Below are 268,591 nucleotides of genomic sequence, written 5' to 3' on the forward strand. Positions count from 1 at the left end.
TGGAGCGGGCGCGGGCAGCCCGGGCCTGCCCCGCACAAAGGGCCCGCCCCGCACCGCGGTTCCGCGGGCGGGAAGGGCCCCGCGCAGGGCCCGGTGTGGCGGCACAGGGCCTGCCCGCGGCTTCTGTCCCCCCCCGGCCCCGGTCCCTGCCGTGCCCTGCGGGCGGGGGTCCCTCCGCCCTTCCCCCTTGGAACCGGAGCGCCTGGGGCGCATCGCGGCCGTGCCCGCGGACCTCGGGCGACGCAGGCGGGGTCCGTGTCCCGCGAGTTTCCTCCCGCGGAGCGGCGGCCACAGGGCAGCGAAGGCCCCGGGGTTTTCCTGCGGTCTCTGCGTCCTGTGGGAACCTCTCCCTGTTCGCTCGCTGCTGGCGAGTGGGCGAACTGACCGCGTTTTGTGCTTTTGCTGCTGTACGACAATAAAAAAGCGGTCCTCCTTATTTTTTGAGGTAGCGGAAGGGGTAAAAAGACGGGTAAGTACAGAGAGGAAGAATTCTTACAAGCAGATTTGAACTTAACCGTTTTCAAAGATTCCCACTGTGCTGTCACAGCCGAAATGCGGGTCCCCCCCTCACCCCTCCGTTGTACTTCTTGATCTCCCAGTGCCACGGATCCGCAGGTGTAAAAGCTGCAGGGTGTCAGGAGGAGAGGGAAAACAGGGCTCGTGGAGAGCCGAACAGCACAGTTTCTCCCAAAATCTACCACTGAGCTTTGGTCTTGACTCGAGATTTATTGAGCAAGCCCCAGGCTGGTAAATGTTCAGCACAGGGACCGGCTGCACTATTTACCTTCAGATTGTTTTGAAGTTGTTTTTTTGCCTGTGAGTTCTGATCTCCTTGAAGATTCTCAGTGTGAGGATTTGTTTAATAAGACCTGTAGCCTTTGGACAGTCAATTATAATGCATTGGAAAGCAGTGGGTGTCTTGCTTTCTTTCCTGCCTTACAGGTATGATTTGCTTGACTGTGCAGGTAACTAAACGACTCAAGAATGGAAACTGTAAATGTTAGTATATCAGTTCAGTCTCATCTTAGAAAATCAAGCTCTGGGCAGACACTGTTATGTGGAGTGTTTAAAATATTGTTTGAAAAACAGAGATTGGGGAACATATTTATATGTCAGTGTATAACCAATAGAGATGGTATGTGTGGCTGAAGGGGGTTTGAGAGGAAAAGGCTTTTGGCAGAGATGTGCCTGAGCTCACACGGGGCTGCTCTGGGCCCGTTTCTCTGGAGGCTGCTGGGTTGCAGGAGTGAGGTATTGACAAGCCATGAAACACTCAGATGGGACAATGTGGACATACAAAATATGCTGAGCTGCCTTTTCATCTCTTGTTCTTCCTGGTGTTCAAAATTCTGGCCTTTGGTTTGTTTGTCTTAGACTGCAAACAGGACAGGTAACATCTTAAATGTGTTTTAGTAATCCTTGAAGGACACGACCTGTTCTGGAAGACAGCCACTTTGTTTTTATTCTTCTTTGGAATTGTGGGTATATTCATACTGACAAAAGACCAGAGCCCCATCCTTTTTGGGAAACAGATTAAACTCTTGTCACTCAGAGTTCCACAAGTCCCTGTGTCATGACTGAAGTGATCAACAAACAAGAAAAATCACGACAATTACCTGTAACTGCCTGAATCAGAAAGAGCATTAATTAGTCATTTCTTGTTTTAACAGGTATATCAGGGACATCATGAATTGGAATAAAGGTGGACCTGGTACAAAGAGAGGCTTTGGGTTTGGTGGCTTTGCCATAACACCTGGCAAGAAAGAGGAGCCCAAGCTGTCTCAGCAGTCCCACAGCGCTTTTGGCAGCGCCGGCTCCTCGGCAGCATTTGCGAAATCGGGGCCTCCTCAGCTGCCTTCCTTCTACAAAATTGGGTCAAAGAGAGCCAATTTTGATGAGGAGAATGCGTAAGTACAGTTACTTCTTGTGTTTCCGTAGCTCTAGATTTTAATGTTTTTATGTTTCTGAGGTCAGAGGAAGTATCTGTGACATTTATATAAGTAAATACAGAATAATATACTTGGAAGACTGTGAGATGCTACGGTAGCCTGCAGAAGCTTTCCTCCTCCAGCTTTCCCCTCTGGAGAACATATTTTATTCACTCTATGGTCTTCTCAGTGCTGGAGCCAAGTAGGATAAATTTGGGTGTCTCTTGCACAAGAAAACATTGATCTCCACAGTTCTTTACTAACCCTTCTCTTGGCTGCATAAATGTACAAATAAGACAGAGAAAGTTGGGCTCTGAAATTTGGGGCTGACCTAATTGTGGCCTTCCAGTACCTAAAGGGAGCCTACAAGAAAGGTGAAGAGAGACTCAATTTTATGTTATCTCTTCACTTTGAGCTTTTAACGTGAATAATTGTAAATAAATAAATAAATCTCAGTCCGTACTGACTTCTCTTGTCCATGTGGGTACCTTGACTCAACCAGAAACCATGAAAGACAGCACAGTGCTGTAAACCGTGTGCTGACTGGGCTGTTGTTCACGTTTTTTTCAGGTACTTTGAGGATGAAGAGGAAGATTCCAGCAATGTGGAATTGCCCTACATTCCCGCAGAGAATTCCCCCACCCGGCAGCAGTTCCATTCCAAATCGGCGGACTCTGACAGCGACGATGATCCTCTGGAGGCATTCATGGCTGAAGTGGAGGCAAGAGCCAGCTCGGGGGATGTTTATTCATTGCTGTGGCTGTACCTGTGTGCAGTCAGGGGCAGCAAATGTCACTCAGGGCTTTGGCAGCTGCAGTCAAAATGCCACTTAACTTTGCGGTGTTAGACCTCAGAAATGGATGAGATCGACAGATAGTGGATATGACTTAGAATAACTTAACTGTTTAACTGCTTTGAGGATGTCAGAACAATACAACATAGAGCTCTGCTTGTTTCTGAATATCAAACGAAGGTTTTCTGTGTTTTTCACTACCTAAATGGCAATTGTTTGTATTCATGATGAGCTGATTTTTGGCTACAGTTCTGTTATTAGTTGGATTCAGGAGGAATATGGGGAAATTATTTTTTCAATAGCACTGTCACAAGCTTAGAGTAGTATATAAACTCAAAGGTACTAGTAGGAGAATTTATTTAGCATAATCAGATACGGAACAAGATGAAGATTAGTCCAAGAAGTGTTGTCTCTGTGACGTAATGGTTTAATTATTCAGGAACATGTTTCCCTTCCATGTTTTACCATCTTGGTCTTTTTAACATGTGACAACTTTATGACCTGCTAGGATCAAGCTGCTCGAGACATGAAGAGACTCGAAGATAAAGACAAAGAAAAAAAGAACGTTAAGTAAGTTCTCTTTTATCATTCCCATGCCTGCCTTGTCTTGTATGGTGCTCAGAGAATTCCAGTGCATTTTGTTGATGATGGTTGTTCATTAGGCAGTAATTAGGTTGTTTATTAGGTAGATACTACCTAATAAACATCATTAACCTGTGCATGAGATGCTGTAAAAATAGGATAATAGTGAAGAATCCATGGCAGCATCCCATGGCAAACTGCAAAAACACTGAGAGTTATCCCACGCGAGAAGCCTTTCTAGGTCACAGAAATCGGGGCAACACGTTGTACTCCTGCCACTTAACAGATCAGCCTGGATAGTTTTTCTGCTTCCCACACCCTTGGAGAGATCAGAATGGTTTAGCTTAAAATTGCATTTATGTGAGCAAAATAACTCAGTGCTGCTGTACCTGGACTACTGGAAACTCTTCTAAACTTGGACTAGGTTTTAGACATTAAAGCTGATAGATTAGGGAGCACATGACGATTGGAGTATTACATTTGGAGTTTAAAACAATTTAAATTCGTGCAGCTTATCTATTTGTTTTGACTAAGGAAAATAATTATGCTGTTGCTTCTTGATAGAAATGTCAGATATATTGGTAGAAGTTACATTGCATGGGGTTGATCAGATTATACGTGGTCCTGACACAGAACACCGGATCCAAATCACCACCTGGGGAAGTTCTGAACTGGATTTGCACTTCCTGGCTCATATTCCTCTTCAGTTATGGGACTTCTGTAGCATCAAGAGCTTAGACCAGGATGATCTTTGATGTGGCTTCTGCTGGGAAGATGGAATCCTAATCTTTCAATCTCAGTACTAGAAGTAAAGAGAAGTCTTTGCAGGGTCACTGCTATGGTTGGCACCAGAGATGAAAACTCCATGGGTTGGGAATATAAATGTTGCCAAGTTGATAGTGTTGTGTCTTCCACGAAATCTGGAGCTCAGCACTAATCAGATGAAACTATTGAGCTGAGTCTGTGGAACACTTGCAGGGAAGTTTTTTCTCCGCTTGTTTTTCCAGGGGTATTCGAGATGACATTGAAGAGGAAGATGACCAAGTGAGTTCCTATGCAGTCTTTCTATCTTCTTTCCTGTTGTTTTGTATTTTTAAACTTTCCCTCTCCCAACACATAACTGCTAGGGACAAACAAAATTCCAGTGTCATGCGCAGTATCTGGACAATTCAGCAGGAAGCTGTAGTGGTTACCCTGCTGTCTCTACCCTTCTAGGTGTTTAAGAAGAATATTAGACAATTGCATTCACTGAAGAAGATTTTTTCAGTCAGTTTGAACTTAAGTTTCCTGTACAGATTGTTCAGTGTCTGAGGATCTTACACATTGCAGTTAGCACAGTCAGCTCCAGCGGACACCAGGGAGAGGCTGTTGGACTGTGGAGGCTCCTTGCAGTGAAATGTGGGGTCTGTTCAGGGCAAGATTCAGGCTCTTTGATCCCTGTTTTCGGAGAAGCTCCAGTTCTCATTGAGCTTTATAAGTATCACTGTAGCAGAAATAATAAAGATAAAAAACTTAATTTCAAAATGTACCTTCCTACTGAGTTGTAGTCATTAACAATTGTGTTACTTGCATTAATGCAGAGCTTGGCACGGTTGTCTGGCCTTGAAGGTCTCTGCTTCCAGTGTGGTGAGTGTAGCTGTGCCAGAGTTTGAGCCAGTGAGAATCTGAGACACACAAACATCTTTGTGAGCAACCTGGGGCTGCTTCACGTGACAGGGTGACAGTGTCTTAACTCAGGCTTGTCTTGAAGGACTCTTCTGAAATACTTTCTTTCACATTTGTTGCTGACTCTCTCAATGAAAAATAGATATCTCTTCATCTCCTGAAGTCTAGTTAGGGGAAGTAAAGAAACTATCTTTGGCATAGCATGTTTTAAAAAGTCAATATCATGTGCTTAGTAACAGTGTGTTTTCTGGTTAGAAACCTACAGTGTTTTGTTCTTTGTGCTTTGTTCATGTGGAAATAAGAATAGATCCTTCTGTTGTTAAACATAACAAGACTTGGTAGAAGGAGTTGTTAAGCAGACACAAGAGAAGTTTGGCTTTTAGGAGCATTTTGTGGTGTATCTGACACTGGAGTTGTTTTCATGTGTACTTCTTGTCCTTCAGGATGTATCTGTTGGTGTTTACTAGAAGAATCAGTTCTAGTGAAAGTAGTTACCTTTTTTCTCAGTGGTGGGTGTGAAAGCAAGCAGCTGCTTAGCACATACATCACTTCAACAAACAGAAGTGCTTTTGCATCCTATTGCATGTGAGTTTGCTGGTCTGTTTTGCTGCAGGAAGCGTATTTTCGCTACATGGCTGAGAACCCCACTGCTGGTGTGGTGCAAGAGGAGGAAGAGGATAACCTGGAGTATGATAGTGATGGGAATCCAATTGCACCGTCCAAAAAAATCATTGATCCTCTTCCACCTATTGACCATTCAGAGGTAGGAGGGACTTCTGTTCTGTTCTGTTTGAGGCATTACAGAAAGCAGGAGCTGAGGAGGCCCCTGTAATATTTCAGTGCTTTCTTAGGTAAGTCATACTAAATTTCCTTGAAATGGCTTCATTTAAGCAAGTGTTCTGGCAGACAATTAAGAATTTCAGAAAAAAAAAAAAGAAATCTTGAGTCTGGACTAACTGAGTAATGAGTTAATTACGTTGCAGATTGAATACCCACCATTTGAGAAAAATTTCTATGATGAGCATGAGGAGATCACCAGCCTGACCCCGCAGCAAGTGGTGGAGTTACGGCATAAGCTGAATCTCCGGGTAAGCTGGTCACAAACTGCTCTCCCAGCAGCTTTTAACTCCCTTTCAGCTTTGGACTATCTTAGTTTAAATGAAGATTTTCACTGGGAACTCCAGCTTTTGAATCCAGTCCTCTCAGACACCTGCAGTGACGTTGATTTCTTGGAAGTCTCCTATGGATTTGTGAAAGTGGGCGGTGAGGAATGCTACTTGGACTAAAGACCTCCAGAGCTAGGAGTTAAAACTGGAAATAGATGCAGAAATTAATTATTGGACATTTCTGACATGTTAATGGGGTGACCTTCTGTGAAGGGAATTATTTGGGGTAGAACACCAGTTAGACACAAGGAGGTAAAAACTGTTTAGTAGCTTGTTTAGTAGCTCATGTTATTGACAGATAATTTTTATACCTGAAAGTCTTATTTACACAACACATCTGGAATTTGCACCCAGTTGAATTTAATGTCCACTCAAAAAGTATAGTTCTTTTTCAGAGGCAGAGAGACCTGGTTTGTTTTGGTTTTTGGGGTTTTTTTTAACAGATTGTGCTTTTTCTTTCTCTCTCACTGTTCATCTTTTTCTCTTCTCAAGGTTTCTGGGGCTGCTCCTCCAAGGCCTGGCAGTAGTTTTGCTCATTTTGGGTTTGATGAGCAACTTATGCATCAGATTAGGAAATCTGAGTATACCCAACCCACTCCAATACAATGTCAGGTGAGTGTTGTTACTTCTCAGACTTGTAAAGAGAACGAAAATAACACATGCAAAGCTCCCTCATCCACACGAGGAGGAGACAAATGCAATTCTAGTTGCCTGCAGAGTGGGTTTTTCTAGAAAAATGGCTTTGGTATTTTTTAAATAGAAGTTTGCCCACTTTTTTTTCTTGTTGAATGACCACTGTAAATATATCCATATTCCTTTTTCGTTGGGTTTTTTTTTTTTTTGATGAACGAAGAATATTTAAGTGATGTCTCTTGCCTAGAGAAATGTATGAAAAAAAAAAAAAGGTTCAGGGTTTTTTGTCTCGGGCTTTCCTCGTTACCCGAGTTTTCCTGTACTGTCTAGCACAGGGATGAATTAATTACACTGCAGATTGAATACCCACCATTTGAGAAAAATTTCTTAAATACTGAGTGAGAAGCACTCATTCTTTCTGTGATTATATGTTAAAAAAAGCAATGAAACTGCATGTCATTTGATTGCTCATGTGTCCAGCACAAGGATGTGCTGGACTGGGCGTAATGTGGGCTTCCAATCTCCTTCTTTTTAGGGTGTTCCAGTGGCACTAAGTGGCAGAGACATGATTGGGATAGCCAAGACTGGAAGTGGGAAAACAGCTGCCTTCATCTGGCCAATGCTGATCCACATCATGGATCAGAAGGAGCTTGAGCCAGGGGATGGTCCCATTGCAGTGATCGTCTGCCCGACCAGGGAGCTCTGCCAGCAGGTAGGTGTGAGGCATTCCTGGATGTACCAGCCAGTCTGCTTGGAGAAGAAGGCAAAATCCGTGGCAGAAATTATCAGATAACCTCAGGAAAGTATTTGGAAAAACTACTTTGTGCATGAGTAGCCTGGGTCCAGCTCACAGCTCTTTCTTACCATTGTTTTCTTGAAGAATCATGGCAAACCTAAATTTTTTTATTTTACCACCGTGCTCCTACATTATTTTTAGGTATAAGAATGCTGTGCATGCATTGTGACAAATTGTATGTGCAAAAGGATAGAGCCTGCAGGTTAAATTATTGTTGGATGCCTAAGTAGGTTTCTCAAGTTACTGGAAATTATCCACATGTGTTGAAGTATTCACCCCTGAGGAGTTTGGAATCATTTCATTAAGTTAGTAGCTGAAGAGTGCATTTCAGGCTCCACGCTGCATTTCCAGCGTAGGTGTGTTGTCTCAGAGCTGTCTGATGTGAGCTGTGCTGTGTTTGTGTCACACCCTCAGATCCACTCCGAGTGCAAGCGCTTTGGCAAGGCCTATAACCTGCGCTCCGTGGCCGTGTACGGAGGAGGGAGCATGTGGGAGCAAGCCAAGGCCCTGCAGGAGGGAGCAGAGATCGTGGTCTGCACACCAGTAAGTACCTGTGTGCACCAACACCAGGGTTTTGCGCTGTTCAGCTTGAAAAAAGTTGTGAGAATCTGTTCCTATGATGTGAATATTGACACTTAATTCTAGACTGGAGCCTTGAGATGTTTTCTGTTCTAAGTCTCTGGTAAGTCAGGATGAAAAGCAGCTAGGTGGTTGTATATATTAACATGTTTTTAAAGGTGCTTTAAAAACTTGGAGTTTTTTTTCTTACTAGGGTCGTTTGATTGATCATGTGAAAAAGAAGGCTACAAACCTGCAGAGAGTCACTTACCTTGTGTTTGATGAAGCTGACAGAATGTTTGATATGGGGTTTGGTACGTATTGAACCAAAGTCACTCTTTTGGAAAGCAGTGATGCCCAGTCCCAGCTTAAGGAGGGTCTGTAAAACTAAATAATGAGTGAGAAACTCTCATTCTTTCTGGGATTATATGTTAAATAAAGCAGTGAAACTGCATTTTGACTTAATTTTTCTAAACGATGAGCTTACAGAGTTGATTAGAGCATTTCTTCTCCTTTGCAGAATATCAGGTCAGATCAATCGCAAGCCACGTACGTCCTGACAGACAGAGTGAGTAAACAGTGAGTCTGGAGCAGAGCTTGGATTTCCAGTTCTGGGCACAGGCACACCAGGAGACTTGTGCCAAAGTCCACTGGTGTTATTCTCGGCGTGGGCTGTTGGGAGGGAGCAGTTTGTGACATGTGGGCATTCAGCTCATCTCTCTGTAATCCCTCCACCGACTGCACTCAGAGCAAAGATGATTAGCTGAATTCATGTTCATATGCCTTGAAATTCAGTGTTCTGAGCTGCCATGAGAGGAAGTTCACAGCAGTGCCCTGTGTTATCAATATTTCAGATGCTATGAAATGTGTTTCCATTTCATGGTATTCTAACAGTGGTTGGTAATTTCCATTAGAGCCCATAAAACCTCAGCTTCAGTTCACTGACGCTCAGGAATCTGGGTCCTCCTTCACAACATCTGTGCAGTGTTTTTACAGTTCTGAAAGGAAGTTTCTACTTCAAGGCACTTGAAGCCTGTTTCTCTTCCAGCCCTCTTGTTCAGTGCCACATTCCGTAAGAAGATTGAGAAATTGGCTCGGGATATTCTGATCGACCCAATTCGGGTTGTGCAAGGAGACATTGGAGAGGTAATTCCACAATACTTGTGAAACACTCAGAGCAAGAAATTGTTCTGTTTCTGTTCTCTGAAATTGAAGTTCAACTTCAAGAATGATAATTTATAGTTAGTTTTAAATAATTTGTGCTTAGCAAAAATAGAAAGTTTTAGAAATAGTGGGTTTCTGTTTTTATCTTGTTGACCTTTCCGACAACAAATATTCTTGCAGTGTTGGGAGGTTTCATCAAGGAGTAGAACATTAATGGGGTGGTTTATTTTTGTTATTAGGCTGAATCAATGGTTGTATCTTTCAGTTTTGTCTCAAAAGCATAAACGAAGCCATTGAACTTCTGCAGTGAAGAATTTGAAAGTTAAAATCTCTGTCCTATGGTTTACATGGGAATGTTGATGCTGGGCTTGCTTGACAGTGACAGCTGAACTATCAGCAGGCTGGGATCTATTAGGAAGCTGATGAAGTGGGCAGATATAAACTTGCTGGGAAGAAACTTTGCTAATAATATATTGAAACTGTTGAGAAATTTCACAAGAAGGCCTCAGAACATCCTTCTTTCAACCAGTTCTCTGTAGTTTTTGGTTTTTACATCAGGTCCCTTTATAACAAAAAAAAAAAAAAAAGACTGCCTGAAACCCCTTCTTTCGGTGAAAAATTTTCCTTGATTTTGCTTAAGAAAAGCACCAGCTTTCACAGCTCAATCACAGGGCCTTTATTCATTGATCTAAACTATTACTGTGTAATGGGAGCATCATCCTTGAAATAATATTAAAATGTGTAAAAACTAAATCTTTCAGAGAAAACTTGCAGGTAGTGCTGTAAGCTGCACCGTCTTACTTGTGTTGCAGAATGTGTGGGAAGCCTGTGTATTCCTCCCACCTTCCTGACTCTAAGGACATTTCTCCCCTTAGGCCAATGAAGACGTCACTCAGATTGTGGAGATTTTCCCCTCTGGGCCCAGCAAGTGGAACTGGCTGACGCGGCGCCTCGTGGAGTTCACGTCCTCGGGGAGCGTCCTCCTCTTCGTCACCAAGAAAGCCAACGCAGAGGAACTGGCCAATAACCTCAAGCAGGAGGATCATAACCTGGGGCTGCTTCATGGGGACATGGACCAGAGTGAGAGGAATAAAGTCATTTCGGAATTTAAGAAAAAGGGGATCCCCATCCTGGTAGCTACTGATGTGGCAGGTACGTGACCTTCTGGAAAGCAGCCCAGACAAGCTGTGGGTATCAGCAGAAAGGCAAGCATGTTTCAGTGGAAGGCAGCAAGGTTGGCTTCTGCACCTGCAGGACACTGTTTTCCAGGTGCTTTTCAGAACCAAGGAATATCCTGAGCTGGGAGGGACGCACAGGGATCATGGAGCTCAACTCCTGGCCCTGCACAGACACCCCCACTGTGTGCCTGTGCAGTGCATGGCATTGCCCAGCGGTTTGTTTTTAGTCTCTTAATGATGCCTAAATTACAGCCTGACATTTTTTTAATATACAGAAAGAAAAGCTGTGTCTTAAGGAAGTGGTTGCTGTTCATTCATCAGCTGATGTTCCTTTTGCCCACAGGGCCAGAGCGGGGTGATACCCTGGTACCAGAGGAATCGCTCTGAGTTAATTGGGGATAATGACACTTCTCACCACGTTGCTCTTTCTTCCAGCTCGAGGGTTGGATATCCCTTCCATCAAGACTGTCATCAACTACGACGTGGCTCGGGACATCGACACCCACACGCACCGGATCGGCCGCACCGGCCGCGCGGGGGAGAAGGGGGTGGCCTACACTCTGCTGACCCCCAAGGACAGCAACTTCGCTGGTGACCTCGTCAGAAACCTGGAGGGTGCCAACCAGCACGTCTCCAAAGAGCTGCTGGATTTGGCAATGCAGGTATGAATGAGAAAAACTTGAGGTGAGGAAGTTTCAGTCCCGATTCAGCACAAAATCAGCCAGCTCATGTTGCTGGATCCATCGTGTGTTAGCAGTGACCCTTTGGGGATCTGTCCTGGTTTAAAGTAGGTTTCCTAGTGTTTTTAATGGCCTTTGAAAGAATCCACGAAGATTTTGTAACACAGTATGTGATCTATTCTGGGGCCAGGCACTGCCTAGGAAATTAGGAGCTGTAATCTGCTGATGCCAGCAGAGCATTCCAGTATCTCGTTACAGTCAGATTTGTTGCAGGCACCTGGGAGAAGCAGCTTAGTTGAAAGCTAAACTAGAAAACAATTACAGGGACATTCCCTCTGTGAAAGGGTTGTTGCTTGATCATTCCACCTGCTTGCCAGTGCTCTCTGGCAGGTTTGCTATATATAGGTATGACAGGTAGCTGCAGCAATTGTGCTTGTGCCACTGAACCTACCAACTCTTTAATTTCTTGTCTTTTGCTGCCTGTATAGCTGCAAGAGTGCCCAGTTGGCAATTCCCACTTGCCAATCTGGGAATTTGGCAACTCCCAGATTCAGAGATGGATTAGCAGGCCTGTGGACAAATTAGCAAGTAGCTTGGACAGCAGCTGCCAAAAGTAAATACGTTTTCTGACACAGGCAGCATTTTCAGAAGGGACGGAATTAGTGAGGCAGAGCTCCCCTGACTGCCTTGAGAGGACCATGTAGGAAGACAACTGACTTACATTTGGAGAGACTGTAGGGCATAAAAAGAGGTGCAGCCAGCTATTATTGAAACACCTGGAAACAGCAGGTCTGTTTGGGCTGACATTCCCTGGCCACTGCTTGGTACAGAAAGTTTTGCTGACAGACCCTCATCTCTCCTTAGCCAAGCACTGGGCTAAATCAGTGAAAGCAAAGTATGAGCAAGAGCAGAGCTCCCAAGTGATGGCATTGCAAACTGTGTTTATTCCTGGGTTTAGTAGAATGTAAACCCCCAAAACCTTAATCTGAATGAGAGCTGAAGGTGTAAAATTAGTTTTCATAGAAAGCATTTGTAACTCAAAGCATCAGACCCCCGTGACACAGCTACCTACAGCAGCTGTGTGGTTAAATGGAAAACAGTATTAAGTTTGTCTTTTGAAATGCTCAGTATCCCTTTTCTCTCAGCCTCATTACATGCATTTATGAAGCTTTTTTTGTTCCCTGTGTTGAGAAACACTTGTCCTTCTCTTTCAGAATCCATGGTTCCGGAAATCCCGTTTTAAAGGAGGGAAGGGCAAGAAGCTGAATATTGGTGGAGGTGGCTTGGGATACCGTGAACGCCCTGGGCTGGGCTCAGAAAATACTGTAAGTAGAGGTGCTGAAAAGGTTGTTCACAGATTCTTGGAACTTTTTCACTTAGTATTGATTACTCTTTAATTTTTAAAAAAAATTTGGTACTGGATTACAGTGTCTGCTTTAAAAGTTCTCATGGCTCAGCATCTTTCAGAGTTAGGATCATATATCTCAAGTGAAAGTCTCCTGTGCTGTTCTTCTCTTGTTAAGAGCTGCTTTTTTTTAGAGCTAAAATGATCCAGAACATTTGGAGATTCCTCATAAAATAGACTGTCGCAGTAAAATAAATGCTAATAAATTGCATCAAAATTTCCAGCCATTTCCAGTCTGATTCTTGGCAGAAAAAGAAAAAAATGGAGCAAACTGTTCCAGTGCTCCAGTGTTCCAGTTGCAGAAAAAGAAAAAAATGGAGCAAACTGTTCCAGTGCTCAGGGCTCTCCAGAAGTCTGTCATCCTTAGTGGATGTATTTCCTGAGTGCAGGGACAGGATAGATGTGAGCAGGGGTTGAACTGAGTGGGTCTATGTGGAATAAACCTCTGCAGTTGCCCTTTGTGTTTTTGCACAGGACCGTGGAAACAACAACAGTGTGATGAGCAACTATGAGGCCTACAAACCATCCACCGGGGCCATGGGGGACAGGCTGACAGCAATGAAAGCAGCTTTCCAGGTTGGTTCCATGCTTGGAGTCCTTTTCTCCCCTGAAAATGCAGCAGCCCTGTTATTTCAGGGAAGTTGGGGGTGGTGGTTGTGGCTGTGTCACTTGGAGCACACTCAGCATGGCAGTCCCAAGTGGTGGAATTAGGTGCAGGCTGGACTGAACACATTTGCACAAATTTGCCAAACTTACTTTGTTTTCTGCTGCCTCTTTGCTCTTCTTTCTTTCTGGATTCTGCACCTCGGCTCGATTCTGTTGAGGTTGCTCAGCAGCATTAGTGTAATTGCAATCGAAAGGGGAAACAAGCTCTTTCTCTTCAGTGTAAAAATTAACCCCACAATGTAAGAATTCCCTTGTTGGTGTTGTGTGGTAGGAGGTGCCTGTTACTAACTGTGTCCATAAGCACAGGAGGAATGTAATCACTCCAAGACTGACCTTTTCTAGGAATTCTCTTGCCCCAAAATCCAAGGTGGGCTTGTGAACGCACCATGACTGTGTTCTGTGGGGCAGCACAGAGCCAAACCTGCTCTCTTTTGTCTCTCCCTTTCCTGCAGTCCCAGTACAAGAGTCACTTTGTTGCTGCAAGTTTAAATAACCAAAAGACTGGGAGCTCCGCTGCTGGTGCCAGCGGCTGGACCAGTGCCGGGAGCCTCAACTCCGTCCCGACGAGTTCAGCGCAGCAAAACGCTGCCAATCCCGAGAGCCCCATCGCAGCCACCGCGGCAGCGAAGGGAGTCCCGGGCTTCACCAGCACGGGCAGTCTGAGCAGCGTGCCCACCTTCCCGAGCGCCGGAGCACCGGGCTTCAACAACACCAACGCCAGCACCAACAGCCGAGAGGGCGGCGGTGGCGGCATTGTCAGAGAACGGTACAACGACAACCGGAACAGTCGGCACGGCGAGGCCCCGCGGCGAGGGGAGGGCGGCGGTGGCCGAGGGGAGGGCGGTGGCCGAGGGGAGGGCGGCGGTGGCCGCTTTAACGAGGGCCAGCGCTTTAACGAGGGCCAGCGCTTTAACGAGGGCCAGCGTTTCAGTGAGGGCCAACGCTACGATGGGCAGCGCTTTAACGATGGGCAGCGCTTTAACGATGGGCAGCGCTTTAACGATGGCCAACGTTACAACGATGGCCAACGTTACGATGGCCAACGTTACAACGATGGCCAGCGCTACAACGATGGCCAGCGCTTTAATGATGGGCAACGCTTTAACGATGGCCAACGTTACAACGACGGCCAGCGCTACAACGATGGCCAACGCCACAGCGAAGGCGGTGGCCGGCACAGTGACCCCTCCCGGCACAGCGACGGCCGCCACGGCGACGTCCATCGCCACAGCGAGGGCCGGCACTTCACCGACTTGCCGGGCGGCAACCGCAACAACGGTGACAGCAGGAACAGCACCGAGGGGAGGAACAGCGAGAGCAGGAATGGAGAGAACAGGAAGGAGGCCAACAGCCGAGATGACAAGACAGATGGTTTTGCTGTCCCAGAGCCCCCAAAACGGAAGAAGAGCCGGTGGGACAGTTAAAAGCTGGGGGTTCACAGGCTGGAGTCTCTGCAGGTAGTGTTGTCATTTTCCAGAGGATTTCTTGGGGTTTTTGGTAACTGGTTGTTGAGCAGCTGGGGCAGGAAAAGGAAGCCATGAGAGCCCCCGTGCAAGTTCATCTGCGGACAGATTCACCTGAACGAAATGCACACAACACTTAGTGAAAGAAATAATTTTGATAAAGCTCCCTGGGTTCTGCTTTGAAATATTCAGTGCTCGAGTGACTCTGCTGGATTTCAACAGATCTTCTTGACAAAAAGAAGCTGTTCCACATCCTTGGAACGTTAAGAAACTGTTGTCCATAGAAGTATAAATTAGTCTTTTCTTAACCAGCGTTCACATTTACAAACCAGTCCAGTCCACCTAGAGATGCTCAGGACCTGCCTGTTAGACATTAATCTTGCAGCAGTTTGGTCAGTATGGTGAGTTCTTCCTCCATCTCCTTTTCACAGATTGTCCCCAAATAATTTGGTCTCCAGGTTACCCCTTACCTCTCTCCCCATCAACTAAGAATGTATCAATTTGCTTTGCTGAAGGTGGGGCAGAGCAAGTTGGTTTCACTTTTTTGGTTGGTTTTTTTTTTGGTGTGTGTGGAGTTGTTCAAGGGATCCTTCTCCATCCCAGCAAACCACAAATTCACTTGTAATGTAGGTTGGACTCCCTGGCTTGTTTGTGGTCAGTACTTTAATTCCAATCCCATTGCCCAGATTATTTTTTATTTTGAAGAACCTTATGTTTTCTAATATCCTTCATTCTGGTGGAAGCCTGCATAGCAAACCTGTGTCTCTGCTGTGCCTATGCACCCTCTGTTCTGAGAGGGTTGAGTGCTTTCTTCAAATTAAAAACAAAAATGGGAAGACAATGTAGATACACCACAACAGAGGCTGGAGCCCCCCAAGAAGTGTGGCTAAAGGAAGAAGATTCAGAAATTCAGGGATCTGTTGCTCAGAAGCCTTTAGGGAGAACTCAGAAAACAATTAATGAAAAGAAACAGCTCAAATCTGGCCCTGTTTTGGACCCATGTAGTAAATCTGTAAAATCTTGCTTGCCCATTTTTAACTCATTGTGTGTATTCCCATTTTTAAACTTTTTTTTTTTTTTTGCCACAAGGTAGGGAAGAACTTTTCAGTTGGAACAGGTCAGCACCCACCGCTGGCTCGTTTCCACTGGAAGATGTACCAGAAGCTGTCAGGGTTTTGTGACATTGTGATGTTTTCTTTATCAGCTGTGCATTTACTTTCTGCTTGCTCTAGTAAATGTTTTATTACTGGTACAAAAATATGCAAGCATGTGCTTTTTATTCTCCTCTCCCTTTGGCTGCCCTGATGTCGGAATGGAGAACTGACAGTCCGGACATCCCACCGTGTCCTGTCTCACCAGAAGTTGTGGATTGTAGTTGATAAAATACTTTCTGTGGTTTTTCGTAGTATCTTTCACCCCAAAATGTTTCACAAACCCCGTTTTAGCTTCAAGGTCTCCTGGGGAATAAATTTTCCTCCGCTTATAAGAGGAAAGGATACAGCCCAGGACATGTGGGACATCACCCCAGCTTTTCGTGGGGTCATGGGCAGACCTGGAAAGAGAAGTCACCAACAGCCCCAAGATCTGACTGACACCTGAACTGGCTGCAGTTCAGACAGTACATGATTATTTGGGCCCCCTCAGAAATCAGCTCTGATCTGCTGGAGATTTTTAACATAGTTTCCAGAATTCCCTCCCAACAGTCTGGGCAGGAATTGTTGCCCTGGTTTGAGCTCTGCACATTCGGTGTGAAGACAAGGATGCTTCAGGGCAGACTGGCAGGGCTTTACAAGCTGTTGTGTTCCCCTTCTCACCCTGAAGGTTCATTGTTGCAATTAAAGATTGGAGTTTCAAAACAAAATGTAAAAATAGCCCCATAGTCTGAGCTGCCATCTGCTCCCTCCCTTCCCGGATCCCAGCTCCCTGCCACTGGAACCAGCCCCCTGTGAGGCATATGCTGGGGGTTCTCCCCTTCTTGTTAACACTTCCCTCTGCTCCTTGTAGGATTATTGGAATTCCTCACCCTTCTCCCACCTACCAGGAGCCTCTTGGCAAGAGAGTGATCAAATATTGATCAGTGACAGGGAGCCACAAATGTCAGCTTGCGGGGCTGTGTGAGGTCCGTGGGAGGGCTGGTTCCATCCTCTTGGAACAAGGGAGCAGTGTGAGCAGCATTCCAGCTGCCCTGGGAGGGGATCTGTCCCTGGAGTGGCAGCTGTGCTGGTGTCTTCCAAAGAGGCAAATTCCTTCCAAGAGATGATTTTAAAACTCTGCATCCTAGAGCCTTTCTCTTCCCTGACATGGCTCCTGCCTGTTTGTCCCTCCAGTTCCCTATGACTCACTTTGCACCGTAGCTTCTCACTCACTGGTCCCTGTCTTTAGCAAGAAATCCCTGCCTTGAGGAGCTGTGTAGGAAGAAGATGCTCCATGCTACCACCAGCATGCTGTTTCATTTATCTGCTGTCAACACAGCTCCTTGGGATTGCCTTTTCCCTTGGGCAAGGAGCTTTCCCAGGCAGTGCAGGTGCAGGGCAGGGGGATGCTGGGGCTCCTGTCCATGGCAGGGGCAGAGGGAGAGCAGACCTGGCTGGGGCCAGGGTTCCAGCCTTTCCCCCACTGCTGGGTCCGGGCTGGAATACAGGGATGGAAACAAGCCAGGCAGACTCTCTTTATTCACTTCTTAGCCTGCAGTGAGATGACAGGGCCACAACAGTTGCATGCAGGGGCCTTTGTGGTAATGGATGAAGTGTTGGGGATTCAAGTGTTCCCTGCACCCTTCCGGGCCATAAAGTTTGTCCTGCCTCCTTCATCCCACCCTGTCCCAGTGCCTCCCGCTCCAGTTTGTGGTTGTGTGTTGGTGTTCACTCCATCCACGAGCTGCAGAGGATGGGGGGGGCAGGGTGAGCTGCAGAACAGCCCCATGGGCACTCTGTGCTCCCCACAGCTGGACGAGGCCGGAGCTGGTGCTGGGCAGGGGAGTCCGAGGCAGCATTGGGCTCATGGATGGGCTTCAGCCGCCCTGGAGCGGTCACCTCCCCCTTGTGGGGTCGGAGCGAGCAGGCAGTGTTTCCTGCTGAAGACTCAAGGCTTTGCAAGCAGAGAGATGGCATCAGTCACTTGCACGTGGAGGAGAATGAGGTTTTATGGCTTGGTTTTGGGCCGGGGTGGAGGAGGAGCGAGAGTACGTGGTCCCTTTGCACCCGGGCTCTGACGGAAAGGGAGCTGCGTTGTTCTGGCTGCTGTGCCAGCCCTGGCTCTCTGTGCACGTGTAAGCAGAGCCCGAAGCGTGAGGATCAGCGTTTCTTCAGGCACATCTGCATGCCCCGGTGGGAAATCCACCCTCCGCTTCACAGCATCGTCTCCAGCTCCTTGTTGGGCTTGGGGTGACACTGAGTCAGCTCTGTCAAATCCACCGTGTTTTCCCCCCGGGCTTTCTGGCTCAGTTCCTGCGCGGGGCAGGGCAGGAGCTGGTCCGAGGCGCCGGAGCCGGGGATGTAGCCGGGCAGGTAGGGCCGGGCCGGGAGCAGCAGCCCCCGGGTGCCCCCCGCTCCCCGCCCCGCCAGGCTGGTGCTGCAGCTTTGGGGGGCCTGGGAGCCCCGCCCGGCGCAGCAGCAGCTCCCGGGGCGCGCCTGCTGCCCCACGTGCAGCGCCAGGAGCCTGCGGAAATGAGCCTTCTTGATCTCGGCCTGCACCTGAGGGAGCAGAGGGGGCTGCTGTGCCCAGAGACAGCAAAACAGCCTTGCCTTGCCCTTTTCCCTTCCCTTTTCCCTCCCCTTCCCTTTTCCCTTACCTCCCTTTCCCTTTTTCCTTTCTCTTTTTTCCCTCCAAATCTTATTGATAGGGATGGATCTGAGCTTTTTGCTCTGGTTATCACATCCTGGGACTGCAAGTTTGCCTTCCCTGACTCTAAAGGGGCAGGAACAGGGAGCTTAGCTCCTCACTCTTCCCACTTACCTCCCCATTGCAAAAGCAGTAGATAAAAGCCACAAAGAAACCCTGCCAAGAGACCAAAAGAGGTGGAGTTTGAGGTCCCTGAGCCTCCCTGGATGAACATCCCTCAATGCTGGGAGCAGTCCTATGCCAGCCCACCTGGGAGGAGTTAAAGAGCATCTCATAGTGCATCTGGATCTGCCACAGGAGCCCGGAGACCTCGGTGTAGGGCATGGCCATGAACACCACGTAGTGGACTCCAAAAAGCGGCATCAGCACCAGCGTGGACTTGAGCAGCTTCCTGAAAAGAGAGACCTCAGAGCCATTCCCCAGGGCCTGCTGGGCAGCCCCCGGCCCCGCAGTGTCCAGGCTGGAGGTGGGAGCAGGAAGAGCTTGGAACTCCAGAGCCAGGCCTCAATTCAGCAGAGCTGCCAGAGGAGCTGGCTGCTGCTGTCCTGCCACCCTTCCTCACTCCTCCAGCCCTTCCCACACCTCTGCTCCTCCTCCACAACCTCGGGGAGCTGTCCTGGTGAACAGGCAGGACACGAGGCTTTGGTGCTGCCAGCACTTGCCTGTACTGCTGCCGGGGGTCCAGCTTGCCCACGGTGGTCTCCCAGAGCTTGGAGGCCAACACCCGGACGATGTTGAGGAAGAGGAAGAAGTTCACCTGCCAACAGACACCCAGCAGTGGTGATGGTGCCCACTGTGAGCTGGGCTCTGCCCTCGGAGCCCTCAGGGACACAGGCAGCTCTGGGTGAGGTGCAGGCAGGGACACGGCAGGGATGCTGTGGTCAGAGCGGGAGGGACCAGAGCCCCTGGATCCCTCTGGGCTCTCCCTGGGTGCCAGAGTGGCTAGGACAAAACTCCAGTGACCACAAGCAAACAGCTCTGGTCTCTATCAATCTTCTTTTCCCAAAAGGAATTGGGAGGTTCATCCACAGGATTCTTACCACGACTGCAGCCAGGATGGGGACCTGATAAATCCATTTCATGTTCCCTGCACTCAGGTCCCAGCACCTGAGAAGACCAGTAAAGAAACTCCTTGGAGAAACCTGACACCACTGGGAAGGATGGCTCCCTGTACCCCCAACCACCCCAGCACACCCAGCTCCCACTCTCCACCCCTTTGGTGGGCTTTGTGTAAATCATGAGCTGTAGCTACAAGCATTTGTAACCATCACGGTAGGGTGAAGCAGGTTTAAATGAGCATTAATGTTCCTGAGGGCTCCTTGGCCACCTCATCCCAAACTCCTGTTGTTCATATGATGGCCTTTCTCCTTTTAAAATGCCTCACTCCAGAATGTGCCCTTCAGCATCCATCTCTCTGCTGTTTATTGATCAATTTATGCTGCAAACCTTCATCCACCATCCTCCCAAATGCAGAACAAAACCACTATTGCTCTGCATTACTGACAATTCTATGAGCAAACCTTGAATGTGTGTTCCCTCCTGTTGTTCTTTTTGGAAAATTTTCATTTCCAAAATGCTCTGGTGCCCACAGATACTTTGCTGGCATTTGCAGCCACTCTTCCCCTCCCAAAGGCCCTGGCAAAGGTGGGTGTACATACTGTGTATCTGCCAGCGAGGCCCTGACGCTGGCCCAGATGGACACAAACACAGCAGGGAGACCTAGAAGGGCAGGGACAGAGTGAGGAGCAGGGTTGAAGCATCACCTTTGCAGATCAAACCAGTTCCTGCATCCCACTGCCCTTCCCTGGGCACTTGGTGCTGCTCGGCCATGGCCACAGCTCCTGGCTGCTCTGCAGGACCATGGCCAGGGCTGGGGTCTGTGCTCACCCCAGCCGATGATGATGAGGACCCACAGGTAGTTCTTGTTGGAGAGGAAGGCCATGAAGATCAGGCTGTGCAGGTAGAGACCTTCCACCAAGATCCAGTAGTGGTTGGTGGCCAGAAAATAGAGGAAGAGAGTCACCACTACCTTGCAGCCAACCTGTGGGCACATGGAGATGCCTGTGTCAGGCTGGTCCCCAAAAGCAAAGCCTGGTGGCTTTTGCTTTCTGGTCACCAAAACCCAGCTGTGCCCCATGTTCTTCTTGCAGAGACTTGCATCTCCTCTGGGATATTCCAGCATCTTCCTTCCCACAGGGCAGGTATTCCCTGTTCTCAGGCCAAGGTACTCTGTGGCTCTGGTCTCTAGTGTGGCACCGGGACAGGGAGGAGCTGGGCAGAGCCAACGGTGGACCTTCCTCCCCTCCTCCTGACAGCGCAGCCCCAGGGAGGATCCCAAGCACATCCCATTGCGTCAGGGCTCCTAAATCCCCCTTTCCCCCCATCCACCACTTGCCAGGTGGCCCCGTTGTCCTGGCAAGGGACCCCTGAAATCGTCCTCCCGCATCCTGTCAGCGTCACCGGGCGCCGTGCCCGAGTAGAGCACCATGTCCTTCAGGAAGATGCTGAGGGCCCGGCAGATGAAGGAGGTGAAGAGGTGCACATGGATGTAATTCCGTGTGCAGTGCAGGCGCCTGTGGAGAAGGGATGTGACACAAACCAAACCCCAGCTGCCCAACTAAATCACCACGCTTGGGCTCAGGGAATGGGGGCTCTCAGAGTGGGCTCTGGGATGTCTGGGCACAGAAACCAGATCTGGGAGGAGGTGGGGTGTCCACACTGTCCAAGAGCAGGGTGGAGCAGATCGGGAGCTGGTCACACTGGGGGTGTTTGGGGCTTTGGGAAATTGGCTGATGTTTGTGTTGGGTCTGGGGTTGTTCCCATTCCTTTGGGGGCTGCCCGCTCCCTGGACTCATGTGTGTGGACAATGGGATGAGTTCCTGTTCTCCCACATGGGAGGGGCTTTGGCCTCTTCTTACTTGAAGTAGGAGAGTATGCAGACAGCGACGATGAGGGAGGCCAGGGAGATGGAGTAGCCCACGGTGTACATGAGATGCAGGCGGTCAAACACCTCCTGGAAGAGAAGGGCTGAGCTCCACCTCCCTGCCAGAGCACAGGGGGAACAGAGCTGGTTTGAGGAGCAGAGAGGGAAGAGCCCCTGCCCCCAGCACTTCCCCTGGCCTTTGCTTCATCCTCCCCTGGCCCCCATCCACACCCCTTTCCCAGCACCTCTGACCAACAAGGTCACCTTCTGGTGGCTCCGGCTCTCGGAGGAGAAGAGCAGGGCACACTCCGTGTAGTTGGCCCAAGTCTTGTTGATGCTGAGAGCCATGGCCCAGGTCCCATAGGCACTGCAGTACCTGTAGGCGTGACCTGGGAACAGCAACGAGCACTGTGGCAGCAGAAGGACCCATGAGAAGCCCAGACTCGTCCCTGCTCCGTGGATTGTCACCAGGGTGAGGTCGCTCTCTGCCCAGGTACAAGACTTGCCTTTGTGGTTGAAGTCGTAGATGTAGTCGGGGCAAGGCACTGACACCTCCTGGCTGGGGGAGCCCCTTGGCCAGCAGATGATCCCATCCCACTCCGGAGGGCAGCTGGGGTCTGGCCAAAGAGCAAAGACACATCTCACATCTCCAGTCAGGGCCTCAGCATAACCTCTGGCTTCCCCAGGTGTGTGCTGGACCAGGGGGAGCAAAACGCTGCCTCAGATCCCCCTGGGCTGCAGAGAGGGAGAAGCTGCAGGGGGCCAGGGAAGGGGACACATCCCACGTCTTCCAGATGGGGCAAGGCCCCTCCACAGCTCCCGTTTGTGGTGTACATGGAGCTGTCTGGAAAATGCTGGAGCCAGTGCTGGCTGCACCCAGAGCACAGATGGTGCCATGAGCTCCACAAACCCCCAGGAGCTGGGTGTCCTCAGCCCCATCCTGCCCCAACAGAGAGGACAGCATTCCCCAAGGTGTAATCAGCTCTACCAGGGCTGGCTCACAGGGGAGGGACAATACCTTTGATCTTCTCCAGCTGGGCCTTTATGTCCCTCTGACACTTTTGCTTGGCCTCCACCAGAAGATAGATCTGCTCTTCTTTTGTAAGAACATCATCGGGATCGACCTACCCAGACAAAACCCAAGCGACAACCCCTTGGCTCAAGTCTTGGCATGGCTGTGCTCTCCCAACCCTCTCCAGAAGAGTCAGGTTTGGGTGGCTTTGGGTAGATTCAACAACACAGGGAAGAAAAAAGCTCTTCCTGCATTCCTGCTCTCATTTTTCCCTCTTCCAAGGCTGATGCTGACCCCAAACCCCTTCCCATCCTCTCCATGGTCATTTCTGCTCATGGTTTTGTGCAGAAATCAGTGGCCTGTTAGGCTCCTGCCCCAGCTCCCTGTCACCCACCACCAGCAGTGCTGGGTGTCCCTGTTGCCCATGCTGAGCTCTCCAGGTCAGGTCTGGCTCCCCTGGGGTAAAGTGCCCGACCAGGGCTCAGCAAAGCAGCCCCTGCCCAGTGCCCGGAGCAGACAGTGCAACCCAGGGCACCTTCAGCCTCCCCAGCACACCACATGTGCAAAGGTCTTTAGGGGTGTTTTGGGCTAAGATGCTTGAAGGAGTTTAGAGCCAGGATGAGGCCAGAGCTTTGGAAGTGAACAGGAGCTGGGATGCAGAAGGGTCACTTTCCCCAAAGTGCCTCCAGTGAGCACAACCAAATCTGGCCCCAGAGAGGAGATCCAGGATTCTCATCCATGCTCCTCCCCAAAGCAGCATCTGGGTGGGTGAATGGGGGGCTGGTCAGGGATGTGGGGCTGGAGTGGGAACCTGGGGGTGCATCAGCAGGATGGGGGCCTGACTGTGGGGGTCTCACTGGCTGTACCCAGCTCTGCCCTCCAGCCCCTCCTGCACTGCTCGTAATCCACCCGCTCTGCTCCCCCGACGCCTCCGAGGCACTGAACCCTGCCCTGGATGTGCGCAAGAAATGGAAAAGCCATCACGCTGCAGTGCCTCCATGGCTGCTGGAAAGCTTTTAGCAGGAGTGGAGATGCTCTCCCCTCCTGCCCAGCAGCTCTGCGGAGCGGGATGTTTGTCGGGAGCACAGCTAGCCCAGCCCGGGCCAGTGGCAACATTTAAAGCCAGGAGAGGGACGGGAGGAGCCCCGGGGCCACGCAGACTTACCAGAGCCCACGCCGAGCTCAGGAGGCAGCAGCAGAGGAGAGTCACCATGATACCTCCCACAGGGCCAGATGCCTCCATGGTGCCACTGGTCACTCGGATGGGGACTTCAGGGACCAGAATCGCTGCCAGCGGTGGAGTGGGCTGGTGTGTTCAGCAGGACAGAGCATCTTCTGGGAGCACCTTCCTGGCTGCCAGCCCCTCTGAGGTGAGGTGGCAGTGGGGGCTCAGCCCGTCCCTGGGAGATCAGGGCTGGGTGAGTTCCCCGTCCCTGTGGGATCCCTAGAGGGATCTGCTCACAGGCTCTCCAGGCAGGGGGTTTTCTGCCCCCACCATGCTTGATCCTATTCTCTCTTTGTGTCTTGCCTGCTTTAAGCAGCTCCCGGAGCGTGTGCAAACAATTGCCGTTCGGATGGAGATGGCAGAGGTTTATTGGCTTAGCCCAAGGTGCTAAAATCCTCTTCATTCAAGGCAGATTCCTCTTCTCTCTTCAGAAACTTCTCTCACTGCCTGGTGGCTCATTTTTCAACTGTCACAGCATTCCCCCACTGCCCCCACGCTCCTAAGTCCCTTCTAGCCCCAGACTGGTCCCAAGTAGCTGGAGGAAGGTGGGGAAAATCCCAGCGAAGTGGCTGGAGGCAGGGAGGCAGAGGGTGCAAGCACGTGAGCAGCACCTCGAGCTGATGCTCCTGCGATGGGATGTCTTTCAGGCAGACTCCGGTTTAACCCTTTTCCTTCTCCGGGGGCTGGGATGTGTTTTGGGGAGATGTGCTGGGATCTGTCCTGCTCTCCCAGGCACCCGCAGTGACCTCAGGGCACGTCTGCATTCAGTCTCCTCGGGAGAGGGGCTGGAGGCTCCATCCTGGGGCAGGGGGGTGGAGGGAGCAGCCACCCGGATGGGGTCCCACACCGTCACTGGGTGTCCGGTCAGAGCTGGTCCCACTGAAGCTGTCACCATCCCTTGTCACCTGCATCGCCCTGGCATGGCCCCAGGGCTGTCCCCTGCCTTTCAGGGTCATGCTGATGCCCAGCTTGCTCCCACCGCCCAGCCAGTTCCAACACCTTGTGACCCCCAGCAGCCCGAGCCCTGGGGAAATGGGGCACAAAGAGGGGAACCCTCTTTCCCCAGGCAGGTTGTCATTAGTGGGATGAGGCTGGAATTCAACAGCCCAGTGCCAAATCCCTGGAATAGCAGCTCCCAGCCTGGGCCCCTCCCCTGGCACATATAATCCATGTCCAGACACAGTTCCTGCTGCCTCTGTGAGTGCCCCAATCCTGCACAGAGCCTTCCTTGGGGTTTTCCTGACAAGGCAGCTCACTCTGGTCCCAGCCATGAGCCCCTGTGACTGCGGGATAAGGGTCAGAGTCCTGCTGGGCTCCTGGGTGAGGGGAGGCCCAGGGAACACCGCAAATCCCAAGGACAGGGCTCAGGAGGGGCTGCTGCTCCTGCTGATGGAATCAGACAGCAAAACAAGCCCCACGGTGGCCATCAGCTGAAAATCAAGGAGGGGCTGGGGACATTGTCTGCAGCTGCCTGTCTCCACTGCCCGAGCCATGGCGTGGGTGAGACACCAGCTCTGCCAGCGGCTCCTCCGGGTGCTGCACAGGCACAGAGGGTGAGCAGGGCATAAACAGCCAGACTGCACATGAATGTTTTCTGAAGGCTCTGCTGGGTCTAATTTCTGACCCAGAAGCTGCTGGGGAGTGAAGACAAGAGTTAAGGTGAGGTTATTTTAGAGTCAATGGATGCTGACAGGGAGGCAGCTCAGGGGCAATTTGATTCCCTTGATTTCCCAGGCGACACCTGACCCAGGCTCTGAGTTCACACTTAGCAAAACATGTTGAGCTTTTGGCTAAATGACTCGTTATATTCTAGAGAGCTCTGGAAAGCAATGATTGCAAATGACACCCATCCAGCCCCCTCAGCTCCCCAGTCCCCGCTAGCAATGAGGAGATAACAGCACACAGAGAATTCCCAGCAGTTTGTGGCTGCTCCCTCCTCCAGAATGACCCCCTTAACTCCTCCTTTGCCCTGGTGCCCCACACATCTCGTTCAAGTTGATGGTTTAGAATGTCTCAGTAAAACCCTCAAGCTCCATTTTCTGGGATGCTGAACTTCAGTGAGTTCTGTGCCATTGTGAGTCTTCAGTTGGAAGAGGAGGGTGGGAGCAGGAGCATCTCCCACCAGAGCCTGCCCAGCACCTGGAGAGGAGCCAAATGGAGACTTCATCTGCCCTGCAGGTTTTGGAAGTGCTTAGGATGGGTGGTGCAAGGCTGGGAAAGATTTGCACTGATGAATTCAGTTGTGTCTTTGGCCATCATTTCCATTTCCTCATTAGCCACCCTGAGGGAGGATAGCACCTATACTGGTCTTTTCCAGGGCACAAGCTCAGCCCTGGGGAGAGACTGGGACAAAGCAGACCCTGAGCATGAGGCCAAGGGAATGTTCAGAGAGTTGTGAGCTCCTTTGAAGCAGCACTTTGTAAATCCTGGTCTTAAAAGGGCTCTGCAGTGCTGGCCCTCGCAGCCTGCCTGCAAACAGGCGCATTTTGCCGTGGGTATCGCGGCAGGTTTATCAGCCATCCTGTTGCTATTTTCTTGCCTGGCCTCCGTGGCCATTTGCGTTTAGGTTTCAGTGATCATTTAGCAAGCAGCCCCCATGCAGCCCACCCGGTGCAGGTGCTGGAGGGGGACATGTCCCCCCTTGTACAGCTGGGGAGGGGGGGCGGCTGGTGGCTCCGTGGAGCCAGGAGCTGATGACAATGGGCAATTGTCAAATTGGGGCCCCTCTCGTTTGAGTTTTCTTCCTTTTATAGTAAGTAGCAGTTGCTCCAGCAGCTGGCCTGCCCCTCCAGGGTGAGCACTGGGCTCCGTATATAAGGGAAGGAGCTGCCTTTGCCTTTCATCCCTCCGTTCGCTTCCCTCGCTGGGCGGCAGGACTCATCCCGCACCTCCGCAAATCCCAGCGCGATGCCGCTCAAGAAACCCGACCCGAGGAAGGAAGCAGCCAAAGCAGCTCCAGGCTCGGAGCCTGTCTTCGATCCCAAGAGCGTGAAGGTGAGTGAGGAATGAAGACGTCACGGTGTTTCTCCGTGCCTGTCATCTGCCAGGCACAGGCGACGCAAAGCGCTCTGCAAATTGCATTAGCCAGGCTGGAAGCCAGCCTTGGGAGGGGAAAGTTACCCGATTGTGTGGATGCAACAGGCTGGGAGTGATGCTGTCCTCGCTGGGGAGACGTGTCAGTGTTGCCCACCCAGCCCTGCCCAGCACTCACTGGAGGGAGCCAGGACGCTGCTCCCAGAGCTGCGGCTGCAGAGTCGAACCCCCGGCTCCTGCTGAGACCCCGTGTCGGGGTCAGGAGGGTCAGCTTTTATTGCCTCAGGAGCAATAAAAAGCTTCTCTGCCACCCACTGTCTCCGTCCTGAAGTATTTTGTTGCCTGTGTTGCCTCCTCCACATAAGAGCATCCTTTATCCAACAGCTCCACAACAGGAACTCACTTTTTCCATGATTCCTCAGGATACTTACATTTTTAAGCCATAGCTGTGGCAGGAGAGTTATTAAGAGCAGGCTCAGCATGGAGGCTGTTTAATCACTTGAACTTGGGATCAGGCCCTAAAAGAACATCCTTTCCACCCAAAATAGTCCTGACTGTGGTCTGAGCATCCCTCCTGCCTGCCCACCCCGCTGCTGCCAGCTGTGCTCTCCCCAGCTGTGCTCTCCCCAGGGATGTCAGCTCCACAGCGAGGGCAGAAGCAGTCGGGGACATGGCACAGCCAGACCTGGCATAGATACAGGACACGGCATGGATATGGCCCCCTGCCCCAAGCCTGGGGAGGGAGAGGTCCAGAGGGGAGAGTTCCTTTGCTCTCTCCAGCAGCAATCCACATCTCATGCCCAGCTCTGCTTCCTTCTCTTTACAGATTGAATTCACAGCAGAGCAGATTGAAGGTAAGTGCTGAGTTCAGCTTCTCTCAGAGATGGCTTTAGAAATGGGGAATCCTTTTTCCAGGTAGTTTTTTACCACAGACATAAGAGCTGAGGCCCCACACATTAAATCCCCTCTTGGGGGAAAGGCCAGCAGGATCCACAGCCTGGCAGGTAAAAGGTATTTTTCATTCATGGTGTGAGATGCAGCCTGGGTCAAAGTCAGGGCTTCTGGTGGGAGGAACAGCCTCTGGCGACACAGGGACAGCCCCAGAGAGTGGAGATCCGAGTGGAAAAGGGGCCAAGTACAGATGTCCTGCAGCAAAGCCAGCTGCTGAGAGTACAGGGATTCAGCAGGTCACCCAGCCAGCTCTGCAGAGGTGACAAAACCTGCCTGAGCAGCCAAGCAACTCGTCTAAGGAGTCTGGCAAACCTCAGCCCGCATTGCACAAGCTCACTCGGGGCTGCCACGCATTCAGAGGGCACAACATGCACGTGTCCGTCCCTTCCCTGCCTGCCAGGCACGACGTGCTGCTTCCCTGGAGTGGAAATGGGGCCGCTCCGAGCTCTTCTTCCCTGCAGAGTTCAGAGAAGCCTTCGGGCTGTTTGACCGGACGCCTGCGGGGACGATGCAGATCAGCTACGGACAGTGCGGGGACGTCCTCCGGGCGCTCGGCCACAACCCCACCAACGCAGAGGTCCTCAAGGTGCTGGGCAAGCCCAAACCAGAAGGTGACAGCATGCTGGGGACAGGGTGGGACAAGCAATTCCTGTGCTCCCTGTCAGCAAGTAGAGGGCTACATTCCCTGTAGGAAGAACCCTTTGAGGTGAAGGAACTGGGAAGGAAATTATGCAGACAGGCTTCATTCCTGTGTAATTCCTTCACTCCCCTTCCCCATACCATGGATGATGACATACTCGTAGGCAGTAGGCAGTCCTCACACAGGAATGGTGGCAAGTGATGCTTAGCAGACTTTCTCCTGAACTGGTGCAAACTGGTATAACCAGGCCAGTCCCGGTGTGACCACATTACTGTGGTGACAGATGACCCACCTCATGGTTTAGTTTTGGGCTGATATCAGGGGTCTCTGTGCACTCCCCTAATGTTAATACTTCATTCCTCATATGGATCTTCCAATCTCAAGTCTAATACAATAGTTTTGTCTCCTCACGGGGCTTCTCCCCTGCACTCTGATGGAAAAGAGACCAAGAGAGTTAACCAGGAGATCCTCAGAGGCTGAATTTAGCCATATGAGGGTTAATCTCTGACCCCATCTCCTCCTCTTCCAGAAATGAACACAAAGATGCTGGACTTTGAGACCTTCCTCCCCATCCTGCAGCACTTCACTCGCAACAAGGAGCAGGGCACCTTTGAGGACTTTGTGGAAGGGCTGCGTGTCTTCGACAAGGAGGGCAACGGGATGGTCATGGGGGCCGAGCTGCGCCATGTGCTGGTCACGCTGGGTATGGCTGGCCCCGGGGCTGGCCCGGGGGGAGCAAGGCATGGGCCCCGAGCTCTTCTGGGCAAGTGGCTCAGGTGGCTGGCTGGTTTCACATATTGCAGAGGCCCTTTTTCACTCTGCTGCTCACAGGCTCTTTTAGGAGACAGTAGTCCTGAATGTGTGGCCATTTCCACCTCATGCATGACTCAGGCAAGAAGGAGACTCTAGAACATCCTCAGTTATCAGACAACAGTTGCAGTGTAGTCCTCTCTCCACCATCTCCCACCAGCATTCCTCAGTAGTGGCACACAGCTCCTCCCTAATCCCCCTCTCCTCCCTCTGGTGTCTCTGGTTATCTGGAAGAAGGACAGGAAGGTCCTGGCAGGTTGAAAACCCTTCCCCTCACCTCTCCATCCTCCTGTTCCAGGAGAGAAGATGACAGAAAGCGAGGTGGAGCAGCTCATGGCAGGGCAGGAAGATGCCAATGGCTGTATTAACTATGAAGGTAAGAGCAGGAGATTCCCATTGGGGCCATCTCAGACATGGCTGTCTTGTCCTAGGGTGCAAAATGCATCCTCTGCAAGGGCTCTGGTTGGACTTGATGTTCTTAATGGTCTTTTCTAACCTCAATGATTCCATGATTCTATGACACTGGTGATCACTGGGAGGGAGGTGTGGACCACCTTGCAAAGCCTTTCCAAAAAAGCACTGAGACATGGAACAAGGGGTGGGAACAAGGTGGTTTTGCCAGTGATTTCCAGGAAAAGCAGCTGAAGACAGCATGTTTCCAAGGAGTTCAGGGTTGTTTTATCCACAGTTTTGGCACTGTTTTGTTGCAATCTATTGAAAATAAACAAAGCCAGCATCTTTCCCAGCAGAGGCTAATTGGGAACATTTGGAGACCTGGATCACTCGCTGCTCCAAGAGGGTGAAAATCTGGAATAGGAGGTGGTTAAATTTAGGAACCCCTAAAATTGGAGAGCAGTGAGGAAAACAGGGGACCCATTTCCCTTGGCTTCAGAAAAATGGGGATAATGGTACTGGCTCATCTCCAAGGGTTGGCATCACTCTGACCAGGTTGGGGATGGCATGCAAAAAGTGGGAACAGAACGAGGAATGTTAGTCCTGGCACAGCATCCCCTTCATCCCTGGAGGGTCCGGGCTGGGGGTCCCCCCTGCTGCCTCTCCACCTGCTCCTCCCAGCTCCCAACATGTCCTGACCCCTCACACTCTCATTTCTCCTCAGCTTTTGTCAAGCACATCATGTCTGGCTGAAACAAGACACTTCAGGTGAGTTCAGTGGCGTCTCCTGCTGCTCACTCCAAAACTGGAAATTTTGGAGCAGGGGCAGGGAAGCCAAAACCCAAACCTGCAGTGGACTAATGCCACAGGAATAATCCCAGCTCCGAAGGCACAGAAGTTATGTTGATGATAAGGAATTTCATTTGTAACTCCTGCCAATTAAAATTTATCAGGACAGCATCACAACTATGATGGTCCTTTGTGGTCTGGGTAATTGGACAGAGTCTCTGCTTGGAAAGAAAGAGGTGATTTATGATGCCACATTTTCTAACCTGCCAGAAGCTGAGGGGGTCAACAGCAGCCACTGGAAATCAATATTTTTAAACCTGCATCAGTGAATGACTCAATGCTAAGAAAATATTTAGTACTTAGAGAGGAAATTTCCAAACTGAGAAATATCATCATTCCCATTAATGTTACAAAGAATAAGGAAAATGTACCATGGATTTTCTTAAACATTTTCACATTCCTAAAGATCTGCCTGAGGAAAACAGAGAAACATTGCTAAGGGGATCAGGTTTCTTTGAGGCTGAATTATCCCTCTAAAGTCCATTAAATTGAAAAGAAAATCCAAATTGCGGCCTGGCCCCAGTTTTCCCACCAATTTCTTATGATTTCATTCTCTATTTACTTTTCTAAACATTTCTCCTATCCTTCAGCTATGTAAAAGGCAGGAGGCCAGCAGGGAAAAAAAAAAGTAAAAATTACCTTCGGATAGTGCTAAATACACAAATTAAACATTTTTAAAATGTTTAACCTCCCAAAATCTCTTTAAACATCAGAAGGTTAAAATGAAGACAGATCGAAGTCTGAACTTTGAATGTTCAGCATCCTTTTTATCTCCTTTTTAATCCATTTCTCTCTGGTCCCTGTTCATCAGCTCAGCAATATAGATGGTTGGGTGGCAAAGGCTGACAGGAGATTTAATTCTTCACATAACTATTTGCATATAAAACTCTTTTAAAAATGGTGTTGAATTACAGCCTTTGACATTTTGGGTTCATCTGAGAAAGAATATTCTGAATACTCTCATCCCAAAGATTCTTTGCATTCAGACCTCTCCCACTTGTCTCCCAGGCTCTCAGAAATGCTTGGACCCACCTGAGCACCGTGAAGAGCAAGACTCCTCCATGCATGTCCTTTCCCTGGGATGTTTTGCCTAAGCCGTCGTTGGCCACCACGTGTGTGTACCTGAGCCTGGTACTCAGTGACATATCTGCAACTAGGTTTTAAACCTCAAGTTACTCTTTTCAGGTTTTCCCTGTGACATTTGCCTCATTAAATTTCATTCCTTCCTCCCTTAAATGGTTTGTCTGCCTTGACTTGGGACTACTTATTGACACGGTGGGTGGAGGAGACCCCTCGGTCTCCACCAGCTCTCAGAGGTAACAGGGCATTTCCATGGAGAGGGGGAAAAGGCAGGGAATGCAAAGGAAGAGTTCAGGCTTGTAAGTGAGGATCATCAATGTACTGCTTGTCCCAGTCAGGAAAGGCCCCTTAAAAACCCCAAAATATCAGAAAAGCATGAAAAATATTCTTTGTTCTCTATCAATGAGACATCCAAAAGTCTAATTTTGAAGGTTTTCAGAAAGTTGACTCCTGCTGAATCAGCGAGGCAGAAGAAAAATGGGGCAAGAACAGGTCCAGGCCCAGCCAAACTGGGCCAGGTCCACCCTCATGGCATGGGGTGATGGCCCATGGGGTGTGGGTAGTGTCCTGCCTGGGATGGAGCCCAGCCAGGACGGGCTCCCTGGACGGTTCTTCTCCAGGCAGATGGTGTGTTCCAGCCAGGAGCTCTCTGGGGGCTGTGTGATACAAGCTGGTGACTCTTTCCCTCTTCCTACCTGCAAAGCAATCTTCAGAGCATCGCCACAAGCGGTGAATAATTCATGACACGTAACTCAGCCTTCTCATCAGCAGAACACCTGGGAGCAGAAAACACTTTCCTTTGATTTGTTCCTTATTCCAACGTCCTCACTCTGTCTTTGACTAGAAATCGAAGGCATTTTGCTCCGACGTGTTGACTTCAGCTGCCACTCGCTCGTTCCTGTGCAGTGACTGAGTAACAGCTGCTTTCAATTCCCACTGTTTGATTCAACTGCTCATAAAAAGCAACACAAGCTGTTTATAGATGCAAGATTAGATTTGAGCTCCTCTTTGTGCTATTCCTACAGCTTCCATTGGGCAGGATCTGGGCACCTCGTGTTTTTGATGCACTCTCTGTGCTTTAACCTCCTAGAGGACCGTGGTGACGGGGCCAGAAGGGACCCTGCTTGCTGCACACTCACTCCGGGGTCACGTCTGTCCTTGTCACTGCTGTGGCACTGACTCCTGCAGCAGAACGTGCTGCGGCAGAGAGGAACTGAGCAGAGGAGAGGTGGGGACCTCAGCTCACAGAGGAAATCCACAGCAGGGACTGGGGGCCCTGGAGCTGTGATTCCCCTGCTATAGCCACGATATTCCTGCTGCAGCCATGATATTCCTGTGTAGCCACCATATCCCTACTCCTCTGATATCTCTGCTAGCCGTGATATTCCCACTAAAGCTGTGACATCCCTGCCCTGCAAGCCAAGAGGCTGCACTCTCACTCCTCTGTGCAGAGCACAGGCCTTGTGTTTGAGCCCCCAGCTTCCATGGTGAAAGGAGTAACACTAAATTAAAACCAAAGTGAGACCTGCAAAGAGGCAGACAGAAAGCAAGCAGTGGGAAATGACAGAACTACAGGAAAACAGGGAAGAGCCAGCCAAACTTTAGGGACCTGTTGTGTCTCTTTAGGATAAAGCAGAGCTGGTTTGCAGCAAAGCAGGTTGGAATGATGCACTTGAACAGGCACAGTGTGTAAGTCTGTACCTCTGCTTGTGCCTCCATGCCTCTTTCCCTGGCAAGGCTGCTCCCCTCCTCTGGGAAAGTTGAGGATTCCACAGAGAAAGCAGCTTTGGTCCCATGGACATTTATAAAAGCGTCTGTGGGTGCCAGTGAGTGACCCCACAGGCAGAATTGCACTGTAGGTCTGAGCAGTCTCTGTAAATCCAGATCTCCAAAGACAACAGCAAACACTGACCTTTTACAGTTTGGATGTTTTACATGAATTCCAGGGGACTCTGAGGAGAGGTACAAGGAGCCCCCACGCTCCGGAGAGCCTGTATCTCCTCAGGCTGTGATAAGACAGATTCTCATACCAAAGAAGGTCTGGATGTCAGTTCTGTGCCCTGGGGAATGGGAGAGACAGATGGAGCCAGCTTTCATCCCCAGGAGGAGTTATCTGCAGTGCACGAGATCAGGAGGAGGATGAATATGGACTGTGCTCCTTGAAAGGCTCCTTCCTGGAGCCCCAGACCACGTACACACACCACCATCATCACCATCAGCAAGTGAGGCCAAAGGCCTTCAGAGAAGGAGACACTTCATGTTACTCACACCCTCCTTTTGTCTGGCAAAATGACTTGGATCGACCTGATTAGGAAAACAGGTGTCCATCCCAGGGGACAGCACTGCTCTGCGGTTAAAATTTGTTGTTTGTCTCAGGTGAAGGATTGAAGAAAGCTTTGCCTGCTCACACCCTGAGTGCAAACACCCGCAGATTTGCTGCCAATAACAAATTTGTAACTACACCTTTCAGAAGTGCAGAGAAAGAGGGGAAGGAGGCAGGCTGAGCCCTCCTGCTCCACACACAGCTTTTGTTCTCAGGTGAAGATACAGCCCCTGCCCACGTGTGTTGGGCAGCACATCAGGATCTGACCAAAGCACTGAGCAGAGCAAGACGGAGCACAGAGTCCGTGTGTGCATCGGGGTGTTGTTATGGCTAATTCAGCAAACCCACAGAAGGATTTGGACAAAGAAGGCCTCTGCTAGTTGCAGGCGGCTATTGATAGGTCAGTATATTTAATAACCTGCAGTCTACTTGTACATCTTTATTCCATTCATTTGCTAAAGCTCTGTGTGTCAGATACTGCACTTTCAAACACATCCAAGTTGTAACTGGCAAATTACCTGCCTTGTACTTCTACCCCGGTCTGCCAGTTTTACTCCTGGATATGAGGGCATCACAAGGAATTTCTTCACAGAATGGGTTGTTAAACACTGGAAGGGGCTGCCCAGGGAGATGTCCAAGGAACGACTGGACGTGGCACTCAGTGCTCTGGCCCACTGACAAGGCGGCGATCGGTCACAGGCTGGACTCGATGCTTTGGGAGGTCTCTCTCAACCCACATGAACCTGCGCTTTTCTGATATCGTGGCTGAACCTACCGGGGAGCTCCATCAGCACGGACCCCTGGGTGACGGGGACAGGAGCCGGGCCGTGCTGACCCCGACACTGGGAACGGGGGCACGGGAGCCTCCAGCCAAACCCAGCGCGGGGGCCGGGCTGGCTCAGGACGCGCTGGTGATGGCAGGAGGGAGCCCTCGCACCAGCACCCCGAGAGACGCGAGGGTTCCCGACAGACCTGGGGATCCCCAGAGCTCGTTCTGTGGCACCAAGCGCAAGTTCTACATTCCAATGGTGCTCCGAGGGACGAGCCACAGGCCCTGCCGGGCTTCCCCTCACGCTCGCCCATCTCCGGCTCGGCTCGGCCATCTCCGGCTCAGCTCGGCAATCTCCGGCTCGGCTCGGCCATCTCCGGCTCAGCTCGGCAATCTCCGGCTCGGCTCGGCCATCTCCGGCGCCGAGTAGTTTCCTCCCGGCTGCCGAGCGCGGCTTTCCCAGCTGTTTTCCGTCGACGCTCGGCTCTTTCCGCCTGAGCCCTCGGGTATTTCCGGCAGACGGTTCGGGTGTTTCCGCCGCCGGTTCGGGCGGACTCGGCGCCCGCCGGCCTCGCTCGCTCCGGTAACGGTCGGTGCGGGTTCAAATGAGCCGCGGCCGGGCCGGGCCCCGCCGTGACTCGCTCTGAGCCGGGCCGGGACCGGGGCCACCCCGCTCGGGCTCGGCGACCAGGAGGCGGAGGCCGGGGAGAGCAGGATGACGGTGCTGCAGGAACCCGTCCAGGTACCGACCCCCGGGCGGCTCAGGCCCCAAAGCCTGGCCCGGCCCGGGTTAGGCCGCCCCGCCCGCTCCGCGGCCGGTGCTCCGGGCCGCTCCCGGAGGCCCTTCGGCCGGTGGGCCCGCTGGACCTCCAGCTTCTCCAGCTCCCTCCTGCCGGAGCCCGCCGAGCTTCTCCTTCCAGCCTCCCGTCCCCATCCCCGGGCCGGCCGCGCTCGCCCCTTTGCCCCCCGGGCCCCCGAGGGAGGTGTCGGTGTCCCCGCCGCTCCTCAACCGACTCGGCTCCCAGCAAAGGGCCCCCCGGGATCCCCCGGGAGACCTGTTGATAGTTCGCTCACCTTGCTGCGTCTGCTGCCGTGTCGTGTTTAAATGCTCGCAGCGTGCTCGGATCCCTCCGTGTCGTGCCAGTGAAGGACGTTCCTTCCCCCCAAGGAGTTGGGTTTTTCGGATTAATGGGAGACCTGGGAGAGAAAATCATGTACATTTCATTATTTTCTCTCGCGTTTCAGTCTCACTGCAGTTACTCTGATGGGTTTCCTGTTCTTGTGCTCAGCCTTCCCATCCAAAAGTCGTGATTCACAGAATTAAGAGCTGCTTTTTCTTTCCGCACTTCCTGTATGCCCATTCTCTGTTCATAATCTTCATTAATCGCTCGTCTCATTCATATGCCCGTTCTTTTTAAAATATATTTTTAGCATTTTAACAGGATGTTTTGGGCTTTTTTTCTAGTTACAGCAAGAGGATCCTGGCAGCGGTGTCTTGTTAGAGTATGACTGTGTTCTGTAATGAACACAGTGAGAATTCTTGCTTTTGCCTCTTCTTTCTAATGAAAAGTGGAAGGGGAGGAAAGGCTCCTGTGGAAAACCATCCTGCTGGCTTGACCCAGTCTGTGGCAGATGGTGACAGTGGGGGGACATTCTTGTAGACCAGGGGTTTGTGTCCTTGATGCCACCACTCTCCTCATCCCCTCTAAGAGCAAGGGTCAGTGCAGTGCTGGAAGTGCTTTTGGCCGCCTGGTCCCTCTCCTGCAGAGGCCATCCTGCACCGCTGGTGTTAGCTATGGAGCTGGGCTGGTTGTTTTGCACCAGCTGGGTATTCTAGGAAAACATGGGATTACAACAGAGAAGGAAGCAAGAATGCACTGCAGTGTGAATGAGTGAAGCTGACAGGAAACAATACCAAATGTTTCCAGTGCTGTGCTAACTAGACTGACCAAGTGGAAATATCTGCACTCCTGAGAGCTCCCTGATAGAAATGTGGGGTCTTGTTGTGGTATTTCAGCAAGGTAAAGACTGCTCTAATGCTGTTCTCCATTCTTAACCTCTTCCCAACTTGGATGTTTTGGCAAGGCTTTGCTATGTTCAATATATCTATTTAGTTTCTGCTTTTAAATGACAGATCATTCCTTTAGCAGTAATTCTGTTGCTGTCAGTCTTACTGCAGTTCCTTGCTTGCAGGAGTGCTGGTAAGTTTAGGAATTATTTGTGACTGGCTAAAGTCCATTGCGTTTCTGAATTCCCAGTTTAGCTGAAGTCCACATACTTAGCTCTGTTTTTATAATTTTCTTAAATGAAATGTTTGGGAAAGTTGACAGTAGTTCTCATTTTCCCATTGCAGAGATTTTTCCTGTCTATTTGTCCGTTCTCTCCCAGCCTTTCAGATGTCTACAGGGCTCAGCATTCCAGGAAAAAACTGTCATCCTCACGTCCTCACAGCTGTGATGTTACTTATTTGTCACAGTGTGACAGATAAATAACAGAATTTGTGTTTGTATGTAGCATTAGAAATGTTGTGCTTTAATGACATGAAATTCATGTCCCAGAAGGCATTCTGGCCACTGGTGAGTTTTTTGCTAACTTTTAAAATTCTTGTAAGTTGAACAGATTGCCAGAGTTTACAGTCCTGTGCTGTACTTCCTGATACAGTCAATTTAAAACCCTTCAGCTCCAACATAAAACTCTGTGTCCCATGTGCTAGTAAACAGGCTGGATGCCTTCCAAATACTCCTGAAAAACATCTTGGAAAGAAAATGAGCACGTTGCTTGGAATTTAGCTGTTCAAGGTGATCATCTGCTGTGACTCACTGGAATGGTGCTTGAACTTTGCTGCAAACTGCAGGACCAACGTGTGCTCGTTCAGTGGGCAGAGTTTGTGTAACTGGGGAATGCAGCACAGCCCATCCTGGAGCTCTCCTCCTCCCTGCCCACCCTGAAGACTGAAATCGTGGCAGAATCTGCTTAGCATGGCAATATAGGCTAAACAGCTTGGAAAACAATTTCCAAGGCTGTGTAACTGTCAGAAGAGAGCATCTCTTAGGAGCTCTTTGGCTTAGATATGAAGTGACACTTGGACAATGCACAGGATTTTCTGGGTAGAAGATGGACCTGTCTGAATCTGATTTTATTTTCCTGCTTTCCTTTCTGAAGATGCCTTGCTGCAGGGCTGTGTATGGTAGTTTTGGAATTCCCTGTTAATTTTGCATTTCAAATTAATTATTTTTTAAAAGAGTGATTAGGACCTGGAGGTTCATCCTCTCTCCAAGCACACTTGAATAAAATGTGGAAACACTTCCAACTTTTCTCCTTCCTATGAGGCAGTCCTGAGAACACTCTTCTGGTGTGGTTTAGCAATTGTGTACATGCATTGTGCTTCTTCTAGAACAAACTAAATTACTGTGCTGTATTGAGATTAATGTTCCTGTCCTAGACGGTGGGCAAGAAATCCTCTTTTTTGAGGCACAGTCATGGTTTAGGCATCTGTTCTCATGGACAATTATTGTTGCATAGGTATGGCTGATTCCCTGCTGCCTTCCTTTCTTCTTCCTGCTTTTTTAGGAGCGTGTGTGTGAGGATCCAGACTCCAGCATGGGTCAGTTGAGGGCAGGAGGAACATTTTGGGCTGCAAAATGATAATTGCTAGAGAACAGGGATTCTCCCAGCCCATTTCTTGCTTTCACTGGGACTCTGCTCCACAACAGTTGTTATTTGAGCCAGTGTGTAGTGTAACTCTTACAAAGTGGCTGTGACATAGCCCCAAATCCCTCCTGTCCCCTCTTAGCCTTTGGCAGGATTGTTCCTGGCAACTTACTCTGGTTTGAGCAGTCAGATGACCCTGATTTTCCCACTCCCACCCCCACACCTTTGTTTTGTAAGCTGGCTGAGTTACAGCCCTGCAAAGACAAGATTTTTAACCTACCACGACTTGGCTGGACTCCTGTAAATGTCACTTGTGACTTGATGAAGGAAGAGCTGCTTTTGGGAGCAAGAGAAATGGGAGACCTTGGGCTGCTCTGGCTTCAGGATGGCTGAAAAGATTGTAACCCTGACCTTCTATCTCCCTGTTTGTCCTGCTCTGTCTGCAGGGCGTGGAACCACCTTCAGCCTGGGATCCTTTCAAGGCAGCAGGGAGGAATCACTTCAGAAGGCTCTGAGGCTCAGTTATCTGAAATATGGAATACAACCAGAGAGAAACAGTAGTGTGTTTGTATTGTAACGATTGAACCGAGAGAACTCACTTTTAAATACGTCCAAATACTTTCACACAAGCTTAAAAGCACCTGTTGACTTCTTAAGCATTTTCTTGGGATCTACTGATAGGATAAAACAGATTCTCTGTAGAGATTTGTTTATAATATTCCCTGTAGTACTTGGGAGCCCTGGTGTGTGCTGTTCATGATGGCTGTGTGGGCTTCCCGTGAAGAGAGCTTGCACAGTTTTCACACCCTGTGTTTGTCAAGTTTGTGTTGGAAGAAGTAGCATATGGTACATGTAACTCTGTGATGTTTGGATATTTTTTTTTTTAGATGAAATTGGCACTTGCAATTCCAGCTGGGAATAGCACTGCAGGGCAGTATTGCTTTCCCTGTGGAAGATTTCTTTTAGTTTTGGAGTGTCTCATGGGTTTTAAAACAAATTCTGTTTGTCTTTGGTTGCTGATGAATATTAGAGAAACTCTAGATCACAGCACCTTGAATTCATAAGTTCAGATTTCATATGGGATCAGTAATAGCAAAACTACTGCAAAATGGCTCTTTGCTGCTGATGGAAAAGGGCTTTGGAACTGAAGCAAAGACCCCAGATGGGAAGGAACAGCTGTCCTGATCCCAGCCCTGCCCACCTTGGAGCACAAACGCTGATGAGCATGCACAGCACCCTTGGAGTAGGTGGGGAGGAAAGGCTGAACAGATCTTAAATGATTTTTCAAATCCCAGCCTTCTTTTATAGATAACAGACAACTTTTGATGCAATCTGAAAAAAGTTGGCCAAGCAGTTTGTGTGAAACCCTCTTATCCCGGGCCTGGACAGCTCTTGTATGTCAGCTACTGGTGACAGCAGTGCAAGTAAATGTCACCTGCTTTGCTGGTGTGCAGGTTGTACATCTGTGTGCATGTTTGTTCACTGGAGTTGTGCCATCCTTCCAGTCTGCACGAATATTGGTTGTCACAAACCCAAACCTGGTGCTCGTGAAAAAGAAAACAGTACCTGGGAGTAGGATCTGGCCAAGTGTGAGTGTGTGAGCAAAACCAGAAGTAGGTTTGTGTTCATCTCTGCTGTAGAATACAACTTGTCTTGTTCACTTGCATTGCATTTGTTCTCGGGTGCTGCTTCACACTTGGTGATAGTGAAGAGGTGGCTGAAGACCCAGCAAAATGCTGCACAAAAAGCAGTGGGTCCTGTTCACCTTGGCCCTTAAGGGAACATTGATTCCTCTTCAGGGAAGATCCTTTATACAAAGATGTTTAATCAACATAAGTCTCATCCTGACCATCTTGAACACTGAGAGGTTTCTGGGCCTGTTGGGCTTTGGTTTGGCATCTCGGGGAGATGCTTTAATGGGATACTCTGACCGCTTGGGCTTGCATTTTGGTTTTATCTTTACTGAAGGTGTTGTTGTTTGGCGTTGAGCTGTGCACCAGGCTAAGACTCAGTAATTTCTGAGGGGTTTGGGTGATTGTGGCTGGTAACGAGTGAGAAACACTCTAAGGTTGATACATGACTTCAGTGCAGAGTTTAGTGGGGCTTTTTAAGCCTCCTTACTAATAGCTGAAACAAATACAACTTGGCTGCCATGTTCATCCTCCCCTTTTGTTTTATGGCTCTATAAAACCAAGGTGAACTTTGCCTTTTGACAGTAAGAGGTGATGAGTTTTTTGCATTTTCAAAGCTCCCCACTAAATGAAGATGGTTTTCTTGCCTTGCAGGCTGCTATCTGGCAAGCACTGAACCACTACGCGTATCGCGATGCCGTGTTCCTCGCAGAAAGGTTATATGCAGAAGGTGTGTACTTTGCAATTGTAAAGCTGATGCTTTTTTTTCCATTTTATTTTGGGATTTGTGAGCCTCTGCTCCTGCTTTATTTTCCTCCTGTTCTGATAATGAAGTTTAGCTTTCTGCTTGGGGGAGGCAAAGGAATGCTGTGCAATTAGGTTGGAAAATCAAATCATGGAACAGCAGCAATGTTCTTTTACAGTAAAATCGCCTTAAAATTAAATTCAGATTTGTGTGTTTAAGTGCAGTGTTTACAGTGATCTGGTTTATGGTATCAAATGGGAGAATGTTGGGGGTTTTTAAATAACCCTCAAGCATTGCATGTCTTCCAAGGGCACTTGAGGATAGATGCAGTACACAAATTCTACAAATTGGCTTGACATTGAAAGCTGTCTTTGCTAATAATGCTGCTCAGATATGTTGATTGGCTCAAAGGGAGTCTTGTGATGGTGAGAGAAAAGCACTGTGAAATTGAGACAGTGGGAATCAGAACATATGGAACAGGTATCTCCTGCTGAATACCTGCTAATTGTTACTTCATTGTAAAGCTGTCAGGGCTGGGGTGTCTTGGACAGTGAGCAGGCAGCAGTAACACAAATCTCTACTTCCTCTGGGTCCTTCGAACACTTTTTTTGGTGTATTCTAGCACCTTTTATTTCTTAAACCTTTTCTCCATGACCTCAGATAAGCTTTTTGTTCTTCTGTACTACTTTTTCCTTGATACTGGTGGTCAGCTTTCCTTCTTTGTTTTGAAAGGTGTTGTTCCCTAGCCACTAACGCAAAAAAAAAACCACCTCCAATCCTTAAGCTAAAATACAAGTGTCATATAATTTCTCTTGCTAAAAACAACCTGAGCTTATAGTTTGAATTAAACTGTATAAGCTATTTCATGCTCTGTTTTGTAATGAAATATTTTGCCTGCCATGCCCACAATGCAGTTCTTAACAATGGAAGCACAAACCTAAGTTTTGAGGAATAAAGGCTTATTTTTCCTTGTGTCAGGGTTACAAATGGAATCTGGGGTGTTTGATCTGATGCTGAAATGAGAAACGGTGTGTAGAATATTATGAAACCTGATAATCCAGGTGTTTATGAAGAAAATAGTATTTTAGGGATGACAGAGCTCCCCTGAACACAACACACTGTGAGGTGCAGGGAAATGGTAGATGGACGGTAATTGCAAAGGATTTAGGACCAAAGAGAATCCACTTTTTGCAGCAGCCAGGAGAAAAATACCTGACTTGATAGTGACACATCTTTACAGAATAATTCTCTGCAAGAATACTTCAAACAACCTTTTTCAGTAGCCAGCAGTGCTGAGAGAAAGCAGCATGAATGCTGACACTTGGTGCAAGCAATTAACTGCTAACAAAACATCTGGCTCCTGGTTAAAATAAGTGGTTACACTGCAGAGTGGAAGCTGCAGAAGCTGCTCCATGTTGGCAGGAGTGATTTCACCCTGAGAAAAAACTTCTTTTAAGTCTACCTGCAATTACTGCCCTTGATGGGACATCTGTGGCTTGGTTGTTTCCCAGAACTCTCAAAGTCTGTTAAAGTAGTGGATAAAAATTGATTTAGCTTGAATTTTCAAAAAGATCTCCTGGTGTTTTTAGGATAAGGCTAATAAAAGGTCCTATGTTTGGGTCTTCTGTTTCCATTGTCACTGTCTGGGTGATGACAAAAACAAAATAGTCAGTTTTCAGTGAAGCAAAGGATTTGGGCAGATTGCCAAAGAGGTTTTTATACAGTGCTCATATTGATTTTTCTGAAGATTTCCATATAGGTGGGCGAACAAACATCAAAACTGTTTATTTAATGCTGAATTCCATTTGCAGGATAATGTCTTCTGAAAAGTATAAAGGTAATGCGGGTTTATTAAGTGGTTGGAGTTTGAAGTTGCTTGTGTTCATACACAGCTTTTGATTTAAAATATCATTGTGTGAGGGTGATTTGAGTGTAACATTTGGGGAAGTACAGAGTGGGTTAAGCCACCATGGATATACAAAATCTGTGAGTTTACAGAAAGGATTAAAATTACTGCAGGGGTTGATTCTGTCCTTTATGGTTTAATCACGAGTGGGTCTGACCTCAGTCTCAAACCTGGATGTCAAGTCAAGCTCTTTGAGTAGAACATCCTCAGTGTGGTACATAATTCATTGCAGTGCAAGAAAATTTGGAAACAGACATCAATTCTAAACACTGCCATAAGCAAGTGTTTCTGCCCTGATCCCTCTTGTTCTCTGTTTAAATAGAAATTACTTTCCTGATGCTTGACTACTTCATCCAGAATTTAGAAACTTGTGAGATCTCAGCTTGGGAAAAGGATTTCTGGAATCACAGAATCCCAGAATGGTTTGGCTTGGAAGGGACCTCAAAGCCCATGCAGTCCCACCCTGCCATGAGCAGGGACACCTTCCACCACCCTAGGTTGCCCCAAGCCTCATCCAGGTTGTAGGAGAACTTGTCCCTATTGCTAGTTCCCAGCAAACATCTCAGTCATTACAGGAGACACCTCTCTCTGGGTTACACCATTTTGGAGCACAATAAATTCAGGTGGATAGTTGTGGAATTAATCTGATTTGGGAATGGTTAATTTTAATTTTCACCCAAAGACTGAAAACACAAATTCCTCTTTTCTGGGTGGATAAGAATGCAATCCAAAAGTCTTAAGATTTTTAGATACCTTTAGATTTGCTCTGTATTCTTCCCTAAGAAAAACTCTCAGCTTGTTTCTCAGTGTTACTATTTAGATTTTTACTATCTGTGTTATACACGTGTAGCTCTAACCCTCAAATCAAAGTTCTGAGGGTGCCAGGCAGAGGAACTCAACAATTGTAAGTGTTTTGATTTTGCTAGTTCCCAGCATAAAGCAGCCAGAGCCTCTGAATGGTGCTGTCAAACCAGGTTCCCAATGAAATAATGAGAGTAGGCAGCAAAAAGGACAGGACTCAATGTTGGTGAAGACTGGTAACTGACCACCTTTAACAGTCATTACAATCAGAAAATCTTCTCCACTGAGTCACGTGATGGTAAAGCATTGAGTGCTTTAGAACAAGAACAGAAGTAATATTTAAAATTGCAAATGGAAAAAGACCACTTGAAATTGGGATTAAAACTGACTACTTGGGCTGGAATAGATCTTCCTTCTGAAAGTTGTTGTACTTTGTAACAGCCATCCAGTGTTCCTGTGTTTATGCACTCCTTAAAGTAGTGCAAAGTGTTGGTGGCAGGTGTGGTGGCACTCTGAGCCAAGTCAGTCTTGGTGTGGCCAACAGGTCGTTAAAGTAGCTCTGGCCTGGCTGCTTTGCTTGGCTTGCTGCTGTTCTAACTACAAGCTGGCTCATCACTTACTGAGGTTGGGTAGCCAGAAGGATCAAAGTTCCTTTAAAGCTGTAGATGTTGAGTTCATCTGACCAGCCAAGGAAATGGCGTAGGAAGTTTGGTAATCACCAACAGATAAAGAAGACTTCATTCAGGAATGAATTTCTAATACCAATACCCAATTTGTTCTGTCTTGTCCATAGCTGGCTTTTACTCCCTGCCCCCAAATTTTTTGTACTAAAATGATTAGCATCTAACTGATGGCTTTGTTTTCCAGTACACTCAGAAGAAGCACTGTTTTTACTGGCAACGTGTTACTACCGCTCAGGAAAGGCCTACAAAGCTTACAGGCTCCTAAAGGGACACAGCTGTACCACCCCACAGTGTAAATACCTGCTTGCAAAATGTTGTGTGGACCTCAGCAAGTAAGTAAATCCTTCATGTTCTGTCCAGGGTTACGAATGGATTTTTTTTTATTATTTTTTTGCTTGGATATCTCTTTGGAAGATGTCATCTTGTATAAACTAGAAATGCATTGGTCCTTCAGCACAAAAGATTACGAGTTCAATTTATTTTGCTTTCAGATATGGATCTAATGAGCATTAACCCATGTTGCAAAAACTTCTAAAAGTTGTTGAGTAGCTTAGACAGGAATTGCCAAGCTGTGCAGAGAGAAAACAGACCTCTTATGAGCTCATGTATACAGCTCTGCCTTACTTTCTTGTGGGGATGGTCTGTGCTGATAGAAGCATACACCCACAAGTAAAATTTCAAGTGGTGGCAAGAAAAAATGATTTGTTTGTTCAGGTGTTTGGGCTTAGATGCCTGAAAAATGCCTCCCACCCCAGCAGTTGTGTGAAGAAATTTTGAAGCCTGACAGCCAGTGGCCCATTCCGTGTGAGTGCTGCTGTTCTTGCAGGTGGAGGAGGTACAAACTGAGCCTTTGTTCTCCTTTTGAGCTCTTCTTGCAAGGAAGAAGGGCATTAAAATCCATGATCTCTGCCATATCCCAATATTGGCTCTTAACTCAGTGCATGAGGGGCCTTGCAGATTGAATTTCTTTGGGAAACAAAGCCAAATTAAGCACTGGCTTTGCTTAGATAAAGCACTTTCAAAGATCAAGTGTCTTGAAGATTCTCTTGTCCTTCATGCTAGGATTGATCACTTTTGGAAAAGTCATGCTGAATTTTGTGCCTCTGCTTTTGGGTTTGTTTTGTTTTTCTTCCCTCCCAGCAGAGCTGTTTGACTGCAGAGTCCTGAACCTCCCTGTTGTAGAGGAATCCATGGGTTACTTAATGTTCATTTGCAGGAACTGGTTTGTGGTCTAAAACCTGTGAACACTGACAGTGGATTTCTGTTTTTGTTTGCAGCAGGGTGAAAACACTGGACTGCCAGTACTGTGAGCCTTGTAACCCCTTTAAACCTCTTGTTTTTTAAAAAGGCTTGCAGAAGGAGAGCAGATCTTGTCTGGTGGAGTGTTGAATAAACAGAAAAGCCATGATGACATTGTTATGGAGTTTGGTGACTCTGCATGCTTTACACTCTCCTTACTGGGACATGTCTACTGGTAAAGTTGCTTTTTCATTTTGCCCAATAAAGGTGGAAGGTTTTAACTTGACCAAGCCCAGGTTTAGTCAAACATCTCAGTCATTACAGGAGACACCTCTCTCTGGGTTACACCATTTTGGAGCACAATAAATTCAGGTGGATAGTTGTGGAATTAATCTGATTTGGGAATGGTTAATTTTAATTTTCACCCAAAGACTGAAAACACAAATTCCTCTTTTCTGGGTGGATAAGAATGCAATCCAAAAGTCTAAGATTTTTAGATACCTTTAGATTTGCTCTGTATTCTTCCCTAAGAAAAACTCTCAGCTTGTTTCTCAGTGTTACTATTTAGATTTTTACTATCTGTGTTATACACGTGTAGCTCTAACCCTCAAATCAAAGTTCTGAGGGTGCCAGGCAGAGGAACTCGACAATTGTAAGTGTTTTGATTTTGCTAAGATGCAAGAAGGGTTTCAGTAAATGTGAATGACTCATTGGAGTAGTTGGGCTCTTGGATTCGTCTCTGCTATATTTATTTTCAAAATTATTTCTTTGTAGCCAAATACTTAAGTGTTCAATTTAGCTGCTAATTTATTTGCAAAAATATTATCCATAGATACTTAAGATGGCTGGAAGGCTGGCAATCAGGTTACTGTTGGCAAGAAAGAAACAAGCTGTTGCAAAGAACTGCCTCTTCCTAAAAATGAGACTTCTCAAGCTATTCTAGTGCTTATGTAACTTTTTTTGACAACTGTGTCTAAATATGTCAAGTAACTTCAAAAGGACTCAGTATTTCTTGGGCTTGAAACATGAGGAATGTTTCTACGCCTCTCAACATGTTTTTGTTTCTCAACTCCTCTTCTGGAAAACTCTCTTGAACAAAAATGCTGTTCTGAAGTTTCCCTGTGAACTGTTTCATTCTTTTTGCAGCAAGACAGACCGGCTTGCCAAAGGATCAGAATGTTACCAAAAGAGCCTTAGTTTAAATCCTTTCCTCTGGTCCCCTTTTGAATCACTATGTGAAATAGGTGAGTCTGCAGAACTGTTTTACTCATGTAATTCTTGGGAGAGATTTTTGTGAGCAACAATTAATTTAAAATACTTTGCCATTGTTTAAAACTTCTGTCTTGTTTTCCATCTTCATTATTTATACATTTTTGGATCTAACAAGCCAAATGTGCTTTCCAGCCTACATTTAGTAGACACTTCTGTTTCTAAGAATAGCTTGAAAAAACAATATATGAAAATTATTAGAAATATTGATTGTCTGGGGTTTGTAGCAGAAGACTGGAAGAATACTTCTGCTGTAGTACAAAGGGCTCAGAGTGACCTGGTCTAGTGAAGGGTGTCCCTGCTTATTGCAGAGGGTTGGAATGACATGTTCTTTAAGGTCCCTTCCAACCCAACCCAAATGTTCTGTGATTCTATGAAATGTTTTAAACCACTTCTAAAATCCTTTGTCCCCTGTTCTTGATTCAGACTTGAATATTCAGTGTATAGACCCAGGAATAACTATTAAATCTCTTTCTACTCTTACAGGTGAAAAGCCAGACCCTGACCAAACATTTAAATTAACATCCTTACAGAACTTCAGCAGCTGTCTGCCCAACACTTGCACAACAGTGGTGTCTAATCACAACATATCCCACAGACAGCCTGAGAGTGTCCTCATGGAGACACCCCAGGACACAATTGTGAGTTTTGCTCAAGTCATTTGCTAAAATCAGTTTGTTTTACCAGCTTAACTGAAAAACATTAATTATACCATACCCTGAGTACCTAAGAGCTGCCTTTTATTCTTCAGGAGTTGAACAGAATCAACCTAGAGTCCTCCAATTCAAAGTATTCCTCCTTGAATTCGGATTCTTCCATGTCTTACATCGACTCGGCTGTGATTTCCTCGGATTCTGTCCCCCTGGGGTCAGGAACTGCCATATTGTCCAAACAGGCTCAAAATAAACCAAAAACTGGACGGAGTTTACTGGGGGGACCTGCAGCTTTGAGCCCACTAACTCCAAGGTAAGTCCTTGGGGTGGCCAACCTCTGGCCAGGGCTGAGCTGCTGCTGCTGTGTGGGGTTTGGAGCAGGAGGGCTGGAGCTGCTCAGCACACTCAGACACATGTGGTGGTAGAATTTGTGACCAATGCTGTACAAGGGAAACCCAAGCAACTTCAGGAACTGCTCTTGCTCCTAGTGTTGATCTCTTCTGGTTTTTAAACGAGCAGTTGGTTATTTGGAGAGGAATTGTTGATTCAAGATATTGCTTTTTGTCATGTTCTCACTTGAAAAATCTCTGAAGGAATATGCTGCTGCTCTGGAATAAACTTTATTATGAAAGGCTACTGTAAAGAGCTTTCCTTGAAGTCCAACTCCTGGTGATCCTGTGGGTCCCTGCCAGCTCAGGATATTCCATGAACTGGGTGTGTGTTTTAACCCCTGCATCAGACCAGCTCTCCAGGTCTAACATTCACACACTGACCCTTCCTCTCTGGTTTGTCCTCAGCTTTGGAATTTTGCCACTGGAAACCCCGAGCCCTGGAGATGGATCCTATTTACAGAACTACACCAACTCCTCCTCTGTAATCGATGTGCCATCCACCGGAGCACCTTCAAAGAAGGTACCTTGCATTCTGGAGCTCAGCTGCTCTTCTGACAGCTTTAAAGTGCACTGCAATGTCGAGAAGAATCCATAATACAGAGGAAAAAACACGTGAGCTAAGTTTTCCCCCCAGATGCCCAGGCTGTAGTTGCTGGACTAACCTAGGGAAGATCTCTTGTGTTCTGTCCACCTCCCATCACAGAGGGTTCTGCAAACACTGAAGCTTCCCAGCAACAGCAAATTCAAACTTTTCAGTTTGCAGGGTGGAGTGTGAAGACTTGGAATGGGTTTTTATTTATTTATTTAATGTGTTTTCTGAAGCCTCAAGAGAGCTGAAGCTACTGATCTCTTGCAAGTAGTTCTTGAGTTGTAGTTTACAGACCAGAGTAATAAAAATCCTGCTGCTGCTCTGTGAAGGACTGAGAGAATGGTGCTGTTTCACTCAGCAAAGTCTTGGGTTGGGGAAGCTAAAAAATGTCTGCTTTACTCGGGAAGAAACTGCTGTAGTTGCCATAGTGATAAATGAGAGGTGGAATGTTGGTGACAGTTGAAGAACTATTTGTTCCTTTCTAAAAACAAAAACCTGAGGATTTTTCCCTGTGTTTTTAGTCACTTGCAAGAGGGGTGTTGGTGTTTTATAGGGGGCACTATTTTGCAATAATGTTGAATCTCTCAAAAAGTACAATTTTAGTTGCCATGTTTGCTCTGGACAAATCTTGATGCTGTGCCATTCTGAAAGGGAAATCTGGGACCTGTGCTAAAACAGTCAGTTAGGAATGTGCTTTGTTTGGCTGATCCAGTTCCCACCCCGTGCTTGCTCAGGAAACAGTGGCTTGTGGTGGGCTGTGCACCTACAGGAAGGTAAATTACCACGAGTCTGAAAATGGAAATAAAGTTAGTGTTATAAACGCCAATCACTTGGTTTTTAAAATTTTAAAAGTTTAATAATAATAAAATGGTTATAAGAATAGTAATACAATTAGAGTAATGAAAATTTAGAGTTAGGACAATTACAAGACAATAAAAAGCAAAGAATTGCGGACGTCCAGATGCTCTCGGGCACTTAAGCCCGATAAGCATGCCTTGTGAACAAAGGAATAATCTTTAAAAGCAGTAGCCTGTTGCATATTCATACATCTCATACATGATGCATTAATTCCTTGCAAATGAAGAACTTTTCTGCTTTTTGTCAACTTCTTCCCCTTAATCCTGGTGGTTCCATACAGACGGAGAGAAGGTGGAAGAATGTTTGCCTTTTCTGATAAGGAGGCAGTAATTCTTTATGGGCCCCCATCATTGTCATCTCTGTGTGAAGAGTTTCTTCACTATCTCATCTCTTGCTTGAGCTAGTAAAAAAACCCCCACATACATAGGTTCTATTTTAACTACAAAACTACATTTACCATACTATTAAAATGTTAATACAGCACTTCTAATCAATATAACACAATACATACAGTATTCAATTTAATATTTGCGAAAAGCCAATCATGAAATATGCATTTTTCACAGTTAGTAAGGGGCAGCTCTTCTGGGAGCTGAAGAGCTTTGGGAAATCAAGTCGGTTTTGCTGCTGTTTTGTTGCTTTGCTGAGTGTGACACAGCAGCACAGAGGTGTAAATTTCACTATGCCACACTTAGGCCCTGCCCAGATGGAGCTGGGCCACTACCAAAACATAAATACCTTTTAATAAACAACATAAATTCTGGTTCATGCTTTGTCCAGAGCAAATAGTGACTGTGCCAGTTCCACTTTGCTCCTCCAGTTCTGTGTCAGATAAGGTTTGGTGGAGCTGTGGCTGAACAGAGGCAGTTTCCTTGGAAACACTTACATAAGTGAATGAAGCATTAGGATGAATCCAAAGGCTTCCTGTCTGAGTGGGCAAGTTTCCTTGCTGGCCACCTAAGCCATCCTCTGGTAACACAATCTGGGAAAGGAACAGAAGGACAGAGCTTTAGGGCTTGGAGAATGCACAAACTGACATTGCTTGTTCTGGTGTTGATCCACTTGTCCCTTTCTGGGGTCTCTTCCAAACAGCCATCAGTGAATTGAATGTTGGTGTCCCTGGAGTGGGCAGAAAGATAATTTTTTAAAGCTTTTTAAATAAAATGTGAAGAGGAGGATCTGTTCTGAAAACAGGCTGAGGTGCTGTGCAGTTTGTGAAAGGCTTCTGAATGGGATTGTAATAGGATAATTAAAAAACATTTTTCTTTCTATTTTTCATGATTTGTTTACAACTTTCTGCAGGAAAAAGCCTTTAAATATGATGTATTTTAATTCCCTTTTGTTCTTGCACAAGCACTTTAACATAAAGTTTCTTGCCATTAGATGGAGTTTCTATATCTTCAAATAATATGCATAAACTTCGTGGACTTGGTGTTATTAACAGGTAGAAGGAGAAACACTTTTGATGGTTTCCCCTGGGCATGGGGGAACCCTCTCCTTTATTAAAATAATTCTATTTCTCCTTGTGCAGTGTTTGGTGGGTGGAGTGGGCTGGGTTTGGCGCAGCAGAGATGGAGGCTCCTGAGTGACATAATAACAAACCTGTAGAAACTCTGTGTTGTGCAGACTGTCAGCAGGATCAGCCAGGCTGGAACAAAATCTGTCTTCTCCCAGAGTGGGAATAGCCGGGAAGTCACTCCAATTCTTGTTGCACAAACACAGAGCTCTGGTCCACAGACAAGGTAAAACAATCATAGCACAGGAGCATTTTTGTTTAAAGCAAAGCTAAAAGCTGTTCCTATTAGAAGTGGAGCAGAGAAGCTTACCTTGCAATGTGTAATTCTTAAATTTTTCTTTTCAGTACAACACCTCAGGTATTGAGCCCAACCATTGCTGCTCCACCCAACGCGCTGCCTCGACGAAGCTCTCGCCTGTTTACCAGTGATAGTTCCACAACCAAGGTACCAAACCTCCCAGTGCTGCGAGCCCCTGGCTTCCTCATCCATGCCACTGGGCCAGCTGTTAATTTCCACCTATTCATAGCACTTTCAGCAACTTAAGAACAGATTCTGCAGGGAGCAGGGCATGGCTGGGCGTGGTTGTTACACGTAATTTTACACAATTCACTCTCAAGTTTAGATTTCTGGATTTAAAAGACTCTTTTATATGTAACTCTTACTTTTCTTATTTGCAGGAAAATAGCAAAAAATTAAAAATGAAGTTTCCACCTAAGATTCCAAACAGAAAAACAAAAAGTAAAACAAATAAGGGAGGAATAACTCAACCAAACTTAAATGACAGTTTGGAAATTACCAAACTGGACTCTTCCATCATTTCAGAAGGGAAAATTTCCACTGTTGCACCACAAATCCAAGCTTTCACGCTACAGAAGGCAGCAGCAGGTCTGTTTGAGCACTGTTGGACTGTAGTAGAGTAAAACCTGATATATCTGGGTTCTAATGTTGCTTCAGTATTTGCTTCTTTCCCATTTCATTTAGTATGCAGCTCTCACCTTTGTATAGTGATAAAAACTGATTTAATTCAACATCTTGTTAACTTAGAAACGTGTGAAGAAATATTGAGAGTGGTAATTGTCAGCAGATACATCTTGTAAGCTCTAGTCCTTATTCATGATTCAAGTATCTTCAAAATATATAAAGTACTATAAATTGTTATGCAATGTATGAATTATGATAACAGAATAAGCAATATTATTATGATTGTAAGTGTTACATTGTTATAAACTATAACTTCAAAAGAATTTGTGACAGTATTATCCTTGGAAACTGATTCAAAGGAGTTACTCATAACCCAGTAATCTTTTAACATGGGCTTTATGTGGTCTGTTCTCCCTTGATGTTTCCCATGTGTTTAAAAACAAGTCTTTATTCAGATTGTCAGAAAATCCTAAGCAGAATGCTGAATTCCCCTCTTTTGGCTCAGTAATGTTTCCAGGCAGCAAGAGGATGTATCCATGGCTACCAGGCTTGTGGAAACTGCTCAGACCTAAAGAAATGTTTGAATAGCTGCTGGAAATGCAGAACTCCACTTACCCTGAGCCCCAGAGCTTAAGGATTCTTTATTTTCTGGCTTCCCTTACAGAGGCTGATATTCAGACTATCATGCTCATGTTAATTAAGATTATTATGTTAAGAGTATATAAGCCTTGTTTGTAAACTCCTGAAGAGTTTTCATTGGCAAATTCAGGGGCAGTGCACAAGTGAGAGCTTTTGGGATTAGCACTTCCAAGTAAATAATTCTCAGCTGTCTTTTTTCCCCCCCCCCCCACTTTTATTTATTGTGTTTTTCTCCTAGAAGGTTTGATGAGCCTTCTCCGGGACATGGGGAAAGGTTATTTAGCCTTGTGCTCATACAACTGCAAAGAAGCCATCAATATTTTGAGCCATTTGCCATCCCACCACTACAACACAGGCTGGGTGCTGTGCCAAATTGGGAGAGCTTACTTTGAGCTGGCAGAATACATGCAGGTAAGAGCAGGGGCTGGGCCTTCCTCTTCTCACTTTGCTTTGGCAGTTTTACACAAAACCTGCAGATCTCCTGTAAAATACATGAGCAGTTTGCAGCTGTGGTAAATGGATAAATATGAAAGTTACACCTGGAATGGATTTAGGTCTTGAATCTGCTTCATTAGAGCTTTCTCACTGAGCTTTCCTAAAATTTTTTCTTAATGTTATTTCCTCTTGTATCCAAGTGTTGGGGTCTCCTCCTTGTGTGTCCTGTCTCTGTCTCCTGCTGTGCTGATGGAATTGTTTGCACTGCACTGTTTTAGAATAGATCACTCAACAATTTGAGCTCTAAACCAAAAAACTTCTCTCCATTCTAGTTAGTTCGAATCACATCAGTGACCCAGTTTCCCTTCCAGCCTCACAAATGAAGCATTGGCACAGCTGAAGTGATGCCAAACTGCTCCAGAATCAGAAGTGGGTAGTTAAGGGTAATCCCACAGTTCACCTCTCCTTGGCCCTGTTGTCCTGACAGCTGATGTGCCTGATTGCTAAGTTTTTAAAGCACTCCTTGGCAGAATGTGTGCAGGAGACAAAGGAGAGGGGGGTTTTGAGCTGTGCACAGTCTATTTCCAGATGGAACATGCTGGGTGCTCTCATAGATTATTTAGAAAGGTGAGGCTACAGATTTTAATCACAGATTTCCAGTGTGGTTTGGATTGAAAGAGAGTTCAAAGCTCATCCGTTCCCACCCCTGCCATGGCAGGGACACCTTCCACTGTCCCAGGGTGCTGCAAGCCCCATCCAGCCTGGCCTTGGGCACTGCCAGGGATCCAGGGGCAGCCACAGCTGCTCTGGGCACCTGTGCCAGGGCTGCCCACCCTCCCAGGGAACAATTCCTTCCCAACATCCCATCCATCTCTGCCCTCTGGCAGTGTGAAACCATCACCCCCTACCCTGTCACTCTTTATTGGGATGGCTAACAATCATAACTGGCCCATAAAAGTCTGTTGCACTCTTTCTGATTTTGTGGATGATGTTTTTGCCTCGCTCAAGCATGGATAGAAACAGGAATGCAGCTGAGTCAGCAGGAGGGAGAGCTGGCTGTGTTCCTGCTGGCATAAGTATCCTGGGATACAGTCACTTCCTTCCCTTGAAAGGAAAGTTCAGGGCTTGCAGCTCTGTGTAGAACACTTAAAAAGCAAAGAGGATGCTCAGGCTGGACGTGAGGCCTTGGACCTTGACCTCTGTGCTCTGCCTTGGTGGGTGGAATTTTATTTTAAGTTTCATTTCTGTTCTCAGGCTGAGAGAATATTTTCAGAAGTGAGGAGGATTGAAAACTACAGAGTAGAAGGCATGGAAATCTATTCAACCACACTCTGGCATCTGCAGAAAGATGTTGCCCTTTCAGTCCTTTCTAAGGATTTGACAGACATGGATAAAAACTCACCAGAGGTATAAAATGCTGTGGGCTTGAATGAGAAGAGGGGAATTGTACGTAGTAAAATCAGTGATTCAGAGCAGAGTTTTGAGCTCTAATCCAGTGTACTCTCCGGTGGGAATACACCTGAACATGGCAAAACTGGAGAGGGAGCTGGCAGGGTTGTCTGTTGAACTGCTGATGCCTGAAATGGCTCCTTAAAATTAGAATATCAGCTTATGTGGAACAGGTTGAAACCTTTTATCTGTTAATGGTTATTTAAATTTGCCTTGGCACCATTCAACCAGGAAGATCATGGGTTAGTCAGTCACTCCTGCTGCTGCCAGCGTGCAGAGATAAGGAATATCTTTTTCCTGTACCTTTTAATTGCTATAGTTAATTCACTGGCACTTAAAATATTTGTTCTAGAATTTATTTGCAGACATGATCTTGCACATTTATATACCAAAGTCCATTAAACTGCAGGGTGTGTGGTAATGTAGTCACGATGTGCCAAAACCCAGAAATCTTTCAATGAGTGCCACAGTAAAAATAAAATATGCGAGTAGATAAATGTGCTCTTAAGAATTAAGCAAACTGTAGAGGACATTGGAAATCTTTTTGGTGGAGGAGGAAATCCAATTCATGTTGTCCTGTTAGTTTGTCTAAGAGTGGAAAACAAACTCGGTGAACAGTTGGTGGTTGTGGTAAGATTAGTCAGGATAGAGGGAAATGCAGATTCTAATCCAAGGAGTGGAAAATAGTTATGTGCTTTGGCAGTGATGCTGAAAATTTGGGGAAGTGAGGGACCCTGGGCTGTGGTATTTACGGGGAAAGAGGAGGTTGTTGCTAAAATTCTTCCTCTGCAGATTTCCCGGTTTGTCAGTTGGAGGGAGCTGAAGAAATAAAGTACCATCTCCCCCATGGTTATTCTTAAATATCAAAGGTGTTTTATTTCTGGCCTTTTCAACAGCTTCAAAAGCTTTAGTCATTAGTCATCAAAGGATTTAATTGGCACAGACTTGTTGGGTGCCCGTGGATTCTCCATTTCTGTAATTCAGCTTGCTTATTTATTCATTTATTTATTTTAGAAGGTGTGTTTAGCCCTGCTTGCCTCACAAGAATGAGCCTGAACTAACTGTTGATTTATTCCTATTTTCCCTTTTTAATCTAGGAGTAAGTTATTTGTAATTATTTTAAGAAGTATAGATAAGCGTGTTCAGCTCAAACGTGGTCACTCAGAGTAGTAAAAAGGGCTCTGCTCCTGCCCTGCTGTTGTTCCAGGCCTGGTGTGCTGCAGGAAACTGCTTCAGCTTGCAAAGGGAGCATGACATTGCCATCAAGTTCTTCCAGAGGGCCATCCAGGTGGATCCAAACTATGCCTATGCCTACACCCTGCTGGGCCACGAGTTTGTGTTGACAGAAGAGCTGGACAAGGCCTTGGCCTGTTTCAGGAACGCCATCAGAGTCAACCCCCGGCACTACAACGCCTGGTAGGTCTGGCTGCATCCCCTGCTGCTCCGTGGGGTGCAGCATTCCTTCTGGAGGAGCTTCTCCTGGGTGCTGCCACTGCTGTAATTCCATGGAGTCTGTCTGGTTTGGGTTGGAAGGGGCCTTACAGCCTGTCCAGTCTCACCCCCTGCCATGGGCAGGGACTCCTTCCACCACCCCAGGCTGCTCCCAGCCTGGCCAGGGACACTGCCAGCGTTGGGACAGCCACCACCTACCTACCACTCTTCCCCCCTGGAAGAGAGCAAAGCCATTCCTGCAGAAGTGGGGGGCTACTTTCACCAGGAAGGCAAAAAAATTGCCTTTTTTTTTTTTTTTTTTGGTTTTCACAGATTGTTTAGGCTGTATTACCCCAGCTATTTTGTCCTGTTGGGCAGCATTCTTTGTGCATTATGTGTCCTCAGTTGCAGTTGGAGAGATGAGGTCTCAGCCTCTTCATACTTTAGGACACACTTAGTTTCTTACAGCTTTTTAATATACAAAGCAGTAAAAGTTAGATCTGTGAGTGTGATAGTGTTAATAACTTTTGTGTCCTTTTATTTAGCAGTTCCTTAGCCAGTCTTGCTGTGTATCACACATCAGTTCTTCAGCCACCCAATGGATATCGAAAAGAAAGAAAATTTTAGACAGCTTTTTCCCCCAGGAAATCCCTTCCCACCCTAGATGGGGTTGGCAAGGCTACAAACCATTCCTGCCATGTCACGTTCACTGACAGAAACTAATTGGGTTAAAATCCAGTGCTGCTTACCAGAGTTGTTCCTCTGCTGCAGGTACGGGTTGGGAATGATTTATTACAAACAGGAGAAGTTCAGTCTGGCAGAAATGCATTTCCAGAAGGCACTTGATATCAACCCTCAGAGCTCAGTCCTGCTGTGTCACATTGGAGTAGTAAGTACAGGGCACTTCACTTGGCTGGGGGGAAGGGGTTGGGGTGGAGAGGAGGTGAGGAGGATTGTTCTTCCTGTGAGGAAGCTTGTTCAGACTTGGTCTAGAACTGGGCAAATACTTTTCTAAAGGAGCAGATTATAAGTAAACATGGTCAGAAGGGTTTGTCCTCACCCAGCAGATGAGCTGTTATTTTTCCCCTTTTGGAATTGATCTCTCTTTGTGTGCCAGGTCCAACATGCACTGAAAAAATCTGAGAAGGCTTTGGACACTTTGAACAAAGCGATCAACATCGACCCCAAGAACCCACTATGCAAATTCCACAGAGCCTCGGTGTTATTTGCAAACGAGAAGTACAAGGTCAGTCTTGGTGCTCGTGGCAGCCTTGAAATTCCTGTAGCTGGGAATGGGGGTGCCTTGGGAGCTGAATGTTTACAGGTCACCCTGGGGAGCGCCAGGGATTGCAGGAAGAGCCTGGGACATGGGGAGCATTTGCTTTGGCAAGTGCCACCCTCACCAGGGTGGCATTAAATGTTTTGATTGTAATGAAATCTGGGACCATCAGGTGTCTCTTTTTAAATTATTATTTTAGTCTGACCCACTCTCATGAATTTATACAAAATTACTAAAAAAAACTCAGCCAACTGCCCCATATCCAATTACAGCAATAAGAACCAGCTGTTTCCAAGGTTGTGTTGTGGAGTGAAAAGTCAGAAGTGAAGCAGTTTTGGGCTGATCCCCTGCTGACCTGAGCCCTGTTTAGAATAAGAGAAGATCTTCCCACAGTGTTTATCCAGCAACTTTTCTTCTGGCCAGTGTTTTTTGGCTCCAGAAGACAAGCCCGAGTCTGTTTTGAAACTTGCCTCAGAAACGTGTGTGCACACCAAAAGGGAAAACTTTATTTAAAACTTTTAATTATTTCTAACTGCGGACTAAATATTTTTCAGTTGAATTTCTTAATGATGCCAGGTGACTGTCACAGCAGAGTAAACAGCTCCAGCATCAAGAACTAGTTTAAAAGTAAAGTAGAAGTTTCACTAAAAGTGTTTGGTTTCAAATGCCTAATGTGAACACTCTTTCCAACCTTTCAGTCAGCTTTACAAGAACTTGAAGAACTGAAGCAGATTGTTCCCAAAGAGTCTCTTGTTTACTTTTTAATAGGAAAGGTAGGTAAAACTTCACTGTGATTCTAAGTTCTTTGGTTTCCTTTGCTGCTTAGTGAGAAAATTTGCTACCTGTCACTAAGATGCTTCCACTAGGAGCAGTATTGTAAAAATTCCCAAAGCTTTTAAGTAAGGCTTAGTGTTCACAGCTGTATTATGTGCCATCTTGTAAATGCAAAGGACAGTTAAAGAGAGCTGGAGATGATGGTCCATCCCTCAGTGAGCAGAGCTGGTTATTTGCACATGTAACTATTAAAATATTGAATCATTCTCATGCATTGTGTCAGAAATACTGAATAAGAAGCAGCCACATTCCAACCTTTCTTGTGTGAAATGCCAGAGAAGTGATCTAGTGACAGAAATCCTCCTTCCCACCACCACCTCTACTGATAAGCTTTAAATAACTTCTGCAACTTTCTGCTGGGGAGTGTCTGGTCACTTGGAAGCACCAAGACAAACTTCCTTCTAACACAGAGCTGGAGAACTCTCTATCAGCAAGATTTCTTTATTTTGTTTAAACTGGAGAGAGGTAAAAGGATTTGTGCTGAAATGTGTTCACTGGTGTTTGTCCAGGTGACCTCTAAACTGACATCAGTGGCCATGTCTAGACAAACTGAAATATTTTCACTGTTTAAATGCTCAACACAGATAAATAACTTCCTCACCTGCCCTTAATGATAAAGAATCTCTTAGCTGCTAGTTTATTTCTTTTTATCTTTAAATAGAAACATTTGCTCTTTCTACACATATTTTTTATTTCCCTTGGGGCTCATATAATAAGTTTTTCATATCCATCCTCTGCTGCTTTCCATAAAACATCCCTGAGCTGCGGAACATTCATTACCCAAACCTTCAAGTAAGTGGCTTCATGTAAATGTAGCCTTTTCTGCTTTTTAAATGTTCAGGTTTATAAAAAGCTGGGTCAGACACATCTGGCCCTAATGAATTTCTCCTGGGCAATGGACCTGGATCCCAAAGGAGCCAACAACCAGATCAAGGAGGCCATAGACAAGCGCTACCTGCCCGACGACGAGGAGCCCATCACCCGCGAGGAGCAGATCAGCGAATGCTACCCCTACGAGTCAGGTCTGTGCTCCAGCCCGGGCCAGCACAGCAGCTTCTGCCCCTGAGCTGTGGGGAGAGGGCCAGCTTTAATAAGGGAAACATTTCTGCCCAGTGCTGTAAGAGCTCTGGAGGCTCTTCACTCAGAATTCATTCATTTTCCCTACAGAAAGCGTGGCATGAAGGGTTGTGAAATTCCTTCAGGTTTAGTAGGACAGAGATGGTGGTGACTCTAAATTTATACAAATCATGGGTGGCTTTAAGAGTATCCCAGGAGAGCAAGACATTCCCAGGGCTGCAGGCATTCCATCACAAAGCATCAAATAATTTCAGAGTAAATGAATGGCAACTGAAGTTGTCTGTAGATGCTTTTTCAGAAGTTAAACTTGGATGTTGGATCAACATACTTGGTGTGCTGAATAGAAAAGGTGGCTTTTGATGAAGGCCGTGGAAGCAAGTTTGATTTGGATCAAGAGAAAATAAAACACTGTGGGGAGTAATTCACAGAAGGGAACAGCCCAGGTTTTTCTTCTCTCAGCTTGTGATTATGAACTTAAATTCCATAAAGCATGAACAGTCATAAATATTGACCTAGCTGCAGGCTGAAATGGAGATAGAAAATAAATGCTAATAAGCAATTTAATTCTCTTCCCACAAAGAAGGAACTACAGCAGGATTTAGATTCTTACTAATAGACAAATGGCTGTGTCCTGCAATTCCAGATTCTTAACTGAAAAATAGGGAAAGGTGACAACTGTGTATCACTTTGACTTTTATTGGTCCTGTGTGCTTTTTAATATGGGAACTTTACCCTGCACTTCACTTCTGGAAGTACCCCGTTTTTCTCACCCTGCTGTTGTAATTGGGGTGATTTCAAGCCCCAGCTCCCTGGACTGAGCCTGTTCTGACCAGGAGATGGAGACAGAGACTGGAACTGCTGAGCCACACCTGAGCAGTACAGGAAAAAGCCCCAAAGACCAACCAAACAAGAAAAAAAATTAAAAAAGGAAAAAAACCCAACAGTTTAGTCTGTCCAAGAAATATAAACAAAATAAGTGCTGGGCTGTGTCACAGTTCAGCTTCCCTGGCTGTGCAGACAAAAGTGTGGAAGAGTCCCACAGCCTCAGCTGAATGACCCTCTCGGGGTCCACGGGACAAACGAAAGTAATTTAAGGTAATTTGGGGGGGAAGCAGAATTTTTTTTTGCTAATGCTTTGGCTGGCTGGGCTGGGCTGGGTGGCAGGGGGAGCTCTGCAGTGGGACAGCCCCTGACCCCGAGGTCTCTTTGTCCCCACAGTGGGCACAGACGAGTCCCAGGAGAGCAGCATGACGGATGCGGATGACACGCAGCTCCACGCCGTGGAAAGTGATGAATTTTAACCTCCAAGAGCCAGTGTCTGAGCTTGAGTGTGTGTGACTGGTACTGTCGTGTTCTCCCCTTCCTTGGCATCCTGGGTTCTACATCTCTGAGCCAGCACTGTCGTTGTTCTCCACTGACACCACGAGTGCACCTCAGACCTGAACTTAGCAGAGTTCATGGCAGTGCAATATCCAGCTGCTGCTGAGTCTGACTAGTTGGCTCTTACACATTTATGGCAGTGACTGAGGAGAAAATGCTGGTTTTGAACTCCCCCTTGCTGGAAAAAAAAATATCATGGAAGACAGACTTGTGGTTTGCTGTATGGAAGCCAGTAGATGCGGGGATGGTACTAATGACGAGGTGTCTTGTTCTTTTTCCAGAAATGTGTCTTAGATTGGGTCTGTCTTGGTAAGCAGAGTGCTGAACCTCATTTCCAAGTTCTCCAAGGACAGTGCTGACAAATGGGCTGTTGAAGACTTTTGCATATTGTAGTGTAACTGAAATGCCAGGGAGTGTCAATGACCTTAAAGCTGCAGTGTCTCCAGTGAGCAACCAGGACTGGGTGTGTGCCAGGCCACGTGAAACAGCCCTGTCCCTGCCCAGAGACTCACATTGCAGGATCAGAGCTTTCATCAAATGCTTTCATGTTCTAACCATGAGTTAATTTATTCACCTGGTTTTGGAAAGGTCAGTGTTTACTTTGTATTTCTGTCAGCACCACCTTGTTTCATTTTTCGTGCACCCCTTGACTTGTTCTTCCCCTTTGAAGAATAAAAATTAATAAAGGGAAAAATCAAGAGAGAAATGTAGATACCGATGTAATGTGAAACATCAAACCCTTAATCCTGTGAGAGTGGGAAGACTGGAAGCCTTAATACAATCAGAGCCTTGGTCAAACGCATCAAATAATTGTCTCAGATCAGTATCTCCTTAGGTCTGTTATCACTTGAAAAAGTATTTCGTCAAGTGTGGTCCAAGCAGGATGAAAAAATGTGCAATTATTTGTCTTTTTCCTTATTTTTTTTAAGCTGTTTCTTTCAGTTTCCCATTCTAGGAATGCTTTCCTTTCCTCCAGGGTCTGTTTCTGAGAGGAGAAAGCTGTGCCACATTAGTGAGTCCAAACTGCTCTCTGTAGCATTCTGCAGCAGCAATTGGTGCCCTTTGTGCAGTGATGATAAAGAAAGTGTATGATACAAGCAGTTTTAAAGAGCAATTTATGCCTAATAAATTGGGAATGATACAAATTTCATAGCACCGTATTTGTTGTGATCAGTCTTAATGGTTTTTTCTTTTTTTTTTTTTAATCTACTGGTTTTTAGGTGTCTCTTAGTTTCCTTTACACTTCAATTTCTTTTGAATTCTGTCCTTGTCCACTTGGCACCTCCTCTGTCCCAGCCTCTCTCTGGTCAAGAGCCACATGGACACCTTTATCCTTTGAAAAATCATCCCCAAGTTCTGAGCCAAAATAGAATTTGTGGTTCGGTGGGTTTTCTTGAAGTAGGAGGATGGGCAGTGAAAAATAGGCTTCGATTCTCCTCATAGGGTGAAAAAACCCCTCTAAATCTGTGGAACTAAGAGGTTAAATGAGCCCTGTGCCTGTGTCCTGCACTTTGATCAGCTGGGTCTGGAAGGCTGATGGATTGACTGATGTTTGATCGAGGCACGTCTGGGCTGGAGCGAGGATCTCACAGGGATTCCTGGGGCTGAGGGTGCCCTGGGGTGATTGCCCCTTCCTGGAGAGCCTTCCCTGGGGAAGACACAGGGCTCAGGCTTCCCTGGAGCTGGTCTGCACCCAGGGCAGGGCTCCCAGGCCCGGCTCCTGTGCCTCTCCTGCTGTGGTTTTCCAGCTCCAGCTGTGGCAGCTTCCCAGCACATCCCTCACCAGAGGAGTCTGAGCAGCACCTCCTGGTAAGGTCTGCAGGCAGCACTTGTGGAATGCCACTAATTACCGTGTTAATTGGCTTCCTTTTGGTTCCCAGCATATTTCCTAAACAAAAAGCAGGAGGAAGCAGGTGTATTTCATTTTCCATAACAAATGTTGTTCATGTGGGACCAGAGATCCAGGAATTGTGGGGCCTTTTTTCCTTTGTATTTGCTCCCTGAAAACTGCAGTAAAACTTTCAACCCCTTGGAAAAAGCTCTTAATTGAGCTGGGCTGTTCAAAGGATGTTTTCTGCTATTTGGAAGATTTAATACGTAAAAACATTCCTGACTTTGTATGTTCATCCTACCTTATTTTCTTTTTTCCCAAAAATCCAGGGTCACATTTAGCCCTTGCTGCTATTTTATGTTCTAAGGAAAACCACAAAATTAGTATTGAAGGACTAAAATTTGGCTCTTTGAGGAGGGACAGAGAGGAAGAGGCTGAGCATGGAGGCACTGGCAGGCAGGTGAGGAAGTGTTCACTGAAGAGAATTAGGGAACTGTCATTTTCTTACAACAAAACTATGGAAGAATGCAAAGTGTGGGTGTGGTGTTACTATTTGCATTGAAACAATGTAATTTGTCCTTGATTTTTTTTTTTTTTGGCTTTTCTTGATCTTTTTTTTTTAATTTCAAAAATTGTACAGTCCTAGGGGGAAAAAAGTCTTTTCTGTTAATATATTTGCAATTCATGAAAGGATGTGGAAAATCCAAATAAATTACTTTTAAAAGCAGGCTTAGCCCCAGGTGCTTTGGGTCAGGGGTGGGATTTGTCCTTCAGAGGTTGGGAAAGGTTTAAGGGCACCTTGGGGTGCACAGGGCTCTTTTCTGTCCTGTGCTACCTGAACCTCCATGTGTCACCTGTAAATCTACCACAGCCTTCCAAGTGGGCTGCAAGGTCCTGGCTGGAATTTTGGGTGAGGTGGGAGGTGTGGCGTGGGTGTGACACCGGGTGTAAGGACCTGGAGCTGCTGCAGTGAGTCCAGAGGAGGCCACGGGGCTGCTCCAGGGCTGGAGCCAGGCTGGGAGAGCTGGGGGTGCTCACCTGGAGTGGAGAAAGCTCCAGGGACAGCTCAGAGCCCCTTGCAGGGCCTAAAGGGGTTCCAGGAGAGCTGGAGAGGGACCTGGGCCGAGGGATGGAGGGACAGGACCCAGGGAATGTGTCCTGCCATGTGTCCATCCACTGCCCAAGAGCAGGGATGAATGGGATATTGGGGAGAAATCCTGCCTGGTGAGGCCCTGGCACAGGCTGCCCAGAGAAGTTGTTGCTACTCATCCTCACTTTCCATCTTGCAGCAACAGGAGATTCAAGAAGCTCTTGGGTATGGAGCAGGTTAGTTTTATTTTTTTTTTCTGCCTTCCACAGCAGGTCCCTGTCCTGTGGCTGCAGCTGTTGTTGCTCAGCAGAGAAATTAATTACCACAGTCTCTTACAGCTCCAGACCTGGAGGAAAAGCTTCCCAGGAAGGCTCATGGCTGTGCAGAAATTCCTCCTGCTGCATGTAGGCATCTTGGATTGAACCTTTTATCGCTCATTTTTGCCCAACCTAATCCAGTAAATTTTGAGAGCTGAGTTTGGCTGTGCAAGCAACACTGAGATGAACCCGTTCCCAGCTGCTCCCCGCTGCTTTCTCCCATGGTCCTGTCGGTCCTGGCCATTTGCTGCTGCCTGGGGGTCGCTGAGTGCCTGCCCCGCAGTGAGAGCCGAGCTGTTCTGTGCCCCACTGCAGCCTCTCCGTGTGGGCTGGGGCTGGCTGATGCAGCTGGGCTCTGCCTAGTGCTGGACAGGGGCTTTGCTTAGGCAGGCTGAGCTTTAGGTGCCTCCAGAGAAAGGCAAAGCAGGGATGGAGCTGGATTTGTCCATGGTTCCAGGGCTGAGTCACAGCCGTGTGGTGAGCACCAGGAGGTGTTTAGGAACACCTACATCTTACTGAGGTTTGCACTCGTTCTCTTGCTCACCACTGACTGTGTTGCTGCAACATCTTATTTTCTGCCCCTCTGCCCAAGACTGTGACTTTGTTTGAGTGAGAGCTGATCCACGAGCACAAACTGCTTTTTATTACTAATGGAGCAGAACTGGGTTTTTCTAAGGCAGGGATCGCAGTGCTTTTAAACTTTGTCACCTCAGAATAAGGTCATAGTCTGGATTTTCCTGGATTACCAGGAAAAACAACCTGGTTGTTTCATGTTCCCTGGGGAAGGAGAGCAAGGACAGTGACTGCAGCTGCTCTGTGTGGGACCAGGATGGCCACCTCTCAAAGTGTGTTTGGAGCATCTCAAACTTCCTTCCAGTCCTGAAAGGGGCTTGGAAAAAAAGAGGGAGAGTAACCTTTTACACAGGTAGATACAACAAGAGGGGGAGTCACTTTTAACATGGGAGAGGATTACATTAGATGTTAGGAGGAAATTCTTTACTCAGTTTGGCAAGGCCCTGGCACAGGTACCCAGAGCAGCTGTGGCTGCCCCTGGATCCCTGGCAGTGCCCAAGGCCAGGCTGGACAGGGCTTGGAGCAGCCTGGGACAGTGCAAGGTGTCCCTGCCATGGCAGGGTGGCACTGGCTGGGCTCTGAGGTCCCTTCCCACCCAAACCATTCCAGGATGATCCTCTCCCCAGCTCTGCTGTGCCAAAGGGAAACAGTGACTCTCATTGCCCTGGACCACCCGTGAGGAGTGAAGGAGCTCACCTGCTTTTTGGCCTGCGGGACACAGAGTTGAGTCTTTTATTGGAATTAAACCTGTCCCGTGACTGGGCTAAAAACTAAAAAATTGAAAAAGCAAGAGTGGCAGCAGCAGCGGGCAGGAGCAGCCACTGGAAGAGAAGTTTTCTGTGTCTAGGAGGAGATGACGGTGCGATGGCCCTGAGGCCAGCAGCGTGTGGCTCCCAAGGGACCGATGTGAGTCCCGTGCCTTGGGCTCGCTGGGGGCCACGGGCCGGCGGAGCCACAGCCCCGCTGGCCCGCGTGGGACAGGGCCCCGCGGCAGCGGCGGGACACGGGCCCAGGGCCACGCAGGGGCCACGGGCCCTGCGTCACCTGTGGGACACGGGCCTGGTGCCATCCGTGGGCCAGGGCCCGCTGTCCCCGGCGGGACCGCAGCCCTCGTCACCCGCGCCGGGGCTCGGTGTCCCGGCGGCGCCTTCCGCTCCCCCGGCAGCTCTCTGCCCGCTGCGGGACCCGCGCCCCGCACGGGGCACGGGTGGCCTGCGGCCCGCGGGACGCCCCACGCGTCCCCCGGCTCCCGCCCCGGTGCCACCTGCGGGACACCAGCGCCCCGTGTCCCCCCTCGCCCCGACCCCCTCCCCGCACCCGGGGCCGCCCCCGCCGCCCCCCGCCCGCCGCTCCCGCGGCCCGGCCGGATCCGCGGCCGCCCCGGGGGGGCGGGGGCGCGCCCGGGACCCGCCGTCGGGGCCGGTGCCGGGGGCGCGGGGGGGTCCCGGGGCGGGGGGCGGCGGGCGGGGGGGGGCGCGGGGCAGGGGCCGAGCGGCGGCACCGCATCAATCACCGCCCGCCCCGCCCCCCGCGCTGATTGACGCGGCCGCAGCCAATGGGGCGCGCCCATGCCCCGCGCGCAGCCAATGGGCGCGGGGGAGGGCGGAAGGTCCCCGCTTGAAGGCGGCGGAGCGGCGCAGGTAGGAGCGGGCGGGGGGCGCGCAGCGGGCGGGGGGCGCCGCGGGCGCCGCGCACGGCCCGGGGGTCGCGGCCCCTGCCCCCGCGGGCAGCGCCGGCCGCGGCCCCGGCCCCGCCGTCCCGCAACTTGGCTGCGGGGGCCGGGCCGCGGCGGGGCTGGGGGGGGGGGGGGGGTGGTGGCGGCTGGCGGCTGCTCCCGCCCGGGAGTTGGGGGTCGCGGGCAGGGTCGCGGCGGGCGCCGGGCCCGGGGCGCCGGGAGAGCTCCGCCCCGCCGCGCTGCCCCGGGGGGGCCGGGCCCGGCCGGCTCCGTGCGGAGCGGGGTCCCCCCCGCCCGCCCCGCGCCTCCATTTTAGCCCGGGGAAGCGAGGCCGGGCCCGGGGGGCTTCGAGAAGGATCGGGGGTGGGGGCAGCCCCCGGCGCCCCGGGCCGCGCTGCGAGCGCTGCCGGGCCCGGCCCCGCCGGCCGGCCCGCGGCGGGATGGAGGTAACGGTGGGAGGGGGCGGCGGGGCCCCCTTGTGACAGCCCTTTCTGTCCCCAGCTCCCGGACTTTCCCACCTCCTCGAGTAAATAAATAAGAAACTTACATCCCGCCGGCGGAGGCGGAGGCTGGAAGGATCCGGAGGCCGTCCCCGGGCTGCCCACCTGGAGCGCAGGTGTGAGGATGGGCCTGGCCAAGATGCCCAGCAAGGTACGTCCCGTCTGCCCCGCTGACCCGGGTGCTCGGGGCTCTCCGGTGCCCGGCGCCGGCCCGCTCGGGTGTGCTCAGGTGCCTTGGCAGGTGCTGCGTTGGTTCCTGACCGTGCAGGATGACGCTGGAGCCCTGCACGTAGTTTCTTGGCTGATGCAGAACTTTAAAATGGAGGTTTGGTATTATGGCTGGAAGCGTGGATTCATCCTGTGTGTGCGTACAGGGTGTTTCTCTCTCCAAAGCCATTCCAATGCCTGTAGTGAAGAGATTCGGGGCTCCTCTTGGGAGCATGTGTGTGTATTTACAGGTGTTACCTGTGCTTGTGTGCAGCAGCATCAAGATATCAAGGCATGACTTGCCCAGAAAAAGAAAGAACTCCTGCTTTTATTTTTTCCTCTCTTTATTATGTTCATCCTTAAACCCCAGGTTTACACTATGAGGTCCTTTTAACTTGCTGTTTTGATCTGGTTTACGTATGTATTTATAGTATCAAAAGACTTCTGTGTACACCTGTCAGAGGGGCTTTGTCCTGTAAAAACCAAAGGTCTAAAGCTGGAGTTTGCTGCTCACATTTCTGTTCCTCTGGTCTCCCTGTGTGTGAGGCAGCCGTGGTGCTCCTGGGTCCGGAGTGGAGCCTGGCGGGGCTTTGCTGATGCTCCTTTAGAAAAGTGATCTCTTGCCTTGCTGATATTATTACACATTAAAAATGTGTCCTAAACACTCAGGTACAGGAATCGAGTTCTGTGCAGCTGAATAAAACCTGAAGAGAAGTGCTAAAGGGAAGGATATTTCCCTCTTTTCGTAAATCTACAAGCCAAAGCAGCCTGACTTTAGGCCAATTATTGAGGCTGAATTTAGACAAATTCTCTTGTAATGGGAAAACCAAAAATCTTATCTCAATCCGTTCACACTGACCTTACCCGAATCTGCTGTGGTATCTGATCTCCAGTCGGCCAACACAGCAGCAAAGCTCTTGCTCTTTGTACACAGAATAACAGTGAGTTGTTCTGTGGGCTTTTAAAGTGGAATTAAATCTCCCTGTTGTGGGTTTTGGAGGTTACCACGAAATACCTTGGAAATCTGTGTTACTACAGCTCCTGCTGACAGTGGTGGGAATTAGGAGATAACTTCTCTGCAGACTTGTCTTCATTTCCAAAGTGCCACATGCTGACGTGCTGGGGTTTGGTGTGTGGCTGCGTGGAGCCTCACCCGCGTGGGCACTGGGGTGTTGTCAGCCCTGTGAGCGTCCCGTTTGTCCCCATCCTAAATGCCAACTCCTCGGTCTCATGCTGCAGTCTGGAAAACTGTGGAGGAGAAAACCCAGTAAGATTTCAGAGAGCTGCGGGCCCTGTGCGATGGGGCGAAGGTGCTGGTTTGGGGTGGTGGCTGGGAGGCTGCGGGAGGGCCCGGCAGGGCTTCCCTGCTGGAGCAGGGCAGGGGAGGGTGCCCTGGATCCTTTGTGCCTCCCGTGAGCCGGCAGGAGCTGGGGGAAGGAGCAGTGCCTGCGTGGGCTGGGCTGCTGGGGCACTCGGGGCGTCCGGCTGCTGCATCCCTCGGCAGCTCTGCTCAGGGGCCTTTGCTTCTGGAGGGGAGGATCTTGCTGGACCTTGATTTTTGGAGTGTGTTGAGCGTGTCACAAGTTGAATTGCTTTACAGCTCTGCTGGGACCTGTCTGAGGGCTGTTCTCACTGGTACCCCCCCGACTTGTGCTCAAGCTCCTGGCGCCTGGCATTGTCACAGTTTGCAGTGTTTTGTTGTCACAGTTTGCAGTGTTTTATTGTCACAGAAGAGACCAGCTCAGTTCCAGCCCTTGGGTTCTGTGAAGCTCATTACCCGCAGGAGGTTTGTGGGAGCAGAGGAGCAGGAAGCCCTGCCTGCTCCTTCCCAGGGGAATGTGCTGCTCTGGCTGTGCCATGCTCACAGAACGGGGACTCGCTGCCTTCTCCTTCCCGTTGCCATTCCCCTGTGGTTGCCTGGGCTCTGATTCTCCCATGCTGGACTTGTCATAGGAAGTATTGTTATTAAGAGCAGGTAGAGTCTAATCACTGTGTTTTTTAGTGGCCATCCACCTTTCCCACATTCAGGATGTTTCCCAAACTGAAACAGCATGGTTTTAGGCTCAAAAGTCATAAATAATAACACTTAAGAGTTATTTTATGTACAAATATGCATATACTTATTGTATAGGGACTACTAAATTTCTGAGGCAGGTCCAATCAGAGCAAGTAATGAGGATTAATAGGTGGAAAGATGAGGTAACAATTATGTGTGAGTAGCTGGGTACACAGCCCTCACCAGATATTGTGGTTTGAGTGTTCTGGATGCTTGGCAGAAGAGGACAAGTCAAAGGATGATGCTGTAAAAATGGGGCTTCACTGGGGAGAGCTGCTCTTGTTCATGGGGAGCATCTCCAGATCAGGAACATCCTGTGTGAGGGACAGGTAGGTGGCTGGTCCAGGAGTGGCCAGGTGACCAGTTGTGGCACAGTTTGGAGTGCAAAACTGAGACTGGCAGGGCCATAGAAGGTACGTGTCAGAGGCCAAAGCTGTGTAATTTTACACTGCACAGCAATTTTTCCTACTCATCTCCAGGTGAGGCTGGACGATGGAAGCTGCAGCTGTGTCTGTGCTGCAGGAAGATCCAGACCTGTACTGGAATGTCAGGCTGGAATCTGGGCTCTTGGTCTGGGCCTCAGCAGAAGGTCCTGCACTGCACAGTGAACAAAATATCAGAAGCTTTATTGCACAGGAATTTCTTTTAACTTCCTCCACAACAGATTGTCCTCACTCTTCTGTTCCAGTATAAAACCGCATTTGTTGCTACTTCTGCTTTTTAGCTGAGCTCTAATTCAAGGTAGATTAAAAAACCAATAACACCAGAGGTTTGCATGCCATCGCTGTGTTCCTGAAGTTCTCTCCAAGTGAGACGAGGACATCAGGACAGAATGTGCAGCTGCTGAGTTCCCCGTGCAATTGTCTTTTAGAAAAGGTATTTTTGTTACCCTTAAGAATAGACAGCGTTCACTGTGTGACCCCTTTGGGTGCTGGACGTGGGGCTGCTGATAACACACTGCCCTGCTGTCCTCCTTGGCACTGTTTCATCACTGACTTAAACCCGTGCTCAAGGTCTCTACACCCATTTTCTTAAGGTGCTGCATGAGAGTGCTGAGCCTGGGGGTGTGTGGGGATGGGGAATGGCCATCACTGAGGGGACAGCTGGGACTGCAGGGGACAGCCCAGGAGTGGAGCTGGTTGTCTGCAGTTCCCTGCTACGGCAGAAAAACCTGCTTTAGTCTCACTGCTGTCCTTAGCTAAATATTTTTCTTGGAAAAACACTTAGGTATAAGCTGCGTTTTGAGCATTTGTGTGGTCGGCAGAGACCTCTGGGGTGGCTCTGGCTGCAAGCCTAGGTGGTCACACACTCCCTTAGAAAAATGATGAAATGTGAATTTCCTGGCCCAGAAAACCCAGCCGTAATGACAGTGCCGTGGTGTGGTTTGTTGAGCAATATACTGGATTTTAAAGAGTAACAGTGGTGTCTTGACTCTGTATCTCCACATGGTTTTTAGAGGAGGGGAGCATTGCTCAGGCACGTGGTGGGATTCCTGTGCAGGGCCAGCAGTGGACTCTGATCCCTCCCAGCTCAGGGTATTCTGCAGTTGCTTTTGTGGTATTGAACTCCCGTGTGTGGTGCTGGGACTCGAATCACGAGGAGGAAATAAACTTGTGTGTGCTGCATAATCCAGGCCAGGATTGTCCATGCTGGAAAGAGGATTCCTCCTTACCTAGTTCTGCAGCCGAGCAGGACAGGTTTTGTTTTTCGCTCAGCGCAGCTCCCCGGGGCAGGTTCTCCCGGTGAGCACAGCTGGCACTGCTCTAGCTCTTTCCCTTTGCAGGCAAACCATGGTATAAAGCACTTTTTTTCTTGGCAGAGCTGCGTTCCTGCTGTGGAGGCAGCAGAGCAGGGAAGAGCCTTTGCCTGGCAGGAATTTCCAGCGGGTTTGTGGCACCCCGGGAGTGCCGGGGTCTGCGCTGGGCACAGTCAGCGTCACCCGCCAGCAAGTGGCCAGACTGAAGGTCAGAGAGGTGAAATGGTTTCTGCGGTCCCAAGCGAATGCTTTCTTGCTCTTGGTGTGTCCTGTGTGACGGAGCTGGCGAGGAGGGGCAGGATCCAGGGGGGAGCAGCAGGCACCCTGCTTGCCGGGCTGCGTGTCCCCAAACCCAGCCTGGAGCCTGGGGCTGCGGGAGCGGGGCCAGCCCGAGCCCGGCGGGGGCTGCGTGCCGCCTTTGCGCAGATTTCCTGCCGGTAAAGCTGGGGACCGTGGCAGGAGCAGCAGCGAGCCCCCGGGGCTGCGGGTGGCCACGGGAGAGCGTGACGTGCAGAATGGCGGGGAAACGCTTAAACGGCGAAAGTTTTGTTTTTTTTTTTTTTTTAATTTTTCCGGGGAGCGAGCTTGCGGTGGCAGAGCGGGGCAGTGCCGCGCATTTTGGGCAGGAAACGGTTAAAGCAGCGTTGTCCCTGCGGCGCCGTGTCCTGCGTGTCCCCGGCCGCGGGTGGGCGGGCGGACTCCAACTCCCGGCGTGCCCCGCGCGCCGCCGCGGGCTCCCCCTGGCGGTGTCCGGCAGCGGCGGGGCCGCGGCGGGCGGACAAAAGGCGGCGGGTCCGCCCCTCCCTCCCTCCCTCCCCTTGCCCGCCCTCCCTCCCCGCCGGCGGCGGCGGTGCCGGTGCCCGCCCCTCCCCTCCCTTCCCCTCCCCTCCCCTCCCGCACTGCAGCTCCTCCGCGCGGCCGCGGCGGGCGCTCGGCGGGGCCCCCCGGCTGCGGGCGGGCGCGGGTTGCGCTGCGCGGCGCGGCCGCCGGGGGCGCTGCGGCGGCGCCCCCCGCCCCCCCGCCTCCTCGCCGTCCTCCTCCTCCTTCCCCCCGGTGCATTCTCCGGCTGACGGGAGGGGGAGGGCAGGGAAGGAGCCCGGCCGCCATTTTCGAGCCGCGCCGCCGCCGCGCTCGCCCGGAGCAGGGGGGGACCGGGCGCGCCGACGAGAAGCGCCGCAGCGCCCGCTCCGCCCCAGCGCTCCGACCCGGGGGCGGGGGGGCCCCGCTCCCCCCGTCCCCCCCCACCCCCAGCACTGCGGCCGCCGAGGGAGACGGGCGAGCCCATCCCCCGTTCCGCCGGGGCGGGCGGGGGGGGCGCCGGGGGTGGCGGCGCCGCGGCTGCCGCCCCTCGTCCCGGGGGGGCCCGCTTGGTTTGTTTGCGAACTGCGCCCGTTTCGCCGCGGCCGAGCCCGCCCGGACCGCGCTCGCCGCTCGTCACGTGGTAGGTGCCGCTCGCCCCGCGCCCGCCGCCCCGCGCCCGCCGCGCCTCCCCCGCCGCCCCTTTGTTAGAGCCGCCGCGCCCCGCCGGGCCCCGCCGCCGCCGCGCCCCAACTTCTGCGAGCCCCCCCCTCCCCTGCCCTTCCCTTCCCCGGTGCGGCGGAAAGTGCGGGGGTCGCGGCAGGAGAGCCGCCCCGCACCCCCCCCCCCCGCCCGCCGCCCCCGGTGCTGCGTCTCCCCGGGGCGGGGGGGGGGGGGGCGCGCCGCGGGCGGGGGGCGGCGGCGCCGCTCTACATCGAAATCCCGGCCCCGGGGGTCCCGCAGGGTCGGGCCGGGGCCTCTCACGTGGCCGCTGCCCCCGGGGAGGGGAAGGGACGGACGGGAGGGGAGGAAGGGGGGGGCACCGTTCTCTAACCTGGTGGGAAAGGGGGGCTGGGGTGGGGGGGGTGGGCACACGCGAAGTTTTAAAAGTAAACAGAAAAAAAAAATTAAATTGCATAACCTCAAAGCTTGCAAAACGCGTGGAGGGAGCAGGTCCCGCGGCCCCAAATCCGCCTGGAAAATAGGAGCGGAGCGGTGCCGGTAATCCCGGTGGGCTGTCACCGGCGGGAGCCGTGTCACCGGGCGCTCTCCCTGCTCCCGGGGTGCACAATAGCGTCATTTTCCAGGTGGCTTCGAGCTCCGAAACCGTTTCCCTGTATTTACTTTCCAGCCGCATATTTTGTATTTTATTTATTTCGAGCCGGCCCTGCCGATCCAGGATTATTTTCCCCAAAAGATGCTGGATGGGTCCGGCTACCCTGAAATGCTTTCCGTGATCCCTACGTGTGTTTACTTCCATCACGGGATTAGCATCTTCCAGTGCTTGGTTACGGAGAAATTTCCATCATTTGGGGTATAAATGGGGGTTATGTAGGAGGAAAAATAAAGCAGCTAAATATATTGGGAACTAAACTTATTTGCTCCCCAAAAATCTGACCCACCTTCCAAACCGAGGTGTCATCTCTCCTCTCCTTGAATTTGTGTCCAGGTGGAGCCGAAGGCAGGCACTCCATAGATTATATTCCCTGTTATGTAAAATGCACTTGAATGACAAACTGTAGTTTTCCATGAAACCGGTCAGGATATGGGAGGAACTGCAGGTTTTTTTTATTTGTTTTGACTGACCATTATATTTTGAACTGGTTTGGGCCACGGCCGTGTTGGTGGTTACATCATGTCATGTGTTGTGTACAGGGTGCTTTGTGCCCGTGAAAATAAGGTGAGGAAGAAGCCCGATTCTCGGGTGGGAAGTCGGGCAGGACTCGCTGGGGGGATAAAACATTCTGGGGCTGGGTGAGGGCTGAGTGTGGCTGTGTGTGCCTCTGACCCTCTGCCGGGGCTGGCAGTCCGGGGATCTGTCTGCGTTACAGGCGTTTTCTCTTTAAAACCATATTTGTCCTTTTTATAGCCTTTGTTTTCATGGAGGAACCTCTGATGCTCTTCCCTGCTTTAGCGTATCCTCTTGGATTTCCATTCTGGCACGGGAACAGCGACGCTCGTCAAGCTGATTATATATTTTTTTTTTTTCTTTAATTGAGAAGTCAGCAGCGTTTTAAATCGGTGGAGCAGAGCAGAGCCGGGGGAGCCCCGGGCCGGGGTTGGAGCCCGGTTCCCCCGCTCGGTTCCCCGCCCCCGTGTACCAGGGACGGGCGGCCTGGCTTTGGCGGGGATGGGGACGGTGTTTTTTTCCCTGTAGCCGCACTGCCAAGGTAGCACAGCTGTGTGGGGCTTAATGGATTGATATGCTGCAGGAGCAGTTAATTGTGGAACTTGGTTGTGGTACTGTTATAGCTGATTTGTAATGATTTAGCAATGAGGAATGACTTGTGTTCCCTCGTCAGAGGTGATAAAGCAGCAGATGACCAGGCAGATGTGGCTGTGGCTTTCTCTTACGCCTTTTTTCCCCTCTTTTACCTTTTATTTTTTTTTTTTTTAATGCTGTATTTCAGTCCCATTTGCTCTCAGAGATCATCCGGTAACCGGAGAGCTGGTGAGAGCGTGACATCATGCAAGGCAGGGGTGAAAACTGAGCGGTTCTGTGACCAAAGTCACTTCCTTTTGCCCTGTTTATAACTCGTGTTTTGGTGAAGGCCACTGCCATTATCTAATGAACGCCTGGAACAAAGACTGTCTCTGGAGTTCCAGCACTCCACCCTTCCCTGCTCGGGCTCCACTTGCTGCCTATCCTCAGGAACCTCAAAAGGCTTTTCCAGAGAGGATGAGACTTAATGGACAGCGAGGTAAAGATAAGGCCTGAGGATTCCTAGGCCCAGCCCAAGGGAAAGGGTAAAGCCTGGGGAGTGGTAGAAAGGGCAGGCAGCACATATTTTTATTTCTGGGCCTTCCCCCTATCCCCTTCCGTACAATTTTCCTCTACTGGAAAATTGCCTTTTTCTGGGACCATTTTTGAGAGTATCTCAGCCTGAACCCAAACAGCACCTGATTTTGCATTTTTCTGTTAGTTTTTTTTAACTGGACTGTGAGAGAAACAGGTGGGTCAGCTTAGGTCTAAATGGGAATTTAATTCCTGGAAGGGTCTCAGGTGGATGGCATAGTGATGAGACCAAATAATGAGTAAGTTCTGCATGCCTGCCTCTCTTGCCAATGTTTATCCTTCCATTAAAAAGAGCTCTGATCACCGGGCAGTTGCAGTGGCAGGTGATCTGAGAAGCAGCGTTTCCGTTGCTGCATTTTATAAATACCATGTCCCTGCTCATGACTTCCAGGAATACAATGTCTATCTGGAATGAAAAGCAGCAAAGACTCGGTTTGAAAATCCTTCCCCGTAAACAGGAGTTTGGCTGCATGTTTGAGGATGCAGTTTTCTGTGACAAATCGTTTAAATTGGAATAAAAGCTTTCTGTTCTTTCTCAGCTGGGCCAGGAGTTGTCATACCCAAATCAGCAAGAGTCTGGGTGATGCAGAACTTGAGTAAACATAATTCCATTAAACCCTGCACATGTCCTCGTCGGCCTGAGTTCAGAGCTGTGTTTTTGGAAGAGGAGAGTTTGGACAAGGTCTCGTTCAGGTTTTGTAAAGAAAGTTAGAAAACCAGTCTGGATCTCTCCTGTCACGAGGTGCAGCCAGCAGGTGACTGCCAGAGTTTGGAGAGTGAGACAAATGGAGAAATGAGAGATGTTAATAGTTGGGAAGACTTACTGCAGTCAGAACTCCAGAATTATCTGAATTTAGTGATGAAACTGTGCTGTTTATCTGATAAAATGAGGGAGAAAGGTAACAAAATCAAATCTCAAGAGGGGAAATGAGGGTAGTTGTCAGCCTGAACAGGCCTCATTCTCATCTGTGCCTGAGTTAATCTTTTGCTGCAAACTTATTTTTTTTCAGATTTGATGGAAAGAAAAGTTTAATTGAAATATATATATTTCTGTACTGGGAGCTGCTTCGGGCTTCAGAGGCCTTAGCAGAAGGTGGACCTTAAAGATTTCTAATTTTCAGCTCTCAAACGTTAGGAAACATCTCTCTGAAATCTTTATAGCTTCCTGTCAAGGTCTGCAGCGACAGAGGGTGTGATGGGAAGGTTACTGCGAGGCTGCTTTGCACTAAATGAGGAAGAGCAAGCCCAGCTCAGGCTGTAATTACGCTGTGAAAACGAACCTGTGATGTGTGAGTGAGCATCACCTTTGATTAAACGATGTCTCTGCTCCCGAGCTGTTGTCACCGTGTTCCTGGTTGCTCGTGGTGGGCTGTGCTCTCTCAGATCAGTCCGCTGAGCGCTCTGTCCTGAGGATCCAACCTCTGAACCAGTCAGAAGAAAGTCTTTAAACTTGGCTGCCAGCTTGGGCAGGGGTCTGGTGATTTGGGACACTTAGCTCTGCTCCTCTCTGGGCTGCTGTTTCCTCTTGAGGACACTTATCCCAAGGCACTCCAAAGGACTTTTCGTAGTGACAGCCACTGCCTTGTTCTAAAATGCTAAGTATAAAATACAAAGTATTGGGGTGGTGCCATTTTATGGGGCAGGGGGGTGTTAAGAGTTTTGGAAACTCTTATGTGTTTTTGAGCAAAGGTGGGTATGACTGTACCTAGTGAATGAAAATGTATCTGTAAAATTAAAAGGCAATTCTGGTTTTTGTTTAACTTGCTCCCTGAGTCCTGAGTTCAGTTTTTCATATTTCCTGGGCAACTTGCCCAGATTATGCGAAAGAAAAACAAAATCTTTCTGATACTGGATGGGGGAGACCCGGATTTCACAATTAAAGCTTTCTAAAATTTTATTTTATTTTTTATTTTTTTGTCTCTGACAGGCTGCTGCTTTCTGCAGATGTGCCATTATTATTTTTGAACCATATTTCTTGTAATTTGACTCTAAACTGCAACTTTGTTCTGAAGAGTAGGTTAAGAGCAATGGGTTTTTTTATCTCCAGCCACTTAATTTTCCAGGTGAAGGCATTCTTGCTTTTAATTATTCACTTTTCCAGATTTTTTTTTGGCAGTGATGACAGTTAATCTTGCTTTGTGGCTTCTGTTTTTCTTTCTGACATCATATTGATGAAACCTCCTTTACCTCAGATGATGCAATTGGTTTGGTTTATTTATATCCAATGATAGTTCACAGGCGTAAGAGAGAATTATTCTTGCAGAAGGAGATCTCAGAGTTGACCTGCCACTCATGTGGACAAGGAAGTGGAAACAGCAGCTTTTAGTTTAATCTTGAGGGCTTCTCTTTGGAAACAAACAAAAGTGGAGCTCAGTAATATTTCTGGTATGTTCTTACTATTAAAATTCTTATTTTCCCCTGGGAGATTAGGTGCAAGTCTGTAGTGTTAATAGCTGTGGAATGTACTCATGTGTCTGTTGTAAAAACCTGTGGTTCTTGTGTATGTTCTTAACGGTTTTTTTAATTAATATAAAAAGAAAAAGAGCCTGTTCCCCAAATGTGGGTCACTGCAAGCACACAGTCTGCACGTGATAACTGGCTTATCAATAAGGTGATCGTCCTGTACTTGCCTGTCACGTTTCCTTAATTAAAGCTTTGAGAGTTGCTTCTCATGTAAATCCCTTTCTAAATTGGTAAACACCTGTCTTACAACTACAAAATGCTGAGAGGTGATAACAAAAGGCATGTAGAGAATCTGTTATGTACAATTGTAACTTTGGTAGATGGACATTGTGGATGTGGAAAATAATTTGTAGGGCTCAGGGAGTTGCTGTGTGTTGTTGCCTGCTGAGATTAGCACAGATGATGTGTTTTACTTGCAAAACCAAGTGTAGAGGGATACTGTTTTACCAAGTTTGGGGTTTTTTTTGTGTGTGCTTTGTTATGGTTTTTTGACTGAAACATATTTGTAACCACACGGACTCGAGAGTTGGCTGCACTGTTGATACGAAGTGGGGGAGGAGAGGGGAAGTGGGAATTGGTAAAATACTCACTTCCTTCAGGTACCTTTGCTTCTGTTGCTTCTAACAGCACCTCTGTGTGCGTCAGGAAATGGGTGCTGGGGAGGACAGAGCTTGGGGTGAAGGGGTTTCAGGGTGCAGTAGTGCAGGCATTTGGGGTCGTGTCAGGGAGGTAATCCGTAACCCAGGAACATAAATGTGTGAGGTGGATGTGTGTGGCCAAGCAGTGCCGGGAGGGATGGAGGGCACAGGGGATGGAGGGCACAGGGGATGGATCCAGCTGGCTGCCACGGTGGGATTGATGTCTGGTGGGAGAGCACGGACAGCCCTTCCAGGGGCAAGCTGGAGTGAGTTTAGAGAGGTGCCTCCTGTGTCCAGTGCTCGGAGCTCCCTGTGTTTCTCATGACCCTCACTGGAAGCACAGTGCCTGCTTTCTCTCCAAGAAATTCCTTCCACAAAGAATTCAGAGAGCCAAAACTTCCTGTGTTTGTTTTGGGCTTATTTTCTGGGGTACTGCACAAAATCATGTGCTTGGAAAGCCAGTTCTCCTTTCAATGTCTGATTGTAAAATTGGGTTTTAGAAGCAGAGGGTGTTGAATCAGTCAGCAGGCCGGGGGATTGTTTTCAGGGCTGTCATAAGCCGGTGCTGCTCCGGGGTGTAGTGTGACTGGGTGTGTTCCTCCTGCCTCAGTGGTGTCCCACTGCTCCCTCTGCTCAGTGTTCCAGGAGTTGGGGTGTTGGGTGAAGCCCCCTGAGGAGCCTTGGTGGCTCTGCTGCCTCGCTGGCCTCTGGTGCACTCCTGGGGACCGAGGGAAGATGGGCGAGTTAGGGTTACCCTGGTTTTACCTGCTTGCTGCAGCCCTTCATCTGGGCTCTGTTAATTACTGCTAAGTGCTCTGGCAGTGCTCTACTTCTGAAGGGAAAATGAGGAACGTTCATTCAGAATTAGCTTAAGACACTCCGTAAACACCACGTTGGCCTTGCAGAGGCAGCTCCTCTTGGGCCTTCCCAAGCCAAGCCCAGCACAGGGGTTGCACCAGGGCTGCTGAAGGCTGGGCTGGGGTTGAGCGGTGGTGGTGGAGCTGGAGCAGTGTCCATCAGTCTGGCAGTTCTCTACCAGCAGGGCTTGTGCCAGAGCAGCATGTGTGTCACCTTGAGTGCTGGGAATTAAAGACCCTTGGCAGGGAAACAGTGAAAAAAGGGACCTGTGGGTGCTCACATGGATCTGCTCATACTGGTGGCTGACAGCAGTTTCAGTAGAACTTGCCAGCACTGTTTGGGTCCCAGGAGCAGGCAATAGATTGGGGATAATTCTTGGAGTTATTGTGAGACTTGGCAGAATGCTCTGAAAGTTCCTCAGACTGTGTGAATGACCTTCCCTTCCCATTCTGTGACCTTTCCTTTTCTTTATTCTCCTTCCTCAGAGATGCCTTAACACCTTCTCCTCTCCAGTTCCCTGTTAGGAAGAAATTCCTGATAAATGTAATACAGCTTTAATAACAACCCACACTTACAAGCAGAGGGAGGGAACATGCTTACAAATGTTCCTTAATGTCTTTTCCAGGGGTTGCTCATAAAAGTTGAGCTTTAATTCAGTATTAGAGAAGCCAGTGCTGTCCAGCACGCAGAGAGTTTATAAGGACTTAAAATACAAAAAATAGACCAAATAATTTTTGGAGGTCATCTTTAAGCTACTAGAACAAAGCCTTATTCTTAGGGGAGGCTTTCCCAGCTTCCAAAGTATTCTAAATGCTGTCCACTCGACGAAAAGTGGAGCTGAGGAGGTTTGTAGCAGCTTTGCAGGAGGATTTGCTGTTTTCAAGTGGGTTTGCTAACCCGGAGGAAAAAGCAGTGTCAAAGTTTTGCTTCCGTTTCCCACTTCTGTTAATTTAAGTTGATGACCTACAAATTAACTCTCTTCAGCCTGCATCTCCTGCAAAGTCCTGACTGGCTGCAGTGCAGTGCAGCTATGTTCATGAGGAGTCATTTAGCACCAAGGGGAGGAGTTTCTGCCCTTTTTGCAGTTGGGTGTTTCCAAAGCCACTGTGGATGTCTCCTGGTAACTGTGGTGGAGAGCCCTGAGCCAGAGTTCCCTCTGGAAGGGAAACCCACATGTTTCTGCAGAACTGGGAATCTGTTAGGGGCAGTCATTCCCAGTGTGTGTGTCTTCAGTGAAGGTCTTGGAAGGAGGCTGGAGTGGGGGAAGTCTTTATTCTGACAGTCTTCCTCCCTCCTCTCCCAAGGGTGTCTTAGTTACAAGTGGAAAGTTCCCTGCAAGTTCCTTTTTTTTCTTTCTTCCCTGAATAGGCATGTTCAGTTTTTATTTATGGACCCAAATGGTGACTAAAAGCCATTTTCAGTGAGTGTGGCCTAAACTTTTAGACATGCAGATCCTTTTTTAGTAAGGATAAAGTGTAGTCAATTACAGAATACTGTAAGTTCTGTGAGTTGGGGACTTGGGAAGCCTGAACCCACCTCCAGCATCTTGATATTTCTGCTGCAGCAGCTTTTTTAAAGTGGGTTCCTCTGGGAGTGTATCCTTCCTTCTCTGTCTCCTCCTTGTGTGTCACCTAACTGGATTTTATGGAGAGTGAGTTAGAAGGACTGTCAGCAGGGTGCTGTCGCTGGCTAGGGACACCCTCGGGGCCAGCCCAGGCTGGAGGATGAACAGATGGAGAGCAGCCTGGGGAGAAGGACTGGTGGGACATGACAAATCCCAGAACCCCCGTGCCCTGCGCTGGTCCCCCAGGGTGGGCAGCAGGGGAGTGGTGGTGGAACAGGAGAGCTTTAGGGTGCCTTCCAGCCCAAATCATTTTGGGATTCTAGGACTGTGAAGGGTTTGTATTTTGGACTTGGTGAGGGGCCGGACAGCTGACCAATGTATGTACTCATTGGAAACCACACAGAGCAATTAATTTTGAGCCTTCCCTCCATGGGAATGTGGGTTTGTTTCTGTAACTCGACTCTGACTTTTCACAAAAATTCAGGTTCTAGTACTTTGATTTCCAGCCTTGATGTCTTTTTGGTCCCTGTTCCAGAGAAGCACCTGAATCTGATGTTGGGAGCAACTGGATGAACCTAGAAACAAAACTGGCTGTGAAATTTTCCTTGTTAAACATATTAAAACTTCAGATAGTCCTTGCTTTTCCTGTAAAGTGGTGCATTAATTTGGTCATTGGGGCGTGTTAATGAACAGCTACAACAAGCTTATGCAAATTTATGTGAAATTAAAGGATTGGTTTATCAGGCAAGAGATCAGGGCAACTTTTTTTTTTATTATTAAGTTGATGTGAAATATCTTATGAAGATGCTAAATAACTTCAGCAGTAAAAGGAAAATCAAGTAACTGTTTCACTGGCAGCACAGCCAGTCCTGTGGGTTATTTGAATGCAATTTAAAAAGGCATTTAAAAACACTGACACTTTTAGTGGTAAGGAGAGTGGGTGAATGACCAGAGACTTGAAATTGGATGGGAAGAGGCTGCACTGTAGAGAAACTAAGAGTCTTTAGTTATTTCTTTAATTTGTTTGCCGTAGTTGAATTAAACCCAGGCTTACTCTGACAGTCAGTGTAGAACTCCTCCGTGCATGTGTGGGTTAATCTTTATCCATGCTCTTGAAAGAGAAATTGGAATTGCTAACACTGGAAATCACCTGGCTCATTGGGAAGTGTACTTCTGGGAAAGTAGGTTTCATATACACCAGAGTGTGACTTTTTTGAAATCCAGGTTTCAGGGAAGCGGTGGGGTTTCTTCTGCCACTGGGAGTTTAAGCATATGGAGATTTGTTCCCCTCAAGCCCTGTCTGTGTTACATGTTATAGTCAAATCTGTCATTTTTAAGACCCCTGAGCTGGCAGTAGAAGCACTGAAAACTGTTCCATAGGTGTAGCTCAGGGATTTTAATGATGAAGCTGGTGAGCTGCTGGCATTGAAGAATAGGAGCATCCAGCGCTGGAGCTTTCAGGGAGGCCTGGACGGGTTCTGCTGTGCTCACGGATAAACTGAAAGATGGGAGTAGCAGTTACAGGCAGGCACTAACTGTGGGAGATCCTGGGGTTCTGGAGGGTTGTGTGTTCTGTTTCTGTTCCCTGGTGCCTGCCTGGCTCTGCTGAGCGCGGCTGGGGCTCCCGGGGGGAGGAGGCCGCGCTCAGCGTGGCGAAGCGCAAGCGTCGCGTCCGCATCTCGCTGCCGTTGTGCAAAGTGTTTGATTTATTTCCTCCGAGTGCAGCGCCTGACTGTGTCCTTTGCCTTCCCTGTGCAGGCTGCCCTCGGGAGCGGCAGTGGGAGGCAGTGGAGCTGGCCTCGGCAGCGGGAGAGGCTGGACTTCCCGTGTCTCTGTGCTGAATGGCTGCGATGGCGCCCGCTCTCACTGACGCAGCAGCCGAAGCTCACCACATCCGATTCAAGCTGGCTCCCCCGTCCTCCACCTTGTCGCCTGGCAGTGCCGAGAGCAACGGCAACGCCAACAACATCCTCCTGGCTGCCAACGGCACCAAAAGGAAAGCCATTGCTCCGGAGGATCCCAGTCTAGATTTCCGAAACAACCCCACGAAGGAAGAGCTGGGCAAGCTGCAGCCGCTAGTGGCCTCTTATCTCTGCTCGGATGTAACATCTGTCTCTTCAAAAGAGCCTCTGAAGCTGCAAGGAGTCTTCAACAAGCAGACAGTCCTTAAATCTCACTCTCTCTTATCTCAGTCCTTTTTGAAAACAAGTGATCTGTTGGGGAGGCAACCAGTGTTGGAATTCACTTTGGAGAATCTAAAAACAATGAGTACTAATAGCCAGCCACCTCTCCCACAAGCGCCTGTGAATGGCTTGGCCAAGAAATTGGCCAAAAGTACCAATTCAGACCATGAAAACTCTAGTTCTCTGAATGGTGGGAAGTGTGCTTCTCCTTCTGCTGCCCTCCAGACTGTTGACTATAATACAGGAGGTTCTGAACTGGGGGACTTGAAGACCGGGTTGACCAATTGCACTCTTCCACATAGAAGCCTTGATGCAGAGCACGCAACTCCCTTTAGCAATAATAGCACTGCAAATAAATCCTCCCTTAACTCCGCAGAGCAGCAGTGGGTGCTCGAGGGCGGCAGTGGGGACATGCGGGTGCCCGGTGTCGCGAGCCGCTCTGACCTGGGGAGCAGTAAGCTGGAGGAGCAGAAACCTTCTGTGCTGGCTGGTCACCACAGCGCTCTGGACTCCGAGATGAGGACGAGGGCCCTGCTGCGGCGTCAGGCAGACATTGAGAGCCGAGCCCGGCGGCTGCAGAAGCGCTTGCAGGTGGTGCAGGCGAAGCAGGTGGAGAGACACATCCAGCAGCAGTTGGGCGGCTTCTTGGAGAAAACGCTGAGCAAGCTTCCAGCCTTGGACCCCCTGAGGCATCGGAGCCAGCTGATGTTGACCAGAAAAGCAGAAGCAGCCTTGAGGAAAGCTGCGAGCGAGACAGTTACTTCAGAAGGCCTGAGCAACTTCCTGAAGAGTGATTCAATATCAGAGGAACTGGAGAGATTCACGGCCAGTGGCATGGCCAACTTGAGATCCAGCGAGCAGGCCTTTGACTCGGATGTCACTGACAGCAGCTCGGGGGGAGAGTCGGACGTTGAAGAAGAGGAACTGACCAAAGCAGACCCAGAACAACCCCACGTACCACTGTAAGTAGCACTCACTTGTTTCCTTTTGGTGGTGGGGAGCAAGGTGGAAGGTGGCAGATAGAAATACGGTTTTTGTAGGAGCACTAAATTTTGGACGGTCTTGGGTCAAAGAATTGTTAAAACCAGTGTGGTGTGGTTTGCAGCATGTACAAGATAAAATTCCTCATGCTTACTGGAAATAGTCTTTGGTGCTTTTGGAGCAGCAAATTGTGGAAATAATGGCTGGCTGGAGTAGTGTGAGCTGCAGATACAAACCTGGAATGCCATTAGCAGTTCTCACCAAGATGCTTTGGTCCTGTCTCCTGAAAGGAAATGCTTGTTGTTTTACAATGGGAATATTTATTGTAAACCTGTTGTGTAAAGTAAGGCCAGTCTGAATCTGTGTAGCCGACAGCATATTTATGATTGGGGAATTATTTTATTTGTTAAATGGCCTGCCTGGAAAAAAGTACTCAGGATTTGGTTCAAGTGCCAGCGGAAGTGTGAAACGAGTGTGTTTTCTTCTTGAATCTGGGAAATTACTGCTGGGAATTTTCTTCTTGTCTGTGAGTTGCATTAAATGATGACAACAGCTTCATAATTGTGTTGTTAACTGGATGCTGTTTGCATAAGTATTAGGTGTCATTTTGTGTGTGGAGGAGGAAGATCCTTGGCAAGGCAAAAGGTCTTGAGACAGGTCAGGGAAGAAGGGAAATTTTTGTTCCAAACCCAGAATTTTCCCTGGGAGTGCATACCACAGTATTTTGCAAAAATCTCTTAAAAGGCCATATTCTGTCTCTAGTCTGTGTGAAATCTTGCTTGCATCAGTAGATGGTCTCTTCCCCCCCGATGGATGTGTTGAACCTCAGTCTGTGAAGTATCACTACGGTCGACAAAAAGGTCCCTGCGGGGACACAGGGGTCCTGGCTGGAATGCCAGTGGCTTTCCCTTTCAGGCTGGAAATAGTCACCAGGACTTCTGCATTCCTGCACTGTCCTGGGATTCTTCAGATCTCTCTGGAGAAATCACTGAATGCATTTGGGTACCTGTTGTCTGGACTGTGTTAGTGACTGGTTGAGGGCTGTGTGACACAGATTTTGCTGAGCTGGGTGGATGTGAACAGTGGGCACTTGGTAACTTCAGCATCCTCTGAGAACGTGCTCATGTGGGTGAGTGCTGATAACCAGATGTTACAGCTTTTGAATACCAGATTCCAGCTAAATGTCACATTACGTTTTGGGATGGTGGCGCAGGATGAATTTCTGCATATGAAGTCATAAATGTGGCTTGAGATTGGGTTTCTCCCAGTGCAAAGCCGGTAGCTAGCTGATCATGTGATCTCTCCTGGGTAGACATAAAGGGGTTCTTGTGCTGTTAGAAACAAGAGTTTAGTAACTTTATTCCTCTTTTATAACATCCACAAACTTACTGTTGGCATTAGCAATAGAATTGTATTTCTAAGTCTTGTAGTAGTTATCGGAGGAGACATTTGATTAAAAATCTGTCCAAAATAATATTAAATTTCCCATATTGTGGGTTTCATGGCTTCACGTGTTGTCTAGCAAAGTGAAGTTTCTTTGCCACTCCTCTTAATCCCAAGAGGAAGTGCGGCATTCAGAGACACGGTGTGTGAAATTCTTTGCTGACTTTTCCGCCCTTTGCGTTAGTCATCCCTTCACATTCCGAGTATACTCTTAAAAAGCCAAAGATTCGAAAGCTAATAAAAAGGCTGATCCCTCTATTGTCTCTGGGTTCAGAAGCTGGTGTGTATGCACACTGGCATCTAGGCCAGGCCCACCAAACCCCGTGTAAAGTTGGTGCCTGCAGGTATTCAGTAATGAGCCGTGTCCCGGCACTGACCGTCCTGTTGGATGGGTGCTGTGGCATCAGCCCCGAGCTCTGGCACTGCTGAGGCTCAGTGCGTGTTGCTGCTTGTTCGTGGAGCTCCTCAAGTCAACCTTAAGAGCTGGTACAAGCTTGTGAGCACATCTAAATACCATTCTTGTCCAGCAGTGCTAGCAGGCAGGAAGGAAGAGCTGAGTTTTCCACTGGGAAGCTGCCTTGGGCCAGCCGATGGTACGGAGCCATTGTTGTGCATTAGTGTGAGTGCAGGGGCTGCTCACGGAGGGCTGGATTTTTCGTCTTTCTGAATTTACTTCTTTAGAAGGAAGGCATGAACCCTGATTATTTTAATTTTGATAGAGAGACAGAATATCTAAATGTGTAATGGAGACATTCCAAACCCACCTGGATGTGTTCCTGTAACCTGTTTTAGGGGACCCTACCTTGGGTGATCTCCAGAGGTCCCTTCCAACCCCAGCAATTCTGTGATTCTGTACACTTCTCATTGCTCAGTCACCATCCCTTGGTTCTGCATTGCTTATGGATGCCCCTGCCTTCCCCCCAGAAGATCTGCTGTTTGCTTCCAGACCTTTAGTGAGAGTTGTGCCACCAGCAGTGTCTCGGAGCCTGCTGGCCGTGAGTAGCCAGGTCACCAACCACCTTGGAGATTGAAGCAGGAGCACCCAAAAGAGACAAAGACATGTTTACATCATGCTTAGATAAGAGCTGACCTTTGGGTTTTTCTGGTGTGGTGGCATTCCAGAATCAGTATCTGGTCGAGGACAGACTTTGAAGCGTTTGTACTATTCTGACCTGCCTGATCTCTGCTAAGGAGCACCATGTCCCTGAGAAGTTCTTCATTCCAGTAGTGTTAGCGATTTATCAGAACTTGGTAGGTCCTTTTAAAGCACTCCCAGACCTGCTGCCCAGCAAGGTGCTGTCATTCAGGTGCATAACCAGGCCATCATGTAATGCATAAACAAAGCAGGGAGGGAGTTGTTACACCTTTGGGAAGCCCTGCCAGCCATGGGCTTGGTTTAACGAGGTGCTCCTGGTTCTCAGGCTGCCGATGGGGAAGGCAGGTGCGTGCAGGCAGGGTTGGGTTGTGCTGAGTCCTTTGCTTTGTGTGCATCACGGACCACCGTGTTGGATTGGGTCTGCTGCCAGGTTAGCAATGCACAGGTTAGCAATGACCTGCTTCACAGCTGAGATTCTCTAGAGGTGTGAGCTGTGCAGGGTGAGGATCAGGAGAGAGCAGCTTTGCCTTTGCTAGGAGGTGAGGAAGTCAGGTGGGAGTCTTCCCTGTGGAGGATCCAAACTTCCTTGGCTGGGTGTGACTGGAGGCAGCAGCACCTGAGAAACCTGTGCGACTGTGAAAGGGCCCAGGTGCCCTTTGGGGGTGGGCAGGCCCTGGCACAGGGTGCCCAGAGCAGCTGGGGCTGCCCCTGGATCCCTGGCAGTGCCCAAGGCCAGGCTGGACACGGCTTGGAGCAGCCTGGGACAGTGTCCATGCCATGGCAAGGGTGGCACTGGAGGGGCTTTAAGGTCCCTCCCAACCCAAACCATTCCATGGTTTTATGTTGCTGTCAGCATGCTGGGATCAGGAACTGCTTGTGAAATGTGGTTCAGAGAAGGGCATGGAATTCTTCCCAGTGCTGGAGGACTGCTGGCTGAAATCTGGTTTGTGTGGCTGAGTGATGGTTTAGAAAGTCACCAAAGTCCTGTTGTTTCTGGGTCCCTGTGTTAATATATACAAATAGGAAATACTTCATGTAGCTTGTGCATCTTTATTGTAGTTTTACTGTAGCTCTTCCCAGAATGGTGGTTTCTTCGGTTGTGTTGGATTTGCCTGCAGACAAGTTTAATCAGAATTTGTCAATTATTTTTGGCTGGTTGGTGACCTATGCTACGCAGTGATGTAGACATGAGCTGGTGAGTGGTTAGGTGATTTAGTCTCTCTAATCCTCAACTTCAGTCTGTACCATGGAAAAATTTTCTGAAAAGGTAATGAAACCAAATATTTAACTGGGACTTATCTTTTAGCTCAGCTTTTCTTATCTGGAAAGTCACTGTTTGCTTGACAGTTGCATCGAGCTGCTGAGAGGGAGCTGAAGTTCCTAGTGACCAACTTCTCACACCACTGGCTTCCCACAGAACCTTTCCAAGGGTCAGACAGTCCGTACAGTATCCAGTTGTGGTTGTTACAATGCCTATGGCCACGATGCCTGAGCATGCTTTAATTATTCCCATTTACTGAGGGGAAAGCCCAGCACCTTCTGCACTTCGGTGTTGCAGTGAATCATTTCACAGCCTGTGTGTTGTCTCCTCCCTGCACTGCATCACTTTGTGCTGCTGGGATTTTTCAGAGTTGCTGGGCTTGGAGTAGTAATTAAGATTTCTCTCAACTGCTTTTCCCAGCACTGATTTCCAAGTCCTGTGTTGGAGATCAATGCATGGGGCACTTGGGTTGGAGGTTGCTTGAGGAGTGGCCGCAGTTGGTGCATCAGCTGACTGAGAAATGGGATTTAGAGATTCTGATTTTTTTTCCTTGATTATGTTTTGCAAGCGAGAACATGATCATGAAGCCTGTATCTCAAAGCCCATTAAATAATATTTCTCAAATCCATGACTTCATGGAACTATGGTTCAGATGGCAGATCCCACATGTAACTCAGAAATCAAATCCCACACCGTGGGGACTAAGGAAACTTTTCCTACTGGTCACAAACATGTTTCACCAAATGATTTGTGCAGAGCAATCCCAAAAGTTTGCCTCTTACTCTTTATCACTTTTTCAGTCACCTACTTGACACTTTGGGGGGTGTTTTTTTGTTGAATTTTAGCTGTGCTTGTAGATACTGATGACAGCAAGGTGCTTAACTGTTTTTTAGCTGTTTATGAGAACTTGCTTAGGTATTGTCTGAGTTGTTGGTCTCAGCATTGATGTGTTGGTCAGGAGAGAAGTCCTGCAAGCTCTTTCAGAAAGAGAGACCAAATCCTGAAGTGTTCTTGCTTAGCATTTGAAAGCAGAACAATAGAGCAGCTGATTGTTCAAAAATGCTTAATCAGGTATCTGAAGTAAGTAGGACACTCCAAGTCCCTCTTGCTTTTAAGGAAAGAGGGCAAACGAGAATAGTCAGTTATTTCTCAAAGAGTTGCTGGTCCTAGTACACTTTTTATAGATATTATGGGTGTCTAATAAGTTGTTTCTGACTTTTACTAGAAGCTTGATCCTCGTGCAGATCTCACTGGAGAGTGGCAGGGAGGTTTGGTGTAGGTTGGTGGCCATCCACAGCCCTCAGATAAGGCAGCGTGGTTGTCTTTCATCTGAGAGGCAGTTTGGTGCTTTGGTTTAAATTTATCCATCCAGGCTGAAAGCCCCTTCCACCCCAGAGCAATCTGGGATTCTGTGAAGCAGCACTCAGAGTTGGGTCACATGTGCAAGGAATAGCATTGGGATCAGTGCTGTGTTGGGGAAAACGTTTGAATTTGGCGTTTTTGGGCGTTGAATGCAGACAAAACATCTTTCTGGCAGATGCCTTTACTGCCCCTGCAGCATTTTGGGTTGTTCTGTTCAGAGCCAGGTCTTCTCTCCCTGTTTGTCAGGCTGGGCTGGCGTGGTGTAGGGAAGATAATGCAGAGGACTGGGAATGATTTGGTGTCTGGTACTGCCAATAAACTGCTCTTTGTCTCTGTAGCCCTTACTCAGTGGGGCAGCGAGTAAGAACAGGCTGTAGTTCAGATTTTCTAGGAGTTGTGGGTGACACTGTGAATAGGGTTGTATAAATATTTACTTTACTTTTCATTGGAAAAAGCCTGTCACAACATCTGAAGCAGCAGAAAAAAAATTTTTTTAGAAGTTTGTGGATGTGAACTGGTGTTAAAAACCCAGTGTGGTGCTTATCTGCCTTGCTGCAGTCTCCTCTGAAATGGAAGTCAGTGTTTGAGCGAGGGAAAGGGGCCCTGTTTAGAGCTAATCTCCAATATTGAAGTCTAATATACCTCTGTGGGGGATGGGGAAGGACTTTTACACTGTGTTACACCAGCATCTGCAAGCTGACCCAGCTCAGAGCTGCATTTTTATTCATGCTGGTACTGACAGAAGGCAACAAATGACTGTATGGCTGAGATTACAAGTGGAGCAAGGGTGAGCGTGGAATTCCTTAAGGAAGAGGTTGTAAAGGTACTCCCAGGTGCCTTCCTCAAAGATCTGGGGTTTCATTCTGCAGTGATGTAGGCTTCCCCCCCTTCTGTTCTCTCCTCCCGCAGATCCGTTCTGGTTCCACTGGCTCAGCAGTGCTAGACTTCCAGCTGGGGGAAAATGTTTTTCTTGCTAAACTGGCACTACCCCAAGAGATTTTTCCACGGAGTGTGTTTTGGGCACACCCTGGATATGGGGCATTTTGCAAGTGTCTCCTTTCAAAGGCTTGCAGAGCTCAGTGTCTTTGCTGGGCCGTCCTCAGATAAAACGCTTTAGGTAGGAGAGAATTTAAAAAATTGACTTAGGTTTTATTTGCTGGATTTTGGAATGAAAGGAAGGACTTAAAAATATAAATAGGTGAGGGCCTGTGTATTGACTAGGAATTCAGATGGGAAGTGGGAAGAGAAGCTTGAATTGCCGTTGGGTTTGTTGCAATTGCCCTTCTCATCTCTGGAGCCAACTGGGACCGATTCAACTCTCCAGTGCATTTGGAGTTGTCTCTGGTTGTGGCTCTCTGCATTTGAAAGATTTGCTTTCACTTGAAGTACTGGAATGGTTTGCTTAAGTAACATCCAGCTCCTTCTTTTCTTTACCTTTTTTTCTTTTTTCTTCTGTCCTATTTCTTTTCACCCCCCTCTGACCTTCCCTGGGATAAGGTTACTTTCTGGAATGCCTGCTCCAGGTTTGACCTCAGCACTGAACAAGCTATTTATGGGAAGGGTACCTGGCACAGGCATGCCGAGTTAAGGATTTGCTAAGGATGCCTGGGATTTTCCTGTAAAATGTGCTGTTTCATTGCATTGCATCAGCAGTGAGGGGCATGATGCTTTGGTGAAGCAGAATGTTTCAAGGGCGACAGTCAGACTCTTGTGCTGTCGAGACTTTCTGTTCACTGCTTTTGTTACGGGCTCAAAAATTCTGTGGCAAATTGGTCATGTGGAGGGTGTTTTCCCTTTTCTTGTCCCTCCTCAAATCAGCCTGAGCCCCGTGTGCCGGAGCGTGTCCCCCCCTATGCCAGAGCATGTCCCCCCTGTGTGCCAGAGCGTGCCCCCCTCCATGTGCCAGAGCGTGCCCCCTCTATTCCAGAGCATGTCCCCCTCCATGTGCCAGAGTGTGCCCCCCTCTATGCCAGAGCATGTCCCCCCGTGTGCCAGAGCGTGCCCCTCCATGTGCCAGAGCGTGCCCCCCTCTATGCCAGAGCATGTCCCCCCTGTGTGCCAGAGCGTGCCCCTCCATGTGCCAGAGTGTGCCCCCTCTATTCCAGAGCATGTCCCGCCAGTGTGCCCCTCCATGTGCCAGTGTGTCCCCCTCTATGCCAGAGCATGTCCCCCCTGTGTGCCAGAGCGTGCCCCGCCGTGTGCCAGAGCATGCCCCCCTCTATTCCAGAGCATGTCCCGCCAGTGTGCCCCTCCATGTGCCAGTGTGCCCCCCTCTATTCCAGAGCATGTCCCCCCGTGTGCCAGTGTGCCCCTCCATGTGCCAGAGCGTGCCCCCCGTGTGCCAGAGCGTGCCCCTCCATGTGCCAGAGCGTGCCCCCCCGTGTGCCAGTGTGCCCCTCCATGTGCCAGAGTGTGTCCCCCATGTGTGCCAGAGCCTGCCCCGCCGTGTGCCAGAGCGTGTCCCCCTCTATGCCAGAGCGTGCCCCCCGTGTGCCAGAGCGTGCCCCCCGTGTGCCAGAGCGTGCCCCCCGTGTGCCAGAGCGTGCCCCCCGTGTGCCAGAGCGTGGCCCCCTCTATGCCAGAGCGTGGCCCCCCGTGTGCCAGAGCGTGTCCCCCTCCATGTGCCAGAGCATGCCCCGCCGTGTGCCAGTGTGCCCCTCCATGTGCCAGAGCGTGCCCCCCATGTGCCAGAGCGTGCCCCCCGTGTGCCAGAGCGTGTCCCCCTCCATGTGCCAGAGCGTGCCCCCCGTGTGCCAGAGCGTGTCCCCCTCTATGCCAGAGCGTGCCCCCCGTGTGCCAGCGCTGTCCTGGCTGTGCCCAGCAGGGAGGGCAGCCCGGGGTGTGTTTGGGGCTGCCCTGGTGGCCAGGAGCTGTCAGGTTAGGGAGGTGAGCTCCTGGCAGATGGCTGTTCTCTCCCCCACGGTGTCTGAGCTGCAAAACGAGATGTTCCCCACGATAGTGGTGGCACAGCTCGGCTGGCACATCCCGTGACGCGCCTGCTTGGAGGCACTTTAATTCCTGCTGCCTTATGAATGAGCACAGGGTGCTCTCTCCACAACGCCGTGGTTCTCAAGGAGCCTCTGTTTTAAAGAGGTAGAGCTCCAGTCTGTTAAATCTGTGCATCCTGCCTCTGTAAAGTGCACTCGCAGAATCACAGAGTGGTTTGGGTGGGAAAGGACCTTTTAAGATCATCCAGTGCCACCCCTGCCATGGCAGGGACACCTTCCACTGTCCCAGGCTGCTCCAAACCCCAGTGTCCAGCCTGGCCTTGGGCACTGCCAGGGATCCAGGGGCAGCCACAGCTGCTCTGCTCAGGTTGGAATTCCAGAGAGTTTTGAATGGCATTTTTTACTGCCTCAGAAGTGCCTCCTTACAGGGTGGATTCGTGAAAAGCGACTTCATTTGGCTGCTGGCTTAATGAAATATTCAGTAATTGAAAGCAATGCCAAAAAAAAAAAAAAAAAAAAAAAAAAAAACCAAAACAACACCCCCCCTCCCACTATAATAGTGAGTTTTTTTATATTAGGCTCAAAACATTTGATCATCAAATTACCCAAAGAGGGAACTAAGGATGATCAGGGTTCTCCTCATGCAGCAGAGCTTTAGGCTTTTGTATTTTGTGACATTTTCGCAGTTTCCATAGTAACACATAACGATGTTGTAAGAAATGTTGCAAGAATTTTATTTGTGTAAGGGAGGACTTTCAAATATTAATGGAAAGCAGTGTGAATTGGAGGGAAATGTGTGTGATGGGAGGCAGAGGGAAAGGGTTTGATGTAGTGCCTGGAGTGAGCAGCCATCCGTAGATTGAACTGCTCTTGGCCAGCAAGCAGGAAAATAAGAGAGCTTCAGTCATCTGGGAAATGTTTGCCACAAAGTCTTTCCTCTCTGGTGCTGTAGGTGAAGCCTGGGAATATCTGCTGTTGCTTGTTCTCCTGGTCCAGGTAAAGAACATTTTATCTCCGAAATGCTTCTCATCCCAGCCCGTGTGCAGCTTCATCTCTTTCCATGATGTTAAAGATTTGGAGCTGGCATTCATGGGGGGCTTTAGGCTTAGTTGAGATAAAATTGGATGTCTTCATTTAGAAGCCTTTGAGGCAGCTCCTAGGCTCAGTCTGCTTTTCTTGAATTCCCTGGTGGCTCCCCTTTAATACCCAGTGCTGAGCTTTGGCTGTTTCAGGGCTGGTGGTGTTGCATTAACAAATCCATTCCACTCCTGAGAGGGAACCAGAGAGGTTTTTTGTAGGTGCCATAGACAGAAATAAAAAAAAGAAAAAAAAAAAGGATTCCTGCAGACAAAAAGGTTTGGTGAGGGATATTTGTGTGCACATATGAAATACGTGGGTATATGTGAAATACATAAATAGGAGTTGTGGCTCAGCAGCTGTGCTGCCAGGCCTGTATTTCCAGCCAGCTGTGTGACTTGAGGCAGTGCAGGGCAGTAAAAGTTCCCTGCCCTCTGGATGGAGCTGATGGGAGGCCCGAGCAGGAGGGTGTGCCCGCTCAGAGCTGGCAGCCTGTGCCTGCTGTGCCATCCTGCAGCCTGGGCAGGAGGAGAGAGCAGGGCACACCTGGCTTGGAAGGGGCTTGGGTGCTCAGTGATCCTGGCTCTGCTCTGCCAGAGCTGAGCTGCTGTGCTCCCAGCTCCTGCTCCCTGTGCTTTGATGGGAGGAGGTGCTGGCTCTTCCTGTTCCTAGTGACTTTTTTTCTCCACTGGAGTCCCACATCCCAGTGGCCAGGGGGAGAATATTTCTGTTCAGCAGACGTTGCTATTCCTAGGCTGGGACAGTTGCATGAATAAAAATCGCAGCAGCTAAATCTGCCTATTTTTGTGTGAACTGGAGCCCTTCTCCATGTGACTTCTGCTATTCCCGTGCTGGCTATTTCAAAAAAATGAGACAATCGGCCTTCTGTAGATCTGCATTTTGAATGCAGAACACTTGCAGGGCTCTTGCTCCATGTATGCAACATTTTGTGGTGTTGGCTTTTACTGTCTCGGGCTAAAACAAGGAAATTATTCTCTCTCTGCTCCTTTCATGTCGTAGGTAGCTCTCCTGCCATTAGCAGAGATTTCTGAAAATCAAAGGCAAGGTGCTGTTTATACTGAGACAGCAGAAAATAATGTTAAGAAACTAAGCACATTAGGAAATCTCCCAAGGCATTAACCACTTTTCCTAGGTCAGGGTGGATTAAATTGATACAAATTAATTTTCAAGTATTTTTCATTGTAATAGACACAGCTGAGTGTCGTGTAATGACTTCTCCAAGGTTCGTTGTGCATATATTGGTCAAAATCGTCCAATTTTAAATAAAATAAATCTTTTTGAGTAGTAGCCAGCCACTTAAAGACGATTCCTCAGTGTGGTGATTCATATTGTGCCTAAAGACAGCTTTCCATACTCAGCCCTCGCTCTCTCCCCCCTGCCATCCCCCTCTCCCTGCCTCTGGAAATGGGCAGGAAGCCTGGACCAGCTTAACTCTTCCTTATTTAAGCCTAATTTTAATAAATAATACTTGTAAAAAATCTTACCTGAAGGCTGTGATTGACACTGTGTTGTGTGTTAGATGTTAACCTGGTTTATGAAGTGTGTAACTGATGGTTTTTCTTTTTTGGCTGCCTTTTTCCTGCATTCTAAATTCTTCCTAACAGGCTGGAATTACATCTGTCTCCAGTTACAGAGGTTCTGTTCTGGTTCACTCTTTTGTGTGAATCTTTGACTTGTCAGACCTGCCCCAGTGCCCCTCCTTGAGTATTCATGGCCAGGTCTTTTTCATGGAAAGAGTTCTATTTCTTTTTGCAGCTAATTCTCCTGCATGCTGCCTCGTGAGATAATATTTATTTCAAAATGGTATCCTCTGAGGAGAGAAGATTTTCATGACCCATCCTAGTTGTCGGAGGCAGAGCTCTGCCTTTGTTTTTGCCCCTTTTCTCTCTGTACCAGGCATGCTTTGGTTATGTTAAACTCCTGAAACCAAACGCCCTCCAGGCTGGGTACAGGTAAGCCCTGATCAGATTAGCTGCTCTGCAAATTGGGTTGGTTATTGTGCCCGTGTTTTCTTGTGCTTGAGCAATGAATTTGTGTGCCAGGACAAGGTGCTCCTCTCTGAAAAATTAAAGGAAAAGTGACTTGATTGATTGTCTCAGCGGCTTCATGAAGAACTAGTGAAAATTATCACAGAATATCTGGAGTTGGAAGAGACCCACAAGGATCACCCAGTCCAACTCCTGGCTCTGCAGACACCCCAACAATCCCCCCCTCTGCCTGTTTTGCTCCCACAATGTAAAAAGACGCTCTCTGAAAACTTCGTAGTGCTCAGTGGTGCAACTCCTTGAAAGAGGAGGATGAGGAGAAAAGGTTGTGGGTGTTTTGTTCGTTGTTGTCAGGTCTGTGAAGATCCTGGTTGTAAATTCCCAGCTGCTTTTGGCTGTGATGCTTGGAACCAGCAATGCCTGCAGGACTCCAGCAGGGAGGGAACCTCTGCAGCCCCTCACAGACTAACGAGGTGGTCCCCACTGATGAGGGTCTCTTCTGGAGCTGAGTGTTACTGGGTGAACCTGCTGGAGGAATCCTGCCTTTATTGTTTTCCTCTGATGCTGCGGCATTCCTCAAAATCCCTTTCATCTACTCCTTGTCTGCTTGTTAACAACCATCTGCATGCAGAGCACTTGGCTACTTTCAATCTTTGCCTTACATAATTGTAAGTTTTCCCCTCTTCCTCCTTTTGGATCTTTCTGGTAGGATTTTTTTTCCCTCTCTGATGGAGGTGTTTGAATTTTTCAACTAGTCAGACTAGTACAAAAAGTGATCTTCCTGTTCTGGGCTTGCTGCAGTTGTCATACTGGGGGAAAAAAATTGGTTTTACTTAAATTTATTAGGCCTGGGAGAAAACTTTGCTGGCCAGAGCAGCTGTGGCTGCCTCTGGATCCCTGCAACTGTCCAAGGCCAGGGCTGGATGGGACTTGGAGCAGCCTGGGATAGTGGAAGGCGTCCCTGCCCAGGGCAGGAGGTGGGACTGGATGAGCTTCAAGGTCCTTCCCAACCCAAACCATTCTGTGATTCTGTAAAACTGTGTAATTTTCCTTCCAGTTTGAGAGACTGCAACCAAAATTTTCAAGAAAGCATATCTAGAGAAGCCTTTTCTCTTTTTTTCCTTCTTTTTCTGTTTCTGCTGTTGGGTCCTACAGAGCCCTGCTGGAGTTTTAAAGCGAGTTGGATGCTCATTGCCCAGCGACTGGGGATTTTGTTGGATGAGGAATAGTGGGATGATGTGCCTGTCCTCGCCGCCCTTGGGAACTGCTGACCTGGTACAAATGGGAGTATTAATTGAAGTAATGGAGCTCCCCTGTGTTTCACTTCATTTCTGAGAGTAGCTTGTCCAAAAGCATCTTGGTTTATTTATTTAGCTGATGCTTGGTGGGATGAAGGGGGTTCTGAGAATTTGTGATTATCTCCTTAGCTGTGGCTCATGCTGCTGTCTCAGAAAGGAGACGGGTAGTTCCCCTCCTCCTCCTCCCTGCCACAGAGAGAGCAGCAGCTGCCCGGCTCCCTCCAGGATTAATCATCTCCATAGAACCTCTGATCGGTTTTTGACACACACTGGGGCAGAGAGCTGACGGAAAAGTGTTGTCTTCCTTCACAGGGAGGTCTTGGGGAATGTAGAAATCCATGCAAAAATCTCTTTTCCAGTCACTGTAATTGCCTGTTAGCTCAGAGCTGGGTAATGTCACTTCTAAAGCTGCATTTATTGCACAAGATTGTATGATAATTTCAGAGGGACGTTTTCCCTTTCACCAAAGTTCTGTTCTTTTTTATTTCGATGGAAACATCCCACCCTCTCTAGTAGTCATGAACTCCCTGGCCCTTCAAGGGAGCTGACAGTGCAGAGCTACACTGGCTGATCACAGTTCTAGTTCTTACCACAGCTCCTTCCAGCTCCTCTAATGAAAAAAAAAAAAATAGTCCTGTCTCTTCCAGAGCTGGGAATCCTGTAGATGTGGGGAGGTGCAAATGTGTAATGGGTTGGCTGCAGATCCCGCTTGGCCCTCTGGACCCTTGCAGGCTGTGCAGTAATGGACTCGCAGCTCTTTGTTCCTGGTACAATGACTTTTGTGTTGGCTTTTGTTGTGAAACTCTTGGCTTCAGAGTTTGTGAATGTGTCTGGAAACCTCCCATGTGTTGTAGGCTTTCTTCTGCCAGGGGCAGTAAGGTTGGGTGGCTCAGGAGAGCTGTCCCAAAGCAGGGAGCGCTCAGCTCAGGCCGGGCTGCCTGCGATGGGGAGCGGTCCCTGGGCCTGGGGAGGCTCCCAGCCTGGCACTGCGGTTTGCAGCACTCCTCACAAGTCCCAGTGCACTGAGAACCTCTGTTCTCTTCTTCCTGTCAACCTTCCGTAGTTCCACCAAGCGTTGAGGTGTGCACGATGTTGTAATACTCCAAACTCTTCTCATTTGCTGCCTTTCCTCATGGATTACTTGACTGAAAGTTGCCCCGGTTCAGTTTTTTTGGCTCTTGTGCTGGCTTTTAGACATGTGAATGTGACATGCTTTGCTTCTGCTTGTAAATAAAAAAACTAAATTTAAAAAAAAAAAAAAAAAGGTCTAGTATTCACATCTCTAGAAAAGCCCAACTCCTAGAAAGTGGTGACTGCAGGGTGAGTAATGCTCCATTCACTCCCACTCCCTCTTCCCCAAAAGAACAGGAAAACCCTCCTGAATACATCTTTGATAAAGAATCCTCCCGATGAGATTGATGTCTTGATTTTTTTGAGAGACTAAGGAGATTTGGGATAATGATGGAAGCTGTGCTTCTTGGATGAGGTGTTTCAATGCCACCCATCAAAACATCTAAAAATATCCTGTCTTCAAGAAGAATCCACTCTTGCAAATTGGAGCCCAGTATTAAAGAACATACTGTTGTTTGCAAAGGGTCCAAATTAAAGAAACAGACCAATATTCCTCTCTCTTTTCTCCCTTTCCAACTCCTTATAGAATTGCTGGATATTTATTGCAGACTTCACACAGCATGAAAATAAAATTAAGAGTATGAGATGCTCCAAACTGTGGCACTTGAACTGCAGTGGAGTTTGCTCAGAAGGTAGAAAGTGGCCTGATTGCTCTACTGATACTTTTATTCTGTCTCCTGCCTTGTGTCTTGGCATGAAGCAAACATTATCTAGTCCTTGTGAAAAGTCCTGGAGTAGAGAGTGTGTCTTGGCTGAACCTGATTGAAAGGGCTGAGGAAAATCTATCCAAGAAAAATAAATTTCTGGTGGAGCGGCCAACAGAGTGTGTGACATGAATCACTTCTGGAGGGATGGGGGTGGTACGGAGAGGTGGTTTTGATTTGGCTCTGGGAAATATGGATGGAATGGGGGGATAAAGACCCTTTAAAGAGTCCCTACAGACACAATTAAGATATAACCATCTCTTTATAGCCTAAAATAATTCTGTTCTTGGTGTTTTCTCATCACTTCTTGTTCCCATGGCTTATCTTTCCACCTTGTACCTGAACTTTCTGATCTTCTCTAGATCTTGCAGAAGAGCTTCTCCCTTTTCTCCTGCTCTGTGGACCATGGAGTTGGGTATCTCAGATTGGGCCGTGTTGGCTTTCATCCCAGAGGGAGTTTGATGCATTGGTTTAAATTTACCTTTCTTCTTCTGAGACCTTTCTTGAGGTCTCAGCTGTTTTGGGGCAGAGCAGAAGGCCTCATCCCCAAAGTGCCAGCAGTGACAGGAGCCCCAGGGAGCTGCTGGTGTGGGGTTCCTGGGGCTGCCCCAGCTCTGGGGTTATTGGTTTGCAGAGGTACCTCACAGGGCTGTTTATTTAGGGAGGGAGAAGAGCTGAAAAACCACCCCTGGGTGTCAAGGGCAGGGTTCCCCAGCTGCTGTCTGTCCTCTCCCCAGCCCGTGGGGGTTGGGGTTGGCTTTCCCAGCCTGAGTGTGGTTGCCTCCTCTCCCTGTCCAGCCCCTCGCTCCTGGAGGTGAGCCAGGAGCTCCCCTGTTTGCACTTACAACAGGGAGGAGCCGTGGAGCAGTGGCAAACCTGCCACGTCTGCTTGATACAGACCCGCATTGTCCTTGACAAGGAAAGAGCCTTCCAGTAACTCACCTTGCCAGCAAGAAATAGGATTTATTTTTAATTTTTTTTTTTTTATTAAGAGCAGCTGAGTTGCTTGGAATCGGTGTGGTGTTCAGTGATGCCCAAGGAGGATGTACTTTGTGAACAGAAAATGCTGCTTAATTGCTCAAGACAGCAGTTTATTCTTTCACGTTATGGAATTCCAGCCTGTGTGAACCCAGCAATGTGGCTCTGAACTCATTATTTTGATTTCTTGCTCGCTGCCTTGACATAGTAGAAAGCAGAATGAAATGCTGAATCTTTCTGTTCTAAATGAGATTAATTTAATACTGCGTTCTGGGGAGCTCTTTTACAAAGAATCAGCAGCATTCTGCTCTTCTGCAGGATTGCGTTAATCATCAGACATGAGTTGTAGGACTGTGGCCACGTAAAGCTGTGTAAGAACCCAGCAAAAAGCTGGAAAATGCTGAAGGGATAACTCAGGTATCTCTGGGAGGAGAAGCAGGCTGCAGGAATCCTGAGTCACAGAAATAAATGTAATTGACTGTATGTTTCCCAAACAGCAGCTGAATCTGACTGTTCTAAAGTAAAAATGGTTTTGTTTTCTCCTTCACATGTGACGTACAGTCCTTTTTTTAGCTGCTTGTGGTTTTTTTTAAGCTATAGGGAATTGTGAATGGCTTGTGTTAATTTATAGTGAGTTTTGAAAGGCTTGGAAGCATTTTGGAGTGTGTGTGTATGTATGTATGTACACACTCTGTGCGTGGTATACAACCAACATTTTAAAGGAGCCTCTGTATTTATTTAGATCCCAGCAGTTTGAGGCCCTTGCTCTCATCTCTGTAGTTACAGGTATGGTTAAGTTTGTTGGCTGCAAGGAGGAAATCTGCAGTCTCTTTTTCAATGCAATCTCAATATAATTTTATTAAAGCGGGTTTTAGGACAAGCAGGAGGTGAGGTGTAGGTCACTAGGTAAAAGCAAGTGTGTTTCGAGAGCTTGAATACGAAATCTGAATGTGTGTGACAAGTTTCTCGTGGTACAACCACACCACCAAAATGCCACCTGCTTTATTTCATGGAATCACAGAGTGGTTTGGGTGGGAAGGGACCTCAGAGCCCAGCCAGTGCCACCCTGCCATGGCAGGGACACCTTCCACTGTCCCAGGCTGCTCCAAGCCCTATCCAGCCTGGCTTTGGGCACTGCCAGGGATCCAGGGGCAGCCACAGCTGCTCTGGGCACCTGTGCCCACCCTCCCGGGGGAGAATTTCATAACCTGCCCAAACTCAACTGTGCTCTTCCTCTACATGTCAATAATTTTATTGCACAGAGGATTTAGGCTGCAGCACATAACTCTGTTCCTGAAACCACTTCTGTGTGCTTTGGAAGAAAACGCACAAACTAAGGAGGAGGATCTACTCTTTGTGGTAGACTTCATTCATGTTGGCTAGAGGTTGTTCTGAATTTTGAAACACGAGGTTTAACCTCTCTTCTAGAATTTGTATCTTTATGTGGATAGCAGGATGTAAAATACTTAAACATGGTTGAATTCCTATAGCTTGGTGCCTTGTTTCTGGCTTCTGCACCACTGGTGTTTTATCTTAGTTTTCTGACTTGCTGTGGCAAAAGCAGAGAGCTGTTAGATAAGGAGCTTTTGAAGATGCAACTTGTCAGTAAGAAAACAGCCTGTAAGCCTTGCTTAGTCAGCCTTTAGAGGAAATTAAGTGGTTGCAAATTAATTTGTTCTTAATAAACTAATCTGAATACAGTTACCAGTTTGTCCAGGACTTTGTTTATAAGGTCCAATAGACTTCTTGTAGCTTTTATTTTTGTTGTAAGTTCTGTTTTTATATCAAAGGATATAAATCATGAGTTCTTTGTTGCCTTATGAAGGTCAACATCAGGATCCTCCTGCATCAGTCTGGACTGGTGTCTCTGGGGAGGAGAGTTTTTCCAAAACCAGCAGCTGCTGCTTTTTAGCTCACATCAGCCTTACTCTCCCCTTTTTTCTTCCAAACTGGAGACTGTGAAGGTATCTGCTGTCACACTTCTAGATGGCAGAGGATATACTGAAGAGGAAGTATTGCTTGTGCATGTTCTGTGTCTCAAACTGCAGTTGTAACAGCATTGCCTATTGCCCCAGATCTTCAAGGATAAGGCTTTCACAGGCTCTTAGCAGGAATAGTTGACATAGTTTGCATGCAAAGATGATTTTTTTTAAGTAAAATGAGTATAAATAATCCTTGACCGAAGCCCAAGTGGGTTTTGCAGCATTTTGTTTTTTTCCTTAGGGAAATAAGGGGAAAATGCTGCTCTGGGAGGTAAGACTTTATCTGTGGAATGTGCCTAAACATCCTCTTGTGACTCTTCCCCGGTGAACACGAAGCATCTGTGCTGTCTGTAGAACTGTTTGCATTGAGCTGGGGTCAAAAAGAGCCACGGTGGTTCTCTGAGGTTCACTGGGTCACTGTGGCCACCTCTTCTGCACTCCCTGGGCTCTTCCAGCCCTAACAGGTGTCTCCCGAAAATATGTGCCAGTGTTTGCTGTCTGCTGGGGAAGAACAGTGCTCCTTTGTTGCTGTTTGGAGAGCAGAGGGAAGGCAGCCAAGTTCAGTGCTGCTTCATGGCAGAACATATCTCAGTGCTTTGAAGTTGTGTGCATTTTAAAATAAGACCATCTAGACTGCAGCTCTGCAGTTCTTTCTCGCATTCACTGAAATGTGCTCCAGTTGGAGACATGTTCTTCTACTAAGATTTCTTCTATTAAAATTCTGTCCATTTTTAATCCTCTTTCTGTTGCTGCTCTGATGTTTGGAAGAGAGCTACCAGTTCTCTGTCCTTTTGGGGGATACACAACAAACCCAAAAATTCTGCTAATCATTCATCTTGGTCTCAAACGCCAGCTCTTTCAAATACCTGGGCTCTAACTTTGTCCATAAAGAGTGGACATTCCTTTAATTCCTAGGAGATGAAAGCAAAGATCTTGATGCAAGAAATGTTGCCTGTCAAAATGAGTTAATAAGGCCCTGGCAAAGGTTTTATTTCCTGGAGAGTGTTCAGCTGAACTTGATGGGTTCCCCATTCCTTTCATGGGAATCTCTGAGTGCAGTTGGTAGTTGAAAAAGATCAGGGTGTCCTGTGTGGGGGAGTTTGGGAGGAGGGTGGCAGTGGCAGTCGAGTGGTTTTGTGAAGTTTTTTGTTACAGGCCCTGGGAGTCAGAATTCTCAGGAGATGTAACAAAACATGGTCTCCCTTTATAGCAGGGGAGTTTCCACAGGGGGAAGATTTATACATGTGTGTCCTGTTAAATCTCCCATTTTCACAGGGAGCTTTACGGTGGAGTTGGGAGAGGGGCACATGGTGTGCTAGGCTGCTGGAGTTGGCAGTGAGCTCAATTAATAACCTCCTCCCTGAGAGCTAAAACTCCTGAGAATTGCCAGCACAGATTAAACTCCATTCACTCGGTGTTAGGATTCTCCTCTCTTCCATGCAGCAGGAATTTGTCTCCTGCAGGAAGCACTGAGCACGTGATGGGGGTGCTGCCGTTGGGAGGATGATTTCTTATGGCTGAAAGTGCTTGTGATCATTCCTGAAATAAATTGCTTTTATTTCTGCTCTTGCCTTGCCAAATATCCTAAAGCTGTATGTTCACCTTTCCCCAGCAGTACTGGGAGCTGCTGGGTAGAGCCAGTCCCCTGCTTCTGTTCCAGTTTCTCTGAAAGCAGAGAAAGAAAGCTTAATGGGTAGTTTTTAATTTCCTTATTAGACAGTTCAGAATCCTTATGGGAGAGAGACTCTGTGATATCTGCATTCTTACTGCATGGGGAAGATTTTACTTCACAGCTCTTTCCCTCTTAAACACTAGAGTCTGCAGTGAAGCTGTTTTATAGAGAGCCATGCTTAAATGGCACCATGAGTACTTGGAGATCTCTCTTGCGTGTGAGAATGTATAAAAGCTGTTACATTCTTCACTAGAGCACACCTTTCTGGGAAAATCAGTGTTAATACATCTCTCAGTAACTCTTGCAGCTGGGGTTTGTGGCCTCAGCAACTATTTCTTTTTGCTGTGGTTGCAAATACTTGAGCATCTTTTTATTCTCATTAGGCCGAGGATGGCTCCTGCTTGTCCATAGTAAGGGCTTGAATCCCAGCCTTGGGGTTCAAACATGCAAAACACTTGTGGTGAGATAAATTGGAGTCTGGGTTGCAGCCTGCCAGCTGCCCTGGTGCATTTTGCACGGAGGGATAAGGCCTTGCTGCTGCTTTGGGATGGGGGGGTGCGAGAGGCAGGGGCTGGGTGTCACCTAACGGGGCTTGGAGCAGCCTGGTCCTGTGGAAGGTGTCCCTGCCCATGGCAGGGCTGGGACTGGGTGGGCTTGAAGGGTCTGGAGAGTCCAGTGAGGAGCGGCTGGGGGAGCTCAGCCTGGAGAAAAGGAGGCTCAGGGGGGACCTTGTGGCTCTGCACAGCTCCTGCCAGGAGGGGACAGCCGGGGGTTCGGGCTCTGCTCCAGGGAACAGGGACAGGAGGAGAGGGAACGGCCTCAGGCTGGGCCAGGGGAGCTCAGGGTGGACATCAGGAGGAATTTCCCTTTGGAAAGGGCGGTTAGGAGTTGGAAGTGCCCAGGGAGGTTTGGAGTGCCCATCCCTGGAGGTGTCCAGGGAAGGCCTGGATGTGGCACTCAGTGCTCTGGGCTGGGGACACAGTGGGGATCAGGCACAGATTAACTCCATGGTCTGCGGGATCTTTTCCAGCCCAAATGATTCTGTGATTCCCACACAAACTATGATCCATGTTGAGCTGCTCTAGGATGAGCTCCCGTGTTGCTCTGAGCAGTCCAGAGGCTCTGGCCTGAGCGGTTCAATTTCAAGACTGAAAGTTGGCAGAGGGATGTGCAGATATTGCTGTTTTCTACTGTTAAATACAATCTTTCTCATGAACAGATTAATGCATAAAATCACTGGGCAGTTGCACACAGCAGCCTCTTGTCCCCTTGGCACAGATAAATAAATCCTAGTGATGGATTTTGATCTCTTATTCCCAGAAAATGGTTCCTTCTCAGGAGAGGTTGCTGCTGTGTGGATGCCTGCAGTTCTCCCATGGTCCTGGAAAGGGCTGAAACTGCTCCCGGCTGCCTCGCTGGCCTTTGTGTGATGATTTGTTTATTTGAGAGCTGGGAGTGTGCTTGAAAGGTTCTGTAATGCAAAGTACTTGTCACTTAAACATTGGACTTGTATTTTCTGTGTTGGGGTGTTTTAACTCGAAATTTAAGGCAGTATTGCTATTTTAGATGTAATTATAAGCTTCAGCAGGGCTCCTGTCTCTCTATATCATATTCTATACTTATTGAAAGTATCTGAGAAGAATAGAGGAAAAGCAAAGCATGGGGGAGGTAATTGATTAACACTGCTGCCTGTTGGAACAGGAATGAAGTTAAGGCATATTCAAGTTGTTGGTGTTCAGTAAGAAGCTTTCTCTTTAAGGTGTCGTTTTTCCATCCTCAGTCTCCTCTCCTGGAGCCTGTTCCTGTCTCAGTCAGCCCACCCCTCCTTGTGCTCAGGCTCTGCCCGTGGTGCTCTCAGCCCAAGGCTGGCTCTGGGTTCTGGGTTTGGAGGTTCCAGGGGTTGTTTGGAGAGCTGGAGGTGCCAGGCAGGGCCAGTTTGGCTCCCCAAGGGTTCCTGCAGCCCTGCTCCCTGCCTGCCCAGCTGCCAGCGTTAGTCAGCAAAGGTGTGATGTCTGATTTCAGCAAAGGTCTGATTCCAGCAAAGGTGTGATGTCTGATTCCAGCAAAGGTGTGATTCCTGATTTCAGCAAAGGTCTGATGTCTGATTTCAGCAAAGGTCTGATTCCAGCAAAGGTGTGATGTCTGATTCCAGCAAAGGTGTGATTCCTGATTTCAGCAAAGGTCTGATTCCTGATTTCAGCAAAGGTGTGATGTCTGATTTCAGCAAAGGTCTGATTCCAGCAAAGGTGTGATGTCTGATTCCAGCAAAGGTGTGATGTCTGATTCCAGCAAAGGTGTGATTCCAGCAAAGGTGTGATGTCTGATTCCAGCAAAGGTGTGATTCCTGATTTCAGCAAAGGTGTGATGTCTGATTCCAGCAAAGGTCTGATTCCTGATTTCAGCAAAGGTCTGATTCCTGATTCCAGCAAAGATCTCATTCCTGATTCCAGCAAAGGTCTGATGTCTGATTTCAGCAAAGGTGTGATGTCTGATTCCAGCAAAGATCTGATTCCAGCAAAGGTCCGATTCCTGATTCCAGCAAAGGTCTGATTCCTGATTTCAGCAAAGGTCTGATTCCTGATTCCAGCAAAGATCTCATTCCTGATTCCAGCAAAGGTCTGATGTCTGATTTCAGCAAAGGTGTGATGTCTGATTGCAGCAAATGTCTGATTCCTGATTTCAGCAAAGGTCTGATGTCTGATTTCAGCAAAGGTCTGATTCCTGATTTCCATGTGCTGGGCTCTGCCCTGCCGCAGGAGCTGCCCCAGTGGTGCCCTGATGCTCCCGAGGGCACCTGGAGCAGCAGCCCCATATCCCAAGATCTGGGAATCGCAGTAACAAGGACAATATTCACTTCTCCAGCCAAGCTGGTTTTCATTAGGAGTAAGAAAAATGTGAAGCCCTAGGAATTTTGTCAAGGCTTTTGATATGTGAGTACTCAGTGTTCTGCAAGAGGAAAATAAACTTTGATTAAAGACTAAACTCTTTTCCAGAAACTGCCAGCACGATACAGAGAGGCTTGTTCAGATAGGAGGAGGGAGACCTGAGCTGGGTGTTTGGTTGAAGCCACTTGCTGTGGCTTTCCATGAGACTGCCATCCTTTCCATGAAACTTGGAAGCTTATTTGATTGCTTCTTGCCTGAATCTCGTTTTGGAATTTACTACACATAAATATTTATATAAATATTCAGTGTTTATATGTAATACTTTGGTTGAACCTCTTAGATCTTTTCTTTCGCTAAAGTTTCTCATTGAAGCGGTTTGGTGTCACACTGTGAAAGTCAGAAAAATTTTATGGGCCTTAAAGTTGACACTTTTTAAGCTCTGTCAGTATCCCATGACAAAAGTGAGGCTGCTTTTTTTCCTTGTTTTGAGGATAATCTTCTGCCATTTAGGAATGGGTTTTGATATTATTTGCCTTTAGGAACTTGACTCTGTGGATTTCTGTCCCATGTCTCCAAAAAGCAGACATTTGTGGAGCTGTGTACTGACAAGCAGAAAGACAAAATCGGAGTGATCTGCTCTGGAAAGAATCCAAGTGTTTTAATTTGTGTGTTTGTAATTCTAGTATCTCTCCTAGAGCCAATTCTGCCCTTCTTAGACTTGATGATAATGCTTAGCACACCGAGTGTTTTTATCTTGAAAGTACTGCACAAACATGGATTAACCCAGCAGTTAAGCCTTAGACTTTCTTTTAGGTGGTGTTTACTCAGGTGTGAGAGACACTATGTATTGTATATATAATAATTATATATGTATAAAATAATTTATATATATTTATATATATATATATACACTGACATATAAGATATAAATCCCTGTTGTCTGATACATAAATAAATAGCTGCTGGTGGTTCCTCTGGGTGCTGGAGGAAGACTCAAATCCCTTTTGTGTGTGAATCACCTGATGTGCTCAGCAGCCCCGTGACCGCTCGGCCGCTGTGGCTCCGAGCTCAGCGCTCATCCATGATCCATCCTCCTGGAGAGAGGCTTCGGATTTCCACGGAGCTCGGGGCTGATGTCATTGCTGTGAAATGAGGCAGCAGTGAGCTTCCACTCCCTCCGCTCGGCAACTGGATCCCAAAGCTTTTCTGGCATAATTCCATGTTCCAGAAACCACTGTCCTACCACTGCTGCCGTACCGCTGGTAATTACTTAATCTAGCCAGGCAAAGGGCAGAATTAGGTGAGCTGAATAGTTGAAGGAAACACAGTTATGGAATCAAAAAATCCCAGACTGGTTTGGGTAGGCAGGGACCTTAAAGCTCATCCAGTGCCACCTCCTGCCAGGGGCAGGGACACCTTCCACTATCCCAGCTTGCTCCAAGTCCTGTCCATCCTGGCCTTGGACACTTCCAGGGATGGGGCAGCCACAGCTTTTTCCTTTTTCATTTCTTAATTTTATTTTTTTATTAATTTTGTTTTTTAAAAAATTAAATTTAAATTACTCTGCAAATACTTCTGTCAGGACCTGCAGAGACCCTCTGCAGTTTTGTGTGGGGGGATTGGGCAGCTTAGAGCTGCTGTCATTCCCAGGGGCAGGAGGACACATCACGGGGTGTTGAGTCCTTGAGAACCTTTCCTGGCTCCCTCAGATTGTGGTGCAGCTTTAAAAACCTTTATCTTTGTGCTTTTGCTGAGGGTTATTGTTGCTTCCCTTAGTTCCCTTAGCAGAAGAGGTGGCCTTTTTTCTTTGGTGTCTTAGCAGATTTCCTCTTAAGTCTTATTTTAGTGAGTTGAAAGAGGAAGAGAGGGCACAGGGTGCTTTTTGAAGCCATATTCACTGAGGATTTATTCCCACCAGCGTTGTAAAGTCTGGAATAGTTACTCTGGAATTCTTTGCTGTTTTGAAGCAATTAGTTTCTTGGTTTCTCAATTGTGAAGTAGAATATGTTGTCCTATAAAAGAAGAATATATCCAGGAGAAGCATTGAAACACAGAAAGAAAGGTCACAGGTTTTTTTTCACTGCCCCAGGATTTATCCACTTTGTCTTGAGACAGGTTTTGTGAGGGCATAGAAAGATGAAACAAACGTGGTCAGCTCTCTTCATCATGGAATAGTAGGTGATTGAACAGAATTTCTGAATAAATGAATTTTGACATTTATTAAACCCTCCCCACCCTTTCCCTCACTTTTGTCCCTCTTTCTGTAGCTTTGTGAAGCCTGACCTGAAGTGCATGGAGAGCAGATGCAAAGATGCTCCACTGCTGCAATTAGATAACGTTTCTGCACGTGTTTTCTGTAAGAACAGCTGAAGATGGGCGCAGCCTGTCCTGCCCTGTGAAATCAACAGAGGCCTAATTTTTCTTTAAAAAAAAAAAAAAACTCAGTTATTACTAAATACATCTTAAAAGGCCTTGGGTTTTGTCAACAGTGTGAGCAGCAGAAAGGGAGGGAGGCAGATGCTGGTGGGTTGCTCTGCGGGTGCTTGAGGGAGAACTGAGCACTGATTTTGCAGGTCTGGCTGTGTCACCTCTCTCTGTCACACTGTGTCTCTTTTTCCATTAGCTGCAGGACAGTCTGAGTAATCAGATTCCCTAGTGAATGGAGGCTGGACACTTTCGTTGTTCGCTCTTGTCTCAGTGTGTGATTCAGAGTTTTGACTGGGACGCTGGGAGGGTGCCTCGCCTGGAGCTGTGCTGAAGAGCTGGGATTGCTTATTAGGAGTAGCTGCAAGAAGAGGTGATTCCTTCCTCCAAGTCTGTTCCACCTCCCTGTTTTCTAATTATGTGTTTGAATTTCTCCCTGCTCAGCTCACCTGTAATAAATCAGACACCCACAGGTTACATGACCCTTATCTCTGTCTCTTCTGATAAAGGTCTTTAAATGATGTTTCCATTAAGATTTTTAGCAAATATGTGCTGGAGGATTGCTTTTAAGGACCTAGCTGTGTTTGAACTCGGTTTTATTTCAAGTGTAGGCCAGCCCAGGTATTTTAGGATGCCCTGTGCAGGTGACTGTAGGACTGTAACCCTGACCTGCTAGAAGCTCTCCTGGTAACAAATTTGATGCCTTGCTATAAATAACTAGTGACTTTCCAAACATAATTAGTTTCTTTATTGTCCTCTGAATAATGTGTGAAGCAGGTGTGAGCTCCACATCCAGCAGGATTTCCAGTTTCAAGGGGCAGGTGCACCTTCTAGCTGTGCCTGAGCATCTCTTGCTTAAAAGGTGTTTGGTCCAAAGCCTCCTTCCTGCCAGCTGTGGGTGCAGAGCTGAGCTCAGACCCTGTTGTCACAATGGGGCTGATTCCATGAAGTGATCCACGCACTTGGCTCTGTCTTTCAGCCACATCAAAATTAGCAGGGCTGAGTGTTTGAATGCTGTAAGTACTTGCTGGGTGCTTGGGACACTTTGCTGGGACTGAAAATGTTTTGTGCTTAAGTTGTCCTGAACAAGCACACGGTGTGTGTGGACAGCGTGTCTTGATCTTCCAGCTGCTGGCCTGGAAGGAGCAGGACAAGACTGACATGGATGGAGTGGTGCAGTGCCTTGGGCAATGGGACAGAAACACTGCTGGGGGAAGACAAAATGATCCTGAGAGAACTGGCAGGAAAAGAAGGAAAGCAAGCTCAGAGAACTGGTGTCAAGAATACTTGGTTTTGCCTTGGATCATAAGGCCAGATGAGATCATTTTATGTGAGAAGACATCACTGTGGAGGCTGATTTAACTGAGTAAAGGCTTGTTTGCTAGAGCTGGAGTGGTTTTTCAAAAACATTCTTGTCCTGCTTCCGTTGATCTTGTAGGCATCAGTTCTTGTTTCCTCCCTTGCTGTTGGGTTGGGAAGCCACGGAGAAAACACAAGTACTTGTGGATGTGATCTTGTAGCCTCTTGCCATCTGAGCAGAGCCTGAATTTGAACAGGAGATGTGATGGCTTTTTAAATCTGTTCTCATTTACTTAAAACTTCACTTAACATTTTCTGGCTTGTTGATGGATCATTTTCCACCCTTCCCTTCTTTTTTTAAGAAGGCTTCTTAGTGGTCTAATCCAACAGTGCTTTTCCTCAGTGATCCAAACTATTTTTTCTCTCCATCTTTTAAAAAACCCATAAATTCTAATACTATAACTCTGCTCTATATTCTTTTGTGTCAGCTGCATACAGTCAGAAGTGTTAAGTGTGTTTTCATTCTCTCTTTTGCTGTCAGTATCAGTGAACCATCTTGCTGTCAGTGATGCATCTCACTACTTTTTGTTCCTTCAGTCAAGGTTTATTTCGATTTTTGTTTTGCAGAAACTACTCAAAATGCCTCCTGTTCTGGTCTGTCCTTTCAGTTGCTCATCATCTGGGACGTGGTTTGTGTGCTCTGTGGGTGAGAACCATGCTGATGGCTTGGTCAAGAACCTGTCGAGTACCAAAGATTTTTTCAAAGAGAGTTATCTTTAAGCATTTAAACACATTTTTTTCTTACATATGTGGAGTTTTAGACTTGGAGAAACTTACTGTGTACAGAAAATACTGAAGTGTGTTGCAGTTCTGCCATGAGAGGGGCTTATTGTGCCTTGCCCAGAGCAGCTGTGGCTGCCCCTGGATCCCTGGCAGTGCCCAAGGCCAGGCTGGATGGGACTTGGAGCAGCCTGGGACAGTGGGAGGTGTCCCTGCCATGGCAGGGGTGGCACTGGATGGGCTTTAAGCCTTCCAACCCAAACCATTCTGGGATTCTGTGATTCATCTGGGGATATGTCAGCAGATGAGATGAAGTCTGAGGCCTCCCTTGTTCTGGTGGATCACTAAATGTTCCGGTACAATAATTTCCTTTAACACACACCAGGTGATGGTTTTCTTGTCAAGTTTGTACAAAGGTTGTGTTGGTGCCAGTGGGAGCTTTGCTGGCGTTGAAGCTGGTGTGCCTAAATTTCATGTTGTCCTTTAGACCCTAATTACCAGTGCACTTTGGCTCCATTCCCAGGAATGACCTGAATTTGAGGTGCTGGAAGGTGAACAGCATCTGCTGCTTGGAGATGTGATTTCCATGTACGGGGGTCCTTGTCCAAAATAAAGTGGACTTCCTATTTGTGTTTCACTTCTTGTAAAGTTTGGAGCATGGAGCTGTTTAATCAAGCTGGGATTTCATTGAAGAATTCCTTGGCTGCTTTTCTCTTGGCTCAGATGTTCTTGCCCACTTCTTCCTCCTTGTCTCCTTTCGCTGTGCCATCTGTCTGTCATCTGCTTTCTCATTTCTCTGACCTATTTATGAAATACGTTTGCACAACCCCTTTTGCAATGGCTGCAGAGGAGTGTTGGAGTTGTGACCAGACTTATTTCCTGTTCCCCTTTGTTCAGTGTGTCAGCTCCAACCCATTGGAATCGGTGGGTGTCTCTGGTCTTGTCCTAAATGACACCTCAGTGCTTTCAAACCGGGGCTGTGCAGAGAATTTTCTGGTCATGGCAAGGCAGGACACAGCAGCGGCATAAACCTCAGAGGTTGGGATTTGACCGAGTCCTGGCAGGAGGTGGAGTCGGGTTTGGGTTGCAGCTCTTGCTTGTCAGAGTTCAACTCTCACAAAGAGGAACTTTATTTCCGAGGCTTGGGACAGAGATTTCATTGTCCCAGAACTGCCGGGCATGAAGGGGCGCATTGAGGCCCTGTCACCAGTCCAGGTTCTGGGTCCACACCTGTCGAGGGCCAGCAGCAGCCTCGGCTCCTGCCGCTGTGGTTCTCTCCTTTCTCATGTGGAAGGATTAAGGCTTGGATTTGCTGCAGCTGGTCTCAAACTCGGCCCAAGAGCAGGCTCTGGAAGCGGCAGGATGGCTGTTGGCACACAAGGGATGAGACACAGCGTGGGTGGGCGTCCTTTTGGAGAATCCTGGAGTGGTTTGGGCTGGAAGGACCTTAAAGATCACCGTGGCAGGGACACCGTCTCCACTAGACCAGGTTGCTCCTGTCCAGCCTCATTTATTTTGACCAGAATTGAATGCTCCATAGGCAGAGGTGGCTGTGAAGGGATGGCAGTGTTTTGAAAACCTCCTCAATTTCCCTGGTGCCTCTGGGTGGAGGCTTTCTCAGCAGATACATCTAGGAAATTTTGCCACTTCCTTTGGAAGTGTTTGTCCAGTCTCAACTGCTGCAAAATCAGAGCTTTGGGGGAAGGGTGGATTTTAAAAACAAAACAACAAAAAGGCAGAATAACTCTTGATGCAGGCTTCTGTAGATCAGGTCATGTTTTCTTTTGTAGGTCAGACATGATAATAAATATATTCAGGATTACTAAAGAGAAGAAATAGCTGTAGCTTTTTGACTTTTGTTTGTGGTTTGTTTTTTCTTCATTTTTTTGAGACATTGAAAAAAGGAAATGGAGCACAAGGGGACCAAAAAACAATGCTGAACATAGTGTGTCCTTTCCCCAGCTCTAGGGAATAGCCAGAGTCTCTGGGAAGAGCCTGAGCTGCAGGTAGAGAAGGAGGAGGCATTCAGGAGGGTGTAACAGTTGTAACATGGGAACAGCTGCTCGGTCCTGCTCCCCAAATTCACATTGAAGATGCCTCATGTAGCTGAACTAATAAAAAGCCCAAACAACAGAGTGACTACATGAGTGGATTGTTAACCTGCAGCTGACCCCTCGCTTTTAATCTCAATAAATGAAATGAAGCCCATATAATCACTCCTAAATTTGTGTGTGTATCTGTGACACATATTTTGCTCCAGAAGAGCCTGGCAATGGGAGGGGAGGGCAGGTGTAGGATCAGAGATGCCACAAGGTGAAAACCCTCCCTTTGTTCTGCTTTTCTTCACCCACCTCCCCTGTGCTTGGGAGGGAGTGTGGGCCTGATCAGAGGGAGCCTTTTTGGCAAGTGTTTAATTAATTAAAAGAGAGAAGGTAGTAAATTGATGGTTACAGTGGAATGTCTTCTGTGATGCTAAAACCATTGCACTCTAAAGTGATCTTGTGCCTGGGACAATAAATACCCCACAGATAACAGAGCCTCTTGACCGTGAGCCAGAACTCCTCTGGCCATTTAATAGATGAGAAAAAGATGTCAAGTACCATGGCCAAGATCAAACAGCAAATCTGTGATGGAGCATGGAATTAGCAGAGTGGGACTGGGGGCCCAGCTTTGAGCCTTTTAAGCCAAAGGACTTTATTCTTCCTCCCCTGCTCTGCCACGTTGCAGAAGATGGATGAGAGCCCTCAGTCAGGATTCCACCTTGGCAGTGTCCTATTCCCTCAGGGAAGGTCTTCCTTTGTGATGTAGGAAATAAGTATTAGGTTCCCACCACAGATACACAAACATGGACTCTGCTATCATCTTCTTGCTTTTCTTCCTTTTTGTTTGTTCTTCGCTTTTCTCCCTGGTCAGATGTGGATTTCCTCCTTGGAGCCTACCTGGAGTTAATCCTTAACTCTGCTCTCAGTGACAGTTCCTGTGTTCTCTCTCGTGGGCCAGTGCCTTTTGGCTCTGTAGGAGAAATGCATGTGCACACATGTGACTTCATGTATTTGGACTCTGCAGAGTTCATCATCCAAAGTCGTTGTGCAAACTCTTCCTGCAAAGAGTCCTTGAGGACGTGGCACTGGCGGGGCTGTCCTCATCCTGGGGGGCTCCCGCAGGCTCTCGTGCAGCAAACACACTCTGCAGTTTGGACGGGTCACGTCCTAATCCCAGCATTCAGTTTGTGAGCATCGGCCACCTCAGCTCTGCAGACTCATCCAGACCCTGCTTCCTTCCCCCTCCAACGCTCCTGTGCTCTCCGGGTTTGAATTACTCCCTGCTCTCTTTCAGCAGAGTAAATAGGGTATCTGTAAGTTTAAACATTAAGGCCTTTGTCAGCCCACAGCGAGTAGCAGAGGCCTCCTGTGGCTGCAGCTATGTTTGGGGGAGGCCCTTGTTTCACAGGGCACTGAGTTGTGTTGAAGGTTGGTTTGGCAGCATGGGAGCGGAGCAGGGCACAGGTGGAGCTCTGGCAGGAGCTGAGCTCCCCTTGTCCTTCCCCAGCCACTTGACAGTGTCCTGTCCTTGTCCCAAAGGATCCAGGGTGGACCCCCAGGACTCAGCTGCAGCCTTCAGAGGAGCTGCCAAGTGGAGCGTTGGCTCCTTTTTGTCTCCATCACTTCCTGGTAGATCACCCAAGGTTTGTTGTTCGGCTCCAGCCTCCAGCATGTGCCACCTCTGCCGTGTGTTGGGTGAAATACTCCTCCTTTCTACTGTCCAGAAACTGCTGGGGTTCAAAATAGTTTCTGGCAAACACGTTCAGGAGATAGTATGGGCTGAAATAGTGGCTCTTAAACTGTGCTCTGTGGGACCATGCAGAGGGATTTGCAGATTCATTAAATGAGATTCATTAAATGATGGAAAACTTGACAAAGGAGCCAGGAATGCCCGAGAAATTCACTGGTGTTGACAGACATCCATTGGTGCCGAAGCTGTGATGAAGGAAGTGACACGATGTGTTGGGGCCTGAATGCAGATGAGATGGGAAGCTCCCTGAAAACCCTTCATTAGTGGCTGGAGTTGCTCTTCTGGAAGATTCTTTGACCTGGTCAGAGCTCAACCCTTTCTTGGAAAGCAGAGATGCTCTTTTGTGTCTCCCATTTGATGTTTGAATCCAGTGTTTCTTCAGTCCTTTGTATGCCAGAGCGTCGCTGATAAAAGGGGTTTCACGTGGCCAAACAATGCAGATTGTTCCTTTCTTCTCATGGAAATACAACTGGATTTTCACAGCCTTATTTTGGCCATCTCCAGCCACCCCCAGCACAGCTCTGCCCAGAGCTCCTTTCTCTTGTGCCCTCAGTTTACCTACCCCAAACCAGCAGCTCCCCCTGCTTCCCCAGGGATGTCAGTGTCAGATTTGATCGAGTGCCATGAAACCTTTCTGCGTCTTTGCTGTGGAACACAATTGCCAAGTCCATCATTTATACCTTCTGATGTGCTGCCTGTCCACAGCTGAGTGGCTGGATGCAGCTGCCCTTCTCCCTGCCCGTGCCATCCCGATGTTCCATGGCCCCTTTCCACCGTGTTTCTCTGGCTCCAGGCAAAACCCAGCATAGCGTGACTCACATCAGTCTCCTGTTCTCCCTCTCCCTTTCCATTTCTCTCTGGACTTTTTCCATGCTCCTGTACTATACAGCAGTCCTTCAGCCAGGATTATATTATCCCATTTCTTAGATAAAGGGCTTGGAGGCCAGAAATGTGTTATTTCTGTGTTAACTGGAAGGGCTCTTTGGGTTGAGAGAGGAAACTTTCCTTGGATTGGTGCCAGAAATAGCACGGCTGCCCCTTCCCTTGACGAAGTGACCTTCAGATTTAATATTGATGTGCAGCTTTATTCTTGCTCTGATACAGACTGAAGAGGTGATCTTTGCTGGGACCTGCGTTGGGAGAGGCCTGGGTAGGGACCTGTGCGAAGAGGGGCTGCAGAGGAGCCGAGACAGCGCCACAGAGAACATCTGCATCCAGCGCGCGTTCTCTTTCCCTAAAAGACATGGTGTTCCTGTTGCTTTGAACAGGGATCACCTCCCCATGCTTCAAGCCAAAAAAGAAAAGGAAATCTCATTTTTCCTACGACTCTGAAGCTACTGGGACTGAAGGCTTGGAAATCAGGGCAAGCCCCTGAGTGCGTGGGCCTGAGCTGGGGTTGCGCTCGCGGAACTTGCTCCCAGCGCTCTCCCGAAGGCTGGGAAGCAGACTGCTGCTGCCCTGGAAGGCAGGGAGCCTTGGGACTGCACCTGCTTGGTGAATTCATACCACTGATGCAGTTCTGCACTGATGCTTCTGTGCCGCTTCAGTGCCCCCTAAAATCCAGCGTGTGTTCCCCCTCACTCCAAGCCCAGCCCATTTCAGCCGTGTTTGGCCCTGCTGAGATCTTCTCCTCCTACTGGAAATCTTCCCTGGCTTCTACCTGGTTTGTCCTGATGTCATGACATGGTTCAAACAAATGTATTTTTTAGAATCCTAGAATGGTTTGGGTTGAAAGGAACCTTAAAGCTTATCCAGTCTCACCCCCCTGCCATGGGCAAGGACACCTCCCACTAGGCCAGGTTGCTCCAAGCCTGAGGCCTTGAAAATTTCCAGAGATGGGGATTCAGAAATTCTCTGGACTTCTCGACTGATGCCTTTGTGTGAGTATAAAATCTTCCTTGCTCTGATGTACTGTAAGGGAAACTAAAAAACTAAAAAACAAACAAGCAAACAAAGAAAAACAAAACCAAAAAAAAACCCAACTTGATCTTTATAGGAGACTTCTGTGAGGAAGATTTAGAGCTTTTGTGTTCCAGGTACAGAGCAGAGTGTAGTTTTGTGATCTCAGAGCTGTGTTCAGGAACACAATGTCGGAATTCTGCATTTGGAGACGTGTTTGCAGAGCTCTCTTCTCTTCCTCCCAGGACATGAAAGAGCAGATAAGGAGGGTGAGGTCATCCCAGCAGTGCAGAAATTTCCCAGGCCTCGAGCTGAGCCTGTTTCAGTGTAATCACTTATCCTGAAGTTTCATTTTGATCTTGGGCTGCAGAACCTGTGGAGTTAAACAAAAGCCCCCCTGGTCCCCATGAGCCATGACAAAACACCCTTTGACCTCAGGTCTTAACGGCTGCATAATGAGAAGTGAAGAGACTGAAGCTGCTTTTTCATGCCTGGAGAGATGGGAGTATCCAGTGCTGCTCACTCCTCTGTCAGTGTTTACTGGGTGCGCTGGGTGGGGGCGAAGAGGAAGGCTCTATCTCCTGTGAGATAAACCAAGAGGAAAATGAAAGCAGGTTTTATTTGTTGCCCTGCTCACTTCCATCCTGAAGTGACAGTGATCAGAAGTGGCTGAGTTGAAAACAAGTTTCTGCATCCTGTGTCAGTGTGTAGTGAGATCTGTCGTTGGGAAGTTTGGTAAATACTGCAGGAATAGTCAGTTCCCCTCTTGCAAGGAAGAGTTCTTTGCTTTGAGATGAACTCTGTTTTTTTCTTGGATATCTCACTGTGAGATTGTTTTGCTGGTGCTGCCCAAGTGGGGAAGCTTCGGGACACTGAGACAGCTGGAGTGGCACTTGTTCAGATCAAGTTGAGAGCAGCACAGGCAGGAAACGCCTGTGTTGGTGCCATTCGCCTTATGGCACGAGCTGGAAGGTTTTAACATCCCGGAGAATCATTCCATAAATTCTGCCTTCAGGAGCTCTCCTGAACAATGAAAACAGGTCCCAAATAAGTCCTGTTCTGACATGGTGTTGTGTTGGCACTGCTCACCAAAGCTCGGGACTGCCGTCCTCACCCTGGCTATAATTCCATGTAGTTTCTGTATTATGGAATATTGATTTACTGTGGAGCATAAAAATGTGCCATACTCAGCAGAAGGGCCTCTCCAATTGTTATGCTCCAGGAACACTGCTGCTCAGGAATGTGAAATAAATTTTCTCTTTTAACAATGGATCCTGATTTGCATAGTCTCTATTCTTGTTCCCCGGGGACTGTGGCACTAATGGGCTGCAGCGAGCGCTCCCCCACTTGGACACCGAACTCCTCTCTTTGCTGCATACAAAGGGCTTTGCTGTGGAACAAGTGTAATAACTTCTCAAACAGTTTACTCTGTGCCGTAATTGTCTCCTCTCTGTTGTGCTCTCAGTTTTGTTTGAAGAGCTTAGAACACTGAACACCCCCTTCCTTCTCTTCTTTGATGTTTTAACTGCATTATTCTCAGGGAAGCTTGTTTTCCAGCAATCCAGAAAGTCACATCGTCCCATGCTGCCAAGTGAGGTGATCTCATGGTGCTGCAGGGAGACCAGGAGCTGGGAAGTGGCTGGTTTGCTCTGCTGGGGCTTTGCTTTGGCAGCAAGCAGAGCTTTAGGATAGAAGTGCAATAGTCAAGATAACGGCTTGTGGTTGTGGCTGATCGTGCTCATGATGTGTTAGTGAGGATGTCAAACCTCTGTCATCGCTTGCTGTATCCTCTTAGTGAACAGGAGGCACTGGCCCTCAGCTCCTGAGCTTGCCAGAAGAAAGTTATAAATCTCTTGGTGAGATCCCACCTTTAATGTGAAGAGGAGAAAAAAAAACCACAAAGAGCACCATTTCCATTGGCTTTGTGCTTCTGCCACTTCGTGCTTTCTTGTAGAAGAATTTTAACTCCTGGTGAAAAATCTGGGTCTAAGAAAGGTAATGATTCTCCTGTGTAACCCAGACCTACTGGGAAGCTGCTATAAGCAAAATTACAATATTGATAAAGGGCCTTACTCAGCAGAACGAAGGATATGGCTCTGGAACATGTTTGTTGTAAGCTTGAGCAATTGTATTTTAGGCATTTTTGAGGGGAAAATGGGCATTCTTGGTTCATAGTTTGTAATGTTGAGAATGACATCTTAACCAGAGCTTTAAGGGAAAAATTCCCAGTGAACCGAATGCAGCTGGAGCAAACTTTGGTGCCTTGTGTAGTGTCACCTTCTCATTCCTGGATTTAGCTGCAAGGGACTAGGAAACTGCCTTAATTTCTGGAGTGATGGTGATCAGGCAGAATCTGCACACCGACAGTTCAAGCTGCTCTTCTCTGCCTCGGTGCCCATGAGCGTGTGGAGAACTACACTAAAAAATGGGTTTGATAAATTCCCTTAAAACATGGTATTTTTCAGCTGACTGCTCTGCTGAGCTGCTGGAGAGTTGGTTTTCTTTTTTTGCTGTAACAGGCAGCTTGTGGTGACCACACTTCTGATCCAACCTCCTGTCCTGCACCTTGCTCCCCCACCTTCCCCTTCTCTCCTCGCACCTTTGTCCATGGGTGCTAAGCAGGGTTCGGACGTGGCCCAAAGTACTTGCATTGGCATAGCTGGAAGAATGAAATCCTCATTTTTAGCTATTGTCACAGAACAATTGTTGCTGCTGAGGGCTCAAGAGCAGCTAGAGCTGGGAATGGCTGTTTTTCAGACAAGTCAGCTGAATTAATGCTTGGGGCGGTGCATAAATGTCATGGTGTAAAGATCTGGGGCACTTGGGTTTGAAACAGCGCAGAAGCACTTGTGAGACAGCGTTGTGCCCTTTGCAGGCCCTGGTGGGAGCTGCTGCCTGCTCTCTCGAGGTTCACTGCTTGCACGGGGACTGTGGACAGGCTGGGGAAGGCCAGCACAGGCAGGAGTGACTCAGTGTCCCCGTGAGTCACCCTGGGTGCTCCCGGCAGGATCCCAGGGCGTTAATCCGGATGGGATGCTGTGTCACCAGCCTCGTGTAGCACCTGGGGCTGTGGAGTTTCACCTTCACAGAATCCTGGAATCCTTTCAGTTAGAAAAGCCCTCTAAGACCATCTCGTCCAGCCTTGGGCAGTGCTCTGGAGCCGCTCTGCTCGGGGCTGTAACTACAGCGGCCAGAGAGGACTGCTGGCACACTTTCTGCAGGTGGTGATTCACAGCCAGCACTGCTGCTCTGGGCTAAAAACAGGAGGTAAATAAAACGGTGATTTTTAGTTTACTGGTGAGAAACTGGGCACTTCTGTCTTGGGGCAGGAGCTTGGCTTAGCCCCGCTCACGCTTTAGGATTTGTGCTCCCAAGTTTTCCCTGAGGAGTGGGGGCTTTTCAGTGGAAATGAGGCTTTACTCCCAGCCTGTGGAGGTCCTGGGTTTGTGTGAATATGGGAATGAATGAGCCGAGGGGAGCTTGGAAGGAGATTCAGCGGAGTGCTGAGCACATGCTGGGAATAAAGAGCCCTTCAAAGCTGATGGTTCTGTCCAGGGGTGGGGGCGGGTGTTCAGCTGAACAAATTGTTCGCTTTGGCTTCTTTGCAGGCAGAAATGTTACGATCAGCTAATGAGATTGTTCTCGAGCCTTGTGGGGTTTTCTCTCCCTCCCTCAGAGTCATCATGAGAGTGGGTTTGGCAGAGCTTTAACTCTTGCTCCGCACAGTGATCTGGTTTTGCATTGATCCAAAATAATAATAATAATAATAATAATAATAATAATAATAATAATAATAATAATAATAATAAAGCTTGGTGAGCTGGAGAATGTGAAGAATATACAGGGACAGAAGCAAAGTGGGAAATAGCAGCTGAATTGGTTGTCTTATTGAAGAAGAGTCCCATCCTGTACCTCCTGGGCTCTGTCCAGTGCCACTGTGAGGCTCCTCTGCGAGATGGGCTGAAACATTCCCAGTTTGCCTCTGGAAGGTGAAGGAGGCTGAGCTGGGTGTCCCTGGGGGAAAGTCTCAAACCCCAGAGCTTTGAATCACTCTCTGTGATTTCTTCTGTCCAAAGCTGTGTAGGAAAGAGGAGAGTAAATACAGCACTGGAAGGTGACTGCATTCCAGGGGACAGCGAAGCCCCTGGGAATATACAGAGTGGAGGAGGGGAACCATATGGAAAGTGCCTGGAAAGCTGGAGCTTATTGCCTCATGTTGTGGCATTGATCTGGGAGCGTCCGAGGCTCTGGGAGCTGCCGGGTGCCCTGGGCTGTGCCGCCTCCTGGCATCAGTGCCAAAGGCATTCTCTGGTTCCCAGTGAACCCCTCCCATGGCTGTTCCAGCTCCCAGCCTGCTTGGCTGCCTGCAGAGTTTCTCAGTGTTTCTGTGTTGTGTTTCTCTCTCTTCTGGCATCGACTGTTTCTTCCAGTGTGACCTGTTATTCCTCATTTAACATCAAGATGGTTTGGGTTTGCTCAAGTGCTTGGAGTGGCAGAAACAATCTCCCTCCAGACCCCAGTGGCTATTTCTCATTCATTCTGCTGATTCCTAGAAGTGGATCTGGTAACGTAGCTCCCCTCCAGCCTGTAACTTTCCGATCTGAAATCAGTTCTAGCTCCATTTTTCTGTGCTGCTCCATGTCATTACCACGCTGGTTTAGCAGCAGCTGCTGGGTCTGCTCTGCTCACTTTGCAGCTGGGCCTTTAGTAGGGCAGTCTCCTGGTGAAAAAATAAGTCTGCTAATCTCTAATTCCCTCCGTTTGTTGGGGCTGTCTCTGTCTGCCTGGTTGGAATTCAGCTGCATGGACTCAGCAGAAAGCAGCACGGACTGGTGGGTGGGTGGATGGGCTGACTGAGGGACTTGAAACTGAGACTGAGATTGGATATTGGGAAGAAATCCTTCCCACGGGGTGCCCAGAGCAGCTGTGGCTGCCCCTGGATCCCTGGCAGTGTCTGAGGCCTGGTGGGATGGGGCTTGGAGCAGCCTGGGACAGTGGGAGGTGTCCCTGCCATGGCAGGGGATGGAGCTAAGTGATCCCTGTGCCGGGGCATAACCATCCTCACAGGGAGGAATTTCTTCCCAATATCCAATCTAAGCCTTCCCTCTGTCACTTTGAAGCCATTCCCCCTTGTCCTTTCACTCCATGCCCTTGTGAAAAGTCCCTCTCCATTTTCCTTGTAGACTCTCTTCAGGCTTAGAAAGAAAGGAGAGGGTTTTCCTCGCCCCCAGAGCAAGTGGAGGTTTCAGATCCCCAGTGGTCACTGCAGGACATCACACTCTATGTTGGGCTTGGCTGCTCCTTTCTAATGCTAGACGAGAAAAGAATCATTTTCACAAAATGCTTGTAGAGGCATTAAAGCTGAGGAATATCCGTAGGTCCTTGTCCCAGAGCTGATCCCCAAGAGGGAACATCCATCCCATGATGTTGCTGCCAGCACCTCGCAGGGAAGGGTGGGACCGAACTGGGAAAGGCTCAGTTCTAAATATAGAAACTCTACGCTCGGTGCTGTTTTGGAAAGTGTGGCTGAGCCATCATTCTGTTCTTCCCCTCCTCCACTGCTGCCGCAGGGTGTCAGAGGATGAAGTGTACATTACTGTGTTTCACTTTCTTGCCTTATTTTTGGTTCAAATCCAGTGGGTTTTTCTGGGGTAGGATGTGTCCTGATTTTAAGGTGAGGAGCAGGTCTGCTGCTGCTTGTGCTGCCATGTTACTTAAGAAACTAAATGGATTGAAAACTATTCTTTTCATACTTAATCTCGGTTTCTGTGTAATCTGAGCGAAAGAATAGGCTGTATTTATCAGCACAGACCAGTGTTCCAGCAGGCAGAGGTGCTTTGTAATGTTGGGAGAGGCAAACTTAGGGAATTGGCACTTCAGATGTACTCTCAGCAGCATTTGATTCTAAAACTTACTTCTCAAAATTCCCAGGGCTCTGTGGCTCCCCAAAGAGCAAACTGCTGAAATCTGGTTTTACACGGGGCAGTATTCCAGAGGGAAGGACTTGAACTCCTGTGTTTTGGAGAAGGCTGGGAGGGCAGAAGGCAGCAGATGCTCTTGCCTGTTTTGTGGGAACGTGGCCTCATCTACACTGGCTCTGCAGGGACAGCCAGAGGTCCAGCAGGAATATGGATAACGTGTCTTGTTCTAAATGCAGGGGTTTCACTTGCAGTTTGAAGCAACCAACTCCTTCTTTTCAGGGTATTTCTATTCGTTGATTTGAAACTTGTAATAACCCTGGGACTTTTTTGTGTTTATTTCATTTTTAGGCAAGTGCATTTGGTAGCGGTTATGCCTAAATCAGGGCAGACACCCAGGAGGTGCAGATTTTTTAAAGAACTTGATGATTTCTGCTTCTTCCCATCTCTGCAGCTGGGGCTGCCTCAGTACAAAACCTCATTTACCACGTGCTGCTTCTGCTGTCGTGGCTGGTTTCAGCTCTGAAATGGGTCAATCTCAGCAAAAGACTTTCTGGTTTGATTTTGGAGGAAACATCTGGACATTGCTGTGGCTCCCCTGCCCCACATGCTTCGGCTGGTTCAGAATTCCTACACAGAAGGAGGGGGGGAGATGGGCAAAGGGAATTATTTTGTGATTAATTTCTTAATTGCTAAGCATCCAGATGTGGCAAAGGCTTTGTGCAAAAATACTGGATTTGTCAGCACTTTCTGCTGATGCCTTGTTTCCACACCATGTCAAGGTTTCTTCCTTTCTGGGAAGCCTTAATATTTATCCACAGGAATCAGTATGCTTAGGGTTTATTTTCATGATACTGTGGCTTTTAAGGTGGAGAGTGGAGCCATGGATTTATCCATTCCTTACCATCTCTGTGTTCCTGTCCGCCCTGGAGTGCAGCAGTAGGGATTGAGGGTGTTTTGATGACAGTTGGTGTTATTTACCTGGCTTCTTTATTTGCTTGGCCCATCCATCAGATGCAGAAATCAGGTTTGCTTTGCTGTCGCCTGCTCTGTCCTGTGCAGCACGCCATTGCAGGGGAGCAGCTTGTGCAAGGTTGGCCCTGCTGCTCCTCTCCACCTTGTAAACCCCAGCAGGGGTGGTTGTGAAACCTGTCACTGGGGTTTAATTGTGGCCACGTGGTATGAGCTGCCGTTCAGGTGGATTTGGGGACTGATGCCAGAGACTTTTTTTGAAGACTTGAGTCAGTGGGTGCCAGCAGATGTTGGAATTTTGCTCTGCAGAGACATGGCCCTTGCAGCACGTCTGTAATTCCGTGGTAATTATTAGCAGTGGTGAGATGGTATCAGTCCTGCCATCCAGAATGCAGCTTTTGATCTGTCTGTCAGTTCTCCTTGGATTTCTGTGGCCTGTGTAATTAAAATCACACTGAGAATAATGCTGTGTGTGTTGCAGGAGGCGGAGGGCAGAGTGGAGGTGGGCAGCAGACCGTGCCGCCATCGTCAGCCGCTGGAACTGGCTCCAAGCCCACGTGTCGGACCTGGAGTATCGCATCCGGCAGCAGACGGACATCTACAAGCAGATCAGAGCCAACAAGGTGAGGGGCAGGAGGGGACAGGATGGGGCAGAGTGGAGCAGGATGGGGCAGGATGGAGAAGGATGGGGCAGAGTGGAGCAGGGATGGAGAAGGATGGGGCAGAGTGGAGCAGGATGGAGCAGGGATGGGGCAGAGTGGAGCAGGACGGGGCAGGGTAGAGCAGGGATGGGGCAGAGTGGAGCAGGATGGGGCAGGGATGGGGCAGAGTGGAGCAGGATGGAGCAGGGATGGGGCAGTGTGGAGCAGGACGGGGCAGGGTAGAGCAGGGATGGGGCAGAGTGGAGCAGGATGGGGCAGGGATGGGGCAGAGTGGAGCAGGATGGGGCAGAGTGGAGCAGGATGGGGCAGAGTGGAGCAGGGATGGGGCAGAGTGAAGCAGGATGGGGCAGGATGGAGAAGGATGGGGCAGAGTGGAGCAGGATGGAGAAGGATGGGGCAGAGTGGAGCAGGATGGGGCAGGAGGGGACAGGATGGAGCAGGGATGGAGGAAGGATAGAGCAGGATGGGACAGGAATGGAGCAGGATGGAGCAGGATGGGCAGAGTGGAGCAGGATGGGGCAGGAGGGGACAGGATGGAGCAGGGATGGGGCAGAGTGGAGCAGGATGGGGCAGGATGGAGAAGGATGGGGCAGAGTGGAGCAGGATGGGGCAGGAGGGGACAGGATGGAGCAGGGATGGAGGAGGGATAGAGCAGGATGGGACAGGAATGGAGCAGGATGGGGCAGGATGGGCAGAGTGGAGCGGGATGGGGCAGGATGGAGCAGGATGTGGTGTGATGGAGCGGGATAGAGCAGCATGGGGCAGGAGGCCTTTGGGCAGTGTGCTTCTGCTTTGCCTCCTGATGGCTCCCTCTGACACTGGAGAGTGTGGATGTGAAGTCTGATGCTTTTTCCCTCCTGCCTCTCTCCCAAAGCAGACTGCAAAGCTGTGACTAATTGTAATGCAATTTGGCATGGGCTGAGTGTAATTCCTGTCCCTGGTTCAGTATGATAACGTGAAGGGAGCAATACCTTGCTTTAGAGTCAGTCTTTGGTGCTGAGCAGAGCTGGTGCTGTTGCATGTGTGATGCTGTTCCCCATCACTCAAGCCTTTCTCTTCGATTTTTTTTTTAAACCTTTCCATTCTTTCCTTTTGGGAGTAGCTGAAGATGGGGATAAAAACAACTGAGATTTAGTGGAAAAGGGAGTGGCCTGTGGAGGAAGTTAGCTCAGATGCTATCTGAACAGGCTTAAAATTGAGTCTGTTCCATTAAAAAAGATCATTTTTTGGTGCTGACCTTTCTCTGTGGAAGTAATTTTTTTTAGCATTGCTCTCAGATGGTGGGAGAATGGGGGTGAGCAGAGAAAGGATGAGGAAGGGATTGTTACGGAGACTTGTTCAGGCATGCACATCTAAATGTCAGGCCTTGGAGGAAGGAATGTCTGGAGTTTGTGGCAAGAAGGCTCCTGGTATTGCATCAACTGAGAGATCCTCAGGAATTCAGTCTGGCAAACGCCTATCCCAAGATGTGTGCTGCTCTGGGGGTGGTGGGGAGAGGCTTCCGGGGGGTAGAAAGCAGGGGAGGGAGACTGGACTTTGATGCAGCTGTGCAGAAAAACAGGCTTGAGTGAGTGAGTGAGGGCTCTAAATGAGTAGGTGGAAGAGCACGGCTTGTGAGCAGAATCCATTACTGAGATTAGGGCAGAAGGCTTCTGGGAAGTGTGCAAATGAATGATTCTTCAGAAAGAATCATCTTCCTTCTGTCTTAAAGCTGACGGTGCAGCATGGTTTTAAGTCCAGAATACAAAATAGCTGAGCGTTTATATGCTAAAAGTTAAGTAATGGAAGAAAGGAGAAAACTCATGTCATGATGTTGAAGGTTCAGGGCTTTCACCAGGTGATGGCAACTGGACAGGCTCGTGAAATGGCCTGGTAATGGTCACAAGCATCCCCTGTGGTTTTATAAGGCTGCAGCCCCAAGGTCTGAAAGGAGCTTCTGGCCAACGGGATCATCCTCTTTGATTTGTTCAAACCAAAACTCAACTGTGATGCCCCAATACATGAATTTAGGATAAAACAATTTGGGTTCTCTCCCAAATTTGCCCTGAACCAGGACAAAGGTGCAGGGGTGTTCAGAACTTGAGTGTTTTGGGTAGTGGCCTGAAGAAGAAAAAAACAGAACCACGAGTATCACATACCCGGTCTCTGATGGGGCTTGCTGGAGATTATTCTTGCCGCCAGCTGTCGTTATCTTGATGTCATTGAGCTCTGGGATGGTTGTAAAACAGATTCTGTTTGCACCAGTGAAAAACTAGAGACTTATCTTGAAAGGGCTTGGAACAAGAATAGGAGACTAGAGAAACAACGCCGTGTTCCAGTAACACACGAGCTTGTTGGAATGGATTTGGCTTCAAATTGTACAAGGAAAACAGTTAAAGAATTTGGAAACACCTTGTTTTTTCTGTCAATATAACTCAATTCCAGCTTATTGGGCCGTAAGGAGGTTAAAATGTAGCTGCTGCAGGAATTCAGAGTTCTACAAGTTTTAAAGTTCAAAAAAATTTGATTTCATTCTTTTTTAGTTTAATTACCTTTATATGTTAGAGTTTACATCCCAGTGTACCCTTCAAGAAAGACACATTGCTGTGTCAGATCAAAGCAAGGAAAGGACAAGGCAGTCAAAAATAACCTGTGTTTTGAGGGTAAACTGCTGCCTGGGAGCCTCAGCAGGAACTGTGCTCTCAGCACATTGGGATCAGCTCAGTGGGAGCCTGGTGAGAAGTGGAGGAAAACACCAAAACCAGGGAGCGTGTGCTCAGAGCTGGTTGTAAAATACCCTGTTTGCAGGCACTTAAAAATAGCAGGCTGTTGAGAGAAGCCTTGTGGCTCTGTCCTCTCTCCAGATAAGTGCCCAGGTTGCCTCCAGGCTCACTTTGCTGTTACACACTGTGCAACCTCCAGAATTGTTTTCAGGTGACTGATCTGCCTGTTCTTGATCTGAGCAGCCCCTTCACAGTTCCTTGTTTGACCAAATGCTACTCACTGGGGCTTGTCTTTGTCCTGAGCTGTGTTTGTGGCCTGTAGGTTCCACCAGCTCCCTAATCCCTTGCACATTTTGCCCTCCTTTGTTATAATATAGCCCAGAATATGCAGATTTACAATGATTTTATTTCACTTCGTGCTGTTCTGAGAGCAAAGCAGTCCTGCCTTTAGGTTAAGCTTCAGTTAAACAGGAACAGGACAGCATATGTTAAACCTGATAAAACAGTGCTCAGCCACTGTGTGCTTTGTCCCACCAAGTCCATAGCAATGTCTTTCTTTCCTTAGTGAGTTTTTGTAAATATCTCTCCTTGAGGGGCAGGGGGAAGTCTGCTCAGAGTACCAAGCTGGTACATTTTCATCACCTGCTCAGAATTGTTTGCTTGGCTGTGGTGGCAAGCTCCACTGTGCAGGATGAGGGCAGCTGCTCTGTGCTCCAGCAGGAAGCTCCTCTGGCTTGGCTGGCACGCGGGCAGGGGTGGCAGGTGGCACAGGCAGCGGTTCAGAGGCCTGGGAGCCGGCTCCAGCCGCTCTCCTTCCCTCTCTGAGTTCAGCTGAGATGTCAGGGAAAGCCAGCCAGCAGGGGATTGGGTTTGGCATCACGTCAGGAAGCCGCGGTGGGAATTCAGGGCCTGCTGTGCAGCATCGGGCTGTGGGGGACGGTGGGTGTGCAGTTTCCCTGTGGAGACCAAAGGATCTGCGGTTCATTCCTGTTCCTCTCTTCCAGGGGCTGATAGTTCTTGGTGAAGCTTCGCCCCCTGACCCTGCAGTGGATGATTCATCCCGTCCTGTTAGAGCTGAAGTGAAGCTGGAGCCCGGGGCCGACCGGCTGGTGAGTGCCAGTGTGGGACTGACTGGTCCAGGTGCTTCACCTGCACCGCTTTTGGGGAGGGAGCTGTGGGGCAGAGGGATGCTCAGGCCATGGGACTGGCCTCGTGGAGCAGCTCCTTCCTCGCTGGGACTCCAGGTGGGAATCACTGATCTTGGTCTGCAGCTCACCCCCTCCCGCGTTGTTTTGGGGTAATAAACAAAGGGATTTAAACACCTTTTAGAACAGAGTTCCTGGGGACACCTTTGTAATATGCATTAGCATTTTGTGAAGCTTTAAAATCCTAACTAATCCTTTCCCTCCAGCAAAAAAAAGTACCTCAAACTGAGAGCAGCATGATTAGCAAAGGCTGCTAAAGATGTGGCTATTTAATATCTGCCTGAGCATTCCCCCTTGGAAAGGGCACTAATGATTGCAGTGAGATGCCCTGGAAACTGTGCAGAGTGCCAGGTATTTATTATTTAATGCAGAAATGTAGGGCACAGACTGAAGGCTTGATAGTACTGTTCATCCTGCCTGTGATTGCTTTGGATCCTGGGGGATGCATCAGTGTGTTAAAATGGAGGGTTTGCAAGTTGTGGTGGAGCAGGAGGAGAAGGGTGGTCCCTTCAACTTCTGCAGGTTCTAATTGGCACTTTGTTGTGGCCACTCCTGCAGCCCTGTGTGCCTTCTTGGCCTGCTCCTGGAAAGGGTGTTTATTCCCCTTCCACGGGAACTCCCATATCACTCCACACTCCCAGCTTCTCTGTGACACCGCTGGAAGTGTCACCCCTGGAACCGCCGCCTCCGGCAGCCAGCCCCTGGGTTTGTGCTTAATTAGGGCTGCTCATTAGGGTGGGGTGTTGAGTCAGAGCCCTGATCTGCTCCGAGCCAGAGATTACCCAGAGACGTTCCGGTGGTGCGTGAGGGCTCTTACTGGAAAGGGATCTCTTGGGCCTTTCCTGGAGAGGTGCTTATCATTTTGGCACCCTCCAGGCCTTCTCCCCCCAAACTGGCAGAGTAAGAGACGTGTGTGCAACGTGGAGCAAAGGGAGGAATCCATCCTGACTCATCCCCAGCCCCCCTGGATCTCCTCCTCTCGTGAGTGCCTCCTTTGGCCGGCGGGCGCGCCGGATCCGTGTCCTTGGGCACCGGCTTCGTACGTGGGATGGGGCTGATAATCCCCAGGAGGAACTAATCCTATCACCAACGGAGGGAAGGGCTTTGCAAATAAGGCCTGGGAATATCTTCTGGGAAATGGAAACTCAGTAGGTGAATAAATATTTTTGTCTGAAGGTGGAAATGACATGAAGCTCTGAAGACGTTACTTGGCTGTTGATTTTGGTTCCTTGGATTGCTTGTCTAGTGAGGGGCTGCACTTGATATTGCCCCCTAATTAAATGTTTCCAGTAATAGGCGAAGGTCTGAACCTGCCTGCTTTTGTTAGGGTTTTTTGGGAATACAGAGGACATTGCTGGTGTTGTCTCATGACTGCCTGTCCACACGCAGCTGCTTTGCTGCCCTGATGTGCAACAGCAGATGTGCTACAAGTGAATCTTCAACGCCCCCCAAGATTCCCAGGGATCCTAAGGACCTGGACTTCAGACCCAAAGCACATAGAAGAGCTCAGTCAGGAGCAGGGCTGTGATCCTGGTGCTGTGGATGCTGCTCTGGATCCCAGCCTGGCTGCCCAGGCAGCCCTGGAGGACAGCACGGCCTTGGGAGCACGGCCAGGAGCTGGCGTGAGAGTGAGAGTGCAGGAGGTGTTGGCTCTGCTCGTGTCTCGGGGTACACCCATCTCAGGGTGATAAAGGGAGCCTGGGCTGCTCCTGATAAATACACGTTGGATTGATGCTTTCCAGCTTCTCCACAGGAAGCAGCTGAGCCCCTCTGTTCCTACCTTGAACCACCAAGACAGAGCAAGCTCTTGGAGAAGAAGTTCCTCATTTGAAACCCTTTCTGTAGAAGAAAATAAAGGATTTCAAAAGAGCTTATGAGTCATGAGTACCCGCCCTGCTGCACCAGGGGTGCCTCCGGCGGGTGTCACGTGGAGGCTCGGCCTTGCCAAGCCTCTGGAAAGCAGAGGGAAAGTGTTCAGCTCCTGCATGACTTCACCTGGCTGGGGTGCTGAGTTTACCTGATGTCTCAGGTGTGATCTGATCTTGCTCCTCCGTGTCTCTGCGTGACAGAGTTGGTCTCATCCTGTCTTTGCTCCCCCACAGGAGAAACATCTCTTTTAGCAGAAGTGTAAAAACCCCTGCAAAGTTCCTCAAACAGGCCCAGGCAGAAGTTGTCTGAGTCGTTAAAAATTGCCCTTCCCTGGGTGACTCAGGTGTCTCCTCTTCTGGAAACCGTTAATCCAGCACTGCCATGGCCTGGTTTTGTTGTTTATTGAGTTGGGGGTGTTTGCTGGGAAGATTGAATGACCACAATCCAGATTGTGGGTTGGGGATGGAGTCAGGGCCAAGCAGGGGGCTTGGCTGACCATCTGTGTGGTGGCAGAGCTCTGCTTTTGCCTTTTTTCTTGGTACTCGAGCCACATCACCACTGTGTGTGCTCAAAGGGGGAACCCCAGCGAGAGACAGGGCAGGGAGTGTAGGAAGTGCCACACGAAGGAAGAAATGAAGTTTAACCCCAGGGAGGAGCATGTCTGACACCAAAAACAGGGGACTGCACAGGAGGGGCTGAAGGTGATGAATGCCAGAGGTATGGACACACTGGTGGGCTGCACCAGGGTGGGGAATGTCACTGGTGGGAGGTACAAAGCCAGTGTGTCCTTGGAGGCTTGGTGACAATCCTGCTGCTCCCTGCAGAGCCAGGGGGTTTGTGTTTCAGACCTTAGGCAGAAGGGATTGGGGAGCACAGTGTTTTTATCTCAATTTCTACTCACTTTGCTCTTCCGAATAGGTGTTTCCAGCTTTGTGTTTATGCAGCACTTGGAGCGTTAGACTCGCCCTGCTCCCATCCAAACTCCACAGCCTGGGTTCACACTCATTTAAAACACTCCCTAAAATACTGTTTGGACTCTAAAATGCAAATTCAGTTTTGCAAGTCAGTTCCCCTCTCCCTCCCTCCATTTTCCCCCAGAGTGCTTCGGCAGGAGCTTTCAACCACATGGCTCAGAACAGAAACCAAACTGCAGGAGAGACTGCAGAGGTTTACAGGTGGTGATGAACTTGTTTGCACCATGGAGACAAAATGCTAAAATCTCCTTAAAGCCCTCAGCCTTTCATGCTCCTGGTTGCCTGAGGGGAATTAAAGTCCTTTGGATCTTGGAATGAAAGAGCTGCCGTGTATCCATCCTCTTGCTGTCCCTAAGATCTCCTTATGTCCCTGGTCTCCTGTTCATACAGTGACTTCTGAACCCTGGTTTGAAGTCCTCTGTGGAAATCCATGGCTACAGTGCAGAATCCTCAACTAGAACCCAGTAATAATAATTGTGGCTAAATAGAAGCTTTTATTTATTTATGTTTTTCTCACCCTTCCTTAGAGTGTGTCTGGATCCCAGCCCCTAGAAAGCTTGGGTATTTCTGCTGCAAATACTCCTGAATCCCATCCCGCCAAGCCCTGTGGAGCACCAAGACCTGTCAATGGAGTTATTAACACGTAAGCTCTTGGATATTCTGGAGGAGTTTGCTTTTATGATCTTTGCAGTGTCCCATTGGAAACCAGGCTGTAACTGGGTTGGTAATGGTACAGATGATGTCTTTTTTCAAAAAAGTACAGTAGTAGATCATGCCTGGAATCATTTTGGAGGAGATTGCTTGCTTGAGGTTTTCTGCTGCATTGTTTTGCTGAAAATGGAATTAAACTGTGCTGTGTTTACATGAACAAGCCCTGCAGGCAGCTGTGCACTGAGCATGGGCAAAACTTGTTTCTTTATGAGTAGTTTTAATGCATCTGCAAATCGTGTGATTCAAAGGTGCTAATGCCCTGCTCATGGAATTACCTGCAACCACTGACCCACTTTATTGGAGTTACAGAGGAATCCCACTGATTTGGGGAGTAAAACTTCCTGAATTCTTTATTCCTTCAGGCTGCTTTTGTTGACAAAGTCTTGAAGTGGGTAAATGAAAACAAGTGAAAGGCATTCCCTGATGCTACAGGGTTGAACCACTTGAAAACCCTCGAAAAACATTGCACATGTTCAGTGCCTTGAGGAAGCAGGGGAAAAGAGAGGGGAAAAGGGAAGGAGGGAGGGAGGGATGGATCCTGCACCGATGTAATGCGAGCAGATCAAGGAGCCCATGGCTGCAGCTGGAACACTGCAGGCTGTAACAGAGCCCTTTGTATCCCTGTAGCCTTTGAACTGCACAGCCTTAGACCACAGGGCTTTAATGTTTTGCATTTTTAGAAATGAAACACTTGTAGAACAGACATGAAAAGGTTCCGCAGATGAGGCACTGCTGCGCTGGGATCTGCTCGGGGCACGGGGTATTGATGCCAGGGCTGCTGCAGCCTTTGTGCCTAGGAGAGGTTGATGTTAACTCTGCACCTTTCTGGGGTCACTGCTGGGAGCTGGCACAGGTAGAGATCTCAAATATCCATCAGAGCCAACTTTACATCAGGGTTAAATATTTTTTCTATAAAATTACATGTTCTCTGGCATTTAGACTCATGAAAACCACTGGTCTTAAGATTCCCCAAACTCTCATTCTGGAGGAAGCTGAATTCCAGGTTAAAGCTGTTCAGGTCTAGAGTGACTTTTGCTCTGTGGCTTTCAGTGCTGTTTTTTTTGTTCAGAGCTTCCAAAGGTATTTTGTCAAAGGTTGAGTCGTGGGAGAGTGGAAGGTGGCAGAAGCAAAAGCAAAAAATGGAGTTGGTTTAATAAAACCTCTTGTGCCATGAACTGCAGAGCTTTAAACTCAGCTTGGAGTGTTTGCTCAGGTGCAAACCGTGAACCTGCTGGTAGTGGTGCATGAATAACTGGGGTTTTCTTGTTCTCCTCTCTTCTGGGGCAGTCTGCAGCCTGGCCTGGCAGAACACGCTCAGGGAGATGGCCAGGAAGCTGAGGAGCTCCTCCACAAGAAGCAGCGCCTGTCCCTGGTCCCCGCGGACGGGACGTGTGTGGCCGCTCGCACCCGCCCCGTCCTCAGCTGCAAGAAGCGGCGGCTCGTCCGACCCAGCACCATCATGCCCCTTTCCAAAAAGGTGAGTTGGCTGCTTTCTGCTCTTGTTTTTCTTGTAAAGATGGAAAAAAACAACAGGAAGGAAGAGCAGGACAGCAGGGCTGTAAAGGCTGTTGGAAAAACAAAGGAGAAAGGAAGGAGAAGGTTGTAACGGGTTGGAAGATTTTTCTTAGCTGTCACTGGGGAGGGAAGATGCTGAACTCGTGAGTTTTCTTAAGCCAGCCAACCTGAGGGGTGAGCTCAAGGCCAGGTAGGTCAGTGTGGCACAGTCTGAGCAGGAGAAAGAAGCCCTGAGAAGTCAAGTATGAGGAAACCTTAACTCTGAGACAGGAATTAGCAAAGCCCCAGGCACTCACTGCTGCTTCTCAAAGGAAAAGCACAGCTGTTTGCCCAGGCATACGTGGGATGAATGCCCTGTCTCTTCCTGTTTCGTTTTCTTTATTACTATTTTTTATACTCCTCTCCCTAATGCAGAATTCATTCAATGAAAATGCAGTGTATTGCCTGTATGAGGAAGGGCCATGTTTAATTCTTTTTATTTTCTCTTAGGAATACCATAAACTGTCAGTTGGAGGGAAAATTGTGAGAAATGAAGGAAATAAGGGTCTTTATTTGTGCATGCAGAACCATAATGGCAGAAATCCACTTACCTTTGAGACCAAGTGTTTCAAGTCTAACTTTCCCACAAGGGTTGGGGTGTTTTCACTCTGCAGATGTTTTAAAGAGAAGCTCCAAAAGCAGCATTTTTCTGAGCAAAATAGATTCTTCCTCAGCTGAGTCAGCTTTAACTGATCACTTATCTGCAGTTTTATCTGGAGTATTTCTGGGAGAGCTCTGCAGTGATTACTTGCAGGATCTTCAGTGATTTGGAAGTTGCTGAACTTTCTCGTGGCGGATAGCTGCCTTGTGCACTCAGTGCCTGAAGAATTGGCTGTAAATTCTGTGTTGGATCTTTGTTGTTGTCATCAAATACATTTGGTAATCAGAGATGGTTCAGAAGAGCAATTCCAGGGATGAAAGTACCAGAGAGCAGGGGATTTCTGAGCCCTCCTCCAGCCATTCCAGAGACAGCTGAGTCACGGCCGAGCCGTGCTCCAGAAATACCATGTCCAGTTGCCTCCACTCCCCCTGCCCAGCACTAAGTGGCTGTGGATGGAACTTTGCACACATGCATTCTGGAGGTTTTGATCTTGTAATGTTTTTATTGTTTTCCTCACAAATCGGTGCACACATTTATGGGAATTGGTGCCCAAAGCTGGGGGCAGCCCTTCAGCTCACACATGGGCAGAGTGGCAGGATTGCCTCTCTCCTTGAACAGCCATCCTGGTTAGAAAGCCCTCTGGGCTTACTCTTTATTATTATTTTATTATTTATTATTATTTTAATAATTTTTATTAATTAATTAGTTCCCAGCAGTGGTCCAGCACTGCTGATTCATGCTCATTTTTGGATCCTTCACAACCTCCACATCCTCTGGGCAGAACTTCCAGAGGTAGCAATGTAATTGCTCAGTTACCCCTTCCTCCTCTTCTCTGGGCACTGCATTTGCTTCTTGCATTTGCCTCTTGCATTTGCCCTCAGTGAATTACATTTGATTTATTTTAGATCATTTCTCTTAACTTGTAACCAGGAGTGAGTTTCCAGCTCTTGGCTTCAAGCAGCCCTTCCCCCAGTGTCGTGTTACTTGCTGTGGATATTCTCTCCCATCCTTGAAGTCATTCATGGAAATTATTTGAATAATTCTGACTCAGAACAGGCTTCTGCAGGATCCAGTTTGATCCCTTCTCCCATTTTGGTGGGGAATCAGGGGTTGTTTTCTCTGCATGGAGTTTACATGCAGTTGTGTGTCTGCTTGCAGTGCTTTCACACAAATGAAGTCTGTGTCAAGTCTATAAATCTCTGAATTGTGACTCTGTCCTGGATTAAGGAACAAGGTTGAGAACCACCTTTGTCACTGTAGATATCCCTGCAAGTGTCAGCTCCTGGCATATAATGATGGCTCTGACCCACTGGAACTAAAAATGGCTTCTTTGCCCCTTCTCTGACAGCACAATTGTGCTGCCTCGTGGTTTTTACAAATGAGGTTTCAACCTAGATAAAATTAAACACTTTTAGTCAAATTTAGCAGCTGTTAAACTGTCTGTGCTGGTATGTTGTAGTTTTCAGTTGTGTTTATGCAAAGTGAAAGCATCCTCTCGTGAGGCCAGACTAAATTAACAGGTTCTGTGCAAGGTAGAGAAAAAAAGGGGGGGGGGGTAATGTGTGCATATATATATATATACATTAAATTATATATTATATATAATTAACATGGAATATACTATACATCTATATTATACACAATAAGCATAATTTTAAAACAATATTTATGAATATCATATAACAGCTATTTAATATTATAAATTATGTAGAAATAAATTGAATTTATCATCTATTAATTGATAATAAAGTGTAGCTGTACTATTCTGCACAATAAGCACAATTTTAAAACAATATTTATGAATATCACATAACAGCTATTTAATATTATAAATTATGTAGAAACAATTTGACTTCATCATATATTAATTGATAATAAAATGTAGCTGTAATATGTAAAACGCGGGTTTGATTTTAGATATTTTATATACATATATAGCATGTGTTTTTATATATATATATACAAGGACCATTACAAAGTAAAGCTGCTTTTCGGGTGTTTTCCTTGGGCTGTCCCTGGGCTGGCTGGCTGTGACGTGTCCCCTGTGTCCCCTCAGGCCCACCGTGGCAGCCTGGCACGCTGCAGCTGCGACGTGAACCCCTCGTGTGCCCTGTGTGGCACCCGCAGCTCCACCACGCTGGAGATCCAGTACGATGCCCCTCTGCTGGAGCGCCTCTCGCAGCTGGACTCCTGCATCCATCCTGTCCTGTCATTCCCAGATGGTGAGCACGGGTCCCGCTGCCTCCTGGGGCTGGCAGGGGGTGCTTGGAGCTGCCCCTGGCTGCAGATCTGCTTGGGTACAACCAGACCTGTTCATCTGCAGGGGTTTTTGAGATCAGAGCCTTGACTGCTGGAGCAGGAGGGTGTGGGGAGGTGTTTTACACATGGGCTCTGCTGTGTTTTGGGAATCTCGCTCACGGTGGGGAAGCCAAGCAGTGCCTGGGAGTCCTTCCTGGGACCTGGCTCTGGGGTCTTTGGGGCTCTAAGCCACTTGAGAAATATTTGCTTCCGTGAGTTTGTCCATCTGTATAAAATGATTTGTGGATTGGTTTGTCACAGGAAATCCTTTTGACCTCATGAGGAATTGAAAATGATCTTCCATGGTTCGGTGGGCACAGCAAGAAGGGATGTTCCCGTTAGGACACTCAATTTCCTGCGTTACAGCTTCAGGGTTAATCATCATTAAGAGAGGAATAATTAACCAGCCCTGACCGCGGGCTATGCACAAATTCCATGTGTAGGGACTTTTCCCAAGGGAAGCTTCCAGAGTCTTCTTCAACTGGTGCTTTTATTAGGAGAGTTGGGAAGTGGTTCCTTCCCTTGGTGGGAGTTCATGGCCGCTTGAGGTGTAAAATTGTGGCTGCCCCATCCTTGGAAGTGTCCAAGGCCAGGCTGGACAGGGCTTGGAGCAAGCTGGGATAGTGGAAGGTGTCCCTGCCCAAGCCGTTCTGGGATTCTCGTGCCGGGAGGAAGGTGTGTGGCCTGGCTTCCCCTGGAGGTGGTTGGTCTGGGATAAGTCACTGGGTTCATGTGTGTGCTTGGGTTTAAATTCCAGCTTTTCACAAGCTTCATGTGACAGTAGGAAATGCAGGGAGTGTCTGGGAGCAATTAGTGTGGCCTCTTTCATTAGCACTATATTTAAACCAGACTAAAATAGTAAATTGGTGCTATTTTTAGTTAGATCACTCCCCTCCCAAAGACACAGCTCTGATCAGGAGTGCTCAAGGAACTTAATGAACTCCTGAAGCAGGAATTTATTTTCTGATTTCACAGCACTTGTGATCCTCTGTAGTGCTAAATCAAATATCCTGGGAAATGGGGAGACAACCTGTTGGGTGCTCTTGCAGCAGAGGCACCAGACATTTTATCCCATATTCTTCCCATTTTCAGGGCTCCCTGCAGCTGGCTCACAGGGTAGAAGATCAGTTCTGGCTGCATGGGATTAAAAAACATTGGATTTAAAACTAATTTGTGTAAAGCTTAAAACAACTGTGCAGGAATACCCATTTTCCAGTACTGGTGAACTTTATGTATTCACTAATGCTTAAAGCAGTTGGCTGGGGTTGATTTTTGGGATGGGGGTGATTGCTATCGCAGAGAAAAGCCAGGTAACATGTTCAGGTGGGGAAATTGCTGCCCCTGGTGCTGTTGGTGTGCACGGAGGTGTCTCTGTGCACACCTGTGAGCATGAGCCCGGGGTGCTGCTGGGGCTGGTGCATGGGCTGAGGATTCCTGGTGGCCGGGGCACAGCTGTGAGCATGTGCTGACTTTCACTTTGAGCCTTCTCGGTGCCAGCCGGGATCTCCAGAGCAGTTTGCCAAGGGCAAAACTGCCAGGCACTGCAGGAGGAAAAGATCATTTATTCACTTATTCCCCTGGCAAGCAGGACACAGCCAGCGAGCCTTTAACCCCTGTGCTTGTGCTCCGCCAGAGCTTTGTCCCCTTTGTCCCCTTCCTTTCTGGGTGGTGTGGGTTTTTTTTGGTTTTTTTTTTCCTGGTTTGATTTCTCGCTGGGAATTTTCGGATGATGTAATAACCTTGGAGGGAGGATGAGCGCTGGGCTCACTGTGGTTGCCATCTGCCGGTCCCTGGGAGCCCTGCACTGCTTCCCGAGGAGCAGGGGGAGGAGGGATGGTGTCACTGCTGCCAGCAGGGCAGTGCCAAACCAGCAGAGAACTCACTTCCTGCTGACAGCGTTTTGTCCTGGCATTCTCCCCCTCCCCTCAACCTGTCCCTCCTTCCACAGATGGTGTGGGATGTGAACTGGGAGGAGAAAGCAAAAGATGAGCAGAGAGCAGAGGCCATTTTCCCCAAGTCTGACCACTCCAGTGGATGGCAGCATCCCTGAAGGACTGGCCTGGTCCCTCTCTGGTTTTTGGGACATGTGATGGCCAAAGAACTGCCATCACCCTGTTACTGCCCTTCCTTAGCAAGGGGCTGGGGGAGAGCTTTAACCACCAAGGTACTTGGAATGAAGCTGTCCTGGCTTTTTCCAGGGAGGCAAGTCCCTCCCCACCACCTCCAGCCCATGCTCTGCCAGCTCCATCCTCTTTGCCTGCCTGGATCTGCTGGGGCTTTCCAGTCCCTGAAATTGGGAGGGAAATACTGGACAGGAGTTCAGCTTTCAGCCAGGAGTTCCTCCTGCCCTTGGGGTCTCTCAGGTGTGGTCACACACAACTTCTCATGGTTGAGGTGCCACGTCAGGCAGATTAACATGCTGCAGTTGGCTTCTGGCTTGACTTGAGATTGAGGATTCAGGCTGAATTTCTCTCTTCCAGCCCAGATTTGGTGCTGAGATACCTCAGATTCTTAGAAGTCAGATCTGAGGTAGCACCACATGAGATACCTACAGAGGTGAAGACATAGGAGTTTTCTGACAAAGAAAACTTTGTTCTCCTGCCAGTGCTTGCATGTTCTTCAAGGGCTGTTCTTACTGGGGGCACTGGGGCAGGGTGATGGGACCATGGCTCTGTGTTGCGTGATTAATTTGGATTCCATGTTCTGTACCTCCTGCAGATGTGCCGACGAGCCTGCACTTCCAGAGCATGTTGAAATCCCAGTGGCAGAACAAGCCCTACGAGAAAACTAAAGCTCCCAAGAAGCTGTCACTGAAGCACAGAGCCCCCGTGCCCCCCAGCCTGGCTGACCCCGCGCGCAAGGACCGCCACAAGCTGGTCAACTCCTTCTTCACCGCGGCCAGTAAGTGCTGCCCCTGCCCCAGGCAGGAGGAGGAGGAGGATGCCCTTCAAGTCCTGCTCCCGGGGGTGAGGCAGGGCTATGGCAGGGCTGCAGTCGAGGTGTGTGCAGGTGCAGCTCAGGTTTGTAGGGACCTTCCCGTGCTCGGTGTCAGCCATGCCCACAGCAGTGCCACAGGTCTGAGCACACCTCCCCAGCACCCCCGTGGTGGGGACAGTTTGTGCAGCTGGAAAACTCTGCCCGAGTCTCCTGTGCCAGCAGAAAGAGAGGTGAAAACAGGCATTTCATAGCTCTTTCTCTGTTCCCCTCCTCAGAGCGCTCCCATCAAAAAGCCCAAGCAGACAAGGCACACAGGCCGCCTTTAGACGATTTTTCGGCCGTGTCCAAGGCCGAGAGAGCGCCAGAGCGCTCTGCCCAGCCTCCTGCCTTTGACAAAAAGCGATTGCGAGACTGCTCATCTGAGAGGAGTGAAGGTAGGCCCCCAGGGGCAGGTGTCTCGGGGGGAGCTTGGGCTTTGCTGCATCCCCAGCCTCTCTGCCCCAGAGAAGGGGGCACGCACTGCTTCGGGCCGAGCCGCCAGCACAGCAACGCCTCGTGTGCTCTAAACTGCTTCTTCCCCAGGGCAGCCCCCTCGGAAGGTGCTTCTCTTTCCTGCAAAGTGCTCCTCAGCACCGGCCGTCTCCGGTGCACATGGTCCTTTCCTGTCCACCACCACCCCCTTGGGTGGGCTGGGTTTTTTTTGCTAACGTTGTTGTTCATTTTCTCCCCGCTCCCTGTGCAGTGTTGAAGCATCACACGGACGTCGGTGGCCCGAGCTACCTGTCAGCAGCTGTGACCCCCACCCCTCACAGCCCCATAGCTCGGCAGCTCTCCACCTCCTCCGAGGGCTCCGCTCCCGCCGGCTCCGCTTCCCAGGGCGCCTCCGGCACCGCCGTGAGTATCTGCTGCCTTCCGAGAGGTTCTGGCCTCACCCCATCGTGGGGGCTCAGCTGGTGCATGGATTTTGGGCTGGGGAACGCTCAGTGTTTCTCTGGCCACGCTGGACCCATTGGTTCAGCTGCTGCTGGCGTTGCTGGGTGGGTGTTGGATTTGTCGGCTGTGCAGAGACAGGCAGCTGCAATTCCAGGTTCACCATCAGCTCAGCAACTGCTGGGGAGTGTTCCCGTTCCCAGCAGTCCCTTGGCTTTGGTCCACCTCCAGATTTTGCTTTCTGAAGCAGTGTGGGGCTGCCAGGAGAAGGGCCGAGCCCCAGCAGTGTCCCAGTTCCACTGGGACAGCTCCTGTCGTGGCCTCAGTGTCACCGGGCTGTGAATGGGCTTGGGGTCACAGGGCCGGGGCACAGCAGTGGTGGAGATCTTCCACCTGTGCACAATCTCCAGCAGTCACTGAGCTCTGACCATCTTCTGAGACAGACTGCCACAGTGCTCGAGGGTGGCAGGGTGTGGGACCTTCATGAGCTGTGTGAGTGAGCAGAACCAAAACTCCCTCCCACTCTGCTCCGGGACAGGGCAGTGGCACAGCTCCTCCACCAGACACTGTCATCCTCCCAGGCCCACATTAGCAGAAGCCCTTCAATGAAAGAATGAATCCTGCTGAGCTCACAGGTGTCCCAGTGAAGAATTTGACTTCTGTCTGTCCCCCCCATTTGGTGGTTTGGGCCAGAGCCTGAGCTGGATGTGACCCAGGGACAGCAGAGCAGGACTCCTTGAGCCCCCTGCTCCAAGCTTGTTGCCACGGGGTTCTGGGTCCCCACTGGGTTCCTTCACTGCAGAATTCAGTTGTTCCATCACCAGCTGTGACATCAGGGTGTCAGAAGAACCCAGTGGTGGTTCAGCTTGAGTGTGCTTGGTGTTTTGGAGGAGAGGACAGCCCATCTCAGCAGCTCTGACACCTCAAGGAGGCCTTTCCTTGGCTCTGCACACCCACCCTGGTTTTCTCTTGCTGCTTTTCCTGCTGTGCTTTCACAAGCTTGTTCAGAAATGCAAGATGAAGAGGTTTCCCTCCCCCAGCAAGAGGATCCCAGGCCCTGGGCTCCACGCTCTGGCCTCAGGGGTGGAGCTCCTGTGTTCAAGCGTCCCAGGCAGCTGCGGGTCTGTGTGGGCTCCCCAACCAAAGGGTCAATCCTCGCTCTGGGCAGCCACACCTTGGGATTTGGGTTTCCTTGCTGCTGGGGCAGTAGATTTTGGGTTGAGAAGAGGACTTGGAGCAAGCAGTAGGGGAACTCTGGTCTGATGCAAATTGATGTTGGCTCTGAAGTGTCCTTAGGTCAGACAAGGCCATTCTGTCCTCTTTCCATCAATGACTTCCTCCGATGAGTTTCCCACACGCCAGACCCCACAGCCCTTTCTCACGTGGTTCTCCCTGTTGCAGCAGCCGAGGAGGAGGAGGGGTGAGAGCTCCTTTGACATAAACAACATCGTCATCCCCATGTCCGTGGCTGCCACGACCCGCGTGGAGAAGCTGCAGTACAAGGAGATCCTCACCCCCAGGTACTGCCCCAGCCCCAGAGGGAAAGCGAGGTGCTTTGCTTCTTCCTTGGGAGTAAGGAAAAGATTGGAAAACTGATCATACCATTGCTGGAGACTGGCTAAGTTAGGGAGTATTTTCTCTGAGGGGCCCTTGGCCATCAAAGCCAGCTGCTCAGCTCAGTGTCTGCTCAATTTAAAGTCAGCACTGGTTGTCTCCTTGTCTTGCTGCTAAGTCAAAGGTCCTAGTGGTTTCCCAGCTCTGCAGGTGCCTGGGCTGGGTTAACCTTGCAGTTCTGCCTCTTCCCAACTTCCCTTTGTCTTCTTCCTGGTCATCTGTGCTCTTCCCTGGCCCATTTCAGAGCAGGGCAGGAGGGAGCCTGTGGGAGGAAGAGATGGAGATGCAGCAGCCTCTGCTCTGCTTCCTCTGCCCTTGGGAAGCTCCAGCTGTGCTACCAGACCACCGAGGAGGTCTGGTGCTTCAAAGTGAGCCTAAGAGTATTGCTCCTCATGGCAGGGTGGAATTTCCCCTTTCCCAAAAGCCAGTGTTGGGAGGGGAGGGGGATGTGCAGCTGGTTCTAGCTGTGCCCTGAGTGATGCCCATGGTGGTTGCGTTGCAGCTGGCGTGAAGTGGATATCAGTGCTCTGAAAGGCAACCCAGAGGAGGACAACGAGGAGGTAAGAAGGATTTTATTTCCCAGTTAATGTGGGATGAGTGGTAAATGAACAGTGTCTGTGGCGGGAACAGAGGCAGGGACCCAACAGCTAGGCTGGTTCCTTTACAGGGCTGTCAGAGCTCCAGGAGCGTTAGGACAAGCTCTTGGGCACGGGGGGGGATTGTTGGGGTGTCTGTGCAGGGCCAGGAGCTGCACTGCATGATCCCTGTGGGTCCCTCCCCACTCAGGACATTCTACAATTCCATGGAAAACATTTAAATTCTCACTGCAACTAGTGCTGGCAAAACTGTACAAAGATGGTTGTTTTAAAGAAGAAAGCTCTGACCGAGCCCTCTGCCCTTCCCTGTCCAGGTTGAGGACTTGTCAGATTCGGCCTTCGCTGCTCGGCACGGGAAGTGTGAGGAGATGGAGCGGGCGCGGTGGCTCTGGAGCACGAGTGTCCCCCCGCAGCGCCGGGGCAGCAGGTACAGCCCTGCCCACAGGGCCACATTCCCAGCACTGGGGTGCTCCTGGGAGCAGGTGGGGATTCATACAAATGGTTGAAAGCTGGTGCTGGTGTTGGAAAGTTGGGTGTCATCCAGCTTGAGGAGCCCATGTGGGAGCGGGGCACAGGCTTGCTTAGGTGGGGGTGAAGCTACAGGCCAGTCTGGCTGCAGACAGCTGCACCATCTGCTTTCTCAAGCATTTCCACTGCTCCAGAAGCGTGGGAGATGCTGTGCCAGCCCTGGAGTCCAGGGCTTGCAATGGCAATGTTCCTGCAGGATCAGGGACACTGTCACTGGACACTCAGTTCCCTTTCTGCTGTGTCTTTTATCAGTGGGTGTCTAAAACCACCACTGTTTGCAGCTGTTGATCTCATCATAAACCTGCACGAGAAGAGATTTGCTCTTCTTAGTTCCATCACTGAGGGCTTGCACGCCTGGGGTCCCTTTGTTCTGGGGCAGAGCTGCTGCTGAGCCACAGCTCTGTCCCTGCCCTCGACGCTGCTTTGGTTTCGGTGCCTGCCATTGTGGGGGCTCCTGCAGGAGCTTCTGCAGGTGCAAACCTGGCCTGTGTCAAACCCCCTCGTGCTGCTGCTGCTGCTGCTGCCCTGTTTCCTCTGTAGCTGCAGTTCCCAGTGCTCCTGGAGAGTGAGATGTTTTGCTGTTTCTTTAGCCCATTTCTTACATCTAAAGTCCTTGATGGCCACTTGCTGTTGCAGTTCATCTTGGAGAGTTGCACGTGGATTTGGGAACTCAGTTATGTTTCTCTGCTTGGAGCCTGTGGGTTTTTATCTGAACTCTGTCGGGGCTCAGACTTTGGTAATTCTTGGTTGAAATCTGAGGTGTCGGCGTTTCACTGTGCTCCTGCCACCCCCAGCTGCTGAAATCGCTGCATTTCCAGCATTGCTGATTCCCTGCACTCAGTCCCTGAGTTGCTGCCAGGGGTCACCTGGTGTGAGGAGGGGGAAACACTTGGAAGTGCCTTGACTCCATCGGGAGCTTCTCATCATGGTGTTCGTGCAGCACTGGGAGTGTAGGAGATGTGTGGGGCACAGAACCTCAGGAGAGCAGCATCAGTGATGCATCCACACAGTGGAAATGGGACGGGGATGGGCCTGGCTGGATTTGTCTCTGGGCTGTGGCATTCCCTGCTCGTGTTCCCATCAGGGCAAAGGGATCCTGGGGTAGGATCAGGCAGCAGTGGGGGAGCAGCATGGCTGGGCTCTTAAACCTGCTCCTGTCTCAGGTCCTACAGATCAACAGACGGACGGACGACCCCCCAGCTGGGGAACCCCTCGACTCCCCAGCCAGCATCCCCTGAGGTGGGCAGCTACCACTCCCACTTGGAGCTGTCCCACACCCACTCACCACGCAGCCCCATCAGCCCCGAACTGCTCTGTGCCCCCCTGACCCCTCTGTCCCGGGACTCCCTGCGCCTCCTGTCCAGCGAGGACACGCGTTGCTCCACGCCCGAGGCCGGCCTGGACGAGCAGGTGGGTGCTGGCTGCGGCCAGGACAGGCGTGGCACCGCAGGTGACCCTGCTGTGGGGACACAGGGGTGGCACTGCAGGTGACCCTGGTGTGGGGACACAGGGGTGGCACCGCAGGTGACCCTGGTGTGGGGACACAGGGGTGGGGTGTCCCTGCTGTGGGGACACAGGGGTGGCACTGCAGATGACCCTGGTGTGGGGACACAGGGGTGGGGTGACCCTGCTGTGGGGACACAGGGGTGACACTGCAGGTGACCCTGCTGTGGGGACACGGGGGTGGCCCTGCAGATGTCCCTGCTGTGGGGAGGCAGGGGTGGGGTGACCCTGCTGTGGGGACACAGGGGTGGGGTGTCCCTGGTGTGGGGACACAGGGGTGGCCCCGCAGGTGTCCCCGGTGTGGGGACACAGGGGTGACACCGCAGGTGTCCCCGGTGTGGGGACGCAGGGATGACACCGCAGGTGTCCCCGGTGTGGGGACGCAGGGATAACACCGCAGGTGTCCCCGGTGTGGGGACGCAGGGATAACACCGCAGGTGTCCCCGGTGTGGGGACACAGGGGTGGCACCGCAGGTGTCCCCGGTGTGGGGACACAGGGGTGGCCCTGCGGGTGGCCCTGCAGGTGTCCCCGGTGTGGGGACACAGGGGTGGGGTGTCCCTGGTGTGGGGACACAGGGATGACACCGCAGGTGTCCCCGGTGTGGGGACGCAGGGGTGACACCGCAGGTGTCCCCGGTGTGGGGACGCAGGGGTGGCCCCGCAGGTGTCCCCGGTGTGGGGACGCAGGGGTGGCCCCGCAGGTGTCCCCGGTGTGGGGACGCAGGGGTGACACCGCAGGTGTCCCCGGTGTGGGGACGCAGGGGTGACACCGCAGGTGTCCCCGGTGTGGGGACACAGGGGTGACACCGCAGGTGTCCCCGGTGTGGGGACGCAGGGGTGGCACCGCAGGTGTCCCCGGTGTGGGGACGCAGGCTGGGGGCTGCCTGAGGGCGGTGCTGGAGCTCTGGCCCGGCGGGGATCAGGGCGGTGGAAGCGCTGCCAGCGCCGGCTCCGTGCGGAGCTGCCGTGTCCTCTCCGCTTCCCGGCCGCTGCTCCCAGCCTGGGGCTCTGCACCGGGAGCAGCTCTGAGCTCCGGATCCGTGCAGGCAGCGAGGACGGAAGACTTTTGCAGGGATTTCCCGTGACTGAGCTCTCTTCCCCAGGCCGTGCAGCCCTGGGAGCGCCGCACCTTCCCGCTCTCCTACGACCCCCGGACGGAGTGCGAGGACCAGCCCGACCCCCAGGACCGGCTCTCGCGCTGCACCCGCCGCACCTCGGGCAGCAAATCCTCCCGGGAATGCGATGGCACTTCGGCTTCGCCCAGCCTGCCCAGCCTCAAGAGCCGAACCCCGCTGGCCCCCCCCTCCTCCTCCTCTTCCTCCTCCTCCTCCTCCTCCTCCTCCTCCTCCTCCTCCTCCTCCTGCTCCGCAGTCCTGCGGCCAGCGCACAGATAGAGACACACGGGGAGACATGAGCAAACCAACACACAGAACTAACTCTTGGCATTAAAGCTTCCAAAATCTGCGTTTGATATTCAAACATCCTGCCGGGAATTTTCACAGTTTTTAGTGAATTTAAGGAGTTTAGAAACTGTTTTTTGTTTTCTTTTTTTTTTTTCCTTTTTTTTTTTGTTTTGTTTTGTTTTCTTTTTTTTTTTTTTTCCTTCTCCATGTTTCCTCGTCACATGAATGAGCCCCCAGATTCCTCCCAGCGGAGTGAAGCCTCGGGAGGGGAGCAGCCCACCAGACCCCCTCCCCTTTCCTCCCTCCTTTAGGTGTATAAAACTAGAGCACAGGATTTAGCTGACTAGCAGATTTTGGGGATAGTTTTTCCCACCAAAAGGGTGTCGTTTTCTCTTAACCCACTCCCCCCCACCCTGAAAGGTTTTAGTGGAGTGAAATTAGTGGTGAAAAGTGATGTCTTGGGATTGCAACCTTCACTGGCTGTCCTCACCTGCAGAGTGCCCACCTGCACTTCACCCTCCTGCGTTTTCCTGCCCCAGGTTGTAGTTCCAGGTATCCAAAGGGGAGGGGGGAATTCTGTCCCTCCCTGATCCTCGCTCTGCCCCTGGGGACACCTCTCCCTTCCTTCTCCCCTGGTTTGGAGCAGCCTGGCTCTGGCTGCATTCCCTGCAGGGGGAAGGGAGGGACCTTGTGGCTGCTCCACACTCAGCTTGGCGTGGCAGGGGTGGGAGGTGGGAAGCACCTTGTGCACACCGGCTGTGTGGCGAGGGCAGGGAGGGGAAGAGTCCCCGATGCTTTCAGCAGGAGCAGAATTCCCGGAGCGCTCGGGTGTTGAGCTGGAGCTGGGCTGTGGCCGGTGCTGGAGCTCTGCCCTCGCCGTGGGGTCGGGCAGCCGGGGGAGCCGCCGCGCCAGGGCGGGGGTCCCGCAGGTGGGTTTGTGTCAGACAAGGGGGGCCAGAGAGGGAAGGATGGAGGCGGGAGGCAGCTCCTGGGGGATCAGGGTCATCCCGATCCCGCCTGGGCTCACCACAGCTTCGCTCCGCTCCGCGCCGTCCCAGCTGCGGTGCCGGTTGCGTTTCATTTCGGGGCGCCCGCCGTGCCCCCTCCTGACAGGTATTTGAGTTTGAAGCCCAGTTCGTTGTTCCTCCCCGTCCCGCACCCGCAGTGATCCCAGACCCCGCGCACCGTCCCCATCGTAACGCTTCCCGGTCCCGACGGTGTGGCTCCTGGGCCCTGTCCTGTTGCTAGCATTGTGCCTGTCTTATGTATAATCACATCACCAAAAAAAAAAAACGGGAAAAAAAAAATACAAAGGACTTTTTTTTTTTTTTTTCCATTTTGTAATCGTAAAGAAATAGTCGCTGAACTGCTTCATGGTCGGGGTTTTCACAATTTTCAACATGATCTCGTGGTTTTGGTTCTGTTCTAGTTTAAAGGATCCGTCATCGTTTCTTTAAAACAAAAACCCAACAAACAACGGCGCTACCATATCCCTCTGCAGAAGTGCTTTTCTATTTATAAGGTTGAAAATTCTGAATAACCCTTTTAGCATTATAAAAACCACACAAAAAAAAAAAACCCACCTTGTATTTTGTAAATATTTTCTTTTCCTGCTTTGAGCTGTGTAATGTCCTTGTTATATAGAAATGCTTTTCTTCCGAGAAGCTGATCTTTGTTAATGTCTTGATTCTGTTGGCAAAGCACAAATGTGCTTATAAAAAAAAAAAAAAGAAGAAAATATTAAAAAAAAATTAAAACGTACTATTCCATTTGATGAGTGTGAAACGCTGGGCTGGGACAGGGAAGGGGTCCTCAGTGCACTCAGATCAACTGCTTCCCTCCCACGTGTCAGTGGCCTCTTTTTTCCTGTGTGATCTTATTTTCCAGCAGTTGTGTCAGCAAGAGCAGGAACGCCCGGGCTGGGAGTTATTTTATTTTACATTTCTGGGGTTAACTGGGTGCTGCTGGTTCTCACCCAGGGACTGCTGTGTGCTTCCTGGCTCCAGCAGGCAGGGTCACCCCTCTGTGTCCCGGGCAGAAGTGTGGGAGCTTAAAAAGTAACAGAAAAACTGCAAACCAGTCCCTGTCCCTGTGTGCTGCCCCAGTCGATGATTCTGCAGACGGATCCCCCACGCCCCGTCCCCCAGGCAAAAGAGGTGCCAGTTATCATTATCGTAGTAATGACTTTATTTCCAAATTCACTTTTACGGCAACAGTGTAAACCAGTTGTTAAACACACGATACACTATGGACACCCACAGACAGAAGCTAAGCTAGAATGATACACTGAGATCAAACCTTCCCTCCCCTCCACGGGGCTGCCAACACCACACAGGCTGGCACCGACCTTTGCTAACACGCAGAATCTTTTGGAGTGCAGAAGTACGAGTTTTTGTTTTTTTTTTAAATCAGTGCCGGTTTTTACCCTTTTCAGACCCAAGATGTGTGTGGAGTAAAGGAAAAGCCGGGGGTCAGGTTGTCCGGCTGCTCACTGGACCCTCAGGCCTGGGTCTGAACACAGGGTTGGGGCAGGGGACGTGGCTCGGGCTGCTGGAGGGGACAGCGGGTGACGTGGGGATGGAAAGGGCTGTCCTGGCACCCCACAGCCCCCGGGGGGGACGACGGCCGGGGCTGAGGACACTCAGAGTAGGAAGGGGCTGCTCACTGGAGCTCGGTGCACACCAAGGACATCCCAGCGCTGGGTGCTGGGGTCCCTCGGGCTGCACGGAGGGGACAGGGGTGGCACAGGTCGGGCGAGCTCAGCTACCCCGTCCTGCAGCCCAGAAGGGGTAAGGAGGTGATGCTTTGAGGGTTCTCCCAACTTGCTCGTTCTACAAAGGACAAAAAGCGCGGCGGCTCCTGCAGCGCTACAGAGTCGGGGACGGAGCACAGAGCCTTACAATCATGGAGTCAAGTGAACGGAGCGAGTGACAAGCTGGACATGATGGTGGTGCTGGACCAGCCTCTCCCCAGCAATAAAGCAGCTCCTGGGGCTGCAGAGAAAAGGGTTGGACCCCCCCCCCCCAGACCATCTCCATCCACAGCCAGGCCTGCGGCAGCCCAGCCCCACAGAGGGACAGCGGTGACAGCGGGTTCACGGCTCCCACGGGATGGGAGCAGGTCCTGTCCAGGGAAAAATTGCTGCTCTGCCCAGAACAGCTGCTCTGACAGCCTTGGTGGCACCCAGCCACCACCCCAAGGACAACCAGGGGCCCTGACCCCCCGCCAGCCCTGTCGGACCAGAATTCCGGCCCTTGCTGGGAAAGCACGGCTTTCCCTGCCGCACAGCCCGGGGCTGCAGCCCCAGCAGGGCCCCTCTGCCCTCCCACCTCCAGCTGAACCCCCAGAGCTCAGCCAGGGCCCCTGGGGGCGACAGGGCAGGAGGACACACGCAGCTGCACTGGTGGCATCTCGGCCTCTTTGGTTGAAGAGGGAAGGGGCAGGTGGGGACAGCCCCGGGACCCCCTCGTGCTCCCCAGGGAGCCACAGGAACAAAAGCAGCCAAAGCAAGAACTCGACTGGCTCCTGTCCCCGAGTGGTGCTGGGGTGGCCAGTGCTGTGTGAGGGGTGAGATGCTGCCAACTCACACCGGGGAGCGCCCGGAAAGGGGCTTCAGTGCCAGGGAGCAGCCACTGGCCCCGGGCTGGGGGAGCTGCTGCCGCCTCCCCCGCGTCCTGCCGGGGTCTCACCGCTGCCACCGGCACAGCAGAGCCATGGAGCTGCCACCTCCGCCATCGCTGAGCTGACCTTGCAGGGAAAGAAAAAGAACAACCCAAAAATGTCACAAGCTGCACCCAAATCCAGGAGCCATCCCAGCCCTGGAGCTGTGAGTGCCCCTCGTCTGAGCTCCGGGGCGCTGCCCGGCCCCCCGGCAGACATGTGGTGCCGGGCTCCTCCTGCGGCACCGCGGCTGGGCACGGCCCGGAGCCGGCCGAGCTCCCCGGGCCCCCGGCTGGGCTGCGGCGGAGCCGGCGCGGGGCAGCTCAAAACTACTTACAGCATTTATTTTTTAAACACATGCTCGTTTATGAAAACAATCACCCTGGCACGGTCCAAGCATATACAGACAAATCTACTCTACGACACGAGGGGCTGCCAAAGGAATGGGGAAAAGCCTCTACTCATCCACTCAGCGGTTCCAGCACAGCCACGGAGAGGGGAACGGCCGCCCAGGGCCCCTCGGAGCGGGCACCCGGCGTCGCCGGAACTCCAGCTGCCGGAGCTCAGAGCGGGCTGGGGGGTACCTGGCCGTTATCTTCATACACGTCTCGGCTTTCGGAAATAAAAGCAAAAGGTTTCTTCCAAATCAGCAGGCAAATTTAACACGGGGAGGGAGGGCACCTCTCCGCAGCCCTGGCTGCGCACCCAGGACGCGGCCGGCCCGCGGGCCGGCCCGGCCAGCGGCAGGACACGAGCTGGGCGAGGTCACAGCCCCTTCCCGGGAGGGCCACCCGCTGCCCTGTGCTGGTGTGGGGTGCTCGGGTCAGCGTCGTGCTGTGGCCGCCCCTCGGGCCCCCTCCCCGCCTTGCCGGGTGGCCCCGGGCAGGGACGGCGAGGGATGCGGCAGGAGCAGGGGGAGCGCGGGGACGGGACGGGCTGTGCGCTCCGAGGAGCAGGGGGAGAGGAGGTTTTGTACCTCATAGTGTCACTGATTTTGAAGTCCTGGAGCTAGAGCTGAATGAACAGTAAAAGCAGGTTAAATCATTAACCAGTTAGGGACGGGGAAGCAGCTGTGAAAGGAACAGAGGAAGAAGGCCAGATTATTATTTTTGTTTCTTTTCTTTTTCGTTTCCTTTCCTTGTCTTCTCTCCCGGTGGCCGCCGTGCCGCGATCACAAGCCCTGCTTGGCCAGCGAGGCGGACACCTCGTCGGCTAGCGTGGCCAGCTGGGGGGAGTCCACCAGGTTGATGCTGCCGGTGGAGGAGACGTTGCTAAGGCGGCGCGGGGAGGCATCTCCGGAGATGGTGGGGGACTTGTAGACGATTTCGGCGCCGTGGTCGGTCTTGGCTTTGGCGTTCTCGCGGAAGGTCAGCTTGTGAGTCTCAATCTGTGAGGGAGAGGAGGGCGGTCAGGGGCGTGGCCGGGGGACAGGGGGCCCTGCCAGACCCGGGCACGGCCGCTGGGAGCTGGGAGCAGAGCTCGGGGCGGTGAACCAGTGTCCCCAGTGCCCCGGGCCTGGGCATGTCCCACGCACCAGAGGGGACAGCAGGACCTGAGCATCTGGATGCTGCCAAATCCTCCCCAGGCGAGGTCCTGGGTCCCAGAACACAGAGGGCACAACCTGGGCTGCTCCCACTCCCCTGGCAGAGATTATGGGGGGACATGGCACATGAAGCTTCCCCTTAGCCCACGGAGCTGCTCCCTGGAGCCAAACCCCTCTCCCGGTGAACTGCATCTGCTTTGCTACTTACAGGTGCCCTCCCCAGCCGAGTGCAAGGCTGGGGGCTGGCTCTCCGTGGGGGTGAGTGGCTCCAGCACCAGGGCCTGGAGCCCAGCGGGGTCTGGGCTCGGGGTCCAGGTCTTGTCTTCCTTGCCTTTCTCTCTCTACAGGTGAAGAAACCCGCCCAGGGCAGTGGGGGGCAAAAAATGCATCAGCAACAAAAACCATGATCCAAGAAATGTCAGCCAGAAGGAAAAAGACAAAAAATATAGACAAGAAATAGAAAACTGGGGAGAAAAAGATCTGAAAAACGGGGCCATTCACTGACTCATAGAAAGAAGAGTGGCTGCCTTTGGAACCAGGGAGGAAAACTCTCCAGGAACAGCACGGGAGAGCACGGGGACTTGGGCAGAGCACGGAGCACCCAGCTCCCCACGGCACACCCGGCACAGGAACCAGAGCTCAGCATAAAGAGCTGTGGACCGTGAGTCCCAGTGTGGATCTGTGTGTCACAGAGCAAGGAGGGGGCTTGGGGGACACGGGAAAGGGGCAGCAGAGCTGCACCTGGACTCAGTTACACCCACAACCTCCTCCAGGCTGGGTTTAGGCAGGGGAGTGGCAGCCACCTGAGGAAGGCTGAGGTGGTGATGCCACTGCTGGGTCAAAGCCTTGCAGAGAAACTCCCCTGCAGAGGACAAGTGCTTCAAACTATGGCCCAGTGAATGTGCCAGGATGTGACAGAGGCATCACTGGAATCACAAAACCGATGGCAAAAGGCTCAGTGAAGCACAGGGGAGGCTGATGCACGGCAGAGAGAAGGGTAAGGAAGTCAAGCGGTCCCGCAGTCAGAGGCCAGCTGGAGGTGAGAGCTGGAGCTGCACAGAGAACACGTGGCCAAGAACAAAGTGCCAAAATACAGGAGCTGAAACAGAACCTTCCCCTCCCACTGAGACAAAAGCGCTGCAAAAACAAGCAAGATAAAACCCGCTTTTCCCTGGGGAAGCTGAACCCTGCGTGTCGCCAGGCTGGAGCCTCAGCTCTGTGCTTACCTGATGTTCTCACCCCCCTGCCTGCTGGGGACCTGGTGGCCTTGAAGCCCAGCTGTGGGGCTGTTTTACTTGGCCAAGACTCACTGAAGTCACCATCAAAGCCTTGGTGGGGACAGCTCAGCCCCAGCTCACTTCCCTGACCTTTTTGTCTTTCAATTTTGCTTTTTGTCTTTCAATTCAAATCCCCCCAAACACTCCCCTCCCTTCACAGAGCCCTCGGGCAGGAAGGAGAAATCACCTTCTGAAGGGGCAGTTTGCTGCAAAGTCACCTGTTCTAAATAAAGCTGAGCCTTTAATGCTCCACTTTCACTGGGGATCCAACAGCTCTGCAGCTCCCCAGCTGCCAGCTCAGCACAGCATGGGACTCGCCGGTGGTGGGAAGGGTTTGAGGCACAAAAAACTTGAGAGGCAGCAGAAAGAGCAGGAGAGGCTGTCGCTGGCTCGTACTCGGGTGGCCACAGGCCCCAGAGGAGGGACACGGGGACATCCTGGCAGCTGTGCCACGCTCTGGCCCCGTCTCCTCACGCTCACACCCACAGCAGGACACACCTGTCCCCAGGGCCCCTTTACCTTTTTATTGCCTCCTCCAGGGACGTGGCTGATGTTATCTAAGGACCCGATTTTCGACTGCACCTTATCTTTGAAGTCCAGTTTCTCAGATTTCACCTCCACCTGGCCACCACCTGGAAGAGAAGAGGGAGAGCTGGGTCAGGAGCTGGGAACAGCACCCAGCACCCCAGGGCTCCCTGGGGCGCTCCAGTCGCTGCCTCCCCTCACCCCCTGCTCCTCTCCACACCCCCGTGAGCCTGAAGGGTACCTGGCTTGTGGTGGATGTTGCCCAGGGAACCACATTTGGACGTCACATGGCTCAGGTCGACTGGCTTGTAAATGATTTGCACCTGTCGAGAGGAGCAGGGGATGAGCTGGGGCCAGCAGGGGCCAGCTGGGGCCAGCAGGGGAGCACAACACACAGCAGCACCTGAGCTGGATTGGAGGGAAAGGACAGCTCCAGCCCCAGGAGGATTAATGACACCAAAGAAACTGCCATCAGAAACGGGAGATCATTAATGCCCGTGTGCAGGAGCCTCTTAACATGTCAGCATGCACGAGATCACCTCTCCACAGAGCGGGGAGCAGAGGCAATTTTAAAGTGCTCGAGTGAGAGAGAAAGTGGAGTGGTAATTAATTAAGATTTGCATACATATCATCCAAAAGGAGGAAATATACCAGAGAGAAAACGTAAAAAATAAATACCTTTTCTGGTGTAAAACATAAAGCTTATGTCCACAAAAACTGAAAGAACAGAAATGATCAATGTGCACAGAAATTTCAAAAGAGTGAGCAAAATATGCATTTCTGAAAAATGCTGTAACAGAAATAAGGGTTAAAGGAAAAAAAAAAACCAAAAAAAACCAAAGTTTAAATATCTGGAGTCGACATCATAGAAATTAAAATGGCAATTACAAAGTATTGAACCACAAGAGCATTTTGTGACATTTAGGCTCTGTTTTGATGTGCTTTGCCCATGATGTCTCTGAAGGTGAGCTCCAGCAATTCCACGGATCCCCCCCGTCCCCCGGGCGCGTGGGGCCGGCGGCCTCGTGGCACAGACACTGGGGACAGGGACACACACGGGGACACCAGGGGGGCTGCAGTGCTGCGACAGCAGCCACACACCAGGGAGGAGCCTGGGAGCAGGCACACACACGGCAGCTACGGCAGGAGCAGGAGACAAGGGGCAGAAAACATCCCCAGAGCCCCAGGAGTTACCCTGGAGCCTGGTTTGGGACTGCCAGCACCCCCAGACTGCCTGTGGGGCTCAGCCGGAGTCGGTGGGGCTGTGCAGGAGAAGTGGCATCATCCACGCCTCGAGGCTGGCTCCGGCTCTGGGCACAGCCTGGACTTCCCGGGGAGCATCTGCTGCTCCCCGAGTTTCCCCCAAGCACCACAGCAGGTGTGATGCTCTCACCAGTCCCAGGAGGATGTGCCAGCACCAAAGGGAGCTGTGCAGAGGAGCCGACTCCTCCCAGCAGCCCCCGGACCAGCACCAAGGATCCACTGCAGCCTCTGCCCCCCATCTGAGCACCTGGGGCTGACCCAAAAGCCCCAGGGGAAGGTGCAGCCTTCACTCCTCACGTTGGCCCCAAGGCCCTCAGTGATTGTCACAGCCCTGAGAAACATCCCTCACCCCTCCCTGGAGCCAGGAAAAGGAGGAGCAGCTCCAGGCACAGAGCCCTGCTGACCTGCCTTGTCTCTGCTGCTCACACAGACCAAAAGGCACATTTGACAGGAGACAGAGAGGGAGAAAAGCAACCCCTCAGGGTCTGGGAGCACACCGTGGACACAGACGTGGAGACAGCGTTGGGAAAGGTCACATGTTTAATGCACTTGGGCAGGAGAGGAGCTGGATTTGGTTGGAAAGTAGGAAACAGACCCAAAAAGGGCAGCTGGTGCCTTTCTAAGCCCAGCTGTGACCCTGAAGGGTCTCTCAGCAATTCAGGCACCACTGAGACCTGGGACTGAAAGTCCTCCTGTTTCCAGAACAAGCAGTCAGCAATTGGAACTTTCTGCTCTCATTCCCAGTCCCTTTTTTGACAGACAGGGCTCTGTCATCCCTTCCCATCCTGCTGGGGAGCAGAGAAGGATCCTCTCCCATTTTAGCAAGAAAGGAAAAGGGGAACAGAGTTGTTTTCCAGGGAAAGCAGTGCCAGAGACCTGGGGATCCCACCCCTCAGCATCAGCAATGCCAAGGCCAGCTCCTGCCTAAGGCCTCCGCTGGTCAGAGCATCCACAGGCTTCAGAATCCAGGCACCAACCCCAGGGAGTGGCAGCTCCCTCTGGAAGCAGGGATGGCTGGCCAGGGGGTGCTGCTGCCGTGGGGTTTAAGTCCCAAAGGCCACTGAAGCCCTGGGGTCTCTTGTTGCCCCTCTCCCAAGGGAGCCCCAGGCCCAGCCCAGCCCCCAGGACAGCCTGACGCTCTGCCCCTGTCAGGCTCTGCTCCCAGCGCTGCTGCAGCCAGGCAGAACTCATGGGGTTTTCAGTCCTGGCAGGGCCTGGGGAGGGATCACCACCCCCAGATGAAAATTCAGGTAATTCTTAACCCAGTGCAGCTGCAAAGGCCCACGGTGTGAGCTCTGTGAGGAAGGGGTGAGCTCATCACCAGCCCCAGCATGGAGGACTGGTGGCCAACACCAGCTCCTGGTCCACCACAGCCGGGGCAGCCCAGGCAGGGCAGGAGCCCAGGGTAAGGAAGAGGAACAGCCATGGAGCTGCTTCACAGGGGGCTGAGCTCTGCAGAGCAGCTCCTCTGGCCTAAGTAACTGCAGAGTGACACCAAATTTAAGCCAGAGGCTGCAAAGCCAGCTGTGTCCCTGTGTTCACCTGCCAAGCCTCCTGCAAGGCTCAGTTTCTCAGGGAGGGCGTCCACAGAGATCAAGGAAAATCCATGGGGAACATCTCAGACCAGGCCCCACAAACCCCAGTGACGCTGTCTGGGGTCTCAGGCATGCGCCTTCCTTGGCCCAGCGTCTTTCCTGGACCCAAACTGTCTCCAGCTGTAAATCCACCAACCTCTGTGGAGTTTCTCCAGGTTTCTGGCACAGTAACTGAAAGCTGAGCCTGGTATTTATGTGGGAACAGCTGGAAATGCCAGCGCTCAAATCAATTAACTCAACAATCCTTCAGGCTCAGCCTCCGTGGGCGCTGCCGGACACATTCGTTAGCAAGGAGAAACTTAATATTTGCATGGATCATACTTGCCTGATGGGAACGGGCACGCTGACAGGTTGGGCAGGATCATGTCCAATTTAGCAGCACATTGAGCAATGAGGACTGGGTCTGCTCATAAATCTACCCATCTCCTGCATCACCGTGTGCCTGAGGCCCCATCCCGCAGACCAGGAGGCTTTCAGCCTTGCAGGCAGTGCAGAGCCCTGGGGTTTCTGGGGTGGTTTGTTACAGACGTGGTTTGGACACGGGGCAGTTAGTTCTGTCCATGTCAGGCATGTCCAGGACTTGTTAGGGTTCATTTTTGGGTTAACGGGGGTTAAATGACAGCACGTCCCCAATGGCTATGTGACAGCAGGGTGGCTGCAGATAGCATTGGTGATTAGTGTAACAACATGCCACTAAAATCAGGATTATTACAGTGCATTCAAAGTGTGAAGGTACTCACACTGCCTCCGCCCGGGATGTGTTTGATATTATCCTTTGAGCCACACCTGGATTGAACGCTGCTAAAGTCCAGCTTCTTATTAATTATCTGCACCTTTGGTAGCCAGAAAAGAGTCATTGCACGTCACCAATAGCTATCTGATGGCAGGGTCGCTGCAGATAGCATTGGCAGTTTAGTGTACACAACATGCCACTTATTATAAGAACTATGATAGAGCATTGAAAGTGTGAAGGTACTCACACTGCCTCCGCCCGGGATGTGTTTGATATTATCCTTTGAGCCACACTTGGATTGAACGCTGCTAAAGTCCAGCTTCTTATTAATTATCTGCACCTTTGGTAGCCAGAAAAGAGCGTGAGAAACAACATGACCATCTGCAGCTTGACCATGTGTTATATCCCTAAAACCAGGAACCTGCCTTCCAGTGCCAGCAGTAAAAAGGAAAAATCTCTGGCTTGCCGCACAGATTTCTCTGTTCCTGGGCTGGAAAGGGAAGATGGAGGTGGGCAGGTTATAGCTCGAGACTGGGCAGGCCTGGGTAGTGGTGCAGCCCCGGGTCCCAGGCCACAAACACCAGCCAAAAAAGCCAGCCCAGCCTGGATCCTTCCACGGAACAAAGCAGGGAACTGGCAGGGCAGCAAACCCGCTGGGAGGCAGGGCTGAGGCACCACCAGGGCTCAGAGACAGCTCCTGCAGAGCCAGGGGGATGAGGAGGGGTGGAGCTGAGAGAAGAAATGCCTGCCCAGATCCAGCTCCGTGGAGCCAGGCACCACAGCCCCCTTCTGGGCCAGGCACACCTGGCCTTGGGCAAACAGGTGCCACTGGCCCGGCTGGGGAGCGGGAGCTGCGTGTCCAGCACTGGGAGAGGACACGCAGCTCTGCTCTGCACGGGGCTCACACTCCCTCCACAGCTGCCAAGAGAAAGCCAACGCTGCCAGGGATGCAGCCCCATCCCAGGGATGCAGCCCCAGGCCCCATCCCAGGGATGCAGCCCCATCCCAGGGATGCAGCCCCATCCCAGGGATGCAGCCCCAGGCCCCATCCCAGGGATGCAGCCCCACCCCAGTCCTGTGGCACATTCCCAAGGAGTCCCTGGTGGGTGGGAGCAGGGCTGGGAAGGGCTGGGGGCCACATGGAACCACTGCTAGCCACACCCTGCAGCCCCAAAGCCTTCCCTGCACGCTGATCCCCGCGCTCACAAAGCTGGCTCCACTCAGGGATTGTTTTCCCCACTGGCTGTGTAGGGAGCTGCCCTGGAGCCACCTCAGGCACCCGAGCAGCTCTTCCGGACAACGCCAGGGTGAAGACAATCCCTGCTCCTTCCCCACACACCCTGGAGTGGCTTTACAACCCCCACAGGGGTAAATGCAGGTGACAAGGCACAGGTCTGAGCCTGTGAGAGGGACCACGAGAGCCCCCAGCAGTGCCACCTCCCTGGGCACAGACACTCCTGGTGGCACCATCCCCAGGGCTGAGCAGGCACCTCGCCTCCATCCCAGCAATCCAACCCCAGCCTGCTCCTGCCAGGAGAGCTCCCTGCAGCGCCCTGGCTCTCCAGCATGGGAAGCACCACGGCTGGCCTGTGCCACCAGCAGGATTTTCCAAGCTGACATCAACTAATCCCACAAATCAGGACCAGGCTCTGCCAGAGCAGGCTCTGCCAGAGCAGCGCTCGGTGATGCAGCCACAAGAGGAGTGCTCAGGCCATGCAGGAGCACAGGCAGGGACGTGGCCTGGCTGCCCCTGCCCTGTGCCCCGTGCTCCTCTGCTTGCCCAGGCTGGGGGTCTGGAATCTCCAAACCCATTTCTGACCAGCCTGAAATCAAACATCTGGGATCAGCCCCTTCTGCTCCAGCTGCAACCATTCTGCTGGGAGCAGCCTCAGAATCCCAGCAGAGCATCCAGCCATTCTCCCAATGTCCCAAATTGTCCCAAATTCAGCTGTTCTTTCTCTTTCAGCAACAACAACAAACAGAGAAGCAGAGAAGGGGAAAAAAAAACCAACTTGTAAAAGCTGGATTAAAAAAGAACAAACAAATAATTTAACTATTCTCCAGTAAACAAGGGTTCCTTCTAAAATCCCTGGAGAACAGGGTTTGTGGGGGTGGGAAGAAAAACCCATGTCTTGTGCTAAGTGGGCAGGAGGGTTGAGCCCCCCCAAAAAGGACACTGTGCTCACGTGCTGCTGTCTCACGACCAAGAGCCCTGCCCAGGCTCCAGAGCCCCCCTGGATGGTGGCACAAAGCCGGTAAATTGCCAGCCACGGTGGAGAACGCCTGGAAAGGCCACGGAGAAGCAGGCTGCCATTTCACAGGATGCAGAGGAGCCAGCTCAAAGCCCCCCTCTCCCCACCCCCATGCCAAAGGGGAACATTCAGAGCCACCGAGGTACCTGCTCACGCAAAATGTCATGCACAGCACTCAGGGAACGTTTGTTATGGCTCTGCAAGGTCTGAAGCCAGGCAGTGTCACCCCAGGACAGGCAGTGTCACCCCAGGACAGGCAGTGCCACCCCAGGACAGGCAGTGCCACCCCAGGACAGGCAGTATCCCCCTGCCAGGCTTGTAGAATTTAACCCAAGACCCTCATTCCCAAGCACTTGGAGCCCAGAGGTCACTTTGCTCGTGGAACAACTTTTCTGGGAGTGCAAAGCGTTTGAAAGGACAGAAGTGCCACCAGTTCTGGCCGTGCCCCCTTGCACTGTGTAGCCAGACAGCACCTGGTGGCACAACACGACCCAAAACCTTGCCAACAGAGCTGGATCCAAAATCCCAATGTCTGGCAAAATGTGGGGTCCGAGCCCGGGACCCTCAGAGGGAGGAGACAGACCTTCCTGTCCTCTCCTGCAGTGGGGGGAGGACTGCTCCAGGCACAGGGTGGGATTCAGAAACACAGCCCTGACCCTGCCTCTCCTCAGGCCTGCAGCTCACCACCTGCAGGGAACGTCATTCCCCCATGAGACCCACACCACGAGCTCTCCGTGGGACAGCTGAGCTGCACTAAGCCAGGCAAGGAATTCCAGGCCAAGCATCCAAGCCAAAACCTTCCAGGTAAACCAGAGTCAGGCTGGGAGCCCTGGCCACTGCCCGGCTGCTGCTGCTCCAGGGAGGTTCTGCCATCCCAGAGGGAGTGTCCAGCACCCGCTGTCCCCGCAGGACAGGAAGCAGAGTCCGTGTTTACCTTGCCACCTCCGGGCTGGTGCTTCAGGTTGTCAGTGGAGCCGATTTTGGACTTGACGTTTTTCAGGTCGGGCATGGGCGCGGCCGACGGCTGGACGCGGGTCTTGGCAGAGGCGGGAGATTTCGGGGGGGTGCGAACCACTGCCACCTTCTTGGGCTCCCTGGCTGGTGGGGTGGGCAGAGAGGGGGTGCGGGAACGGCTGCCTGGAGTCCCGGGGGAGCCGGGACTGCTGTAACCGCTTCTGTCTCCAGACTTGGGCTGCTCACCTGCAGTTTGCACACAGGGCAGCCCCGGTCAGGACCCCGTGGGGGCTGCTCTGCCTCGTCCCAGAGCCCACCCAACAGCCCAGTGCAGGGGGAGGGTGGTGGCTGCACTTTCTTCTAGTCCATTTTGAAGGAAAAACCGTGATGCAAAAGGCAATTTCCTAACATCCCAGAAGGAAGGTGGTCTCCACTGCCTGGATCATCAGTAAGACTCCCCACCCGAGCGTGGCACGACGAATTACAGACAAAAGACACTCAGAACCACTTTTCTATTAGGAATTTGGAAGCACTTTCACAAAATTATTTTCTGGAATTAACTAAGGCTGATCGCTGAGCAGCTTAGCACTGTCCCCAGTTTGAAAAGGAAATGAAAGAAAAAAAGAAGACCCTTAAACATCACCTTTCTCAGTCTTTGCTGCTGCAGGAGGTGGCTTTTTCTGCTCCTTTCTGCCTGTTTAGTGAATGAGAAAGATGCTTAAACATAATAAAGCTGGAAAATTAATTGACTTAAGGTTTTATGCAGCTCTGGTTAAGTATGAAATATATGTATACATCCAGTGAAATGCACCATTTTAATGGAAATTCACAATGCCTGATGCTTTCTGGGGTTTTCCTCTCTGAGCATAATGGGCTAATCTCCATTCCTGTAATCGAAGAAGTGATCCTCTTGCCCCTGGTCTTCGTGAAACATCATCAGACAGAAAACGAGTAGATGGATTAAAAAAATGGAGCTGCCTAAATCTTCCAAATTTGAGGAAATCCCACAGGATGAAGCAACTGGCCTCTCCTACACACTGGAGACTGTATGAGCACAGGGCACTGAGCAGCTCGACTCAGAGGGAAGGAGTCCCAGGAGAGGGCTGGGTTCGGTCATTAACCCCTGGCACTGCCCAGCAGCAGCACCCAGCCACCAGCACACGGCTGCCACCGTCACCTACCGGAGCTGGGAGGGGTCTTGGGGGCCGTGGGGGTCTTGGCCGGGATGCGGGTGGCGTTGGTGGAGTTCCTCTGCGCCTGCCCCGCGCGCGCCGTGCCCGTCTTGGAGCCACCCCTCGCCTCCGGGCCCTGGGGACACAGCGGGGACGTCAGGGACAGGCTGCCACCCCTCAGAGCAGAGCAGGTGAGACCCTCCCACTTTTCCCCGGGATTCCCCACCCCTGGGATGTGCCTGGTCACTCCTTGTGTCCCAAGTCCACAGGCAGGGCACAGGAAAGGCTGGGACCTTTCCCAGGTGAGCCCTTGGCTTCAGCTACGCCATGCACTGCACCCTCACACCTGGCTTAGCCACACCTCTGCTCTCTAAATTTCATCCTTTGGTCTCCCTTGTTCTGCCAAAATTTTGTCCAGAAGATAAATTAATGCCAGCACCTGGGACTGGCACAGGGTGCCCAGAGCAGCTGTGGCTGCCCTGGATCCCTGGCAGTGCCCAAGGCTGGACACTGGGGTTTGGAGCAGCCTGGGACAGCGGAAGCTGTCCCTGCCATGGCAGGTGGTGGCACTGGATGGGATTTAAAGTCGTTTCTGACCCAAACCATGCCAGGATTCTATGTGACCTGCACTCCCTGTGCTTTCCCCCCACCACGGGTGTGTTTATGTGTCTGAATGCCACAAAGGGAAAAAGCTCCGAGGTTCTGTTCACCCTGCAGGATGAGCCATGGATGTGCTGCGCTCCCTACTCCCCGTGCAGCACCTGCAGCTCTGGCACAGCTCAAACTCACCTGAGAAACAAGGAAGGGCACCAAGGGCCCTGGCCAGGGGGGACGGGGTCACCCCTGCAGCAAGGAGCCCTTTGTGCTGGGTCCTCCCAGCACCAACCCGGGGCCAAGGCTGGCTTCACCAGGGCAGCTGGAGGGAGCACATGCCCCTCTCCAGGGACAGGGAAGCACCTGCAGCAGCCAGGAACGCCAGGAATGCCTTCAGGTGCTGCCTCTCTCCCAGCCCAGTCCCTTACCTTGGCTTTTGTTCCCGGCACTCCTGTGCTGGCAGGCCGGGGGGTGGCAGGACAGGCTGGTTTGGAGGCAGAGGCAGGGCTGGAGGGTGCTTTCGGAGGGGCTGCGTGCCGGAGGGGGGGCATGGAGCCGGGGGGTTTGGCAGGGCAAGGTGAGGATTTCTTGGACGTGGAAATGAAATAAAATGGGAACAAAAACAAAAGAAAATCAGCATGGGAGGGAAATAAAATGGGATCAGCGACATTAAATGGGATTAGAAGGTGCAATACAGAGCTGGGTGTGGGGTGGGGTAGACAGCCAGGGCTGTATATAGAGAAATAACCTATTTCAATGTTAGAAAATAATTCTATTCCTCATCTTTAACTCTTCACCCACTGCATTTCCCCTCAGCTTGTCCATTATCCCACTCAGGCACTAACCAGGATAATGGCCAGCTGAGCTAAACCTCCTCCAAATTACCAGTGTGACAGATATTGTTTAACTTCTGGGATTTACCCATTATTAAACTCTGTTCCTCACCCAGAACACAACCCAGCGTCTTTTTTGGGGGTTGTCCTGTGCAAGCCAGGAGCTGGATTTGATGATTCTTGTGGATCCCTTCCAACTCAGGATATTCTACGACCTGCAAGGTCTAGATTATTTAATTTAATGTTTTAATTACATGTTTTGCTCTTTTCACAGTTATGTTTGTCCCCAGTGCAGTTTTGAGTCTGCTCCAAGGTCAGCTGCTGCCTTTCAGTCCTGGGCTGAAAAAATGATTTCTCCAACCTCCCACCCAACCCCACGAGCCACGTGCTTGATTTAGATTTGACCATTTCCTCACCCTCAAAGAACCCATGGATTGCACCATCCAAACCCAGAGGGAGGGAAGAAAAAATAAAAACATTCTTGAAAACAAATGGAAAAATGGAACATAATGGGAAGGTTTCCTAAGAGGCAGAACAGCAGGGCAGGAGAGGAGCCAGGAACATGGACAGGTGTCACCCCTGGTTTTGCTTTTTAGCTTACCTTGGGTTTCTTTTCATCAGCTTCGGTCCCTTCCTTGTCAACACGACCTGACAGATGGAAACACACAGTTACACCTCTTGGGCCTGGTGAAAAACTCCAGAGATGACAACACACTGCTGGGGGTGTTCCCTGTCCCTGCTCTCCCTTAATACTGTTCTTAGAAATGTGACAAAGTCACCACTTCTTGCAGAAATCCTTCCACCACTCCACAAACACGTTCCTTCTGTGTTAGCAGATGATCCTCTGTTAGTCAGCACTGGGGACCAGACACCCCAAGGAGGTTTGTGAGAGAGCATTTTGCCCAGATTTCCACCCAGCTCCTGCAGGATCCATCCAGTCCAGGACACAAAGTTCCCTTCAACCCTACACACGAGTCTCTGGAACGCCCACTTGTTCTAACAATTATATAAATAGAGACCCAAACTGAAGGAAGCCCCAGTCCAGCAGCACTGTGATCTCATTTAAGGGGTTCTTCAGTTAGTGTTGCAGAGCACTTTTATCCCTGGCTGTTGTTAATTCCCATCTCTCCTGGCAGGCTGCTCCCTGCCTCCCAGCACAGTGCCCCTTCCACCTGGGTCAGTCTAATTAGGAGATTAGAAATGGGGAGGAGATAAAGTCTGTACTACAAGGCACTCATAACAAAGTCCTTTTCCCCCTATCTTCAGCTAATTGGGAGGAGAAGCTGCTGATATGCTCCCCAGTGTTGGGAAACTTGTCCTGGGGGATCGGCCCTTTCCTGATGACATGGACAACGCTGTTAATCCAGCACTGACCCCTCCCAAATTCAGCTGAACTGCACACTGGAGCAAGGCTGGAGCCGAACAGCCACCAAGCATCTCTGTCTTTGAAGGGAAAGACCATTAAATAATTAAACTTCCCCTACTGAATCAGAAGCTGGCTGGCTCTGGGCAGTGCATCCCCACCCCGCCATGGTTCCAGGCTCCAGTGCAAGCCATGCCAGTGCCCTGCAGCACGAGAGCGAAGCTTCCCACTGCTGATCCCACAGGGAACAACGAGAAATATGTTCTGAGCTTTGGCTCCAGTGGAAAAAGCTCCATCAACAATTTCTGCGTGAGCCCCGCGCAGCAGAGCCGCAAGCCCAGCAGCATTCCCAGGCTAATGGGAGCAGCCAAGCCAGCTCTGGGAAGGTGGAGCTGGGGGAAAAGGCAGAGCTTCCCCCAGGACCTGCCCTGGAGAGCCAGAGCTGAGGTACAACACGGTGAGACACCAGCACGTGTCCTGCTGCCCTGGCTCGTTACCACAGCTCACAGCAGCACCTGCCTTCGGCCACTGAGCCGGGCCCTTGGGACATTCCTGAGCCCAGGAGAGGTGGAAAGCAGAAAGGAAAGGTCTAAGGGACGCTCGAGCATTTAGTGGTGAACTCAAAGCTTTACCCAAGGCTGCCCTCCCAGCCCAGCCCAGCCCCACACACTGTTTAGATGCCTCCAGACAGACAGGCAGCTCCTGCTGAGCCCCCAGAGCCAGCACTGTGCTGGCACACCCAGGGACACCCCATCCAGAGCTGGCATGGCAGCAGGATGCTTTGGAAGAGCAATGGACATGCCTGGCAGTGGGGAAAGATCCTGCTGGCTGCAGACCGTGCCTCCAGCAGCAGTCAGTAGCGGATATTTAAGGTGAAAGTACAAGAAACAGGATCAGCGTGGGGGCTTTTCCATGGTTAGACCTGCCATCCTTGCCTTTTTCCTCCTCCCTCCTCTTTAGGAAAGCCAATTCCAAGAGTTATTGGACCAGACATGCAAACCAGATGGCACGTGTCCTGCCGGAACAAGCTGCACACGCCAGGTGAGCCCCACTCCAACATGCCAGAGCCACGTCCAGGTCCTCGTCTTCTCGGGGAAGGTGCCAGGTGGGAGTTAAGGCGCCCACCCAACAGATCCAAGGAAATCAAAACAAAAACAGGTGAAAAAAGCATGATTAGGGACACGCCAGCACCATGCAAGGGACGCAGAACCGCAGCACAAGGGTGTGTCAATCCAGTCCAGGACTGAGTAAAGAGGGAGGGGCAGGGAGGGAGCAGCAGCGCTGTGGGTCAGTCACAGCACAGGTCCAGGCCATTTCCAAGCAGCAGGAGCCGAGGTGGCAGCAAGCTGCAGTGCTGCATCAGACAGCCCTGTCGGGAGGCAGCAGCTGGAGCACACACCTTTGAGCAGAGGCACACGACTGGCCTTGTCGGCAGCCAGCCCACCGGGCTTCCTCCTGGGCGTCCGGCGGCCCCCTGCGTCCGGCACAGCCTCTCCCAAAGGAGCACCTTCACCCACTTTCTTCACATCATCTTCCACCTCAGCAGGGAGTTTGGCTGTTTCTAGCACGGGCCCAGAATCTTCTCCCTCCCTGGGCTCAGCCTCTTTTTGGGAGACACTTCCAGAAGGCTCTGATAGGGTGGTGTCTGGACTTCCTTCTCCCGCCAGCGGCTCTCGCTTCTCCTCTTGCTCCTCTCCTGCTTTATGTGACTCAGCTTCAACCAGAAGTGCCTCTCCTGGGGTGTCTCTGAGGACACCTTTGGACTTGTTTTCTCCATCATATTCTTCACGAGTCTCCTGGGCAGCTGCTGAACACGAGCCTTTTTCAGGTCCCAGAGAAACACGCTGATCCACAAGGGAAGGCAAACCCTGCCCAGAAGTTTCATCAATATCCCGGTCCTCATCCCTCTCCCGTCCGCCGGAATCTTCTTTTATCGGGGCTCTGGCACACAAAGGAGATGGTCCATCTTTGTGGCCACCTGTGCCACCTGCTCCTGCCAGACCTTCTCTGCCTCCCTGGTCCCACAGCTCACTGCTGCCTTCGGGGCTTCCGGAGCCTTGGTACATGTCCAGGGGTATTGGGATGGTGACCTCGATTCTGGTGGGGGCTGCTGCCGGAGCCTTGGTTTCACGGGACAGAGGTGGCTGCTGAGGCCCCAGCCCCTGCTCTGGGGGCTGGCTGGCACTTTTTACTGCCTCTCCCACACGCTCCTGAGGGCCAGGCTGGAGCTTTGGAGAGCTCGGCTCGCCTGGAGCTGAAGTCGTGGGGTGTGAAGCACGGGCAAGAAATTAGCACAGGCATGTCAAACATCGCGTAACGTGAGAGAATCAGCATTTCTACTGGCAACCAAGAGATAAAAGCAAGTCCCACCCCACCCCACTGAACAGACAATTCGCTCCTACAGTGGCTTTTGCCTTTAAAGAACTCTGACCCCCACGGGAATCAGGAACAGCACCTGGGAGATCAGATTCCTGCCTGGACCCAGCTCGGAGGTGGCCAGGTTCACCCTGCACTCCATGAACTGGTTTAGCTGTAGAGGTTTCCAGAAGCCAAGAACATTCCCATTTTCCCTAACACCACCACTGGACCATCAGTTTGCTGGTCAGTGCCCACCTCTTCTTGCCTCAAGGGCCTGAACAAGGGCCAGGGCCCTGTCCTCCTTCCTGACCTCACAGAACCCCCGCTTGGGAGATGTTCAGGCACACACAGCACTGGCTTCAGAGATCAAACCACCTCTGCTTTGCTCTTTGATCATTCCCACTGCCCAGGAGCTTGGGAAGAGCACTCCCATGCCACGCCAGCGCAGGGAAAGGACTGTGGAGAAGAACGTGGCTGTAGCCACAGGGCCACAGCAGTGTGGGACCGTGCACCCCCTGAGAGCTCCAGTGCTGCTGCTCTGCCATCATTCGGGCTGAGTGACATCTGAACCCCAGAACCTGAGGCCACAGAGACAAAGATTTGTCTGTTTCTCTTTTCTTTTTTGGCGTGTGTGTGTGTGTGGAAGAGGGGATTCTCTTCTGTGCATGACACAGACCTTTACAATTCCACCCAACAAGTGCTACATGAAGCCAGATCTTCCAACTGAGCTGGAGCTTTTCTGTTGGAAATCCCTTGAGCTGAAGGAAAGATGCCCTGAGCAATGGAGGATTCCACTTGGACATGGGTACATTGCTTTGGAGTCAACCAGCCCAGAGAGAATGTGCCCCTTGTATTATGAGCTGGCTCAGCTTCAAGGACTCTTTGGTCTCTTTGAGCACTGATCAGGTAAAGAGCCTAAATCAGAGCCCTGAGATCACAACTGTGGCTTTGGCAGATCAGCAAACAAGACTAAAACAAGAAAAGATGAAGTCAAGACCAACTTGGTGTGCTCCCCATTTTAAGAGAATATCACAGTTAAGTGAAACAACCACACAAAGACCTCGTATGTGACAGCTGAAAGATCCCAGGACAAGGCAGAAAGGGCTTAGTAAAAATCTGGTGAGAAACAGCACTAAAACCAGAGCAGAGAGAACCTCAACCCCCTCCACTAACAATCCTGATTTCTTTTTTATAGTGGTGCCACTATTCCATATTTAGAAGAGTTGACAGTCCAAAAACCACTGGCCAGACAAGTAAGGGTTTTATTCTAATTGCAGGGAGCAGAGTGCACAGAATTGTGCTCATCTGTGTGTGGAAAGCAACAAAAACCTGAATTCTGCCCTGAGCTGAGAAGGCAAAACCTATTTACTTCTGTAAAAGACATGGATGTCTAAATGCACTAATGGAGCCATGAAGAGGAAAGACACTGCTCAGATGGAGGGATTTGTTAAGTTTACTGCACAGGAAACTGCTTCACAAAATGGCTTTTGACTAAGATTTTAAACAGCACACTGAATTGGTGCTGTGGTGTGCAGTGCAGGCAGGACAGAAACGTCACAGGGAGTCTCAAGCCCTAAGTCTGCCCCATGGAATGAAGCCAGCACTGGGGGCTTTGGGAAAACCAATTTTCCATCAAGTCTGAACTGAGGAGAGTCAAGAGAAACTTTCCAGGTAGCCAAATGGTCCCTGGATAATTTTCAGCCCACCTAAGCAGACACATAATGTGAGAGCACTCACTGCCCACTGTGTCTGGCTTCCTCACTCACTGGGACTGGGTTCTCCAAGACTGGGATGAGGAGAAAAATCCCTTTATGTTGAAGTCAGGGTACGAGTGAGTAGGTTTGAGTCCTGTTTTACTTTAGAAAGTCACAGTAATTAAAGAATTTACGGGTTTCACGTGTGAGCACGGGGCCTGGACTACCTCTGTTCAATCTGAGCAGTTCCTCTAGCCACAGCACATCCCAGCTCTGTCCAGCAGCTTTTCCAGCCTGGAGAACGCCCTGGTTTTGCAGCTGGACAAACAAGCACCATGACTTTGGTCCATCTGAGAGGGAAATCTGGTGTATGAGGAGTTGCAACTCCCTGAAACGAGTATGTTGGAACATCCCAGGTGTGTATGGCCCTCCTCTGCCAGGAACAGGGAGAGCTGCTGAGCAGGGCAGAGCATTTCCTCACAGAACAAAACTCCCAAGCCACCACCAACAAGTTGCACACGTGGGCAGCAACAACTGCTCCCAGTGACAGACAATTCACCCACCTTGAGTGGCATCTCCTGCAGCGTGGTCCTCCAGGTTGGGAGTGGCTCCTACGCCCGCCTCTTCAGCTGCTCCCAGGTCAGAGAAAGAAGGGGAAAAACATGATCAAAATAAGAGCTGAGTTTAAGCATGCGCCTGGAGAATGAATTTACCTCCCTGCTGAGGCTGCCCAGCAGAATGAACAGGATCTCTGCTGCATCACAGCAGGGCAGCATCAGAAAGGAAATCTCCCCACACCGATGATGGATCTGGGTAGATCTGTTCAGCCCCTGCTCTGCAGACCAGAGCAGCGTTTCACCAGCTTCCACATCCTAAATGGCAGGTTAGTACAAGCTCTTCCAGGCAGAAAACAGGCTGTTAAGGAGCAAGGAAACTTGTGGATGTATATCCTCTTCTACCCCCACCTGGCCTTTACACGGCCAGCAGCACTCCCACGAATGTCTCTTACCAGAGCTCACCTTCTTGGTGTCTGTGACCAACCTGTGAACCCTGCCAAGGCTGTGTGAGACCGGTAATTCCAAACCCGATACAAATCTAGAGAAATCCTGAACTTCAGGGCTACAGCTACATCAGAGAAGCATGGTTTTCTTCACAGTGATGATGGTTTGGCTCCCTCAGCATTTTTTCAGTTTATTCTGTGACTATTTTCAAACTAGCTTAAACAATTATATTGGTATGCCACAGTTCTCCAGTCAAACTAGGATGACTTCTGTTTTCCCCATTTTTTTCCAAGCAGTTCAGGATACACTGGCTCCCTGGGACAGTCAGATCTTGCACCAGAGCCCCCGTGTTTCAGCCCAGAGCTCCGCCAGCAGCTCAGGGACTGGATGCAGCACAGAAATTTCACTGCTGTGAGTTTGTTTCAGTGCTTGGCACTGGCAGAAGCCCTTTTCTACCCACTGCTTTTCTCAGGTCCTGCCTGATACTTCCAAGGAAAGCCACTGGCTATGGCACAGGGGACATGTCCTCATTTTTCACACACAGACCTGCCCTCCCAGATCCTGCTCTCCCACACACAGAACTGCCACAGTCACTCCCTGCTCTGCCTCTGAAAGGCCCCATCCTTCCCTGGAAAACCAGGCCCAGGTGCAGTGACCGCCCACAGGGCATTCAGGCTGAATTAGTCACTTCACTTCCTCTGCATTATCCTTAAAAGCACTGCTGCAGTGGCCTGGTTTTCACCTGCCACTCCAAAGACACCCGCGAGGGCTGGGCAGAGCCCAAGTGCTGCAGGACAGGCACCCAGGGGCTGCTGGCACAGGAACGACCCGGATCTGCAGGTAGGAGCCTGGAGGTGGGAGCCAAAGCCACCACAGAGACACCAGACAGAAGGATTGTCAGGTGTGGAGCAGAGAAAGAGAGAAGAAAAGGCTGCGAGTTCCCCCCAGGATGGGGAAGGCAAGAGGACAACTCAGAGTGAGGAATTATCTGGAGAAGAAGGAAGCAGCGTTGGGAGCAGTGTCCCTGTGAGAGGTTTCGTGGTGTTGTCTCGCAGCACCGACCAGTCCAGCTCTCTGCTCTGTCTGCAGCAAGAGATGAAGCTGCACCATGGTCTCCCTCACCTGTGGTTCCTTCTGGGATCTCCCCGTGCTGTTCCGCACCACCCTGATCCTCGTGGTCTCCTTCCTCCACTAAAGGTGCTGTGGCATCTGAAAAACAACACAGCTTTCACACAGCTGCTGAGAGGCAAAGCCCTCTGGAGGCCAGGATGTGCCTGAAGAACTCCGAGTGCTCGGAGAAGCACTCGGCTCCCTCCTTGAGCCAGTGGAGCTGGTGGAGGGAACAGCTAAGCATGACACGGCAAAGCCAGAACCACAGGGACACCATGAGCTCCCCCTGCCACACAACGTGCCACAGCGTGCTCCCTACGCTTCTGAAGGCTTTGCCTTTTTGTCCAAAAATCCAGCACTAAAAGCAGCCCCTGGTGCACAGTCCTGCATGGAGACATGGCTGGTGTGGAGCAGGACAGAACAGCTCCCCTGGACCTGCACAAAACACCCCAGTGTGGCTGCACCGTGCTCTGGGACAGAGGAACACCCAGCTCCAGCTACCAGAGGGGTGGCTGCTCATCTGACAGTCCCAATCCAGCTGGAAAGCAGGATAATATCCCCTCCTGCACCAGATAGGTTTTATGCCCTGATTTCTTGAGGCACTTTCCCGACAATCACTCAGCCCACGCCTCCAGCGGGACAGGGCTGGCACTGCGCAGCATCTCTACCCACCCTTCCTTCCTTTCAGAACAATTTTGTAAGCTAAAGCCTCTACCTCAGGTCTCCAAAGGCAGATTCTTGGGATTAAAGCAGCCAGAGGAAGGCAAAAAGTGAAGGTAATTACAACAGCGAACAAGTCTCTAGACCACTCCGGAATTAGAGCCTTCCTACCCACAAGGCATTCAGGACCTGGGGAGCACAGTGACACAAACCTGTGTCACTCAACACAGGACTGCTCCTGGCTGCACTGCCAGGACCCTGCAGTGCCCCTGTAAAGTCTGCAGGAAACAAACCACAAGCAACTTCCTGAGCTGTAACGAACAATTCACCTTTCTTGCTTTCCAGCCCAGCCTGCACCTTTAAAGCTCATTATCTCAATCTGCAGCAAACACCACTAGTGATGAGACTAACAAAGGGGCTTCTCCTCCTGAGAAACCCCACCAGGACACGGCACGGGGAGTCTGTGGTGAGGTTTACCACGGCCCCATCCATCATGGTTCCAAAGCAGAAAGTCAAAGAGCTCCCACCTTCCGTAGTTGGGGTGCTCTTAGCGTCAGATGTTTCAGAAACAGGCTCATCCGATCCATCATCGACTGGTATCTGAAGGGGATAGCCTGGAAAACATTCAAATACTTACAACAAGTCCTTGGCTATGAGCTGGGGCCTGGGGGTTACCAACTCTGATTGCCCAGATCCACAGCTGCAAGAAGCTGCAGCTGGAGAGTAAAACCACCTGAGCTAAGAGCAAGCAAAGCGTGAAAATGCCAACCAAAAGCACCAGTGTGACCACCAAAAGGAACAAACGGAAACCCACCAGCAAAAGAAAAGCCCAGTGAACTGGGCAGGCAGAAACAGCAAAGCATGGCACAAGCAGGCAAGGAGATCTCAGCAACATAAGGAGGAAAGATGTGCAGCTTCTGAGTCACTGTTGTCCTCTCCCTCCCAGAGCAGGCTGAGCACTCCCAGGACTGCAAACCAGCCCGTGTTTGTGACAGGGCTGGTGCAGGACAGCATTCTGTGCCAAGAAACGGTGGCAAAAGTCTTCTGGAAGAGCAGGGCAAGAGGCACAAGTCTCCTCTCAGCAAGGGTGCAGGCAAATCAAACAATGAGAGCTGGAAAAACTGATTTGGAAAAGAAGAAGCGAAATCCCTGGGAACCTGTGATGTGTGAAACAAGCTGAGAGGAGCTGTCGGACCGCAATGCGCTACAGAGCCTGGATGAATGGATGCTGTGGATTCTCTCCAGGACAGAGGCCATCCATTTATCTGGTCGAAGAGGTGTCCAAAGCACCTCAAGAAAAGGAAATTAAGATGATGTTTATATGGAGCACAGCCAGGAGTGAGTCCCACCGGGTTTGCTGGGGCGGTGCGGGTTTCCAAGCTCAGCTGTGGAGCATGGTGGAATGAGAAAGGAAAAGCTTCTGAAGAAATGCAGGTCTGAAATATGGTGAGGAAGACTCTAGCATGGCCCCCACGCCCAGAGCTCTTTGTTCAGTTCTCCCCAGGTCCCTGTGCAGGTGAGGAAAGCAGGCAGCAAGCAGCATCCTCGAGCTGTGACCCCAAATAAAAACCAGTGCTGTGCTTTCTTAGCAAACTGAGGAGTGAACACAAACACACACTTGCAAAGCTGCAGCAGTGGGATCGCCCCTAGTCTGGATACCAGGGGTTATTCTGCTCAATGGACAATGAGATCCACGAGCAGCATTCTGCCACCACTGTGCATGTTGGAGCACCCTGTGGGCTCCCCGTGGTGCCCTGGCTGCAGCCAGCTGACCCACAGTGTCCTTCCAAGGACTCCTCGCACCACCACGCTGCTCTCCCTCTCCCTCCTGAGCTCAGCAGTGGCCCCAGGCAGGTCCTTCACCACCTCCTGGACGTGCTCACCTGATGAGAAGTGTTTTTCCTGGCCAGGTGCGTGATCCTCCATCATGGTGGTGTCCTGAGGCTGCTCTGCCACCTCTCAGCAAAGGTACCTGGAAATGAGAGTAAAAACTAACACCCATTAGGCAAAACCTGACACAAGAGGAGCAAAGGGGAGGTCTGGTCATTCCTGCACAAGCAAAAGCAAGTCACTGTATCCCCCACAACACACAGAGGCAACTCCTGCCAGCTGCACTCAAATTCCAGGGGTATTTAAGATGTCCCAAGGAAAATGACCACCCTAGTGCACCCAGGACACTGCTCTGACACAGCTTTGCCCCAGGAGGTCCCTGCGAGCAGCAGGCTAAGTGCTGACTGACTCCTGGTGCTCCACACTCTGCATTTCCCAGTGTAACCAGTCTTCCAAGAGATGTATTTGCTGGGGAGGTGTGATGCTGCTGTGGGAAGGGATCCTTCCATCCCTGTGGAGACACCCAGCAGGGATACACAGCTGCCACAAGACACTCATCATCTTCAAAGCCATCCGAAAGTGACACACGGGGGGACACCAGGACTATCCAGAGATGGATTTTGGACTCTTAGAGGAGAGAGTCTCACTCAGCTGTGGTTGTGAGGGGACAGCACAGTCCCTGCTTTAACGCCAAACCCTTCCTGCAGGGCTCAGAGAGCCCCACCACAGCACGGAGCCAAGCAAACGGGTCTGGGGTGGAAGCAGAAAGGTGCCAAAGCTCCCAGTTGTCTCTCTAAACTGCATTGATCTGCAAAAGGAAATGAAGTCTCCAACAACCATTACATGCCCCCTGGCACAGGGCCCTGCTGGATGGACAGACAGTGCTTTTAGCTGCCTTCCTAAGAGCTGGTATAATTACAGCCATTGGCAGTGATTAATAATCAGCTATTAGTGTGATCACATGTTTGCCATGACCGTCAGGGACGGCGAATCCAGCAGTGGAGCTCAGGTTACCAGCAGCAAGGAGGAAACTTGTGGGTTTGTGTGCTGGCAATAAATTAGCTGGATGTATGGAACCACACCAGAGAAACTCCAGGGCCAGTAACCAGATGTCTCACCCAGCTTTTTTTAAGCCTTAGCAAGATGACTCTGCAAATTAATTGCTGCCTTAGACAGCTACAAAGCCATTTGACAGCACTGGAGAACCAAGGAAGCTGGAGAACTTTTACTGGAATGAAATCACCCATAAAAATGGAGGTATAAAATAAGAAAGAATTAAGCATCTAATTTTTGCTCTAATTGATGGGCCCTAATTATTTGGACATATGGCTGCCCTCCTCCCAGTGCTCAAAGGATCATATTGATTATATCCAGGCCTCATCTGGCTGATGCTTGATATTATTTACAGCACTGAAGTACTAAAATATAGTGTTGACCTACTGCAGGGATCACAAAAGCAACCTAGGCACAAACCTGAGTGTAAAGCAACACAGAAATGTGCTGCTCTGGTGTGTTGGTGTGTGTGCACCTGGAGGAGTGCCCTCTGAGCCCCAAACCCACACGTGGCACTGGGTACAGCAGCTTTCCCAAAGCACTGCCCTGGCTTTGGCAGGAAAACGCGGGTGGCAGCAGCAGCTCCTGCCCGCTCCCAGCCACGCTCTGCTCTCTACACCCCTCCCAGCAGGGACACCTCTGCTTCCCAGCTGCACATCCAGGGCAGAACACTCACAAAGCCGCCGTGCTGCATCTCCACCAGGCTGTTTCCTTACTCTGCCTCCTCTCCTCTCTTCCTCCCACGTGGATTTGGAGAAGAGCAGTTAAGTGTCTCCCCACATTTGGTTCTTTTTTGCCTCTGGACAATTTCCTGGGGCGCCATGCAGAGGGTGAGCCTTGTCAAAGGTTCATCTGCTGCTCCAGGGACAGCATCCCCCAGGGAAGTCCTTGCATTTCTCCTGGGCATGCAGGGCTGCAGCCTGGTGGATTCCTTGCATTTCTCCTGGACATACAGAGCTGTAACCCAGTGAAGTCCTTGCATTTCTCCTGGGCATGCAGGGCTGCAGCCTGGTGGATTCCTTGCATTTCTCCTGGGCATGCAGGGCTGCAGCCTGGGGGGGACCTTGCATTTCTCCTGGACATACAGAGCTGCAACCCAGGGAAGTCCTTGCATTTCTCCTGGGCGTGCAGGGCTGCAGCCTGGGGGGGACCTCGCATTTCTCCTGGACATACAGAGCTGCAACCCAGGGAAGTCCTTGCATTTCTCCTGGGCATGCAGGGCTGCAGCCTGGTGGATTCCTTGCATTTCTCCTGGGCATGCAGGGCTGCAGCCTGGTGGATTCCTTGCATTTCTCCTGGGCATGCAGGGCTGCAGCCTGGGGGGGACCTTGCATTTCTCCTGGGCATGCAGGGCTGCAGCCTGGTGGATTCCTTTCATTTCTCCTGGGCATGCAGGGCTGCAGCCCCAGCGCTGCAGCAGCGCCGTGATTCAGCAAAGGCAGGAAGCTGCTGCAGGCAGGGCTGGTGGTCACCTGCTTGCACTGACCAGCCAGTGCCAGGGCTCTCCAGCACAAAGGAACGGCCAGGGCTGTGCCGAGCAGCTGGGGATGCTGTTCCCTGCCTGTGCTGCTCAGGGACAGGCAGGGCCAGCCCCCACTCCCACCATGGCACGGCACGATGCGGCTCGGGGGGCTCGGGAGGACGCAGCCATTAATTTTTCAGAGACAAGAGAGGAAGAGCTGCCTCCCTGTTACAGGGAAAAAAGCACGACCAAAACATGGAGGTCCATCACTGAAACACTCAGGGGGACACCTCAAACCCTGCTGCAGCTCAGGGAACACCCCAGTGCCCCTTCCTTGGGACACAGGGGTTTGGGGCCAAGGCCTGGGTCGCTCTGGAGAGCAGAAACATCTCCCAGCAGATGGAGCACAGCGTCCTCCTGCTGCCCCTGAGAGGGAACAAAACCACCTGGCATGAGAGCCAAGGGGCGAGGAGGGAGGGAAAGTCTCAGCTTGGCCTTGGGTTTTCACTCAGGTAATGAATTCATATGACCAAAGAGAATTTAAATCTTATTAAAATGACATGTTCTAGATTTGAATTCTCAAGGATGGACTGAAAATTCTGAAAGAAGTCCATAATGATAATCCTCTTTGTTTTTCCTTTTGAGTGGGGGAAGGGGAAATCCCTCTCAGAGAAAAACATAACATCAAGGAAAAAAAAAAAATTCTAAAATGTGCTTAAAAGTGTAAAACCAGCCCCGCCTTGAAGCAATGGCTCAGTGATGCATAATTAGAGCAAAGAAAGCTGCACAGAGATAAACTAGAACAGCACCCTCTGCACGGCAGATAAAGCACAAACCCTCCACAGAACCTTATCCATCCCCAGCAGAACTATTCTCCTTAACCAGGGACACGATCTAAAAAGCAACAGCCTATCCCATAATTAACAGCTCCTCCAAACCTCACATTTTCCAGACCTGAAGCCTTCCTGGTGTTGGAAGGGACCTCAGAGCCCACCCAGTGCCCCCCTTGCCATGGCAGGGACACCTCCCACTGTCCCAGGCTGCTCCAATCCCCAGTGTCCAGCCTGGCCTTGGGCACTGCCAGGGATCCAGGGGCAGCCACAGCTGCTCTGGGCACCTGTGCCAGGGCCTGCCCACCCTCCCAGGGAAGAACATCCTCCTAATATCTACTCCAAACCTACTCTCTCAGTTTGAATCCATTCCCTTGTCCCGTCACTGCAGGTCCTTGGAAATATTTCCCAGTATTTCCCATTTCCTGTAGGTGCTGGAAGGCCACAGTTAGGTCACCCCAAAGACCCCAGGGGCAGCCACAGCTGCTCTGGGCACCTGTGCCAGGGCCTGCCCACCCTCCCAGGGAAGAACATCCTCCTAATATCTACTCCAAACCTACTCTCTCAGTTTGAATCCATTCCCTTGTCCCGTCACTGCAGGTCCTTGGAAATATTTCCCAATATTTCCCATTTCCTGTAGGTGCTGGAAGGCCACAGTTAGGTCACCCCAAAGATGCTCTTTGTCCCCAGCCCCACATCCACTCTGCAGCAGCAATTCCTGCCCAGCCACCAAAGAGGCACCAGGACTGGGCACAGCCAGGACAGCACAGCAGGGCCCCCACCCTGCAGCCCAAAAAACCCCACACAAAGCCTCCAGCACCCTCTGCCTGGCAAGGCTCGGAGCCCAAACTAAGGCAGGCAGCCCAAACTCTTAAACCTTTGGCAAAAGGTTTCTCTGCATTGGAAGGGAGATAAACCCAAGGCTGCAGACCAGGTGAGACCAACGTGCCCCATGGAGGGAAGGGGAGAAGGCAGATCTGGGAGCACCCAGCTGTGTAACCTGTGCCAGACATCATCAGCCCTGGCTCAAAGGAGCGGGGAACAGCCTCCCCCAGCCCCTCCGTGCCAGGGGATGAGTCCAGGGACTGTCCCCGAGCAGAGCAGGGACCACCCCGGGATCACAAGGCTGGACCAGAGGCTCGATTTACACAGCCCAGCCCAAAATAAACCCGGCCTTGGCAGCGCTGCCTGCGGGTGGTGCATGGCTCCTGGTGCACACAGAAAAAGGAACATTTCAGCAGCAGGAGAGTGCAAGCCTGCAGAGGTGCTGGCTGGATTTGGGACTCGCCAGTGGCCCAACCGAGCAGCTCCACCCTTCACACCAGCCACAGAATACCCCCAAAATACCCAAGTGATCACCCAGGTAACTCCCAGACATGGCCAAGCCTCCTGGCTATTGTCTCGTGCTCAGCATCTTCCTTCCCCGTTATTTAATCAGAAAGGGCACAAAGCACTTGCTCTTTTTGTTAAAAAATGAAAATTCAACAAACACGAGCTAAGTGTTACCTCTGAAAGGTGATCAAACACAACCAGGGCTTTAAAAAAGCATCATTCCATCTGAATTACAAAATTAAAACAGAGTGACAGCACCGTGAAACAACATGAGCCTGAAAGGCTGTTCATAATTCATAAGCAACTTCCTTTTCATCTCCTTTGTGTACTTCTCCAAGCAGTGTTTTTCCCAGAAGCTGACAGAGGAAGGAATATGGACGATGATCTCATTAATTGCAGGCACTAATAGGCAGCGAGTTGAGAAATTACATGGAATTTCAGGATAGCTAGTCAAGAGGACAGAAAACTTCTTTTAGGTTCAAAGATAGATAAATGCCTCTTGGAGCAATAGGACAGAGTTGCAAAAGAAATTGTCTCCAAAATGCATGTTTTCTTTTATTTTTTTATGATTTTTCTTTATTTATTATAGTTCAAGTAACTCCTTTGAAGGTCTGAAACTTTTGCCCCTTTCTCCAGGGGCTGGACACTTTTCAAAGAGACATGAGATGGGTTTGGGCTCACAGCAGAACAGCTTTTTGGGGCACAGGAGTCTCATCACAGCACTAGGGACATCCATTCCCCAAAGTCCCTCTCAGACCAATACAACCCTTACAAATCCAACCTGCTCACAGCCAAGAGCTCTGCCAGGGGTCACCACGGGGGTCTCCAGAGCAGGCTCATGGCCAGAGAAAAGCCAAGGAACACTCACTTGCATGCTGCTAAGTTCCTCAGGGTTGCTGAGAATTAAACTAACAGAATTTGCCATCCTAAATCAGCTTAGGCCCTGTTCAGCAGCTGCCTCAGAGCAGGGCAGCAATTAGAGACCAGATTATCCAACACAAAACCCCAGCCCACGGCCTGAGCTGCAGGAGAGGGGGAATGGGTTTGTCTGCACGTCTCCTCTGTGCCCAAATAAAATAACTGTGACCTGCTTCACCTTCACCTCACCCAAAACCTGAGCAGCTCCATCCCCACCTGCAGCATCTCCAGGCACTAAATGGATCTTCCTTCCTTGATCTTTCACCCCTTCTTAATTTCCTTCTCACTTCTGGCCTGGTTTATATGACCAGCCTTTCCCAACACCAGTGCAGACCCCAGCCTTCCCCGTGAGCTCTCGGGGGGCGCTTCAGGGTGGCCACAGCCCAGGGAGGTGTTGGCCCTCCAGATCACCCAGCTCCTTCCATAATATGATGCAAAAATCAGGCTGCCCATAAGTCCACTAACTTTAGCTAGATTAGGGCTCTGATCAGAAGGGCTTAGGTGGCAGCAGAAAAGGAAGCAGCAGCAGTTTTAAAGGCTGCCCTGAGTGCTCAGCAGGCTCTTTGCAGAGAGGGGAGAGAAGCCTCTTTGGCAAGGATTTGCCAGGCTGCCTTCGGATTTCTTTCCACCCCCTGCTACAGCATCTTGCAGTCGTGCGTTTCACTGAGCCCCGAGATGGTCGATGGGGAGATAAATTCTTCCTCCCCAAAATCCTGCTTGCTTGGGAAGCCTTTAAGCAGTTGAACATGTAGAGCGGATCAAAGAGAAGGCAGATCTTATTTACCAGCTAATTCTCTTTGACTCTTCCCATCCCAGGCTGAGCCCAACCTGCTGCAAATCAGAGCATCTCCCCTGCTGCTGCAGGTTTTAAGGCAGGCTCGACAGCTCTCAGGCTTGTAGCAGTCATTATTTACTTAACAAAAAATGGTGAAATATTCCCCCAGCCCTGCCCTTCCAAGGCTGGGCTTATACCCAGATGTGGCTGCAACACCAGGCACGGCAGAGTCCAGGACAGACTCTGCTCTCCCAGCCTGCCCACTGCCACCAAAAATTAGGGGAGAGGGAAAAGAAGTTCCCAAAAAGTGATCCTGGAGTCTTAATGAATTGGGACAATGGATGGCACAACAGCTCTTCTGCCCCATCAAGTGACTGCTTTACCTTGGCTGGCAAACGACACCATGAGAAGGCAGAAATGGCTTTTCTGAGAGATTGCATAGCCTGGAGGAAGAAAAGCAGGCATCCATCCCCACTAACTGATGGCTGCCACACTCCCCTGTGTGGCTCACGTGGAATTATAAGGGATGTGCCCAGGACGAGCAGCTGAGGACAGACCTGCTGGCAGAGCAGTGTGGGGACAGGAGCCTGGCAGGGCTCACCTGCTCTGGGGACAACTGCCATCTAACAAACACAGGCCAGCAGTGTCTCATGGCCATCACAATTTTCTTCATTAATATGTGGCCAGAAACAAGCTGACAGAACTTATTTCATGCTCCAGTGGGTACCAAACCAGCTCCCAAGGCAGGGACAAGCTGCTGGATACAGAATCACCCCCATCTCCCCAGAACAGCCCATCTGGGAGGGCACTGAGCACTGCTAAACCCGTCCTGAGCTCCCTGCAATGTAATTCAGCCAATCAAAGAGCTGAGAAATAGCCCAAAAGTCACTCTGCCAGCCAGCCATGCATGAAACAGCCCCAAGGACCAGGAGGGTGAGAATCCCCACGCTGGCAGAGCTGAGCCCCAGGGTGATCAACCCATCGGGGTGTCTGAGGCAGGCTGTGAACAGCCACTCCTTGGCTCTGCTCTTCCCCCTCACACGAGCTCCATTTCCAAGCCAGAGCTGGGCAGCACAGCCCCAGCCCTGGGCCCAGCAGGAGCAGCACGGCTCTGCCTGCCTGGATCCAGGAGAGCAGCACCCAGGGGTGCACAGAGCCAGGGCTGGGGACATCCCTGCAGCCTGCTGTGAGCCCTGGGCCACCTGCAGGGTGCACACACTCTGCCCCACCGAGGTTAAGTTAAATGGTCTGCATTTGACTGCAAAAATCACCAGGCCAGTGCTGTGCCAGCACCAGCCACCACCCAGCTGCACCTGAGCCCCACCAAGTTTTGCCTCAGGCTTGAGAAAGACATTGTGAGACACAAGGTATGTGTTTATTGCTTACTTTGATCTCAGCTGCTCCTCTTTCTTTGATTTCACAGTGCTGACAACGTTTGCTGCACCCTGACAGAAGTTCTGTGAATATTCAATGCTGCCACAGTAATGAAGATATTAAATATGAAAGATTCTTCATGCCACAGCTCCAGTCTAGTGAGCGATCCCAGCCAGAGCAGATGAGACAGAACCAGGAGAGCCTTGTGGCCACTAATGTTGCAGCAGATTTTCTCAGGGCCAGGAAAACATTCTTCATGGATTGGACCATCATTTCTAAAGTTATTTTGAGCTGTTTCAGCACATGGACAGAAAATAAAATGATGACAACAGCACCATCTGCTCCAGCTACTGTCACGCCACCATGGCTGGCATCGCTCTGGCAGCGACAGAAAACCTGTCCCAGGGGAGAAGCCAAGGCAGGTGAGGCTCCCCAGGGATCCCTGCCTTCCTCCTGCAGGATCCAAGTCTGACTGCAGAAGTGGATTCCAGGGTGCCAGGCAGAGACACTTCCCCACAGGAGTGGAGGGACAGGACAGGGTGTCCAGCAGCAGGAACAGGCGTCCCCAGCTTGGAAAAGCCCTGCAGGGGCTGCAGGGGGAACACCAGTCTCCCCATACCCTCCACACACTGTGCTCATTTCACCAAGCCATCACTTTCAGCCACCTGACACCCAAGCTGGGCACCAGACAGTCCCTGGCCCCGCAGTGCCCAGTTCCAGCTCGCCGAGGGTGACTGGAATGCAGCAGGAGCCTCACCAGGACACTCTGTAAATACAGAGGAAAGAGTCGGGCACTCTCCACACACTGGTTCCTCAGCCTAGAAAGCAACAAACACGTCAGATCTCACCGGCTTTCGGGGCTCCAGCAGGACCTGTCCTCACCCCAACAGCCACCGTGCAGCCCTGCGACGCCTGTTTTAGCTTCTGTCTGGCTCCGCTGAATTATTTTTGTTTTTCATGACTCAGAGGCTCTTCAGATGAGGTCAAAAGTCACAGTGTGTTTCCTGAACATCATCTTTCATTCTTTAATGCCAAAAGACAACAAACAATAGGACATTCATCAAGTGTTTCTGCTTTGCTTTTATGTTGTTGTGTAACAGCAGAAAAACACTGTTCCCTAAAATGTTCACAAGTGTATTTACTAAAACGAAAAGCTCCATTTTTTTTTATTAAATCTGTACCAGGTCAGTAAGAAGATAAATGCAGCGGGGGGTGGGGGGAAAAAAGCCTAATCTGGAAAATCTCAAGAGAGAAAACAAACTAACACCAGCAGGAGAGCTGAGCATAGAGATGAGAGAATCCTTCATTTCCTGACAGGGAGGGGAGGGACTGGGACACACCAGCCCAGGGGAAGCAGGTGGGCACCCCAAAAGGTTCACACCCCCTGAGCACCTGGGAGCTCCAGGAGTTGTTGATCCCACTGCCCAGGGGCTGGCAAGGAACCGGTGCCTGTTTCTGCTCATGGTTTGCACACCACCACATGAACAGCAAGGGATTTGTGATGGGAGATGGTGGTGTCTCCCCACACCCTGCACAAGTTCACAGAATTCGAGAGCCAGAGCTCTTCCTTCTAGCACAAAAACCCAACAGTAGCTGCATTTGTACCTTTATTTCTCCTAACAAGGGAGCACAGTTTGTGCTGAGGCACAAGAAAAACGAGGGTTTTAAAGTAAGGATGAACAGCAAATAAAAACCTTTATACCAAAACATCCCTACTGAGCTCTTGGATGTCTCTCCCCAGCTGGTCTTTGCCCAGTTTGGGCCACTTGGGATGACAATCAAGCAGCAATCTGTCTTGTCTTGATTTTAGTTTTATGGGGCCGATGAACAGATCCGCAGCACAAGCAGATGCAGGCAGTGTGACGAAGTGACAATCCACAGGGGAACACGGACCATAAATTCAGCCAAAGAGTTGTAAAACCGTTATTTCCCCTCCTAACCCAAAGGCTAAAGGAAGAAAAAGTTAAAAAAAAAAAATCCATAATCCACATGCATTTCACCTTCCCCAGGAATTAGCCCAGTTAGTGCCAATCTTTCTTCTCACAGGGATGAGGGAAATTGTCCGAATTTAAGCCTGCCCCAAGTCTCGGAATTCCAGCTCAATCTTCCCCAGTACATTTGTTAAAAATAAACGAGGTGCAATCAGCCTCCTCGGGGATTTTATCCTCTTTCAGCTCTAAATGCAGCTCTGCTGTCACATGTATGACATGTACAAAGGGACCGCCTGCCTCCCAGCCTCACTTCTGCCTCAAAATAATCTCACTCCTGCTCTCGGGTTACGAGGGCTCATTCATGTTCCGCGGGGCCACGGGCTCTCTCTCAATCATTAAAACAAAGGCTGGAAGACACAGGGCTGCTGGTGTGTCAGCACTGCTTGTTTTTATCGTGGATGAATGGAGCCAGCCTGTTTGGAGACGCTCTGACCACACCTAAAGCCGCGGCTTTGTCATCCCTTATCGAGGAAGGCAGGAGCCTTCAGCTCTCCCCACCAAGCCCAAAAGCTTCACCCACCTCGCACAACTGCCCCTTTTCACTGATGAGAAGCATTCACGCCTTTTTTCCCGACTGCAGCATTTCATTGCCAAGCATTCCTTACTCAAAAAGTCACTTGACACCCGCCCAGCTGCCTCCCAAGCCTGGCGTCCCCCGGGCACTGGGAAGGTGCTGCTCACCTGGACACAAACACCACAGCAGGAAAAATCCCTAAGCAGGATTTTTCCATTTAAGAACTTAAGCACCAGGAGGCTCCTGGATGCTGACAGAGCAAACAAGCCCACAGAGTGCAAAACTCCTCTGTTAACCGAGCAACAGTGGCTGATGAAACATGCTCTGGAGCTGGGCATGGCCTCAGACAGCCGTGACAATAAGCCCTGTTATTAGACACAAAAGCAGTGACATATTTGAGAGATTAAGCATTAATGATTGCCTTCACATTAAAGAGTATTCATTCTTCACCTCCTGCCTGGAGGAACCTGGGGGAAGGCAGGAGCTGGCAAAGTAATCCAGCTACCACTGAAATGGGGGGGAAAAGCAGAACGCATGCAAAGTAAGCCCCAAAAGCATGAAGTGAGGATGCAGCTCAGCAATTCCCGATGCTGGAATTCCACATCCTGCAGGGAGCTGGGTCCCCACCTTGCTCTCAGCAAGCCGGGTCGCTGAGCTCCTGCCCAAGGCAAGGGCCAGGCAAGGACCAGCACGGAGCTGGGGCTGCCAGGCAGGGTTTAATATGGAAGGGGGAGAGGGCAGGAACAGGAGAGATGGATGAGCAAGGAGAGCAGACAGGACAGCGTGCCCAGGTGTGCGCAGGGTGCTCGGATCTGGCACGTGCCCAAGATGCTGCTCAGGATGAGAAGAAAACCAGGGAGCACCACGGACTCCTCCTGCTCACAGCTGCTCTTTTTGGATCACCCACCCACCACCACGACCCTGCAGGGCTCCACAAACCCCAGAATCACTCCCTTTGTCCAATGTCCTCATTTTGGTTCCAGCACCCTCATTGTGGTCCCATCCTCTCTAAATCTGTTCTCCCGGGCAGTGACTCCAAGCCATGCCACAGCTTGAACAGATTTTACCTGCTTTCCTTTCTGCCCCAACAGCAACATTTATTACTTCTTCCTATTCACGCCTGCCAGGCTCTCCACGATTACAGCGGGAAATGCTGAGGGAAAACCGTGTAGTTTTCTGTCCAATTTGGAGATGTCCATTGTTAAAAGCTTCCTGTACAAATCCCTCCAGGCAGCTCCAGGCAGCACCCTTTGTCATGCTGATGAGGCAGGAGGTAAAACCACATATAAGCAGTAACTTCAGAGGGCAGAATTTGCTCAGGGTAGAGTCTGCCCTTGAATTCAGAGTCAGTGGGAGCTGAAAATCAACCACAAAAGGCAATTCTGACTTTGGATTAAATCCCAGCTTTGGGCTCACTAACACCACAAACTACAGCTACCAGCAGAGAGCACGAGAAGCTCCAGTTCTGCCACATCACCCAGTTTCCTCTCAGGTCTCACCTTAAAGCACACAGGTAACTCAATACCAGCAACTCTCACCCCATCCCATGCAGGATCTGAGGAGGGTAATGAAACACTCCTGCAGGGAGGAGTCAGCACTTTGTACCAGGTGGGTCAGCACTAGGGCAGGAACACGAGCCACATTTCCAAATCTTACATTTCCTTCTCTTCTGACCCTACCAAAGTACAGCTCCAGATATAAATGCCATCTTTATACAAAGGCTCCTCGCATAACCCTGAGGGGACACAAACACGGACCAACCTGCAGGAAGGAATCCCTCCAGATTATCCCTTCTCTTGGGACAGTCTCCTCTGGCAGCCCTCCTGTCATCGCCCGGTCTAGAACTAACACAAGGAGCAGGAACAGCCCCTTCTCCCTCTGCCCGAGGCTCATCCTGATACCTGGAGATCCGCAGCAACCAGCCAGGACAAGCCTCGGTGGCCCATCACTTGGCCTCTCATCCTGAGTGTGACAGCCCTGGTCTGCCTGTGGTTTGGCTGGGAAGGTGCACAGCTGGCCAGATGTGCTGCCTGCCCCGGGAAGCTCACGTGAAGTGACATTTCACTTCTCAGAGAAGGAGCAGAGCTGCTGCTGGGCACCACACACACGCTCCGCATTGAGTCCACGCCAAGGCAGCCAGGATTCAAGTAACCCTTAATCAAAGAAAAGATAAAATGTTTCCCTGGACGGGGAACAATTTTACCACTCTGAACATCTCCGCTACTTGTGCAATTTCAGCTTCAAAAGTGCAGCCCTGCAAACACTTCTTTGCAGTGCACAGAAAACAGTTGGTTTTATCTCAAAAGTGAATCTCCAGCCCTCCACAAACAGGCTGAGCTGGATGGCCTCAGCAGTCACAGGAGAGGCTTCTTTAGATTTTTTGAGTCATTTACAAACACCTCATGGAATTTCATTCTGCAGCAACTGACTTGAGACACTGATGAAATCCATCTGAAATTACATCTGGCACTTCCAGGCAGACAGCCCGGGGCAGGAGCCGAGGGGGAGCCACAAAGTGCAACGCTGATAAGTGGCAGAAAGCCCTTGGAAGTCTCACACGTGCTATTCAAACCCCTCAATACAAGTGGTTTCATCACCTCTCTTGAAGTGCTGAAGAGTTAACACAGCCCTTCCTGCCCCTTAGGACTGCACCTCATGTCTCCATATCCCCCTCCAGCCTCTTCCTTCTTCCCATGTGCCCTGGAGCATCACCAGAGCTGAGCCCCAGCTCACTCGGGATCACAGAATCATAGAATATCCCGAGTGGAAAGGGACCACAACGATCATTGACTCCTACACAAGACACCCCCACAGTCCCATCCTGTGCCTGAGGGCATTGTCCAAACACACCCGAGCTCCTGGGGACAAATCCCTCTGCCTTCCCAGGGTGGAACAACCCCACTGCTCTGGAGGACAGCACTGAGGGAAGGCAGAGAGGCAAGGACACACAGGCAGTGACACCAGACCTGCTCGAGGAAGAGAGGTCAGGGCAGGTAGAGTGGAGAGGCTGCAAAGATGGAAATAATTAGCCCAACTGCAGCAATAATCTTTTTAGCTGCACAGAAGGTATCCCCTGGTGCTCCCTTTCCTTGGATATTTAAAGAAGAGACACTGAAAACAGGAGCCACGCTGTGTGTTATGACCACCTTTACTAATTGGTCTGCTAGGAAAGAAAAGGGAAAAACCAGTGGATTGATTTCTGAGGAGCAAAAAGCTCATTAGACTTGCAAAGAAAACCCACTCAAGTCTAAAGGCACAGATACTTCTCCTCCAGACTCCAGTGTAAACCACACATGCTTTCCACAGGCACTTAAAAAAAACCCAGCCTACAACCAGCAGATTTCAGTGTAAAACAAAGCTCCAGCTCACAGATGGAGGAGGGAGATCCAACCCTGCTGCAAGAGAGACTCAGATTCACTCAGTCCCTCACAGCAGAGCTGTGCCCACCTTAAAAACCTCACAAGGGTTTACCTAAAGGGCCACAATTCTGCTGCATCCAGCACATCCTAGGGTGACCTGCAAAGACAGCTTGGGATTGAGGGCTGTTCGTGCTAAAAGGCCAGGTGGGAACAGCGCTGCACAGAGCAGGAGCTCCACATCTCCATGAAGGAGCAGCGATCCAGCGTGGGGGCTGCACCTCTGGCAAGGCTGAGCCAGCCTGGTGCTCAGTGAGGTTTCACCAAACCCACCCCCCTCTGCCCCAGACCACTCACCCTGATCCTCCTCCCAGGAGTGCTGCCAGGTGAGTGGGAACACCTCTGTGCTGCTCTGCACGATCAGCAGCCCAAGCAGCTTCTGCAATCGCTTCCTTTTCCATCTCCACGGGCAGGCAGAGCCCCGCGGTGTCCAGCATTACCCAATTTAATGATGAGCATCCCCAACCCCAAGGATGTGCCCTTGGGGAGAGCCCCAGGCACCATCAGCCAGCTCTGGAGTCTGAGCACCACAGCTAAGCCAGCAGAGCCCCTGAGGTAGAAAGAGATTACACTGCATTGGCAGAAAAACCTAGAAAGCCAGCCCAGCTCTGCTGCCACTGCAGCAGTAGGGAGAGGCCCTCAGAGAGCTGCTGCTCCTCTCAACTGAGGCTGGGAACAGCCAGGATGCTGAGCTGGGGCTCCCCTGCACCCAGCTACAGGACAGGTACACAAGGGGAACGATCCCCTCGGGGCTTCACAGCCTTGGCTACTCCAACGCAGCCAGAGAGGCCCACTCTGCTTCAAGAAAGGGCTCTCAGTGCTTTTCCACAGACTCGTGGGTCTGCAGACCTCAGAACGAGCCAGAAAGCATCAGCCATGACCATTTTGCTCAGGGTCGGCTGCTTTACCTGCGTGCAGAACCACAACCCCCCCCCAGATTCCTTTTAAAGCCTGCTGCCACATTCCAGCAGCCCCAACACCCTCCCAGCATCACCCAGAAGGACTGCCACAAGTCCAAGGCACTGCACTGCAAGCTCCCACCTCTCAGTCCAGCCCCACACCTTAGCACAGCCAGCACAGAGCCTAGGAGTCAACCAGCCAACCTACAAGCCCACTGACCTCACCAGCCGGCAAGCTGAGCAAACTGGAAAATACTGGGAGCCAGGTGGAAAGCAGCGCCCTGGTTCTTCCCTGACTCATTCATCAAGTGTCAGAGCATTCCTACAGCTAAATTAGCAGCACTGCCCCAAAGGACACCAACACCACAGCCAAGCCTCAGCAGCACGCTGGGCTGACAAAATAAGATTATTCTGCTCAAGACAAACTCAAATCCACAGCTTTCTTCCAGCTTTTGAATAATCTTGCTTTTGGGAAGAAAGGGACCGGCCACCCTGAGCATTTCCCCTTAGACAGTGCCTCATGATCCAATTTTCCACGCTCTGCCAACCAAGAGGGATTTGTGGGGAGCCTGGGGTGGGCACACCCAGCACCCAGCACGGCCGGACGGGCCCACGCGGCTCCGGCAGGATCGGCAGCCACGGCTGTGCTGCAGGATTTGTCAGGACAATTTGCCACTCCCGTGCTGATGAACGCAGGCTTTCGGGAGCTTCGGCACCGTCACCAGCTCAAAAACATTCCCAGCGTGGCTCTTCCAACAGCCCCACAATGCTGCGGAGACCAAATTCCACGTGGGGACACAAAGGTAAGCGGGGAGCAATCTGCTCCATCCCTGCTGCTACACCCTCAGGAGTGCTCAGCAAAGCCCAGCAAGGGCGTACCCAAACACTGCCAAATCCCACTGCCTGGAAAACACTGGGAAAAAGCCTGTGGTGCTACACAGATCAACGAGCACTCCACGAGGAACACGGTTCTCCGAAATGCAGCAGAGGAACACAAAAGGCAGAAGATGAAACACCCACCTCGCCAGCTTGCTACGAGCATCCCTGACTGGCTACACCCAGCTCTTCCTCATGGAGAAAGGGCAGCTACAGTGTCACATTTTCCTCGTTTTTATCCTATGAGGTCTGGCCAGGGGAGCAGAATTTCCCATGGCTTTCGGGAAGGAAATGACAAAGCTAGAGCACTCCCTTTTCATATATAAAATACGTGAAATAAATACATTTGCTTGGTCCTCCTGAAGCTGCAGTCCTTCGAGCACAGAGGGAATGGGACAGTTTGAATGGAACACCTCGGGAAGGCAGAGGCTGGAAGCTTGAGAGCAGCAAGGGGATACAGAGGAGTGGGAAGGGTGAGCAAGACCAAATTAGAAGCCTGACCTGTAAATAATTAACACAGTGCTTGACAGAGGGAGACACACAAAACCTGCACTTGCCACCCGCAGGGACTGGGCCCATCCCCTCCTCAGGGAGCTCCCACCACTGCTATCCCCAGTTAATCCCCGCTGATGCAGGATAAACATCCCTGTCTGATCTGTGACACCATCTGTGGGATGGGCATCGCATTCCCCAGGTCTCAAAACATGAACCCTACCTGCATCTTAGGCAAAGAATGAGAAAATGCAATACTTTAATCAGGTGTGAACCATCTGCCAGTGGATCCCCATCCCTGGAAGCTTGGAGGGCAGGCTGGAGGAATCTGGTCTAATGGAAGATGCCCCTGCCCATGGCAGGGGGGTGGAACGAGATGGTCTGTAAGGCTCCTTGCAACCCAAACCATTCCATGATTCTATGTTCAAATCCTCTACAAACTACCAGCAAATCAGCCAACGCTTTGCTTTTCTCCTTAAGTTGCTTATCTTGGGGTGAAAACCAAGTAATTGTTGTATCAAGAGGGAACAAAGCATAACTGGGTTAGGCAATTTCTTACTCCTAGAGAGAATGAGGTTTTAATTTTTCTCCCCTCAAAAGCAGCCTGCAAACACCCAACTGAGACCTGTTTTGATTGACCACCCTGAGAAGAATAACGCCAAGAAAACTGAATCCCACAAGGAAAGCCATTAAACACCCCAAATGAGGTACTGGCAGCAGAGCCAAAACCCCTTCAACGGATGGAAGCGGGCAACCATCGCTCGACAAGACAAATTAATGATTCTCAGCAGCAAATTTTGTTCCACTGATTCAGACACGCATCCAACATCTGCCCACATCCACGCCGGGGAAGCTCGGGAATACTCTGCATACAAATGGTTACAGCTTAGCTCATCTCAGCTGCTCCTTCCAGCACGCTTCCAGGCAAGAGCAGCCTCTCGCTGCAAATGGAGCTGCACCTCGCGTGGTGGTACCACAGCAAATGGAAGGAGAAACTCCCTCTAAAGTGATGGCAGCTGCCCTCTGCGAGCAGCAGCAGGATTGCGCTTCTAGGTGTTCAAAAACACCAGGAAAAATCATCTTCCCTAAGCCAATCCTCCCTTGTGCTCATGTGGCAGTCAGGGATGCAGGCAGAAATCTCCATCCCTCACCTGAAATGAGCTGTTTCTGCTCCTTGCAGGTTGAATTGCTCCAAGGCAGGAGGGCAGGTGTGCGCTCCTGGAAACACCTGGCCAGGAAACTTCCCTTTTCCCAGCTAAGTTAGACTTAAAATAAAGAAATACCCAACAACCACAGGTAAAAAAAAGCAAAACCCAGAAAGAGGGGCAGCTCCACGCCCCACCTGGTGGGATTTTGGGACGAGAAAGGAGAGACAGCACAGGAAGAGGCAGATAGAAGGGACAAGAGGGCAATTCCAGCATGACAAGGGCAATCCCAGCATGGTACTGGGATGCTTGGGATGTGCACGGCACATCCAGGGACCACCAGTGACACCAAGGAGCACCACCCCAAACCCACGAGGATGGGCATCCCCATCCCGGGGCTGGAAAACAGCCGGGATTCAACAGGATGGGACCCACCTCGTTCACATTAAACACCAAACCCCTCGACATGGGCACCGGGGGGGGAGTGCAACAAAGCCGGGCAGCGCCGGGGTGCCGTGACCTCAATAACGCTTCCCCCAACGCAAAATTTAGGGCTGGGCGTGTGCAGCTCCTTTTTTCCCCCTTTTTTTTTTTTTTAATTCGAAACGCTTTTTCGTTACGGTTTTTTTTGTTGTTTTTTTTTTTTTTTTTCCCGTACGTTTTTAATCACTGTTGCCTCCCCCCCCCCCCGCGAGGCGGCTGCAGAACATGGCCCCGCGCTGCCGCCCCTCCTGCCGCAGCCCCGGCCCCACCTGCCGGGATGGAACGGGGCCGAGACGGGCGCAAAGCGGGGAGGAAGCCCCAAACCCGCCCTTCTCCATCCATCCCTCCATCCCTCCATCGCTCCATCCATCCCCGCCCGCCGCACCTGCCCCGGGCGCCCGCGCTGCCGCAGGGGCCGCGCCTCGCGCTGCCGCAGCCCCGGGGCGCCGGCACCGGGACACGCCCCTCCCGTCGCTTTTGGGATGAAACGGCCGGATTTTGCTTCTCCGGGGGTGGGGGGGGTTGGTTGATTGATTCCCCCCCGCCTCCCCCCAACAACCCCGTTCCCTTCTCCGCGCGGGACGCGGGCGAAGGGAGAGCGCGCCCGGGGCGTGTGAGCGGAGGATGGTGGGGGGGGTTCAGCGGCTCCCAGCCCATCGCGGCCACCCCTCCCCCGTACCTGCCGCTGCGGGGGTGTCCGCACCGGTGGCCGGGTGGTGACAGCGGTGGCGGTGGCGGTGGCGGTGACGGCGGCGGCGGCGGCGGCGGCGGCGCGGGCGGGGCGGGGGCGCGCGCGCGCGCGCGCGGGCTCCGGAACCTTCGCCGCGCCGGCGGGGCGGGAGCGCGCGCGCGCGCGCGTGCGCGGAGCGCCGCCGAGGCCGCCCCCGCCCCCCGCCCCCCCGCGCGCCCCCCGCCCCCGCGCGCGCCCCCGCCGCCGCCGCCGCCGCCGCCGCCCCATTGTCTGCGGGGAGCGGGGGCGCGCGCGCGGCCCCGGCCGGCAGGGGGCGCTGCCGAGATGCCCCCCCCCCCCACACACACACACACCCCCCCTCCGCCCCTCACGGCCCGCTCCGTTCCGCCGCGGGCAACGAGGGGGCGGCCGGGGCGGCCTCGGCGGCTCCGTGGTACGCACCGGTTCTCCCCCCCCCACCCCCGCCGCGCCCGCCACGGCCCCGGGGGGATGCGGGACAGCGCCTCGCCCTAGCCCTGCCGCCCGCTTTCATCCCGGTTTGTGCCCGGCCACGCAGCCCGCACTCGCTCCTGCCTGCGGGCGCTGCTGGGCACGGCCCTCAGCGGCCGCGGAGATGGCGGCGGCGCGGCCCGAGGGGGAGCGGCAGCGCCTGAGCCGCCTCAGGAGCGGCCACGCCGGTGTCGTTCCGTCCTGGCGAGCTCCAGGCTGACAAAGGGAGAGCAGCCGCCTCCTACACACGGCGGCGGCTCCGCAGCATCACCCGCAGCACCTGCAGTGGAGAGGAGCAGGCCGCAGAGGCTTTGGAGGGACAGGGCTGGCGGCTCTCGGAGGCTCTCGGCTCAGCAGACACCTGTCAGAAGGAGCAACAGGTGACAGGAGAAGGGCCCTGAGCCGCTGGGGAGCGTCGGGGTTCCCTCACCACCCCGCCACCAGCCTGAAGCCCTGGAAAGCAAAGGGACAGGCTGAAAAAATAGATCCTGATCGCAAAAGATCCCTCTCGACCTTGCCTGCTTCAATTGGAACAGCAGTGAGCTGCTTTTGCTCGGCCTGGAAGTGTTGTGGACGCAGTGGAGATCGCTCGATGGAATTACTACCTTGTGTTAAGAGGGTTGCTATCCCTCATAATTGGATTTAATAGAGAAACTGCAGGAGGGCAGGATCCAGTCTTCAGTTTTTCCTGACAAACACTGAGGAGCAAATGAAGGACTAACATCCAATCTAAGAACAGGCTTTTTGTGAGAGAAACAGATGAGGAACCTGCAGCACCAGGTTCTTCTTAAAGCCTTTTTTACCTGTAGTTGCTGGGTATCTCTCTATTTTAAGTCTAACTTAGATGGGAAAAGGGAAGTTTCCTCACCAGGTCTTTCCAGGAGCGCACACGTGCAGCACCAGTCTGCTTTTTAAAGCAGACCAGGTTGGGAATGATCCGTCTTGGTTTGGAATAAAGGTTTATGGAGTGTCAAAGCTATTCTTTTACTACAGTATCAATAACTGCAGACTTACGGATTAGGGTTGTACCAAAAAAAAATTGATTTATGAACATGCAATGTTATGAGATAGTTGGGTTTGTTTGTTTTCAGGTCAATAGTAATAGGCAAGCCATCGAAAACCAGAGGAATGGTTCTTTTCTGCCCATTTTTAAACTACCTAAAAAGTACCCACTATAATTTAGCTGGAGAATTTTCCTAGGTTAGACACAAAAATCCTCTCAAAAATCTATCACAGCTTTGGGAATTGTAAAATAAACACTACAATGCTACAAGGGGATCTGTCCTTGTGAGGCAACAGAGAACAAGGTGAATTGCAGTGCAAGCAGCTCGAGCCCAATCTGGGGCAGCAGCTCTTCCAACAGACGATTTGGGATGTACCAGGAACACCAGGCTGGCTGGGAGTCAGCTCAGCACCCTCCAACAGGATCATTTCTTCATCTAAAGACAGCAAAACCGAAAGAGACTCTGGGCCTCATTTCTTGAAGTGCTCAGCATGACAACACCTGTCTTCCTGAAGTTACCTCAACGCCCACTTACATCTGCCTGAGTTCTCAGCAACAAATCCTGTCTGGATCCAAGAAATCCTGGGCTGGGCAGTGAGGCATCATTAGCCAGTGCCAGCCAGTGTTCAGGCACAGCCACATCCAGGCCATTTAGAAGATCTGTTGGCAGAGGTTAGTCAAGAGTGAAACGCCTCAATTGCTGCAGCAACACCGAGATGTTTCCAGAACCGCTGGAGCAGCCCAAGTCCCAGAGTGCAGCCCTAGGTGGAAAGAGCTCATGGTGATCAGCAGATCCTGCCCTAGCTGAGAGGAGCTGCAGGGAAGCTCTCTAAGGGCACATCTCTTACCTGTATGTGCAGCAGGCTGACAGCTGATGTAGAGTTTAATTACTGCACTGAGCTCTTCTGGCTCTTCTTCGTGTTCACAGGGGTTTTTGTTTATTGGAAAAGGGATCTGGGAATTTTTCCTACCGTTCTCAGGCCAGGCTCCTCTTCCCTCCACGCTCCTGGTCCATACTGCTGCTAGGTGTGTACTATTTTAACACAAAATTATAAAGGAATCATTTAGGGAGGAAACCAGGGGGTCTTTATCTTCCATACCTGTTTCTTCATCCCTAAGACCAGGCTTATTTTCCTGCCAGGTGAGGTTTGTCCTCTCTTTGGTAACTACCAAGGTTTTCCCTGGCAGGTGCTACAGAAGGCAGAACACCACTTTCCAGGTCTCACCTGCGGTGGGAATTGACCTGCAGAGCTGCAGCTGCATTAGAAATTCTGGGTGATATTGGGTTATATTCTGGGTTATACAAGTCTGATGTCCCCAGGGCCTCCTCTGGCCACAAGCTGCTTCATTTGAGTCACTTAATTCAGCTTAAGCCTGGCTTTTGCAAAACCATAATGATCCCAGCTGAAATAAATACTCAGATTCTGCAGTGGCTTAATTCCATTAAAGCACTACCCAGATCCTTTTGTAACCTGGCCGTTAAAGTTCACCTAAATAAAGGAAATGGGCTAATTGCTTTCAAAATGCGATTTTGAAAGTGACCGGCCAGGATTGATCCTTGCAGAGCGACTGCAGGTGCTGACAGAGCACGGTGCGGCCCTTGCTCAGTGAGGAGCCCCAGAGCCAGGTTCCCAGGCCGTGGCCCTGGCCCAGGACACCAGCTGGGTTTCGTAAGCGCCGCGGAGCTGGGAGCAGGCAGTTACACAAGCGTGTCCCGGCCGGTGTCACGGCAGGACAGACCCGAGCAGGGCTCACGCAAACCGTCCCTGCCGCGGGACGCTGCGGCTGGTGGGCGATTAGAGCTCAGCTGGCTCCTTCCCCGCAAACCAGACACGTTATTTCAAGTTGGACACGGTTCTCTCTAACTTAACAGTTCATTTTCACAGTAATGGGTGCACCCTCACCAGCCTGCCAAGGCCAGCGGGACTGCGAGGATGTGAACTGGGGACAGAAAGGTTCCCGGTGTTGGGACAGTGCTGGCGGCCAGCGGGCCGTGACTCAGCACAAAGAGCCAGCCAGGTCCTCAGCAGTGCTGAGCTCGGGATAAACAAACTCACCCTTTCACCCTGACCTCTTTAGCAAATGAAGAGACCCAAAAAATCGAGGCCAAGGCACTTAAACCATCTTTCACTGGTCCCTCTTGACCCCACCCCATCTGAAAAAAACATTATTCCTGTCTCTTTTCAGCTGGGCAGAAGCCACACAAAGCCCCACACCTAAACCAGAAGATACAAGACCCAATACCCCTAAGGACAGATATATTTTTAATTAATCATTTTTCCATTTCTGAATTACCAGCTGCAAGAGGCTTTCAGATCATTTAAAGCCCGTGTCTCTAAGAGGCAGAGCTGACTCATCAGGGAGGCACAGGATGTGTTCACTTACGGGACCTTGTGGGAATTACCGGGCTCCCGGGCTCACATCACTTAAAGCCAAGATTCCCTTGGACCTGGTGTCATGGAAGGGCAGTTCCGGCACTAGCTTCCCCCTTCACTGACAATTCTCAGAGATGCCAGGAGCCAGGAGAGATTTTATTCCTGGAGGACAGCAGCCACCAGAGCTCTGCCAGCTCTGCGAAGGGACAGGGAACAAATCTGTGGGTGAAACAGGCTGCATTCCAAACACCCCCGGGACTGCAGGCTGAGCCCCGAACTGCTCCTGTTCAACAGGCAGAGCCTGCTCTGGCGCCTGCACATCACCTGTCCTTGAGTGCTCCGTCCTTCCCACAGGATGGCACTCACCGGGGAGCAAAGAGGGCTGTGGGCACCAGCGTGGGATTTATCCTCGAGTTTGTCGGCAAGAGTTCAGCCGGCTCTGAGGCAGGGATTGCATCATGCAGCACCACAGCAGGTCCTGCAGTGATGTTGTCACACAAACGAGTCACCAGCAACTCTGGCCTGCGGGACTTTGCTGGAGGACGCTGAAGCTGGAGCTGCCATCTCATCCCAGCCGTGCACCCCCAGTTCCGCTGCCCGCGGGGGCTGGCGGGCCCGGGTCAGAGCCCGCGGTGCCGGGGGTCCGTGCGGGTTTCGGAGGGGCTTCGGGAGCCATCTGCTGTCATCAGGCCAGATTACAGCGAGGGGCACCAGCAGGGCTCCGCTCCCTCCCACCCGCGCACGGACGAGCTTGAACCACCTTCCCGGGACCACTGAGGTCGGAAAAGACCTCCCAGATCATCGAGTCCGACCTGTGACCGATCCCCGCCTCGTCAACCAGTCCAGAGCACTTAGTGCCATGTTGAGCCATTCCTTGGACACCTCCAGGGATGGGGACTCCACCACCTCCCACCTCCCTGGGCAGCCACTGCCAAGGTCTAATCACCCTTTCAGTGAAGAAACTCCTCCCGAGAAAATACCCAAATTGAACTACAAGCAGAAATAAGAGCCCCTCAGGGAGATCACCACCTCACCCAGAAGGACTCGGGGTTCTCCATAGGAAACACAGTGCTTCCAACACATGGAATGACTCCACTTGAGGGTCTGCACTGAGCAGAGATGGCATCCCAGCCCCCCCAAACCCATCGGGTCCTGGCATTAATCCCAGCTCTCACAGGCCCAGGTGGAAGCAGCAGGGCACTCGCCCCCCTGCTCGGAGAGCCCGGCGGAGCTGCAGGGAGCGTGGCAGAGGACGGGGAGGTGCTGGGTGCTCGCGGTGCTTTGGGAACTGAGAGGCTTTGTTCCTCTGCAGGCAGCAGAGTGGCACAGGGCCTGGCATGGCACCGTGCCCGTGTCCCAGCCTGCCGCTGACCCTGGCATGACGAGCGTGCGAGCCACACCAGGATGGGCAACCCCGGTGGGCTCACGATGGGGAGGGTGAGAGCCGCAGGGCTTCAGCACGGCGAGTGTGCAAGGCACAGCCTGCCAGCAAGGAGTGTGAGTGTGCAAGGTGAACCCCTCTGCCAGCACAGTGACTGTGCAAGGTGGGCCCCTCTGTCAGCACCGGGAGTGTGCAGGGCACGTCCTTCTCCGGCACGGTGAGTGTGCGAGGCACGCACAAGGCGTGTGCCAGGCGTGTGCCAGGCGTGTGCCAGGCGTGTACAGGGTGTTTGTGCTCCGGGTGTCTGCGTACAACGTGTCTGTGTACGGGCTGTCTGTGTCCCAGGTGTTTCTGTGTCCCAGATGTTTCTGTGTCCCAGGTGTTTCTGTGTTCCAGGTGTTTCTGTATCCCAGGTGTTTCGCTATCCCAGGTGTGTCTGTGTCCCAGATGTTTCTGTGTCCCAGGTGTTTCTGTATCCCAGGTGTTTCTGTGTTCCAGGTGTTTCTCTATCCCAGGAGTTTCTCTATCCCAGGAGTTTCTCTGTCCCAGGAGTTTCTCCATCCCAGGATTTTCTCCATCCCAGGAGTTTCTCTATCCCAGGATTTTCTCCATCCCAGGACTTTCTCTATCCCCGGAGTTTCTGTATCCTGGGATTTTCCCTATCCCGGGATTTTCTCCATCCCAGCTGTTTCTCTATCCCAGCTGTTTCCCTATCCCAGCTGTTTCCCTATCCCGGGAGTTTCCCTATCCCGGGAGTTTCTCCATCCCAGCTGTTTCCCTATCCCGGGAGTTTCCCTATCCCGGGAGTTTCCCTATCCCGGGATTTTCCCTATCCCAGCTGTTTCTCTATCCCAGCTGTTTCCCTATCCCGGGTTTTTCTCTATCCCAGCTGTTTCCCTATCCCGGGTTTTTCTCTATCCCAGCTGTTTCCCTGTCCCGGGTTTTTCCCTATCCCAGCTGTTTCCCTATCCCAGCTGTTTCCCTATCCCGGGATTTTCCCTATCCCAGCTGTTTCCCTATCCCAGCTGTTTCCCTATCCCGGGATTTTCCCTATCCCGGGATTTTCCCTATCCCGGCTATTTCTGCGCCCCAGGAGTTTCAGGGTGCCGCGCCCCCCCGGGCCGGCAGGGGGCGCAGGGGCGCGCGGGGCGCAGCGCGCATGCGCGGGGCGGGGCGGGCGGAAGCGCGGCGGAGGGCGAGCGGCGCCCATGGGGCTGCTTAAAGGCGCCGCCGGCGCGGAGCCGCCTCCCGGTCCCGGAGGGACGCGCCAAGCCTGGCTGGAATGAGCAGGTGGGGCGGAACCCCCGGCACTTCCCCCGACACCCCGTCCCCCACGTCATCTCCCTCGTGGTCCGGCACGCGTGACCGCTGCCTCAGTTTCCCCCGGTGTCGGGGGTCGTGCGGCTGCGGTGGGCGTGGAGGCGGCCGCAGGGCCCCCCGGGCTCGCCTCCCGGGGAGGGGGCGCCCCCCCCCCCCCCCGAGACTGCCGGGGCTGCAGATCCTGAGAGAGGGAGGTGTAGGGCCAGGGGAGGGGGCCCAGCCCTGGGCTGGGGGCTCGGAGCTCTGACTGGGGGGGGAAAACCCCTCAGGGGGGCTGCAGGATCCAGGGACGGGGGCAGAAACCGCGTAGGGGTTGGGGCTGCAGCATGGGGGTTCTCCAGGGCAGAGGGCCAGGCTGTCCTGGGGACACAGCAGCGCTGTCCCCCGCTGCTGGGCAGGACGCTCCGTGCCCAGCAGCGGGGCCGCCCGGCGCTGTCCCGCGGGGGAAGGTGCTCACATCCCCGAGGCTGCAGCAGCCCCAGGGTCAAGGGAGAGCCGGCGATCGGCCGGCAGGATTTCCCTCTGCCTCGGGGCCGGAGTCAGCTGGGCCCTTCCAGCCCGGCAGGAGCTCCTTGAGCTTCCCGCAGGCCCCCGTCCCTGGGAAGTGTTTGTGTTCCCCCCGCGGTTGTCCCCATCGTCACCGTGCCATAGCCAGCCCCGCTGACACTCCGGGCGGAGCGGGGCTCTGGGTTTAGGCACGTATTTTACCCTGCGTGGAACAGGGAGCAGCTCCCAGCTGAGAGGGGAGCCTGGGTACAGACGGGAAGCCCCGGAGGTGCCCGGCTGCCCCAGCACCAGCAGAGGGGCCGTGCTGGGGCACGGCACGCATTGGGAGCGAGTTTATCAGGTGGGGCAGAGCTGGGAGCAAGAGATTTCCCCTGGCTTGCGTCAGGCTGAGCAGGAGGGCTGGGTCACGGGCAGGATCCGGAGGCAGCGCCCTGCCTGTGGCACGGTTTTGCAATGGCTCTGGGGCCTGTGGGGCACGTGCCACGCCGTGATGGGCACGCCGGGGGCCTGTGCCCAAAGAGCACCCAGATCCTGGGGCACCGGAGGGGGTGGGTTCAGGACAGGCCCAGCTCCCTGTGGGGCTGGCACATGTGCAGGGCTGGGATGGATCCAGCTCTCCCAGCAGGGCTGGTGCCTGTGCCAGGACAGACCCAGCTCCCTGTGGGGCTGGCACGTGTGGCTTCAGGATAGGCCTGTCCCAACTTGCAGCCTCGGTCACCCAACAATTCCAGAGCCCGTAAAGGAGAGATTTATGACTTCTCTGACCTTGCAAATTGATGAGTCAGATGGTGAAGGTTTTTTGCTGCATTCCCAGGTTTTAAAGAACCCTGCGGGTTCCTAAAGCCTGGAAGCTCTCCTGCTATGGCCCTGTCCCAGCATGATAATCATGCCCAGGCTGCAGCGAGAGGGAGCAGCTGGTGCTGAATGTGCTGAGGGTCACTTCTCCACATCCTTCTGCCTGGGAAGGGTGTGATATCCCCTGCTTCCCGCGGACAGCACACCAGCCCTGGAGGCTGCAGCCTTGCCAAGCCCCAGCGGGATCAGGCAGGAGGTTTCAGATGCCTAAACCCTTCTTGGGGTTCTTGTTGCAAACTCACGAGGGGGATCTCCCCCTCCCTGGTGTCCTGCCATGGCTGCACCGGGCTCTGCTGCCATCCCAGCCAGAGCTGTCGGGGGGCTGTCACAGTGTGGTTGGTCTTTGGACTTTGTTCCTTCCTTTCCTTAATTTTCCAAGTGCAGGGAGGGGACAGTCCTCCTTCCCCAAGGACAGGGAAGGCTGGACTGTCTCCACCTCTCCAGCCAGGCTGGGCCTGCTGCCAGAGTGGGGCCAGGGGGTGTTATCAGGGCTGGGCCGGCCCTGGGAGCCAGTCCTGTCACCCCCCAGGACACCCTGATTATGGGGGGCCCTCGCCTGCCGTGTGCCGCAGCGATAGCACAGCGGGCGGGGGACACCTGTGCTCACGCTGCTGGGCTGGGGATGCTGGGGGGGCTCCCAGGGGACCTCATGCCTGGACAGGGACCCCCCAGCCTCGAGCATCCCCTGCCGTGCGTTGCAGGGGGACAGTGCCATGGCTGAGAAGATGCCACCGAGCCCCGGCGGGGGCATCACGCCGCTGCAGCAGATGCTGGCCTCAGGGACAGGTGCCATCCTCACCTCCCTCTTCGGTGAGCGTGGCAGGGTGGGCACCGGGGTGGGGGGCTGGCACGGGGGGTGTCAGGGCTAAGGGATGGTGTCTTTTTAGTGACGCCGCTGGACGTAGTGAAGATCCGGCTGCAGGCCCAGAGGACCCCCTTCTCCAAAGGTAACCCCGCTCGGGGCAGGGCAGGGGGCTGCAGCCAGGCCCACCGCGGGGGTGTCTCAGCTGGCAGAGCTGGTGGCAGGGATGTCTCCGCTCTGGAGCGTGGGGCCATCGCGAGGTGGCAGGTTACCATGGGCCCCTCGTCCTCACGGGCCCGGGGGCCCTGCCGGGGGAGCCGGGCTCGTGCTTGGCTCTGTCCTTCCCCTTCCACAGCCTGGTGCTGAGGGGGTCAGCGCTGTGCCTGGCAGCCCCCAGCCCTCCAGAGGCTCAGCTTGCTGCAGCTGCTGGCTGCTCCTCCACTGCCTTTGTTCCAGTCTCCGTGCTGCTCCCCTTGGGCTCTGCCCCTTCCCGTGGGGTCAGTGGGCTGGGGCCGGCCCCAAGGGACTGGTTTGGTGACAATAGGAACTGCTTGGGAAGTGGCTGTGGGGACATGCAGTCACCCATAGAGCTCTCCCGCTGCCCAGCTGGGAGCTGTAGCATCCCAGCCCCGCGTGGTGGCATGTCCCCTGTGTGGTTGCTCAGTGTGTCCCCATTGTGTGTTTCAGTGTTGGCAGCGCAGTCAGTGCCCTGGGGCGCTCAGCCGGCCACATGTGAGTACGCCAGGGGCTCCTGCTGCCAGTGGCTTCGCTTTCCCAAGCCTTCATCCTGGTTTGCTTCTCCACTGGTGGTGGCTTGGGCTCCTCTGGCTGTGGGGACATCCCTGCACTATGGGGGCTGACATTGTCCCCAGCCCAGGCTGCCCCTGCAGCCCTGCTTCGGGGCTGGCTGTGCCAGATCTCTGGGGATCTGTTGTGCAGCAGGCCTGGCTGTCTGTGGTCCCCCTGTCTTGTCACTCTGTCCTGTTGCCTCGTCAAAATCCCCTTGGATTTCCACTGCCCGGTGTCCCTTGTGCCTGGCTTGAGAGCACAGTGGAGGGGCTGATGTCCCTGCAGTGCCAGGGCAGCAGAGCCAAGACCAAGTGAGGCATAAACCCTCTCCCGTTGCTGGCAGTGGCTCCTGCTGTATCCCCATCCCTGCCATGGAGCTGGGTGTCCCCATGCCCTGGTTCTGGCCATGATCAGACCCTTGCTGGAGGGTTGTTCCTCTCCTGGCCTTGGTCTTGGACTGGTGCACACTGGGCTCAAGCACCGAGGGTTTGGCTCCTTCCTGGCAGATGTGACAGCTTTGGGATCAGATGTGCTGGGCATGGGGCAGAGGGGAAGGGTCTCCTGTGTCATGGCAGTGCCGTTGTTTCCTGCCCCAGGGAAGTGTTTCCTCTACTGCAACGGGCTCATGGACCACCTGTACGTCTGCCAGAACGGCAACGGCTGCACCGCCTGGTACAAGGCCCCCGGCCACTTCACCGGCACGCTGGTAGGAGCTCCAGGCGTGGGCAGGGCCTCCCCACCCCAGATGGGTGTCGGGGTGTTTTCTGGGGGATCGTTTGTCTTTCTCCCACCTGTGACTCCTGTCCCTGGTGCTCCGCTCTCCCCCCAGGATGCCTTTGTGAAGATCACACGCTATGAGGGCATCAGATCTCTCTGGAGCGGCTTGCCCCCCACCCTGTGAGTTTGGGGATTCTGGCTGCTACCGCCTGCCCAGGCACACAGACCTAGGTCCCAAGCCCCCTGCCAGCCCCCAGGGAGGGCATGTGCCCCTCACTGCCCTTCTCCTCCTCGCAGGGTCATGGCCGTGCCAGCCACCGTCATTTACTTCACCACCTATGACCAGCTCCGGGACTACCTGCACGCCCGGATGGGGAGCTGGAACCACTACATCCCTTTGCTGGCTGGGGCCCTCGCCAGGCGTGAGTACCCCTCCTCTCTGGGGTCCCCCCATGCCCACCCTGTGTCCTGGCAGCAGAGCGTGGCAGGTCTCAGTGCCCACAAGCAGTGCCTGGCTCTCCTGGCACGGTGCTGATGGCTCTCATTCCCTGTGTCCCTTCTGTTGCAGTGGGTGCTGTGACAGTCATCAGCCCCCTGGAGCTGATCCGCACCAAGATGCAGTCCCAGCAGCTCAGCTACCGCGAGCTGCGCGTCTGCATCCAGTCAGCAGTGGCCCAGGACGGCTGGCTGTCCCTCTGGAGAGGCTGGGGACCCACCGTGCTGCGGGATGTCCCCTTCTCGGGTATGCCTGGGGGGCACGGGGAGATGGGGGGCCCAGGGCAGCCCTGTGCTGGTGGGGGAGTGCCCAGTGGTAGCACTGGTGTCTCCTCTCCCCCAGCTCTGTACTGGTTTAACTACGAGCTGGTGAGGACGTGGCTCTGCAGGCAGGCCTGGCTGGACGGGGCCACGTTCATGGTCAGCTTTGCATCCGGGGCCATCTCTGGCACGGTGAGTTTGGGACGCTGGGGCTCCCTTGGTGGGGTTGGCGCCTGTGGGAGGGAGGAGTGGGGCTGGGATGGTGCTGGGAGGTGACAACAGAGCTGGCACTGGGCAGGAACCCCACGTCCTGGCTCAACATCCAGTGTCAACCCCACAGGTGGCCGCGGTGCTGACTCTTCCCTTCGACGTGGTCAAAACCCAGCGGCAGATCGAGCTGGGAGACAGTGAGGTGCACCCAGGTGAGGGGCCAGGCTCCAGGCAGGAGCCTGGGGGGCAACCAGGAGTCCCCATGGGTGTCCCCCAACCCTCACCTGGCTCCCCTCTCTCCCCACAGTCACAGCCTCCAAGCCTTCCTCCACCTGGCTGCTCATGCAGCGGATCCGCGCCGAGTCTGGCACCCGGGGGCTGTTTGCAGGTGAGGATGTGCCCCGGCCCCGTGCTGGGGTTCCGGGTGCCCTGCTGTCACCCCAGGGCTCACGGCGCTGTCCTTGCAGGGTTCCTGCCCCGCGTCATCAAGGTGGCACCTGCCTGCGCCATCATGATCAGCACCTATGAATTTGGCAAGAGCTTCTTCCAGAAGCTGAACCAGGAGCAGCAGCTGCGGGGATTGTGAGCGGGCCTGGGGCAGGGCTGGATGTGGCCGTGCCCAGGGGACAGTGCCAGTCCTGCTCCTGCCAGGTGTCCCGGGAGCGGCGATCCGCACTCGGCCGTGCAGAGCCCAAGTGCCTTCGTTCCTGCTCTGCCTCCCGCTGCCCGCACACGGAGCCAGGGCCAGCCTGGCCCCACTCCCTGTCCCAGCCACTCTGGAGGACATCTGTGCCTGCTGCTGTGACACTGGGGGGAATATGGAGCCCCCCGCACCCATCCCTTGGGGCTGGACAGATGCTGCTGTTGGATTCATGGACACTCTCGCAAGGATGGGGTGTCCCAGGAGACTTGGCCTGGCAGGAGATGGAGCTGGGGCTCTGGCAAGGACCAAACCCCAGACCTCGGGGGCTTCTCTGCCTGCCTGGGCCCCCCAGCCCTGCTCTGCCTGGGGATCTGCCCCCCCCACCAACCATCACTCACACACAGCCTCACCTTGCTGGCTCTGCATGGCATGGGGACACGTCAGGACCCTCTCCCTGCCTCTGGACCTCTCCTTCCACTCGGGATGTCCCCATCTCCTGTCAGACCCTGGGTTGGACAGACCCTGTGTGGGGACAGACCTCAGTGCTGCTCCGGGGGGCCATTGTGGCACCCCTGCCCCATCCTTTCACTGCAAGGGCCTGCCCCAGCTCTGCGGGCACTGCCCCTGTTACCCCGGGACTCACGGAGGGAATTTCTCCTAATTTCTTAAATAAAATAATAGTCTCTTAGTGGAAGGATTTCTCTCTGTGTGCTGGGGGGCTGTTGAGACACCTGTGGGGTGACAGCCACGGCCCTGTTGTGTGGGCACAGTCCTGTCACCCACAGGGTCCCTGCTGGGCGTTCACTGGGGGTTAGGGGACCCCAGGACCACCATCCTCCCCTAGCAGCCCCTGCTGCTGACTGGGCTGGCCCAGCCTTGGTGATCTGCTGTGGCCCGAAGGTGCCCTCCCTGCCCAGAGGGGCTGGAGGAGGCTCACTGAGTGCCCCAAGATCCTTGCCTGGGGCAGGACCTTGTGGCAGGGGGCCACGAGGGGGCTGTTCCCCGCCGGGGAGGTGGGTGACAGGCCAGCTCTGCTTGCTGCGTTTATTGATTCCTTTTGCTCCAACAAGGCAGATGGGGCTGAAATAAAAACCAAAATCACCCAAAACAACCCAAAACCCAGGGGAGGATGGGGAGGAAGGGGGAGGAAGAGTCCTCCTCCTGTTGTGGGGATGCTGCTGCAAGGGGGGACAGGCAGCCCCCCACAGTGCAGGGGAGCTGGGGGAGGCCAGGCAGGCGCGGCCCGGGAGGGCACCAAAGGCTGAGCAGGACGGACAGCGGCGCCACGCCAGACCCTCACCCCGGGAAGGGGCCTGGCCCCGACCCCCCCTTGCTCCCCAGCAGCTGTCACTCCCAGTGTCCCCCCCACCGTGGCACAGTTCATTCCCCCAGTCCTGCACCTCCCATCCCAACAGGTCCGTGTCTCCAGCCGGGGTCCGGGCTGGGGGGGCCAAGGCGCAGCCAGCGTGGGGTCTCAAGACGGGGAGGGGGATGCCCGTCCCCAGCCTCCCCGGTGGGATCGGCGAGTCCCTCGTTGGTCCCGGGGTGGCGAGGGGGGCCGAGCTCAGTCAGTCCTGTGCCATCACGCTGGGCCGGGGGGCGGCGCGGGGGCCGGGGGTCTCAGCTGGGGCTGCGGGTCGGGCTGGCTTCCGTGCTGTCGCTCACCAGGCACTCGTTGGACTTGAGGCTGGCCAGGGACTTGCAGCTGGGCAGGGAGGCCAGGGAGCCGCAGAGCCCCAGCATGGAGGGCGTGGGGTCCTTCCCTGCGGGCAGAGTGGGGAGTCACGGGGGGCTCGGCCTCGTGTCCCAGCCCTGCCACCCCGGGGGGACAGGGACCACCTCTCCGGGGGCGACCTGGCGTCCCTGCACTGCTGGGGCAGCATTCCAACCATGAGGAGGGGGCTGCTGGTGGGTCCTGACACCTGGGTGCATGTGGGGAGACGTGCTGAGCCCCGGGGGCACCCTATGGTGGGGGGGGGGGCTTACCCAAGGGCCCCCAGGGCTCCCCTTCGCGCTTGCCCTCGCCCAGGCGCTGGGAGTCGGAGCTGAGGCTGTTCTCGGCCGAGAGCTGGTCGGTGCTCACGAAGCTGTGCCTGCAGAGGGACAGCTCTGAGCCCCCTGGAGCTGGCACAGCCCTTCTGCTCCTCCCACACCTCGTGTCCCCCCCGGGGTAGGGCAGGGTGCTTCGGCAGGTCTCTGCCCCCACTGTGAGCTTGCCTTCTGTAGAGTTTGCTGTCCGAGCCGCTCTCGTTGCCATTGAGGGTCCCCAGGGAGGGCCACTGGTTGACCAGGGGAGTCACCATCTCCTTGGAGAGCTGGGCCAGCTGTGGGTTCTCGCAGGGGATCAGCCCCGTCCTGCAGCAAAGGCGGGTGCTCAGCACCTGGCACAGCCACCAGTGCCGGGGAGCTGCCAGGTGACACGGCCCACGGGACATGTGGGGCACTGGGGACACCCAGGGCCTGTGGGGCAGCCTGACTCCAGGGATCCCCAGCCCCCCGAGCCCCCTGGCAGTGGCAGTGGGTCCCCACTCACAGCTGCTCCTGCAGCTCCAGGATGACGCCCTCCAGCTCCCTCTTCTCCAGCTGGTTCTGCACCATCACCTCCTCCAGCCGGAGCTTCAGCCGCTTGTTCTCCGCCTCCAGGTCCTTCAGCTGCGACTCCCGCAGCCGCACCAGCTCCTCCAGGTACCCCTGTGTGAGGCCACCGTCAGTGCCCCTGCCACCTACCCAATGTCCCCCGGGCCATCCAGAGTGACAGCGAGCGGGCTGGGCCACCGCAGCAGCAGGATGAAGGGCTGAGGGTACCACCGGGCTGTGGGAGCAGGGATGCAGAGGCGGAGATGCTCCAGACTGGAGCATCCTGGGGAAGGTGATACCCTGACGGCCCCAGCCTGGCTCCCGGTACCTTTTGGGCGTAAACAATGCGGAATTTCTGCTCCATCTTGCGCCACTTGTTGTACCAGCTGTCCTCGTCGGTGACCAGGGGCAGGTAGGGGTGTTCAGGTGAGCTGTCCTCGCTTGTGCTGCTCTCCACGCTGCCCCGCTCCTCCTCCTCACTCAGGTAGTCATAGCTGGGGGGTGTGGGGGCTCAGCAGGGGCTGTCAGGGGTTCAGGGAGCCCCATCGTGGTGCTGGGGGAGAGACAGGGGGATCCCCACCCCAGGAAGGGCACCCCAGCTCTTACCTCTGCGTGAACTTCAGGTAGGGCGTGTAGTCAATGACGACGGGCGTTTTACCGTCCATCACCTCTCCCTTCAGGCAGAAGCTGAGCAGAGGCAGCGAGAGAAGGTGGTCAGGGAGCCCCGAGGTTGTCAGTCGGGGCCTGTGTCCCACTGTGTCACCTGTCCCTACCTGAAGTCGATGGCGCTGAGCCCGATGAGCATCCCCGTGAGCACCGTGGACTCCTCCCGCAGCATGATGGCCCCGTCATCGTAAAACCGCCTGTGGGGAAACACACGGCTGGATGTGCCCCCCCCAGCACCCCAAAACCCACCCCAGCACACCCACACCCCCTGGTCCAGGTGTGGCCATGGCCGGCAGGGCCAGGCGCTGCTCACCTGGTGGTCCGAGTGTCCCGCAGGGCCGTGGAGATGTACTCGGACATTCGCTTCTCCATCAGCGCCACACGGATCCAGGCCCGGCCCTGCGAGGCAGCGCCCCGGGCACTCCTGAGGATGGGGGCTGCCTCGGGGGGGTCCCCACATTCCCACCCGCCCCCAGCACTCTGGGCAGCAGCTGGAGGTCGTGTCCCATGTGAGTTGTGACCCACAGCTGCTGTTGTGTCCCATGGGGCCCTGTGGTGTGGGATGGAGCTGCAGGAGGGCAGGGGGGAGGGAGCCAGGAGGGGGCACAGAGGGGTGGGGATGGGGATGGCAATGTAAATATGTAAATGGGATGGGATGGGATGGGATGGGATGGGATGGGATAGGAATGTAGATGGGTCCATGTACCAGGGTCAGGGTGGAGTGAATGGAAACAGGGACAGGCATAGAAATGGGGATGGGGACAGGGACAGAGACGGGGACAGGGACAGAGACAGGGACAGGACTGGTGCCTTCCTGACCTTGGCCCTGGAGGTGCTGATGTTCTCCATGTTCTCGATGCTGCTGACGCAGTTGTTGGGGACCTTGCTGCAGGCCAGGCGGATGTAATCCCAAAACCCGCGCTGTCCATCAGAGCTGAACCAGCTGACAGGGCCTGCGGGCACCCACGGGCTGGCTCAGGGGCTGCTGTGCCAGCAAAGCCCCCCCACCAGAGCTGGACACGCTTCCCGGTGCCGGCATGTGCATCCCCATCCACCGCGGGACATGGGGATGGGGACAGGGACGGTCCTGGGGGCCACCATTACCTTTGAAGCGGTGGCTGAGGATCTGCTCGAGGATGGCAGCGAAGTTCACGAACTCCTCGGAGGAGTCGTCGATGGGATCCGCCGTGTACTTCTCCAGAAGCGTTTTCACCGAGAACCTGGCGAGGGGACGGGCGTCACGGCCGGGGGGGGGGACACGCAGCCAGCGCCCACCTCCAGCCCTGGCACACGTGAGGCTTTAGCACCGGAGCAAAGCGCTTTTCCAGCTGTTGGCTCCCGCTCCCGGCAGCGGGAAGAGGGCGTCGGGCTGGGCTGTGGCTCGGTGACCCCCCTGTCCCCACGTCCCCGGGGACCCCGAGGGGCGGCCGCTGCTCCCCGCTGTGCAAGTGGCCAGGAAGGGCGAACAAAGGCCCCCTTCCTCCCGGCCGTGCGCAGGCGGTGATGGCTTCCCCTTCCGCCCGGCCGCTCGTGCTCGGGGCACAGCGACGCCGAGGACACGGACACGGACCAGCCAAGCCCAGCAGGACAGGGCGGGATGGGGCAGGTGTTTGCCTGGGGGGCACTGCCCCGTCTGTGGGGTCTGTGGGTCACAGCTGCCTGGGGCGACCCCCGTGACAGCAGGTGGAGGGTGTCCCATCGTGGCACTGAGGTCTGGAGGCATCCTGGTGGACATCCAGAGGGTCTCCATGTCATGGCAACGAGGTCTTTAGATGCCCCATGCCATGGCAAGGAGATCCATTGGGTCCCCATGTCAAGGCAGTGGGGTCTGGAGGTGCCCTGTGCCACGCTGAGGAGCCCCGGGGTCCCCAGTCCCCACCGTGAGGCCCTGGGGGTCCCTGCCAGGTTGCCCGGGCCCTGGTACTTCCCACATCCCCCCAGCCCTGGGCCAGGCTCCAGCACTGTCAGCACCAGCAGCCCCTCACCAGGCCCCCGGGGGTGTCACCCCACCCCTGCAGCCCGGCAGGAGCCACCAGCCCCCCACACCCCGTCCCTGCACCCCATTGCTGCTCCCCCATCCCGGTCCAGCCGGGAGTCTCCATGACAACGCTCATCCTCCATCCTTCATCCCCCATCCCCGCCGCTCCGGGGCCATGACGTCACTTCCTGGGCCCCCGCCCGCATGGGGGTCCCCCAACCCCAGCACCCCCCCCTGCACCCCGCTACCCCCAGCGCCCCCCTCACCCTCCACTCCCCCCTGCATCCCCCCGCCGCCCCCAGCGGCCCCCGACATCCGCGCACCGCCCGCCTCCATGTTGTCACTGTGTCCCCCGCCCCCTGTCTCCCCCTTCGCGACCCCCCCCCGAGCCCCTGTAGATCCCCGCAGCCCCCCCGGAGCCCCCCGGAACCCCCTGGAACCCCCGCAGCCCCGGCCCCACCGCCCGCAGCCCCGCGGCCCCGCAGCTCCGCGCCCCCCCCCCCCTCCTTTCCCGCATCCCCATCCTTCTCCTCCCCCCTCCAAACCTGGATTTCCCCCCCTCAAAAAGCGACTGCAGCAACAACAAATCCCCCCAGAGGGTGAAGGGGCGGCGGGGGGGAGGGATGAACCCCCCACCCTCCTCCCCACCACGGCCCCTCCCCGCCCCCCATCTCCTCCATCCCCACCGGCGGTGGTCTCTTCTCCCTCCCCCCGCTCCTCTCTCCCTCCACCCACCCCCCCATTTTGCGGTGCCCCCCGCCCGGGCTGCCCCCCACCTGCAGACGGTGATGAGGTTTTTCCTCTCCACGGCGATGTTCCTGGAGGAAGCTTTCTTGGAGGAGAGCCCCAGAGCCATGGCAGCCGGCACCCAGCTCGCTTCCATCCAGCGGCCCAGACGCCACGGCCACGGGCGATGCCCCTTCCCCCGTGGGGACCCCCCCACCCCACGGCCGCGGCCCCCCGCACCGCGCAGGCTTTGCTCCGCCGATGCCCACGCCACGGGCCGTGCGCCGCCCCCCCCCCCCCCAAAAGGGATGCTCTCCCCGCCCCCGGCCCCCCAAATCTCTCTCCGGGGGACGGGGGGGGCAGAATAAAGAGGGGAGGGCCGGAGTCCCCCGGGGGGTCCCCACCTGTCCCTCCCGACGTGACGGGCCGCTGCTGGGGGACCCCGTGGGTAAAGCCGCGGGGAGGGGGGCAGCCCCCGGGGTTTGGGGGGGGGGTCTTTTGCCCACCCCAGGCTCAGATCACCACCCCCTGCCTTGCCCTGCCTCAATCCCCTTTTTGGGGGGCTGAGCATCACAACCCCCCTTCCCCCCGGGGGGTCTGCGGGGGGCGAGGGACCCCCTTCGCCGGGGGGCTGACTGTGCTGAGGGGAAACCCCCTCCCACTCCCCCGTTTTTCACTGTGCCTCAGTTTCCCCGTTGTTGTGACAGAGAAATCGGGAGCGGGGGGAGCCTGGTGAATCCCACAGCACACACGTAAACCTCCACGGCCCCCAGATAAATCAGAGTCACCCACAGCGCCCAGACATTCCCCGTGGGGACATGTGCCACCTCCCTGTGCCCACCGGGGCACCACACACCCGCTCTGCCCCTGCCAAGGGGGCCTCAGCCAAGAGAACCCATCACGGAGGCAGGTGGGCACAGTGCGGGGAGGGACCCCCCAAAATCCCCAAGGCTGTGCAGGGAGGGGAGCCCTCGGCAGCGCCCAGATAAGGCCAGGCGCCGTTATCGGGGCACCCAGAGCCAGCACCACCCCCCTCCGCCCACCCTGGGTGCCACCAGGTGCCCAACGTGTCCCCAGCCTGGATGGGCCCCCAGGCTGGTCTGGCACCGTGGGGACAGCTCCGGTGCCACCTCACTGCTGGGGGGACCCTGTGGGAGTCCCCAGGCACCGGGGCTGGGATGGGACTGTGTGTGAGCGCAGGGGTGGGTGTGGGTGTGTGTGCGTGTGCAAGGCTCACCCGCCTCACCCTTGCCCTGGGATCGGGATTTTGGGGCTGAGATCCTTTTAGAAAGGCTGTAAGTGCAGAGACGCACGCGTGTGTGCGCACACGCGTCCACAGGTGTGAGCACAGGTGTGTGCACACGCACACGCGTGTGCCCGAGGGTGGGTACCAACGCAGGCACAGGCACCCCTGCCCTCGTCCAGAGCATTCCACCCCTCTCCAGGGCGCCCCAGTGACACCAATCCCATGGCACGGACGGACACCCTGTCCCCGTGTCCCCCCTGCGCCTCCTCCCCGGGGAACCTCCCCAGGAACCCCCTTTTTTTTCAATTTTTTTTTTTTTTTAAAGAAAACACCCCAACCCCGCGGAAAGGGGGGGGGGGGGGGGGGGGGGACGGGGACAACCGGGGGGATCCCGGGGATTCCCTACGGGGAAACCCGGAGGTAAACAAGACTGGGGGGACGCGGGGGGGGCAGCGGGAGCAGGTCCCGGGGTGCCGGGCTGGGTGAGGGACAGGAGGACAGCGGGGCGCAGGCGGGGCTTAGCCGGGGCGCAGCTTTTGCAGATGTTGCACCCCGATAACCTTGTTTTTACGGGGGGCCCGGGGGGGGGGGGGGGGCCGGGTGAGCCCGAGGGGGGCAAGATTAGGGAGGTGAGCGTGACTCAGGCATTGGCGTCTCACACCCCGGGCAGCCGCAGAGAGAGCGCCGCAGGGGCGTCGGAGGCACCCCAGGGGTAGGTGCGGGGTCACCTCGGGGTGTCCCTGGGGCTGCGAGGGGGAAGATGGGGTGGGCGGGGGGATGGCGGGGCTGGGAGAGCACCCTGGGCTGCCCCCGGGGCTGTCAGCGGGGCTGTTGGGGTGGGAGCTGCTGTGGGATGGGGATATGGCTCCATTGGGAGCCACCAGAGGGGTCCCAGCCGTGCCTGTGGACGGCCTGGGATGTGTGGGCTCCGTGCTGAGCCGTGTTGGGCACCTGCTGGATGAAAGATCCCGGCCGTGCTGCACGGATGGCCTGGGATGTATGGACTCCATAGGGAGCCACGGGGTTGTACCCACGGAGGGAAGGAGCAGTCCCACGTCGCGTGCGCGGTTTGGGATGTGCTGGCTCCAGACGGAGCCGAGGGAGGAGGCAGGAGGGATCCCGGCCATGCCTCATGGAGGGTGTGGGATGTGAGGGCTCCACAGAGCCGTGGTGGCTGCAGGAAGGATCCCGCTGACCGTGCGGGGATGGCGTGGGGTGTGCGGGCTCCGTGCTGAGCCGTGCGGGGTATTTGGGGGCAGGAGGTGCGAGCCCAGTCCTGAGCGTGGCAGGGGATGTATGGACCCCATGGGGTTGTACCCGCTGAGGGGGGACCCCAGCCGTGCCCTGGCTGCTGGGGGATGTATGGACCCCATGGGGTTGTACCCAGCGAGGGGGGACCCCAGCCGTGCCCTGGCTGCTGGGGGATGTATGGACCCCATGGGGTTGTACCCAGCGAGGGGGGACCCCAGCCGTGCCCTGGCTGCTGGGGGATGTATGGACCCCATGGTTTGTACCCGCTGAGGGGGGACCCCAGCCGTGCCCTGGCTGCTGGGGGATGTATGGACCCCATGGGGTTTTATCCCAGCGAGGGGGGACCCCAGCCGTGCCCTGGCTGCTGGGGGATGTATGGACCCCATGGGGACGGCGCTGGCGGAGCGCTGCGGGGCTGTGGGCTCCATCCCACGCACACGATGTGGGACGGGGGTCCCGGGGGGTTCGCGGGGCGGGCCGAGCTCCATCCTGCCGTGCCCGGGGCTGCAGCGTGGGCTCCGTGCGGGGCTCTGCGGGCCCCGCACAGCGCGGCTGGCGCAGGGATGCGTTCGGCGGGTCCCGGTGACCTCGCTGTCCGGTGCCGCAGCGCCCCGCGGGTCCCCGGCCCCGCACCCCGGCCCGGGGCGCTGTGGGGCAGAGCGGGGGGCAGCGGGTGAGCGGGGGCAGGGCCGACGCCCGGTGCCGGGCGTTATCAGTGGGGCACAGCCCGGCGCACCGGGCTGATGCAAGAGCCGCCGGCGGGCTGGGGGGGCCGGGGGGGCCCGGGACAAGCCGGGCTGGGGGGCCGGGGGCCGCCGGTCCCGGGGCCAGGCGGGGCAGGAAGGAGACGGCCGAGTCAGAGGCTTGCCGTCCATCCCGTGGCCCCGCCGCGGCTCCCGCTCCCCGCCGGGGATCCCGTGTGGCCCAGCGGGGATCCCGTGGCCCCCGCGGGGTGTCCGGGACCCCACCCCGGCTCCCGCCACCCCCGGCCGGGAGCGAGCTCCTGCATCACCCTGGTGAGATCGGGGGGGGGCTGGTTCCCCCCAAAGCCGCCCAAGCCCTGACCTTGCCCCTGAGCCCCCGTGTGGGGTCGCCTGGGCCGGGGTGGCGGGGGACAGCCGGAGCCCCTCGGCCCCCCAGGCTGTGGGGTCCCCACGGGGCGGCTGGAACAGCGGCTTTGGGGGTCCCGGCCATGGCACCCCTCCTCAGAGACTCTGGGCGTGGGCGGGCGGGGTCGCGGTGAGGAGGATTCAGGAGGGGGGTCCGGACCCCCGGGTCCCTCCGGGGCTGCCCCGGGGGGGGGAAGGGGGGGCGGAGTGCGGGGCAAGGGCGCCCCCTGGCGGTTGTCCCGCGGCGCAGCCCCGGGGCAGCTGCGGGGGCCGGGGGGAGGGGGGCGGGGACACGCGGGGTGGACAGGGGACACGGGGGGTCACGGGGGGGACGGGCACTGGGTGCCGCAGAGGATCTGGGGGCTGATGGAAGGGCAGCAGCAAGGGTCTCCCCAGCCGTGCACCCTGGGGGGCTTTGGGGTGCTCACCCCGTCCGGGTTTGGGGTGTCCCGTGAGTCCAGCTGTGCCTCAGTTTCCCCCCTTCTCCCCCCCCCCCCCACCCCCGGCTCTGCCAGGGGCCGGGGCCGTGTGCTGGAGGATCAGGGCACTGCATGTGGGACCCCAGCCCATGTGTGTGTGGGGACTGTATGGGACCCCCATACATGTGCAGGGGGCTGCAAGGGGTTGTGCAGGACCCCCGACATGCGCGTGGGTCTATAGAGGACCCCCGCCCACACAGAGAGGGTGGTGTGGGATCGCAGTCCCTGAGCGTGGGTCCATATAGGACCTGACCCCCGGCTGTGGGTCCGTGCAGGGGCTGACCCTGAGCACAGGGCACGGTGTGCGAGGGCACGGGTGGCTCAGGGCAGGATGCCACGTCCCTGGTGGGAAGCTGCCGGGGCTCTGCCGTGTCCTGACGTCGGTTCCCATCCCGTTTGGCGACAGGGCAGGGCATGACTTCCCTGGGGACCCCCAACCCCAGGACCTCCCAGCCCGTGGGGAACGGGTTAGGCAGGCAGGGGCTGCGGGAACGGCCACGGCGTCCAGCCCCAGCCCTTGGGACAAACGCCAGTCCCGGGGGCACCGAGCGATGCCCTGCTCTCTGCTAACTTGTTCTCTCTCGTTTCCCCCGTGCCCGCCCCGCAGAGCGCCGGGTTATGGTGGCACCGGGCTGAGCGCCGGGACGCGCCGAGGTGGCAGCGGGGGCCGAGCCCGGAGCCATGGAGGGGCCTGGCCAGGTAGGGACACCCGGCCCCCCCCCCCGGCTCCGCCGCTGCGCCCCGGCACGGCCCCGGTGAGGCGTTGGGGGTGCCGGACCCTGCTGACCCCCTTCTCTCTGTCCCACAGGAGGCCTACGAGGAGGGGATGAGGAGGACCCTGGACCCCAAAGGCTACGAGGACCCCGGCCTAAAGAGCTCCCACCTGTCCCTGGGCGAGATGAGCAGTGAGTGGCTCCTGGGGTGCTGGGGGCACCGGCAGCCTGGGCATCGGTGCTGCACAGGGGTGGCATTGCATGGGCACCAGTGTCACAGGGGTGCTAGCGCTGCACGGGCGTGGCAGAGCATGGGCACCGGCGCGTCACCTGGGCACCGGTGTCGCAGAGGTGACAGTGTTGCATGCGTGACAACGGCATTACACGGGTGACAGCTTTGCAGGGCTGACGGCACCACAGGGGCACTGGCACCAGCTGGGTGCCAGCATTGCAGGGCCACCAGTGGCTCAAGGTCACACGTTGTGTGGGCAGCAGGTTTTTGTGGGCGCAGCTATGCAGGGACACCAGCATGGCTCAGGGGCGTTGCAGGGGCAGCAGCAGTGCATGGACTCAGGTGTTTCGTGGCTGCCAGCTTCTCGTGGGCACGCACGGCACATTGGCACCTCGTTGCATGGGTGCCAGCATGGCGCAGGCACGTTGCATGGGTTGCACAGATTGACTTGCATGAGCACAGATGTCTTGCATGGATGCGTTTCCTGGGTGCCAGCGTGGCACTGGCAGTGGGGCTCGCTCGGAGCGCGGGGCCAGGCAGGGACACCCACCCTCAGGGTGGCATCACCCAACGGCAGCGACTCCCTCTGCCGGAACCCTGGAGCCCTGAGGTGCCACCTCCAGCTGCGGGCACCTGGAGCGGGGCTGAGCTTGGGGACACCCGAGGTCCTTGAGCCCCGCGGAGGGAGGTGAGGGAAGTTTGGGGTCTGCGTGCCACGCAGCGTCCCCTTGCCCCAGGCACGGTTGTTTCGGAGCTGCCACCCTGAGGAGGTGTTTGGGCTCGGGTCCCCCGCTGGGGTGACACAGATGGGGTAACGCTGCCGCCTGTTCTGCGCAGGGGCCGGCGCTGGCATCGGGTCCCCCCTGCAGGCGTGGAGGGCCAGGGCCGAGGATCTGAAGCCCCTGCGGTGAGTCCCCAGATCGGGGCGGGGGCTCTGCCTGCCCGGCTGGCATCCCCGGGGGAGGCTGGTGGCACCCGCGGTGCCCGGCGCTGAACCCCCGTGCCCGCGGTGTGTGTTTTGCAGCCAGTATCTGCCCGGCCGCCGGGGATTTTATGACCTGGACGGGAAGAGGCGCTCGGCCGGGGCCCCCCCGGGCCACCCCAGCCGTGGCGAAGGGCAGCGTGAGTGACCGCGGGGGCCCCGGGGGACAAAGCCCAGCCCCGGCGTCCCCCCCACCTCAAGCCCTCCATCGCGCTGCCTGCCCCGGTTCTGCCACCCCCGCGTCCCACCCTCCGCGGGGGGACGGTCACCCGGGCGTCAGGGCACGCCGCGGGGTGACCGCTGCCACTTGCCCGTAATCGCCCACTGATTGAGGATAAATAAAGTCTTTGTTTGGGGTGAGGACAAGAACCACTTGGGGCTGAACGCTGGCTGGCGCCGGGCGGCTCGGTGGCGGTGGCGGCGGGCAGGGACGAGGACACGCTCGTGCCCACGTGCCACGGCCAGCACCGTCGGGGACACAGTGACAGGGGACGCGTCCCATCCCTGCTGCCATGGGCGCAGCATCCTTCCCCCGGCGGAGCGGGATGCGGCTCTTGCAGCATCCCCCCGCCGGGTGACCCGGCTGGGGACGGCGAGGGGACCGCGGTGGTCCCCGTCGAGGCTGGAGGGGGACGGGGTGAGCCTGTCCCCACGGTGGGGTGACAGCCGGCGGGCGGGAGCCGTGCTGGTGTTTACTGTCAGCAAAGGAAGTGCTGCGGGATTTACGGTGCACACAGGGCGGCCGCGGGGATCGGTCCCCACTTTATAGGGACGGAGCGGCGGGGACATGGGGAGCGCTGGGGGGGCCGCAGGTAGGCAGGGGACGGGGACAGGGACACCTCGGGGGTCAGGCTGGCCGGGGATGTGCTGTCCCCCTTCCAGTGGTGATGCTCGGTCCTGGGGCTGTGCCGGTGGCGGGGCGGTGGCCACGAGCCCCGTCCTCACCCCGGCTCCGGTGATGTCCCCAGACCGTCACCCTGCCCCAGGGGCCGGGCTGTGGGGATGTGACGGGACCGAGGTGGGCACCGGCAGGGCGAGAGATGGCGGAGTGGCACGTCCAGCAAACTCCAGCTGGGTCTGGGGTGGGGCAACACGGGGGGCACGTCCAGCGAGTGCCCAACAGGGCTGGGGTGGGGATGATGGAGAAGGGGACACGTCCAGGTGACCCCAAAGGGGGCTGGGATGGGCGTGATGATAGGAGGCACCACAAGCAGGCCCCAGGGGGTCCGGGCTGGGGCAGGGACTAGCTAACGTGTTGGTGGCTCCACTTGCAGCTGTGTCAGTGACCGATGTGGACCCGGAGGCAACAGGGAGCAGGAGGCTCCTGTCCCAGCAGGACGCCCATGAGGTGGGTGCTGCCCCAGGGACCCCCACTGCCTCCCCATTCTGTGGGTGGGTGGACTGTGGTGACCCTGGGGCCGACCTCACAGCTCAGCCCTGGGGATATCAGGGCACTGAGGGGGGTGCTGAGTGTGCTGGGGGTCCCCAGTGTGGCCAGGGACAAGCTGACCCCCTCCATCTCTGGCTGCAGGGATATGTGGAGCTGCACGAGCTGGTCCTGGACAATGCAAAGGATTTGTGCTGGATGGAGGCCGGCCACTGGCTCAAGCTGGAGGAGGATTTCCAGGAATCGGGGGACTGGAGCCAGCCCCATCTCTCCTTCCTGACCTACCACAGCCTCCTGGAGATCCGCCGGGCTTTGAACAAAGGTGGGGACACCTCCAGGGACCACCAGGAGGGTGGCGAGGACCCTGTGCTGGCTGGATGGTGACAGTGCTGTCCCCACAGGTGCCATTCTCCTCAACGTGGAGGCCAACTCGCTGCCGGCCATCGTCCACATCCTCCTGGACCAGCTGATCTACGAGGGGCAGATGAAGCCACAGGACCGGGACGATGTCATGAGGACGCTGCTCCTGCGCCACAGGTACGGCCGGGGCTGGTGGTCCGGGGGGATCCCAGGCTCTGGGACCCTCCCCAGCGTGTGCAGCCGGAGCCTGGCTCGGGTGGGAAACTTTGCCCCTCAGCCCATTTTGGGGGTTCCCTCACACCCACGGGGCTGTCTGGGGGAGGTATTGGTGGCACCGGGTGTCTGACACCGCCCCTGGTGTTCTCAGCCACCCCACCGAGGATGAGTCGGTGTGGACGATGCCGCCGGCGCTGGTGCAGCGCTCGGGCACCACCCGGGCCGACGTGGAGCGGCCGCTTCTGCGGGAGCAGCGGCCCATGGAGATGAGCAGGATGGCAGGGAAGGAGCAGGTGAGCGGGGACAGGGGGCACTGGGGACATTGGGGTGTGGGGCTGGGTGTGGGAGATTCACACTGGGTACACACACACCTTGGCACATGCACACACACACCTGCAGAGGGGGACACACAGGGGACAGTGGGGGACACTTCAGGGACAGAGGGGGGACTCAGGAATAGTGGGGGACATGCAGGAGATGGAGAGGGACACCCAGGGAACAGAAGGAGGGACACGGGACAAAGGGGGACGTGCTGGGGATGGAGAGGGAGATGCAGGGAACATGCAGGGGGTAGTGGGTGACGCACAGGGGCAGAGTGGGGGGACATGCAGGGTACACAGGGGACCACGGGGGACAGCCATCAAGGCTGGCTGGCTGATTCCTGCCCTCCATCTGCCTGCAACAGAGCGGGGTCCCCAGACCCCAACTCCTGGAGACAATCCCAGAGGGTGCCGAGGCCACCCTGGTCCTCGTGGGTGAGTGGTCAGCAGGCTGGGGGGTGCTGTGCTGGGTGCTGGGCTGGGGGTGCGGGCTTGGGGGGCAGGTGCAGGGTCGGGGGTGCAGGGGGAGCTTTGCCATGTGCCCCTCGCTGCGCTCGCTCACGCTCTGCTTTTCTTGTGCCTTTTTTGCCTCTCCCCATCCTCAGCTCTCGCCGCCGCCTGCTGCTGCTCAGTGCTGCTCTCTGGGCCCCTCTCCCCACGTCCCTTGTCCCCATGTCCTCATGCCTCTATGTCCCCTGTGTCCCCATGTCCCAGTGTCCCTGTACTCCCATGCCCACCCATCCGTGTGTCCCTGTGTCCCTGTGCCCATGCCCCATGTCCCTGTACTTGCATGCCTGCTTCCCCTTTGTCTCAGTGACCTTTGTGTCCCTCTCCCATTCTCTTTGTCCCCACGCCTCTGCGTCACCTCATCTCCGCTCCTGATGTCCCCACGTTTTGCTGTCCCTCTGTCTCTGTGCTCCCATGTCCCCACGGTCCCGTCCCCTGTGTCCCTGTGCATGGTCCCCCATGATCCCTGTCCCGTCCCATCCTCCCCCCAGGCTGTGCAGCCTTCCTGGAGCAGCCAATGCTGGCCTTTGTGCGCCTGAAGGACGCAGTGACACTGGACGGTGTCCTCGACGTGTCCATCCCCGTCCGCTTCCTCGTCGTGGTCCTGGGGCCCGACACCCCCCAGATCAGCTACCACGAGATCGGCCGCGCCATCGCCACCATGATGTCCGAGAGGGTACGGGTCACCCGCCAGTGCCACCACCCCCCCGAGCACCCTGGACTCCCCATCCCTGGGGTGCAGCTTGTCCCCCTGTGCCATGTCCCCCTCTGATCCCCATGTCCCCGGGCCTCTGTGGTCTCACGCTCCTCTCCCCAAGACTCTGTGTCTCTCCTCCCTACATCCCCTTCTCCCCAAACCCGTGTCCCCACGTCCCCCCTCACCCCGTGTCCCCACGGGGACGCTCAGGGCCCGGCGGGTGCCCAGCAGCGCCCGGGGTGCCGGCGCTGGCTCAGTCCCCGCGCCGCCCCGCAGGTGTTCCGCCGGGACGCCTACCTGGCCGAGGCGCGGCAGGAGCTGGTGCGGGGCGTGGAGGATTTCCTGGACGCCAGCATTGTCCTGCCGCCCACCGAGGCCCCCAACGAGCAGCTGCTCCACGCCCTGGTCCCGCTGCAGCGGGAGCTGCTCCGACGGCGCTACCAACCCCTCGAGAGACTGCACATCGTGGACTTCCTAAAAGATCTGGGTACGGCGAGGATCACCCTAGACCCCCCGCAATCCCCTGTCCCCGTGGCTGGTGGGACCCCTCCCTTGGACACGGGGTCCCCTCATGGCCACCTGATGTGTCCCCAGGGCGGGACGAGGCGGCGGCTGCGGAGGACGATGACCCCCTGCGCAGGACGGGGCGGCCTTTTGGGGGGCTGGTGCGGGACATCCGCCGCCGGTACCCCAAATATCTCAGCGACATCAAGGACGCCCTCAACCCCCAGTGCCTGGCCGCCGTCATCTTCATCTACTTCGCGGCGCTGTCACCCGCTATCACCTTCGGAGGCTTGCTGGGTAAAGGGGGGGACAGGCTGGGGACGCTTGCGGGGATGGGGATGTCCCCCCAGCTGGGCATGGGGCTGGAGGTGTCTCTGCCTTCTCCACCGTCCCACGGGGATGCTCCAGGGGGGCTCTTCCCCCTAATCCCGGTGCCAAGAGTTGTGGGGTGGGGCACAGCGCTGTGCCCCCCAGCCCGGCACCCACTGGCTCTGCTCCCATCAGGTGAGAAGACCAAGGGGATGATGGGGGTGTCGGAGCTGCTCATCTCCACCTGTGTGCAGTGCGTGCTCTTCAGCCTCCTCAGCGCCCAGCCCCTCCTCGTCGTCGGCTTCTCGGGACCCCTCCTCGTCTTTGAGGAAGCCTTTTACTCGGTGGGTGCCCCCTGTGCCCCTGGGTGCCCCCCTGCTGCCACCAGCTGTCCCCACAGTGAGGCTGGCATGTCTCCACCAGGCCTGGGACAGGGACCGGGACGGAGTGCAGCTGTGTGGGGGATGGCACGGGGGGCATGGCACATGGAGGGTGCACGGGGGTGATGCCATCTGTGATGACCCAGGGGTGACACCACACAGGTAGAGCCACCCAGGTGGTGGCCCTGGGGTGATGTGAGGTGCATGACACCACGTGGGTGATGCCGAACAGCTGACCCCGTGTGGGTGACACCCCACAGGTAATGCTGGGCAGGTGCTGCTGGGTGGGTGATCCCACAGGGGTCCTGCCACACCGAGGTACCCCCACCCCCATCCCAGGAAGGCGACGCGGAGCCACCGTGGCTCCAGCACAGCTGGGTGCCCATGCCAGGGGCTCCAGGGGACTGACAGGGCTGTGCCCTCTGGCTCCCCAGTTCTGCAGCAGCAACGGCTTGGAATACATCGTGGGACGGGTCTGGATCGGCTTCTGGCTGATCCTGCTGGTGCTGGTGGTGGTGGCCTGCGAGGGCAGCTTCCTGGTGCGCTACCTGTCCCGCTACACCCAGGAGATCTTCTCCTTCCTCATCTCCCTCATCTTCATCTTTGAGACCTTCTCCAAGCTGGTCACGGTGAGGGACACCGGGGTCCCACGATGGGGGTGGGGGGCTGCAGATTGTGGTTATCACCCAGGTTTCCATAGAAACAGTGGGATGCAGGTGAGGGACCGAGTCCCCTGGTGCTTCCTCCCCTTTTCCAGGTGTTCCCTAGTTCGTGAGGCCCCTTCTAGTGCTGACTTAATGCGGCCTGGGGTCCCAGGGTCCGTCCGACCCCGGGCAGCCGTAGGTGTCCTGGATAGCACTGGGCTGATAGGCACAGCCTGTCCAGGTCCCTCAGGCTAGCTCCAGCCGCGAGCAAGCTTAGCAAGCAGCTCTTAAGTGAGATCAGCTCTTTGGTGAATTCAGCTCTTCAGTGATTTCAGCTCTTTGCTCGCTAAGTGCCTCGCAGACGCGTGGGGATAGAGAGAGGAGAAGGCTGTTTGAAGTTCCACAGCGGCGTCTTTTATTGGCAGCTCCTGTGAAGGGTTCCAGTGACAGCTCTTCTGCCGAACTGGGCAGAAATGGGGCTTTATATAGGGTACAGGGGTGTTGGAAATTGTCCAGTCGCCAGCGTCAGGGCGAATATGACCCATGGTCTTACAGAGAGATAACGAGGGTCCGAGGGCGGAAGAGGGGCTACTCTGGTCCAGTCATCATGGCTAGGCATTTCTTATCTTTGCCAAGTGACCGCCAGGGAGGCCTTGCAGGGCCTCTGGCTGCTACAACTCCACTTTCTGTATTTAGTAAAAAGGCGTTCCCAATAGTTCTTTTAAAACAGTGGACAAGGCATGAGAACATAGCTAACACAATGACAATTACAATGAAAATCCACAAAACTCCCTTAACCAAAGATGCAGCCCATCCCGTTAATCCCCACTGACCGAAAAGGTCATTGACCCAGTCTGGGTTGCTTTCTACTTTTAAGTCCTTCACAAGTTCCTTCAGTTTTTGGGTGTTTGCGTGGATGGATTCCGAGCGTGAAGAGAGATTGAAGCAACACATCCCTTCAAAGTCTTGGCAGCCATGTCCGTGGGCAAGCAGTAGGAAGTCAATCGCTGCTCGATTTTGAAGTGATGCATGTCTCATGGTTCCTTCTTCCTTTAAACTTATCAACCGACATGTGCACGTATCTTGACCTTCCAAAAGGTGGGAAGTGAGTTACGTCTGTCTGCCACAGCTGGCAGCTGTTCAGGCCTCGGGGATTGACTCCTGTCCCCATAGATGGTATCTGGTAATTTTGACAGCTTGGGCAAGTGGCCACAATAGCTTTTGCTTGATCTTTTGAAAGCTTGAACATTCTGATAAGGGCAGGTACATTTTGATGGTAAAATGCGTGTGACAACTTTGCCTGGGCAAAGATGTCAGGGACGTGTGCAGTTTCTATTGCCATGGCCAATGCGTCCGCTTTCCTGTTCCTTTCTGTGGTAAAGCCTGGGAGGTCGGTGTGTGACCTCACATGCATCATATGGTAGGGCTGCTTTCTGGGAGAGATTAAGCGTGTTAGTGCCGAAATCAATTGCTGTAACTTTGGATTGGAAAGCTCCTTGAGAAGAGCGTGTTCTGCTCTCGTAGCTGTACCTGCGACATACACAGAATCTGTGACCAGATTAAAGGGTTCGTCTTTGAATTTCTCAAAGGCTCTGACAACAGCTGCTAACTCTGCAATCTGTGGAGATCCCTCCACTATTTGGATGTCAGATTCCCAATTTTGGGTCTCAGGGTCCTTCCCACGGCAGGGGGTGCAGGGGATCCCCATCCCCACTCTGCCTCACTCTCTCCTCTTCCCTCCCCAGATTTTCAAGCATCACCCACTGCAGCGGGAGTACAACGTGCAGCCTGAATTCCAGCCCGGGGTGCCGGAGCCCAACACGGCGCTGCTGTCCCTCGTCCTCATGGCCGGCACCTTCTTCCTGGCCTACTTCCTCCGCGTGTTCAAGAACAGCTCCTTCCTGCCTGGCAAGGTGAGGGTCCCCTGCACCCCGGGGCAAAACAGGGGTTCAGTGGCTGAGGCCGAGCAAAGTCAGTGCATGTTCCTGCAGCGGAGGGGGTGGCAGGACCCCCCGGGCTAGGGGGAGCCACGCAGGTTTCTCACGCTGTCCCCACAGGTCCGGCGCTTGATCGGGGACTTTGGGGTGCCCATTTCCATCTTCATCATGGCACTGGCTGACTTCTTCATCAGCGACACCTACACCCAGGTCTGGCAGGGCAGGGCTGGGGGGGACAGGTGTCCTCGCATGGGGACATGGGAGCGGGTACTCATCCCTGTATCCCACCCCTCACTCCCCCATCTCTGCTCCCATCCAGAAACTCAGCGTCCCCAAAGGGCTGCAGGTCACCAACGCAACTGCCCGGGGCTGGTTTATCCACCCCATGGGGGACAATGCCCCGTTCCCCATCTGGATGATGTTCGCCTCCGTGATTCCCGCCCTTCTGGTCTTCATCCTCATCTTCCTCGAGACACAGATCACCACGTGAGGATGGAGATATGGGCAGGGGAGGGCTGTGGGGTGCCTGGTGGGCTGGGGATAGAGGGGACCTCCCTGGGGTGCTGCGTCACCAACTGGTCCCTGTATTCCCCCAGCCTCATTGTCAGCAAGCCCGAGAGGAAACTGGTGAAGGGCACCGGCTTCCACCTGGACCTGCTGCTGATCGTGGCCATGGGGGGGCTGGCAGCCCTTTTTGGGATGCCCTGGCTCAGTGCCACCACCGTCCGCACCATCACCCACGCCAATGCCCTCACCATCATGAGCAAGACCTCTGCTCCGGGCGAGAAATCCCAGATCCTGGAGGTCAAGGAGCAGCGCATCAGTGGCCTCTTGGTGGCTGTGCTCATTGGTGAGCTGGGGAGGGGACCCCAGATGGGCAGGGAGGGTCGGGGGTCCCCAAGGACTCTTCCCAACCTCTCCTTCTCCCCCACAGGCGTCTCCATCCTGATGGAGCCCATCCTGAAGTACATCCCGCTGGCCGTGCTCTTCGGCATCTTCCTCTACATGGGGGTCACCTCCCTCTTTGGCATCCAGCTCTTCGACCGCATCCTGCTCCTGCTGAAGCCCCCCAAGTACCACCCTGACGAGCCCTACGTCATCCGCGTGAGTGACCCCCACGGGCAGCTGTGGGTTTGGGGGTGTCCTGGGCTGTGACACCCCTGCAACTGCTCGGCGCTCCCCAGAGAGCCTCCTCCTTCAGCGCTGACCTTTGCTGGGTTCCTTGGGATGCTGTGCTGCTCCCCGCAGCAGCCAACACCCCAGGAAGGGTGTGGGGTGCTGTGCCTGTCCTCAACCCTCGGCTCCTCGCCCCACAGGTGAAGACTTGGAGGATGCACCTCTTCACCTTCACCCAGATCATCTTCCTCGTGGTGCTGTGGGTGGTGAAGTCCACCCCGGCCTCGCTGGCGCTGCCCTTTGTCCTCATCCTCACCGTGCCCCTGCGGCGCTTCCTGCTCCCCAGGATCTTCCGGGACATCGAGCTCAAATGTGTACGTAGCCCTGGCACTCCCAGCCCTGTCCCCAGCCCCACCTCTCTCCCTGTTCCTGCTCCCATCCTCATCTCCATTTCTGTCCCTGCCTCATCCCCGTCCCTGTTCTCCTCCCCATCCCTGTCTCCATCCTCCCTCTGTCTCCATCCCCATCTCTGTCACCATCTGCATCCCTCGTTCGCACCCGTGTCCCCATCCTCACTCGTCCCTGCCCCATTCCTGTCCCCATCCCCGTCCCTTTCCCCAGCCTCATCCCAGCCCCTATTCCCACACCAGCCCCTACCCATCCCCCTCAGTGTCCCTGTCCTCAATCCTGTCCCCATCCCTGTCCCCCTCACGGCCTCTCCTCTCTGCAGCTGGACGCAGATGACGCCGTGGTGACCTTTGAAGAGGCAGAGGGGACAGATGTGTACAACGAGGTGCAGATGCCCAGTTAAGGGCCGGCCCCCGGCCCCCCGATGCCCCCCCAGCCCCGCTTCCACCTCCACTGCTGCCATCCTGGGGCCACCGGGCTACCAAGAAGGACTGGGGACACAGTCCCCACCTGCCCACCCTTGGAATGGAGCTTTTTTTTGGTTTTCCCTTTTTTTTTTTTTTTTGTCTGTTTTAAAAAGCATTTTGGATGATGTGATCTCACCCCCACTCTGCTGCCTGCTGGGGAAGGGTCTGCCTGGGCTGCCTGGGCCCCACGAGCCACCCTCCACCCGTGGCGAGGTGGGACGTGTCACTGTCCCGTCCCCAAGGCCACCACCAGCATGGGAAGGAGCTGGAGGAAGACCCCGGAGCCTGGAGGGAGGAGGAGGAAGGCAGGGACAGAGATACAGCAGGATGGGGTCCTCCCCACTGTCCTCCCCCTCCCCAAGGAGCCCCCCCAGCCCAGTCCCTCTCCCCAGATGAACTTTGAACAAGCTGGGACAGACCCTTCACCCCGTGGAGCCCTTTTCCCATTTTCTCCATCGCTTGCTCCACGGCATCGTCGCAGCTGCTGCGCTGCACTCCCAACACGTCCCGGAGTCAGGATACAAACAGTCCAGCAAGTGGGTCTATACACTTACAATGAAAACAATCACGCTTAAAACACACAGAAAAATACTTAAAATTATGCTGGTGCTTCTGCAGGTAGAATTCATTTAGAGCCAAGCAAAAATTAACAGAAAAAAAAAAAAAAAAAAAGGCTGAAAAAGCGCCTCAAAATAGAAAAAAAAAGATGAAAAAGAGAAAAAAAAAAGTAGCTGCAAGGAGTGATCTGTATATTTGATGCTACTGGGGGGGTTTGTAATTTATTTTTCAGGCTGGTTGTGCCCCCGCCGCAGTGGGGCCATGTGCGTGTGTGTATATACTAGAGAATTATAGCAAAATCTAGAATTTTCTAGAAAAATGATTTTAAAGAATCCTGGTCAGGGCCTAAACTCTATGGACCAGTCTGGCAGCGTCATTTAACTGATAAGTTAGTGTTAATTAGTTAATTAGTCCTCTTTATTTTTATAGTGTTTCAGGTAAATCCATGTAGTTTTCCCTTGATTTTTCCCTTGCTTGCTCACCATGTCTTGCCCCATTTCCCTTGGGATTGCTCCCAGTCCAGCCGAGCATCCCCCGATCCTGCCAGGGCTGATTCTGCCCTGGGCAGCCCCAAGGGTTGGATGTGACCAGGGTGTAGAGCGCCAGATCAGGCTCCAAATTTTCTCCTTTTTGCATAAATCAGAGCAGGGGACCCCAAAATCAGCGTGGGGGGGGGGGCGGGGGGGGGGTGGGAAGGGGCAGCCACACCCGGGGTTGCGCTGCCTCATGTTTGGGTTGGTTTAGTTTTATGAATTACGTGTCTGAAATAAAAATGTTTTGATTTTTGGGGGTTTCTCCTTCCCTTCCCCACACCTCTGTATCAAGCTTTAATAAACAAAGTAATAAAATCAGAAGGGAAATGGGGGTTTTCTTTCCAGCTGGGAATTGTCTGGGCTGGTGCTTTAATTCCCCCCCAAAAGAAAGCAGCAGGATCCTTTGAGGGTGTCCATCCCCCCGGAACGCGCAGTGCAGCTGCACCAGGATCCTTGTCGTGGTATCCTGGGATATCACTGAATCCCAGAATGCCAAGATCCTCGCTGCATCCCAGCACTCTGGAACGCTCCCCAGAATCATCCCTCGTTGTTCTTTGTGGCCACCCGGGGTGCTCCCCGCAGCCACCCCAGGAGGCTCATCCCCCTTCCAGCCCAGCTGCCACCCCACTGCCACGCTGTCCCCATTCCAGGGGGATCGGGAATATCCCGATCCAGTGCTGCTGGCACAGGACACAGAGCAGCCCCTGCCCCTCCCCCAGCCCCTGGCACAGGACTGACCCCGATTATCCATAATCCCATTAAAGAACGGGAGACACCGGCAGCGGGGCCGTGGGAAGGGCCGTGCCCGTTCGCCCCCAGCCTTTCCATGGGGCAGGAATCGGGAGCAGCACCCACGATCGCTCCCAGAGGGAACCACAAAGCCTCTCTGCGGGGCTGGGATAAACCCCAGCGTGGCCACCAGGTTGTCCCAAGCCCAGCAGAGCTGCTAGCCCCTGGTTTCCGGAGAGGGAAGCACATGGATGGCGCTCCCCAGCCCACGGATCCCCGTGCCAGCCTCACGTGGACGAGGCACACCGGTGCCATCCGGTGCCAGCCCTGCCTCCAAAGCCCAGCGACAGAGGCCAGCATCTGCCTGCACCCACCCCGCACGTTTCCCACCCTGGGAAGAGTTTGTTGTTCCCTGGGAGATGGCAGCGAGGTCACTGCCGCGGGATCCAGCCCGGCCTGGGGGTGGGAATTTAGGTCAAGCTCTTCTTTGAACTTGCCTCAGCCCTGGGAAATGCGGAGGGAATTAGGGAAGGTCAGGAGAAACGAGGGGGAAATAAATGCGAATTAATTGGTTGCTAATGAGGGGGGGGGGAGCATGGAGCTCCAGAGGGGGATCATGTTGGAGCATCACCCCTGGAAGGGGAGGACCCCAGTGCCTGCAGCATCACAGGGTGCTGCATGCCACGGGCAGGGGACATGGGACACCGTGGCATCTGCTGGCAGTGTCACTGCTCAGGCACTGAAATAGCAGAAAGGTAAATAAAACCCTCCAAACCTGCGGCTTTATTCTCCAAAAATATTAATTGACACAAGTAACAGCAAATTAAAAATTCCCCGTGGTCAGAAGCAAGGCCTGGGAAGGGCAAGGAGAGGGGGGGGTGGTTTGGATGGGCATTTTGGGGGGTCCCCATTCCCAGCCCGCCTGCTGCAGGGTCTGTGGCTCATTCCCAGGTGTGTCTTGCGGATAACAAAAGCCCCAAGACCGCGTTGGGAGAATTGGGACTGGAGCACATTGACAACTCCATTGATTTTAAAAAAACCCTGAAAAATTAGAAATGTCAATTTTCACGTGTTGGGCCTGATTGCTCTAATTTTTTTTTTTTTTGTGGGTTTTTTGCGTGGTTTGTTTGTTTGTTTGTTTTTGGTTTGTTGTTTTTTTTTTTTTTTTTTTTTTACTTTTATCATTTTTCCCTCTTGCAAAACAGTGACAATTCCTGAAATTCAGGGATCTAGCCCAGCCCAGGCCCTTTTCCACACAGAATAAATACATATATTTTTATTTTTAAGCTCTCACAGGAAGGATTAACCAGCCGGCGCCAGTGCCGCCTGGCCGGGCTTGGCACAGCTTGGGCAGGACGTGGCGGAGGAGCCGCCTGTCCGGCTGTCCCTCCCTCTGCCTGATCCTTCCCTTCGGGATAAAGCCCAAATAAGCCACTTGCACAGCCAGGCGCTACCCCTGCACCCCAAACCAGCCGGGGGAGGGGCGGGATGTTTCCCAGATTTAGGAATTATTCTATTTCTTGTTTCCTTTTCCATAAACACAAGCGTGAAAATCCCGCGGGTTCCGGCCATTCCCATCGGTCAGCCAGGGAGATGCGCACAGCCCACCGAGCTGGGTGACCCCAACGTTCCCAGACCTCGTCCTGCATCCCCGGAGGGGGGGGGGGGGGGAACTGCGCCGGTGGCCCCGGGGCTACCGGAGCCGGCCCGGCCGGGAGCAGCGCCATGGCCGGAGCCGCCCGGAGCACGCGGGCGGCCGGGGCTGCGCCGGCCCGGAGCGGCCGTGGCCGGAGCTGGCCGGAGCGCGCTGGCAGCCGCGAGCAGCCGGGCAGGCCCGGCCGTAGCGCGGCCAGCCGGGCTGCTCGGTGCCGCGGCGGCAGCCGGTGCCTCGGGAGCTGCCGGCAACGGAGGCGCGGCCGGCACCGTGCAGGCAGGCCGCCGCCGCGGTCGGTGCTATGGAAGCAGCCGGTATTGTCGGGGTGCTCGGTACCGCGGAAGCCGCCGGGCTGGCCGGTAACACGGAAGCTGCCCGGGATGGCCCGTACTGTGCCGGCAGCCGGGATGGCCGGGAATGTGCAGGCGCTGCCCGGCCGGGATTGGCTGCGGGGAATGACGCCCAGCACAACAAAGGTGGAGTTGGAGAAATTCCATTAAAAAAAATTAAGAGAGAGAGAGAGAGGGAGAGGAGAGAAAGGGAGCGGAGGGAGGGAGGAGGGGAGGAAGCTGCCCCTCGCCCGCCCCGCCGGGCAGAGCCCCCCCCGCCGCCGTGTCCCGGGGCCGCGGGGCGGGCAGGAGCGCGGCCCCGCCGTGCCGTGGGGGCCCGGCTCGGCTCCCCCCCCCCACCCGCTTACCCCCCTTTATGTTTTTTATTTTCCTCATCTCTCTTTTTTTCCCCCTATTTTTTTTTTCTTTATGCAAACGCCGGCCGAGGATTGTTGCACATGTAAGGAGATTTTTTTTTTTTTCTTCCTCCCTTCCCCCCCCCCACCCCACCCCCCCTCCTTTCCCTCCTCTTCTCCTTCCTCCTCCTCCTCCTCCTCTTTTTCTTCTCACCACAGTGTTGCAAAAGCAAAGAGCAATAAAAAACCCGGCGGAAAGCGGCGGCGGGGCGGCGGGGCTGGCGGGGAGATCCCGGCGGATCCCGGCGCGCTCAGCCCGGCTGATTGGAAGAGCGAACGCAGCGCCATGGAGGCGGGGGAAAGCGCGATCGTCTCTGCGGGGACTGGAGCGCGTCCACGCCCGGGGCCAGCGCTGCAGAGCTGGCCGCCGTTCAACCGCCGCTCCCCCGCCCCGGCCCCGCCGAGCGAGCCCCGAGCCCCCGCCGCCCCCCAAAGCGGCGGCCCCGCCGGTACGTGCCCGCGCCGGGGGAGCCGCCGCCGCCGTGCCCCGCCGCGCCGCGCCGTGCCCGCCGCCCGGGCTCGCCATTCGCCGCCGCGCCGCTCCGCCGGCGGGGCTGGAGGAGGCGCTTTGTTCCTCCCCGGGCTCCCGCTGCCGCCGCCGCCACCGCCGCGCTCCGGGCTCGGTAAGGCGCTCCGCCGCCGCTCCGACGGGAACGGGGAGGGGGTCGCGCCCACCGGAGCGATTTTTTTTTTTTAGAGAGATAGATAGATAGATAAATAGAAAAGAGAGAATTTTTTTTTTTTTTTTTAGAAAGGCTGGTTTCGCGCAGGCCCCGCGGGCAGGAAGCCGCCGCCGCCACCGCCGGGGCTCGCCCGCCTCGCCCGCCCGCGGGGGGCACCGCGCTGGGGCTCGGGGCGGGGGGCAGCGCCCGGCTCGGCGGCCCCGGTGTGCCCCCCCTTCTCTCCCTCCTTTTTCCCTTCCCTTCCCTCTCCTCCTCCTCGCTCCCTCCCTCCTTCCCGCTCGCCTTCCCTCCCTCCTCCCCGGTGCCGCAGCTGGATTTCGGGGGCAGGCTTCCAGCGCTGCCCGCTTGTTTTTCCCGAGCCCGGGTGAGTCCCGCGCCGCGGCGGGAGCTGGGCGCCGCGCTCCGCCGGTGCGTGCCGCCGCTCGGCCGACCCCCCCCGCGCTTCATCTCCCCTTATCCTCGCTGTATCCCCTCTTTATCCCTTTTTTTCCTCCTTATTTTCTTTTTATCGATATTTTTTTTTCCTCCCCCTCTTTTTTTTTTTTTTTTCCGCCTTTCAACCCCTTCCCTTCCTTTCTTCCCTCCGGACCGGGAGCGGGGCTCCAGCCCCCCGCTGGGTGGGTGGGTGTTTGCGGGCTCGAGGAGGGGTCGCGGAGAGAAAAGAGGAGGGTAAGAAAGGGAGGAAAGGAAAGGAAAAGCGAGGAAAGGAAAATCGAGGAGGGGGCGGCGGTGGGGAAAAAGAGAGGGGGGGAGGATCGGGTAGGAGCCGCTCCCCGGGGGTCGGTGCGGGGAGGTCGCGCTGCCCTCGCCCGGCTCGCTGCAGCTGCCCGGCCGCCCCCAGCCGGGCATCCCCGCCCCCCCTTCCCCCTCCTCCTCCTCCTCCTTCTTCTCCTTCTCCTTCTTCTTCCCCCAGCGGCTCCGGCGGCGGGGTTGGGGCTGCGGCGGCTCGGTTAGAGCTCCCCCCCACACCCCCCCCGATCCAACCTCCTCCCTCCTTCTTCTTCCTCCACCACCACCACCATCACCACCTCCTCCACCACCACCACCACCACCACCACCACCACCTCCTCCACCTCCTCCTCCTCCTCCTCCCCCTCAGCAGCCCGGAGAGGTGGGTTTGTCTCGGCTTTATAACCGCGGGTGGAGGGGAAGGAGCGGCGGGCGGAGGCGGGCGCAGCCCGGCCATTGTGTGCCGCGGCGGAGAGCGGCCGGTAACGATGGGGGGATGCGGGGGGGGATGCGGTGAGGGGGGGGATGAAGCAGCGCATCGCATCGCTCCGGGGGGCCGGGGGTGCGGAGAGGGGCCGGGGGAGCGCTCCGCGTTCCCCCGGCCCCTCTCCGCAACCCCGGCCCCCCGAACTCGCCTTCCATTGTCTGCCCGGGTGTTGTTGGAGGGAAAGAAAAAAAAGGGGGGGGGCTCAGCTCGCTGGCGCCCGGGTGGGAACCGGGGGCGGGGGAGGCGCCGCCGGGGCCGCCCGCGCTCGGTCCCACCCGGTTCCTGCTGCCTGGTGGAGGAGGAGACTGGAGCTGGCCGGCGGCGCAGGGCATGTGCGGGCTCCCCGCCTCCGCCCGCCGGCCCGGCCCCTTCCTCCCCCGCCTCCTCCTCCTCCTCCTCCTCCTCCTCCTCCTCCTCCTCCTTCCCCCCTCCGGGCGCGGGATCCGGTCCCCCCCCCTCCCCGGCTCCCCCGCGGGGGGATCCCGCACCCCCGCCCCGCGCGCCCCCCGGGGATCCCGGTGCGCGCGCACCGCCCCGCCCCGCCATGATCCCACCGATCCCTCCCCCTGCCGCGATCCCGCCTTTCACGGCACCCCCCGCTCGTGATCCCCCGCTCCCACCGCGGGGCGATCCCCGGTTTCACGCCGCCCGGGGGCTGGGCTTGATCCCACCCCGCGGCGATCCCTCAGCCGGCCCCGGGGGTGGTCCTAGATCCGCCCCCCTTGGGGGTTGATCCCAGCCTGGAGCGGTTCCCCCCCCACCCCATCCCTTCAGGTTCATCCCGCCCCGGGTGATCCTCGGTCCCACGCTGGTGGGGTCCGCACGCCCCTCGCCCACCCCCAGGTGATCCCCGGCCCCCCCGGACTGATTCCCTCCGGTGGTCCCACGTCCGTCCCCCGCAGGGGCTGGCCCGGCCCCCAGGCCTGGCGGGGCCTGTCCCGCATCCCCCTCCCTGCAGCTGATCTCCCCCAGGGGCCATCCCGGATCCTGCCAGGGGCCCGGGGCTTCTGCCCCCCGCGGGCCATCCCCCTGCCCTCCCCGGGTGACCCAGGGCCCGGTTCTGCCAGAAGCCCCTGGACCCCCCTCCTCAGGGGCCCCCCAAGCCTGGATTCCCCCTGGGATCCCCCCCGGCCCAGGCCTGGGCCTGCTCCCCCCCCAGGCCTGTGGCCTGCCCCTCAGGGGATCCCCCTGAGGCCTCCGGCCCTGAGCTGCCCTCCAGGGACTCCCCCAAAGGAATCCCCAATGGGGATCCCCCCCGGGCTACTGTCCTGACAGCCCCCCACCACGTTTTGGGGTCTCCCTCCCTAGGTTATCCTTCCCCATGGAGGGATAAGATCCTTCCTAATGGGGTCTGAGGGCATCCTTCCACTGGAGCCTTCCTTCCCCTGTTGAAATACCTTCCTCTGGCTTGTTCTCCTTCCTGGGGAGACCCCTGAATCCCACCGAGGTCCTCAAATGCCGCCCTAGCTCCCTTGGATCTGGGGGACCCCTCTCTTCTGCAAGCATGTCCCCACCTCTGGGGAGGATTGTGCTGGATCTGTGGTGGGCCTTCCTTTTAAACCCCCATTTTGCACTGGGGGGAGTGAACCCCCTTAGAGGACATCCCTTGGAGCCCTCTTGACTCAGATTCTCTTGATCCCAGGTTTTTGGATCCCACCCACCCCAGGGAGCCACCTTGAACCTGTCTCCTCTGGGATTTATTGGGATCCCTCTCAAATCCTACCCCCCACCCTGGGGACAAACCCCTGGACCCTTCTCCCCTGCCCACACAGCCCTCTTCTCCTCCCCTGACCAGCGTGGGCGTCCCATCACCATGAAGGATCCCCCCTCCTGGAGATCTCCCCAAACCTCACAGGGATGGGTGGGAGGGGGTATTCCTGCACTCATTCACCGGGGAGTGGAGAGGATGGGCGGATGCCTGGATCAAGTTTCCCCCACTCCCCTTTAGGAGTTGGGGCCCCCCATCATGGTGGGGATGCCTAGCAGGGTTCTCCCTTTCCTTGCAGAGCCGTGCGGGAGTGATTTCGGGAAGAGGGTGAGGAGGGAGCCGGCAGGACCGTCCTGGGCACAGGCAGGTGGAGGATGAACGGCGAAGCCGAGTGCCCTGCAGACCTGGAAATGACAGCTCCCAAAAACCAAGGTGAGCCCCCGGCAGCCCCCCCAGCACGCCAGTGCTCCCGGAGGAACGCTGCTGGCACGCTTAAAAATGATAATAAATAAACCTCAGAGCGCCCCTTTCCTCAGAGGGATGGCAGAGGAGAAGGGATGGAGAGGGAGGAGGGATGGAGGATCCGTGATCCCGGCTGCCAGCGGGTCGAGGCCGGGGGGAATCTGCCTCTCCGAGTTCTGATCCACCACGGGGAACACGCACACACGTGTACGAGCACACGGATTCGTGCTCCAGTGCACCAGCAGCCCCTTGGCGCTGGGATGCTCTTCTGGGGCACTGGCGTTCCAGGGGGATTGGGAAGCAGGGGCTGGCACAGAGGTGCTGCCCTGCCTGCTCACATCTGGGCTGCATTAAAAGCCGAGCCGTTACCTTGGGCCTCCAGCTTCCAGACCCCAGCATGACATCAGAGCTTCAGCTTTTTATTGGAGAAGGGGCAGGAAAACAAGGGGAAAAAGAGAGATGTTTATTTAGGGCAGCTCGCAGGCCTCTGCCACTCCACCCCTTAAAAACCCCCTGGGTCCCCCAAACCTCTGGAGCACTGTCCAGCCCCTCGCACCTGCCAGGTCCCCCCGTTTTCCTCCTTCCCTGCTGCAGTCGGGGTTGTTGCCTCGAGCGAACCCGGCCGGAGCACGTGTCCTTCTCCGGGACTTTGGATGGATTTAATTACACCGGGGCAGCTTTCCTAATATAGACCCGGCCCAGCCGGTGCCAGGAGAGCCGGGATAAATCTGTCCCAGGGCACAGACAACCCCATTCATCCTGGTGGGTGAATGCTGCAATTCCAGCGTTTTTCAGCATGCCCCAGGTTGAGGGAGGGGGACCAGAGGGATGGAGGGCTGAGTGTGGGGGTCCCTGTTGTCCCCACCCTGCTGCCAGCGAGGATTTTGGGATGTTTCCACTGGTTTTTTTTAGGTATTCCTTTGGGATGTGGTTATTCTGGCCGTCTGTGGGGGGTTCATGCAGGGCCAAAGGTCTCTGGGTGTTTCTGCATTCGAGGGGGGAAACCGAGGCACTGGGCTTGATGGGGGCGGCTTTGGGGGGGTGTCTCATCTCCTTATCCATCCCCTCTGGATTTTTGTGGCTGTGCTGCTTTTGGCAATTCCTCCTGATTTCTGCAAGTAAAGCTGGCACCAGCTTCCCAGCCCTGTTCTGCCTCATTGGTCCTTGCCTGGGAGGCCTGGAAAGTGGATGGGAAAAACAGTAAGACAGAATTTGGGGCTGTGTTCTCTCTCCCCCAGCTCTGATCTCCCCCAGCTCTGTAGGGAATGGGAGTTTCCCATCTCTTTTGTCTCTTCATGGTGTTTTGAGATGAAGCCATGAACATGGGGACACACCCCAAGCCACCAGGCCCTCGCTTTCCAGGGGGGCTCTTTCTGTCCTCTCCCTCCATATTAATCCCTAATGAGGTCACTGTAGGGACCAGCTGGATCCCAAACTGTTCCTGCCTTGACCCCCAGCCAGGCAGGTCCAGGAGGGGAAATGGGATTTGGGGGGGGAGGGTCACATCCTGGCTATGCTCCCTTCACCAGGTCCTGTATGTCCTTTAACATCCCTTGCTTGGATTTGGGATTCCAGGGGAATTGTCCTTCCCCAGACCCCTGCAAGGGCAGGAGGTGGAGGTGGTTTTCCTCATGCTGAGTCTTGAGTGGAAGGAGAGCTGCAGCTGGAGAAATCTGCGCAGCTGGATATTTCTGGGAGCTTGGTTTCATTCCTGGAGATGGAGGGAGAGATGCTCCACTCAGATCCGTGACGAGCCACACTGTCTCCATCTCTTCAGGATCCTCTGTGTCCCACTGTCCCCATCTCAGGGGTGCTCCATGTCCTGTGGGCAGCTCCAAACACCTCAGCCTTCACCTGGCAGAGGTGTGAGGCAGGGAATGCCATGGTGAGCCAGTCCTGCGCTGCGGGAATCCCAGGTGCCCATCCCGGGATGAGGCAGCCAGGGCTGCGTGGGCGGGTGGCTCCGGGCTCTGGGCTCTGCTCCTCCTCCAGCCCATCCCCGGGGAATTTTCCTTCCGCTCCCAGGCCCTGCCGCATTCCCCAGGGCCACCCATGTTTGCAGAGCACCCCGGGCTGTGCTCCCCTGCTGGCATGGAAGCTCAGAGCAGGGAGGAATTCCCCTGGCAAGGAAGCAGCCCCAAGGTCGGGGCTGGATGAGGCGTTCAGGGCTGGGATATCCTGCCTGCTGCCTGTCCTGGCCTCCAGGTTGCTCTAGGCTCTCCGGCCTTGCCACGTGCCCATCCCACCATTCCAGTAGCGTGTTCCTGTGGGAGCTGGGGATGCTCCTCCCAGCAGCTTGGGGGATATTGGGGTGACATGAACATCATCCTGCACGGTGAGGGACCCCTCTGTGAGACTGGGGGGCTGTGCCAGGCTCTGTGCCCCCTCACTTTGTGGTCTGGGAGCTTTGACCTTGGCAGAGGTCACGGTGGAGCTGGGCCCAGGTGATCGCAAAGCTCTCCGAGGTATAGGAAAAGCAACGCTGAGGTTTTCCAGTTGCTCTGGACACATCCACTTAGAAACTGGGTTTCCCTGCTTCCTGCTTGGCTGGAGAGCTCATTGCTCCCGTGTCACTCCACAGGGGTAGGAAATAGCCCTCTGCTCCCGTGCAGCAGAGCCATCCCTTATCTGATGGATTTCTGGGATGAGCGAGTCTCTCTGGTTTGCACCGAGTGGAATTTCTAGCTTTGCCCAGATTGTTTTGGCCCACAGAAAGTTGCTCGAGGGTGATGGAAACAGCCATGTCCCTTTGATCTTTAATCTCGAGAGGCAGCATGTGGAGATTACGTGTCCTGGCGTGCGGTCCGGAGCAGCACGCCGGGAGCTGTAGTCCCGGTGTCCTGCCGGGAAGGGAAGGGAAGGGAAGGGAAGGGAAGGGAAGGGAAGGGAAGGGAAGGGAAGGGAAAGGGCTTCCTGCCCCTGGCTGATCCTGTTTCTCGCTGCTCAGACCGCTGGTCGCAGGAGGACATGCTGACCCTCCTGGAGTGCATGAAGAATAACCTGCCCTCCAACGACGGGAGCAAGTTCAAAACCACCGAGTCCCACCTGGATTGGGAGAAAGTGGCTTTCAAGGACTTCTCAGGGGAGATGTGCAAGATGAAGTGGATGGAGATCTCTAATGAGGTAATTGACACTGCATGGGACTTCGTGGCAGGGTCTGAGTGTCCTAGTGACATTCCTGGGGCTGTTGGAATTATCAAAGTTGAGTGCCCAGAGCCCTTGGCCCTTGGTGCCAGCACCATCCCGCTGCTGTCAGCATTGTGACCCCCTCAGAGGGGCTGGGATCAGTCATTTTTGGGGTGGCATTACAAAACCCAGTGGCTTTCTGCTATGCCAGGGATCTGCCCTATCCCCTATTCAAGTTTTTGTCTCTTCATTTCCTGCACAGGTGAGGAAATTCCGGACCCTCACAGAGCTCATTATGGACGCTGAAGAGCATGTGAAGAATCCTTACAAAGGCAAAAAGCTCAAGGTATTGGGCAGGAATTAGACTCGGTCCCGAAAGGGTGACCCCACACTTCCCCAGGATGTGGGCCTGTTGTCCCTGTGGCACCTCAGATCCATGTGGCTCCACTGTGGGAGCCCCTGCAGGCACCTCAGTGCCCTTAATCCTGGTGTCCGGCTGCCCAAGGCTCTGGAGGCCGCGGCGCTGGGCCTGGGCCAACTCCCGTGTACATTTAATATGGCCAGCTGTACTGCTGGCAGCCTGCATCCAAGTTTAGCTCCAGAGGGGCCAGGAGCTGCCATCCTATTCCTGGCCTGCTGGGTGGCCCTGGGGCAGCCGATGATCCATCCCTGGGAGCTGGGTCCCATCCCCTCCTCCTGCCCCAGTGTCCCCTCTTGCTCTGTGCTGACAGCTCTGGATGGCTGGAGGCTGCTCCCAAGGTTCCCAGCCATGGGATACTGTAGTTCCTTGGGGAGCCCTTGTTCCCAGCAGTTTCCCCCTCCTTGCCTGCTGTGCTTGGATCACCAGCAGGGCTGGATGGAGGCGGCCCCCAGCACTGGGGAGCCATGGGTTTGGCTGTGCCCAGGTGGTGCTGCCAGCTCCATGCTCAGTGTCCTCCACTCTGCTGTCTCCCCAGAAACACCCCGACTTCCCCAAGAAGCCCCTGACTCCCTATTTCCGCTTCTTCATGGAGAAGCGAGCCAAATACGCCAAGCTTCACCCCGAAATGAGCAACCTGGATCTCACCAAGATCCTATCCAAAAAATACAAGGAGCTTCCTGAGAAGAAAAAGGTATTTTTTTTGTGGGGGGGGAGGTGGGTCAGCAAGCTCCTTCCCACCATGTGCCTTTGTGTGCTGGGTTCTGCTCAGCTCTTCCAGTAAAACCAGCAGAGCTCAAGCTCTGCCTGGCGAGGGCTTAATCCAGTTCTCGATGGGAGAAGCCAGGTGTTTGTTTAGTCCTGTCAGACCTGTATGACTTCCTTGGCTTTTCCTGTCCTGGTTCCCAGGATCCATGGGGTGGAGGCCGGTTGGGTCTGTCCGTTGGTCCGTCTCTTCCCGACGGACCTGGATGGTGGCTTTGCCGTTGGGTGGATCTGTGTTTAAAGGGGTTAAGGCACACGCCCCACTGTGCCACCCTGTCCGGGCGAGGGACACAGGGACAGGCTCTGGGAGATGCTGGAGCAGACGTCTGCCCACCTGGAGATGCCAGAGCCTGGGCAGGGCTTTGAGGGGGGCCCAGCTTTAACTCTGGAGTGTCCAGGAAAAGTCCAGGGCACAAAGTCCTGCTGGGCCCTTTCCCAGGGCTGCTGGGATACACCGAGAGGGGAGGTGCCCGGCTGCTGAGACTCAGGCAGGCTGGAAACCCTCTGCAGGACCATTCCGTGGGCTGGGGAGCCCTTGAGTCCCTCTTGGGGTGGTGGGATGCCCAGCCAGGTCAGCAGGGATGTATCTTCCTGCCTATTCCCTGGTGCTGACGTGCCTCTCCACCTCTGTGGTGGCCTTGTGTCCCCAGATGAAATACATCCAGGATTTCCAGCGAGAGAAGCAGGAGTTTGAGAGGAACTTGGCGAGGTTCAGGTGAGCAGGCAGCTCCCCCCTCTCCATATTTCCCCAGGCCCCTCCAGGCAGATCCAGATTCCCCTCCTGTGCATAGCTCATAGAGGAAGCCCTGATGGGCTTTTGGCTTAAAGAGAAGGGGGAATTCAGCAAAAAGAGAACAAGGAAAAGGCGTCTGAGAGCAACCCTCTGGCTGGGAGACTGGATGAGAGGGAGAGCAGAGGACCAGCCATGCTCTGGGGGTCAGGATCTGTGAGGTGGGGACAGGAGCCCTGCCACCAGCACTGATAAGAGCTGAAGTGTCCCCCTAGTCACTCCAGACCTTCCCCTTGGACGTGATTGCTGTGATCCAGGTGGATCCTGACATTCCCAATGACCTGCTGCCACTTCGGCTTGCAGCCAAGCCCAGGGATGGCTGTAGCCAATGCTCCCCAAGGAGGGACAAACTTAAATCTCTCCCAAACCCCTCCTGGTCTTTTTGGGCACCCCCCAGTAGCCGAGCCCATGGAGGCTCTGCCCTGCAGTGACAGTCACCCCTTAGCAGGCAGGTTTAGGGGTGCTCTCCTTGCCACTGCCACCTTCCTGACGCTCTCCCTTCCCCACCTCCCCGCCTGCTGAAGGGAAGACCACCCGGATCTCATCCAGAACGCCAAGAAATCCGACGTCCCCGAAAAGCCCAAGACCCCCCAGCAGCTGTGGTACAACCACGAGAAGAAGATCTACTTGAAAGTGCGTCCAGATGTGAGTACGGTGGGTGGGAGTGAGTGCGAGTGTGAGTGCTGGGGGGTCCTGGACCCCGCTGCCGGGGGCAGGAGGGGGAAGGGAGAGAAGCATTTCAGGGGGTCGGGATGGAGGACACCGCTAGGAGCTCCCGGAGCCTGGACCAAGGTAAGGAGGGGCTCTGCACACCTGGAAGAGGCTCAGGGATCCAGCCCCCACTTTTTGCCAGGAAGGGGTGACCACAGCCTGAGTCAGGGCAGGAAAGGATTCCAGCACAGACATCCACCTCTGGCCATGCCCCCCACTCCCACACACCCCCACGGCTTCCAGCCACCCCATGCCGGGTGCCGTCAGGCCCCACCAGGCCACGCCATTTTTTTGCCATTTTTTTATATTTTTTCATCCCTCTTTTTTTTTTGGATTTTACCCCTCTGCCCTCACCTCTGGCTTTGGGTTTTCAGGCCACCACGAAGGAGGTGAAAGAGTCGCTGGGCAAGCAGTGGTCTCAACTCTCGGATAAAAAGAGGCTGAAATGGATTCATAAGGCCCTGGAACAGCGGAAGGAGTACGAGGTAGGGAGCAGCCTCACCCGGTCCCCTCCACACTCGCCCCAACATTCACTCCGAGCCGCTCTGCATCCCAGCCCTGCGTGGCCTCTCCCGATAGCCAGCGTGGGTCAGGCAGGTCCTGGCAGGTCCCTAGTGAGTCTGAGCCCTGCCTCTCCAGCTGTGTGCAGGGCAGGCAGCAGCATCCACAGGCACAGGATTAGGGCGATGGTTGGCTTCTCTCTCCTCCTCCTCCGGCCCCGGCAGGCGGGGGTGGCAGCCCCTCTGACCGCTCTCCCTTCCCACAGGAGATCATGCGGGATTACATCCAGAAGCACCCGGAGCTGAACATCAGCGAGGAGGGAATCACCCGCTCCACCCTCACCAAGGCCGAGCGGCAGCTCAAGGACAAGTTCGACGGGCGACCCACGAAGCCACCCCCGTGAGTCCTGTCCCTCCTGGAGCCATGGCCTGCGTGGATGCTGGTTCTTGCCGGCGAGGAAACTGGACTCTGCTGGGCTTGGGAAGCCCAGATAACTTCTGGGATCACAGACACAGAGGGGTTAGATGGGATTTATAGGACCAGTTTCTTCACGGTCAAGCCTGGGAACAGGTTGCCCAGGGCAGTGGTGGAGTGACCATCCCTGGAAGCGTTCAAAAAGTGTGGATGTGGCACTTGAGGACCTGGTTTAGTGGTGGGTTGGCAGTGTTAGTTCATGGTTGGACTAATGATATTAGAGGGCTTTTCCAGCCTTAAAGATGACATGATTCTGTGGTGATTCCTTTAAACCAGTCCTTAAATATACATCAAATACTCATTTTGGGGAGGATCTGAGCGAGGTTTACATTGATACTCTGGCTTTTAGGGGGTGGTCTAGTACTCAGCTGCCCTAAAACACAGGCACTTCCCGTCCTTGCCTGGTGCAACCTAGGGGTTGGGAGAGGCTTTTTTGCACCCAGCCAGCTGCACAGGGTCAAGTTTTCCCTAACGCTGGGTCCCTCTGTGGGTTTTTCAGGAATAGCTACTCCCTGTATTGTGCAGAGCTGATGGCCAACATGAAAGACGTGCCCAGCACGGAGCGGATGGTGCTGTGCAGCCAGCAGTGGAAGCTGCTCTCCCAGAAGGAAAAGGACGCTTACCACAAAAAGTGTGACCAGGTGAGGGGCTGAGGATGGACAGGTAGGGGACAAGGAAGGGCACCAGTGCTGTGGGAAAGTAACAGTGGGATAGGAGAGTCTGGGCTAGAAATATCCCTGGAAACAAAGCCCTCACCTTTTCTCAGTCTCTGTGCTAGTCTGCATCACCGATTCTCTCTGAGGTCCTCAGTCACCTCCCTTGATCCTGTCTCCTGTGGGACAAACAGATGGTCCAGGTGGACGGTGCTGTTGCCAAGGGATAGAGGCTGGGTCAGGGGCTGCAAGAAGCAGGGATGGAGTGAGGGATCTCTGTGTAACTACATGTCTCCACCTCCTTCCAGAAAAAGAAAGATTACGAGATCGAGCTGCTCCGCTTCCTGGAGGTGAGTGAGGAGGGGGTGCTCGGCCATGAGGTGCTGGAGATCCCAAATCTGGGAATGGGGAACTCTGCCCGGGGACTGGGATGACTTAAATGAGGAGCTGCCCTCTCTGCTCCCCCAAAACATGTCTGGGCCCAGTTGTGGGTGCTGTGCAGGTGGTTGCACGTAGCCTTGACCTTCCGTCTGTCCTAATGCCTGACCCAGCGTCTTCCAGTTGGGCACTGGGAGGTGAGGGTGGGCCCCCAGCTGGGAGGGGAGCCGGGGTGAGCAGAGGCCTGGAGCTGGAGAGAAGGGTGTTCAGTGGCTGTGGCTGTGCAGCCTCTCACTTCCTTCCCTCGCCGGGGCGTGGGCGGGGGAGCTGCACCGAGGCCACCGAGGCATCGTCCCCTTCCCCGGGCGGATGTGACGCGGCCCCGGCTGCGGCTGCAGGGCCACGGGGTGGAAAACCCAGGGGTGTGCCTGGATCCAGGCACCTGCCCACCTGCTTTCACAGGGAAACGGCTGAGCTGGGGAGGGGACAGAGCTGGGGCAGAGGGACACTGCCCAGATACAGGGTCACAGCGTGGGGACCCCCAGTCTGTACATGTGCAGTTCCAGATGCTGGTCCTGACTGGGACAGGATGTGCATCAGGACACCCAAGTGCATTAACTCCCCTTCCCCAGAGTCCCTGTTCCCCCATTGCCTCAAAGCCTCATTAGCACTGGGCTGTCTAACGATGTTTCTCCTCCTGTGCCACCCAGAGCCTGCCCGAGGAGGAGCAGCAGCGGGTGCTGGGCGAGGAGAAGATGTTGGGCAGCAACCGGAAAGGGGCGACGAGTCCTGCATCCAAAAAATCCTCACCAGAGACCGGCAAGGTGGGAGCAGCCTCGGGAGGGACGGGGCAGCACCCGCCAGAGCCTTGGGATGGGGTTGTGCATCTCAAGGGCCTTTGAGGCCTTTGGTCCCTGCATGGGCTCGCCCCCGCTGACAGCCCCGTGTGCCCCCTCAGGCCAGCTCAGAGAAGCCCAAGCGGCCCATCTCGGCCATGTTCATCTTCTCGGAGGAGAAGCGGAAGCAGCTGCAGGAGGAGCGGCCGGAGCTGTCGGAGAGCGAGCTGACCCGGCTCCTGGCCCGCATGTGGAACGACCTCTCCGAGAAGAAGAAGGTTGGTACCATCCCTGTATTCCTCCTCCATCTCCATCTGCCACTGCTCCTGTGGGCATCTCGGGCCGTGCAGGGGGTGCTCCTGCCCTTGTCCTGCACCACGGGGCACAAACGTCCCCTGAAGCATCACAGTGACCTGGCACACAGATGCCAATGTCGGCACTGGCTGTGCCTCCCCCTCTCAGCATCTGGGGGGGTCAAAAGCCGCCAGATAAAGAAACCTCAGAGGGCCCTTGAGCCTCAGTTTTAAGGCTTTGGTGGTTTTCCTGATGGGGGGAGTCCCGAGATGGGGTTGGGGGCTGTCAGTGCTACTGTGGGGACAGTGCTGGGGGAGCTCCAGTGTCCCCTGTGCCCCTGCCGTGCCCCCTCACCCTGTGCCCCCTGCCCAGGCCAAGTACAAGGCGCGGGAGGCGGCGATGAAGGCACAGTCGGAGAAGAAGCACGGCTCAGATAAAGAGGAGCGTGGCAAGCTGCCCGAGTCTCCCAAAACTGCTGAGGAGATCTGGCAACAGAGCGTCATCGGGGACTACCTAGCTCGTTTCAAGGTGAAGAGTGTGCTGGGAAAGGGGCTGGAGGTGGGATCATCGCTCCCACCAGCAAGAATTCCCAGGAATTTCTCTCTGGCTCTCACACCTGGGTTTGGGCTGGGAGCCACGGGGAGGATGGGGGTCACGGGGGAAGCAGTGCCCCAGCAGCAGCACCCCAATGTCCCAGGGTTTTTGGGTGCACCTGGTGCATGGTGGTGGTTCTGTCCCACAGAACGACCGGGGCAAAGCGCTGAAGGCCATGGAGGCCACTTGGAACAACATGGAGAAGAAAGAGAAGCTGATGTGGATCAAGAAGGCGGCGGAGGATCAGAAGCGATACGAGGTGGGTCTCTGCCCCGTCCTGCCCCTCGCCGTGTCCCTCAGCCAGTGCTGCCCCTCTCCCTGACCCTCTCTCTCTCTCCTGTGGCTCAGAGGGAGCTGAGCGAGATGCGGGCCCCTCCATGCTCCACCAACTCCACCAAGAAAATGAAATTCCAGGGAGAGCCGAAGAAACCCCCAATGTGAGTAGCTGGGGTGTGAAAAACTGGGTCTGGCTGTGCTGGTGGGAAGGGCCTGGAACAAGAGAAGGGAGGGTGGGTTGGACCCTGGTGTGGCTGGACGAGGGTTATGGACACCTGGGTTGTCTGTGCCCGCTGTCCCAGCCCGGTCCCTGCGCTCTCCCTGTGCAGGAACGGTTACCAGAAGTTCTCCCAGGAGCTCTTGTCCAACGGGGAGCTGAACCACCTCCCGCTGAAGGAGCGGATGGTGGAGATCGGCAGCCGCTGGCAGCGCATCTCCCAGGGCCAGAAGGACCACTACAAAAAACTGGCAGAGGAGCAGCAGAAACAGTACAAGGTGCACCTCGACATCTGGCTCAAGGTGGGTGCTGGATCCTGGTGCCTGGTGGGATCCCTCGGTTTTGGGGATGATGTTTGGCATGGTCTCTGTTCCCACCCCTCCTCCAGGAAACCACCACCTCCAGGCCATGTTTTGACATTTTGTAACTTAAAAGGATAAAAGTTACTTCCATGAGGAGGCTGTGCCCTGTGCTAGAGCCCTTCCGCACTCCATCCCCCATTCTGTTCCAAGCCCTCCCATCACTGACTGTGTCCCTGTCCCCACAGAGCCTCTCGCCCCAGGAGCGGGCTGCATACAAGGAACACATTTCCAACGTGAGTATCCAAGTGGCACTGCTGTGGTGAGATCCCAGGAGCTTGGGAATGGGATGGGGTTACTGGGGCCTTGGGACTGGGCTGGGGAACCTGGGGCCTTGGGAGTGGGCAAGGTCGGTCCTGGGTGAGGTTTGGATGTGCCACACTCCAGAGAGCCCCTCCAGTGGGGATTTGTCCCCATAGCAGCTCAGCAGTGGGATTTTCTCTGGGCTGGACACCAGGAAGGAGCTGAACTTGAGCCCTAAAAGGCTTTGTTTTGTTCCACAGAAACGCAAGAGCATAGGGAAGATCCGGGGTCCCAACCCCAAGATGAAGCCAACGATGCAGTCCAAGTCGGTGAGTCACAGCAGCCCCATGGGGCCACCCAGGCCCCCTCCCTGGGGAGCGTGTCAGGGGGACCCACACCCCTTGTTTGAGGCATCCTTTGTGCTTCCAGCCGCCTGCCCGGTCCTCGAGACCATAAACTTTCCCCAAATCCCTGCTCAGAAGCCATCTAGGTCGGATTTTGACCCCGGTACCTGCTCGGGGACCCTTTTTGGTGCAGTTCTCAGTAAAAATGGGGAAAGGCTCCCAGCAAGGTGTGGGGTAGGCAATCACCTGATCTGCTCAATGGCTGGAGGAACCCAAAGGGGGATGGTGAGGGGTGGGGTGGGAGCCGCACCCATGGGTGAGGCGGTCCAGGGACTCACCAAGCCCCCTCCTGTCCTGCAGGAGTCAGAGGACGACGACGAGGAGGAAGAGGAGGAGGAAGATGACGATGAAGATGAGGATGATGATGATGACAACGGCGACTCGTCAGAGGAAGGCGGCGACTCCTCGGAGTCCAGCAGTGAGGAGGAGAGCGAGGATGGGGACGAGGTGAGGCCGTGGCACGAGGAGGGCGCAGGGCCCCCCTCACCGTCCCCCTGGGCAGGGGGGCACCTGCAGCCGGGCTCAGATAGATCCGTGGCGGAGGAGCCCCCCCGGGAAGCAGGGGGACACGGGGAGAAGGAAGGGGAGCAGGATCCCCCCCGGTGTTCCCGGGGAGGGCACGAGGAGCAGCCGCGGGGCGTAGTCAGGAGCAGCCTCGGGACGTAGAGGTGCGGGGGGATGTGCAGAGCCCCCAGTGAGCAGAGAAAAATCTCCTGTCTTTTTCCTGGTGGAGATACTGAGTCTGGTCTCGGCTCCGTTTGCGCCAGTGTGAATGCCGAGTAAGTCACCAGAGTCAAAGCTTTACACCGGTGCAACTGAAATCAGACTATGCTGGATGGCGCTGGGGCCAGAAACCGTGTCCGTGCCTTGTGCTCGCCACCGGACAGGTGAGGTGTTTCCACCCCCTCGCTGGTCTCAGCTCACGCCTCTTCCTTCCCTGGCTTTAGAGGGGGGAAACTGAGGCACGAGGCGGGTTGGGCAGCCTCCCTCGGATCGTGTAGCGAGGCAGTGGCAGAGGTGAGGGCAGGACCCCCGCGCGCTGCTCCGGCACGTCCCCCCAGCACCCCGAGCTGAGCCCTCGCAAACTCACTCCTGGCTCCTGCCCGTGCCCTTCCTCCTCCAGCCCCAGACCCCCGGGGGGGCAGCGATGGGAGGGTGGGGGTCACACCCCCGCTCTGTGGGACCCCTGCGGGGAGGGTGAGCAGGGGACAAGGAGGTGACCGTGGACTAACCCTGCCCTGACCTCCCCCTCCTCTCTGCCACCCCCCTCCCAGAACGACGAGGATGATGAAGACGAGGATGATGAGGACGAGGATGACAACGACTCAGAGGGCAGCAGCAGTTCCTCCTCCTCCTCGGGGGACTCCTCCGACTCCGACTCCAACTGATCGGCCAAGCTCTTTGTAACGTCGTTTGGTTTCTCGGTTTCGGTCCCAAATCCCCCCTGCAGCCCCTCAAAATCCTTCCTCCTCTTCCTCCTGCCCCCCCGTGGGACCCCCGGCACGGGGAGCGGGGACCCGGGGGACCCCTCTGCCGAGCTCACACTACGGAGGGGGATCAGGGGCTGCTTCCCCCGGGCTGGGGGGCGAGGAGAGAGCCCCCCACCCCTGCCCCCCGCTTTACTCCCGAGGGGAAGCAATTTTTTTTTTGGAATTTCATTCTTTCCAGGGGGGTGTCTCTCCATCCCTACCCCCATAACCCCCTCGCTACCAGCTCTGGACTTTCTAGAAAGAGAAGAAAAACACACAGGAAGAAAAAAAAAAAAAAAAAAAAACAAAAAACAACAACAACAACACCCCCCCCACACACACCTTTTTTTTAATTAAAAAACCCAGAAATGGGAAGAAAATTGCCCTGGCCGCGCAGCCCCTCCGGCAGCGGGCGCGGAGCACGAGCCGAGGGGCTCAGGACTCAGCCGATGGGACAATACCTCCTTGCAACCCCCCTCCCCAGCCCTCTGCGCACCCCCCAGCATCTTGGGGGTCCTCCCTACCCCCCCCCCCCCAAAAAAAAAACCTTGTACAGTCTGGAAGCTGCCCCGGGCGCTGCCCGGGAACTGCACATCCACGGCGCTTGCCAGGGCCGGTGACCCGCGTGTCCCGGGGGGGTGGGAGCGGCGTGTGGGTGTGCGTGCGAGCGTGGGCGGGGGGCACCGAGCGTTGGGAAGGGGGGCACCGGGGCCGCCCGGGGCCGGCGGCTCAGCGTGACCAAGGTGGGGCGCGGGGTCCCCCCCCCCCCGGCTCTGTTGTCGGTGGTTGTTGTGCCGTTGTATTTTTTTTTTTTTTTTTTTGGTTTTGGTTTTGGTTTTTTTTTTTTTTTTTTCCTTTTTATAAAACAAGAAAGATCCATCCTTTTTATTTTTCATTTCCCCCTCCCCGTTTCTCCCCCTACCCCTTTTCCTTGCCCTCCCACCCCCCCCCCCAATTTTCCTCTCTGTCTCTGGTGAAGCTGCTCCTCTCCCTTCCTTCCAAATCCTGGGGGGGAACCAGAGGTTCCCTTGCCTCAGTTTACCCCAGTTACCGCCTGTTCATGTCCCCCCCCCCCAAGCCATGCTGTAAATTTTGGTGTGGTTTGGGTTTATTTTGGGGGGTCAATGCCCCCTTCCCGGGAGGGGATGGGGCCGCGGGGAATGGGGTGGGTGCATGGGGGGGCCTGGCAGGGCCCCCCCCCCTTTTTTTTAAAGCAGACACGAGCACCAGCAATCCCACGGCACCTCCCTGCAGGGTTCTGTCCCCATCCCGGGCCACCCCCCAAAAACCCACCCAGTGTCACCAGACCCCCACTCTAACTGGGGGGGGGGCTCAAGATTTGTTCCTTTTGCCGCCCCCCCCCCCTCCCCATCCTGTCCCTGGAGAGGAGCTGGGCTGGGGGACAGGATTTGGGGAGCCCCAGAGAAGGGGATGGGGGACCTGGGGGGGGGTTTCTCTCATTTTTCTCTTCACCCAAATCTCCGCAGGGCTGGGGGGGCCGGGGGGGGGCGGGGGCATGCTGCAGATTTAGGGGTTTGAGGGGTCCCTACCCCCCAGCTCTGTAACGCCCCCCCAGGTTTGCTGCTCTCAGCACCCCAAACCCAGCCGCCCCGCAAAGACATTGGGGACCCCCTCGGTGCTGAGGGGAAGGGTGGGGGGCAGCACCCCTTGTCCTTGCCTCAGTTTGGGCTGAAAAAACACCATTTTGGGCAAACTGCCCCCAGACGTGGGGGGGAAGGGGTGAACCCGGGTGCTCCCGCACGGACAATCCCCCCGTGTCCCCCCGGGACCGGGGCCCCGAAGAGAACCCAGATGGTGTCCCCCCTCCTCAATGTCCATCTGTCCGTCCCTCTGTTTCCCCCTCCCACTTACCCCAATCCATTTGGGATTTTTCCTTTCATTTTCATCCCAATTTTTAATCGCCGCCCCTCCCAAAATCCCCTAAGGGGAAACCCCCCCCCCCCCCCCACCCCAATCCCTTTTTTTCTGCTGAATGTACCCAGCACTGTCGTGTTTTAGTGGATGTGTTTTTAGTACAAAAAAAAAAGACAAAAAAAAAAAAAAAATTTAAACCCCACCTTTTTTTCCCCCCACCTTTTTTTCTGTTAAAAAAAAAAAAGGTAAAAAAAATGAAATAATAAAAAAGAAAAATTCTTACAGCGCCGACAATTTGGGAGGGGGTGGGAAAGACGTTTGCGCTGCAAGAGAATTCCTGAGTGCATTTTGGCACTGCCACAAAATCCCGGGATCCTTTAGATGGAAGTTCTTGTGAATTACGTTAAAAAAAAAAAAGGCAAAAAAACACCAAAAAAAAAAAAAGATTAAAAAAAAAAATCATCTTTTTTTTCTAATATTTAAAGAGTGTTTTTGTAGGTTTAAAAAAAAGACAAAAAAAAAAGGAAAAAAAAAAAGAAAAATAATAATAATCCCGACTCGGAATTTGTACGGCTGAGCGGGACACAGGGGTCGCGTCCCCGGTTTCCCGGTTTGCTTGGGGTTTCGGTTCTTTTTGTTTTGTTTTGTTTTATTTTTGAGTTTTTTGGGGTTTTTTTGTTTTTCCTTTTTTTTCTCTTTTTTTTTTTTTTTTTTTGTATAATAAAGTGAAAAATAATGTTTCTGTTCTCATGTCATTACTATAAAAAAATAAAACTTTAGGGAAGAAAAAAAAACAAAAAAAAGGACAAGCGTGAGGAGTGTTTTTCCTCCTTCCAGTGGGAGGGAACCCCTAGGGGTGATTTTTGGGGGCTCTGTGGCACTGGGGGGCCCACAGGGATCTGGAGACATCCGTGGATCTGGAATGTCACCGGGATCTCCCAGTGGGGTCCGGAGGGGTGAGGGCCGGGGGGTGCGGGGTTCCTGCCGAGGGTGCGGGGTCCGGGGGTGTGGGGTCCCTGCCGAGGGTTCGGGGTCCGGGGGTGCGGGTTCCCTACCGAGGGTTTGGGGTTCGGGGGGTGCGGGGTCCCTACCGAGGGTTCGGGGTTTGGGGGGTGCAGGGTCCCTACCGAGGGTTCGGGGTTCGGGGTCCCTGCCGAGGGTTTGGGGTTCGGGGTTGCAGGGTCCCTACCGAGGGTTCGGGGTCCGGGGGGCGCGGGGTCCCTACCGAGGGTTCGGGGTTCGGGGTCCCTGCCGAGGGTTCGGGGTCCGGGGGTGCGGGGTCCCTGCCGAGGGTTCGGGGGTTCTGGGGGTGCGGGGTCCCTGCCGAGGGTTTGGGGTCCGGGGTTTGGGGATCGCGGGGTCCCTGCCGAGGGTTCGGGGTTCGGGGTCCGGGGGTCCGGGTCCCTGCCGAGGGTTCGGGGTTCGGGGTCCGGGGGTCCGGGTCCCTGCCGAGGGTCCGGGGTTCGGGGGTCCGGGTCCCTGCCGAGGGTTCGGGGGTCCGGGGTTCGGGGGTCCGGGTCCCTGCCGAGGGTTCGGGGTTCGGGGTCCGGGGGTCCGGGTCCCTGCCGAGGGTTCGGGGTTCGGGGTCCGGGGTCCGGGTCCCTGCCGAGGGTTCGGGGTTCGGGGGTCCGGGTCCCTGCCGAGGGTTCGGGGGTCCGGGGTTCGGGGGTCCGGGTCCCTGCCGAGGGTTCGGGGTTCGGGGGTCCGGGTCCCTGCCGAGGTTTCGGGGGTCCGGGGTCCGGGGGTGCGGGTCCCTGCCGAGGGTTCGGGGTTCGGGGTCCGGGGGTGCGGGTCCCTGCCGAGGGTTCGGGGTTCGGGGTCCGGGGGTCCGGGTCCCTGCCGAGGGTTCGGGGGTCCGGGGTTCGGGGTCCGGGTCCCTGCCGAGGGTTCGGGGTCCGGGGTTCGGGGTCCGGGTCCCTGCCGAGGGTTCGGGGTCCGGGGTTCGGGGTCCGGGTCCCTGCCGAGGGTCCGGCCGCGGGGGGAGCTCTGGGCCCCGCCCCTTCAGGCCCCGCCCCCTCCAGCCCCCTCCCATTCATGCCCCGCCCCCATCGCCCCGCCCCGCCCCTCCCCCGTCACTCTGACGAGGCCCCGCGCGGCGGCGGCGGCGGCTCCGGCCCCTCCCATTGGCCGCGGCCCCTGACGGCGCCTCCCCATTGGCCGGCGCGGCGGGGGCGGGGCCGCCCGTGCGCGCGCCGGGCGCGCCGCCCCGCCCCTCCCTCACCCCCCTCACCCCCCTCGGCCGCCGCTGCCGCCGCCGCCGCCGCCGGGCGGAGGCACCGCCAGGCCCGGCCCGGCCGCTCCGTCCGCTCGGCACGGCCCCGCACCGGCCCCGACCATGGCGAGTCGCCGCCGGGCCCCGCGCCGGAGCGGCGGGGGGCGCTGACCCGGCCCCGCCCCGGCCCCGGCGGACCCTCCGCGCCGGTGAGTGACCGCCCGACCCGCCCCTCCCGGCCCGGAGCTCCCGCCCTCCGGGCCCTGCCCGGCCGTGGGGCCCCGCCGCACCGGAGAGGGGCCTGCTGGCCCCGCCCCGGGGCGCCCCGGCACCTCCCCATCGGCGCTCGGGGACCCCGCGATCCGCCCGGGATCATCCCCGGGACCCTGCCCGGGATCATCCCCGGGACCCTGCCCGGGACCGGCCCGCCCGTGCCCTCCCACCCCCCGTCCGAAAGGGCCCCGGACCTTCCCCGGGATCGCCAGGTCCTGAGCCTCCCCTTCCCCCTCCCTCGCTCTCTACCTGAGAGCCCCCAGGGCCCTCCCGGGAGCCCCCCCCCGAGCTGTTGGGGACTGCTGAGATCCCCCCCTGCCCCCTTTTCTGCACCCCCCAATTCCTGAGAGTCCCCTGGGCCCCCCAGCCCTATGTGAGACCCCTCCCGGCCCTGAGATTTCCCTCCCCCCCCCATTTTCCTGTTTTTCCACCCACTCCTGAGAGCCCCGGGGCCCTCCCTTGTCTCCCCCGGACCGGCGAGAGCCCCCCCTGAGCTGCCCGTGACCCCCCTTTCCTGTCTGTCCCCCTGCCCTCCTCTCCTGAGAGCTCCCAGGACCACCCCTGGACCCCCAGGCCCTCAGACCCCTCATTCCCTTCCCCCCTGCCTTGATCCTGAGAACCCCTGGGACCCTCCCTGACTCCCCCAGCCCTATGGGAGACCCCCTGAGCCCCCCCACTTTCCCCCCTGCCTTTTCTGCCTCAGCCTGGGGGGGTGTGCTGGGGCTGAGCCAATTCCAGCCCCTGTTTCCTCTTTACGTTGTGGAAGGAAGAAACCCTTGGATCAGCAGGATTGGGGTGCGTATGGGGGAACGTGGAGACCCCTCTTGTGTCCCCCCCCCATCCCCGTGGCTGGTCAGAGTCCCCCAGCTCCATGTCAATCAGGGGTTCCACTGGTCAGCACCCTTGGGTGCTGGGGGTGTCTGACCCTGACTTTGGGGTCTTTAGACTCCCATTGTAGGGGAGGGGAGGCCAGGCCTCATTTTGGGGGGCACACGGTGCTCCCCTCCCTGTTCTGTGCCCCCTCCATCTCCTGCAAGGGAGGGTGATGCAGCAAAAGCCACCCCCTCGGGGAGGGGGGAGTCTGGGGGCACCCCGAGTCCCCTGTGCTCACCTACAGTCCCGAGACAATGGGGGGGGGGGGTGAGGTGGGGCTCCTGGGGGGGTTTGACACCTCTCTGAACTCTGGGCATGTCCCAGGCTGGCCTGAGGGGGTGGGGGGACATCCCACCCTTGTCAGCCAGTGTCCCCCACTAACCTGGGGGGGTCCATGCCAGGCTGGGGAGGGTCACGCCCAGCTAGGAGACCCCTGAGCCCCCCAGCTTTACTCCTGGAGGGTTTAACCCCAGGACTCTTTCTCTTGGCGACCCCCTCAGAGTGCAACTTGGGGACATGCCAGGGTGTGCAGTGGGATTTTGGCTGGGAAGGGGGTTGGGAGGGGTCTGCAGGTGAGGGTTGAGGTGCCAGTGAGACCCTCCGTGCCCCCAGCCCCCCGCGTCCCGTGCTATGAGCGTTCGGCGTGACTTCTCCGCAAGCAGCTGCAAATGAAAATGGAGGATATGTCTTTGTCTGGCCTGGATAACAGCAAACTGGAGGTGAGCTGCCCCCTCTGGGGGTCTGTCTGTCCCCTGGGGTGTCCGTGTGTCCCTCCCGTCCCTAACAGCCCCCCCGGGGCCCCCAGGCCATCGCGCACGAGATCTACACGGAGCTGGTGGAGGATGCCTGCCTGGGGCTCTGCTTCGAGGTGCACCGGGCTGTCAAGTGCGGCTACTTCTTCCTGGATGACACGGACCCCGACAGTATGAAGGACTTTGGTGAGCCCCCCGAGCCCCCCAGGGCTCAGGGTGACGCTGGTGACAGGGACCCAGCCAGGACCCTGCTCCCAGAGAGCCCGTGGGGGGATTGGTGTCCCCACACACAGGGATTTGGGTTTGAGGGCCACTGAGGGGGATTAAACACCCAAATGTCCCCCCAGCAGTGACCAGACTGTCCCGGAGGGGTGAATGAGGGGGCACTGAACCCCAAAACGTGGGGCTGGGGGGCACAGCTGGTGTGTGGGTGGGAGGTGGCAGAGACCTCCTGGCAGCACTGCCACTGGTTTCAACTCCCCCGGGTCCCGTTGAGGCTGTGGGGAGGGTCTGGACAAGGGGCTGCCCAAAGCCCCCCCCCCAGAGCAGATGGGGGTCTCAGGGCAGGGGCTGAGCGTGTCCCCCCGCAGAGATCGTGGACCAGCCGGGCGTGGACATCTTCGGGCAGGTGTACAACCAGTGGAAGAACAAGGAGTGCGTGTGCCCCAACTGCAGCCGCAGCATCGCCGCCTCCCGCTTCGCCCCTCACCTGGAGAAGTGCCTGGGCATGGGCCGCAACAGCAGCCGCATCGCCAACCGCAGGTGGGGCTGGGCTGGGCTGCTCCCCTGGGGAAACCGAGGCACGGGCTGAGGCTGCCTGGGTCTCACCTGTGGGGTGCTGTGGATTCGGGCTCTGAGGAGCCGGGGATGCGAATTCGGCCAGTTCTGGGTCTCCCCAGTCCTCGCATTCCATCGTGGGGGTGTCCAGCTTGGTTCCCCCTGGAGCTCCTCCTGTTCCTCCCTGCCAGTTTATCCCTCCTGGGAAAAGAAGCTGGGAACCCTGGGTCCTGTGTCCCCGCTGGGTGCTCTGTCCCCCCGAGTGCTCTGTCCCTGCCTCGGTGGCTGTCTGGATCCCTGGGTGCTGGGGAGGATGGGAGGTGCAGGGGGACATGGGGTGGATCCTGGGGTTCCGTGGAGGATGTGGCTCAGACCCTGGCCATGATCTCCTTCCCCTCCCCGCTCAGGATCGCAAGCAGCAACAACCTGAACAAGTCAGAGAGTGACCAGGAGGACAACGATGACATCAATGACAACGACTGGTCCTATGGCTCCGAGAAGAAAGGTGGGGAGGGGTCCCTGGTGTCCTGAGGCGTGGGGGACTCGTCCTGCCTGCCCCATGGCCCCTGAACCCCAGTCCAGGGTGGGTGTGTAGGGGGAGAGCAGCCACAGATGGTGGTCCCAGCCCTGGGGAGGCGGCAGTGGCTCTGGGCTTGGGGCTGCATCCACTGGAAAAGGTCAAATCTTTGCTTTCTGTGTCTCTCCCCATAGCAAAGAAGAGGAAATCGGATAAGGTGAGGGGTGTAGGGAATGGTGGGGGGCGCGGGGAGGACGCAGGACATCCCCAACACCCCCCTCTCGTTGCAGAACCCCAACTCGCCCCGCAGGTCCAAGTCCCTGAAACACAAAAATGGTGAGGGGGTGGGGCTGGAAAATGGGGGAGGGGGCTCACACCTTTGGGGCGGGCTGGGCTCGTGTGGGGGTGGGGTATTCGGGGTGGGTGGGGCAGCTGCAATGGGTGGGGCTTGTGGGGAGGCGGGGCTCTCCCTGGCTGGGGCCGGTGGGAGGGGGCCCTTGGGGGTCCCGGGCAGGACCCCCCTCACCTTTCCTCCCTCCCAGGCGAGATCGGCGGGAACCCCGATCCCTTCAAGGTGAGCCTGGGATGGGGGGAGATGGCCGCCAGTCCCTGCTCTGCCTCCCCAGGGGCTTTATTGCCCCCCAGGAGGGACCCCCAGCCCTGAGCCTGCTCTCTGCCCCCCAGTACAGCAACTCGGCTGGCATCAACTACGAGACGCTGGGCCCCGAGGAGCTGCGGACGCTGCTCACCACGGTGTGGGGCTGGGGGACCCCACAGCGGGTGGGACCCCGGGGAATCTCTCCCAGCTGGGCTCCATCCCGCTGGGGCTGCTTTCCAGGCTGGGAATGGGGACGTGCAGCAGGTCCTGATCGTGGGGCAGTGGCTGCTTTGCACTGGGAGACTGGGGGGGCCCCAGGGCTGTGATGGTGCAGCACAGCCCAGGGGTCACTCACCTGTCCCCCCACCCAAACTCACCTGCCCCTTCCCTCCCCAGCAATGCGGGGTCATCTCCGAACACACCAAGAAGATGTGCACCAGGTGAGGGTGGCCCAGCCTGGCCCTGCTCACTCTGGGGGGCTTCCCCAGGGTCCCCAACATGCCCCCATCCCCATGGGAGGGGGGAAGGCCCATCTCAGTGCTGTGTCTCATCCCCAGGTCCCTGCGGTGTCCCCAGCACACGGATGAGCAGCGCAGGGCAGTCCGGGTTTACCTCCTCGGGCCCTCCGCGTAAGTGGGAGCAGATCGGGGTCCCCGGCGTCGCTGTGGAGCAGGGACTGGGGGGGCTGCATGGGGTGCTCAGGTGGGGCTGGGGACAGGGACAGCCCTGGGGAGGCCTGCAAGGGATGGGAGCCCAGGGCTGGGGTTGGGATTTGCAGCCCAGCAGGGTGGTAGGGGCTGGGCCGAGCCCCTGGGCATCCCCTTGGCATTTGGGGGGGCTCTGTCCCCACCAACCCTCTGTAACACCCGTGCCCAGGTCCCTGCCCGAGGCCGAGGGTGGTGTGGAGAACGACAGCTTCGAGGTGGCCGAGAGCCAGGCCCTCATGAGCCGCCTGCAGTGGGACGGCTCCTCCGACATCTCCCCCTCCGACTCGGCCTCCTCCAAAGCCAGTGAGTGTTCAGGGGCTGGGGGACAAATTCTGTGGCACACACCCCTCTGAGGGGCAAATCCTGGGGCACAGATCCCTGTGTGGGAGCAAAACTGGCTGTTCTGGCATGTCCCCAGTACAAGAGGGGTTGAACAGACCATGGCTCCAAAGCCTGGAGCGCCTTGTCCCCCACTTGGGAGGGGCAGGAACATTTTGGGGCACATTTTCTTGGGTGTTGACCAGAGTTGGGCATCATCCACTCTGTTTTGGGGCTCATCTCCTCCCTGACACCCCCATTTCTTCCCTTTTTCCCCTCCCTAGGTACAAACAACTCCGAGTCCCGCAAGACCAAGAAGAAGAAGCCCCACTTGGGGCTGGTGAGTGGCGCCCCAGGGCTCGGCTCCAGCAAGAAGAAGAAGCCCAAGCCCCCCGCCCCCCACACCCCCAGCATCTATGATGACATCAACAACTGAGCCCCGCCGAGCTGGGGAGGGGCAGGACGGACAGAGGGACGGACAGGGGCCAGGCCAGCCCCCGGGCACCCCTGGGCCGGACACAACGTGGGTACCGGAGCACAGAGGACTCAGCTGTCGCTGGAGTGGGGCTGGATTTGGGGTGCTCCCGTTAGTGCCCCCCTTCCTCCCCACCCCGCCCCGGTGCCTCTATTTATTCTGTGACAGTTTTTGTACGTGGGGCTCCCGTCGGGGCGTCGCCCTCGGACATGGGGGTACAGCCCCCCCTTCCCTCCCAGCACCCCCAAAACCAGCTGTGGCTCCCCCCAAACCCACTCCTCACTCACCCCAGTGGGGTGGGAGGCACCTGGACACCCTGGGCAGGTCTGGGCCTGGGTCAGGGGGTTGTGAATCCCCCCTACCCTGGGGTTTTGGGGTGAGCCCCCACTCTGGGGCTGCCCCTCCCTCCCTGCCCCAGGCTGGCACTCGCCGGTCAGGCTGGCTCAGGAAGGGGGGGGTCACACTGGAGGGGTCCTTTCCCACTCAGAGGACAAGGGAGCATCCTCTCACCCTCCAAATCTGTTCAGCTGTGCTTGCATTCAGCTGTTGGGGGTCTTGAGGGCCAGGCAGTGCCCACACAGGGGGGTCACAGGGGGCTGCATGCTGCATCCTTCATGTCTGGGGCTGTTTGGGGGTGGGTCTGGGGGTGGGGGGAGCTGCTGTGACTATCCCTGTGCCAAACTGTTTGGGGAGGGGGGACCCCAACCTGCCAGGGACGTCTGGGGGTGGGGGGGGAGCTGGGAATGGAGCAAAACCTCGGGGGGAAGCCCAGCCCGGCTTCAGCACAGAGCCCCCCGCTCCTGGTGTCCCCAGGGCAGCTCTGCGTGCCCTCCGCGTGTGCCTGGGGACCTGCTGCTGCAGTCGGGGGGTCAGTGGGGACCCCCCCACAGCACTGGCAGGCGTTTGCACCCCCACAGGCTCTGCTTTCGTTCTGGGGGGGGCCAGGACCAGCGCCCCGCTGTGCGGGCTGGGGGGGACAGGTCCCTCTGGCTGGATCCAGGTCACCCCCCTGCCCTGTGATCCCCTCCCATCCCCGCAGCTGTTCTCCATCGCAGGGGCTGTGCGGGGGACAGGGTTGGCTCCATCCCCTCTGTTGTCCCCCCCCAATGGCTGTCTGACCCCCCCCCATTTGGCCATGTGTCCCCGGGGTGGAGCTGTGTCTGTCCCCCCACCCCGGTGCCGTGGCTCGTCCTCTCGCAGGGACTCACACATTATGGTGCTCTCGACTCTGGATTCACTATTGTTTTCAAACTGCTGCTAAAGGCTGGGCTGGGGGGGTCCTGCAGAGCCCTGGGCACCTCAGAATGCTGCGGCCCCCCCCCCCCCCCCCCGCATGGGGACCCCCGTGTGGTCCCTGCTGCTGCGGCTTTGGGGCTGGGCAGGTCTGGCCACCGGAGCATGCCAAGCTGGCCTTCGCGTGCCCCGGGGCCCGAGGACGGGGCTGTGGGCACCCAAAAACACGGGGGACCACCCCAAACTGCCTGGGGTGAGGGGGGGGGGGGGGCATGGCGAGCTGGGGGGTGTGAGGGGGAGGCAGCCTGAGCCCCTTCAGCTGCAGGAGAGGCGCTGCAATTTGGGGTCCAAGGCGTGCAGTGGGGCTTGGGGGGGCTCAGACCGTGCCCTGTGACCCCCCCGGGTCGGTGTCCTCGCTCCTCCCCCCCGGTGTTTCTGCGTGTTCCCCCCCCTGCAGGGGAACTGAGCCCTTGTGAGGTCTGTGTGTCCCGTGAGTGGGTTGTGGCTGCCCCTGTAAATAAAACTGCATCTTGACTTGGTATCCCTGGCATTAATTACGGCTCGTTAATTAAACAGGGCCTTTACCCCCCCCCCCCTCCATCTCCCCCCACTCCATTCACCACGGGTGGGGCCGGATTTGTTTCTATAACCCCCCCAGAAGTGTGGGTGGGTAGGAGAGAGCAGCTCCCAGGGCAGGAAGGCAACCACTGGGGTGACTCGACACCCTTTATTGGCATTAAAAAGTCCTTGGGAAGAAGCCATGGCCCGTTCCAGTGCTGTCCCGCTCCCCCAGAGCTGGGACTGGGGCTGGGGAGGGGCAGTGGAGTTTGAGGGGGGGGCACAGCCCCTTTTTGGGGGGTAAAGTCCGGCAGCAAGGCTGGGACGCAGGCGCTGAGCTGCCACCGTGCTGGCTCTGGCCACAGCGCGAGGACAGGGACACACCGTGGTGCCTCCCCGCCTCACCCCGCCTGTCCGTACACCCCGAAGGCCAGGAAGGTGACCAGGACGGTGACACCGATCAGGGACACGGTGGCCGGGGCCGTGAAGAGCTGCCGGTAGTTGATGCGGAAATACCAGCCCAGCGCCAGCACCACCATGACCGTGGGGACCATGAGGGTCCCCCCGGCCAGGGGCAGCCCGGGGGCCGTGGGGTCGGCGGGGCCGGGCTCGGGCAGGGTGGGGGTGGCCGCGGTGGCCCCCCGGGAGCGGTGGCAGTGGATGACACAGTTGTCGGTGATGCGGAGCGAGCGCAGCGTCCGCGCCTGGTCCTGCAGCAGCTGCCCGCGGTAGATGAGCTTCATCTGGCTCTCCTGGCCCGGGAAGTATTTGCTGCGGGAGGAGGAGGGTGGAGGCGCTCAGGGACCCCCCCGGGGTGGGAACCCCCCCGCACTGTTAAACGGGGAGGGGGCAGCCATGGCACTGCCACCGCCGCCTCTTTTCAACTCGTCGTTTTAAAGCCCACACCCCAGGGTATTTTTGGCACAGCAGGAGCGATGAAAGCCCTCCCCCGTGCCGTGGGAGGGGGCTGTTTGCAGCGGGGGGGTGGGGGCTGCACGCCCGGCAGCGCTCCCCGTGTCCCCCGGCCCTCGGGACTCACCTCTTGAGAATCCCCACGGTGTCCTCCGGCCGGGCCACCGCCAGCTCCTCGGTGTCGTTGAGGAACTTCAGGCGGATCTTGATGAGGCCGGGGCACACGTCCCCCGCCCCGGCGGGGGCACCGGGCTCAGCGGGGCCCTGGGACAAGCTCCGCACGTCCAGCAGCTGCTCCAGGCCGGGATCGGGGGGGCTCCCGCTGTCCCCCCGTGCCGCCGCCCCTCCTTCCTCCTCTGTTTTCTCCTCCGCGCTTTCGGGGGTCCTGGGGGGCTCCGGGGCCTCGGCCGCCCCCGCGGGCCCCGCGTAGGGCGGGAGGGGCCCGAGGCGGATGACGGCCGCGTCCCCGGTGCCCAGGAGCTGGCTGCTGCCATCGGCCACGTACGTGGAGAGCCAGGCCAGCACCAGCGCCAGCGCCAGCACGGCCACCCCGGCCACCAGCGTCACCTCGTCCCCCACCCCCAGGATGAGGGGGGCGGCCGGGGGCTCCATCTCCGCGATCCCCGCCTCGACCTCCCGGTGCCCGGTGTGACCGAGCTGTGCGGCGGCAGCGGGGACCCCCGGGGCTGCCCCGGTGCCACCTTCGGGCTTAGAACAGACCCCGCGGCCGCTCCCGGTGCCCGGAGACCGCAGCGACGGGAGCTCCTCGCTGCGGATTTTCCTCCTCGCTCCCGAGACACCGAACCGGCGGCGCTGCGCTCACCTCACCGGGCCAGGCGGAGAGTCCCGGGTGTCCCGGAGGGTCCCGGGGGTCCCGCAGCCCCTCGGTGCCCAGCGGGGCAGGGTCAGGCCATCCCAGACCTGGACGGAGCAGAGCGATGCGGTCAGCGGGGCGCGGGCACGGCGGGGCGGGAGGAACCGGGGAAGTCCCGACCCGTCCCCGGGGGTCCCGGTGTGTCCCTGCCGGTCCCCGTGTTTCCCGGGGGTCCCTACCAGCCCCGGGGGGTGCCGGTGTGTCCCTGCCATCCCCGGCCATCCCGGGGTGTCCCCGCCATGCCCGGGGGTCGCGGTGCCCCCCCTCGCCCCCCCCACTCACCGCCTCCCGCCGCCGCCGCCCGCGCCGGAAGCGCCACGTCACAGAGCGCCGCCGCCAGGGGGCGGGAGGGGGCGGCGGGCGCGCGGGCGGCGCGTCACGGCCGCGCCCAACGGGCGTGGCCAATCAGGGGGCGGAGCGAGCGGGACGCGCCCCCCCGAGTGGGCGGGGCCGGGGAGTGGGGCGGTGCTGAGGCTGGGGGCGGGGTCGGTGGGGGGCGGGGCCTCGGGAGCACCGTGGGAACCCCCGGGCTGAGCCCCCCCCCCCCCCATCCCACAACGGGGCGTGACCAGGACCGGACCCCCACCCCCTCCCCCGGCCGCGGCTGTCGCCCCCTCCATGGTCCCCACATCCTCCAGGGCCCGCCGGGCCCCTCCCCGCCGCCTGTGACCCAGGGGCTCATGCCCCGTCCCCACAGCAGCTGCCATTGCCCGCCCTGGGCCCACAGGGACAACGACGCCTCAAGAGCCACCTCTGCCATGTCCTTTATTGACACCAGGGCACAGGGGGGGACACAGCCAGCGGACACCGGTGGGGGACGTGGAGGGCACGCATGAAGGGGACACCCGTGTCCCCTCCTGACACCCTCAGGAGATGAGACCCTCGATGGGCAGCTGGAGGTAGCGGCGCAGTGCGGGTGGCAGCGCCAGCTTGGGGACAGCGTCGCGACAGCGGGCGCCCAGCTGGCGCCGGATGGCCACGCGTGCCAGGTGCTGCAGCCGCCGTGGCCGTGCCGCCATGTGCACGGCCGAGGCATAGAACTCCTGGTGCTCCTGCGTGGGGCGACACGGGGCTCAGCGGGCTGGGATGGGGACACGGGCACAGCGCAGGACCCCCCCCTTACCTCCCACAGCTCGGGGGGCACGGCCTCCACCCAGCCGTCGGCGGGGGGCACGCGGTCGTAGGCGTTGAGCATCACCTCCAGCGCCGGCGGGTGCTGGCAGCACAGCCTGAGCATCTGCCAGCAGAGCCGTGTCACCACGGCGTGACCCCGCCACCGCCCCGTGCCCCCCGTCAGCCCCGTGCCCCACCTTGGGGTGCGCGGGGAGGGCGCCGTGGTCCAGCAGGAGGGCGATGGTCTCCTCGGGCCGCTGCTCCCGGTACTCGCGCACGGCGCGGAGGGCGCAGTCCATGGGGGTGTCCCCGGCGCCGTTGGGGACGGTGGCGTCGGCGCCGTGGCGCAGCAGCAGCCGGGCCAGCGCGGGGTGCCCGTTGGCACAGGCGTTGTGCAGCGGCGTGTGGCCCTTGCGGCCCGCGGCCCTGGGGTCGGCGCCGGCCTCCAGCAGCCGCTCGGCCACGCGCAGGAACCGCTCGGCGTCCTCGGGGCGCTCGGCCGCCGCGGCCGCCGCGTTCAGGGGGGTCTCGCCCTGGTGGGTGCGCTGGGAGGCGTCGGCGCCGTGGTGCAGGTACAGCTCCACGTGGGCCACCAGTCCGTGGCGCGCCGCCACGTGCAGGGCTGTCACCTGCCGGTCGCGTGTGCCCAGGTTCACCTGCGCGCCGTGCGCCAGCAGCAGCTCCGCACACCTGGAGCGGGTGGGAAGGGTGAGGGGGCACTTTGGAGAGACATGGCACCCATGGGGACACGACCAGGACGTGCCAGGGAGATGTGGTTCCCACGGGACACCCCCAGGGGACACCCCGGGAAAGCCTGGAGTGACCTGTCACCCATGGGACACCCCAGGGGACCCCGCCAGGACGCGCCACAGTCCCCTGGCTCCCAGATTGCGTGCGTGGGGCAGGAGTGACGATTTCATGGGCGAGGCGCGTCATGCAATGGCCGCGCCCCCCCGCAGGTGAGCCCGGTGTACCTGAGGCTGTGGGGCGCGGTGCAGAGGTGCAGCGGGGCCGAGCCGTCGGCGCTCAGCACGTTGGGGTCGGCACCGAAGGCCAGGAGCAGGCGGGCGCAGTTGGGGTGGGGGGCGGCCGCGCTGTCGTGCAGGGGGGCCCGGCCCCCCACCACGGCGTCCACGGCCGCCCCCCGCAGCAGCAGGTGCCGGGCACAGTCCTCGTAGCCGCGGGCGGCGGCGATGCGCAGGGCGGAGGTGTGCTGCCGGCGGGGGCTCAGCACCCACAGCCCTGCGGGGGTCAGCGGGCACCGGGGGCTGCCGGATAGCCCGCGCCCCGCTGGACCCCCCTCACCCGCACCCACCCACCCGCAGCTCTGCCGGAGGTGGGGGGAGCAGTGGGGCACCCGTGGGGCTGCCCTGAGCGCCCACCCCGCCCCAGACTCCCGGCTCCCCCCCACAAACCGGAGCAGCCAGCCCTGCTCCCCCCCGGCCCACCCGGAGCTGCACCCCTTTTCCTGGCGCCCCACTTGTTTTGCAGGGGGAACGGGAGGGAAGGGAGAAGAAAGGAAGGAGCCCCAGCCCCGTACCCTGCTCCGGTGCCCACACCAGCTCCTCGCTGACCATCTCCAACACCAAATTCGCGCTGGCCTCGTCCCTGAAGATGCTCTGGACGCGGGGCAGGTCCCCGGCGTAGAGGGCGTTGTGCACGGCCGGGTCCCGGCAGAACTGGCGGCGCCGGGGGGGGCTCGGGGGGGCGCGGGGGGTCCCGGGCAGGAGGCGGCGTGAGGCCGATTCCCGGGCCAGGGCTCGCCGGCGATCCTCCCGCTCCAGCAGCTCCCGCTGCAGCCGCAGCGAGCGCAACGCCGAGGGGCTGAAGGCGAAGCTCTCGTGGGCCATGGGCGCCCCGGCAGGGCAGGGCAGGGCAGGGGGGCTCTGGGGACAGCGAGCGGTGCCCTGCGCCTGGGGGGTTATAAATAGGGCTGTGCCCCACACACGGATGTGGAATCGAATCCCAGAGCCAGGGGATTATAAATAACTCCTGGGTGGTAAACAGAGTCACGGGGTGCAGGGCAGTTTAACCTGTTGGTGGGTGCGAGGTGGGGACGTCCCATGGGGAGGGATCTGGGGAGCCCCCCGATCCTGCAGGGCTGTGAGACCCTGGGGGGAATGGCTCCTCCCACCCAGGGGGAGCAGGGACCCCCGGGAAGGGACAGAGGGGTGACACACGAGGACACAGGTGATGCAGAAACAAAAGAGTCCTTTAATGCAGGTTTGGGAGCGAGGGGGGCCCGTGTGCCCGGAGCAGTGGGGACAGTGCTGAGGACATTTCCCCTCCGGGTCTCCCCAGCTCTCAGCTCCACAACAAACACCACGGACACGCAGAGAGAGAAGCAGGTGGGTGGGTGCCAGGCGTGTCACCTGCTCCTCGGCACCGTCACCCTCAGGAGCTGCTGCTGGCCTCAGCCGCAGTCAACCTGAGCCGGGGCTGAGAAGAAATCCTCGGGCAGCTCTCCCAGGAGCCCGTCCAGGTCATCTGCAGGGCACAGCAGGATGTGAGTTTTGTGTGTGATTGTAGAGTTGTTCAGCTTGGGAACCAGGCCCTGCTTTTCACAGGACAGAGAGCTTTTCCTCCCCTCCCAGAGTGGGTCTGACTCACCCATGTCACATCCATCAGCTCCCACCGGCTCTTCCCAGCTGGGATCAGAGCTCGGTGGGCACAGGGAGAAGCCCCCAGGATGCTGCTCTGCACTGTGTCCACTTGTCCTCGACTGTCCCCAGTCCTCAGGAACAGGGACACCCCGGGTGGGCTGTGCAGGGGGGTCTGGGCTCAGCTCAGCCTGGGCAGGGACCTGCAAAACCCAGTGGGGATGGATTATTGGGGGATTTATCCAGCCCCCCCCCTTCCTCTCGGGGGTCCCCATAGCCCAGACCCGCCTGGGGGTCCCGGTGGCCCCCAGGGCCACCAGTGCCCCCCCTCACCTGCCGGGGGGAGCAGCCCTCGGGCTCGGGCGGGAAGATGCGGAGGAGGTTGTTGGGGGTCACGTTGAGGTAGTGGTTGCGGTGGGAGGGGGAGAAGACCCCGACCTGCAGAGAGGGCAGACACAGGGGGCACAGCCAGCTCCTGGATAAAACCCCCAAGATACAGTTCCCCATTTATGGAAATCTTAGGATGAAGGGTGAAATTTTAGGAATAGTTGAGAAAAATCCGCGGTGCAAAACCGTGGGAGATCCTTTTCTTGTACTTATATATTTTTTATTTTATTTTTTATATTCCCGAGTGCTATGGAATGGGAACGGGGATGTACCACATGAACACACTAGTTCCTCTTATCCCCCTGTCCTAATATTTATATTCCCAGTTCCAGGGTGTAACGGGGTTGGGAATGGGACAGGTGATGTGCTGTATCACCACCCCGGTCCCCCACCCCGCATTCCCCTGGGATGAGACCCCACTGGGTGGGATCAGCAGCCCCCCAGCTCTCCTCACCTGCCTCAGGAGCAGCACGGAGCCGGCCCGGAGCTCGCTCTGCCTCTGCTCCACCAGCAGCCGGTGCACAGTGCCCTGCATCTCCCCTGGGAACGAGGGGATGGGATCCCTGAGCCCCGGGAACGACGGGCTGGAGCCCCACTGAGGCACGGGTACCACTGAGGCACAGGTACCACTGAGGCACAGGCACCGCCCCACTCACCTGTGGGGTCCCGGAACACGGCACCAGCACCAGCGCTGCTCCTGGTCAGGGACTTGATCATCACGGCCATGCTGGGAACTTTGTTTTTTGGGAGCTGCTTCAGGGCTGCCTGCACAGCACAACGGGGATTTTGGGATAACCTTGGGCAGGGCCAGGAGTTGAACCCCGGGATCCTTGTGGGTCCCTTCCCGTGGGATATTCCAGGATTCTACAACCCTCGTCACCCGGGGGATGTGGATGTCTGTGCTCAGCTCAGCTCAGCCCCTTCCCCAGAGATTCCCAGCCCTAAAAGCAGCTCCGAGGGGTGAGGGAAGAGCAGGGAGCTGAATCCTCACCTTGCGGAGCACCATGACCACGCTGTAGGTGTGGAGGAAGCAGCTGGGGTCCCTCTCATCCAGCCCCAGCTCCGACTTCATGGCCAGCCAGGGCCCCTTCCCGAAATCCTCCTCGGTGGGCAGCGGGGAGCTGGGCAGCGCCTGGGGTCAGGGACGGGCACGGTCACAGAGCCCCAGGGGCTCCCTCCCCGCCCTGCTGGGGGATTCCCACCGGGATCTGCCCGAGCATGAGTGGGAGGGAGGGGGGGGTTACCTGAGCCCGCGGCTTCGCCACGGCCCCGTGAGCCGGAGTCTGGGGAGCAGAGACCAGGATCTCCTCCAGCAGCTTCCCAGAGTGCTTGTGAGAGAAGGAGAGATGTCCAGGGATCAGGCTGCATCAGGGGATGTCCAGGCTGCATCAGCTGCTCCCATCCCATCCTATCCCAGCCCACATCCCACTCCCATTCCTGCCCTGTCCCCACCCATTGCATTCCTGACCCCGTCCCTGTCCCCATCCCATCGTTACGCCGGTTCCCACGCTGTCCCCATCCCCACCCAACCCCTCCCTCATCCCTGTCCAGCCTCCCTCCCCATCCCACGCACCTGCTGGGGCAGGATCCCGGCGGGCCCCGGGAAGCGCCGGCTCTCCCTGCAGGCAGGGGCTTGGGGGGATCCCGCGGGGGCTTTGCTGGCCGCTGTCACCAGCTGCACCAGGTGGTTGGTGACCACGGGGACGCTCGGGGGGCCGGGAGCATTGGGAGCCACAGGGGGGTTTGGGAAGCCGGGGGGCCCTGAGGGAGGTCTGGGGGGCAGCCGGGGCTGGGGGCAGCTCTGTGCTGGGGGGGTCCAGGGCACCGAGGAGCTGCTCCTTCCTACGGATGCTTGGACAGGCCTCAGGCAGGGAGCCCCCGGAGCAGGGACGGACCCTCCGGAGCCCCCCGGCTCTCCCACGGAAGGGGGGGGTCTGGGGGCGCAGGCACCAGCCGCGCTGGGCCGCAGCACCAGTTTGGGACTGGGGAGGGGGCCCTGCCTGTCCTGCAGCCCCCGGGAGCTGGGGACCAGCTCCTCTGCCACCCTGAGCTTTTTGGGGACCCCACATTCCCGAGCGTTCTCCTTCCCTGGGCACTTCCATGGCGGCTTCTCGCGGCGCCCGGGGGGCACCGGGGCAGCGCCGGCCCCCACGGGCACCTCGGGACCCTCCAGCTCCCTGCAGGCAGCCAGGAAAAGGTCATTGTCCAGCTCATCCTGGGGCGCTGCTCCCCGCGATGGGGGGCCCTGGAGTCCCGCGGGATGCTCGCCCTGCCCGGCGAGGGGACGGAGGGTGGGGGCATTACTGGGATGAGGTTTACTGGGATGGGGTTTACTGGGAGCAACCGGGACGACGCTGGGTGAGGAATGCCCGGGGATCGCAAACTGGTTCTCTGCATCTTCCACAGCGGAGAGGAAATCCTGTGGGGAAATAAACAGCGGGAATGCAAACGGCTCCGTGTGTCCCCACGGGGCCGCAGCTCGGGCGGCCCGGGCGCACCGCGCCTCGGGGGGGCCCCAGGCCATTGCGGGCCCCTCACCTCGTCCTCCAGCTCCCCGTCGGTCCCAAAAAGCTTCTGGAAGTGGCAGGACTGTGGGAAAAAGGGGAAGAATGGGGCTGAGAGGGACACAGCAAGCCGGGGGCCCTCGGTGGTCCCGGAGGTCTCCGGGACGTTCGGGAGCACCGGCGCCCCGGCAGGGCCTCCCACCGCGCCCGGGTGGGCCCCCTCCCACCGCGCGGGGATCCCTTTGTGGGGGCTCTCCGTGGAGACCCCAAAACCGCCGCCGCCCCCCCGGCCCCGTTACCATGGCAGCGGCGCGACCCCGGCCCGGCCCCGGAGGCGGAAGCGGCGGGGCCGGGGCTCGAACCCGCGGCCCCCGGGGAAGGGGCGGAACTTCCCCTGCGGCGCCGGGCGCCCCCTGGCGGCGGGCCTGAAGCGCGGCCGCGCCCCTTAAAGGGCCACGCACCCCCTTTTCCCCGCGCGTGTCACAGGTGCACACGCGTGTGCCCCCGCGTCACCCGGCCGGGCCCCGCGGCGCCGCCGGTGACTCAGCGCGGCCTCGGCCCGGCGTGATTCATCCCCGCACGTCGCCGCGGCACAGGCTGAGTGACAACCCCCCCCCCCCGACCCTAAACCCGGGCCTGCGCGTGGGCAAGGGCACACGCGTGTGTCCTGCACGCGGCACACGCGTGTCCACGCGTGCGTGTTCACACACCTGTGAGCGTGCAGGGACGGTCGCACACGCGGGAGTGCGGCAGCACAACAGCCTGTGGCACGCGGGTGTGCGAGCCATGGCCGGGCAGCTGTCACACACACGCGTGTGCCCTTGCACGCTCACACACACCTGTGTGCCCTTGCACGCTCATTCACACACACCTGTGTGCCCTTGCACACTCTCACACCTGTGTGCCCTTGCACACTCACACACACACCTGTGTGCCTGTACATGCTCATTCACACACCTGTGTGCTCTTGCACACTCATTCACACACCTGTGTGCCCTTGCACGCTCACACACACCTGTGTGCCCTTGCAAACTCATTCACACACCTGTGTGCCCTTGCACACTCTCATTCACACACCTGTGTGACCTTGCACACTCACACAGACACCTGTGTGCCTGTACATGCTCATTCACACACCTGTGTGCCCTTGCACACTCATTCACTCACCTGTGTGCCCTTGCACACTCATGCTTGCTCACTCACTCACCTGTGTGCCCTTGCACACTCATTCACTCACCTGTGTGCCCACACATGCTCATTCACACACCCCTGTGCCCTTGCACGCTCTCATTCACACACCTGTGTGCCCTTGCACGCTCTCACACACACCCGTGTGCCCTTGCACACTCATTCACACACACCCGTGTGCCCTTGCACACTCACACACACCTGTGTGCCCTTGCACACTCATTCACACACCCGTGTGCCCTTGCACGCTCACACACACCCGTGTGCCCTTGCACACTCATTCACACACCCGTGTGCCCTTGCACACTCACACACACCTGTGTGCCCTTGCACACTCATTCACACACCCGTGTGCCCTTGCACGCTCACACACACCCATGTGCCCTTGCACACTCACACACACCCCTGTGCCCTTGCACGCTCATTCACACACCCGTGTGCCCTTGCACGCCCTTTCCATCCCACACTGACGCCGTCTCGCACTCACTCGCACCGCGGCCCCTTTAAGGCCCCACTAGGCTCCGCCCCCACATTAGGCTCCGCCCCTTTAAGGGGGGGGGCCGCGCGCGGGGCTATTTTTAGCGCCGGGCGCCGTCACGTGACCCGGAGTGACGTCACCGAATGTTGTTGTCGGGGCGGGCGGGGCCGCGCGGCGAAGATGGAGGAGGAGGCGGGGGGGCGGCGGGGCGCGCGCCGGGCGGCACCGGGGGGACCCCAGGTACGGGGTGGGGGGGCGCCGGGACCGGCGAGATCGGGGCGGGGACCCGCGGCGGGCCGGGATCTGCGCTGTCGGGGACCCCCGTGCGGCTCCCGGGGGGGCTCCGTGCGGCGGCGGGGGGGGGGGGGCTGCAATCCCGGAGGTCCGGTGCGGTTCGGGGCGGGGGGTGGGGGGGGGTCTGTGCGGTGGGGGTGCGGGATCATGGCGCGCTTGGGGGGCCGCGGGGTGAGGGGCTGTGCGCCGTGCGGAGCGGGGGGGCCCGCAGCGGGGGACCCCGGTGCGGATTTGGGGGGGCCGCTGCGGGGGGAGCCCAGTGCGGGCCCGGGGCCGCAGCGGGGCCCGTGCAGCTCGCGGGAGGGGCTGCGATGGGGTCCCTGTGTGCTTTGGGAGGGGCTCCGGTGGGGGGGCCCGCTGCGCGTCCGGGGGGGGCTGCAGTGGGGGTCCCGGTGCGATCCGGTGCGCGGCTGCAAGAGGGGACCCCTGTGCGGGTGGGGGGTCCTGTGCATTGCGGGGTCCCGGTGCGGCTCGAGGGGGGAGAGCGCCCGTGCAATGGGGGGGCCCTGTGCAGTCCGGGGGAGCCCTGCAGTTTCGGGGGTCCCGGTGCAGGTTCGGCGGGGCCCTGCAATGAGCGGTCCCGGCACGGGTCGGGGGGCTCGGCGCGGTTCCGGGGGGGTCGGTGCGGGTCGGGGTCCCGGGGTCGGTGGGGGTCTCCCCGCGCCCTCGGGGGGCCCTGCGGGTTCGGGGTTCCCGCAGTGTCGGGGGGCCCGTGCACCAGCACGGCGGCGGCTCCGCAGCGCGGCCGGGGGGGGGGCCCGGGGGGGCCCCGCTGCACCGCGCCGGGCTCGGCGCTGCCGGCAGCGCGAGTGGCGTGTCCCGCCGCGTGGCCCTCGTGGGTGACGTCCCCAGACCCCTGTCTCTGGGGGGACCCCCTATCTCGGGGGGGTTGCAGCACCGGGGCGCTGGCTGGGGGAGGGTGGGGGGGTGTCAGCGTGTGTCCCCCTCCAGCCGTGTCCTTTTGGGGGTCCCATCCGTGTCCCTTAGGGATGGCACGGCCGGGGGGTCCTTCCCCGCTATCCCCCTGGGCTCCCCCTCTGCGGGGCCCCCCTTTTCCTGCAGAGCCTTGTGTAGCGCTGCCGACCCCCAGGTCCCTTCTGGGGGTGCTCCCAGGCCCCCCATCCCGGGGGACAGCGGAGGGCAGGGGGCCACATCCTGCCCCGGGTGGGTGCTGAGGGGGGCTCGGTGCGGGCTCCGACCCCCCCGTTTGCTGCGGGGGGAGGTTTTGGGGGTCCCGGGGTGCTGACCGACGCTTGGTCCCGCAGGGCTCCCTGGCGGCGCGGGCACAGCCCCGGTGCCCCGGCCGGCGCTGACGGACACGCGCCTCTGCGAGCCCCCCCGGCACCCGCGGGCCACCATGGACCCCCAGAGCGACACAGGTGAGAGCCCGCGGGGGCTGCACCCCGCTGGGCACCGCTCCGAGAGCCGGGCGCTGGCCCTGGGCACGGCCCGGGCACTGCCGTGTCCCCCGTCCCTGCTGTGGCCCTGCAGCCCCCCGCTGTACCCCAGGTATTGGGGTACTGGGGGTCCGCAGCAGCGTTCCGCCCAGCGGGGCACATCCGCGCCAGCCGGGGGTGCCCGGGCACCGGGGGGCACCGGGGCCGTGCCAGCCGCCCCCTCCCCCGGTTATCCCTGCCCGTGCCGCCGCCCCCTTCCCGGTGTTTCCAGACCCCGGCATCCTCCCGCTGGGAGGGGGAACTGAGGCACGGCTCCTGGCACCGTCGTGGCTCGGCTCACGCGTGGCTCTTTATGGCACCGGGGGCGGGTCCCCGCGGTGCCACGCGTGGGGACAGCCGTGGTGACCACGAGGGCCGTGCCCGCGCTGTCCCGGCTCCCGCTGGCTCCCCGGCGGAGCCGCCCTGTAATTATCCCGGTGGGAACTCCGGCGACATCTGGACGCGCTCATGTCCCCCCCCCCCCCCGCCTCCGAGGGGACACGCGGCAGCGCCGACACCGCGGCCTCCGGAGGGGAAACTGAGGCCCGGGGCTGTGGCAGCGCCCCGTGTCCCCCTGCAGGGACTCGCCGCCGGCTGGGGACGGGGGCGTGTGTCCCCTCTGTCCCCAGCCCCCCCCCCGAGCCACCCGCCGGTATTTTTGGAGCGGCCGCAGGGCTGGAGCGTCGCCCGGCCGTGCCTGGCACGGGGCTGGCACGCGGCGCGGTGGCACGGGGACACGGCGGCACGGGGACACGGCCTGGCCGCCTCTGCCATCCCTGCGGCGCTTTCCTTTGGGGTGCCCTCCCGGCTTTGGCTGCGGGGCTGCCTGGGGGCCTTTGGGGACCCCTCGGGGGTGCCGAGTTGGGAGGTCTCGGCCGGGCTGGAGCCATCGGGAATGTGGCAGAGGCCACCCCTGCGCTCAGTGGTCCCCGGTCAGCCCCCGGGGACTCCGTGACCCCCAGGGCTCCTTTCCCCAGCCCCATCCCAGAACCGGGGGGTCCTCTGGGTGCCGGTCCCATCCCGGGGCGCAGCCCCCTCGCTCCCCTCCTTCCCTTCCGGAGTTCCTGGCGGTCCCCACGACTCCCCCCAAAATCCCTGCGGGTCTCCCCCGTCCCCCAGGTGTGCCACCACCTGTGCAGGGGGCTCCGCGGGCCAGGGCAGCGCTCTGCCCTGCCGTGGGAGCCAGGAAAGGAGTCTGGGAGTCGGACTGGGGGTCCGAGCACCAGGAAGGGGGTCCGGGAGCCAGGCGGGCCCATTCCCGCGGCCTCCTGCCCGCTGGCAGCACCAGAAATAGCCGGGCTGACGTCAAGCCCCAAAGCACCCCGGGGGGGGCAGCGGGGGGGGTGCGGGGGGTGTCCCAGAAATATCCCGGCTATTAAAAGTCTTGGCTGGGGATTAACGCGTGGTAAATAAACGTGGCGCTGCCCGGGGTTGGGGGGGGGGGGGGGGGTTACGCACGGCCGGGGCGCCGGGGGGGGTCCCCGTAACCAGGGGGAGGCCCCCGTCCCCAAAAAGGGGGGATTCCACACCTCGGCACGGTGTCACCCCCCCCCCGCCGTGTCCCTGCAGAGCCACGTGGGGACGCGGATCCCACGGGAGATGTGCTGAGTTGGCAGCTGTGCCCCCCAGCCCCTCTTGGGGGGCTCTTGTTGAGGGACTCAGGGGGTCTGGAGCGGGGTGGGGGGGGGGGGGGTCGTCTGCCTTCACGTTCCCAAAGTGGGGCTAATCCCCCCCCCCCGGCACATCCCAGATCTGATTCCGGCAGCGCTGATGCGGATTAATGTCCCTGGCAATTAGGGGGATGTGGGGGGTGGGATGGAGCTGCGGGGGTCGTGGGGACCCCAGTCCCCCCACAGCCTCCCCCAGCCAGGGCAGCCCGTGCCCCCCAGCCCCCCGGGGCAGTTCGGGGGTGCAGCTGGGTGTCTGGGGAGGGGAGGGACACAACGCATCCCCTCCCGGGATCTGTCGTGGCCCCCCCCCCGGCACAATTCCCTATTTATAGCCGGCTCCTCCCGTGCGCCGGCTATTTCCAGGCGCCAGAGAGAATAGCCTGGATTTGGGGGGGGGGCCCTTCGGCCCTGCCCTGCCTGGAGTGTGGGGGCTGCATTTCCTCCCGTCACCCCAAAACCCAGGGATGCTCCTTGACCCCCAGCCGCCAAGGAGGGGTTTGGGGAGCTGAGGTTGGGTTTGGGGGTGCACGTGGCCCCCAGTTCCCAGCCCGTTCAGGGGGTCACGGGTGTCTCTCTGCAGAGGGGGGGTCTGGCCGTGAGCCCCCGCTGGAGCTGCTGCCCCGTGTCCCCCTGCACGCTGCCCTGCCCGCCCCAGGTGAGTGGGGGCTGGCCCCCCGTGCCCCCCAAAACCCGGTGACACCGCCCCAAACCCGGTGACATCCCCCACGAGCGCGCAGGGGGGGAGCTGCTGAACGCGAGTGTGTTCAGGTGTGTGAGAGGGAGAGCCCCCCCCCTTGCACAAACAGGTGTGCAAGGGCACGTGTGCAAGGACAGGCGCTCCAGCCCTGGGGGTGCTGCCCCCCCATCGCGGATCCCCGGCCTCTCCCGTGTGCCCATTCCGTGGGACACCCCCGTTGTGCCCACGGCACCTCTCTGTTTGGGGGGTCCTGGGCAGCGAGGGGTTAAACATCCCCTGTCCCTCACGGGGGGGGGGGCTGCAGGGTGAGGGCCCCCGCAGGGTGGGGTGTGGCCCCAGCCCCGGGGTGGCCCAAAGCCACCACTGACCCCAAAGTGCCGGGTTGGCACCTCCGGGGGCTATTTTTAGCCCCCCTAGCGCTGCCCCCTCCACGGGCTGGGTGCTGCCACCCCCCGTTGCACCCCGACACCCCGCGGGGCCCTTTGGGTACCCCCGGCTGGGAGCTGGCAGGTTCGGGGGGGGGGGGGGGCTGCAGGGGGTACCCCAGTGTACCCCCAAATACCCCCCGCGAGAGCCAAACCCCGGGGCTGCGCTGCGGTGGGGGGCTGCATGGGGCTGGGGGTGGTCGGGATAGGGGGGTGCTGCTTCTCCTGGGGGGGGCTGGCTGTTCTTGGGGGGGGGGGGGTGGGTTGGCTGTCCTTTTGGGGGGGGGGGCTGCAGGGGTACCCCAGTGTACCCCCAAATACCCCCCGCGAGAGCCAAACCCCGGGGCTGCGCTGCGGTGGGGGGCTGCATGGGGCTGGGGGTGGTCGGGATAGGGGGGTGCTGCTTCTCCTGGGGGGGGGCTGGCTGTTCTTGGGGGGGGGGGAGTGGGTTGGCTGTCCTTTTGGGGGGGGGGCTGCAGGAGTACCCCAGTGTACCCCCAAATACCCCCCGCGAGAGCCAAACCCCGGGGCTGCGCTGCGGTGGGGGGCTGCATGGGGCTGGGGGTGGTCGGGATAGGGGGGTGCTGCTTCTCCTGGGGGGGGCTGGCTGTTCTTGGGGGGGGGGGGTGGGTTGGCTGTCCTTTTGGGGGGGGGGGGCTGCAGGAGTACCCCAGTGTACCCCCAAATACCCCCCGCGAGAGCCAAACCCCGGGGCTGCGCTGTGGTGGGGGGCTGCATGGGGCTGGGGGTGGTCGGGATAGGGGGGTGCTGCTTCTCCTGGGGGGGGCTGGCTGTTCTTGGAGGGGGGGGGGGTTGGCTGTCCTTTTGGGGGGGGGGGCTGCAGGAGTACCCCAGTGTACCCCCAAATACCCCCCGCGAGAGCCAAACCCCGGGGCTGC

General features: G+C 54.7%; 15 protein-coding genes and 3 long non-coding RNA genes across 65 annotated transcripts in view; 9 read left to right on the top strand and 9 right to left on the bottom strand.

The window, feature by feature from the left end:
- The first annotated feature begins 1,648 nt into the window (after nucleotides 1-1,648).
- DDX42 (DEAD-box helicase 42) lies at nucleotides 1,649-15,935 on the top strand. 2 transcript variants are annotated; one of them, XM_068211851.1, is made up of 17 exons: nucleotides 1,649-1,907; nucleotides 2,499-2,649; nucleotides 3,230-3,291; nucleotides 4,311-4,347; nucleotides 5,582-5,731; nucleotides 5,952-6,056; nucleotides 6,627-6,746; nucleotides 7,303-7,479; nucleotides 7,978-8,106; nucleotides 8,336-8,435; nucleotides 8,642-8,689; nucleotides 9,170-9,267; nucleotides 10,161-10,437; nucleotides 10,899-11,125; nucleotides 12,358-12,468; nucleotides 13,023-13,124; nucleotides 13,667-15,935. In XM_068211851.1, the coding sequence occupies exons 1-17, from the start codon at nucleotides 1,687-1,689 to the stop codon at nucleotides 14,636-14,638; spliced, it is 3,087 nt and encodes a 1,028-aa protein (XP_068067952.1). In that variant the 5' UTR covers nucleotides 1,649-1,686; the 3' UTR covers nucleotides 14,639-15,935. The 2 variants fall into 2 exon arrangements, with proteins under 2 accessions (XP_068067952.1, XP_068067953.1); XM_068211852.1 differs by lacking the exons at nucleotides 1,649-1,907; nucleotides 4,311-4,347 and having other exon boundaries at nucleotides 2,593-2,649.
- LOC137486608 (uncharacterized) lies at nucleotides 7,710-10,165 on the bottom strand. Its single transcript, XR_011005765.1, has 2 exons — nucleotides 8,598-10,165; nucleotides 7,710-8,488 (listed from the first exon to the last, which is right to left on the bottom strand). It is a non-coding gene; the product is annotated as an uncharacterized lncRNA (long non-coding RNA).
- A 1,807-nt stretch (nucleotides 15,936-17,742) lies between the features above and the next one.
- On the bottom strand, nucleotides 17,743-26,394 carry LOC137486592 (parathyroid hormone/parathyroid hormone-related peptide receptor-like). Its single transcript, XM_068212030.1, has 13 exons — nucleotides 23,618-26,394; nucleotides 22,459-22,564; nucleotides 21,947-22,057; nucleotides 21,705-21,829; nucleotides 21,436-21,530; nucleotides 20,913-21,090; nucleotides 20,405-20,558; nucleotides 20,176-20,236; nucleotides 19,558-19,624; nucleotides 19,176-19,274; nucleotides 18,767-18,904; nucleotides 18,632-18,673; nucleotides 17,743-18,369 (listed from the first exon to the last, which is right to left on the bottom strand). The coding sequence occupies exons 1-13, from the start codon at nucleotides 23,693-23,695 to the stop codon at nucleotides 18,025-18,027; spliced, it is 1,599 nt and encodes a 532-aa protein (XP_068068131.1). The 5' UTR covers nucleotides 23,696-26,394; the 3' UTR covers nucleotides 17,743-18,024.
- Nucleotides 26,395-26,437: 43 nt separating this feature from the next.
- Nucleotides 26,438-31,589, top strand: MYL4 (myosin light chain 4). The gene is made up of 7 exons (XM_068212008.1): nucleotides 26,438-26,671; nucleotides 27,537-27,564; nucleotides 28,123-28,272; nucleotides 28,831-29,004; nucleotides 29,410-29,487; nucleotides 30,229-30,272; nucleotides 31,362-31,589. Exons 1-6 carry the CDS (start codon nucleotides 26,585-26,587, stop codon nucleotides 30,255-30,257), a joined length of 546 nt encoding a protein of 181 aa, XP_068068109.1. The 5' UTR covers nucleotides 26,438-26,584; the 3' UTR covers nucleotides 30,258-30,272; nucleotides 31,362-31,589.
- Nucleotides 31,590-35,093: 3,504 nt separating this feature from the next.
- CDC27 (cell division cycle 27) lies at nucleotides 35,094-61,049 on the top strand. 4 transcript variants are annotated; one of them, XM_068211866.1, is made up of 19 exons: nucleotides 35,094-35,267; nucleotides 40,462-40,537; nucleotides 44,127-44,274; nucleotides 45,291-45,416; nucleotides 46,328-46,425; nucleotides 46,937-47,091; nucleotides 47,202-47,416; nucleotides 47,901-48,015; nucleotides 50,551-50,684; nucleotides 50,804-50,903; nucleotides 51,137-51,344; nucleotides 52,258-52,430; nucleotides 53,709-53,861; nucleotides 55,111-55,319; nucleotides 56,106-56,223; nucleotides 56,452-56,580; nucleotides 57,312-57,386; nucleotides 58,289-58,469; nucleotides 59,743-61,049. In XM_068211866.1, the coding sequence occupies exons 1-19, from the start codon at nucleotides 35,241-35,243 to the stop codon at nucleotides 59,823-59,825; spliced, it is 2,523 nt and encodes an 840-aa protein (XP_068067967.1). In that variant the 5' UTR covers nucleotides 35,094-35,240; the 3' UTR covers nucleotides 59,826-61,049. The 4 variants fall into 4 exon arrangements, with proteins under 4 accessions (XP_068067967.1, XP_068067968.1, XP_068067969.1 ...); XM_068211867.1 differs by having other exon boundaries at nucleotides 52,261-52,430; XM_068211868.1 differs by having other exon boundaries at nucleotides 50,569-50,684.
- Nucleotides 61,050-65,676: 4,627 nt separating this feature from the next.
- Nucleotides 65,677-147,021, top strand: KANSL1 (KAT8 regulatory NSL complex subunit 1). 4 transcript variants are annotated; one of them, XM_068211847.1, is made up of 15 exons: nucleotides 65,677-66,041; nucleotides 81,005-82,391; nucleotides 121,819-121,960; nucleotides 125,706-125,810; nucleotides 129,277-129,392; nucleotides 130,748-130,937; nucleotides 133,672-133,837; nucleotides 136,632-136,814; nucleotides 137,126-137,284; nucleotides 137,593-137,744; nucleotides 139,185-139,300; nucleotides 139,897-139,954; nucleotides 140,305-140,417; nucleotides 141,682-141,928; nucleotides 143,125-147,021. In XM_068211847.1, the coding sequence occupies exons 2-15, from the start codon at nucleotides 81,088-81,090 to the stop codon at nucleotides 143,413-143,415; spliced, it is 3,342 nt and encodes a 1,113-aa protein (XP_068067948.1). In that variant the 5' UTR covers nucleotides 65,677-66,041; nucleotides 81,005-81,087; the 3' UTR covers nucleotides 143,416-147,021. The 4 variants fall into 4 exon arrangements, with proteins under 4 accessions (XP_068067948.1, XP_068067946.1, XP_068067950.1 ...); XM_068211845.1 differs by having other exon boundaries at nucleotides 65,679-66,041; nucleotides 139,182-139,300; XM_068211846.1 differs by lacking the exon at nucleotides 65,677-66,041 and adding an exon at nucleotides 70,993-71,350 and having other exon boundaries at nucleotides 139,182-139,300.
- Nucleotides 105,147-106,688, bottom strand: LOC137486602 (uncharacterized). The gene is made up of 2 exons (XR_011005760.1): nucleotides 105,985-106,688; nucleotides 105,147-105,528 (listed from the first exon to the last, which is right to left on the bottom strand). It is a non-coding gene; the product is annotated as an uncharacterized lncRNA (long non-coding RNA).
- On the bottom strand, nucleotides 137,523-138,590 carry LOC137486607 (uncharacterized). The gene is made up of 2 exons (XR_011005764.1): nucleotides 138,174-138,590; nucleotides 137,523-138,037 (listed from the first exon to the last, which is right to left on the bottom strand). It is a non-coding gene; the product is annotated as an uncharacterized lncRNA (long non-coding RNA).
- Nucleotides 147,022-147,817: 796 nt separating the features above from the next.
- MAPT (microtubule associated protein tau) lies at nucleotides 147,818-188,247 on the bottom strand. 17 transcript variants are annotated; one of them, XM_068211929.1, is made up of 15 exons: nucleotides 169,895-169,961; nucleotides 168,539-168,625; nucleotides 167,364-167,450; nucleotides 165,804-165,869; nucleotides 162,588-163,436; nucleotides 160,427-160,473; nucleotides 159,421-159,579; nucleotides 158,408-158,534; nucleotides 157,870-157,920; nucleotides 157,207-157,472; nucleotides 154,268-154,360; nucleotides 154,028-154,120; nucleotides 150,671-150,752; nucleotides 150,424-150,536; nucleotides 147,818-148,471 (listed from the first exon to the last, which is right to left on the bottom strand). In XM_068211929.1, exons 1-15 carry the CDS (start codon nucleotides 169,938-169,940, stop codon nucleotides 148,256-148,258), a joined length of 2,382 nt encoding a protein of 793 aa, XP_068068030.1. In that variant the 5' UTR covers nucleotides 169,941-169,961; the 3' UTR covers nucleotides 147,818-148,255. The 17 variants fall into 17 exon arrangements, with proteins under 17 accessions (XP_068068030.1, XP_068068023.1, XP_068068019.1 ...); XM_068211914.1 differs by lacking the exon at nucleotides 162,588-163,436 and adding an exon at nucleotides 188,081-188,246 and having other exon boundaries at nucleotides 147,974-148,471; nucleotides 157,207-157,370; nucleotides 169,895-169,983; XM_068211911.1 differs by lacking the exon at nucleotides 162,588-163,436 and adding an exon at nucleotides 188,081-188,246 and having other exon boundaries at nucleotides 147,974-148,471; nucleotides 169,895-169,983.
- Nucleotides 188,248-194,500: 6,253 nt separating this feature from the next.
- SLC25A39 (solute carrier family 25 member 39) lies at nucleotides 194,501-200,627 on the top strand. 2 transcript variants are annotated; one of them, XM_068211964.1, is made up of 12 exons: nucleotides 194,501-194,630; nucleotides 196,724-196,832; nucleotides 196,910-196,969; nucleotides 197,512-197,556; nucleotides 198,210-198,319; nucleotides 198,443-198,510; nucleotides 198,628-198,752; nucleotides 198,899-199,072; nucleotides 199,169-199,278; nucleotides 199,427-199,508; nucleotides 199,604-199,684; nucleotides 199,764-200,627. In XM_068211964.1, the coding sequence occupies exons 2-12, from the start codon at nucleotides 196,736-196,738 to the stop codon at nucleotides 199,880-199,882; spliced, it is 1,071 nt and encodes a 356-aa protein (XP_068068065.1). In that variant the 5' UTR covers nucleotides 194,501-194,630; nucleotides 196,724-196,735; the 3' UTR covers nucleotides 199,883-200,627. The 2 variants fall into 2 exon arrangements, with proteins under 2 accessions (XP_068068065.1, XP_068068066.1); XM_068211965.1 differs by lacking the exon at nucleotides 197,512-197,556.
- Nucleotides 200,628-200,969: 342 nt separating this feature from the next.
- On the bottom strand, nucleotides 200,970-206,162 carry RUNDC3A (RUN domain containing 3A). Of its 2 annotated transcripts, XM_068211949.1 has the most exons (11): nucleotides 205,937-206,104; nucleotides 204,287-204,402; nucleotides 204,002-204,135; nucleotides 203,496-203,581; nucleotides 203,290-203,379; nucleotides 203,123-203,203; nucleotides 202,845-203,010; nucleotides 202,473-202,630; nucleotides 202,157-202,294; nucleotides 201,926-202,032; nucleotides 200,970-201,702 (listed from the first exon to the last, which is right to left on the bottom strand). In XM_068211949.1, exons 1-11 carry the CDS (start codon nucleotides 206,041-206,043, stop codon nucleotides 201,560-201,562), a joined length of 1,326 nt encoding a protein of 441 aa, XP_068068050.1. In that variant the 5' UTR covers nucleotides 206,044-206,104; the 3' UTR covers nucleotides 200,970-201,559. The 2 variants fall into 2 exon arrangements, with proteins under 2 accessions (XP_068068050.1, XP_068068049.1); XM_068211948.1 differs by lacking the exon at nucleotides 201,926-202,032 and having other exon boundaries at nucleotides 205,937-206,162.
- A 1,578-nt stretch (nucleotides 206,163-207,740) lies between these two features.
- Nucleotides 207,741-222,027, top strand: SLC4A1 (solute carrier family 4 member 1 (Diego blood group)). 4 transcript variants are annotated; one of them, XM_068211853.1, is made up of 22 exons: nucleotides 207,778-207,844; nucleotides 210,579-210,670; nucleotides 210,780-210,876; nucleotides 211,754-211,823; nucleotides 211,941-212,038; nucleotides 213,173-213,246; nucleotides 213,430-213,607; nucleotides 213,687-213,822; nucleotides 214,013-214,154; nucleotides 214,547-214,616; nucleotides 215,180-215,364; nucleotides 215,662-215,872; nucleotides 215,980-216,186; nucleotides 216,394-216,542; nucleotides 217,013-217,207; nucleotides 218,968-219,135; nucleotides 219,280-219,369; nucleotides 219,479-219,645; nucleotides 219,756-220,009; nucleotides 220,094-220,263; nucleotides 220,476-220,649; nucleotides 221,006-222,027. In XM_068211853.1, exons 2-22 carry the CDS (start codon nucleotides 210,653-210,655, stop codon nucleotides 221,084-221,086), a joined length of 2,934 nt encoding a protein of 977 aa, XP_068067954.1. In that variant the 5' UTR covers nucleotides 207,778-207,844; nucleotides 210,579-210,652; the 3' UTR covers nucleotides 221,087-222,027. The 4 variants fall into 4 exon arrangements, with proteins under 4 accessions (XP_068067955.1, XP_068067957.1, XP_068067954.1 ...); XM_068211854.1 differs by lacking the exon at nucleotides 210,579-210,670 and having other exon boundaries at nucleotides 207,741-207,844; XM_068211855.1 differs by lacking the exons at nucleotides 211,754-211,823; nucleotides 211,941-212,038 and having other exon boundaries at nucleotides 207,779-207,844.
- Nucleotides 222,028-225,343: 3,316 nt separating this feature from the next.
- UBTF (upstream binding transcription factor) lies at nucleotides 225,344-242,219 on the top strand. Of its 12 annotated transcripts, XM_068211872.1 has the most exons (23): nucleotides 225,344-225,413; nucleotides 225,529-225,992; nucleotides 229,275-229,408; nucleotides 232,386-232,561; nucleotides 232,827-232,910; nucleotides 233,521-233,676; nucleotides 234,398-234,462; nucleotides 235,062-235,191; nucleotides 235,623-235,733; nucleotides 236,015-236,148; nucleotides 236,723-236,864; nucleotides 237,185-237,226; nucleotides 237,965-238,078; nucleotides 238,213-238,368; nucleotides 238,757-238,912; nucleotides 239,127-239,237; nucleotides 239,327-239,415; nucleotides 239,584-239,773; nucleotides 240,019-240,066; nucleotides 240,334-240,402; nucleotides 240,778-240,924; nucleotides 241,245-241,364; nucleotides 241,752-242,219. In XM_068211872.1, the coding sequence occupies exons 3-23, from the start codon at nucleotides 229,351-229,353 to the stop codon at nucleotides 241,863-241,865; spliced, it is 2,412 nt and encodes an 803-aa protein (XP_068067973.1). In that variant the 5' UTR covers nucleotides 225,344-225,413; nucleotides 225,529-225,992; nucleotides 229,275-229,350; the 3' UTR covers nucleotides 241,866-242,219. The 12 variants fall into 12 exon arrangements, with proteins under 12 accessions (XP_068067973.1, XP_068067976.1, XP_068067972.1 ...); XM_068211875.1 differs by lacking the exon at nucleotides 225,529-225,992 and having other exon boundaries at nucleotides 225,380-225,413; XM_068211871.1 differs by lacking the exon at nucleotides 225,344-225,413 and having other exon boundaries at nucleotides 225,497-225,992.
- A 3,861-nt stretch (nucleotides 242,220-246,080) lies between these two features.
- ATXN7L3 (ataxin 7 like 3) lies at nucleotides 246,081-253,097 on the top strand. Its single transcript, XM_068211974.1, has 14 exons — nucleotides 246,081-246,242; nucleotides 247,792-247,898; nucleotides 247,985-248,117; nucleotides 248,522-248,693; nucleotides 249,116-249,213; nucleotides 249,420-249,442; nucleotides 249,516-249,561; nucleotides 249,768-249,799; nucleotides 249,910-249,978; nucleotides 250,220-250,263; nucleotides 250,381-250,452; nucleotides 250,700-250,833; nucleotides 251,133-252,809; nucleotides 252,851-253,097. Exons 2-13 carry the CDS (start codon nucleotides 247,848-247,850, stop codon nucleotides 251,282-251,284), a joined length of 1,026 nt encoding a protein of 341 aa, XP_068068075.1. The 5' UTR covers nucleotides 246,081-246,242; nucleotides 247,792-247,847; the 3' UTR covers nucleotides 251,285-252,809; nucleotides 252,851-253,097.
- A 171-nt stretch (nucleotides 253,098-253,268) lies between these two features.
- TMUB2 (transmembrane and ubiquitin like domain containing 2) lies at nucleotides 253,269-255,258 on the bottom strand. Its single transcript, XM_068211978.1, has 3 exons — nucleotides 255,183-255,258; nucleotides 254,154-254,947; nucleotides 253,269-253,885 (listed from the first exon to the last, which is right to left on the bottom strand). The coding sequence occupies exons 2-3, from the start codon at nucleotides 254,636-254,638 to the stop codon at nucleotides 253,516-253,518; spliced, it is 855 nt and encodes a 284-aa protein (XP_068068079.1). The 5' UTR covers nucleotides 254,639-254,947; nucleotides 255,183-255,258; the 3' UTR covers nucleotides 253,269-253,515.
- Nucleotides 255,259-255,650: 392 nt separating this feature from the next.
- On the bottom strand, nucleotides 255,651-258,063 carry ASB16 (ankyrin repeat and SOCS box containing 16). 2 transcript variants are annotated; one of them, XM_068211910.1, is made up of 5 exons: nucleotides 257,554-258,063; nucleotides 256,988-257,255; nucleotides 256,211-256,703; nucleotides 256,024-256,137; nucleotides 255,694-255,952 (listed from the first exon to the last, which is right to left on the bottom strand). In XM_068211910.1, exons 1-5 carry the CDS (start codon nucleotides 257,861-257,863, stop codon nucleotides 255,767-255,769), a joined length of 1,371 nt encoding a protein of 456 aa, XP_068068011.1. In that variant the 5' UTR covers nucleotides 257,864-258,063; the 3' UTR covers nucleotides 255,694-255,766. The 2 variants fall into 2 exon arrangements, with proteins under 2 accessions (XP_068068010.1, XP_068068011.1); XM_068211909.1 differs by having other exon boundaries at nucleotides 255,651-255,952; nucleotides 256,024-256,703.
- Nucleotides 258,064-258,207: 144 nt separating this feature from the next.
- On the bottom strand, nucleotides 258,208-263,167 carry HROB (homologous recombination factor with OB-fold). Of its 3 annotated transcripts, none has more exons than XM_068211902.1 (10): nucleotides 263,126-263,167; nucleotides 261,539-261,589; nucleotides 260,574-261,419; nucleotides 260,245-260,328; nucleotides 259,992-260,132; nucleotides 259,657-259,765; nucleotides 259,455-259,540; nucleotides 258,947-259,051; nucleotides 258,624-258,816; nucleotides 258,208-258,500 (listed from the first exon to the last, which is right to left on the bottom strand). In XM_068211902.1, exons 1-10 carry the CDS (start codon nucleotides 263,150-263,152, stop codon nucleotides 258,427-258,429), a joined length of 1,716 nt encoding a protein of 571 aa, XP_068068003.1. In that variant the 5' UTR covers nucleotides 263,153-263,167; the 3' UTR covers nucleotides 258,208-258,426. The 3 variants fall into 3 exon arrangements, with proteins under 3 accessions (XP_068068003.1, XP_068068002.1, XP_068068004.1); XM_068211901.1 differs by lacking the exon at nucleotides 263,126-263,167 and adding an exon at nucleotides 262,215-262,307; XM_068211903.1 differs by lacking the exon at nucleotides 263,126-263,167 and adding an exon at nucleotides 261,804-261,958.
- A 101-nt stretch (nucleotides 263,168-263,268) lies between these two features.
- Nucleotides 263,269-268,591, top strand: part of HDAC5 (histone deacetylase 5) — a 19,860-nt gene continuing 14,537 nt past the window's right edge. For 4 of the 6 annotated variants that reach the window (XM_068211839.1, XM_068211841.1, XM_068211840.1 and 1 more), the window contains exons 1-3: nucleotides 263,269-263,410; nucleotides 264,730-264,843; nucleotides 267,151-267,225. In XM_068211839.1, the coding sequence (XP_068067940.1) occupies nucleotides 263,314-263,410; nucleotides 264,730-264,843; nucleotides 267,151-267,225 (286 nt within the window). In that variant the 5' untranslated portion in view covers nucleotides 263,269-263,313. The remainder of the gene's footprint in view (nucleotides 263,411-264,729; nucleotides 264,844-267,150; nucleotides 267,226-268,591) is intronic. The other 2 variants (XM_068211843.1, XM_068211844.1) reach the window with 1 other exon arrangement.

The sequence above is a fragment of the Anomalospiza imberbis genome, chromosome 22, assembly GCF_031753505.1.
Source record: "Anomalospiza imberbis isolate Cuckoo-Finch-1a 21T00152 chromosome 22, ASM3175350v1, whole genome shotgun sequence".
Classification (NCBI taxonomy): Eukaryota; Metazoa; Chordata; class Aves; order Passeriformes; family Viduidae; genus Anomalospiza; species Anomalospiza imberbis.

What these genes read in the sequence shown, in the direction of transcription:
- ATXN7L3 (XM_068211974.1), top strand. Translation starts at nt 247,848, where the DNA reads ATGAAAATGGAGGATATGTCTTTGTCTGGCCTGGATAACAGCAAACTG. An exon ending in TGGATAACAGCAAACTGGAG is followed by an intron (nt 247,899 to 247,984) that starts GTGAGCTGCCCC and finishes CGGGGCCCCCAG; the next exon opens with GCCATCGCGCACGAGATCTA. An exon ending in CTATGGCTCCGAGAAGAAAG is followed by an intron (nt 249,214 to 249,419) that starts GTGGGGAGGGGT and finishes CTCTCCCCATAG; the next exon opens with CAAAGAAGAGGAAATCGGAT.
- UBTF (XM_068211872.1), top strand. Translation starts at nt 229,351, where the DNA reads ATGAACGGCGAAGCCGAGTGCCCTGCAGACCTGGAAATGACAGCTCCC. An exon ending in ACCTCTCCGAGAAGAAGAAG is followed by an intron (nt 238,369 to 238,756) that starts GTTGGTACCATC and finishes CCCCCTGCCCAG; the next exon opens with GCCAAGTACAAGGCGCGGGA. An exon ending in AGGATCAGAAGCGATACGAG is followed by an intron (nt 239,238 to 239,326) that starts GTGGGTCTCTGC and finishes CCTGTGGCTCAG; the next exon opens with AGGGAGCTGAGCGAGATGCG.
- TMUB2 (XM_068211978.1), bottom strand. Translation starts at nt 254,638, where the DNA reads ATGGAGCCCCCGGCCGCCCCCCTCATCCTGGGGGTGGGGGACGAGGTG. An exon ending in ACCGTGGGGATTCTCAAGAG is followed by an intron (nt 253,886 to 254,153) that starts GTGAGTCCCGAG and finishes CTCCTCCCGCAG; the next exon opens with CAAATACTTCCCGGGCCAGG.
- HROB (XM_068211901.1), bottom strand. Translation starts at nt 262,292, where the DNA reads ATGGCTCGCACACCCGCGTGCCACAGGCTGTTGTGCTGCCGCACTCCC. An exon ending in CGTGTTCCGGGACCCCACAG is followed by an intron (nt 259,541 to 259,656) that starts GTGAGTGGGGCG and finishes CCTCGTTCCCAG; the next exon opens with GGGAGATGCAGGGCACTGTG. An exon ending in CCGTGCTGCTCCTGAGGCAG is followed by an intron (nt 259,052 to 259,454) that starts GTGAGGAGAGCT and finishes CCCTCTCTGCAG; the next exon opens with GTCGGGGTCTTCTCCCCCTC.
- SLC4A1 (XM_068211853.1), top strand. An exon ending in CTTGGTGGCTGTGCTCATTG is followed by an intron (nt 220,010 to 220,093) that starts GTGAGCTGGGGA and finishes TCTCCCCCACAG; the next exon opens with GCGTCTCCATCCTGATGGAG. An exon ending in GGGACATCGAGCTCAAATGT is followed by an intron (nt 220,650 to 221,005) that starts GTACGTAGCCCT and finishes TCCTCTCTGCAG; the next exon opens with CTGGACGCAGATGACGCCGT.
- MAPT (XM_068211929.1), bottom strand. Translation starts at nt 169,940, where the DNA reads ATGATGGAGGATCACGCACCTGGCCAGGAAAAACACTTCTCATCAG. An exon ending in TCGTGTGCCTCTGCTCAAAG is followed by an intron (nt 160,474 to 162,587) that starts GTGTGTGCTCCA and finishes TCCATCTGTCAG; the next exon opens with GTCGTGTTGACAAGGAAGGG. An exon ending in CTGGAGGAGGCAATAAAAAG is followed by an intron (nt 148,472 to 150,423) that starts GTAAAGGGGCCC and finishes TCTCCCTCACAG; the next exon opens with ATTGAGACTCACAAGCTGAC.
- KANSL1 (XM_068211845.1), top strand. Translation starts at nt 81,088, where the DNA reads ATGGCTGCGATGGCGCCCGCTCTCACTGACGCAGCAGCCGAAGCTCAC. An exon ending in GAACAACCCCACGTACCACT is followed by an intron (nt 82,392 to 121,818) that starts GTAAGTAGCACT and finishes TGTGTGTTGCAG; the next exon opens with GAGGCGGAGGGCAGAGTGGA. An exon ending in CAGAGGAGGACAACGAGGAG is followed by an intron (nt 139,955 to 140,304) that starts GTAAGAAGGATT and finishes TTCCCTGTCCAG; the next exon opens with GTTGAGGACTTGTCAGATTC.
- MYL4 (XM_068212008.1), top strand. Translation starts at nt 26,585, where the DNA reads ATGCCGCTCAAGAAACCCGACCCGAGGAAGGAAGCAGCCAAAGCAGCT. An exon ending in CACAGCAGAGCAGATTGAAG is followed by an intron (nt 27,565 to 28,122) that starts GTAAGTGCTGAG and finishes TCTTCCCTGCAG; the next exon opens with AGTTCAGAGAAGCCTTCGGG. An exon ending in TGGCTGTATTAACTATGAAG is followed by an intron (nt 29,488 to 30,228) that starts GTAAGAGCAGGA and finishes ATTTCTCCTCAG; the next exon opens with CTTTTGTCAAGCACATCATG.
- CDC27 (XM_068211866.1), top strand. Translation starts at nt 35,241, where the DNA reads ATGACGGTGCTGCAGGAACCCGTCCAG. An exon ending in TGAATCACTATGTGAAATAG is followed by an intron (nt 46,426 to 46,936) that starts GTGAGTCTGCAG and finishes CTACTCTTACAG; the next exon opens with GTGAAAAGCCAGACCCTGAC. An exon ending in TTTACTTTTTAATAGGAAAG is followed by an intron (nt 57,387 to 58,288) that starts GTAGGTAAAACT and finishes TTAAATGTTCAG; the next exon opens with GTTTATAAAAAGCTGGGTCA.
- LOC137486592 (XM_068212030.1), bottom strand. Translation starts at nt 23,695, where the DNA reads ATGGAGGCATCTGGCCCTGTGGGAGGTATCATGGTGACTCTCCTCTGC. An exon ending in AGAGCCGGAGCCACCAGAAG is followed by an intron (nt 21,531 to 21,704) that starts GTGACCTTGTTG and finishes CTTCTCTTCCAG; the next exon opens with GAGGTGTTTGACCGCCTGCA. An exon ending in GCCTCGCTGGCAGATACACA is followed by an intron (nt 19,625 to 20,175) that starts GTATGTACACCC and finishes TGGTCTTCTCAG; the next exon opens with GTGCTGGGACCTGAGTGCAG.
- SLC25A39 (XM_068211964.1), top strand. Translation starts at nt 196,736, where the DNA reads ATGGCTGAGAAGATGCCACCGAGCCCCGGCGGGGGCATCACGCCGCTG. An exon ending in CATCCTCACCTCCCTCTTCG is followed by an intron (nt 196,833 to 196,909) that starts GTGAGCGTGGCA and finishes GTGTCTTTTTAG; the next exon opens with TGACGCCGCTGGACGTAGTG. An exon ending in GCGGGATGTCCCCTTCTCGG is followed by an intron (nt 199,073 to 199,168) that starts GTATGCCTGGGG and finishes CCTCTCCCCCAG; the next exon opens with CTCTGTACTGGTTTAACTAC.
- RUNDC3A (XM_068211949.1), bottom strand. Translation starts at nt 206,043, where the DNA reads ATGGAAGCGAGCTGGGTGCCGGCTGCCATGGCTCTGGGGCTCTCCTCC. An exon ending in GCATTGTTTACGCCCAAAAG is followed by an intron (nt 202,631 to 202,844) that starts GTACCGGGAGCC and finishes GGCCTCACACAG; the next exon opens with GGGTACCTGGAGGAGCTGGT. An exon ending in CTGGAGCTGCAGGAGCAGCT is followed by an intron (nt 202,295 to 202,472) that starts GTGAGTGGGGAC and finishes CCTTTGCTGCAG; the next exon opens with GACGGGGCTGATCCCCTGCG.
- DDX42 (XM_068211851.1), top strand. Translation starts at nt 1,687, where the DNA reads ATGAATTGGAATAAAGGTGGACCTGGTACAAAGAGAGGCTTTGGGTTT. An exon ending in TTGAAGAGGAAGATGACCAA is followed by an intron (nt 4,348 to 5,581) that starts GTGAGTTCCTAT and finishes GTTTTGCTGCAG; the next exon opens with GAAGCGTATTTTCGCTACAT. An exon ending in GGCATAAGCTGAATCTCCGG is followed by an intron (nt 6,057 to 6,626) that starts GTAAGCTGGTCA and finishes TCTCTTCTCAAG; the next exon opens with GTTTCTGGGGCTGCTCCTCC.
- ASB16 (XM_068211909.1), bottom strand. Translation starts at nt 257,863, where the DNA reads ATGGCCCACGAGAGCTTCGCCTTCAGCCCCTCGGCGTTGCGCTCGCTG. An exon ending in ACCGCGCCCCACAGCCTCAG is followed by an intron (nt 256,704 to 256,987) that starts GTACACCGGGCT and finishes CACCCGCTCCAG; the next exon opens with GTGTGCGGAGCTGCTGCTGG. An exon ending in TGCCCCCCGAGCTGTGGGAG is followed by an intron (nt 255,953 to 256,023) that starts GTAAGGGGGGGG and finishes CGCCCCACGCAG; the next exon opens with GAGCACCAGGAGTTCTATGC.